Raw genomic sequence first — 245,031 nt, forward strand, 5'->3', positions numbered from 1 at the left:
ACATACTCCAGATAAAAACAAAGCTGGAACTAAGGGGATGAGGAGGTGAATATTGGAATTTTAAACAGTTTGGTGGTCGAAACTGCTGCTTTGAGTAACAGTGGTCTTGGAAGGCCTCCCTGATAAGATGACTTTTGAGGCCCAACCATCTGTCAATTGAGTGCAAGACCCAGGTGGAGATAATGCGTTAAAATGCAATTATCCAATTACTCCTTTCCTTAGATAACCCCCTGCTGCTACTAAGTCACTTCAGTCGTGTCCGACTCTGTGTGACCCCATAGACGGCAGCCCACCAGGCTCCCCCTGGGATTCTCCAGGCAAGAACACTGGAGTGGGTTGCCATTTCCTTCTCCAATGCATGAAAGGAAAAGTGAAAGTTAAGTCGCTCAGTCATGTCTGACTCTTAGCGACCCCATGGGCTGCAGCCTACCAGGCTCCTTCATCCATGGGATATTCCAGGCGAGAGTACTGGAGTGGGTTGCCATTGCCTTCTCCCTAAATGATGCTATTTTCCACCTCCAGGTGGTTATTTTATTTACCCATAGCAAACATGGCAGAAAAGGCTTCATCCTGGCCACCAATAAAGATGACCACAGTACTTCCTGTGCTTGCCCTTAACAAAGATGGAGTCATGACTTCCTGTTCAGAGGTTCTTTGCCTTCAACAAAGATGGTGCTTATGGTACAGGTTCCCTGACAGTTTGGATTCCGGTTGCAGTTTTTTTTTTTTTTTCCCTTAAGATACGTGTTTGCAGACGTAAGTAACAGGAAACTGGCATCCCCCTATCCATCTTTTCTTAAGGACCCCGCGCCGTGGCGTCTGCGGCCTGGTCCCTGTGCGGCTCCCACGCTCGCTAACTTCCTCGCGGCGTTTCGGAGCCGGCCGGGTTGGGGTGGCGGTGGGGGGATACCTGGGCCGCTCTCCCTTCGGTCCGCTCTGCAGTCATTCCCAGCACCCTTTTTTTAGCGGGTCAGGTTTCCCGAAAATCTTTCGTAGTTCTTCCCGTTCCTAATACCACAGAGCTTCAGCTGATGAGGAAGGGAATGAAAAGAAGTTCCACAAGGGCGGGGGCCGCCAAAGTGCACACCCCTCTGCTCACCTGCCGCCTCTCAGGGTCGCCCGCTGTGCTTGTACTTTCTTTGTGTCATGAGGCCCCACCTGCCGCCGTCGCGGCCCCTCCCCGCCACTTACTCTCCTAGCCATTGCTCTCCTCACTGATGCTGTGGTCTTGGACACAAGCCTTCAATGGCGTGTGGATTGTTTTATTTTTAGTCTTTTAAAGGAAAAACCCCCACGACATTAAGTGTCCCATACATGTGTGGCCATGACAGTGTTGTGATGGAGATTCGGAATTCTTCCAGACATTGTAGATGTAAGATGTATGCCATAGACAGGGCATGAACGCTTCATGTTTTCTTTGAAGGCAGTCGTGTATAGGCCTTTTCTCTTAGGGAAAATGACCCTTAAACTCACTGGTACCTGCCGGTTTCTGGCCCCACTCCCATTGTTGTTCAGGTTCTGCAAAAGCACACGGTCTAAAGGGCACTTGCGTGCACCTAGGCCGTTTCTGCAGTGGTGGGTATCTCTGATGACGTCAATGTTAAAAGCACTATTTCTTCCCAAGTTTTTTAGAATGAAATGCTCCTCTGTAATCTTTAGATAAAAGTTGCTTTTTAAGCAGGGTCTCTGATCCACTTTCCCCCAAATCTCTTTATAGAACAAGGAATGGAGCTAGGTTCCCCTTGTGTAGAAAAGAAAAACAGAGAAGAGGATTCATGTTCAGTGCTGTTCGTCATGTTCTGAACCATTCAAAATTAATATTACTAGGCTTAACAGCCACTGTGGCCTGGTGCTTTGCTAGGGTTCAAAGATGTCCATGACCTTAAGGAGCTTGCATTGTAAGACACTATCTTTAGGGGCTCATCAGACTTCCTGTGATCTGAGTTACCATTTTGTCTCTTACCAGGGGGAAATGGAAGCTAGAGACAAGCAAGTGCTTCGCTCCCTTCGCCTGGAGTTGGGTGCAGAGGTACTGGTGGAGGGGCTAGTCCTCCAGTATCTTTATCAGGAAGGGGTCTTGACAGAAAGCCACGTTCAAGAAATTAAAGCTCAAGCCACAGGCCTCCGGAAAACAATGCTACTGCTGGATATCCTACCTTCCAGAGGTCCTAAAGCCTTCGATGCATTCCTAGATTCCCTGCAGGAATTCCCTTGGGTAAGGGAGAAGCTGGAGAAGGCAAGAGAAGAAGCCATAGTTGAACTGCCTGCAGGTAGGCCTCAAAAAGTTCACTCCAGGCCAGCTCCAAAATTGTTGGAACTATGCCCTTTGGATTTGAAGTTGTGATTTTAGTCTGGGTGGAGGTCGGTGGATCCTGAAAGTGGGTAAAGAGTTTAGTCTGAAGGCACAGGCTGTTGGAGGGACCAGACGAGGAGATGGAATTATGAAGTGCAGGGAAGGATGGAGGAATGGCCCATGATGGAGAGGGGGAGGAGGAAACTCAGAGGATACATTTAGAAATACTTCCAGGGAAAGTTGGCAGGTCACTTGGGAGGCATGCTCTCATGTGAGAGCCAGGTCATATCTTAGTCCTTGGCATCGGGAGCCATTTAGAAAGTGTAGATGGGAAAGCAGGCTTTCGGCTTCTTGATAACTGATTCGCGGGGTGCCAGAGCGGCTGGCTGGAAAAGGTCAGACCCCTGAAGGAGACCGCCTCCAGGAAGGCACGCCTGCACCTGTTCCCTGTCCTGCATGGCCAACGAGAATTATGTGGAAGGCTGGCTTAGTTTGTTTTTAAAGGCTATTGATTTAAAGGCATCCTTTTTAGTTTGACTTTGTTCAAACACCCAGAGTATTTAATTTTATAAGGACAGCAGTTTTTTGGGGTGGGCAGTACGTGTCTCATTTTGATTTTAAGGAAAGTTGGAAGCTATGGAAAAGAGAAACAGTCCTGGTGCTATCAGCCTGGCTTGTAGCAGGAAGAAGATGTGATAGGAAACACTTGTTCATGCTTGACACCTCCCTGTCTTCTCCTTTCTGCAGAGACTGAGGAGCAGAGAACTGAACTGGCAAAAAAAAAAAAAGAAGGAAAAAAGAAAGCTAAGGTTTTTACAGCAATGATAGTTAGAACTACTCCAACTTAGGGGTCCCCAGAGTTTGTTATTGCTGTTTTTTAAACACCAATATAACTGGTAAAAAAAAAAAAAATACCAGGAATAAAAAGACCACTTGTGGCTTAGCTGGTAAAGAATCTGCCTGCAATGCGGGAGACCTGGGTTCAATCCCCAGGTTGGGAAAAATTCTTGGAGAAGGGAAAGGCTACCCACTCCAGTATTCTGGCCTGGAGAATTCCATGGACTGTATTAGTCCATGGGGTCACAAAGAGTTGGACACGACTGAGCAACTTTCACTTCACTTTGTTATTTTTGTCCCATGGTCCTCATATTTTGAATGATTTTAAATAATACTGATTAATTCTTCTGTTTTTATTAATGGCGTATGTCTGAATATTTGATCTGTATGAGATAACTGGTTGACTTAGGAAGGCCTTGTAAAACCCCTGTGGAAAAAGCAAAAATATTTTCATTTCATTCAATTGAACTGAATATTTCAGTTTGCAAATTGGATTATCCTTACAAAATAAAATACTCCAGGTGTGTGAACAAAGCCAAACTGAAGTAGCTAAGATGTTTCTACCACTTGATTGAAAGCAGAATAAATAACGAAGAAGTGGGGAAATGGTAAAAGAAACATTAGGGAATCCATGTTACATGATATTTGACTTAGAGGTTCCTCTTGGCAATACATAATTGGAAACAACAAAACAGACAAACTGAAAGCTTATTACTACCAAAATATTTAATTTCATAATCATTGTGGGTGTTGTAAATAGTACTTTTGTATGTTGTTCAAAGAGGTATGACCCCATTTTCATTTCTTGCAGTTCATTCAAAGAACAATAAAAATTGAAATTATGTTTTTACTAATGTGAAAGTTAACAGAGATGTTGAAGAAAAAAAGGTTTTTAAGTGAGCAGTATGAATCATTAGAGTGGGGAAAAAATTGAAGTTTGGAAAAATAACATTAATTTGTTAATTCTGTGGAAGTGGTCAAATGGAACAGTAGGTTGGTTGCTGCACAAATGAAGTCCTCTTCGTTGTTGTACTTCTTGTTGAGTAACAGTGCTATTGAAAAAATATCCCGAAGAGAGAGTTTGATTTATGTGATGCTCTGTGTACCTCGCACAGTGGCAATTACACAAACTCACTTTTTAAATAGTTTTTTATAATTATTGAATATTTTTAAGTAAGATGACAAAATATAATCAAGTATGAAGAATAGTGATAAAGTGAACACCCATTTCCCTGTCACTTAGTTGAAAAAATTATTGCATGGCCTTTGAGGGCCCCTGGGCGTCCTCCCAATCTTAGCTCATCCCTAGCCTCCACTCACTGATAAACCCCAAATTTTGAGTTTATCATTCCATTCTTCATTTTGTAATTTTCCATCTTATAAAAATCACTTTTAAAATCAACATATGTTATGGAAAATTCACTGCACCGTAAGTTTCAGCACTATCTATGTATGTAAGGCATAGAGGAAATGATACACTTTAAAGAAGTTGTTAGTTAACAGATTCTTTATTTGAGACCTTAAACCTTAAGTTTTTAGATCAATTAATTTGATGGCAGTATTTTAATTATAAAATTAAATTAGGACTGAATTGGAAACCTATTTAAAAACATTGTATGAAGAGTACTAGACTTGAAATGCCTTCAGTTTAATGTCCCTATAAAACTTGCAAATGGACCCAGAGGCCTATTTCCCAGGATCCCTGTGCTTCTTCGGAGTTGTAATGGAGTAATTTTAATAAGCTTTTAAATAGTCCGTTTAAATTTTTTAAAAGGCATGTTTGAATTTTGAGGAATTGGAATGTAGGAAAATGTGGTGCTTATATATACGTGTGTGTAGACGTGAACCTCTTCTGACTTCTTACTCATTTTGGTTGCAATTATTAGTTTGTGTAGGCTTGGTGGTCTCCTCTTGGGAGGCTTTGAAAACAAATGGGGAGGAATGGCTTTCTCTTTGGCCAAGAGGTCAATCCTGATTGACCTGCATGAACTGATTTTATTTTATAAAAAGTTTTCTTGTTTTGGTCTTCTTGTTTGGTTCTTGGTTTTCCTTTTGTTTGGTTAATTTTTGTGTTTCACTTGTAAACTTTGAGCTACCTCAAAGGCCATATTTGGTGATTAATTCCAGTTAGTTGCTTTTAATTTATTTTCTGGGTGTCATTTTTTAGAAAAGACTTAAGTTGTAGCTTGATCCTCTCTCTTCTTCTAAACTGTGCCTCCAGGAAATTCCAAAACATAAAAACAAAAAAGCAAACACCAAAGAAAATACTTTAAATCTTTGATTGTCTCTGAATATGCCTAGATAACGGGTATCCCTATTTTTGTTGTATATTTTTAAAAAAGCCCAGCACGTTAATGGATAATTGACTTCTTGTTTTTCTCACCTTATAAAGACTTTTATGTTTTAAAAGAGGAATTCTGGTGATAAAATGACTTAATCCATTTTGGCACCATGGAAGGGACGCTTCAGTGTGTCCCTTACTGGCCAAGGTCACACACTAGACACTAGATCAGCTGGAAATCCTCCCGGCTCCTGGCAAGTCACTGAGAGGGTGAGGACGGTGCTGAATCGGGGTAAACGTGCATGTGCTTGCGTGCCTGGCTGCCCACTACTCATGGGCCCCTGTCTAGGCTGACAAGCTCATGTGGGTGCCCGAGCTAATCCGGATCTGGAAAGGAGGTTTGTCAGCAGCCTGGTCTCACCAGCTGGTAGGACTTAGCCTTAAGTCATGATGGTAGAGACTTCTGGGCCCAAGGACTCTCTGTTTTACCATGTTGGCCCCGGCTGTAGGAGTGGGTCTCCGCCGTGATTCCCACTGAACAGTCAGCCTGGCAACTCTTCTTTTAATTCCAGTCCTTTTTAGGCTCAAGATTTTTTTTTTTTTCCCTTCCTTCCTCATTGGGCTAAATTTCTGCTTTTATAGTCTCTTAGCCACCAGCAAGGATGAAGCACGGATACCTTGGAATGCAGCTGATCGCCTCCTGTGTTAGCATCGGATGCCTGCTGGAGTAGCTGTCCTGGGGCTGACATTTGTTGTAACTTTGCCTGAGCTGGTTCTCGCCATGGACCCTTGCCCTGGACCGTGTGGCTGCCCTCACCAGAGCAGGATGTAGGGCTGGCTTGTTTCCCCTCTACCCCAGAGTCTCCAGGACTCAGCCTGTCCCTTTTGGAGCTGGCCTTGTGTGACCACGCAGAACTGCACCAGCCACCGTTTAGGGATATACTGAGGCTGTCAGATGTATACTTGGATACACCTGAAGTTACTGAGCAATAAAGGGAAAAAAAAAAAAAACCAAAAACTGTAGGTATTGTAATAGGTTTATTAGAGAGATTTCCAGGGTGGGATTTTTGAATTATACCATGAATTCATACCTACTCTGGGGCTTCCCTCATAGCTCATTTAGTAAAGAATCGCCTGCAACGCAGGAATCTGCCTGCAGTGCAGAACACCCTGGTTCAATTCCTGGGTCCGGAAGATCCCCTGGAGAAGGAAATGACAACCCACTCCAGTATTCTTGCCTGGAAAATCCCATGGATAGAGGAACCTGGTGGCTGCAGTCCATGGGGTTGCAAGAGTCAAACATGACTGACTTAGCGACTAAACCACAACCTGGGTGTGGTAAATTCAGGGTTGATCTTAGTTCATCAGACTCATGGTCTGTTCAGACCCTTCCTCTGTGGCTGAGTAGACTTCACTGTGTGGCATCCTGTGTCCTAGAGAGGGTGTGCTGTGTCAGCATTCAGAGCAAGACCCCTCCTTGTGCTAAAGGCAGAGTCTATGGTGAGCCTGAGTTTCTGTGTGTCTCCAGCACAGTTATCATATACCTCTTGAGGACTAAGTAAGTGCCAGGCACTAGTTAATAAGGCTCTCCAGATCAACTGAGAAGATCCATTCATTCATTTGGCAAATATTCGTCCTGACCATGTGCCAGACATTGGGTGCTGGGGTACTGTAGTAAACAAAGCCCCCGCTCTTCTGGACTCCTACTATTCTGTAGTCTCATGGGGACAGACAACAAGCAAGTGAATGAAGAATGCATCAGGTTGAGAGTGCTTTGAAGAAGAACAGCATGCGGGGTGGTGAGGAGAGGCTTTCCACAGTAAATGGGGTGGTCAGAGGAAGCTGCTTTGATGGGAGGACATTCAGCAGACACCTGAATTCTTCAACAGAGTGGATGCCTGGAAGAAAAGCTTTCAGATAGAGGGGACTACAAGTGCAAAGGAACTCAAGTGGGAGCCCCAGTGACAACATGGCTAGAGCCCAGAACTTTCTGGGGGAATAGCCTTCCTTTCGGAGAGATGCTGCGTCCCGTGGCTGGTTGCTAAGGCCCAGTCACGGCTGTTTGTTGTGCTTCCCAGAATGTGAGATGTGTGCACAGCCGTGATCTTGGGTGGTTCTTAAAATGATTTCAGGTGATATGTGGACATGGAATTAATCCTGTTTTAATCCAAAGGAAAACCTCCATTTGGTACAAGTATTTCTGTTACGTCTCTTGCAACCCTTGACAATTTTTCTTCTTGATAGACTGAAAAAGCTCCTCATGCTTAAAGCCTTTTATGGACAACAGTATTGAGTTAGAATTCAGTTGTTTTGCTTTTTTTTTCTTGTATTATTGTAGTGGTTTTCTTCCATTTATCACAAGTAAAACAGGCTTCTATTTTTGAAGTTCCTTTAAAACACATGGTATTTAGAAATGAGTTAACATAAAGGAAAATCCTAAGAAAATAATAATGGTATGAGATACAGCAAAAAGCGTGAAGATGTTTTTCATGTATTTTCTCTTTTAAAAGAGCAACGGGAGTTTGGGGACAGGAAGCTTAGTTTGGCTGGCATAGTTGGGGCAGAAAGGCTCTAACCACCCTTCAGACAGAAGGTAACATCTAGTCAAGATACTTTACTGTTTTGCTTTCTCAGTGGATGCACAGTGGCTGGCAACTGGTTAAATTTACTGGCAGAATTGTGAGAATGACTTAATTTTAAGTTGTCTAAATTGTAAATGCCTTCACTTGCTAATGTAATAAGTTAGCAAAATGGAGAAACATCCCGGCATTGTGCACTTTAAGTTTGGGAAGGTGATGATCATAGATCATCTGATTTTTCTCTGAGAAAATTGAGGGCTAGGGAGATGAAGGCAACTTGCCCACAATCACACAGCTAATGTAACTTGTCAAGACCAGAACCCAGGCCTCTTGACTCTGGATTTAGGACATTTGCTATGTAATTTTGGCTCCCTACTGGCTGAGAAATGGAACTGTATAAAGCTGTAGTGTTAGTAATCGAAATTAGCCTTTAAAAAATTGTATTCATGCTTTTCTCTTCATTTTAAGGGGAAATTTTCAAAGGCTTTTTGAGGTATACTGGGGTGAGATTTTCCTAAAATATCTTATTTTTATTGATGCCAATTTTAATCATTTAAAAGGAAATTTTGATGGGTCAGCCCTACATTTTGTCAGAAAGCTCCTCCTCCCACCCCGTCCTTCACCTCTTCTGCAAGGCTGACATAAAGCAAGAGCGGAAGACTTTTATCAAGTATTTATGGGACTGATGAAATAATGCATCTGTTGGCAGCAAACTGCTGCTCTTTCTAGGAACAGCAGACCATGTGACAGGTCTCCCCAGGAGGGATGCCTCCATATCACTCTAAAAAATGGATTTAATGTTATTTCCTTTTTGAAATCCTCCCTGTGATATTTGTTTCTCTCTCCTGTGGATGTATGGGTCGCTTGGCTATATCAGTCATGCTGATCATGCTGATCAATCAGGGTTGATTTAGCTCGGTGGTTTTCAACTCTGGCTTAAAAAAAAAACAACCACCAATGATCCTCAGTATTAGCCCCAGGCCAGTTCATGCCGAAATCTTTGGAGGTGGGGTCTGGGCAGTGGTGTTAAAGACAGAGGTGCAAACACAGGCACGAACACTTTCCTAGGTAATTTTAAAGTGTCGCCAAGGTTGAAAGCCTAAAGACCTCACCATCAGATTGGGCTCCCTTTTCACCTGTTGCTTCCCAGGAATGGCCCTCCCGAAGCTTTGTGCTTGCTTGAGAGTTGCTCTTATTTTCAGGTGGGGGACCATGAAAGGAGGTAGGAATGGAGATGTAGAAGGATAGGTAGTTTTGTTTTAACTCTGTGCGCACCATTGTTTTTAATTCTTTGAATTCTGTAAACAGTGTAGCTTAAGAATGTTCTAGCATTTCATACCCCATGCAGGTGTGAGTCTACTACCAGCATTAAACTCCATTAGAGCTTTGTGGGGATTCATAGGCTCTGTGTTGATAGAGAAAAACTGACGGGAGGGCTTTGAATTATCTGGTGAATTTGGATTTGGGGGAATTACTTTCATTGTCTGTTCACATTGTTTGGTAATTACAGACTGCCCACAGTACTGTGAGCGCTGGAGATCAAGCTGTGTCCAAATGGAGACAGAAGCTGCCAGCAGAGAGTGAGTTGAGCGTTGCCATCAGCCTCAGGCTTGCGTGCGTGCTCAGTTGCTTCAGTCGTGTCCAACTCTTTGTGACCCTGTGGACCGTAGCCCACCAGACTCCTCTGTCCATGGGCTCCTTCAGGCAAGGATACTGGAGTGGGTTGCCATTGCCTCTTCCAGGGTATGTTCCCAGCCCAGGGACTGAACCTGTGTCTGTTACATCTTCTGCATCGGCAGGCAGGTTCTTTACCACTGGTGCCACTGTCAGCCTGAGAGGGAGCTGATGGTGGCTGAAGGACGGATGAGGGGAGGAGAGGCGCAAACGGCCAGTCGTAAAGACCGAGACCGGCTTGGTCTGTCTGTCTGTGGGTTGGTCAGACAATCTGTCTGTCTGCCCACAGTTTCAATTTATAATAAAAAACTAATTTTAGTCTTTTCTGTGTCTCACAAGAGCCTCAAATAATACTAGTGGAATAATAATCACAGTATTTATTGGGGACCTACTTTACTATTGGCCTGGCACTGTGCCAGGACCTTTGCATTTATTAATTCATTTAATCCTGACAGTAACTTGATGAGGCGGAAGGTATTATTACCCTCACTCACAGGGATGTTAAGTCACTTGCTCAAGGTTATACAACATAGTTAAGTCTAATTTGGAATCTAGAGACTTTGACTTCAAAGACTGCTGATTCATGTCCTGTAAAGACACTTTCTCAAAATTTGCATTTCTCTCCTCCCTAATCTGAGAGCCTGTGGTGCTTCAGAGCCTGTTATCTACCAGTCTGCTTTCTTCTCCTTTCCCCTACTCCAGTCTGTCTCAGAAGTGCAGCGTCAGGGGCTTTTCTTTCTCTTCCCCACTTATTGTCTAAAGACTAATTCCTGGTTGGTTTCTTTCTCCCGCATCTCTCACTTTATCCTTTTATTTTAGCGGGAGGAGTAGGGTGTAATGTGAGGCTATATGAGGTCAAGGAACAGGCCCCTGGGTACCTTGAGAGTAAAAAAAAAAAAAAAACAAAAAAACTCAATCTTCTTGGCTATGGTCAGGAGATGGTGCTTCGGCTCTTCTAATCCGGGAATCCGGCCCCATTTCTGCAGCTCCTAAATCATGCTGTGGAAAGTCATCAGTTGCAATAACCAGCTTTTCTGGTGGCTCAGCCTCAGAGTTAAACTGTACGTTTAGCAAGGTAGTGTTCTCTTTTTATGGGTATAGTTCAGACTTGTAGGCTGCTGTTGTAGCTAGCTGCAGGAATGTTTGCCTTTACTTAATTTTAATAGGCAGCTGTGTTTATACTTGCTCCTCAGTTTGAGCAGTAAGGAGTATATGGATATGATTCTTTGGAGGACTTCTCTCCCAGAAGGGGAAAAAGGAGTACATTGTCCTTTTCCAAACAGTAAATTTTAATTGAGAAAGAAATGTAACTTCTAGAAGAAGTTTGGGGCAGGTTTTAGTCTTACGCTTTATTTTTGTTAGTGTTTTAAAAGAAATCTTAACTCCTTGTGAGAAGTGCCAAGTTGACAATTCCTGGAAATGTTCATGTTCTATTTATGCTCAGCACCAAAGCAGAGAGGGTGGCGACGCTGTTACCAAAATAATACTGCTGAGATGTAGCAAGTGGCAAACGAGAGGCTTGTGGTTTTATAACCTAAATATAAGACTTTGAAAGCATCTCTCAGTCCCGCATTTGTCCATAAGGTATATGGGGGCTGGGTGGTAATGGTGCCATTGTTACGGAGAATTCAGAACAATCAGAGCACGTCTTCTGGGACTTGCCCTGTTGTCAGAATTGGGGAAGGTTAGAGCCAGAAGGTGACTTAGCAGCAGCAGCAGCAGAGCCAGAAGGTATCTCAGAAACTTTACAGATGGGGAAACTAAGGGATGCAAGTCAGTCAGACTTGTATGTGGGACCTCTGGTTCAAGCAGTAGACCTCTTGCTAACATAAGCAAAAGTGGGAATTTCTCTAACATGCACTGGGTCGTTCACAACTTAAAAGGAGTTGCTCAAATTCCCGGACTTAGTAAGGGCAGGAGTGAGGCAACCCTGGGGATTTCTGGGCATTGATGACTGTCTGCAGCTCAGTTCCTCCACTTCGTCTCCTTCCAAGGTTCAGAGTCTGGTTATCTTGCGTTGAGTCGTGAGCCCTTCCCTTAGGACACCAGAGTTACATGGAGTGAGGGAGGGACAGATCCACAAGGAAGAGGTAAGAGCTGATTGAGAAATGTCGGCTGTACTGTATCACTCCTGTTCTTTTTAAGAAGGAGAATATTCTACATCTTATTTCAGCAGGGTCCAAGTTGAAGGCCAGGGATGGTAGGAAGAGTAAAGGAGAACAGTTTTGAAAGAAGATAGGTCTTCTGAAACCTTTTTGGTAGATATAGATTTTCAATTGGTATTCAATATCTATTTCAATAGGGATTGATCAGTAATAGTCAGATGATACTGGGGAAAAAATGGATTGAGCATGTTGAAGTAGAGAGGAGGTTAGAAAGAGAATTTGGATAGAGTTCTAGCCTCAGGACTTTATATATATAAACTTTACCTTTATCTTCATAGAGCTTTGAAGTAGGTACATTATCGTTAGTAGATAAATTGCCCAAGGTCACACAGCTGAGTAGTTGCAGACCTCAGATTTGAACACTGACGCTCTGGTCCTCCAGTCTTATTGATCACTAGGCAATCTTGCTCTAATTCCAGTTCTTGGTTCTGGTTGGAGTTACATGTCTTAGATGACCTGATCTGGGCTAGCCACAGCTTCTTTATTTTCCAACCCTTTCTTGCCTTGGGTCTCACCTGTGGCCAATATTTGCATTGATTTTTTTTTTTAAACAGCTTACCAAATAGGAGATTGAAAGAAATACCAAAAAAGATAAAATATGTTTTCTAAGAAATGTGATTAGACATAGATTTTAAAAGAGATTGGCATGCCAATTTTTATTTGTTGACTCTTTATTTCAATTTCTTTTTATTCTTAATTAGTCATTTGATGGTGCCATGGGAAAATGTGCTTCTTCAGCCCTCTCATATTTGTTTAAGAGGCCTTTTATTCTTTCATGTGCCTGCCAGAATCCATTCTAGAGACAAAAACCACATAGTAATTTGAATAAGGAAAATTTAATATAAAGCTTTACACACTAGTAAAAAGTTAACAATGCTTAACTACTAATAGGGTGAAAGAGGTCTCCAAGGAAAGCAGGCATAACAGATGGAAGAAGCTACGTTTTCCAAGGGCTGAAGGGGATTACAGGATGCAGTACTAAGAGCTTGCAAGAGGCCCCTTTCCACCCCCAAGACTGAGGTTCAGGCCTCATTGAAGATGAAGTGACTGCCACATGAAAATGCAGCCTGCTGGTGGCCAGTGAACCTGCTGGAAGTTCTGCTGGAACTGGTTTTTAAGAGCAGCTTACCAGGTTGAGAAACTTGATAGAAAATGCAGTAATACACTTTAGAGGGGATAAAAGTGAAAATGAAAAATAAAAGTGTTAGTCGCTGAGTAGTGTCTGACTCTTTGTGACCCCAGGGACTGTAGCCTGCCAGGCTCTTCTGTCCATGGAATTTTCCATGCAAGAGTACTGGAGTGAGTAGCCATTCCCTCTCCAGGGAATCCATTGCAGGCAGATTCTGTACTGTCTGACCCACCAGGGAAGCAGAGCATCCCAAACCAGGATGAAAAGCCCCTTCCTCTGCAGTTGTCTTGCAGTATCTCACCAGTGCCCTCTATCGATGAAAACTAACACTGTACCATCTGACAAAGGAGAAATGTTTGCAGGGTCCAGCCCCAGTATTATGAAGCAGGACAAAGAGGGTAAATTTAAAGCTAAGAAGTAATATGTTGGGGTTTCCCTAGTGGCTCAGGGGTAAAGAATCTGCCTGCAATGCAGGAGACTGTCACAAGAGTCAGACAACTTAGCGACTAAACCGCCACCAAATAATATGTTGCTAATTGGTACACTTCATCTGTAAAAGGATGATAGTAATAGGAATCACTGTAGTATTAATAATTACATAATTCACAAAGTAGTTCTTAGAACCTGGTTTATTCATTCATCCATCAGGCATCATTCGTTGAGTATCTACTATTGCTGGCTGTTCTGCTAAGTCTTTGAGATTATGATTGTCATTGTCATTTTTTTGTTTCTCCCTGTAAATAGAATGTAATCTTCTCTAAGGTGAAGGCTGTTTTTTTTTATCTCTGTACTTGCAAAATCCATCTAGCAGACTCTGCATGCGTGTGTGCTCTGTGTGTCCAACTCTTTGTGACCCCATAGACTGTGGCCCACCAGGGTCTTCTGTCCATGGGATTTCCCGGGCAAGGATACTGGAGTAGGTTGCCATTTTCTACTTCAGGTGATTTGCCCAACCCAGGGGTCAAACCTGTGTTTCCTGCATCGGCAGGCAGATTCTTTACCGCTGAGCCACCTAGAAAGCCCCTCACATAGTCTAGATACGTGTTAATCCTCACATGTTTATTGAATGAATGGCTATAAAGATAAAGTTATGACCAACCTAGACAACATAATAAAAAGCAGAGACATTACTTTGCCAACAAAGGTCTGTCTAGTCAAGGCTATGGTTTTTCCAGTAGTCATGTATGGATGTGAGAGTTGGACTATAAAGAAAGCTGAGGGCCAAAGAATTGATGCTTTTGAACTGTGGTGTTGGAGAAGACTCTTAGAGTGCCTTGGACTAAAGGGAGATCCAACCAGTCCATCCTAAAGGAGATCAGTCCTGGGTGTTCATTGGAAGGACTGATGCTGAAGCTGAAGCTCCAATACTTTGGCAACCTCATGCGAACAACTGACTCGTTTGAAAAGACCCTGATGCTGGGAAAGACTGAAGGTGGGAGGAGAAGGGGATGACAGAGGATGATGGTTGGATGGGATCACCGACTCAATGGACATGAGTTTAAGTAAACTCTGGGAGTTGGTGATGGACAGGGAGGCCTGGCATGCTGCGGTCTATGGGGTCACAAAGAGTTGGACACGACTGAGTGGCTGAACTGAACTGAACTGAAAGGCAGAGTCATATCCTCAATAGTTTATTTATTTTTTAAAAGGTTTTTCTTTTTTTTAAACTTATAAGGGTCTTAGTTTCCTGACTGAAGTTTGAACCCAGGGTCCCAGCAGTGAAAGCTCTGAATTCTACCACTGGACCACCAGGGAATTCCCATCAAAGTGTTTAAATTGTAACTGGGGAGCTGCTGCTGCTGCTGCTAAGTCACTTCAGTCGTGTCTGACTCTGTGCGACCCCATAGATGGCAGCCCACCAGGCTCCCCCGTCCCTGGGATTCTCCAGGCAAGAACACTGGAGTGGGTTGCCATTTCCTTCTCCAATGCATGAAAGTGAAAAGTGAAAGTGAAGTCGCTTAGTCGTGTCCAACTCTTAGCGACCCCATGGACTGCAGCCCACCAGGCTCCTCTGTCCATGGGATTTTCCAGGCAAGAGTACTGGAGTGGGGTGCCATCGCCTTCTCTGGTAACTGGGGAGAGGTGGAGGCAAATGCATAAAGTGTAATATGGTGTTCTGGTTATCTTTTGCTTGGAACAAGCTACTCCAAAACTTCGTGGCTTTGCCCATGAATGTGCAATCTGAACAGGGCTCAGAAGGGACAGCTCATTTTTGCCCTACCACGTGCCAATTGGGATGGTTTACTTAGGGCTGGAGGACCAGTTCCCCGGGTGGGCTGCTCACATTTCTGGTAAATTGGTGCTGCTTGTTGGCTTCTTTCCACATTGTCTTTTGTACAAGTGGCAGGGGTGTTTCTTACAGTATGGTGGTTAACTTTCAAAAGACAGGAAGTAGAAGCTGCTAGTTTAAGTCTTGGATCTGGACACTCTCATAGTGTTGACTTTGACTGTGCTCTTTCAGTTAAGTGGTCCCGAAGCCCAGTTTCAAAGAGAGGAGATAGAGACCTCAAATTTCCAGGGGGCTATGTTGATCATTTGGGGGCCTTATAGACTTAGCAGATGTAGTGGTTTAAAATAAGTATGTTTCTTATCATAAATGGGAAATTAGTCTGTCTAGTCAAGGCTATGGTTTTTCCTGTGGTCATGTATGGATGTGAGAGTTGGACTGTAAAGAAAGCTGAGGGCCAAAGAATTGATGCTTTTGAACTGTGGTGTTGGAGAAGACTCTTGAGAGTCCCTTGGACTGCAAGGAGATCCAATCAGTCCATTCTAAAGGAGATCAGTCCTGGATGTTCATTGGAAGGACTGATGCTAAAGCTTCGCATGGCCACCTCATGCAAAGAGGTGACTCATTGGAAAAGACCCTGATGCTGGGAGGGATTGGGGGCAGGAGGAGAAGGGGACGACAGAGGATGAGATGGCTGGATGGCATCACCGACTCGATGGACATGAGTTTGAGTGAACTCCAGGAGTTGGTGACGGACAGGGAGGCCTGGCATGCTACGATTCATGGGGTCGCAAAGAGTCGGACACGACTGAGCGACTGAACTGAACTGAACATGAAAGTAACTTGTAAATTAATAACAAATGTTTTTAATGTGTAATAAAAAATATGCTTTTAAAAGTGAAAATAGATTTTTTCTGAGTATAAATCCTTTTTTTTTAAATAAAAAAAGAAAGGCTCCAGATAGATATCAAGAAAATGGAAATCACCCATAATCTTATTGCCCAGAGAGAACCATGGTTTATAATAAATGATTAGTGAAATGTAGTGTTTGGGTGTTTGCCATAGGACATTTTGTTTTAGAAGTTCTCTCTTTTTTGAACTCTAGTCATTTCTAAAAAGTTATTATTTACTTAATACTAACACTTAAATCCACATGATGCCAAATGGAGAAAAAAATCCAGAAGGTTATGTGTCTGTGTGTAAAAATATATTTATTTTCTTCAGAGAGTAAAACTTTCTGAATCAATTTGAAGTCGTCTTTTCACATTATTATTAAGGCTGGTTGCTATTTCAGTTCGCAGAGGATGGGGGTGGGGAGCACTGGACTTAAATGACCTTCTCCAGTGACTCTTAAGGAACTATGATTAGTAGGTTTCACTCTGCTGTTTAAAGTGTTTTTCTGTTTATCTTTCTGTGAGTATTCTATTTCAAAGTGTTTCATTAGATTATTATATAACCTGACTTTTTCCCAAGGCTCCTGTTCATATGCATTTAAATACTACTGTATTTCTAAATCTTTCTTCATTGTTTTCCCCAAACTTTTGGGTTATAGGTGATTAAGGCTTTGCCTGTGGCATGTTAAGATATAATTATATCCTTCGAATTGACTAGATTTGTAAATATGCAAATATTCTGAGTTGTAGATTAGATTCCCCCCCTTGCACTTGGAAAGGCATTCCTAGTAGCTTTTTTTAAAAAAACAAAATCAGTATATTTCAAAGAAACTGTTAAGACCTTGGGCAGAATAGTCATATCCTATTCCTCCTCACTTTTTATTACCAGCGTAAATTCCATAAACCATTGTAGGAGGGGCTATATAAGGCAGAGAAAAAAAAAAAAAAAACAGTTATAAGAAACTCTAAAACTTTGCTTCCTGCATTATTTCAGCAAGTGTTTATTGAGTATCTACCACGTGCCAAGAGTTAAACAGGTACAGAAATTAAGGTATAATCCCTGCCTTCAAGGTGCTCCAGGTAAATGAGATGATCCATGTGAAGTACTTAGAGTAGCCTGGTATATTTTACATATTCAGTTAATGTTCACTGAACGTTACGGTGTTAGTGATTGCTGTTATTATCATTAGAGGTAACTGGAGTTGTGCTGTGTGAAAGGGACAGTGACATTTCTAGTTCTCCTGCAGTAAAACAGAATTGGGAAAGGCTTTAAAGAGCATATGTGTACCTTATTATGTTGAGTGTCGAGGGGGTAAGTAGAAGCTCATGGGGCAGGCAAAGGGGAAGGGCATTCTAGGTAGAGGTACCAGGAAGTGCCGTGCTCCAGAGGCCGTGGCTGTGTGCTGTGCGTGCCTGCGTGCTGTGTGTGCCTGCTGCCGAGTGAGGACGTGGGGGTGGCAGCTAGGGCTGGGGGTTCAGGCCCAGGACTGCTCCGCAGGGACCTTGAGCGCCATGGAAAGGTCCAGCAGGGGTGGGGCACAACTGATCCCTTTTGAGAAAGTGATACGCAGGAGCAGAGTTCACTCAGCTCACTCTGGAGCACCTGGTTGGGAAGCTGGGAGCTGCTGGAATATTTCAGGTGAAAAACTACATGTAAAGACAAGGCACTGGGCGTTGAGGATAGAGGAAAGGGGACATAGACTCGAGAAAGATTTTGGAGGAAGGACTAATACAGGTGTTCTCGGTGAGGGGATATGGCCCCAAGGAGGTAAAAATTGGTTGAGGTGATGTAAAAAATTCATAGATGTTACAGTGGTTTATGGTCTGTGAACTAGCGGAGTGGGATGTAGGTGGGTGAGAGGGTGGCTCAAGAGGCAGGGGATATATGTATGCTTATAGCTGATTCACGATGATGTACAGCAGAAACTAACATAATTCCATAAAGCAATTATCCTTTAATTTTTTTTTTTTAAGGGCCACAGTAATAAACAGATACACAGTCACCCATGGTATTAAAACTTCATGGGAGGGATACAATTGGGGAAAAAATGTCGAGAAAATCTCCTTAGGAGACAATAATGAGAAATAAGGTTGAGAAGCACTGAATTGGAAGGACTTGTTACTTGACTCGACTCTGAGGGAGAAGGTGGTTTCTGGGATGATGCCCAGATTTCTGGTTTGGACAGTTATTGGAATTCACCGAGACTGGTTACACAGGAGGTATGGTGATGTTCACGTTACACTCATTGATTTTAAGCTGGTAGTGACTCCCATTCATTGGGCACTTATTGTGAGCCAGCCCCTTTGGGTGCTTTACATTTGTCAATAGTGTGAAGTAGATACTATTTTTGTTCCCATTTTTTCAAATGAGGAAGCTGAGAGCCAGCCCAGGGCCAGTTAATACTTCCTTCAGTGAAAATGGTTGGTGAGCTTTTGGAGACATGGGTCTAGGTTCAGGATGAAGTCCGACCCTTTGTTTGTTGTTTGACCTGGGGGATGCTTATTATTTTTTTCTCTGAATGTAATTCCTTTGTGTGTAAAATGCATTCCAGGTGGCCCAGTGGAAAAGAATCTGCTAGCCAATGCAGGAGACATAGGAGACTGGATTGGATCCCTGGGTCAGAAAGACCCTCTAGAGGAGGAAGTGGCAATTCCTATATTCTTGCCTGGGAAATCCCATGGACAGAGGAGCCTAGAGGGCTACAGTCCATGGGGTCATGAAAGAGTCAGACATGACTGAGCGACTGAACAAACACATTTGTTAAAAAGAGCTGCCTCGTTGCTTTTCTCCAAAAGTAGTTGTTCAGGTTAAATGAGAGGAGATATGAACAAATCTTCTACAGCATAAGATGCTGTGTATATGTAGGTATTATTTTTAATGTTAGCTGGTACCCCATGGTAAAGGGCTTCCCTGGTAACTCAGATGGTAAAGAATCCTCCTGCAGAGTGGAATATCTGGGTTCGATCTGTGGGTTGGGAAGATCCCCTGGAGAAGGGAATGGCAACCCACTCCAGTATTCTTGCTTGGGGAATTCCATGGACAGAGGAGCCTAGCAGGCTGCAGTCCACGGGGTGGCAGAGTCGGACACGACTGAGTGAGTTTCATTTCACCCCATGGTAAATGCTGTTTTCTCTCTTGTCGTAGTAGCTCTTACCTTTCTCCTCTTTGTTCAGTTTGCTCCCAGAGGTATTGGAAGACAGAATGAGAAACCCCCCACCCCATCCCCGCCACCATCCCTCCACCATTTTTTTTTGCAACTCTGTTCATATCATCTGATGCTTCCTCACTTATCCATCCCAGAAGATGACTCAGGAAGCTTTTATTTCTTGGGGTTTTCATGAATGTCCTCCCATCTAAATCCAGTGATTTATTCTTAAGCTATAGTCATTTGACTTCTGCTACTTACAGCTGTTTTCACAGAGGTTATCAGTGACCTATGGTTAAATTGATTGACAACTTTTCAGGTTGCCACTTGGCAACACCTGACATGTCTCAGCAGCATCTGACATGGGGACCACTCCCTCTTGCTCATTCTTGATGTTGCCACCTTCCTGGGCTTGTGTTTTTCCTCCTGTCTCTCGGTCTACAGCTTCTCTCAACTGAGTCTGCTTGCCTCCTAAATGCTTGTCTTCTCCCGAGTCCTCACAAATCCTTCTTCTCTCACTGGCACCCTTCTTCTTGGACAAAACCAATCTGTGCCCCTGATTTGATGACCTCCTCAAAGTGAACTGCTTCTAAATCCCTGCCTCCAGCCCAAATAGATAGCTGCACTTCAGTCCTTGGTCCCTTAACTCATCATGACCAAAAGACAACCCCACCTTTCACTCATCAGACTTTCTCCTCCTCCACAATACTCATTTTCTCCAGTTCAAAAATATATTCCTATATATTCTTAATCAGAAGGTAGCCTTTTTGTTGTTGTTGTTTGTTTGTTTTAAGCACTTATTCCAGACATCATCTCTTTAAGCTTTGTATGACCACTTCCTGGCTGGCTGAGAAACTCCTGTGTTTCCCAAGGACTTGGGGTGCATTTCTGTCACAGTGCATTCATACTCCGGTGGAATTTTGTCCTCCAGCAGGCAGTGAATTTGGCAAAGACACGAATTTAGCTTTTCATCCTTACAGACCCAGAACCTCGCATGTTGCCGGATACCTAGTGGGGTAACACATGTTGGTTGAATGAGTGAATCTATGGTGGCCTTATTTGCTCCCACCTTCCTCTTAATCTCCATATGCTATAACTGTTTATATTAGTTTGCTTGGGTTGCCACAATAAGATACCCAGAGCAGGTGGTTTAAGCAACAGAAATTTATTTTCTTGCAGTTCTGCAAGCCAGTAGTCGAAGACCAAGCTGTGGGCAGGTTTGGTTTCTCCTGAGGCCTCCTCCTGGCCTGTAGATGACTGACCTCCTGCCTCCTCTTCACAAGGTCATCCCTGTATATGTGCATCCCTGGTGTCTCTCCAAGTGTCCTAATTTCCTCTTCTTATAAGAATACCAAGCAGGTTGGATTAGGGCCCCCTTAATGGCCTCATTTTAACTCAAGTTACTTCTGTAAAGACTCCAAGTACATCAGTCATAGGTATTAGGGGTTAAGGTTTCAACATACGAATGTGAACATATATGAACAACATGAATTTTGGGAAGATAAGTCAGCCCATAGCACTATTACCACATTTTATGAAAGTTTATCTTATTTTTCAGCTTTTCCTGGATAGCCAGCAGATAATAACTGTTTAGTTTTTGACCCTCCATGAAAGTCATTTTTTGGCATTTTGTAGTAGTTTCTGTTTAGTGTTTGCTGGATGCTATTCATTAGCCACTCATTTTATCAGATTTAAAACAGAATTTGCCCTGATCTCTATGAAGCTTTAAGTTCTGACCTGTCTGTCTGGGTATTGATCCATTTTGTCAGTGTTACTAGCAACTGTTGTAATAATGAAATCTCACATGGGACGGTGTCCCCTAACTTTCTTCTTGCTGAAAATGCCAGTTGTGGTAGTACAGGGTAAGCACTGGAGTGGGTACCATGGTCAGGGCCCCCAGAGCTGAAGCCCAGCTCTGCCCAGGGCTGTATCACTTTAAAGGTGAGGGGACTTTGAAGACTGAACTGATATTCCTGGGAGCTCTGTACAAAATAAAAGTAGAAAGAAAAATCGCCCCGCCAACATGCACATACTGCAGGAGGCTTCTGACAGCACACTGTCCTTGCCTGCTGAGAGCAGCTTTGTGCACAGTCAGTAAGTAGCCTTGTTCTTTAGTTCTGGGCTTGTCCATTAATCTGCTGTTCAGCTTTCTTACAGTTTAATCTGCATCCTGTCCCTGAGGCTAGTCATTCACTGACATCCCTTTTGCCCTTTCATTTCCCACCAACGCCCAGGTGTCATGGCCTCCTGCTTCTTTCTGTTACCACCAATTAATTACTGCCCCCTCCTCCCTCCCAGCTTTCACCTCCTATGGATTCCTCTCCCCTCAGGGGACAGTCTTCTAATTTCTCATGGGCATCCCTTCCTCTTTTACTCACTTTCTGTTCCTTGCTTCTCTCCTTCCCCAGCGCCTTCCCCTTTGAAAACCAGGCTTGACACCTTCTGAGTTCTTTCTGACTTTTTGTTACCACCTTGTCTTTACTGTAAAGCAGGGGTTGGCGACCTGTGGCCAAGTCCTTGGGAGCCACAGACTGCTACCTGTTTTAGTCTGGCCTGTGAGCTAAGCATGGTTTTTCTATTTTTAAGGAATTGAAACAAAAATGAAACAAAAGAAGAATATTTCTTTTGACCTGTGAAAATTATATGAAATTCAGATTTAGGGTCTATAAAGAAAGTTTGGCTGGAACACAGCTTATTTGTTTATCTGTTTTCTGTGGCAGCTTTCATGCCATGCCAGCAGAGCTGAGGAGTTGCAGTAGAGACCTGGTGGTCCACGAAGCCTAAAAAATATTTACTCTTTGGGCCTTTACAGACAAAGACTGCCCGTTCTTCGTATAAAGAGTGAGAAAGGCCAGAAAATAGCCTTGCATGACGGGAATCAGCTTTGTTTGCCTTTCTTTTCTTGGTGCTTACCAGAGGGCCGGATTAAAGCTAATGCTTAGTTCTAAAATTGTTTTGAGAGTCAAAACTGGAAAGGCCTTTCTTCAGGGCAAACTTTTCCTGTGAAAGTATGTCATTATCTCTGCTGTTCCTTTTGACTAAAATTTTGCCAGAAGAGATTTGTCATACCAGCGCCATTGAACCTTTTCTTTCATTTCTAAAACTATACATAAGAGAAAATGAATTAGGTAAACTAAACAGATGAAACTCCTTTGTACTCTGCACATTCACACGAGGATTTAATTTCGGCTTATCCTGTGTACTCACTCATGGTTTAGTCTCAAGATGTTTAAGTATTGGGGTGATGAGATAATGTTAGCGTTTAAGTACTAACCACAAAGAGAGTTGAGCAAGGTTTACAGTCACGAGCATTTGCCTTTTGTTCCCATCCATTAGGTATTTTCGTGTATTTTTTTTTCCACAACACCCCACCTTGTCTTTGTTTTCATCTCGTTTAAAGGAAATTATCATTGAAACTCAAATCTCCTGACACGTAATGCCAAGTAAGGGTAAGGATTTCCTCCTGTTCATTCCTTGAGATAGCCATTGTGCTATTTCTGTCCATTATTCAGAAATGGGGCTGTATTGGGTTTCTCAACCCCTAAGGCTTGTTAACAATACATTTTGGGTGTTCCGGGAGTCCTGTGGGCTCCAAAAGGCAGGAAAGGGGTTCATCAGAAATGGAAGGTAGAACAAGGAGTCTGCAGTCTGTACTACAAGAGAGGGGTGACCTGTACGTGAAATTCTGAACATTTAACAGCAGCTTATAAGGAAGTACCAATGAATTAAGGTCCACCAGAGCATGCAGCACACAGGTGTGATCTCTGTGGAGGGGAGGGTAGAGTAGGGAGTGCTTCTAGGATGATTTTGTGTTTTAAGGAAGGTAGTCTTTGCTTGGGCTTCCCTGCTGGCTCATACGGTAAAGAATCCACCTGCAATGTGGGAGACCTGGGTTCTATTCCAGGGTCAGGGAGATCCCTTGGAGGAGGGCATGGCAACCCACTCCAGTGTTCTTGCCTGGAGAATCCCATGGGCAGAGGAGCCTGGCAGGCTACAGTCCATGGGGTTACAAAGAGTCAGACACGACTGAGTGAGTAACACTAACAGTCCTTCCTTACTGGGGAAGAAACCAGTCTAGACAAAGGAGATGCTGAGTGCTATCTCCTAGACATCTTCTCAGCGTGCCTTGCTGATCATTAAATCCATGGCATTGCAAATGGAATGAGTTTTTCTCTAATAAATCCAGCTCTTCTTCCTACTTCTAGTCTTCTCATCCATGTCATTTTTGTTTTCTGAGTTACATACCTGCCCTGTTTACAAAGTAGGTTCTTGAGTGAGTGGGTTCTGTGAGGAGAAAGACAACACACAGACTGTTTGACTCAAAGGAAGAATTTATTTATTTATTTTTTAAAAAAACAAGAGACAGGTAAAAGAGGGAAGCTGAGTTGGTGGATGATCTTGTTATCAAAGCATTGGATTTGGGCTTGATAGAGCTGCGGAGTGAGGCTTGAATGTGAGGAAACTGGCCTAGGGAGAGAGAAAAGCATCCCTCTAACTCCCATCTTCCAGGGCTGACTTCAGTAAATGCCCCCTGTCCTCTAGATTTCCCCCCAGATTTTAGTTGTCATCCCACTCCAGTACTCTTGCCTGGAAAATCCCGTGGACAGAGGAGCCTGGTAGGCTGCAGTCCATGGGGTTGCTAAGAGTTGGACACGACTGAGCGACTTCCCTTTCACTTTTCATTTTCATGCATTGGAGAAGGAAATGGCAACCCACTCCAGTGTTCTTGCCTGGAGAGTCCCAGGGACGAGGGAGCCTGGTGGGCTGCCGTCTCTGGGGTCACACAGAGTCGGACACGACTGAAGTGACTTTGCAGCCGTAGCAGCAGAGACTTTAATTCCACTTTTCATCTTAACTAAGAAACTTCTTCCTGCTTTGGCTTCAGGTTGGTGCTGCTGCTGGGTCCTGAGAGTGATAGGCTTTGGTGGGGGACTGAGAATCCCACGTCTTATGTGGCATCTGACTGTGGCTCAACTTGGCATGACCCTCAAGTTTCCCTTGTGAGAGGGAAATGTCTCCACCTGTCCTTTGATTCCTTTTCAGGGTCTTCATGCCTCCAGGCTTCTTAAAGCATGATTCACTGTGTCCTACCGTTCCTTCCATCCTTCCTCTACCCCTGCAAAACAAACGAGCAAGCAAAAACCCCACAGCTCTTCTCAGGCCAGCACACTTTACTGGTACTGACTGTGGTGGCCTGCAGATGGGGACGCAGCTGTTGGTCTTTGGCATTGTTGATGGTTCTCTGCAGGGCCTTGAGAGTGGTGGCCCTGGACAAATAGGATAACTTCACCCACCCCGAGGTCACTGGTTTTTCTGTACTGCGGGCCATTCGGATTTGGTAAACTGGTGCTGGAGAAGACTCTTGAGAGTCCCTTGGACAACAGGGAGATCAAACCAGTCAATCCTAAAGAACTCAACCCTGACTGTTCATGGAAGGACTGATGCTAAGGCTAAAGCTTCAATACTTTGGCTACCTGATGTGAAGAGCCAACTCATTGGAAAAGACCCTGATTCTGGGAAAGATTGAGGGCAGGAGGAGAAGGGGGTGACAGAGGATGAGATGGTTGGATGCCATCACTGACTCAACGGACATGAGTTTGAGCCAACTCTGGGAGACAGTGAAGGACAGGGAAGCCTGACGGGCTGCAGCCCATGGGGTTGCCAAGAGCTGGACATGACTTAGCGACTGAACAATAACAACAAATTCTGATTCATTCCACAAATGGCTTAAATCATTTGCACTGTTTTGTTCAACTCAGGAAAGGAAAGCGTAGACATTTTAATTGTTTTAGAAAGTGTTTCACACCTGCTGCAGACTCCCAGGGCCATCCAAATGCAGATTTTCGCTCCAAGGTTGCTGGCTGCGTGCTGTGTTCTTGAGAGCAGAAGTGAAAACAGCCCTGGACAAAAAGGCAGTTTTGCTTTAGAAAGCAAAGGAGAGCAAATAGGCTGCCCCTAAATGTGCCACTTTGGCATGTGGATTGTTTTGAGCTGAAGGCAGTCAAGACCCAACAGACACAAGAAGAACTTGTACCTCTCCCTTAACTACCTAAAAGAATTTAGACAGGAGGCCTGGCTCAGAAGGAGAGCTATTATCAGAGATTAGAGATTATCAGAGATGATTATTATCTGCACATGTGTATAGTTCTATGAAATTCTGTCACATGTGTAGATAGATTTGTGTAAGCTTTTGATTTTTAATGCACATTTATTTTAAAATTATTTTGTGCCTTTGTGTGAATAATTAGTAGTAGCAGAATAGCAAAACTGGAAACGATTAATCTGGAAACCGCAATTTAATATTCTTAATTAAAAGACTTCTGGAATAGGAAGTAGAAGGGCAGGCTCTATTGATAATCCAAGCTCTCCAGCTGGAGAAGAGAAGAAGAAGCTACATCAAACAGAAATCTTGATTTCCCATAGTTTCAGCCAAAAACTTAGAACTCATCCTTCTTTTGTCTTTCTCTGCACCAAACTTCCTCTCCAATGTCTATCCTTTGAGCGTGCCTTCTGAAATATCCCCCAAATCTATTAGTCTCCTTCCCTTGTTGGAATGACTGCAGTAGCTTCCCTGTACAATGCATTTTCCGCACAGCAGCCATAACCGTCTTTTAAAAGTATACACCAGGTTATGTTGTTCCTCAGTGTAAACCCTCCTCCAGTGGCGTTCCATCGGCCTGGGAATCTGATGGAGCTCCTCCCCAGAGTAACGAGACCCCTGTGGTCTGCTTCTCCCATTCCGTTGGTGTTTCCCACCTTCTTACTGTGCCCCAGCCACCCAGGCCTCCCTCTGTTGTCTCTCCGGTTGGCCACCATAGTCCTCCTGGTGGTTTTTGTTCCAGCACTTCTCTTGGTTGGGTGTGCCTGGATCCTTTTTCCCTCTGATACCTTGCTCCTTCTGGTCATTTAGGTGTCAGTCCAAAGTAGACACTTCCCAAGTTACTTGCTATCATATCATCCTGTTTTATTTCCTCCATCACATCTGACATGATCTCAAACTATCTTCTGCACTTGATTGGACTTGTTTTTACTTGGAAAGTGGGGTTGCCATAACTTCTGGGTATCTTTCAGAAAACTAAGATCATGGCATCTGGTCCCATCAGTTCATGGGAAGTGGATGGGGAAACAGTGGAAACAGTGTCAGACTTTATTTTTTTGGGCTCCAAAATCACTGCAGATGGTGATTGCAGCCATGAAATTAAAAGACGCTTACTCCTTGGAAGGAAAGTTATGACCAACCTAGATAGCATTTTCAAAAGCAGAGACATTACTTTGCCAACAAAGGTCCACCTAGTCAAGGCTATGGTTTTTCCAGTGGTCATGTATGGATGTGAGAGTTGGACTGTGAAGAAAGCTGAGCACCGAAGAATTGATGCTTTTAACTGTGGTGTTGGAGAAGATTCTTGAGAGTCCCTTGGAATGCAAGGAGATCTAACCAGTCCATTTTAAAGGAGATCAGTCCTGGGTGTTCTTTGGAAGGAATGATGCTAAAGCTGAAACTCCAGTACTTTGGCCACCTTATGCGAAGAGTTGACTCATTGGAAAAGACTCTGATGCTGGGAAGGATCGGGGGCAGGAGGAGAAGGGGACGACAGAGGATGAGATGGCTAGATGGCATCACCAACTCGATGGACATGAGTTTGAGTGAACTCCAGGAGTTGGTGATGGACAGGGAGGCCTGGTGTGCTGCAATTCATGGGGTCTCAAAGAGTCGGACAAGACTGAGCGACTGAACTGAACTGAACTGAACCTTCAATCCTGGAGCCTAGGACAGTGCCTACACCATAGAAAGCATCAATAATTATATTTTGAGTAGATGCATTAAAGCATCAGGTGATCACAGAGGTCTTTAACATTGAAAAAAAATATTTGGGACTCTTGAGAACATTGTGATTGAATTCCTGTATACTATGGATTCTCTGTATATACCCATGTGTTAATAACCGATCTTTTTCTGAAGCAGAACCATGTTAAATGGGAAAGATAAGTCTTTTGTCCCCTGGTAACAGGTTCCTGTTTGCCTGAACATGTCAGACAGACTGCCTTAATCCTTTGAAGTAGTAAAATTGAAATATATTGACTTCCCCCATCAACTGAGTTTTTGCGTTAGAGAAGACCATTGAGCAGGTTTTCATACAGAAGGTGCAAGAAACTTAGTATCATGTGGTTTGACATTTAGGCAAACTTGCTTTCATTATTTAGTTTAGGTTGAACACATCCCTTTTCTTTTGAATTTAACATGTAAGTAATGACTCCCCACAGAGAAGGCAACAGCACCCCACTCCAGTACTCTTGCCTGGGAAATCCCATGGACAGAGGAGCCTGGTAGGCTGCAGTTCATGAGGTCGCTAGGAGTTGGACACGACTGAGCGACTTCACTTTCACTTTTCACTTTCCTGCATTGGAGAAGGAAATGGCAACCCACTCCAGTGTTCTTGCCTGGAGAATCCCAGGGACGGGGGAGCCTGGTGGGCTTCTGTTTGTGAGGTCGCACAGAGTCAACTGAAGCAACTTAGCAGCAGCAGCAACGACTCTCCACACTGGGAGACATGGAGCCACTACTGTTCTGACTTAAATGGAAGGAACAGAATTTATGTCCTTTGCTTCATTTCTTAAATTCCCATTTAACTTCCATTTATTGATTGTCAGGGTCATATAACCAAATATTTCTCTATTTACTTTTAATGATATTTCCAGCCACTTGTGCCTTTTAAGCAGTTTTAGAAATGTGATACAATGTAGGAATATAAATACATATGTTTTTAGACATGTTATGTTGAATTAGTGATTTACTATAAAGTAGTGATTTACTGCTGCTGAAGGAATGGTTTCTATGTGAGAGAAATGGTTATTTTGTCACTAAATGTTTTTTATCAGAGGTTAATACATTTTTTCTTCTCTAAATTCTAGTGTTCTTTTTTGAAAAAATGCATGTACCTGTATAGCTTCCAGTAATGTAATTGTTGATTTTTTGGTTCCTTCTGGTGTGTTTTTATTGTTGTTATGGCTAATGAATTAATTTCCAAACAAATATATACTTTTAAATCTGGAAGATGATATTTATCTCTTAAGAGCCTTTTGCCATTGTTATGCCCCTAGCTTATAGGGTGTTTTCTTGAGAATTCATTTTCTTCTTGTTGATTTTTTAAAATGGCGTACTCGTGGTGAGTGTGAATTCATATTATTAAAAATGTGAGGATGGAATATGATTAGACATAATTCAAAGTAGTAGTTTATATGAAAAATCAAAAGTCTGAAGCATTTATTACCAAAATTTGTTCTTTTTGTGTTACCCTCCACCCCAGGTCCTCTTAATGGTTCTGTGTTTTTGGTGAGCCAAACATGATTTGAAGAAGATAATGGGGAAGAGGGAGGTGGCAGAAGGGTTTCAAGTGAGCAGGCTGCTTTTCCAAGAGCCTCTCACTTGCAAGGTCTGAAATGGCTGTTTTGGGGAAGAAGTGACATTTACACTGAGGTGGTAAAAATGCCTGCCTGTTTTGAGGAGCTTTTGCTTTCATAATAGAACTTCACTATGCTAGCAAAAGGATGTTTTAAAGGAGAGAACCATTTGCAATTGAGTGTTTTCCATTCAAGTAGGATCCGACAGAGAACAATTTTCATAAATCCTTAGTACTGCATGCAATCGTAGCTTAAGAGTTGAATCTTTTTTTTTTTTTTCCTTTTCTTTGTGACCATGCCATGAGGTTTGCAGGATCTTAGTTGAACCTGGACCCCTTCAGTGGAAACATGGAGTCCTAACCACTGTACCACCCAGGAATTTTTGGATCTTTTTATCTTTATGATAGAATTGTACATTTCATTTCTAATTCCTACCCGTGTTTTTAAGTAGTGTAATAAAGTAGTGTTTTAAGCAGTGTTTTCTTGCCTGCAAGGTGACTGAGTGCAACTGTGCATGATTTTCCCAACGGCGTAATTCTGTGATCTATATAATCCAGTTTATGGCTATGGCTTTTGCACTGGATAATTTTCAGGTGACTTTTGTTGACCTGCAATCTTATTAAGTAAGATTGATTCAGGGTACTCATTCAAAGTTACCTAATTTGTGTTCTTCATATCCTAAAAATCAAATCTCTGAGCAGAGCAGTTGTTGGATTTAGGACAAATCTTGGACTGAATATATCTGTCACTTTAATAAAAAATCAATGGAGAGGCACTCTGAGAGTAGTGATGTTCTATGATGATTCTTTTCTTTTTAAAAATCTACTGCTATATAACAAGCTACCGCAAAACTTGGCAGATTCAAGCAACTGTTTTATTTTGAAGGTTAGGGATTCAGGAAGGGCTCAGCTGGGTGGTTTGTCTCTGATATGCATGCTGTCGGTTGAGGTGGCTGGAGCTGGAGGATCTGCTTCTCAGAAAGCTTTTTCACTCCTGCATCTGGTGCCTGGGGGGTGATGGCTGACGGTCGGTGCTGGCTCTTGGCAGGGGGCTTGGTTGGGGGCTGTTAGTACTGCTACGGGGTTCTCCATGTACTTGGGTTACTCACAACATGGCAGCTGGGTGTTTAGAGGGAGCATTTCCAAAAGGTGTGGGTGGAAACTTAAAAGCCTTCTTATGACATATCCCTGTAAGTCCCAGAATACCACTTTCCCTGCATTTGATTGGTTAAGTCACTAAGAACAACTCAGACTCAGAGTGAGGGGAGTTACCCTTCACCTTTCAGTGGGAGAAGAAGCAAAAAATTTGAGGCTGTGTTTAATAGCTGATGATGGAATCACATCAGGATAGTATTTATTTAATTGCAATTAATGCCTCTCCTAAGGTTCATATGGCTTAAAGTATAAATACTAATAAGTAGTTCCATGTACTGGGACCACTATTCCAAGTGATGCAGTTTTCATTTAAAGAAAAACTCTGATGTCATTCATTCCAGACATTTAATGCCCTAAAAGTGGCATGACTGTAATCTCATAATATCTAGAAAGATGTCAGTCCTCTGAGTCATTGGGCAAACTAGCTTGTCGAAACAGTTCAAAGGAATCATAGATCTTACAGCTGGAAAGGACTCTAAGGGATTACATCATCATTATCACCTTCCAAAGAGATTTATTGAGTTCCACTGGGTGCCAGGCCCTAGGAATGTAGAGGAGAATATGACATAATTCTTGTCCTTGAGACATAGTTGAGAAAATAGGACTGATGCATAAGAGATGAATAGAAATCCATAGACTGTGTAGCAATTATAAGTACAAGTGAAATGTGTACAAGAAGTGATCAGTAGAGGCTGTTGGGGCTGGAAAAGGGTGTAAGAAGAATGGCTTCCCATCCCAATGAAACCAGAATCCATTACCTGCAAGTCTGTATGTGACCTGGTTCCCCGCTTCCTCTCAGCTCCTTTTCTGCCCCTCTTGTCCTCACTCACTGGCCTCCTTCCTTGAATATGCAGGCATTTTAGGACCTTTCTATTTGCACGTTTTTCTGTCTGGAATGCTCTTTCCCAAGATATTCTGATGGTTTCTTTTCTTAGTACAATCAGATCTCTGGGCTAATGTGCTTTTCTCAAGTCTTCTCTGACTACCTACCCTGTCTGCTTCTTATCCTTCATCATTGTTTGTCTCCACAAATGCAGGGCTGTTGTCTGCCTTGTTCATTATTGTATCCTCAACACCAAGAACAATGCCCAGCAAGTAGCTGGTGCCCAATAAAAAAAAAAATAATTGAATGAATAAATGAGTAAGTGAATGGAGAACCTTGAAACAGCAGAAGGACTTAAAGTGAAGAACAGATGATGTGGTTGGCTAACTGCAGGATACAGTGGAAGAGAAATGAAAGTGTGCATGGTACATTCATAAATCATCTATTTCAGTACGCTGACATCAGAGGTTGTCGTTTTACAACCTTGGGTCCTTTAGACCACCCTCTTCTTAGTTCCATGTGATAAGCACTAAATTAGGGCTTATACAGGGAGCAATTTATTTGACTAGAATGGCTGGGTCATACCTGGTTTCTGTTGTAGGTGAACTTGCCATTCCTGAAAAATACTCTGTACTATACCACATCTTTGTCTTTGCTCCTATTTCTTTCTGCAATATCCTGTGTTTTGTCTTGACATTGAAATTCCATGTGAATGCTCCATTTCCTCCATTGTACTTAATATTTACATGACTTGATTATCACGTAAGGACATTCTGCTTCAACTGGAAGTATTTGTTTCTTTCACTTGAATATAAACTTTTAGAGGGTAGAACCTGGGTCTAGTTCATCTTTTATTTCCCCATACAGTACATCAGTTCAGTTCAGTCACTTAGTCGTGTCCGACTCTTTGCGATTCCATGGACTGTAGCACACCAGGCTTCCCTGTCCATCACCAACTCCTGGAGCTTACTCAAGCTCATGTCCATTGAGTCGGTGATGCCATCCAACCGTCTCATCCTCTGTTGTTTCCTTCTCCTCCCGCCTTCAGTCTTTTCCAATGAGTCTGTTCTTCACATCAGGTGGCCAGAGTATTGGAGCTTCAGCTTCAGCGTCAGTCCTTCCAATGAATATTCAGGACTGATTTCCTTTAGGATGGACTGGTTGGATCTCCTTGCAGTCTAAGGGACTCTTAAGAGTCTTCTTCAATACCGCAGTTCAAAAGCATCAATTCTTTGGTGCTCAGACCTTTCTTTATGGTACAACTCTCACATCCATACATGACTACTGGAAAAACCACAGCTTTGACTAGATGGACCTTTGTTGGCAAAGTAATGTCTCTGCTTTTTAATATACAGTCTAGGTTGGTCATGACTTTTCTTCCAAGGAGCAAGCGTCTTTTAATTTCATGGCTGCAATCACCATCTGTAGTGATTTTGGAGCACAAAAAAGTAGTCTGTCACTGTTGCCATTGTTTCCCCATCTGTTTGCCATGAAGTGATGGGACCGGATGCCGTGATCTTAGTTTTCTGAACGTTGAGTTTGAAGCTAACTTTTTCATTCTCTTTCACTTTCATCAAGCTCTTTAGTTCTTCTTCACTTTCTGCCATAAGGGTGGTGTCATCTGCATATCTGAGGTTATTGATATTTCTCCCAGCAATCTTGATTCCTGCTTGTGCTTCATCCAGCCCAGCGTTTCTCATGATGTACTCTGCATATAAGTTAAATAAGCAGGGTGACAGTATACAGCCTGACATACTCCTTTCCCAATTTGGAACCAGTCTGTTGTTCCATTTCCAGTTCTAACTGTTGCTTCTTGACCTGCATACAGATTTCTCAGGAGGCAGGTCAGGTGGTCTGCTATTAGCATCTGTTTAAGAATTTTCCGCAGTTTGTTGTGATCCACACAGTCAAGAGCTTTGGCATAGTCAATAAAGCAGAATTAGATGTTTTTCTGAAACTCTTTTGCTTTTTCAATAACCCAAAGGATGTTGGCAATTTGATCTCTGGTTCCTCTGCCTTTTCTAAATCCAGCTTGAACATCCGGAAGATCATGGTTCATGTACTCTGTTGAAGCCTGGCTTGGAGAATTTTAATCATTACTTTGCTAGCATGTGAGATGAGTGCAGTTGTGTTGTAGTTTGAACATTCTCTGGCATTGCCTTTCTTTGGGATTGGAATGAAAACTGACCTTTTCTAGTCCTGTGGCCACTGCTGAGTTTTCCACATTTGCTGGCATATTGAGTGCAGCACTTTCACAGCATCAACTTTTAGGATTTGAAATAGCCCAACTGGAATTCCGTCACCTCCACTAGCTTTGTTTGTAGTGATGCTTTCTAAGGCCCACTTGACTTCACATTTCTAGATATCTGGCTCTAAGTGAGTGATCACACCATCATGGTTATCTGGGTCATGAAGATCTTTTTTGTATAGTTCTTCTGCCTGGAAAATCCCATGGACAGAGGAGCTCGGTAGGCTACAGTCCCTGGGGTCGCAAAGAGTTGGACATGACTGAGCGACTTCACTTTCACTTTCTGTGTATTTTTGCCACTTCTTCTTAGTACCTTCTGCTTCTGTTAGGTCCATGCCATTCCTGTCCTTTTTTGTGCCCATCTTTTATGTATACAGTACACAAGGGATTCTTAAGTAAAAACGTTAATTTTAATTAAATATAGAAACTAGAGTCCTTATGTAAAACAAGTAACATATGCCTAAAAATCAGAAGCAATGCCGAATTCCCAAGGAAGCTAAATAATAATGAGATGTCTTCATGCATGGATTTTTCTGGTTGTTTTGATCTGTTTAACTTCCTCAGATTGCATTCATGATTTACAAAAGGCCCATAGAATCAACAGTTTACATGTTATATGTTTTATTTCATTATCTCTTGCTGCATAATACAGCACCATAATAGGCTTCAAACAATGACAGTCTATTATTTCTCACAATTTGTGAGTTGACCAGGCTCAGCTGGGTTGTTATTTTGTTCCACATGGTATTGGCTAGTATCATCAGTATACCATATGCTTTCGGTTTCAGAGCTTGGCTGGGACTGGTATTGGCTACACAAGGCATGCCTGTGTTCTCCTCAATAAGGCCTCATTTCCTCTGGTTTCTAGGCCAGCCTCCTTATAGCATGGTGGCTGGATTCCCAGCATGTGGAGATGGAGGTGGCCTCTTTTCTTGAGGCCTAGATCTGGACCTGGCACATCATCACTTCCACCACATTTTGTGACATGAGCCACAAATTCAGAGAGAGAGGAAGTAAATGTCATTCCTAAATGGCATGGGGAGCATGCATATTCAGGGATGGGAGAGATTATTAATGGCATTGTTTACAGGCAACATACATCAGCATGCTTAGATATTCATTAATGCTGTCTTTTCAGTGGGAAGTAGAATGATGGTAGTCAAATCCCAAGCCTCTGAGTTTGATTTGAACTGTTCAGTTTTGAGTTGTGAATTGTTTATATAGAGAAGTGCTGTGAATATTTTGGACATAATTGAGTAGTTTCTGAAGATAATTACTGACTGTTGACCTCGTTTTCTGCTCTACTTGTCTTTATATTGTGTTGTACATGTTCCCTTGGTTTGAGTGGAGGTTGGAATCAGAAGCCAAAAGATCTGAGAAGTGGTTCTGAACTCTTCTCTGGTTCTCAGTGTAACTTAGAGCAAGTGACTCTAGCAGCAGGACAGGTAAGCACAGACCACGAAGCAGAAGCTGATATTCAATGTTAACAGATGGCAGAGGAAAACTTGAGGTACTCAGCTGTTTGGCCTCCAGTTTCTCTCTCCTAACTGGCTTCTTTGATTCCATTTTCCCCCACAGCATCCAGAGATCTTTTTTAAAATATGTAATCAGATCATATCATTCTCCAGCTTAAAATACCCCAGTGGGCTTCCATTGTACTTGTAATAAAATACAGACTCATCATAAATTGGCTCCTGTTCCCACCTCTTCAACTTCCCCTCCTACGACTCTTCTCCCCTGCTTTATGTTTTAGCCATGTTTTGGTTTTTTTCTATGCCTGGAGTCTCCCAGGTTCATTCTCCCATGTCCATCCCATCTTAAGAACTTTACACTTGCTGTTCCATCTCTCTGGAATACTCTTTCTCTAGATCTCTGTGTAGCTGGTTCCAGATGAGCTGAGAGATCTGACCTGCCTGAACCTGTTTCTGTTTTCTCAGGTATAAAAATGGGGCTGATCAGAAACTAGTGACCTAGAAAGTCCAATTATAAAAATTATTGTAAGAAAGAGGGAGGAGGTATCAAGTTTACCTAACACCTGAGTGCTAGTATGCCAGGTGCCAAAGTTTTAGTAGAACTCACATAGCTCCTGATGAGTTGGGTAATTATGGAGCATTTGGTGAGAAGTTCAGAACAGAGCTTTAGCAGCAAGCAGCCAGGCTGTCCACATTTTGCAGGGGAGCTTAAGGAGAAGGGAAACTCCTCAGTAATCCTGGGACCTGGTCAGTTCAGTTCAGTCGCTCAGTTGTGTCCGACTCTTTGCGACCCCGTGGACTACAGCATGCCAGGCCTCCCTGTCCATCACCAACTCTTGGAGTTTACTCAAACTCATGTCCATTGAATCAGTGATGCCATCCAACCATCTCATCCTCTGTCATCTCCTTCTCGTCCCGCCTTCAATCTTTCCCAGCATGAGGGTCATTGCAAATGAGTCGGTTGTTCACATCAGGTGGCCAAAGTATTGGAGTTTCAGCTTTAGCATCAGTCCTTCCAATGAATATTCAGGACTGATTTCCTTCAGGATGGACTGGTTGGATTTCCTTGCAGTCCAAGGGACTCTCAAGAGTCTTCTTCCACACCACAGTTCAAAAGCATCAATTCTTCAGTGCTCAGCTTTCTTTATAGTCCAACTCTCACATCCATACATGACTACTGGAAAAACCATAACTTTGACTAGATGGACCTTTGTTGGCAAAGTAATATCTCTGCTTTTTAATATGCTGTCTAGGTTGGTCATAGCTTTTTTTCCAAGGAACAAGAATCTTTTAATTTCATGGCTGTAGTCACAATCTGCAGTGATTTTGGAGCCCACCCCCCAAATAAAGTCTCTCATTGTTTCCATTGTTTCCCCATCTATTTGCCATGAAGTGATGGGACCAAATGCCTTGATCTTAGTTTTCTGAATGCTGATTTTTAAGCCAGTTTTTCCACTCTCCTCTTTCACTTTTCAAGAGGTTCTTTAGTTCTTCTTCACTTTCTGCCATAAGTGTGGTGTCATCTGCATATCTGAGGTTATTGATATTTCTCCCAGCAGTCTTGATTCCATCCTGTGCTTCATCCAGCCTGGCATTTCGCATGATGTACTCTGCGTGTAAGTTAAATAAACAGGGTGACAATATACAGCCTGGTATGTAAGAGTGAATTTGAATTCTGAGGTAATGATCCCCCTCAGATGACTATTGTAAATAAAGACATCTGGAGTTGGTCAACTTCAAAAAATAAAAAAAATGAAAGTGAGGTTGATAATACCAGCATATACTTCATAAAGCTGTAATGAGGATTCATAAGTTAATATTTAGAAGGATATCTCACACATGGTGGGCTTTCCTGATAGCTCAGTTGATAAAGAATTGGCCTGTGATGCGGGAGACCCCGGTTCAATTCCTAGGTCAGAAAGATCTGCTGGAGAAGGGATAGGCTACCCACTCCAGTCTTCTTGGGCTTCCCTGTGGCTCAGCTGGTAAATAATCTGCCTGCCATGCGGGAGACCTGGGTTTGATCCCCTGAGAAGGGAAGATCCCCTGGAGAAGGGAACAGCTACCCACTCCAGTATTCTGGACTGGAGAATTCCATGGACTGTATAGTCCATGGGGTCACAAAGAGTCAGACATGACCGAGCAGCTTTCACTTTCCCTTTCTTGCACAAATGTGAACTGCATTATTATATCATGTTTTACTACCTGAAGTTGTCCTGCTCATTTAATTCTTTCATCCAGCTCTAGATTGTCATCTCTTTGCAAGCAGGGACTGATTCTGCCTGTCTTGTTCATGTCCCATTCGTATTCCCATTGTGTTGGCATGTACAATGTATCTTTAGCATGTATCTGTAAAATGAGTAAATCAAAGACAGGATGGTCATCCTGAACAGGTCAGTAAAATTCATGGTAACATACAATTAAAGCTTGAGAAAGCTGAGTGGATTGTAAGAGATTATTTAGTTGTTCAAAATGAGTGTAAGATATTTTGCTCCAGAAGAATGGTATTTTAGTAATTGTAATTGGAGATATTTTTATTTTTATGGAATTTTGAAAAGTGGAGAAATGTCAGAATTATGAAGGAAGGTAAATGCAATCCTGATTTTCAGTAGTGAGGGTTATGGGTTCAAAAACCATAGACTTGGGAACGCTATGGTGATACAGTGGTTAGGACTCCACACTTCCACTGCAGGGGGCACAAGTTCAGTCCCTGTTCAGAGAACTAAGATTCTCATGCCACATGGTACAGCCAAAAAATAAAATAAAAATATTAAAAACAAACAAACCATAGACTGAGAAGGAGCTTTATGCTATTTGTGGGCAAAGTTCTAGAGTAGATTATTGAAAGGATGATTTTTGAATGCTTAACAGTGTTGCTTAGTGGCAAAGTGGAACTCCGTTTAAGAAAAGAGGCCTAGAAAAATAAACTGATTTTTTCCCATACTTCTTAGTTTGGTGGCAGAATCAAAATGAAAATAAAGACCCCCCTGATTCTGTTCCAAGGGTGTTTTCAAACTGGGATCTTAGAGCTTCTCAGATTCTATATGCCATAGAGACTTTTTTGTATATTTTTATTTTGAGGATAAACTGAAAAAAAAAAAAAAAAAAGAGGCACTTTTAAAGACACTTTCTCGGTTGGGGAACCTTGACCCCTGGAAGTTCAAGGACATAGCTACAGAGGTCCATGAGATTTGATTCTCCTTCCTACTCCTTTAAAAGAGATCTGTGTAGTACTCTAGGTCAAGAAACTTGTCACTGTGACATTTTGCCAATTTATCTGATTAACTGAGCAGTGCATGTTGTCCATCTATAATAAACAGCATGTTCTTCCCTCAGACCTGTGCTTTCCTATATGGCAGCCTCCACCATGCGTGGCTATTGAATAATGAAACTGTGACTGCTCCAAACCGGTATGTCCTGTAGTGGAAAAGTGTGTCTTGAATTTCAAATACCTAGTACCAAAAGAAAAAAAAAAGTAAAATATCTCATTATTTACCTTATTCTGAGTATCTGTTGAAGTGAAAAGATTTTTTGATAAATTGGGCTACCTAAAATATGTTATCAAGATTAATTATACTTCATTTTTCTTTAAAAAATGTGACTGCTAGGTCAACATAAAACTTATAATTATGTATGTAGTGTGCATTGTTGGATGGTGCTGCGTTAGAACCTGTTTCCTCTCCCAGGAGGCAAGGTAAAGGATGTTGGTGAACAAGGGTGTGCAAATGAGGTGATATGACAGCTGCTTTCATCCATTTGGATGGGTCTCATTCATAGAAGAGGTTCTCTCTGTTGTATATTTCTCAGAAGGTGGAAGGAAGACAAATAGCTGGAATGTCAGGTTAATATGAGAAAGATGTTTCTAAAGTTGTCCAGATATGGTTATGGGCTCCTTCTAGATGTAGCAAACCCATCATCATTATTATATCCCTCATGCATTATTCAAGCAGCAGCTAAGTTGCGGCTTCAAAGATTATTTAGAGAGCTCAGGTGGTTAAAATGAACTCCCTTCCCAACCCTGAGATTCTGATCCTGAAATGAAATCAGGCCAAGGGCTGGTTTTATAGAGATATAAAATAGATGGATTCTTTGGGCAGGAGAAGAAAACAAAATTTCCTTCACTCTTTGTGTCCTTTTCCTTTAAACTCTCATTTGAATGTTTTTTAGTTGAGGAGCTCTGCATTCTTGGTTACAGACAAACATTTGATTCTGTGAATCTGGTGAATAGTGCATTGGTCGGGAATGTGCTTGCCAACAAGTCAAGCAAATGGACAAAATCCACCAAACTGACAATGGCAAAGTGAGTCAAGATCCCTTTAAATCGTTTAACAGGAAGTCTGGAAGTCAGCTGCTTCTGGCATTGGTTCATTGGCTCAAAGGCCTCAGGGCGAGTGTTTCTGTCATTGGTTCATCGGCTCAAAGGCATCTGGGTGAGTGTCTCTGTTCTTCTCTTGGCTTCTCTTTTCCTCCCGGTAGCAAGATGACTGCCGCTACCAACAGTGCAGCTATAAGACTGGAAGCTGGGGGAAGGAGTGGCTCCTGATGCACCTGTCACTTTTATCGGAAAAGCAGTAGTCTTTTCAGAAATTACCAGCACACCCCCTCTTTTGTTTCATTGGCTGAAACAGTCATGTGGCCACTCCTTGCTGCAAGTGAATGTTTGTTGTCCTAGCCTCTAGAATGGAGACAGTACAAGAGAAGAAGGTTGGGGTGGTGGTTGAGTTAGCCTGAAGAGCAGAGTCCGCCACATGTTAGCCTCACGTGTGACTGAGGGTGCCACTGCCAAGTCAACAAGTCCTTTTGAAAGGTGGGAGAGACTTCCCTGGTGGTCCATTGGCTAAGACTCCATACTCCCAATGCAGGGGCCCCAGGTTTGATACCTGCTTAGAGAACTAAATTCCACATGCCACAACTAAAAGATCCTGCATGCTGCCACTAAGACCCGGCACAGCCAAATAAATAAATAAATAAATATTTTAAAAAAAAAGATGAGAAAACTGAGGACCAGAGAAGTTGACATCTTTGATATTCTGATATAAAACATGGGTTTGATCCCGGGTCGGGAAGATCCCCTGGAGGAGGAAATGGTGACCTACTCCAGTATTGTTGCCTGGAAAATCCCATGGACAGAGGAGCCTGGTGGACAGCAGTCCATGGGGTTGCAGAGTTGGACATGACTGTGCGACTGAGCACATAAATTACTTGTTCAGTTCAGTTCAGTTGCTCAGTCGTGTTCGACTTTTTGCGACCCCATGAACTGCAGCACGCCAGGCCTCCCTCTGTCCATCACCAACTCCCGGAGTCCACCCAAACTCATATCCATCAAGTCAGTGATGTTATCCAACCATCTCATCCTCTGTCGCCCCCTTCTCCTCCTGCCCTCAATCTTTCCCAGCATCAGGGTCTTTTCAAATGAGTCAGCTCTTTGCATCTCACTTTGCCCCTCTACCTTACAAACTTCACTAGCAAGGAAAGCATATTCCCAAGTGATAGGGCACATTGGATATAATTGTCACTATCTTGGATCCTTTTAATGTAGGTTTAGACATTTTGTTTTATTGCAAAGGAATTTTGAGTAAATGGTTGTAAAACTTGTAAGGGACAGCCTTATAATTTTTACATTCATCTCCCGTTTTTATTCCCCTATCAGTGTTTCCTGTAGTTCTTTTTTTAAACCAATGGCCCATTACGAGTATCAGTGAAATAATGTATGTCTAAGAGTAAAATAGCTTTAAGCCACCATGGTTACTGGCAGTGTTCAGCTGAGTATCTGATTGTCACTCACTGCTTCACATACTCCTTAGATATGCAGTTGCATAATCTAAAAGGGTTCTGTTTTGAAGCAACAAAAAAAAATACTATTGATGGATTGTAAAAATGAAAATTGAACCAGTTTCCACTACCTCTTCTGAAGGCTCAAGACTCCCCCTCCCCTTCCCCCTGCCCCACTGCTCTCAGCAAAATCCCCTGTGAACTATATTTTGGGAAATGATGGTGGTGGCAGTGTTGTGATGGAATTTGTGAGAGCAAGGAAATGGACATATATAAGAAAAGCAAGTTTTGATGAAGAGGAGAATTGACCTGTGGAGTATTGTCAGGCAAAATGAGATTGGTGTGTAATAATGGAAATAATTTGATATATGAAATAATAAGAGTCCATTGTGGGTTGAGAAGTTGGGGACATTTGCTTTGACCATTTAGTGGGCAGAGAATTTGAATAGGGAACTGGCCCTGTGTGGAATGCTTCCTCTGTCTCTTCATTGTTGGGTTTTCTATATACCTCTGTCTTAACCTCTTAATGAGGTGGGTATTTCCCCCATTTTGCAGCGAAAGAAGTTCAGAGAGATGAACTTTTCCAGTGGTTGAAAATTAATACATCATGGTGCTGTTACTGAGACCCCAGGCTGACTCCAAGACCTGTGCTGTCCTACTGAGCTCATCTGAATGCAAAATCTGCAGCTCTGATTGTTTTTGTGGTTAATATTCTTGAACTGCCAACAAGTAAACGGTTTAGCTATCTAATGAGTTGAGCCTCTTTAACTTTGTTAGGTTTCATTAGAGACCATCTATTATTTATCTGGGACAATCAATGCATTTTTACATTTAACTACATATTTGATTTTTCTCAGGTCTTACTTTTTGTATTAGTGAACCAAGCTTTACTAGTACCCCTTTTTTTTGGAGGGGTACTTGTCTTATCAGAGAAAAACCTTATTCAGGTAAACAAATACATGCCATGACAATAAACAACTATGTAAGTTATTAGTTTTCCCCGTTCTTTTCTGCCGTGCATCTTACCAGGTAGAAGTTTGGTTGTCATAGCAAGAAAGAACAAGTAACAACTTTCTGAACTGTGGCATTTGAGATTAGACGGATAAGACAGTGACCTACAGCACACTGGTTAACCAAAAGGAATAGAGCTGCCGCCGAAGAAGACAGAGGAAGGTCTGTTGTAGCTGAGAGTACTCTTTGGCATTTGGCCATCACAGTGTCACGATAACATGAAGAAGCAGGAACCTTGGAATTGCTTTCCTTTATATTCCTTTCCTGGATAATTACCAACCATACTCAGATTTTGAAAAGTCCTTTTATTTTGCGATTGCATCTTTCAGCAACAACTCTTATTATCCTGTTATGCAATTTGTCTCATTTATGATGCTCAGGTGGGAAAACTTTCAGCCTCAGCAATCGTAAAGATCACCATGATTGAGCATTTTGTGTCGCTTTTACTTGTTTTGCTGTTGAGCAGGCAGGGTTCAGAGCAGGTGAATTCTTTCCAGATGTGTTTTTAAATGACCGAATAGATCCCTGGGGTCTTTTCAGGATAGCCCAAGTGAGTGTGTGTTCTTGCCCCCTTCATGCACGTGCAGCTTCTTGAGGTCACTCTGCAGAGGGCTCTGTGGTTGTGGGATAATCCCACGGTTCATACTGAACAGAGGAGGATGGGTAAGTAGTCCTCCAAGCAGCGAGTCCCTGGGCATTCCAAGGTCTGCTTGTTTGGATACCAGAACCTGTCCCTCTCCAGGAGACACACAGCAGTTTGCTTTCATTTGCTTTCTCACCATCTTAGGCATGAAGTGGAACTGTTTTCTCCCAGAAGACAATGTTCCTGTGTAGAAGTAAATGGTAGCACTTCACAAGCTTTGAGGAGTCTAGAGTCAGGCCCGTTAGTAACTGACATTGTAATGACACCAGTGGCCTTCTCCTGAGGTTATTGAGGAGGGGAGGTATGGGAAGTGTGGTCCCTTGACCGACTATGCCCAGCACCCAGCTCAGCGACGGGCAGCCAGGATGGCTGAGCCAGCCAGAGAAGCCTGCAAGCGGATGGGATTTTCTGCCTTGTCCTGACATGGAAGACAGAGCATGCCAGCCTCCGCATCAAGGTACTCATTGGGTCTGAAGGACTGAATGCAGCTTTGAGATGTGCCTCTTCTTGCCAACCATGTTCAAGGGAGAACTGGGAGCCCCCTTGGGGGTTGGGGAGAGCTCTTTATGAAGCTTTTCCTGACAAATATATTCCTGGAGGAGGACATTGCGTTGTTCTCTTGGGGTCACCTCTAACACAGAACTTACGTTATGCTTGTCTGTTTTCTTTTTTATCTCCCTAGACTGTGAACCCTTGAAGACAGGGATTGTGTCTTATCACTGTTTTAATACTCAGTTTCTATGATGTGTTCAATAAATGTTTGTTTAACAAAATACTAATGTTCACTTCCTTTCTTCGACATGGTACTCCATCCTGTCCAAGGATAGAATTATATCAGAAATTATACCAGTTATCTTCAGTTGGTCCTTACACTAATGAAACCCAATAGCATAGATGGAAGTAGAGTTGAAAAGTGAAGGTGATTATAAAATACATAGAAATATGCTTAATAAGAATTGGTCAGAATTTATGTGAAAAAGACGTCCAAACTTAACTGAGGCACATAAAAGAACACTTGAATAAATAGAGAAAAAACATACCATGTATATTGGCTGGAAGAGCTGATATAGTTAATGTATCAGTATCACTCTTTCCACCTTAGTCTAAAATTTAATGCTATTACAGCAGAACTTGCAATGGGATGATTATTCCATGGAACTTGCTAAAATAAGTCCAGAATAATATTGTTTGAGAAGAATGAAGACTGAAAAATGGAGATTTTTATCTCATCAAACATTAAGATATTGTGAACTATAGTAAAAACCACGTAGCATATAAAATAGAAGTCAGTATAACGTGGATTCCAAAACTTGATGAAGACATTTTAAGGAGCAAATGTAGACTTCATAACCATAGATGTAAAAATCCTTAAAAAATATTGACAAGTTGAATCTAGCCAAACAAAAAAAGGATAATACATCTTTACCAAATTTATCTCAGAAACTGCAGGTCAGCTTAGTGTTTCAAGCTATGTACTTTATCACGTTAACAGAATAAAAAAGAAATTAGAATGGAATTTAGAGCTAGCCTAAAAACAAACTTGTGTATACATATGGAAACCTGGTACAAACCCACAGTTCCTTATCTGAAACATATTTCAGAATTTTGATTTTTAAGCAATATCTTATAGTCAAACATGTTTATTTCCATAGCAAAACTGATTAGTAGTGACACTAAGTGGAATAAAGACCAGAAATAGCATCACCATTACCTCAGGTAAAGCTTTGCCACCACATAATTTTGGTACCAAACTTAAAAAAAAAACCCAGAAAGTTCTTTGTTTTTAATATCTTTATGATTTCAGAATCTCAGAGAAGGCATCATCTACTGTTTTACATAAAGTTGGCACATTTCAAATCGTTGATGACAGGATTTCTGAAGGATGTTGTGATTATATACTAGTCATTTAAGACAAAAAGAAATAAAGTTAAATCCCTACTTTATAGCAAAATTAATTTTTTTTTTTTTTTTTTGCTGTGCTGCATGGCTTGCAGGAACTCAGTTCCCTGACCAGGGATTGAACTCAGATCCTCAACAGTGAAAGGGTAGAGTTCTAAACACTGGACTGCCAGAGAATTCCTAATGATTTATAATTAGAGATCTTACTGTTAAGAAATTAAAGAATTTGTAAAAGTAACAATAAACTATACACCCAGTATTTATAATCTTGTGATAGCGGAGGTCTTTGTAAGCATTACACCAGTGGTAGAAACTGAAGAATTAAAAAGATGAAAAGAGAGATTAGATTTAATGATGTAAAAATTAACTTCTGTACAGCAAAGAACACAATAGTAAGTTAAAAATGAATGCCAACACGGGAAATATATTGGTATCATGTATAGTAGCAGCCAAGGAGTTATTACCCATAATTTATAACAAACTCTTACAGATAAATAAACAAAAGATGAATTCTCCAGCACATAAAAAGGACCAATTATATGAAAAGGCCATTTGCAAGAGAAGAAATACAAATGGCTGCCAGTATTCTACCAGACGGCAGTTTGGACTGTACAACTTCTCCAGCTTCTGTAGCCACTACAGCTGGTGGCTACTATTTATTGAGTGTTCACTGTGTGTCGGGGACTGGGCTGAGAGCTTTACCCATAATGCTTAAGAAAATACTAAGGTACAGTTATTTACACTTTGCAAAGACGTGTATACAATTTAGCGAATCAAGGCAGCTTGTCCTAGATCACACATTTAGCAGGACTTCTGTAACTCAGGACTCTTAGCTTCCAAAGCACTTGCTTTTCAGTAGACACTGACTTACTGCCTCAGTGTATCAGTGTACTTATGAAATGAAAATGCAAATGAAAGCAACCTGAAGTTACCGTTTGTTTTGTCTATCAGATTGGCAATGGTTTATTTATTTTTTTGAACTTTTATTTATTTATTTAAAAAATTGTTTGTAATTACTTTACAATATTGTATTAGTTTTTGGCAATGGTTTAAAAAGGATCCTCATTGCCAGGGAAGCTCAGGATGTGGAGAAGCCTGCAGTCTTTTCTATTGCTGGTGGGAGTGTCAATTGGCATGATCCTTCTAGAAGGCAGTTTGGCAATATGTATCAAAAGTCACATCCTTTGACATAGTATTTCTACTTCTAGGAATTTATCTGAAAGGACTAATCTGACATTCTCATATGTACAAGGATATTCGATTCAGTATTGTTTATAAAAACACAAGGTTGAAGGAAGTTTACTTGTCCTTCAGTGAAAGATGGGTTAAGTGGGTTGGGGGAGAACTGATGACATAGATAGAACTGTATTTATTAATTGTTAAATTTTGTCCTACTCAAACTTATTATTGGGTAGAAAAAGAAAACAAAGCAAAACAAAGCAGGTTGCAAAACAGTACATGTGGCGCAACCCTATATTTGAGAAACTCAAAATGTTTATGTATGTGTATATGCCAAGAAGAAAGTCTAGGACACAGTGCTGACAGTCATGTAATTATAAGTGACTTATTTTCTTTATATTTTATGAAATATTTATTGATTTATTTTTGCTATACACATATACTCTGGTTTTTACTAAGTACTTAAAAATATATATAATCTTCTGGTACTGATGGAACATCCCAACTTGAAGATTAAGCACGAAACTTGGGGATCTTATCCAGGTCTGTAAATTTGCTTTTGTTAGCAGGTATTTAGGTACTTCCTGTACTTACATTTTACTCTTTGAAAGTTGACACAGGCATGAGTTTACATAAACATATGATTTCCTACGTGTTCTTCCAAGAATTGCCAGACTTCTTTTTCACTGATTGTGTTTAAAGTTATAGTTAGCCAGCTATTTGGCTTACAAAATCCAGTCAGTGTGAAATTGACGTGAATAAACTTTCTAATAGATATAAGGAAGCCTTATTCACGTTTGCCGAATTGGGAGATCAAGGTCAGATGGCTGATATCTTCTTAATAATAAATAGAGTTTTCAAAAGTAGCTGAGGCTCAGTTTGTGAAGAATCTACCTGCAATGCAGGAGACACAGGATATGCAGGTTCCATCCCTGGGCTGGGAAGATCCCCTGGAGGAGGGCATGGCAACCCACTCCAGTATTCTTGCCTGAAGAGTCCCATGGACAGAGGAGCCTGGTGGGCTACACTCCTAAGGCTCGCAAAGAGTTGGACATGACTGAGCGACTAAACAGGAGGAGTCCTGCCCCAGAAAATTGTTTAGAAAAGTATTATTTCTCATAGGGAAGTAGTCATGTTGAGAATATCTTAAAAGGTTTGATATAACCCAGAACTTACTATGAAACTGTGGAAATTAGCATAAGGCACGTGAACAGTTTGCACAGCGCTTTTCAGCACCTTTCTAACCATTCACATTGTTTAGTGATGAGAACTGTGGACTAAGGAGTGTATTTTTTGGTCATGTTTGAGGATTTGGATGCAAGGATTTGAGTTCCATTAGATTGAACTGGCAGTTTAAGACATAGATTTTTAAATTGCTTACCAAATGAAAGGGAAAACACTTGGTAGTGAAATTGCTGACTGTAGATAGTTCTAGAGGCCATCTGTGGTAACAGAACAAGGTGACAATCACTGAGCAAATGATTAGTAATGGGCTCTTAGAGACAGTGTCTTTATGTAGTAGTTATTTTAAATTATCTTTAAAGTGGTTTATTGACCCTGTTCTGTTTTGATGTTCTCTTTGAAAGCTGCAAGTTACACTGATACTATTTAAATAGTGGAACTCTTCTGTAGCAGTTAAGAAGATGCATTTTGGACACAGGTAGACCCAGGTTAAAATACAAGTTCGACTGCATGGTAGTTTGTTGGCCTTTGGCAGGTTACCCAATCTCTCTAAGTCCCTCTCAGTTTCTTCATCTCAGAAATACCAACCTTACAGGGCTGTTAAGAGGACTAAATGAGATAATTCTCATAAAAATCTTAATAGCATCTGACTCATAGTAAATGCTCAGGTTGCTCTAATTATATAATTCAATCTCATTCAGAATATTTTTTATAATATTTTGTGGCATAATGGAAAGAAGGGATATTGTACTGTGTAACGGATGCATGTTTGAATCCAGGCTGTGTCCATTAATAATTCCAGAATCTTGGGCCAATCACTTATGTGCTGAGCCTGAGTTTTCTCCCCTGTGAAACGGGGTCTGTAATACTTACTTTGTCAGATGTTGTGAGGATTAGAGGTGACAGGCAAAGTGCCCAACTCTTATGTTTGGAGCAAAGCAGTAGATATTCAATAAATGATAACTATTGTCATTGCTATGAAAGCTAATAAATTTCAAAGAACATCTTAAGGGCTTTTTATACTTTCTCTGTTTTTACCTTTAGTTTCATTTCTTTAAGAAACTGGGTACACATAACCAAAACTATGCAATATTAGAAAAGTTAAAGAAGTTATATAAAATTGATCATAATACTACATTTGGTAAACCAAAAGAACAAGAATCTGAAGTAATGAATTATATTACTGCAGAAGAATGTGTACCCAGGGCCTGGCCTTGGGGTAGTTCTCTTCGTAAACCTGCCTGTCACAATTCCTGCATTTGTTTGCTGGCTTCCCCGCAATTTAGCAGATAAGCTCTATGAAGGCAGGAACTCTGGTTATCTTGTTTCCACTACTGTGTCCCCAGCTAACACTGGGCTTTATATTAAATGCTCTAAAAATATGGAATAGAGACTGGCTGGAGCAAATTTATGCTTTATTCAGTCCCTTCTTGAATCTGATTCTAACAATGCAGGCAGTTTATGAAATGGTGCAGGTATCCCATGTTTTACTAATGTTTAAATAAGAAAGGGGAAAGCCACTGCTAAGATTTGGAAAGTTAGTAAAGTAGCAGCAAAAAATGATGAAGGGCAGAAGAAACAAGACCCAATACAGAACTGGGGGAAAATTGAATAAAACAAATTATCTGTCTTTATGTCCCTTTCCCACTAAACTTTAAGACATTTAAAGTCAAGCACCAGAACTTGTTTATTTCCTATATTCTAAAATGAAGCACAGTTCCTGGCTTTTAGTAGCTGTTAAATAAATGGATGAATGAATGAATGAGAGACATCTCTTACCTTTGAAGTGGTATTCTTGTGTTCTTAATGCTGAAATTAGAAAAAGGTATTGATCCTTATTGCCAAATTCAGACTTAAATTGAAGAAAGTAGGAAAAACCACTAGATCATTCAGTTACCACCTAAATCAAATCCCTTAACAATTATACAGTGGAAGTGACAAGTAGATTCAAGGGATTAGATCTGATAGACAGAGTGCCTGAAGAACTATGGACGGAGGTTCATGACATTGTACAAGAGGCAGGGATCAAGACCATCCCCAAGAAAAAGAAATGCAAAAAGGCAAAATGGTTGTCTGAGGAGGCCTTACAAATAGCTGAGAAAAGAAGAGAAGCTAAAGGCAAAGGACAAAAGGAAAGATATACCTATTTGAATGCAGAGTTCCAAAGAATAGCAAGGAGAGATAAGAAAGCCTTCCTCAGTGATCAATGCAAAGAAATAGAGGAAAACAATAGAATGGGAAAGACTAGAGATCTCTTCAAAAAAAATTAGAGATACCAAGGGAACATTTCATGCAAAGATGGGCTCGATAAAGGACAGAAATGGTATGGACCTAACAGAAGCAGAAGATATTAAGAAGAAGTGGCAAGAATACACAGAAGAACTGTACAAAAAAGATCTTCATGACCCAGATAAGCATGATAGTGTGATCACTCACCCAGAGCCAGACATCCTGGAATGTGAAATCAAGTGTGCCTTAGGAAGCATCACTACGAACAAAGCTAGTGGAGGTGATGGAATTCCAGTTGGGCTATTTCAAATCCTAAAGATGATGCTGTGAAAGTGCTACACTTAATATGCCAACAAATTTGGAAAACTCAGCAGTGGCCACGGACTGGGAAAAGGTCAGTTTTCATTGCAATCCCAAAGAAAGGCAATGCCAAAGAATGCTCAAACTATCCCACAATTTCACTCATCTCACATGCCAGCAAAGTAATGCTCAAAATTCTCCAAGCCAGAGTTCAACAGTACGTGAACTGTGAACTTGCAGATGTTCAAGCTGGATTTAGAAAAGGCAGAGGAACCAGAGATCAAATTGCCAACATCTGTGGGATCATAGAAAAAGCAAGAGAGTTCCAGAAAAACATCTGCTTTATTGACTATGCCAAAGCCTTTGACTGTGTGAATCACAACAAACTGTGGAAAATTCTTAAAGAGATGGAAATACCAGAGCACCTTATCTGCCCCCCAAAAAATCTATATGCAGGTCAAGAAGCAACAGTTAGAACTGGACATGGAAGAACAGAATGGTTCCAAATCGGGAAAGGAATACATCAAGGCTGCATACTGTCACCCTGCTTATTTAACTTATATGCAGAGTACATCATGTGAAATACTGAGCTGGATGAAGCACAGGCTGGAATCAAGATTGCTGGGAGAAATATCAATATCCTCAGATATGCAGATGACGCCACCCTTATGGCAGAAAGTGAAGCCTCTTGATGAAAGTGAAAAAGAGGAGAGTGAAAAAGTTGGCTTAAAGCTCAACATTCAGAAAATGAAGATCATGGCATCTGGTCCCATCACTTCATGGCAAATAGATGGGGAAACAATGGAAACAGTGACAGACTTCATTTTTTGGGGCTCCAAAATCACTGCAGATGGTGACTGCAGCCATGAAATTAAAAGATGCTTACTCCTTAGACGAAAAGGTATGACCAACCTAGATAGCATATTAAAAAGCAGAGGCATTACTTTGCCAACAAAGGTCCATCTAGTCAAAGCTATGGTTTTTCCAATAGTCATGTATGGATGCGAGAGTTGGACTATAAAGAAAACTGAGCACCGAAGAATTGATGCTTTTGAACTGTGGTGCTGGAGAAGACTCTTAAGAGTCCCTTGGACAGCAAGGAAATCCAACCAGTCCATCCTTAAGGAAATCAGTCCTGAATATTCATTGGAAGGACTGATGCTGAAGCTGAAGCTCCAGTACTTTGGCCACCTTATGCAAAGAACTGTCTCATTTGAAAAGACCCTGATGCTGGGAAAGATTGAAGGCGGGAGGAGAAGGGGATGACAGAGGATGAGACGGTTGGATGGCATCACCAACTCAATGGACATGAGTTTGAGTAAGCTCCAGGAGTTGGTGATGGACAGGGAAGCCTGGAGTGCTGCAGTCCATGGGGTCTGAAAGAGTCAGACACAACTGAGTGACTGAACTGATAGTATGATTTAGAGAAAGAATGCTGGGGATAGAACCAGAGAGACACAGGTTTAAAACTGCATTGAGAATAGGAATAATAATGCCTTCCAAGTGGGTTTATTGGGAGAGTGGTATATGAAGTGAGTGGTGCATGTAAGAGGTCCTCGAGATATCTTAGCCCCTGTTTTTTGCCTCACTCTCTTTGGTCTCGTCTGGGGAAAACTTTTGAAGATTATGGTACATAAATTGTTAAAATGAAGAAAGAGAACCTGAAAGCAGAATCACAGCAGTGGAACTATGGTGTGAATCTGTACATGGCACTCGCATTTGTCGGAGCAAGTATGTTGCTGGAGTCTTAAACAGCAGTGGAGGACGTGCTGGGAATTGGGAAATCACATTCCTATTATTCTTATCTGTGGTCAACTTATTACTAGAAAAAGAAACCAAACTGATCTCTAAAGTCCTTAGGTTCAAAACTTTCCATTTTGACTTCCACCATTAATGTTTTCCCATCTTCACTTAAAAATATCACCTAATCCCAGCTCTCCCTCAGATTCTTCGTTCTCCTAGAGTTGTTTTGTTCTCCATAGTAAATTCTCTCTTTTATGTCCATCAATGGCATTTCAGATACTTTTGATGGATTGATGAAAGATGTGTTAAATTTTGATAGATTCAATAATTTCCTTGAGTTTCACACTGATTTCTTTTAGGATGTAACTAGGTAGCCTGATTATTCCCCTGTTCCCCAGCTCCCACCCCCATCTAATTATGCTAGAGAGGACAGAGAAGTGTGACCAGTTTTTCTGTTCCTCTGAGGACAGACCTGGAACAAATGGTTTCAGACTATGGCATGATAGACTTGGGTTCAACCAGCAGGATCTATATAAGCCTTGCACTAGGCTCATTACGTTTAAAAGCTAGAAGTCATTACAGCCACATCAGGTTAGTTCTTGTTTATAGCACCATGGTTGTTTGTGTGTGTGTGTGTGTGTGTGTGTGTGCATGCGTGCAAAATATGCAGGGCACTGGAGATACAAGAACAATTAGTTTCTCAAGGAATTTGAGTCCAGCAGGGGAGACAGACATGAAGAACACGGTGCTGTCTGATGGAGGCAGTGCAGGTATGTGTACAAGTGACATAGGAGGCAGGGATGGACTTAGATCTGGGGCAGGTGAGCCTCTATAGGCCATCTATTGAAGAATAAATTCGAGTTTGCTCTGTGGCCAAGGTTGGAGAGGGTGTCCCAAGTAGAGGAGACAGTGCGTGGAGAGACAGAGAGACGTGGGCTAGCACGGCGGGTGCAGGGGCCCAGTGATTAGATACTGCTGGGTTGTCAACTACAAAGACTGTGGTCAGGTCTGGCAGTGCTGAAGTCGGTTATGGGATCTCTTTCTTTTAAGTCTGGAAAATAAAAATGAAGCATTTATGTCTCTTAGTTTGGTTTGGGTAGTATTTTTGCCAGAGGTAGGGGCATATACTATATATGTCAGAGAAAAATCAATGACTGTTTTGTAAACATGGAAGTTGTGTTAAATAATTTGAAAGAAAGGACCCAAACCTTGCACTTGACTGGATTTGCTATTCTGGGGTGTACAGTTTTCAAGTCACATAACGAAGAACTGTGTTTTGTGGAACTCTGCTCTTTCTTCATGAAACAAATGCACTCATAAAAAGCAATACAATTTCAGGGCTCCCTGAAACCCCTCTCCATTGGAGGGGTGTTTTCTTATGGAGCAGAGGTAACCGAATTAAAATGGAGGGTGGCCTCTCTCAGGTCACTCTTGGCTGCCTGGGAGTGCAGTGGAACCTTGGATATTGTGTACCTTTAAATCGTCCATGTTGCCTGTTTCATGGCCTTCCCAGGCCAAGGAACTGGGTAGTCAGTTTCTAGTTCTCAGAACTGGAGCAGGACTGCTGTGCTTGCAGTTGCATGCTTTTTATGGAACAGGGAATGTTGTTTAGGGAATTTAGGCAGCTGGAACCTGCCGCATTAGCAATTTGGACGCAGGAAGAATTTCGGAGTGAGAAAATAAAGCTTATTATATAATTTCATTTGGGTATTTAGGAGGCTGAGAAGGGAGATGATAGTATTATGAAGGCAGGCAGGAGAGTTTCATAAACAGCTCCCTTCCTCCCTCTCTATTCATTTTTACTGTAAGAGCTGGATTTAAATAGGATGATCACGTGGCCCATTTTGAAAAGGGCAGTCATGTTCTTCTGCTGTTTCTTAGCTGTTTTGTCAGTTGGAGCAAAACAACAGCACTGCTCACTTTTTTTTGCAGGGTTAGAGGAAAAAGGAAGGGCTGGCAGAATGATGAGGTGGAAAGCTAGATGAGAGAGGAGAGGCCAAAAGTGTCAGACTGTGGGGACGAGGACCTGAAGGAGGCCCCTTTGGCCTCAGGGATGGGGCCTGGAACTCTGCCTTTTTGAAGCCTGTTGACGATCTCATCCTAATTTAGCCTTTTGTGGAATCTTCCATGAGGTGCAGTTGCCAACTTCAGCCTTCCTAGAGAATAGAGGCTGCCGAATCTGTTATGAAGTCTACCCAGAAGAGTTGGCAAAGCAGGCCCCCTCCTTAGAACCAGAACACTAACAGAAGGTAAAAGTCCACTCCTCCTTTAAGAAAGCAGAGTCAACTCCTCACACCTGCCTCTCCCCCACCCCACCCCACCCCACCCCACCCCACCCCCACTGCACAAAAGGGGGAGAAACAAAAAACACCAGCTCTCAGCAAAAACAAAAACTGACGTCCCTGTAACCTTTGGTGGTTCTTTTTTTGTGCGTCAAGTGTTAACCTCTTGTTTCATCTTAGTAAACAATGGAAATCTCATTTCTTTCCAGAAAATTACAAAAGATAACAGGGACCAGATTCAAGCAGAATAAAACTTATAAGTACCCCCAGAGAGTCTGGCTTAAAAAAAGAAAGAAAAAAAGTAACATGTCTTCTCTGCCTTAAAATATGTCTTAAAGGGAAATCATTTAGGTCCCTGGTGGTTTCTTTCTTCATCATACTAATTTCTATTAGCAGAACGTGATTCTGAAAGGATGCAGGGAGTTTGGCAAGAGAGTTTTATATATTTGTTTTTCCCGTTTTCTTACAGCAAAATACAAAGGTATCTGACCTTAGAGACGCTTGAACTGAGCTATTCTGATTGACAACAGTCAGGACACAGTAGGATGTATAATGTCCAGGGACGGGCAGCTGCTCGCCTGATAAAGAACCTGTCCGGCTGTACTTTGCATCTCTCTCTCCTACACCCCAACAGAGAGATTTGAGCAGGGATTAATGTAGCCTCTTCCTCTTTTAAAAAATGTGTCCCCTGCTCATTTCCAACACAGATCTGAGGTTGGTATTCACTTATCTTAATAGAATATATCTCTTGAAAGTATAGAACATACTATTTAAAATATGTTACTTAGGTCTTATTACATTATTCTGTGTTTAGGGTATGTCAATGGACTAAATTTGTCTGAACTACCGAGATTTAGACTATCTAACTTTTACTGGCATTGGAGGATTTCTCTTAAAAAAGAGCTATTGAGATTACGTATCAATATCATATAAATCTTTCTAGGAAAATATAATCGAAAGCATCAAGGCTCCTACAGTTGGTGGTTTCTATTATCTTGGTTCTCAGAGCTATGACAATGTCACTGAATTTCAAGAATTCATAAAGAAAGAAAACTCGTAGTTTTGAAATGGAGAAAAAGAAAGATCCTGGAAGTTGTCTTCTGTTTTTAAAATAGTCTTTCTTACCTTAAACGTACAAAAATCAGAAAATTATTTTTCATTCTTAAAGAAAACACCCTGCCAGTTTATACTTCTGAATTAATGCAAAGACCAGTATTTTATAAATAACATTAGTAATAATTGTGGAGCCTATTTACAACTCTGCTTTTGATTTATTGCAAATATGCCTTCAATTTTCTTCCTCATTACCAGTTACCTTCTTTAATTATAATAGGACTTTCCTACAATATTTGTATCATTTATTTTGAAATGTCTAACTTTAAAAGAGGTTTACTGATTTTTAGAGCATAAAATGCAAAGGTTTTTATTTTAGGATAACAGATCATAAACTTAAACATTACTGGGGTAGTTTGGCCAAGAATACAAAAATATATGGAAGGAAAAGTATAATCACCTAATACTGTGTACATTTTTACAACAGAGTGAAAGACATTTGGATTTAGAGTTTTAACTAGTAGTAAGCTTATTTGTTTAGTAATGATTTTTAAAATAGAAAAAAAAAGTCGGCTGAAACAGACAGGCACTTACTAGATATTGAACTGAATGAGCTGAAGTTAGTGAAACAGGGTAATTAGAACAACTTTATCAACATCTAAATATTTCTCCATTTCTTTAACATTTCAATTAAGTGTGAAGAAATCCCAGAAATGAGATACCCATTAGCTATGTGAAAGGAATTCTGAGGATTATAAACTATCTACATTTTTCTATGGCATGAATACTGCCCCCTCTTTTTTAAAACATAATTTGGAGGGGATTTTAAAATTTGTTAAGCTTCTGTAACACTGTGGTTTACCACTTTTATTTTTAATTAAAAAATATAAAAAAGAAGCTATCTGAGTCAATTCATTTTTGTTTGTAGTCATTTTTGTTTGTTATTGTGATTAAAAACTAGTGGGCTGTATTCTGTGAAAACGATATTCTTAACGTCACTACCTACGTAGAAAATATAGGAGTCATCCTTGCTCATTCCTAATCATTTTGAAATTCTCTGGTCATTTTTTTTTTAAGGCCAAAATTGATTAATAATACTGTGTGGCTGGTTATTTATTCTTGTCATAGTAGTTTAGTTATTTTTGTATAAATTAGTTTTCCCATAATAGTTGGAAATGATTCTACTTGTGATATAAAAAATATGTAAATTTGATCATTTTGTTGTATAAAATACTTAATACCTGTTCAAAGCTGTCTGACTTTCGGTTTTAAAACAGCTCTGTAGTTTGGTGAGTCCTGCAGAAATTCCAGCTTTCTCCGTGGCCTGCCAGCCAAATAATTTTTGCAGCATTTTCCTTTGCTTTCTTATAAACATTTAAAAATTTTCTTTGCTTTTCTGTAAGTTCAACCATTAAGTTAGAAAGCACTGAAGTTGCTATTTAGTTTTTTGCCGTATTAGGGAGGAATGATAGATTTTGTGTATTCCCTGTGAGTTGTTAGAACAGAAATACTGAGGATTGCTTATGGAGCTGTACACTTGCCCTATTACAGATGAAATGACTCTGTCTAACTGCATTGCTTTAGAATGAGTTTTGTTGCTTTCACGCTCAGGCAAAGATACTTAATTTTACTTTTGTTCAGAGGATCATGTAATATACTTCTTTCCCATCTTGTGTTTCCAAAGCTCTGGGGTAAACACTGAATCCTTTTAGGACTGCAGGTTGCTGTCTGATTTACTAGAAAGCATGATGCATGTAGTAAAATAGTAGCTAATGATTACGGAGTCCCACCTTAAAGGTTATTAAGAGAAAAAGTTAAAATATCAAGGAAGGTGCTACTACAGTAAAAACGTTATTTCCTCTGGAAAACCTGGTGTCTCATAGGAAGCCTTGGGTCTTAATCTCAGCTACTAACAGTGTTTAAATATGAAAGTAAAGAGGACACAGGAGTTCATTCTGTTTTAAGGCCCACTGTTCTTAAGGTGTGTGGTTATTAATCTTGGTTTGAATGTATGAATTATATAAGATTAATTTGCAGATAGGATCAATGGAGGTTAGTGCATGGGTTTTTAGAATGAGGAGGCAGATACGATTTTACTCATCAGCCTTTCTGCTTCTGTTTTTGACTCTTTGGAAATGCTATTAGTTTTACTCTGTTGTTTTCTTAAAGCTGTGGTCAAAGTAAATAGGCTTGGAGAGAAAAACTCATATTATTTTCTCCTTTGTGAGATAAGGGGGCTGGACTGTGCTCTTTCTAGACAGTTTTCAGGGACCTGAATCTCGGATTCTGAACTCTCACTACTCATTCCGAGCTCTCTACCTTTCTACTCTGCCAGCTTTTTTGTTATCTGATTTGCAAGTCAATGTTATGGAAAGTTTCTATTGTAATGCAAACAGCCTCAGCTTCGGGTTCTAGCTGATATCCACAACCCAAACAGGCTATTCAAGCCACCTCGGAAAGAAAAATCTTTTTAAAAGATGGCAAACTTTGCTTTCATGTTCACCCCAAATGAAGTTCTGGAGCACATCTGGCTGTGCAGAGTAATCCAATCTATTTTAATGCAAAGATTTTCCAAGAAGGCAGGAAACAGTCAAGGGGAAGGCTTTCAGGCATCTGCTGTTTCGTTTCCAGATCCCTTGTGTTAATTTAATGTTTCTAGGGAACCAGGCTCGTTCTCGTTTCTCAGAATCCCTTCTCTAGGAACTGGTGAGTGCGGTGGCGCTGTGCGAGCAGCAGATAAGCAGACAGCTTGGCTGGGGCGCGCGGCGCTCCTTCGCAGCCCGGTCACCCCACCACCCCGGGGGCGCCCCGGGAGTGCTCTGCGGGTGACTCGGCAGTTTCCCTTCGTTCCCAGCATCTTACGCAAACGCAGCGCTCGGGGTGACAGAGGTATACTTGAAAGACGTGTTTATTTGCATTTGTCCACTTTGGCCTTAGTGAAAGGTAACTAGGAAGCGATTGGCGGCCCTTGCTCACTCAACCAAAACCAGGGAAAGTCGGCCGATCTCAAGGAAACAAACCAAACCTAACATGAACCTGAGCGAAACGTGAATCTTGCATTAAACACTTGCATTTCTGTTCGGGAAAGAAAATCCCGAGAAAGCTGGCATTCCTTACGATAGGCTGCTGCCCATTCTCGGTGAATTAGCCGTCGCAGGTTGCCGGGAAATTTCTTGTCCTTGTGCGATGAGCGGGTTCGGCAGATTTTGTTTTGCAGGGAACTGGACTAGTGGAGTCAGGTGTCTGTGCGGCGCCAGAGCATTAACGCCTTGTGTTCCGGGGCCCTTATCTTCAGGGAGGAACTCTTCCCATTCCCATCTCCCACTTTACAACCAGAAGGATGCAAACAAGTTTCCCTTCTGGGAAAAAAAAAAAATCTGTAGAATCAAAAACAACAACAAAAAAGGCTGTCTTTTAAAATACTTTCGTTTTTGTATATTGCTATCTGTTATTCCTGTTTAGAAACTTAGAATGCTAGTTTATGTTGCTATGAGAATTGCCCTGCATACCTAAATGTTAAAGTTTAATGAGTTCACTTGTAACTTAGCTAGTACTCTGATAATGCCAGTATGCTTCTAGCAGCCAGTCTAACTGTGACTAGGTTGATGGAATCACAGAATCTAAGGTAAAAGAGTGTAGAGGTCATTTAGGCCAGTTTTTAAATGGAATTGTAAGAAACTCTTTTATAATATTTCTGACTGCTTTTTGAGACAGTCTGTTCTTTTGCTGGAGAGCTCTGATTATTATTAGAATGTTATTCTTTTTACTAAATTGAATTCTCTCCTTGGTTCTTGTTCTTTAAATAATAAAAGCCTAAATTTTTTTCACGTATTTTAGTGAGTATGTTATATACTTGGAGATCATAATAAGACAAGAGATTAGATTCATAGTAAAGATAACCATATTTGGAGCTCCAAATTCTTGCTTTCTGCCTTATGAATCTTCTTTTGAACTGCTTAGAAACAATGGCATAATTTCCCATCTCAGGGTAGTACTTGAGATTAAGCAATAAAATGGTATATTGGCAACACAGTTTTCATTTAAAAGATCCCTTTGATGATGTTATGCTTATATTCAGTTTTCTGTTATGGTTAAGTTTTTTTGTTTACTTTTAGTTTTCTATGTAATGTTCCGTGCTTTAGCTGAAATCATTAAATAAAAGTTTACTGGACTCAGAAATGCCCATCCTTTGGTTCCTTTTTGCTTTACCTCTATTAGTTTTCTACTGCTGTTATAACAAGTTCGCACAGAGTTAGCATGAACAACATCCATTTATTGTCTCACATTTCTATGGCTCTCCTCGGTTCTCTGTTCAGGTCCTCGCGAGGCCCCATGTGGAGAGAGCAGCAGGGCTGGACTCTTTATCTGTAGATCCTGGGGGAGAATTCAGTTCCATGTGGTTGTGGGAGCGAGGCCCCCTTCCCTTGCTCGCCCTCAGTCAGGGGTCTTCCTCAGCTCCACATTCTTTGGCTCATGCTCTCCCACCCCTCATCTCCAGGGCCAGCAATAGTATGCGGAATCCTTGTGCTGTGAATCTCTCTGCCTTCCCTATCTGTTTTCTTCTCATGCAGTTCCGTTGGGCCCACCTGGGTAAAGTCAAATGATGAGTAACCTTAATTACACAGCAAAATCCCTTCACAGTGGTACCTAGCTGAGTGCTTGATTGAATATGAGGGGATGGGAATCTCGGAGGCTTATCTTTAGAATTTTGTTTACCTTATTCTTCTAGTGACAGATTTTCTGGGATGGTAATAGTCATAATCCCACATTTTAAAGAGATTTTAAACATCTTAATTCTCAAAAGTTTGCAGGGTAAAATTAAAACTAAAAGTGTCAGGTAACATCAAATATTACTTACAAAGAATTTTTAGAGGTTTAATAAAATAATAAACAATCACTTATAAGTTTTTTGTTTTTAAACTCAAACTTCTGATTGTGAAGCCTTTCCTAATCTTCTCGTTTTGTTTTTGGCATTATTATAGGATAGCATCAGATAGGAATCAGTTTATACTACCAATACTGTATATACTACTAATAATCATATTTTTAAAAGATTGGTTTTCCTCTGCAGTCTCATTTCGGCCTTGGAGAATTTTTGATATGTTCAAGTAGAATTCTACTAGAATCTAATTTTAGATAAGAAACTGGGTCCCCTGACCTAGCTGCCACTTACTCATACCTAAAATGTGCTTGAATATGCAACTTCCTAATATAGGGCCCACGCAAAGCCCCTCTTCACTGTCTGTTAGAGCTACATGGTTCTTACGCCTTGGGGTAGGGGGCATGTAGGCTTACATTTTGCATTCTAATGTACTATTTATGAATCTTGACTATCATTTACTACTTAAATTCTAATTTTTCCCTTCAGAGATTTTTAACTAGGCAGCAATTCAAAAGTACAGATTATACGTGGGAAAATTCTAGTGCTTTGGAACTATCAAAAAGAAACTAAAAGGATGCTCATCAGATGCAGCAGTAGAACAGAAAGTGGCTCTTGGGGAGTTTTATGAGTACTATTTAGGACTTTCCCACCTTCTTCCAGGAACTCCAGTAAGAAGGGGGCCTGGTGCAAGAAGTGGGAATCTGCCAGTCTCAGGCTCAGATGTGATTCTGTGAGACGTAACTGATGGTCTGGAGATACAGGGCTGAGGGATAGGCAGCACGTATGCTGAGAGCCGAAACTTGTGCCTTAGCCTTCAGATGAGGTAATGATCAAATCACAGCCACACATCTCGGGTGACTATATATTTGAAGCACACAACTTAGCTAACGTGTTTCTTTTGCTTTCCCTAACTTGGGATAATTTTCATGTAACGAATGATGGTTATGGGCATTTTTATATAGAAGATTTTAATTATGTCTCAAGCCTTTATGCAGTTGATCAAGCATTAATGATTTAGAGTTCTCTTATTACTGAAGTCTTTTTAGCTGCAAGTCTATGGATCCACACCAGTTCATTATTACATATACAATTACTTGTTTATTTATCTGTAGTCCACCTTACTACAAAAGGATTTTGAGGAAATTTACACATACATGTATATCCACCATCATTATTCCCACCACCTACCACATAAAAGAAACAGATGAAGCAACTGTACAAAAGGAGGATAAAGTCAGGAGAAAAATAACAAGACTGCTATGGGAAGGTTAGTGCGAAGAAAATGTAGTATAAATCCTGTACGGACGCTGGAACTAGACTATAAATTCGGTTCTGGTTTTTTTCCAGCCACCAAAGCAAAATGGCAGCAAAGTAATCAGCTACAGGATTCACCACACTCATAAAATGAGTATAAGAAGATTGGAGTTTGCCTTTGAGCTCATCTTGATGCTCTCCTTCTGCTAGAAAGGTTAACTTTGAATTGCAATTACAGTTATAAAAACATAAGTTTGGCTTTAGTAAGAATGAACAGAATGGCAGAATGGAAGCAGTTAGCAGGATTTCTAGTATTCCCTCTCTTTTCCTTGGTCCATGTTCTAATATTCCAACACATTCCAAAACTCTCCTCAATGCACAGAGAGGTCCAAGGAGACTGGCCATTCTTTTTGGAAGCTGGAGACTTCCCTGAAGATTCTGTGAGAATGGGAAGCAGAATCTGATTTTTTTTTTTTTAGAATGGAAACCTTTTATCATGAAGAATTTTTTCTTTATTGTATACTTTTATATAGTTTCCAACCCATGAATTAGTGGTATTCCAAAAATTCATTTTTAAGTTGCTTGTTTGAAATTAAGAATATATTTTACCAAAGAAATGATGTTGTCTACGACCTAATTTCAGACTTGCAGTGTACCCAAGGTTCAAGGAGGTTAAATCTGAATAAATACAGGTCTACACTTCTGTATTCAAAACCTTTGAGGCCAGATTTTGCTGACTTTGAGTTTTGTTTTGTTTTTTGAGAAGGATAATACTGTGCATATACCAGTTATTACATAGCCCTGCAGTGTGGTCTGGAGCAGGATCCTATAATCAAACACATTAATACTTCTGCAGTGAAACTGATGAATATTCACACTCAGTGGAATAAATAAAAACTATAAATAGCCTCCTGTCAGTTCAGGTCAGGTTTTGTCGCCAAATGAATTCAGAGTTCAGGTCAGGTCAGGTCAGGTTTTGCTGCCAAATGAGTTATGAAAAAACTTCTGGTTTTCAGAGTATTTTGGATTTCAGATTAGTGGATCTCTTTTATACTTTTTTTTTTATATAAAAAAGTACTGGTATTATAAATCCTAACCACAATGCAATGTTATTTTATGGAAAAATGTGTTGAATTCCAATTAGGGAAGCCAGTAAACCATCACTATATTGCAGCCCTACAGCAAGAGTTAAGTGTTTCCATAAGGCTGGATCAGAGCAGAAACACCGTCTTCTCTGTAACCCAGGAAAGGGCTTGTGTCAGGCAGGTGCTGGTGAAGGTTCAAGGCCAAGGGCCGGGGACTGGTAAGAAGCGTGAGAGAGGGAGGGTGGGAGAACAAGATGGGGGACTTTCTTTCCCTTCCCATATTCATTTCTCTATTCCCCACTGTTTCTCTTCTCTTAACTCTTCCTTTCCTTTGAATGCAGGGAGCCCAGCAACTATGTCACAGATGGTATTTCCTCTCCCCACCTTTCTCCCAAAACTGCCTGTAAAGGTACCAGATGGTGCCAGAAATAAAAAACTTCTAAAGGTAGTTAGACTTAGGTCTAGATCTAGCCTCTGCCACCCTCCGGCTGTGTGACCTTAAGTGGTCTGTTCACCTTGTAAAAAAAAAAAGTTCAATCTGCTTCATGGGATTGTTGAGAAGACATTAGGTTCTGAAGTCAGTGTGATGTTATGTGCAAGGGCCTCACATGGAATGGTGCTCGATAAACGATGGCGTCCTTCATCACTGTGGTCCCCTCACACACCTTGTGGTAATTTTTTCCTTCTTCCCCTGAACATTGGCCAAGAAGCAGGGAGCCAGGATCCAGTGGAGATGTGGTGTGTCTGTAAGCAGGAGGGAAGAAGCTTCTCAAGTGATGTGTGTGGTGGTTGTGAAGGAAAAGTGCTCTGTAAAGGCTACTGCTGCTAAGTCACTTCAGTCGTGTCCGACTCTGTGCGACCCCATATATGGCAGCCCACCAGGCTCCCCTGTCTCTGGGATTCTCCAGGCAAGAAAACCGGAGTGGGGTGCCATCACCTTCTCCGTCTGTAAGGGCATGAAGGCCCTAAAATGTGTCCACTTGTTTCTGACTTGACCACGGCATCCAGTCCCTGCTTAGGGTCTGATCTAGGCTTGATAAACCCTCAGACTAGGAAGTTTCTGGAAGAAAGAATCATCTGCAGGCTCTTCTGGAAGTTAGTCTGGGACCTAAAATATCTTTGGAGCTTACATGAAAGTTGTTTGCAGCCACAAGGGCTGACATTGCCCCATGGACTGGGGCTTAACAAGAGTAGCAATAAGACTTTCAAGAAGCCACTATAAATTTCACAGCTAATCTGGGGCTTTGACACAGGTGCTGCTTGGTGGCACTCTAGCTCTTCATATTGACTACATGCATTCTTTTAATAATATTAAATGCTTAGTTAATCCCAGGCACTGTTCTGGGATTATAATGGCATAGACAAGATTCATGCTGTCATGGAAACAGATGCCGGTACTGTGTTAGAACATTGGTAAGATGTGAATGGGTGGGTGGGTGAGTCAGGGGTGGTTAGGGAAGGTCTGAGGAGGTGATGTTAAAACTGAGACCTGAAGGATGGGTAAGACATAGCCATGCCAGGAGCATCCTAGATAGAGGGCTAGCAAGTTCAGGGGTCCTAAGATGGGGAGGGGGCTTCCCTGGTAGCTCATTGGTAAAGAATTCACCTGCTAATGCAGGAGATGTGGGTTTAATCCGTGGGTCAGGAAGATCCCTTTGAGAAGGAAGTGGCAACCCCACTTGCCTGGAAAAAAACAGAGGAGCCTGGCGGTCCATGCAGTCACAAAGAGCTGAACATGACTTAGCAATTAAGCAACAATAGGATGGGGAGGAGCGTGGTGTGTCTTAGGACCTATCAGAAGCAGATTATTTGAGTTTCTTGAGCAGAGGGGAGAGGATCAGGTGTAGAGGGGAAGGCAGGCTGGGTCTAGACCGTACTGAACCTTGTGTGCCTTGGACAGGAGAATGAATTTCATTCAAAGAACAAGAAGCCCGTGAAGGTTTTCAAGCAAGGGAGGAACACGGTTTGCATGATGTCTACTTGGCCTCTCAAGTGGACATCGTGTAACATTAAAAGCTAGACTAGGCTCCTTTGGGAATATTCCAGCATTTCCCTTGTTTTTTTAAACTGAGATGTGAGTACTTTGAAGTAACTTGTTTCTCTTTAGTTTTTAGGGTTTCTCTTCAAATCTGATTAACTGTCATCATAAATTTAGCTGAAAGCATGAGCAGTCACCTCTGTAAGACTGAGCGAGGCTCCTGTTACCTGTTTTTTTTGTTTCCTGCTATGTTTTTTGTTGGTTTATCTTCCAACACACACACCCGTTGCTGCCAACATTGACATGCATTCTCTTTTAATCCTTTCTCTTTTCCTCCCTTGGCTTTGCAATTATGGTAGATTTTTTTTTTTTGTTTGTGCATTTCTTCCTTGACTGTTGAGGCATTCTCTCCTGGCTATACTCATTTCCTTTAAAGAACTCTATTCAATATAACAAACCTAACACAGCTCCTTGTACAGAGTAGTTACTCGGTGAAGTTTTGTTCTGTGACTGAATAAACAGCAAAATCTGCAGGGCTTTTGTGATGAACATGAAGATGAATAGGTCATTTTTATGCCTGTAAGCGGGCCACTTCAGAATCTAAACTCTGTTTGTCAGGAATCCTAATAAAGGGGAGGTAAGGACGGTGTGGAAGGAACTTTGGAGAATGAATTTGACACTGAACCTCAGATTCAGCCTCTGTTCTGGTTTTTTATTTAGGCGGATTTTTCAGGGAGAGAAGTATAGTTGTTATTATTGTGAACAACTGAATCAGGTGGTTAAGAAAACTGTTCTGAAACTTGGTGATAAGATGATAAGTTAGAGATATAGCTTTTCAAAGTCAAAGTAGAGCGTTGTCTAGTAAGACCTAAGAGTCATTTGATTCTCTGGAAACTGGAACTTTGTTTTACTTACTATTTGCTGTTAATTAGTACTCAGCCTCTGTTAAAGTTAGAACTTAAAAAAAAATTGTTATTGATGCACATAATTTCTTGCAAGTAGAGAAGATAACCCCAAAGGTTATATTTTATTGCCCTATAGAGTATTAACTAGTTTTGTATGTAATTTAGCAGTCCTATTCCAGTATTCTTTTTAAAAAAAATTTTATTATATCAATTTCTTTGCCACCTTGCTATTTTCCTCATTATGAGTTACTTAAGTTTTTGACATGTGCCTAGTATATATTGGTATGTGAGTTATATTTCTAACCTTTTAAAACTTATATTTTGACTTTCATATTCAGTAAAGTCCTTAGACATGCATGAATGTGCAAGTCACTATCCAAATTCCCCTCATTTTATTCTACCACATGGGCTTCCGTGGTGGCTCAGTGGTAAAGAATCTGCCTGCCAATGCAGGAGACGCGGGTTCAATCCCTGGGTCAGGAAGATTCCCTGGAGAGGGAAATGGCAACCCACTCCAGTAGTCTTGCCTGGGAAATCCCATGGACAGAGGACTCTGGCAGGCTACAGACCATGGGGTCACCAAAGAGTCAGATACAACTTAGCGACTAAACGAACAACAGAGCTACCGTATAATTTCTGAATGGGAACATCATAAATGGGAACATCTATAGTACGATATAGAGGTAAACATTTTACTTACAGAAAACCTGTACTTTAAAAGGGTATTTGTCCCTGTATAAGTTCAGTATAAGCAATCTTAACGAATTTTAGGCCAGTCTCAGGGAAGGTTCTCATTGAATTAATCTGGGTACGAGTTTGTACTTACCATACTCTTTCTTGTATGGTGGCAAATATAATAAGTAAACTCAAGGAACATGCCACAAATATAAATCTTGCTTTTTTTTTTTTTCTTTAAAAAAAGCCTGCTGCTGCTACTGCTGCTAAGTCGCTTCAGTCGTGACCGACTCTGTGCAACCCCAGAGACGGCAGCCCACCTGTCCCTGGGGTTCTCAAAGCAAGAACACTGGAGTGGGTTGCCATTTCCTTCTCCAATGCATGAAAGTGAAAAGTGAAAGTGAAGTCTCTCAGTCGTGTCCAACTCTTAGCGACCCCATGGACTGCAGCCTACCAGGCTCCTCCGTCCATGGGATTTTCCAGGCAGGAGCACCGGAGTGGGGTGCCATTGCCTTCTCCGAAAAAAAAAAAAAAAGCCTAAACATCATTATAAGCAAAATTTGATTCTGAATTATTTACCCTAAGCAATCACTAGGCCAATAGTGTAGTAAGTCATGAAGTATAGGTGACTAAACTCTTACCAATCTCATTTGGAAGTTCAGTACTGGATGGTGTATTTTCCTTAGAGACACCTTACCTGCAATGAGGACAGCCTGCCACCAGCTGATGCCATGTTCATAGCCTCTTGGTCTAAACTGGAAATTCAGTTCAAGTCACTATTCACTGAACTGACATTAGTCTGTATTCTGCCCCATTAAAAACTGTTACGAAAAGGAAGATTGATACCATATTTGAACAGAGGACACATTAAGAACGTAAGGAAATAAAACATGCATTTAGTGCTTTTTGGTAAATTATTATTTTCCCCAGTCATCACTTAAAGGAGTCCTAGCTGTGACCTAGTCAAGGTTTTAGTATAGTGCTTTACACACTTAACTCAGTCTTTATCTTTGACTGCTCCTCTCTGGATAGCTCTGGAACTGGAATCTGCTTTTCAGAGCTTTGTTGTCAATTTCTGCAGTTTGTTTATACTGTAGTCACTTAAGGGCGTTTGTATACCTGCGTTGCTAGGGACTGTCCTGTTTTGTGCTTCTTTTCTCAACAACATTCTCATTTGCTCTCAGAAAAATCCATGTTTTTCATCATACATTATATGGCCACCTCACTTTACCCTGGCTAGTTGTTGTTAAGACTTATTGGCACCAATCTTGTCTGCTTTCTTTGGTCTCTCTACCCTCTTTATTCCCTTCCCCACATATGGTAGAAGCAAAAAAAAAAAAAAAAGAGTAACACCCAGATGAATGTGTTTTCCCAGTTCTTCCTACTGTTATTTTCCCCTTTTATAGAGAACAGCCTCATTTATTTATTCCTACATCACACTAAGTTATATTTATTGAGCTCTTATTACATTCCTGACACTGTTTTTTACTAGGATTAACTCAGTTCTCAACAACAATTGTATGAGGTACATGCTATTACTATTCCCACTTTACAAGACTGAGTGGATGAATAACTTGTCTTGGGTCACATGGTACGGAGCTACCTTTGTTTTTTTTTTGTTTTTTTTACGCCTCCCGCCCCCGCAAGACCTTTCCCCCAGTTCCCGGCCACGCCCCCTTCCCAAATCGTGGAGCTACCTTTGAACTTGGTTAGTCTGACTTCAGAGTCCACGCTGTTGACTACCAGTATATAAGAACTGTTTATTTAAGTGTATGTAGTTGTTGGTCTTAGTTTGAATTGATATTGATAGTTAACATCTAATTTTTCATTTGTCAGCTAGCAACTTAACAATATAAAGTTTTATGTTAGCAATCTATTGCTGCGTAACACACCCCTAAATCTAGCAGCTTAAAATAATAATCGTGTATTATCTCACAGAGTTTCAGGGATTTGAAAGTGTCTTAGCTACATAGCTCTGACTTGGTGTCTCTAATGACATCTCAAGATGTCAGCTGGGACCAGAGTCAGTTCTCATATGGCACTGCTGCTTCCAAGATGGTGCACTCATGTAGTACAAGTGCCTAGCATTATGCTTCTTGATGGTGATGGAAACACCCAGGTTGATTGCTGAGGCATCCATTTCAAGGATATCATCTTGAGTAAACATATTGCCAGCTCTATAACACTGCTGCTATTAGCAAGACAATTAGATAAGGAACCTATTGCCTCCACCCATGAAGTTCCCCTTTTATCTGGGTACCCTAGATAACTGACCACTTGAGTGACTGCGCTTCTCCTTTCCCATGCCCTAAAGCTTCATGTTTGCCGATGAAGAGTGAACCTGTGAAACCATAGGAAGCCTACCTTCAGACCCTATTCAAAGCAGAGCCCCAGGTCTTCCTTTCTGTCTCTCTACCCATGACCTCACTGTGTTGCCCTCAGGCATGCTGTGTACCCTCCAGGACTTGTGAGTGATAAATCTTGTTTTTCATAGTTCTCTCATGATTTGCTGAAGTGCATCTTGGGATCATAATAAGAACCACAGGGCTGGTCCAGCCACAGCACTGGCTTCAATCAGGAAAATGTCCTTGGGGACTCGCCATAAGCCATACAGGTCTGGGTGATGCCTTAGGCATTTCTAGCTCGTAGCATTGCTATCAGTAGGCTGAGGCTGACACAATTCATATAGTGTTGGCTGTTGGCAGGTCCCACTTCCTTCCCGTTTGGGCTTCTCCCTGAGCCGCTTGAGTGTACTCACAGTATGGAGGCCAGCTTTCCCCAGAGCCAACAAGCCTGGAGAGCAAGGTGGAAGCCAAAATGTCTTTTGCAGCTTAGTCTTGGAAGTCACATTTCCCTGTCATTTTTGTAATATCCTATTGGTTACATAAGTCACCCTGAGTAAGGGAGGAGGGTAGGAGGGCTCCGCAAGGGTGTGAAAGAATCACTGGGTTATTTTGCAGGCTGGATCTTACAAAAAAGCTAATGTATTTTAAAGCAAACGATTAAAAACAATATTTTTCCTATTCTTTTCCATTATGATTTATTATAAGATATTGAATGTATTATAGTTCTCTCTGCTATACAATAGGACCTTGTTATTTATCTATTCTATATATAATAGTTTTCTTCTGCGAATCCCAGACTTCCAATCCAACCCTCCCCCGCATCCTCTTCTCCATGGGAACGGCACATCTGTTCTCTATGTCTGTGAGTTGGCTTCTGTTTTGTAGATAAGCTCATTTGTATCACATTTCAGATTCCACATGTAAGTGCTATCATATGGTATTTTTCTTTCTCTTTCTGACTTCTTCACTCTGTATAATCATCTCTATCTAGTTCCATCCATGTAACTGCAAATGGCATTTCATTCTTTTTTATGGCTGAATAATATTCTATTATGTACGTGGATAAATGTATCTTTATCCATTCATCTGTAGATGAATATTTAGATTGCTTTCATGTCTTAACGATTATAAATAGTGTCACTGTGAACATAGGATTGCATGTATCTTCTCAAATGATAGTTTTGTTTGGATATATGCCCAGGAGTGGGATTGCTGGATCATATGGTAACTCTATTTGTAGTTTTTTGAGGAATCTCCTTACTGTTTTCCATAGTGGCTACACCAATTTACATTCCCACCAATAGTGTAAGAATGATGGTTCCCTTTCTCCACACCCTCTCCAGCATTTGTTACTTGTAGGCTTTTTAATGCTGGCCAGTCTGACTGGCTTGAAGTTGTACCTCATTGTAGTTTTGATTTGAACTCCTCTAATAATTAGCGGTGTTGAGAATATTTTCATGTACTTTTTGGATATCTATGTATCTTCTTTGGAGAAATGTTTGTTTAGTTCTTCTGCCTGTTTTTTGATAGGTTATTTATTTTTGTTATTGAGTTGTCTGAGCTTTTCTATCTTGAAAATTAAGTCCGTGTTGGTCACATTATTTGTTAATATTTTCTCCCAGTCCATAGGTTGTCTTTTTGTTTTGTCTATGGTTTCCTTTGCTGTGCAAAAGCTTTCAAGGTTGATTAGGTCCCATTTGTTTTTTGTTTATTTTATTTTATTTATTTATTTTTGCCTTGGCTTCCCTGATAGCTCAGTTGGTAAAGAATCCGCCTGCAGTGCAGGAGACCCTGGTTCAATTCCTGGGTTGGGAAGATCAGTGGAGAAGAGATAGGCTACCCTCTCCAATATTCTTGGGCTTCCCTTGTGGCTCAGCTGGTAAAGAATCTGCCTGCAATGTGGGAGACCTGGATTCAATCTCTGGGTTGTAAAGATCCCCTGGAGGAGGGAAAGGCTACCCACTCCAGTATTCTGGCCTGCAGAATTCCGTGGACTGTTTAGTCCATGGCATCACAAAGAGTCGGACATGACTGAGCGACTTTTACTTTCACTTTCTTTGCCTTGGCGGACTTGACCTAAGAAAACATTGGTACGATTTCTGTCAAAGAATTTTTTCCTATGTTCTCTTCTAGGAGTTTTATAATGTTGTGTCTTATGTTTAAATCTTTAAGCCATTTTGAGTTTATTTTTGTGTTTGATAAAAGGCTGTGTTCTAACTTTGTTGATTTACATCCAGCTGTCCAACTTTCCCAACACCACTTGCTGAAGAGACTGTCTTTTTCCCATTGCATATTCTTGCTTTCTTTGTTGAAGATTAATTAAACATAGGTGTGTGGGTTTCTTTCTGGGCTCTATGCTTTTCCATTGATCCATATGTCTATTTTCCTGCCAGTACCATGCTGTTTGATTACCATGGCTTTATACTACAAAGGGTTATACCTCCTGCTTTGTTTTTTGTCCTCAGAATTGCTTTGGCAATTTGGGTCTTTTGGGTTACATATAAATTTCAGGATGGAAAAGGAAATGGCAACCCACTCCAGTATTCTTGCCTGGAGAATCCCATGGACAGAGAAACCTGGTGGTCTACAGTCCATGGGGTTGCAGAGAGTCAGACATGACTGGGTGCGTGTGTGCACACACACACACACATTTCAGGATTGTTTATTCTAGTTCTGTGACAAATGTCATGGGTAATTTGGTGGGGATTGCATGAAATCTACAGATTGCTTTGGGTAGTATGTCCATTTTAACAGTATTAATTCTTCCAATCTAAGAGCATAGAATATCTTCCTAATTTTTTAAATCATCTTCATTTTCTTTTATTAATATTTTATAGTTCTCATCATATGTCTTTCATCTCCCTAGTCAGGTTTATTCCTAGGTATTTTGTATTCTTTTGGTGTAATTTTAAATGGATTTTTTTTTTTTTACTTTGTCTTTCTGATATTTCATTGTGGTATAAAGTAATGCAACTGATTTCTAAAGCAAACAGTTTTTGAAGGTTTAACATCCTAAAACAGATTCTTTTTTTTCTTTTTAATTTTTTAAATTAAAGGATAATTGCTTTACAGAATTTTGTTGTTTTCTGTCAAACTTCAACATGAATCAGCCATAGGTATAGCTATATCGCCTCCCTCCTGAACTCCCTCCCACCTCGTTCCCTATCCTACCCCGCTAGGTTGATACAGAGCCCCTGTTTGAGTTTCCTGAGCCATACAGCAAATTACCGTTATGGTAATTACCTGCAAATTAACTTATATGGTAATATAAGTTTCCATGTTACTCTTTCCTTACATTTCACCCTCTCCTCCCCTTTCCCCATGTCCATAAGTCTATTCTCTATGTCTCTTTCTCCATTTGGTTCAGTTCAGTTCAGTCACTCAGTCGTGTCCGACTCTTTGCGACCCCATGAACTGCAGCACTCCGGGCCTCCCTGTCCATCACCAACTCCCAGAATTTACCCAAACTCATGTCCACTGAGTTGGTGTTGCCATCCAACCACCTCATCCTCTGTCATCCCCTTCTCTTCCTGCCTTCAGTCTTTCCCAGCATTAGGGTCTTTTCAAATGATTCAGTTCTTCCTGTCAGGTGGCCAAAGTATTGGAGTTTCAGCTTCAGCATCAGTCCTTCCAATGAATATTCAGGACTGATTTCCTTTTGGATGGATTGGTTGGATCTCCTTACAGTTCAAGGGACTCTCAAGAGTCTTCTCCAACACCACAGTTTAAAAGCATCAGTTCTTCAGCACTCAGCTTTCTTTATAGTCCAACTCTCACATCCATACATGACCACTGGAAAAACCATAGCCTTGACTAGATGGACCTTTGTTGGCAAAGTAATGTCTCTGCCTTTTAATATGCTGTCTAGGTTGGTCATAACTTTTCTTCCAAGGAGAAAGCATCTTTCAGTTTCATGGCAGCAGTCACCATCTGCAGTGATTTTGGAGCCCAAGAAAATAAAGTCTGTCACTGTTTCTACTCTTTCCCCATCTATTTGCCATGAAGTGATGAGAGCAGATGCCATAATCTTAGTTTTCTGAATGTTGAGCCTTAAGCCAACTTTTTCACTCTCCGCTTTCACTTTCATCAAGAAGCTCTTTAGTTCTTCACTTTCTGCCACAAGGATGGTGTCATCTGCATATATGAGGTTATTGATATTTCTCCCATCAACCTTGATTCCAGCCTGTGCTTCTTCCAGCCCAGCGTTTCTCATGATGTACTCTGCATGTAAGTTAAATAAACAGGGTGACAATATACAGCCTTGACTTACTCCTTTTCCTATTTGGAACCAGTCTGTTTTTCCATGTCCAGTTCTAACTAACTGTTCTTCCAGACCTGCATACAGATTTCTCAAGAGGCAGATCAGGTGCTCTGATATTCCCATCTCTTTCAGAATTTTCCACAATTTATTGTGATCCACACAGTCAAAGGCTTTGGCATAGTCAATAAAGCAGAAGTAGATGTTTTTCTGGAACTCTCTTGCTTTTTCAGTGACCCAATGGATGTTGGCAATTTGATCTCTGGTTCCTCTTCCTTTTCTAAAACCAACTTGAACATCTGGAAGTTCATGATTTACATATTGTTGAAGCTTGGCTTGGAGAATTTTGAGCATTACTTTGCTAGGGTGTGAGATGAGTGCAGTTGTGCAGTAGTTTGAGCATTCTTTGGCATTGCCTTTCTTTGGGATTGCAATGAAAACTGACCTTTTCCAGTTCTGTGGCCACTGCTGAGTTTTCCAAATTTGCTGGCATATTGAGTGCAGCACTTTCACGGCATCATCTTTAGGATTTGAAATAGCTCAACTGAAATCCCATCACCTCCACTAGCTTTGTTCTTAGTGATGCTTTCTAAGGCCCACTTGACTTCACATTCCAGGATGTCTGGCTCTATGGGAGTGATCACACCATCGTGAATATCTGGGTGGTGAAGATTTTTTGTGTGTAGTTCTTCTGTGTATTCTTGCCACTTCTTCTTAATATCTTTTGCTTCTGTTAGGTCCATATCATTTCTGTCCTTTATTGAATCCATCTCTGCATGAAATGTTGCCTTGATATCTCTAATTTTCTTGAAGAGATCTCTAGTCTTTCACATTCTATTTTCCCCCTCTATTTCTTTGCTCTGATCACTGAGGAATGCTTTCCTATCTCTCTTTACTATTCTTTGGAACTCTGCATTCAAACGGTATATATTCCCTTTTCTCCTTTGTCTTTTGCTTCTCTTCTTTTCACAGCTATTTGTAGGGCCTCCTCAGAGAGCCATTTTGCTTTTTTGCATTTCTTTTTCTTGGGGATGGTCTTGATCCATCTCCTGTACAATATCATGAACCTCTGTCCATAGTTCTTCAGGCATTCTGTCTATCAGATCCAATCCCTTAAATCTATTTGTCACTTCCACTGTATAATTGTAAGGGATTTGATTTAGGTTGTAACTGAATGGTCTAGTGGTTTTCACTGCTTTCTTCAGTTTAAATCTGAATTTGGCAATAAGGAGTTCATGATCTGACGACAGTCAACTCCTGGTCTTGTTTTTGCTGACTGCATAGAGCTTCTCCATCTTTGGCTGCAGAGAATATAATCAATCTGATTTCGATGTTGACCATCTGATGATGTGCGTGTGTCAAGTCTTCTCTTGTGTTGTTGGAAGAGGGTGTTTGCTATGACTAGTGTGTTCTTCTGACAAAACTCTATTAGCCAAATTTGCCTGTTACTCCAGGTGTTTCTTGACTTTCTACTTTTGCATTCCAGTCCCCTATAATGAAAAGGACATCTTTTTTGTGTGTTAGTTCTAGAAGGTCTTATAGGTCTTCATAGAACTGTTCAACTTCAGCTTCTTCAGCATTACTGGTCAGGGCATAGACTTGGATTACCGTGATATTGAATGGTTTGCCTTGGAAATGATCAGAAATCATTCTGTCTTTTTTGAGATTGCATCCAAGTACTGCATTGCAGACTCTTTTGTTGATTATCATGGCTACTCCATTTCTTCTAAGGGATTCTTGTCCACAGTAGTAGATATAATGGTCATCTGAGTTAAATTGACCCATTCCAGTCCATTTTAGTTCACTGATTCCTAAAGTGTCGACCTTCACTCTTGCCATCTCCTGTTTGACCACTTCCAATTTGCCTTGATTCATGGGCCTGACATTCCAGGTTCCTATGCCATATTGATCTTTGCAGCATGGAACCTTGCTTCCATCACCAGTCACATCTACAACTGGGTATTGTTTTTGCTTTGGCTCCATCTCTTCATTCTTTCTGGAGTTATTTCTCCACTGTTCTCCAAAAGCATATTGGGCACCTACTGACCTGAGGAGATCATCTTTCAGTGTCCTATCTTTTTGCCTTTTCATACTGTTCATGGGGTTCTCAAGGGAAGAATACTGAAGTGGTTTGCCATTCCCTTCTCTAGTAGACCACATTTTGTCAGAACTCTCCACCATGACCTGTCTGTCTTGGGTGGCCCCACACGGCATGGCTCATAGTTTCATTGAGTTACACAAATTTCTCCATTGCTGCCCTGTAAATAAATTCTTCAGTACCATTTTTCTAGATTCTGTATATATATGGTTAGAATATGATATTTATCTTTTTCTGACTCACTTCATTCTGTATAATATGTTCTAGGTTCATCAACCTCATCAGAACTGACTCAAATGCATTCCTTTTTATGGCTGAGTAATATTCATTGTGTATATGTACCACAACTTCTTTATCCATTCATCTGTTGATGGACATCAAGGTTGCTTCCACCTTCTAGCTGTTGTAAATAGTGCTGCAATGAACAATGGGATACATGTGTCTTTTTCAGTTTTGGTTTCCTCAGGGTATATGCCTAGGAGTGGGATTGCTGGCTTATATGGTGGTTTCATTCCTAGTTTTTTAAGGAATCTCTATACCATCTTCCATAATGGCTGTATCAGTTGACATTCCCACCAACAGTGCAAGAGCATTCCCTTTTCTCCACACCCTCTCCAACATTTATTGTCTGTAGACTTTTTGATGAATGCCATTCAGACTGGTGTGAGGTGATATCTCATTGTAGTTTTGATTTGTATTACTCTAATAGTGAGCAATGTTGGGCATCTTTTCATGTGTTTGTTAGCCATCTGTATGTCTTCTTTGGAGAAATGTCTGTTTAGGTCTTTTACCCACTTTTTGATTGGGTGGTTTGTTTTTCTGGCATTGAGTTGTATGAGCTGCTTGTATATTTTGGAAATTAATCCTTTGTCAGTTGTTTCATTTGCTATTATTTTCTCCCATTCTGAGGGTTGTCTTTTCACCCTGCTTATAGTTTCCTTTACTATGCAAAAGCTTTTAAGTTTAATTAGGCCCCAATGTTTACTTTTGTTTTTATTTCCGTTACTCTAGGAGGTGGGTCATAGAGGATCTTGCTTCGATTTCTGTCATCGACTATTCTGCCTATGATTTCCTCTAAGAGTTTTATAGTTTCTCTTCTTACATTTAGGTCTTTAATCCATTTTGAGTTTATCTTTGTGTATGGTGTTAGGAAGTGTTCTAATTTCATTCTTTTACATGTGGCTGTCCAGTTTTCCCAGCAACATTTATTGAAGAGGCTGTCTTTGCCCTATTGTATATTCTTGTCTCCTTTCTCAAAAATAAGGTACCGATAGGCATATGGGTTTATTTCTGGACTTTCTATCTTGTTCCTTTGGTCTGTATTTCTGTTTTTGTGTCAGTACCATACTGTCTTGATGACTATAGCTTTGTAGTATAATCTGAAGTCAGGAAGATTGATTTCTCCAGCTCCATTCTTCTTTCTCAAGACTGCTTTGGCTATTTGGAGTCTTTTGTGTTTCCATGTGAATTGTGAAATCTTTTGTTCTAGTTCTGTGAAGAATGCCATTGGTAATTTGATAGGGATCGCATTGAATCTGTAGATTGCATTTGGTAGTATAGTGATTTTCACAATATTGAGTCTTTCTATCCAAACTTAGATTCTTTTACCTGCAAATTAACAGTAAGTTTTTTTAAAAATACCCATATCTAGTTGCTTTTCTAAGTTTTCCAATGACACTAGAATATTTTTGTATTTGTATAAAAACTACAAATATTATTTATCCTCTGGTACAGACTGAACTCAGAAGTTCTATCCAAAAATGTGTGTTGACAAAGGAACAGTTCTGAATACCTGATAACAATAAACAGTGCACATAGGCACCTAACTCTGAAGAAAGTAGCGAGGAAACAGAGGCTAAGATAGTTTTTGACCTCGAGAGGTTTGAGGTGCAGGGGCAGGCAGGTAACCACACACTCTCTGTGTGCTTGAGGGAGCCTTTTTACTTACCAAAGGTGCCATGACTGTTTTTCTGGATCCTTATTCCCTCTGAACTCCAGTGGAGGATAAAGCAGGGTCTTTGCTGAAGGTTTCCAGGAAGCACTCCAAAGTACAGTTAACATTAAGAATTAGGGGTGGTGACCATCTGGCTTACTTATAATGTGGAGGCCTTTGGGGTTCACTTATAAGGCTTTTATGTTTAGGCCTGCTAAGGATATCAGCTATGTTAATACTCAAGGTGGGGATTTTAGGTTGTGATAGTGATCACTGAGGAATTTTGATAGTTCATTTGCCAACTACTGTGACCACATCCCCTGTTAAATCTTCAGGAGAAATAGGCTGGTCAAATCAGCACTGTTTGCTTAGACTATAAGAGTCTGAGACGCCTGTGAATTAGTAGGTTAGCAGACCTGAGGCACTTGGACACATTCTTGTACTAAGGGCTGTAGCTTTTAGTTATCTTGGGTAAAATATATGATCCAATCAGTTAGGACAAAGGCTATATCTAAATGTTGCCTTGTCCCTCACAAAGGAGTGGTAGGCTTATGAGGTCACGTGTCAGAGGAGTCCTGCATCTCACCGATGTAGGCTTTTATTTTCTAATTTGGAACATCCTTCACCTTTATCCTAGTTTCATCCTGTACCCTACAGAACAGTGCAGGCTTAAGCAGAACTGGTATCAGCTGCTTATCCCAGAGCTTTTCTTGTTCACTGCCATATCCTTAGCATCTAGAACAGGACCTGATAGGCAGGAGATGTGCAGGAAATATTTTTTGAATGAAGAAGGGCACAGTCTTCCCAACTGGTTCAGTTCAGTCACTCAGTTGTGTCTGACTCTTGGCGACCCCGTGAATCACAGTACGCCAGGCCTCCCTGTCCATCACCATCTCCCGGAGTTCACTCAGACTCACGTCCATCGAGTCAGTGATGCCATCCAGCCATCTCATCCTCTGTCGTCCCCATCTCCTCCTGCCCCCAATCCCTCCTAGCATCAGGGTCTTTTCGGTGGGTAGCCTTTATGTACAGGATAAAAGAGGGAGGTGTAATCCAAAGAAGAAATGGGTCCAATGGGAAAAAGCTAATGAGACATACCGTACAGGCATAAAACCATAGCCTCTTAGCTTGTCAGGTGGTAGGGAACGTCTAAGTAGTGAGGACACATACATAGCCTCCTTGCCTTCATCTTTAGATGTTAGTATGCCTTCTTCCCTTTCATACTGTCCATGGGGTTCTCATGGCAAGAATACTGAAGTGGGTTGCCATTTTCCTCTCCAGTGGACCACATTTTGTCAGAACTCTTCACTGTTACCCATCCGTCTTGGGTGGCCCTGCATGGCATGGGGTGAAAAGAAAGAGTTGAAAAAACTGGCTTGAAATGCAACATTAAGAAAAACTAAGATCATGGCATCTGATCCCATCACTTCCTGGCAAATAGAAGGGGAAATAATGAAAACAGTGACAGATTTTACTTTTTTGGTTTCCAAAATCACTGTGGATGGTGACTAAAGTCATGAAATTAAAAGATGTTTGCTCCTTAGAAGGAAAGCTATGACAGACCTCGACCACAGATTAAAAAGCAGAGACACTACTTTGCTGACAAAGGTCTATATAGTCAAAGCAATGGTTTTTCCAGTAGTCATGTATGGATGTTAAGAGTTGGATTATAAAGAAAGCTGAGTGCCGAAGGATTGATGCTGTCAAATTGTGGTGGAGAAGACTCTTGAGAATCCCTTGGACTGCAAGGAGATCAAACCAGTTAATCCTAAAGGAAATCAACCCTTAATATTCATTAGAAGGACTTATGCTGAGCTCCAGTACTTTGGCTACATGATGCAAAGAGCTAACTCATTGGTAAAGACTCTGCTGCTGGGAAAGCTTGAAGGTAAAAGGAGAAGAGGGCAGCAGAGGATGAGATGGTTAGATAGCATCACAGACTCAATGAGCATGAGTTTGAGCAAACTCTAGGAGATAGTGAAGGACAGGGGACCCTGGTGGGTTGCAGTCCATGGGGTGGCAAAGAGTCAGGCAGGACTTAGTGACTCAACAACAGGCTTTCTTCCTCCCCTGGCATGCCTACAGGTGGGAAGCCTTGAGCGCCCTCTTGAGGCTGAACATGCCACTGACAGAAATTTCTTTAAAAGCTCACTTTTTACCGTTGTCTTGGAGGAATCCAGTGGCAACCCACTCCAGTATTCCTGCCTGGAGAATCCCGTGGATGGAGGAGCCTGGTGGGCTACAGTCCACGAGGTTGCAAAGAGTCAGATACGACTGAGCGACTTCACGTTGGAGGAATCCATTTTTCATCTAAGGGATGAATGAATTGCAACCTTTTAAGCACAGTCACTTAAAACTATTCCAACATTTGTGTTGGAAACTTTACTAAAATATTGTATATATTTCTCCATCTTCTTAATAAAGTACTTGGGATATCGTCTGTTTTCCTATTATTTCAGGATCATTTTGGAAATACCATGCTATAAATACAGTGATACACTTAGGGTTTACTGCAGATGGATTTTTTTCCATTACACTGAAGACCATCTATGGTTGTGCTTTTTTAATTCTCTCGCCCATTTTTCATAGTTTTTCTCTGGTAGGCATTCTTGTTCACTTCCTGATGCCACTCACATGTCTCTCCAAGGGCTCCCAGTCCCCAACAGTATATTCTCTCTGGTTATGTGTAGGAAAGTAGATGACTGAGTTTATTAGGTTTTCTAAAATACAAGGGAACTTTAATATGGGGACTTTGTGGTATCTGTGAGTCTCCTTTCTAGTTTTCCCCATCTCTAGCTCTTCTCAGGGATATTCTAGAAAGTTAGGCTCATCAGACATGCGGCTTCTGAATAAGTGAGATGTTAATGACTCTTAGAGTTATTCTGTTCCAAATTTTGAAAGTAGTAGGATATCAGTACTAAAAATAAGCTATTTTGGTGGTGGTTTAGTCACTAAGTCATGTCCGACTTTTGTGACGCCATGGACCGTAGCCCACCAGGCTCCTTTGTCCATAGGATTCTCCAGGCAAGAATACTGGAGTGGGTTGCCATTTCCTTCTCCAGGGGATCTTCCTGACCCAGGAATTGAACCCAAGTCTCCTGCATTGCAGACAGGTTCTTTACCATCTGAACTATGAGGGAAGCTATTTTGGGCAACCACTTTTCTTGGCCAGATTCTCATCAGAGCTTAGGAAGAAGAAAACAACAATAGGATGTTGTTTATCCAGTCTTTCCATTTCTGGGTAAGAAGGAGGAAGAAGGGAAGAGAAAATGTGTGGGGTTGTGTCATGTTCTAGTAGCCAGTTTTGAAAGATTCCTCTAGGTTTGGAGTAGAAAAATGTATTATAGAGGATTAAGTGGGGAGCAGGAAGGATGGTCAAGACGTCACAGCAGCTGTCCATGTGAAGGATGATGGTGACTTGGACAAGTGTAGAAATGGTGCATGTAGTAAAGAATAGCTGGATTCAGAGTATGTCATCGAGATAGAGCCTGTGGAGTCAGATGTTGGTCCTGACTCCACAGGCTCTTATTATATTAGAGTTCAGTAGTGTTTATAGCCTGCATTTGTTTTTAACTGAAGGAATCAAGTATATCAGTTATTCCTCATTGGTACATGGTTGGATTTGCTGCAAAAGTTACATTACCAAATACAGTATAGAATGAAAAACATTCCCTGTCTTAGGGGCAAACAATCCAAATGTTTGAGGTTAGACTCTAGAATGTGGTGCTGAAGATGTATTAGAACACATGTTTAGCAATGAACATAAAAATTTTTCCCTCTTGCAGTTGTAATTATAAAATTTATCAAGCAAACATAGTTTGGGGGCTTGTATAGAAACTCCACAGTTTTAAGGAAATAAACACAAATCTCCAAATAAATAACTAAATATTCCTCAGAGGATACTAAGAAATATAATTTAGAATTTAACTCATTTCTCTTAGCTAAACTTTTTGTGATTCTTTATAGTTCATGACAGCATTGAATTAAATAAGCATCTTTTTTCCAGGGTTTTAGATGCAATGGAGGCTTTTACATGTATCATTCTCAAATTGTTTGATTTATTGTTAGTTTGATTTATGTGAAAATTTTATCCTTAATTTTAGATTTAGTAGATTTTAACCTGATATCACTTTATAGGAATTTATATGCAAAGGCTTTATTGAAAGCCTGGGGGTACACATTTTAACTATAAGTGTCCTATCTTATTATTTTATTATAAGAAAGAAAAGTACGGAGCCTTGAGGCTGGGACTGTTCACACTATACTTTTATAAAATCAAGTTCTCATAATCATCTCTGCAGCCCTTATTTGTTGTGCTTTTGCAGAACCTTGTTTATTCCAAGCTATCCTTACAGGTTTCTAGGAATTCAAGGGCCAAGAAACATTCTACTAAGAATTTGAAATACCAAAGCACTTAATTTTATGGGAGTGTTGAGTGTTTACTCCTTTTTAAGTTTTGAGGACCAGCAAAATGAAGAAGTGTTTTGTGTTACACAACATGTCGTATCATAAATATGTTTTACTGTTATTGCCCATGATGTAACCAGAATGGGAAAAAAACATAGAAAAAATAATTGTTGATATGACCTTGCCTGGGGTGGAGGATGAGGCATATGACACAAGAAGAGATCTGTTACCAGTTATAGTAAAATTATTAGCATTAAAAAGAGTTGCATAGATGAGTGAGTCATAATCCAACTTACACACAGTTTTCCTGAAAATTTGCTGTCTTCTTTCATCTTTTTTTGCTTAGGTACTTGATAAAGGAAAAAAAAAATCCTCTTGGGTTTTTTGGATGAAAACCTAATTCCACAATTTTGCTCTCTGTAGCTCTTTGTCTTTGATTTTAATCCCCAGAGAATACCATTTGGCTATTTTGAAATTTTTTCTGTTTCCAACTGAGCTTGCACTTTGCCGGCTGAGAGCCTTTCCCCATCTCATTCTGCCTTTTCCTCTGCCCCACTGCTCCCCCTGCTCCCACCTCTTTTCCTATAGCCAAGGAAGGAACTTGTTAACCACCACTTTCTCTTTTATAAACTGACTGAGCAGTCCCTTCGATACAATACATTCACAGGCACCCTACCTCATTCTGATCCCAGAAAAACAAGCAACAGGAAATACAGGAAAACACGCCGCTCAACTCAACCCAGATAGACAGAATTAGCCAAAGGAAAATGCCAGAACAACAGAGACTGTTCATTTGGTTTCCAGGAACGGAGATTATTGGTAGTCTGCTCTTTTCAAAATAAACTTTGATCTGGCGCTGATCACCTTGTTAGTTATTCCCTTCGGATGCTCAGGACTGGTAGCTGCCCTTGTTGGGTTTTCAAGGTCAGTCTGTTAAGCGCAGACATAATGGGCTAACCTGTCTCCAAGAGAAGTGGAGAATACCGGTCACTTGTCAGCCTGGGCCCCAAGGTAAAAGCAGCACCAGGGTGTGTATATGGGATATTCGTTTGAAATGGAAAGGAGATAGAAACAAAGATAGGCAAAAACACAGAAATGTGGCCCGAAAAATTACAGCTAGGAGAAAACTGCTGCTGTTGTTATTTGGTCGCTCAGTCGTGTCTGACTCTCTGTGACCCCATGGACTGTAGCCTGCCAGGCTCCTCTGTCCACGGGAGTTCCCAGGCAAGAATAATGGAGTGGGTTGTCATTTCCTTCTCCAGGGAATCTTCCTGACCCAGGGATCGAACTCAGGTCTTCTGCTTGGCAGGCAAATTTTTTTTTTTTTTTTTTTACCACTGAATGACCTGGGAAGCCCAAGAAGAAAACTATTACCTTACTAATCTCTGTGTTATGTATCAACTATAAAGGAATTTTCTCTAATGTTCATGTTCCCTGTAGACTATCCTGCCTTATCTTTTCTCACAGTTTCCCTGTTTTGTCCTGTTTTCCCCTCTCCTTTGTTTTCTCTCTTCCTTATTTCCTCTCTCCTGAATCTCTTTCCTTTTGTTGTCGTTCTTTTTGAGCTTAACCTGGTGCTGTGGCAGAAACAAAGATGATTAAGAAGAAATCTAGCTTGCCTGATGGCAAATCCATATACAAGTAACTGTAATACAACATAGCCAGTGAGAATACTGCTCAGTTCAGTTTAGTCGCTCAGTTGTGTCTGACTCTTTGTGACCCCATGGACTTCAGCATGCCAGGCTTACCTGTCCATCACCAACTCCCAGAGCCTGCTCAAATTCATATCCGTAGAGAGGTAGAAAACAAAATTCCATGGGGTTCTGAGGTAAAAATGATATCTTTATCATTTGTGGGGATACATGACTTTTTGCACTCGTTCATTCATTCATTCACTCACCCCTCCCTCCATCTGCCCAGGCATTCTGCCAGGAACTGGCAATAACAACAGGGGCAATGGTAGGTACAATCACTGCCTCCCAGGAGCTTGGATGCTACTGGAAAAGAAGCAGGCAAACGAATATCAAATAGTTACAGGTTATGAAGAGGATTGTGAAGGAAACAGTTGCTCTTTGTAGTGGCAGCGAGTAAAGGGGGAAGCTGTCTTCCCTGTGTAGTCTGCGAAGGGATTTAGGAGGGATATTGCAGGAGATGGCTGAAGGATAAGAGCAAGCCGGTCTTGGGGAGAGGCAAGAGAAGCATGGCCTGGTCATAGGGAATGTGGGTGCAGAGATGCAGAGGAGAGGAGTGGGCCACTGTAGAACTGTCAGGAGGTCGGGATGGCTGGAGGACCAGGCTGGGCGTGGCCGAGGCAAGATCTAAAAGCAAGGGGGACCTAGATCCTTGACGACCTGGGGTTGAATTCTGGGTGGAGTAGGAAGTCACTGAAAAGGAGTGTCTTGCTGGGATTGTATTTTTAAAAATATCCAATCTGTATGAAGTATGGAGAAGACATTTTAGGGGAGAGCCAGAGTGGAAGCATGGAAATCACCCCCCAAAATCTCTCTACTATAGGGAAAAAAAAAGGAGTATTAGGAAATTATGGGATTAAGAGGTATGTTATCAACATGGTGACATTTTATCTGGGCTTTTATAACTGGTTGAAGTTTTGACAAGCAGAGATTTGGAGCAAGGGGCATTTCTAGAGCAAGAGGCAAAGCGACCCAGGTATGGGGATGAGAGGCATGAGGTGATCTGGCAAAAGGCCGGCTTACTTGGTATGACTGAGCAAGAGACGAGAGTGACTGAGAGGAAGGTGGCAGTGGAGAGAAGTGGGGACTGGGGCTTAGGATAGAAATCAAGGATGGCTTCTGACAGAAATGTGGCTCGGTGGAGTGGCCATCAGGGGTGAGAGACAGCTGAAGAAGGAAAGGCAGCTTCAGTTGCGCAGGGAGACGGGAGGGGGAGGTCAGTTGGCCTGGCTTGGCATCTCCTTTCCAGTGTCTCCTGAGAAACTCGAACTGCTCCTCTTGACTCTCTGCAGCTCTTTCAGTTCCTCTGTTACAGCCCTATTAGGTGGACTCTGTCATATTTTCAGCGAAAATCACCATGGGACCACATTGGTCTTATGAGCACTAGTTTCTTTTTGTGACAAATAGGAATGGAGAGAAAAATCCTCAGTAATTTCCCCAGTTTTAATTTTCTGTTTCTCAGTATGCTTTGGGCCCTGATGGGTTTCTTGCTAATTTTCAGAAAAATTCTGCCCATGCTTTAAAGTGAAAGAAGGCAGATGAGTACTGTGGGTTCAGAGAACTGCCATGTCTTCTTGGAGGCAGAGCTTTGCTTTTCTGCCATCTTTGGAGCTTTGTTTCTTCCCAACATTAAAGGAAATACTACCCGATAGCAATGAACACCTAAATCGAAGATCCAGCTCAGCAGAAAGTAAAAGCCCAGTAAGTTGAAAATAAATTTGAAAAGGTTAATGACTTGAAACCCTTTTTTAAGCTCAAGAAAGGACTCATTGTCTTTAAAGTGATAGTCTACTTCTTCTGGGTTTCATCATATGTTCTGAATAAAGAACATGTGATAGAGAGTAGCAATAGCTACTCATGAGTTATGTCAGGCAGTGGTGTTAATTGCCACCATTCCTGGGATGAGGCTGAGAGCAGTAAGGAATCACGAGGCTTGTTCCTTCCCTTTAAGGATTTGCAGTGTATTGGAGAAATACGCCTGGCTTTCTTGAACCAGCTCATAAATGCAAAGGAAGTGATTGGGAGCTAAATTATGGAGAGGACAGCAGTGGACATTCAGAGCAAGGGGAGGTCAGTCAGGAAGAGCCATGAGGTCAGTGAAGTCCTATGGGCCATAGGACTTGGCTCTTAAGTGTTTGGTTGAGTCAAGGTGAAAGTTGAGCTGAACCCTAAATGATATACCTTTATTTATAATATAAATGATATACCTAAATAATAGACCTTTATTTAATGCTCTGTCTTAAGATCGAACATTTTACTTACTTTGAACTGCTGACTTGCACAAGTTCCAAATGGTGAAGATCTCCTTTCTACTCCTATCCCCAGTCCCTCAGTCTCCCTAACCCAGAGTGCCTGCCATGACTCATTTCTTACAGTCCCTTCCGGATGGAATGTAATATTTTTGCACATATGTAGCGTTTCTTATTTGAATTGGTGAAATGTTTTCATTTTTAAAATGTATCCCTTTGTAAGTGCTAAAATGTAGAAAAGAACATGAAAGGTAAAAAACACCCAAACCAAACAAACAGAAACCCAACAAACTGCTCTCCTGTTGGGAGACCACAGCTGTGCTGGTCTCCTTTAATGGTGGTGGGCAACACCTGAGTGAGAAGTGCTTCCCTGGGATGTTTGCATCCATGTCAATGGGAATAACCCTGGCGGGAAGGTAGAGCAACCACGAACCCTCCATGGCTTGGAGAACAATAATACTGTTGTCCTGAATGTGATGCTCTGCGAGAACCTTACAACTCTTTCGCTTGATCTCCATAACAACTCCACAAGGTAGGCCTTTTCCTTCTGTTCAGATGAGAAAGTTCAGACTCGGGCCACAGAGCAAATAGGAGGTGCTGTCAAGCTGTGGTGCTGACTTCTAAACCTGGCCTTTCTCTGCATTTATCAGGCTGCCCTTCTAGATGGGAGGGTCTGTATTTCTGGAATCACTGCTGCCATGTTTTTCTCCTGTGGCTGTATGTTCTGAGATGTGGAGGTGAACTTATGGTGATCTAAGAAAAAAGTCACCAGAAGTTTTCTTCTTCCCTATTTAAAAAAAAAAAAAATCTGCTAAAATGAAAAGAGTAAATTCACAGCTCAGTTATAGGGGCTATAAGTCAAGACATGTTTTCTTTTTGTGTGGCTAAACTGCGTCTCTCATTTTGAGTTTTTCAGCCTGAAATGATGAGTGTTATGAATAACAAATATACTTCTAATGAGCATTTTGGATTCAAGTTCATGTTGATGTATGGCAAAACCAATACAATATTGTAAAGTAATTAGCCTCCAATTAAAATAAATAAATTTAAATTTAAAAAAAAGAAATTCTTTTTATTTTTTCTTTTTGTCTAGCCTCCTTTGAAAAAAGATTGTTAAAGGCAAAAACTAAAATTGGGAAGACAGCAGTCTTCTTGCTTTTCTACACAGGGAACGTTTTTTGTGAGCATATGTGTAATTGTGGCCCAGGCTGCGCCCCCAATGCCCAGACCCCGTGACAGAAGCTCCACACCCTTCCTCCAGCATCTCAGTGATGACACCTCGTGAATTAGAAGCAGAGGTTGGGGAGGGAGCGCCTATCTAGAACATATTTGACAGGCTGTTTTTGTTTGGGGGAGGCTGAATAGATCTGGTTAAAGAATATGGACTCTGGGTTTGCATCTTGAATTGTCCACTTCCTAGCCATAGAACCCTGGGCAAGTTATACCCTTAAAAGTGAGGAATAGACCAGAATGTCTACCTCAAGGCTTTGAATGATTTAAATGAGTTTAAAGCACTTAGAACACTGTTTAGCCCAAAGTAAACATACTCTTGACTATTATTATTATTTTTCATAGTCCCATGCTATTTTCTAGTTTCTCTTCCTACTTTCTTTGTGCCTAGAATATGAATGCATTGTCTGTGGCTTCCATCTGGGCCCCTGAGGGAGAGGCCAAAACAAGAGCAATTCATTGGCTCTGAAACTATTGAGATGTTCACAGTGTCTCCTGCCACTTACTCATGATCTTCTTGTTAAATGAGAGAAATAAACCCTCTTACTTTAGGTTGCTCTGTCTTCCCCACAGCCCGGGAGCAGAGAGAAAGTATGACTTATCCAGGGAATTTTAAGGAACTCAGGACGGTCGGGGGCAGAGTGCTTGGAGCCAGCTTGGGTTGGGAGATGACACTGGAACCGTGTGTATGGCTCAGAATTTTGAAGAGTAGTTAGATTTAGGACTTCCCCTGCCCTCCCATGAGCTGTCTTAATCAGGTAGTCAGACATGACCAGTGGCCCAGATGGTAAAGAATCTGTCTGCCATGCAGGAGACCCGGGTTCAGTCCCTGGGTCGGGAAAATCCCCTGGAGAAGGGAATGGCCACCCACTCCAGTCTTCTTGCCTATAGAATTCCATGGACATTGGAGCCTGGTGAGCTACAGTCCATGGGGTTTTAAAGAGTTGGACACAACTGAGAGACTAACACACACACAGACATGATCAGGTTTTTTGCTTAAGAAAGATCACTGTGGCTGCTCTGTGAACAATGAATTGGAAACAATAAGACTGGGGGCAGGGAGACCTGACTGAAGGCTCCATATGCAGTCATTAACCTGGGTGAGTGTCAATCGCGGGGATGGAGGCAAGTGAGAGAGTTCTGGAAATGTTTAGGGAGAGAAGTTCAGTTCAGTTCAGTTCAGTCGCTCAGTAGTGTCCGACTCTTTGCGACCCCATGAATCGCAGCGTGCCACGCCTCCCTGTCCATCACCAACTCCTGGAGTCCACCCAAACCCATGTCCATTGAGTCAGTGATGCCATCCAACCATCTTATCCTCTGTCATCCCCTTCTCCTCCTGCCCCCAGTCCCTCCCAGCATCAGGGAGAGAAGAGAACAGGCCTAATGTGCAGAACAGGGAGGAGCACACGAGGACAACTTGGGAGTTTCTGGTATGTGTAACTGCTTGGATGGTGGTTTTCTTAGCTGACAAAGGCCATGCAGAGGAGTAGTTCTTAGTCCTTCTTCTCTTGATGGGGTTTAATAAAGTCACTGCAAAGCTTCATATAATATTTCATTTCCTATCATATTTCTTCATGCTCTTTTTTTTTCTTTAACTCCTTTTTCTTTCTTTTTACTTTTTCATCGGAGGAGGGTTTAAGAGCCTCAGTTGTGTAGGAAATTCACCTTCCTGCTAGGAAAGTGTCTGTGGTATTCTTAGAACAGTTTTCCTCCTAACTACAGAATTCTTTGTGGTGTTAGTAATTATTCTTATTATTTGTCTACAGGGAGTGGAATGGAGAGCATTATAGTCTGTAAAAAATGTTATCTCTCCTAACAGCTTTTTGATGCAATTTTATGTGCCAGAAATTATCTTTATGGAATTCAACTTTCTGTGAATGTGGTAAAGAGGGTAATACCTCATTTTAATGAAAGGCATTCATCCAATTTTGAACTATTTGGGAAGGAAATCTCTGTGGAGACCTGAACTTAAGGGATCAATAAATTTCTCTAATTCAGAAATTGAGATATAGCTGAATGGATATTTTAAATCTTGAGTGTGGTTATAAACTGGAAATGTAGATTAGGTCCAACCCAAAAAGCAAAAAAGGCTCAATATTTTTGAAGTTATTAGTGATTAGACTGTGAGCTTGTCATGCTTGAAGATAAACATCATCTTAGCACAGATTTCCTGCTGCTCAGGGAGTAAGGGGCTCTTTGAAGTCATTCGGAGAGGTCAAGAGGGAATTACGGACTTTCCTTTTGTTTTTAATGAACACTTAATTAATAATAGTAAAAATAATGATGCATTCTCTGTATAGCGCTTAGTAGTGTACACTGCCCTTTAAAATGCATGATCTATTTAGCCCCTTGTGAAGTAGGCAGGACAAGTATATTTTATCTCTGCTTCAGAGATGAGGAAACTAAGATCCAAGAGGTTTTCCTCAGGTCATCTGATTCCTGGAGCAGTACTTTTCCCAGTAAACACCAGCTTCCCTGTGCCTTACAAAGGTCTCCACAGTGCAGCTGTGTGGTGGGGAAGGGAGCCTCTTTAGGGGGAGCGAGCAAACTGGTCTCCGGGTGTGCTCTCCTAGGATTATGTTAGCTCCAGTCACACGTGTGAGTGGAAACAAAAAAAGATGTTGGGCTACACATGATCAGCTATTGCTCATTTTTTTTTCCCAGTAAATTTTAGTTCTTTATCGCTTCTCTTCCTCTAAGATTCTTCAGGAAAAGCATTCATTAATTAGTGCCACAGCCTTTAATATTTTTTTGAAAAATACTTTACATTGAGAATGTTTTGTTTATCGACTTCTTCCCTGTGAATTTATAAAAGATTGCTGTGTGTGATCTTAGCAGAGTGTCTTGGTTCAGAGTGAGGAGCTCCGACCAGTAATCCTGGGAAGCATAGTTTTAGAATCTTTATCAAATATTTCGAAAGTGATTGAAATGGACATCCTTAAAGATGTAGTTTGTTGCCATCCGAGGAACATTTGCATAGGTTTTAAAATTATTCGTATTTGAAAAACTAGCATTATACAGGCAAAATATTTTTGAAATAGAGATAGCCTATGAAAAGTGAAAGTGAAAGTCGCTCAGTCTTGTCTGACTCTATGGATTGCCATGCTGTCCTCCAGGGGATCTTCCTGACCCAGGGATTGAACCCAGATCTCCTGCATTGGTAGGCGAGTTCTTTACCACTAGCGCCATCTGTTTTGTAAGTTCATTTGTATCATAGCTTCTCATGCTTCTTTCTAGTTCCCATTCTGCCTTTGGTCAAGGTTAAAACAAACTCCAAGGTGCAGCTGGTCCTGGGAAAAGTGGTGTGTCTTGCTCTTTCTTTGATATTCCCCCCTTCACAGAAGATGGCTATTTTAGGCATAAATGGTATCAACTATCTTTTGCCGGGTGGGAGAGTCAAACCTTCTAAAATGTAAGCTCCGTGAGAGCAGTGAACTTACTCTGTCCATCCCTCTCTTCCCAGTGCCCAGAACAGGTCCTGGAACATTGTAGAGAAAGACTGGTGGCTAAAGGAATGAAATGTTCCTGTCGGGGCTCCCTGGAGGTAGTTGGCTCAGCGTAGAGGTCTGTGCATCAGGACTCATGGTTGCAAGTGAGAGAATGGGCTCAGTACATCTCTACGATTCTCTTCCTCTCACTTGTACCCACCTAGAGACAAAGCTCTTGTCTTTTCTGTCTAGGCCCAGGCAGAAAGCCCATTGCCTGTGCTCTCCAAAATATTAAATCTCACATTCACAAAGAATCTGGTTTCTTCAGGTTGATCTGTATGTTCCAAGGTCCAGTCCATATTCAAAAGGTCTCAGCAAGTATATTTATGATTTCTTCATATCCTTTCCCTTCCAGAGACTGGGTGAAATGTTAAGCTGTTGTTTTCTATTTTTCACTTCACTCAAGCTATAATTGTAGCCCCTTCTTATATAAGAAGCCTTCTCTGATCAACTTCATTTCCCTTAGATCCCTGTGTACCTTACTTTGTGTTTCCTTTCCTTATTGCTACTTAGATCCCTGTGTACCTTACTTTGTGTTTCCTTTCCTTATTGCTACTTAGATCCCTGTGTACCTTACTTTGTGTTTCCTTTCCTTATTGCTACTTAGACCCCTGTGTACCTTACTTTGTGTTTCCTTAGCATATTGCTACTAAGTTGTGTTGTTCTGTCTCCCATTTGATATGCTATGTATACATTTGTTCTGTTTGCCCTGTTTTCAGCTTTTAAAACTAATTCATTTACTGTATTTCACAATATACACACAGTAGTCTCAATGTAACAGTACTAACACTACCACCAACAAAGTGATTACTGAGAACAATTTAGTATTTAAAAATTTTCAATTCTGTTTCCTTCCTCTATCCCTCCCCTCTTTCCTTCCTTAGACCACTACTCTCTTAGCAAGTCAAATTTCAGTTATACAATACAGTATTATAAACTATGGTCACAATGTTATACATTTAATCCTCAGACCTCACTCATCTTATAATAACGTTGCTACTGTTTTACCAAACTCTGCTCATTCCTAAGTTCAGTCGCTTAGTCATGACTCTTTGCGACCCCATGGACTGCACCATGCCAGGCCTTCCTGTCCATCACCAACTCCCAGAGTTTATTCAAAGTCATCTCCATTGAGTCCATGATGCAATCCAACCATCTCATCCTCTGTCATCCCCTTCTCCTCCCACCTTCAATCTTTCCCAGCATCAGGGTCTTTTCAAATGAGTCTGTTCTTCCCATCAGGTGGCTTGAGTATTGGAGATTCAGCTTCAGCATCAGTTCTTCCAGTGAATATTCAGGACTGGTTTCCTTTAGGATGAACTGGTTGGATCTCCTCACAGTCCAAGGGACTCTCAAGAGTCTTATCCAACGCCACAGTTCAAAAGCATCAATTCTTCAGCACTCAGCTTTCTTATAGTCCAACTCTCACATCCATACATGACTACTGGTAAAACCATAGCTTTGACTAGATGGACCTTTGCTGGCAAAGTAATGTCTCTGCTTTTTAATATGCTGTCTAGGTTGGTCATAACTTTTTCCCCAAGGATCAAGTGTCTTTTAATTCCATGGCTGCAGTCACCATCTGCAGTGATTTTGCAGCCCAGGAAAATAAAGTCTGTTTCCATTGTTTCCCCATCTATTTGCCCTGAAGTGATGGGAACAGATGCCATGCTTTCTTAGTTTTCTGAATATTGAGCTTTAAGCCAACTTTTTCACTCTCCTCTTTCACTTTCAAGAGGCTTTTTAGTTCCTCTTCCCTTTCTGCCATGATGGTGGTGTCATCTGCATATCTGAGGTTATTGATATTTCTTCTGGCAATCTTGATTCCAGCTTGTGCTTCATCCAGCCCAGTGTTTCTCATGACATACTCTGCATATAAGTTGAATAAGCAGGGTGACAACACACAGCCTTGACGTACTCCTTTTCCTATTTGGAACCAGTCTGTTGTTCCATGTCCAGTTCTAACTGTTGCTTCTTGACCTGCATACAGATTTCTCAAGAGGCAGGTAAGGTGCTCTGGTATTCCAATCTCTTGAAGAATTTCCCACAGTTTGTTGTGATCTACACAGTCAAAGGCTTTGGCATAGTCAATAAAACAGAAGTAGATGTTTTTCTGTAACTCTCTTGCTTTTTTGATGATCCAACAGATGTTGGCAATTTGTTGGCTAGCATGTGAGATGAGTGCAATTGTGCAGTAGTTTGAAGATTCTTTGGCATTGCCTTTCATTGGGATTGCAATGAAAACTGACCTTTTCCAGTCCTGTGGCCACTGCGGAGTTTTCCAAATTTCCTGGCATATTGAGTGCAGCACTTTCACAGCATCATCTTTCAGGATTTGAAATAGTTCAACTGGAATTCCATCACCTCCACTAGCTTTGTTCATAGTGATGCATCCTAAGGCCCACTTGACTTCACATTCCAGGATGTCTGGCTCTAGGTGAGAGATCACACCATTGCGATTATCTGTGTCGTAAAGATCTTTTTTGTGTAGCTCTTCTGTGTATTCTTTCCACCTCTTCTTAATATCTTCTGCTTCTGTTAGGTCTATACCATTTCTGTCCTTATTGAGCTCATCTTTGCATGAAATGTTCCCTTGGTATCTCTAATTTACTTGAAGAGATCTCCAGTCTTTCCCATTCTATTGTTTTCCTCTATTTCTTAGCAGTGAGCACTGAGGAAGGCTTTCTTATCTCTCCTTGCTATTCTTTGGAACTCTGCATTTAAATGGGTATATCTTTCCTTTTCTCCTTTGCTTTTTGCTTCTCTTCTTTTCACAGCTATTTATAAGGCCTCCCCAGACAACCATTTTGCCTTTTTGCATTTCTTTTTCTTGGGGATGGTCTTGATTCCTGTCTCCTGTACAATGTCACACACCTCTGTCCATAGTTCTTCAGGCACTCTGTCTTTCAGATCTAATCCCTTGAATCTATTTGTCACTTCTACTGTATAATCGTAAGGGATTTGACTTAGGTCATACCTGAATGGTCTAGTGGTTTTCCCTACTTGCTTCAATTTAAGTCTTAATTTGGCAATAAGGAGTTCATGATTAGAGCCACAGTCAGCCCCAGATCTTGTTTTTGCTGACTGTATAGAGCTTCTCCATCTTTTGCTGCAAAGAATATAATCAGTCTGATTTTGGTGTTGACCATCTGGTGATGTCCATGTGTAGAGTCTTCTCTTGTGTTGTTGGAAGAGGGTGTTTGCTATGACCAGTGCGTTCTCTTGGCAAAACTCTATTAGCCTTTACCCTGCTTCATTCTGTACCCCGAGGCCAAATTTGCCTGTTACTCCAGGTGTTTCTTGACTTCCTACTTTTGCATTCCAGTCCCCTATAATAAAAAGGACATCTCTTTTGTGTGTGTGAGTTCTAGAAGGTCTTGTAGGTCTTCATGGAAATGTTCAACTTCAGCTTCTTCAGCAACCACTGTTCTACTCCTTGTTTCTGTGAGTCTGACTTTTTTCCTTTTATATTCTACATATAAATGATACTAGGCAGTATTTATCTTTTTCTCTCTGACTGACTTCATTTAGCATAATGCTTTTTAGCTTTATTCATGTTGTTGCATGTGGCAGGATTTCCTTCTTTTTTAAGGCTGGATAATATTCCATTAAATGTTGATATATCACATTTTATTCATCCATTATTGTGTGAGCAGACACTTGGGTGGTTTCTGTACCTTCACTGTGGTGAATAATGCTGCAATGAGTATTAGAATACAGAGATATCTTTTCAAGATAGTAATTTCGTTCCCTTCAGATGTATATCCAGAAGCGAGATTTTTGGATCATATTTATTTATGATTTAAATTTCTTAAGGAACCTCTATACTGTTTTCCATAGTGACTGTCCCAGTTTCATTCTCACCAGCAGTGTACAAGTGTTCTTTTTTTCTCTGCATCCTTGTTAGCATGTGTTATCTCTTGTCTTTTTGATAATAGACATCCTAAGAAATGTGGGGTACTATCTCACAGTGGTTTTGGTTAGTGTTTTGCTGATGATGGCACCCCACTCCAGTGCTCTTGCCTGGAGAATCCCATGGACGGAGGAGCCTGGTGGGCTGCAGTCCATGGGGTGGCTGGGAGTCGGACACGACTGAGCGACTTCACTTTCACTTTTCACTTTCATGCATTGGAGAAGGACATGGCAACCCACTCCAGTGTTCTTGCCTGGAGAATCCCAGGGACGGGGACAGCCTGGTGGGCTGCCGTCTATGGGGTTGCACAGAGTCGGACACGACTGACGCGACTTAGCAGCAGCAGTGATGCTGAGCACCTTTTCATGTACCTGGCCATTTGCATGTCTCCTTTGGAAAATGTCTATTCCAATCCTTTGTTCATTTTTAAAACAGGTTATTTGGTTTGTTTTGCTGTTGAGTTGTATGAGTACCTTGTATATTTTGGATATTAGTTACTTATTGTATATGTGATTTGCAGTATTTCCTCCCAGGAAATATTACCTCCAAGGAGGTAAGCTGCCTTTTCATTTTGCTCATGATTTCCTTTCTTGTGCAGAAGCTTGTTAGTTTGGTATAGTCCCACTTGTTTACTTTTGCTTTTATTGTCTTTGCTTTTGGTGTCAAATCCGAAAACATATTGCCAGATTAGTGCCAAGGAGCTTACCATCCATGTTTTCTTCTAGGAATTTCAGGTTTTATCTTCATGTCTTTAATTCATTTTGGTGGGTTAACTTTAAATCTTCTTTATTTATTTTTGGCTGTACTAGGTGTGCATTGCTGTGCATGGGCTTTCTTTAGTCGCAGCAAGGAGGGGCTATTCTTCATTGCATTGTGATAGCTTCTCATTGCAGTGGCTTCTCTCGTTGCAGAGCACAGGCTTTAGGTGCATGGGACTCAGTACTTCCAGCTTGTGGGCTCTAGAGTGTGGGCTTAATAGTTGTGGCACATGGGCTTAGTTACTCCATGGCATGTGGGATCTTCCTGGAACAGGGATCGAACCCGTATCCCTTGCATTGGCAGATGGATTCTTAACTACTGGGAAGTATCCTTTAATCCATTTTAAGTTGATTTTTGGATATGGTAAAAGATAGAGGTACACTTTTATTGCTTTGCATATGGTTGTCCAGTTTTCCCAGCATTATTTATAGAAAAAACTCTCCTTTCTCTATTGTATATAATTGGCTCCTTTGTTGAAAACTAGTTGACCATATGTGCATGGATTTTTTTTTTTCTGAGTTCTATGTTTGGCTCCATTGACCTTTATGTCTAGTTTTATGCCAATACCATGCTATTTTGATGATGATAACTTTGTAATATGTCTCAAAATCAGAAAGTGTGATGCCTCCAGGAGGCATCTATGAAACCAAATAGACAGCTCAGAAAAAACAAACAAACAAACAAAAACCCCGTGCACCTATGGTCAACTAGTTTTCACCAAAGCAGCCAAGAATATACAATGTAGAAAGGAGAGTGTCTTCAATAAATGTGCTGGGAAAACTAGAGTGTTCAGTTCAGTTCAGTTGCTCAGTCATGTCCGACTCTACAACCCCATGGACTGCACCACGCCAGGCTTCCCCATCCATTGAGTTGGTGATGGCATCCAACCATCTCATCGTCTGTCATCCCCTTCTCCTCCCACCTTCAATCTTTCCCAGTGTTAGGTCTTTTCAAATGAGTCTGTTCTTCCTATGAGGTGGCCAGATTATTGGATTTTCACCTTCAGCATCAGTCCTTCCAGTGAATATTCAGGACTGGTTTCCTTTAGGATGAACTGGTTGAATCGCCTTGCAGTCCAAGGGACTCTCAAGAGTCTTTCCCCAACACCACAGTTCAAAAGCATCACTTCTTTGGTGCTTAGCTTTCTTTATAGTCCAACTCTCACATCCATACATGACTACTGGTAAAACCATAGCTTTGACTAGATGGACCTTTGTTGGTAAAATAATATCTCTGCTTTTTAATATGCTGTCTGGGTTGGTCACAGCTTTTCTTCCAAGTAGCAAGTGTCTTTTAATTCCATGGCTGCAGTCACCATCTGCAGTGATTTTGGAGCCCAGAAAAATAAAGTCAGCCACTGTTTCCCCATCTATTTCCCATGAAGTGATGGGACCGGATGCCATGATCTTCGTTTTCTGAATGTTGAGCTTTAAGCCAATGTTTTCACTCTCCTCTTTCACTTTCATCAAGAGGCTTTTTAGTGCCTCTTCACTTTCTGCCATAAGGGTGGTGTCATCTGCATATCTGAGGTTATTGATATTTCTCTTGGCAGTCTTGATTCCAGCTTGTGCTTCTTCCAGCCCAGCGTTTCTCATGATGTACTCTGCATATAAGTTAAATAAGGAGGGTGACAACTTACTAGCCTTGATGATACTCCTTTCCCTATTTGGAACCAGTCTGTTGTTCCATGTCCAGTTCTAACTGTTGCTTCTTGACCTGCATGCAGGTTTCTCAAGAGGCAGGTCAGGTGGTCTGATATTCCCATCTCTTTCAGAATTTTCCACAGTTTATTGTGATCCACACAGTCAAAGGCTTTGGCATTGTCAATAAAGCAGAACCACATGGAAAGTACAAATTTTAGTATTGTTTTTTCTATTTTTGTGAAAAATGCCATTTTGATAGAGATTTCACTGAATCTGTAGATTTCTTTGAGTGTGGACATTTTAGCAATAATTTTTCCATTCCATGAACACATATCTTTTCATTTATTTCTTTCATCAAAGTATTACAAAGTTCAGTATACAGATCTTTCACCTCCTTGGTTAAATTTATTCCTGTATATTTTGTCCTTTTTGATGCTATTGTAAATGGGGTTGTTTTTTACCTGGAGGATAATTGCTTTACAATGTTGTATTGATTGCTGCTGTACATCAACGTGAATCAGCCAAAGTGTATATATATTCCCACCCTCCCACCGCACCCCTCGTCCCACCTCTCTAGGTTATCCACAGAGCACTGGGCTTAGCACCCTGTGCTTTGCAGCAATTTCCCACTAGCTATCTAGTACATGGGGTTATTTTTTCTTAATTTCTAATTCTGCTAGTTTGCTGTTATTTTATAGAAATGCAGCTGATTTTCATATATTGATTTTTTTTAATCCTGCAACTTTACTGAATTCATTTATTAGTTTTAAGAGATTTTGAGTGGAGTCTTTTAGATTTTCTGTGTGTAATATCATCTCATCTGCAAACACACAATCTTATTTCTACTTTTCTCACTTGGATGCCTTTTATTTATTTATTTTCTTTCCTAATTGTTCTGGCTAGGACTTTTAGTACTCTGTTGAATAATGTGGTGGGAGTGGGCATCTTTGCTTGTTCCTGATCTTAGAGGAAAAGCTTTCATGTTTTCACCACTGAGTGTGATGTTAGCTGTAGGCTTGTCATATGTGACCTTTATTTAGGTACATTCCTTTTATACCCAATATGTCATGAGTTTTTATCATAAAAGGGTGTCACATTTCATTAAATAATTTTTTTACATCTATTGAGATGATCATTTTTTTTAGTCATTTTATAATGTGTATCACATTTATTGATTTGCATATATTGAATCACTTTTGCATCCCAGGAATAAATGCCACTTGATCATGGTGTGTGATCCTTTTAATGTACTATTGAATTCAATTTCCTAGTATTTTGTTGAGTTTTTTACATCTATGATCATTATGGATATTGACCTATAATTATATTTTCTGGTTGTCTTATAAAATGAGTTTAGAAGTATTCCCACCTCTTCTATTTTTGGGGAGAGTTTGAGGAGGATTGGCATTAATTTTTTAAATGTTTGATAAAATTCACTAGTGAAACCACTTGATCCTGGACTTTTCTTTGTTGGGAGGTTTTTGATTACTAATTTAGTCTCCTTACTAGTAATTGGTCTGTTCAATCTTCTGATTCTTCCTGATTCAGTCTTGGTAGGTTGTATGTTTCTAGGAACTTATCCATTTCTTCTACGTAATCTAACTTTTTGGTATATAACTTTTCATAGTAGTTTCTTATGTTCCTTGGTGTTTTTATGTTATTGTTGCAATGTCTCCTCTTTCACTTCTGATTTTATCTAATTTATTCAATGTTGAGTGCATAAATATTTATAATTGTTATATCCATTTGATGAATTAACCCTTTTATAATTATATGATGACATTCTTTGTCTCTTGTTACAATTTTTAGCTAAAGTCTATTTTGTCTGATAGAATTATAACTATCCCTGTTTTCTTTTGGTTTTCATTTCTATAAAATATCTTTTCCCTTCACTTATGGACTATTTGTATACTTAAGGTTAAAGTGAGTCTCTTATATATAGCATATGGTAGCATATTTAATCCATTCAGTCACTCTGTGTCTTTTGATTGGATAATTTAGTCCATTTATCAATACAGTTCATGTATTGATAGGTATAGACTTACTACTGCCGTTTTGTTAATTATTTTCTGGCTTTTTGATAGTTCTTTTCTTCCTCTCTCACTTTCTTCTTTTGTGATTTGATCATTTTCTATAGTGGTATACATAGATTCTTTTATCTTAATTTTTTTGTGTATATACTATAGGCTTTTGCTTTGTGGTACTACAAGACTTACATAAAACATCTTGTATTTACAACAATTTATTTTAAGCTGATAGCAACTTAACTTCAAATGCATACAAAAGCTCTACATTTTTACATTCACTTTTATCCATATTTTATGTTTTTCATGTCACACTTTACATCTTTTTATATTGTGTGTCTATTAACAGATTATTGTAGGTATAACTGCTTTTAATACTTTTACCTTTTAACCTTTATACTAGAACTATAAGTTATTTATCCATCACCATTATAATGTTAGAGAGTATTCTGAATTTAGCTCTGTGTTCACCTTTATCAGGGGATTTTATTCTTTCAGATGTTTTCCTGTTACTAATTAGGATCTTTTTATTTCAGCTTGAATAGCTCTCTTTAACATTTCTTGTAAGGCTAGTCTAGTGATGATAAACTCCTTCAGCTTTTGTTTATCTCTTTATCTCTTCTTTAATTCTGAGTGACAGCATTGCTGGGTAGAGTATTCTTGGTTGGCAGATTTTTTCTTTTAGCATTTGAATATATTATTCCACTTCCTTCTGGCCTGTAAAGTTTCTGCTGAAAAATCTGCTGAGAGTCTTATGGGAGTCCTCCTGTATGCAACAAGTTGTTTTTCTCTTGCTGCTTTTAAGATTTTCTCTTTGTCTTTAATTTTGACAATTTAATTACAATATGTCACTGTGTGGGTCTCTATGGATTAACCTTATTTGGTACTTTTTGGACTTTTTGTATTTGGATATATATATTTTTAGATTAGAGAATTTTTCAGCCATTATTTCTTTGAATACACTTTCTCCCCATTCTCTCTTTCTTTCTCTTGTCTATTATGGGATGCTTAAATGCAAATATTGATCTCCTTGGTGCTGTCCCATAAGTTCCTTAAGCTATTATTCTTTTTTATTCTCTTTTCTTTTTCACTTTTCTGGATGAAGTCCACTTCCCTACATTCAACTTTGCTGATCCTTTCTTCCACTTGATCTAGTCTGCTGTTGAGTTCCTGTACTGAATTTTTCAGTTCACTTATTGTATTCCTTAGCTCTATTATTTATGTTCATTACTTTTTAATATTTTCTGTCTCTTTGTTGAAATTCTCACTTCGTTTAGGCATTGCTCTTCTGACCTCAGTAAACATCTTAATGATCAATATTTTGAACTCTCTATAAGGTAAATCACTCATTTCTATTTTATTAAGATTGGTTTCTGGAGGTTTATCTTGTTCTTTTGTTTGGAACATTGTCTCCTGTTTCTTCATTAGCCTTATTCTCTGTGTTTGTCTATGCATTAGGTAAAACAGCTACTTCTTCCATTCTTGACAGTGTGGTTTTATGTAGGAGTTGAACCTTATCAGTCAACCCTGTCTGAGCTCCTTGTTGTCTCTCAAAGATCGTCCAGCTGCCATCTTTGTCCTTAGTGGCTCCCAGTAGTAGGATTATAGTCACCTCTAATATGCATGCTAATTAGAAGCCAGATCCTCAAGCAGCAGCTTATAGAGTGTGCAGTCAAACCTCTCCCAGGGAAAACTAGAAGATGGGCATTTTTGCCTGTTCCCTCTGTGTTGAGCCCTTATGGTATAACAACAGTGAGTGCTCACACATGCCTTTTAAGAACTGATTCTTTGTTTGCTGCTGTTTTGTGGGACTCATGAATGCAAGCCCTGCTGGATATCAGAGCTAGGCAATCTAGAAGCCCATGTCTCAGGTGGCAGCTGCAAAACTGGGACACCAGAAATGTGTGCAAGCTTCTTCCAGAGTGATGCTGGTAACTTGTTTTTATCATTGGAGCAGGTCAGAGGGGGAAAGTGGAGTAAGTGCCCATCAGCTCCCCCAGGCTCAGGTGTGGATCGTAGCCAGCCTCTAGATGCACGCTGAATTCGAAGTTGGACCCTCAAACAGTAGCTTAAGTTGCACTTAAACATCTTCTAGGTAAAGACTGGGAGACGGGCATTTTTGCCCATTCCCTTTGCACTGGGCCTCTGAGGAGTAGCCTTGGCAAGTGCTCCCTGCCTAAGAACTGCTTCTTTGCTCTAGTCTTGTGGTCCTGTGGATACAGCCCCATTGGCTTTTAGAGCTAGGTGTTTGGGAGCTTGTCTCTTGATTGTGAGTCTTAAAAGCTGGGGCACTAGATATGCAGTCTAAACCCTTAGTATATAATTAATACCCTTTTTTTTGGTCTTTATTTTATTTATTTTATTTTATTTTTAAACTTTACAGTATTGTATTAGTTTGTTATGAATTTAAGTTCTTTTTTATTTTAGTCATTGTTACAAACACTACGGTCATGAACATCTACTTGTGTACCTTTTTTAGTCTTTTTCTGTCTCCTTGGAATTAACTCCTGAAACTGAAAGTATGGGGTCAGCTAGCAGGTACACTTTTTTTCCCCTGCGAACTGTATCATTAAACTTCTCACCCATTGTTATGACAGATTCCACTCTTGAAACCTAGAGAATTAGTGATTTTTAGCATTTTTCAGTTTGATAGGAAAAAATACCATTGTTCTTTTCAATTTGCACTTTTATTATTAGTGAGATTGAGCAAGTTTTCAGTTGGTCATTTGTAGTTTTGTATATGTGTGTGTGTGTGTATGTGTGTGTGAACAGCCTGTTTATGGCTTCTGCTTATTTTCTATCAGTATTTTTATTTCTTTCTTACGCATACATAGGTGTTCTTTACGTATCACAGATTAAAAACCTTTTGTTATGTATATTTTCAAATATAAATCTGTATAATAAATAACTAACCAGCATACTTTTGCTATTAGAGTTGGCCTTTGCAAAGGAGCAAAAAAGGAGCCCTGTTTAGTCTGTTTAAATTGTGATTATTTCTCAAATATTTATGTCCTTTGCATACTTAGTAATATTATAGTAATAATGTGCTTCGTAGCAGGGACTAACAGCAACTACATAAAATAGAAGTAAGATAATATAATAGAGTGGGAAAAACATTAAAATTAGAACTGGAAGTCTGGGTTCCAGACCTGGCCTCACCTTTCTTTACCTCTGTGATCTTGGTTAGTCCACATATTCTCCCTGAGCCTTAATTTCCTCATCTATATAGTGGTCAAATTTATATTAGTCTCACAGGGCTAAGATGAGATCATGTGTGAAAAAAATTATTGCAGTAAGAGTTACACAGTACAAGTGATAATGATAGTAAGTGTGGCATAAGTGTAGCAGGTTGAATGTTTACCTTATTAAAATGATCATCTTTTGAGATAACCTAATTATAAAATATTTAGCCTAACATCTTTCTGAGTCTGTGGTTTTTGAGTTTGTACTACTTTGCAGGAGGCCTTTAGAAAGAAATAGTTTGCTGTTCAAAAATTCAAGCTGGTGTTCTTTGCAGCAATGCAGAACATGTTTGTGGTGTGCTGGCTTCTAGGGCACTGTGCTTCTGTCTCCAATATTGACACCTTTGTGAGCTCATTAGCCACCTTTCTGGTAAAAGCCATTTTGATCTGTGATGAGGGCATTGCATTAAAAGGGCATTGATGTTGGAAATCTATATTTTGGTCTTTTCATTAAAAGGCACTCTTCACAGAAGAGGCAGTATGAATTTGCATTGCAAAGGATAGCTTATTTCTTTTAAAAACTCTTGAAACCACGTAATTTAATTATGTCTCTGCCACAGCCTTTTATCTTCCTCTGCATAGGAGCTCTGTTTTCTCTTGATGCTTCATACTGGAAGCCGGTCTTCTTATTCTCAGAATTAATTAACATGCAAATACTTGTCTAGAGACTCAGGAGCACTCCTTTTTTCCATTAGCATTTAAATGTCACTCTTAATGATGTCAGATTGACTCTTTTAAGGGTAAATTAAAATGGTATACTCATCATCTGATTATTTCCCAGAGCATGTTATTGGTATTTCTGATTATTTGGTCTTAGTGTGAGTTTTATCTGCTACTGTTCCCAGGCTAATCGAGTCAGAGCCAAGACCATACGGTGTGTGTGTTGTGTTAGTCGCTCAGTCGTACCCGACTCTTTGTGACCCCGTGAACTGCAGCCCACCAGTCTCCTCTGTCCATGGGATTTTCCAGGCAGGGATACTGGAGTGGGTTGCCATTTCCTTCTCCAGGGACCATACAGTAGTACCCTCTTATCTGCAGTTTCACTTTCCATGGTTTCAGTGACCTGCAATCAACTGTGGTCTGCAAATAGTAAATGGAAAATTCCAGAAATAAGCAATTCATAAGTTTTAAATTGTACACTGTTCTGAGTAGTCTGATGAAATCTTGGGCTGTTTTGCCCTGTCCACCCAGGATGTGAATCGTGCCTTTGTCCAGTGCATCCCACCTGTTCATCACGTAATAAGCATCTCAATTATCAGGTCCACTGACTTGTATCACAGTGCTTGTATTCAGGTAACCTTATTAATGGCCCCAAAGCACAAGAGTAGTGATGCTAGCAATTCAGACATGTGAAAGAGAAACTGTCAAGTGCTTTTTAAAATGAAAAGGTAAAAGTTTTGACTTAATAAGGAAAGAAAAAAAATTGAAAGAGGAAAAAAATTGTATGCTGAGGTTGCTAAGATCTACAGTAAGAATAAATCTTCTGTGAAATTGTGAACAAGGGAGAAGAATTTTGTGCTACTTTTGCTGTAGCACCTCAAAATACAGCGATACTGTGTGATGAGTGCTCAGTGAGAACATGGAGAAAGGCATTAAATTGAAGGTAGAAGACATGCAGCAGCAGCAGCAGAAGCAGAAGACATGAACAGAAAATGTGTTCCAGTTGATGGCAACATATCACTCCAGAAAGCATTGAGTCTATACAAAGATGACAGCAAGGGATCCCCTTAAGCGAGTGACACTAAGCCTTTTACTACAGGTAAGGAATGGTTACACAGATTCAGGGATGGGTTTGAACTAAAACAGGTTACTGGAGAGGCTGAGTCTGTCATCAGAAAGCACTGTCACGTTTCCAGTGGGGTTTTAGAAGTGGGGTTTTAGAAGTTAATTAAGGAGAAAGACCACATTCACATACCTTATATTACAATGTATTGTATAATTGCTGTATTTTTAGTTATTGTTGTTATTCTTCTACTTAGTTTATAAATTAAACTCCATCATAGGTATGTATGGGCTTCCCTGGTAGCTCAGATGGTAAAGAATATGCCTGCAGTGCAGGAGACCTGGGTTTGATCCCTGGGTCAGGAAGATTCCCTGGAGAAGGAAATGGCTACCCACTCCAGTATTTTTGCCTGGAAAATTCCATGGACAGAGGAACCTGGCAGGCTACAGTCCGGTGGGGTTGCAAAGAGTCAGACACGACTGAGCGCCTAACACACACATATGTATGTATAGGAAAAAACAGAAAATGCATTCAGTACTATCCATGGTTTCAGGCAAACGCCAAAGGTCTTGAGACATAGGCTGTGCAGATAAAGGGGAACTACTGTACTTGATTGCTGAAAAGCTGGGTTATAGCCTTTCTTTGCCTATGGCTTCTAGAAAGGCCTACTTGCCATACCTCACACGTCTCAGCACCAAGTGAGATGCTGTAGTGGAGGACTATAGCATCTATAGTGCAGGAACAGCACCTGCACAAAGTGTTAGCAACAGGCCAGGGTGCCCAGGAATTAGGTGTAGAGGGGCTTGGGTAGTAGCCATGTAGTATAGAATAAAGAAGGTGGACTTTAGAGTTAGAGACTCATAGGTTCAAATCTTGCCTGTGTCAGTTTGAAGCTATGTGACCTTGAGCAAATTACTTGTCTTCTCTGAGACTCAGTTTCCTCCCCAGTAAAACATAAATAGGAACGTGTACCACTCAGGTTGTTGGGAGGGTTAAAGGTGATAATGTGTATTAAGTACTACACAGTCAGAGTAAGCTATCTGCTTTATCAGAGAACCCCCAAATTCTAGTGATTTATTTAGATTATTTCCATCTGAGGGAGGGCGGGCTCTGTTCTATGCAGACATTCAGCCACCCAGACTTCTTTTAGCTCGTGGTTGTGCCATTCCCTAAGGCTGTGTAGCCCTTCACTGGATTATTTATCTCTTGCTGGCAGGTGAAGAAAGAGTGTGAGCATGTGGACTGCGCAGGAGGCTTTATGGGCCGAGCTGGAGATGGTGCGCAGCCCTGCCGCTCGTCTCCTGCTGGCCAGAATGCACTTTCATAGATGCACCTGCTTGCAAGTTAGCCTGGGGAATGTGTGTCTAGGGGGAAGGCAAAATGAGTTTGTTTGGTGAACACATAGTCTTCCACTATGCCGCTGCTGCTGCTAAGTCGCTTCAGTCGTGTCCGACTCTGCGACCCCATAGACAGCAGCCCACCAGGCTCCCCTGTCCCTGGGATTCTCCAGGCAAGAACACTGGAGTGGGTTGCCATTTCCTTCTCCAGTGCGTGAAAGTGAAAAATGAAAGTGAAGTTGCTCAGTCGTGTCCGACTCATAGCGACGCCATGGACAGGCATCCAGTAATATGTGTTGAGTAAATGAAAGAAAGAATGAATGCATTCTCTGTTCATTATCCTCTCCATGGACTTAGAGAGTGTTAGAGCTGATAAGGGGCCTTCCTTAGAAGTGATTAAGTTTTACTCTCTTTATTTTACCGATGAGGAACCTGAGGTCCTGAGGAACTTAGTGACCTAATTAAGATCTTCCAGATATTAGTGGCAGGTCTAGAGACCCTGAATCTTCTTTTCCAAAAGCTTCTGTTTACCCTGCATTTAATTATTTGAAACATCATTCTTTGTTTTCTACCATAGGGTTTCCTTTGCTCTTTGGCATGTGAAGATGAGGAGTTTTAACACGTTAGTTTGGTCATTGTAGGTAGACTTCGATTTTGTTTGGGAAGAGGAATTTGGTATTTTAGGGTGGTGGGAGAGATACCCTCAGAGGCTGGAGACTCCACAGATTTTTAGTATTTTGAGCCAAGAGTGAAAATTAACCTTCATTCACCCACTCATGTGTTTAAGCAACCTTTGTTTAGCCTTCTTCTATGTATAATGAATTATACAAGGTGATCTGGATTATACAAGGTGGTTATTAATTCAAAAACATCCACAGCTTGAGGAAAGTGTCAAGTATTTAAACAATAATTATTATATAACATGAGAGTGCAGTGGAAGCAGTACCATAAGGTGAAAGTGACCAGCTGCTGGAGTTAGAAGGAGAGGGAGTATGGCAAGCTTCATGGAGGAAGTAGGTCTTGGAACTGGATCTTAAAGAATCCAGTTTACTGAAAATTTGATATGCTCTGAAATGTACACACTGGTGTATTTATATAATTGGTGTGGACAGTGACTGCACCCGTGAAATTAAAAGATGCTTGCTTTTTGGAAGGAAAGCTATGACAAACCTAGACAGTGTACTAAAAAGCAGAGACATCCTTTTGCTTGCAAAGGTCCATATAGTCAAAGCTATGTTTTTTTTTTCCAGTAGTCATATATGGATGTGAGAGTTGGACCATAAAGAAGTCTGCGTGCCAAAGAATTGATTCTTCGAACTGTGGTGCTGGAGAAGACTCTTGAGAGTCCTTTGGACAGTAAGGAGGTCAAACCAGTCAATCCTAAAGGAAATCAGTCCTGAATATTCACTGGATGGACTGATGCTGAAACTCCAATACTTTGGCCACCTGATGCCAAGAGCAGACTCATTGGAAAGGACCCTGGTGCTGGGAAAGACTGACGGCAGGAAGAGAAAGGGGGTGACAGAGAATGAGATGGTTGGATGGCATCACTGACTCAATGAATGTGAGTGTGAGCAAACTCCAGGAGAAGGACAGGAAAGCCTGGTGTGCTGCAGTCTTTGGGGTTACAAAGAGTCTGACACAACTTAGCTACTGAATAACAATAACAACAACTTACCTGGTGGTGGCTGTGTATTGAGAAAAATGGGGTAAGAAAACCAAACAGACAAAAAACCAAAGCTGTGATCAAGTTTCCTGTGTTAAATAAGCATTTAGCACTCACATTTACCACATCATTTTGTTGCAATATTACCAGTAAAATAATTACATACGACAACCCTTGAATACAGGTGAATCATTATCAACAAACATTTTATTGTGAGCCAGCAAGTTCTTGACACCATCCTTTTAGGTCCAGTGGGCTTTGCATAATTTTTGGTTAGGTACAGACCCTTAAAAGAATTTGTAGAGGCAAGGATTAGAAGGATGATATTCCAGAAAACTATGGATCAGTATAAAGTGAAGGGGCACACAGACACTGTATATGAGCCATGAAAATGTACATAGATTTAGATCAGGAGGCTTGATTTTCAGAGGTACTCCTCTGAGAGGTACTGTTTGGAACCTAGATTTGTAAAGGTTGGAATTGCTTGGGAATTGGCATCTCACTTTTAGCTGTTAAGTCATAATAATTGAAAGAGCATGGGCTATTCCATAATCTGGCAAGGAGAATTCTGATGAGGAAAGGTTGAGTGAAAGTTTCACAGGAAGTGGCAGAGGCTGGCTGAGCACTCAGGCTTGTCTGCAGTCTGTCCTCGCACAGCTCCATCCTGCCGCCTTGAGAATGCAGCAGGAGTCGGAATCCCATGAAGCTTTCCATCCTGGAGGTTAGAATCAGGGTTGCCCAGGATCAGCCAGGAAGTGGGAAGTGCTTGTCTTCAGTACCTCCAGCTCCTCTTTGGTGTATCTTTCTTCTCGTTAGCAAATATTTGCTCACATTCTCCTGTAACCTTTTCATAGCAGAGTGTCAGGAGGGTTTGTATTATTTTATTTATTTATTTATTTTTAATTTTTTTAATTATAGGCTAATTACTTTACAATATTGTATTGGTTTTGCCATACATCAACATGAATCTGCCACAGGTGTACACGTGTTCCTAATCCTGAACCCCACTCCCACCTCCCTCCGCATACCATCCCTCTGGGTCATCCCAGTGCACCAGCCCCAAGCATCCTGTATCCTGCATCAAACCTGGACTGGTGATTCGTTTCTTATATGATATTATACATGTTTCAATGCCATTCTCCCAAATCATCCCCCCCCCCCCGCTCCCTCTCCCACAGAGTCCAAAGGACTGTTCTATACATCTGTGTCTCTTTTGCTGTCTCACATACAGGGTTATCGTTACCATCTTTCTAAATTCCATATATATGCATTAGTATACTGTATTGGTGTTTTTCTTTCTGGCTTACTTCACTCTGTATAATCGGCTCCAGTTTCATCCAGCTCATTAGAACTGATTCAAATGTATTCTTTTTAATGGCTGAGTAATACTCCATTGTGTATATGTACCACAGCTTTCTTATCCATTCATCTGCTGATGGACATCTAGGTTGCTTCCATGTCCTGGCTATTATAAACAGTGCTTCGATGAACACTGGGGTACACATGTCTCTTTCAATTCTGGTTTCCTCGGTGTGTATGCTCAGCAGTGGGATTGTTGGGTCGTATGGCAGTTCTATTTCCAGTTTTTTAAGGAATCTCCACAGATGCTCAACATCACTCATTATCAGAGAAATGCAAATCAAAACCACAATGAGGTACCATTTCATGCCAGTCAGAATGGCTGTGATCCAAAAGTCTACAAGCAATAAATGCTGGAGAGGATGTGGAGAAAAGGGAACCCTCTTACACTGTTGGTGGGAATGCAAACTAGTACAGCCACTATGGTTAGTATTATTTTAAAATACACATTTTAAAATTTAAAAGCATTCATATACATTAAGAGGTGAAGGACAGGGAAGCCTAGCATGCTGGAGTCCATGTGATCTCGAAGAGTCAGACCTGACTGAGCAATGGAAAACAACCATCTCTCTGTTTCCAAACCTTAAATCTTCATTAAAAAAAAGTATCCTTCTAGATATTTTATTTGGACATACAAGCACACACATGTATATCATTTTTTATTTAAGTGGACTCATGCATTTTCTATAACTTGCTTTCTGTAATTAACATATAAATTAAAAGCTAATTAATAGATTTTCCTACAACTATATAGTTCCACCTTATTTTTGTAATCAGCAGAATAATCTCTGTGGTGCTTCTACATGATTCCTACTGAATAATCTTTAAGCTTGTTTCCTTAATCCTTAGCTATTTATTATATACTCCGCTGCAGAGAACCTCCTTGTAGCCATCTACAGACTTGTACAGGAGTTACTTACAGGGTATTTATAAAGGAGTTCCTAGGTTGAAGACTTATCTGTATTTAAAAAGTTTGATAGGTATTGCTGAACTGTCCTCCAGAAAGGTTGTACTTATTTTTCATTCTGTCCACAGTGTATGCAAATTCTTTTTTGTGTGTTTTTATTTTTAAAGAGGATCCTGGACTTGGGGCCAGAGAAGAAAAGGCAAAGAGGAGATAGCCTGCTACAAATAAGTGGTGGCCGAGAGAAATGAAAACTATGTTCACACAAAAACTTGGACATAGCAGCACTGTTCATAATAGCCAAAAAGTGGAAACAACCCAAATGTCCATCAACTGCTGAATGAACTAACAGAATGTGGTATATTCATACAATGGAATACTATTCAGCAATAAAAGGAATGAAGGACAAATACGTGCTATAATATGAATGAGCCTTAAAAGCATCATACTAAGTGAAAGAAGCCAGCCACAGATATCACACATATGCAATGTCCGGAGTAGGCAAATCCATAGAGATAGAAAGTATATTAGTGGTTGCTTAGGGCTGGTTGGTGGGGTAGGCAGAAATGGGGGTTTGAGAGTGACTGCTAATGGGTGCAGAGTTTCTTTTGCACGTGATGAAAATGTTCTAAAATTAGATTGTGGTTATGGAGAAGGCAATGGCAACCCACTCCAGTACTCTTGCCTGGCAAATCCCATGGATGGAGGAGCCTGGTAGGCTGCGGTCCATGGGGTCGCTAAGAGTCAGACATGACTAAGCGACTTCACTTTCACTTTTCACTTTCATGCATTGGAGAAGGAAATGGCAACCCACTCCAGTGTTCTTGCCTGGAGAATCCCAGGGATGGGGGAGCCTGGTGAGCTGCCATCTATGGGTCGCACAGAGTTGGACACGACTGAAGCGACTTAGCAGCAGCAGCAGCATGGTTACACAAGTCTGTGAATATGCTAAAAACCATTGAATTGCACACTTTAAATGGTGAGTTTTATGGTATATGAATTATATGTCAATTAAGCTGTTGAAAAAAAAGAGCAGTGGCAGAATGCATAGAATGGAATGGAAAAGATGAAGACATGGCCATTAGCATGGGCCTGTGGGACAGACAAGAAGACCCTGTTAAAGTCACGTGGCAGGGAATTCAGACGGTGAAGGCATTCCTCTGGGCGACAGACAGTGTTCAAGCAGCTGCTGATAGGCAGCTGCAGAGGTGGATGGTGGATTTTCTCCCCGCTGGCAGCATGGAGACAAGAGGCAGTTACTGCATGCCTGGGCAGGGAGAAAATGGGAGCTAGTACCCTGGATTACTGATTCCTTGTTCTTGTTCAGTCCTTCAAATACACAGAAGATACTGTTCTCCTGGAAGGCAGCAGTAGTTTTTTTTGCTGACCTAGAAATGCCTGCTGTGCTCCAGCATTTGGAAAAGGAAGGTCAGAGAGAGGAAGCTGAGCTCAGCTGCTGAGTCAAGGAGAAGGGGAGGAAGACCTAAGGTCACAAAGGACAATGGGGCCCTCGCTTGTGAATAAGAGCAAGTGGTCAGTTTTGAATTCAGCAATTAAGCTTTTTCTACACAGTAAAATGAGTCGTACTTGCAAAGAGTCAGACACGACTGAGCAACTGAACTGACTGAGTGGAACTGACTGTTCTGGAATGTGTTTGCTAGTAAATATCATGCTAAGAAGGTTTAAAAGGAAGTTATGATTTTAACTGGCCTCTGAGTTGTGTTGATTGGTAAAATTTAACTCAAGGGAAAGGAGTTAATTTTGCAACAAACAGTGAGGGTTAAAGGAAAATCAACCCGCTTTTCTGCAAAAGCCTGGTTTTCTTTGTAACAGCTTGAACATGCCCTCTACTTCTCATTCCCTGTCATGATGATTCTGTAGCACAGATTAGACAGAACTGGAACATCCAAAACCTCCATAATTACTTTTAGGTCTGAGGCTTTTGGCTTCAAAAAGCCAAAAAGTAGGTCTCCATGGTTCTGTTTTGGAGGTTAATCATCTTTAGGTGGCTTTGACTGGTTTACCAACAGTTTGCTTCCAGAAGCCCAAGACCACACATGTTTGGATCAGTATACATCCTGATGGCAAAATGACTGTGTCAGGTTGAAGTCTTTTTCTTTGTCACTGTGTTTGATTCACTCCCCTCACTATGCTTTATTCTCCAAAAACTTCATGTAAGTATATATGATGAATATTAAACTCTTAGTTTTGGTGCTCCCCACTCCAGTACTCTTGCCTGGAAAATCCCATGGACGGAGGAGTCTGGTAGGCTGCGGTCCATGGGGTGGCTAAGAGTCAGACACGACTGAGCGACTTCCCTTTCACTTTTCCTTTCATGCATTGGAGAAGGAAATGGAAACCCACTCCAGTGTTCTTGCCTGGAGAATCCCAGGGACGGGGGACCCTGGTGGACTGCCGTCTATGGGGTCACACAGAGTCGGACACGACTGACACGATTTAGCAGCAGCATTCTTGGTGCTTGATTAGGATGTAAACAGGCATCTCTTCCTCTTTTAAACCTTTCCAAGAAGTAACTTCCCCCTCTCATTTTATTTGACTTGCTAAAGAACCTTTGGCATTGAGAGAAAATTTGGCTGATGATTCAGTGTGAGGGAGAGGAGGAGAGAAGTTCTGGCAGATGCATAACAACTGGTGGATATTTTTATATTTATTGCTATTCTTAGTCTAAGGTCCGTAGTTAACTAGGGAGTAACTAAGCTCAGTTACACTTATTAGACATAGAGACTTTAGTTTGAATACGTCACTATCTAGGCCTTTGGGAAACCCATATGTTTAGCTGATTGTAGAAATGCAAACCTTCTCCCAATGGAATTCCCTCTCATTCAATAAATGAAGAATAAACTTCTAATAGATTAAACTGTAAGATAATTAAAATTGCTGTTTATTTCTGGCTATTAACCAAATCCTAACCACTGCATATAACCGCATAAGATTTTTGTTTGGTTTTGGCTTGTTTTGCTTTTTGGTTCATTTCCCTTAATGTATTTTAAGGATAATATAAAATAAATTATGGCTTGTATTAGTATTCCTTTTTGTGTTCTTGTATTAGAATTCTGGAAGTAGCAGTGAATTCACAGGAGGACTCAAGAATGTGAGAGATCATATGTTGATTATATCTTAATTTTAAAAATTAATGAAAATAAAACAAGTATAGGTACATGGTGTTTCCACCACTTACTGAGTTGGGGGTATAAACTTTCATCCATTGCCAGCCCACTTAAAAATTGTGACTGTGAGTTGTCATGACTTAACTTCAAAGCCCAGCTTGTTCTCTTGGTAGCAGAGCCAAACCATTTTAATTATGCCTGAACAGCTATTATAAGTTGGTGTAGGCAAGTGAGTAAGAGTCTTACTTTGCTGGTTGATGATATTGCACGTATTTCAGTTCAGTTCATTCACGTCTGACTCTTTGCCACCCCGTGGGCTGCAGAACGCCAGGCTTTCCTATCCATCACTAACTCCTGGAACTTGCTCAGATTCATGTCCATCGAGTCAGTGATGCCATCCAACCATCTCATCCTCTGTCATCTCCTTCTCCTCCTGTCTTCAATCTTTCCCAACATCAGGGTCTTTCTCAATGAGTCAGTTGTTCGCATCAGGTGGCCACAGTATTGGAATTTCAGCTTTAGCAACAGTCCTTCCAACGAATATTCAGAACTGATTTCCTTTAGAATTGACTGGTTTGATCTTGCAGTTCAAGGGACTCCCAAGAGTCTTCTCCAACACCACAGTTCAAAAGCATCAGTTCTTTGACGCTCAGCTTTCTTTAAAGTCCAACTCTCACATCCATACATGACCACTGGAAGCCATAGCTTTGACTAGATGGACCTTTGTTGGCAAAGTAATGTCTCTGCTTTTTAATGTGCTATCTAGGTTGGTCATAGCTTTTCTTCTAAGGAGCAAGTGTCTTTTAATTTCATGGCACATATTTAGATTCAGCTAAATGTCAAAATTACCACCAGCCAAGATAAAGTCATTGATGAGGGCATTAACTTTCTCAGTGTCTGATAGATGTTTCGTAGAAAGCAAAACTCTTTCTTTCATTTTCTTTTTTTTAAACCACAGATTGAGGAAGCAATGTGATGGAAATACTACTCTGAACTTGGTTCTAACTAATGAGAAAAACTGTTTATTGAAGTAGAATTGACTAAAATCTTGGGAAGGAAGTAACCATGACACTATTATTTTGTAACTTCAAAAGGAAGTAAAGTGGGGGATAGCCATATAGTAACAGTGACTTTAGGAAAATACACATTTAGAGAAAGGATAGAAGTTTTTCAGTCTCCAGAGACTTGAAAAGTGAAAACAATACAAAGAGAAAGGCAGAAAGGAAGAAAAAATTTAAGTTGTGGGAACGAGGAAGAAAAAATACATGGAATCATTTTAAGAAGAAGGACGCTTTTGATGAAGTGGGAAATTAAGAGAACATGTACAGAAGATTGAAGGACAAGCACAGGCTCAAGGAAAAATGCAGGAGAGTGGCATAAAACCAGTAAGAAAATACCTGCAAAGCTCAAGTTCAGACTGAGCTGAGGTTGGAGAGAGTGTGAAAGACAACAGAAAAGGGCTCTTTAAAGCTATGTTCCGAATAAGAACAAGTAAAGGCTAAGCTCATTGCTTGGGGCAGATGAAATAATGTTAACATGACGAAAAGCAGACCCACTCAGCTACTTGGCTTCTCTCTTCCTCTATCAAAGGGAGTGATCTTTAGACTGGAATGTGTAACATAAACATGGTTAAGAATAAATTGAAGCGCAGAGGATCAGTGATGATAATAATAGCTGCAACTACAATTTCTTGAGATCTACTCAGGACCAAGTATTAGGAAAGATAATTTAGTTTTGTTTTTTTCCAAATTCTTATGGCGGCTTTTGCATAGTAGAGATTATTGTCACCAAACCCATTTACAGGGAAGAACACCAAGGCTCAGGAAGATTTAGTAACAGGCCTGAAGTTATACATCCAGTAAGTGATGGGCTGAGGTTCAGATCCAGGCCTGACTCTTTTGCCTGGACACCCTGCTGCCCATGCCTTTCAGCCCCTGCTGCTGCTGCTGCTGCTGCTAAGTCACTTCAGTCGTGTCCGACTCTGTGCGACCCCAGAGACGGCAGCCCACGAGGCCCCCATGGCCCCCGCCTCCATCCCTGGGATTCTCCAGGCAAGAACCCTAGAGTGGGTTGCCATTTCCTTCTCCAATACATGAAAGTGAAAAATGAAAGTGAAGTCGCTCAGTCGTGTCCGACTCTTAGCGACCCCATGGATTGCAGCCTACCAGGCTCCTCCGTCCATGGGATTTTCCAGGCAAGAGTACTGGAGTGGGTTGCCATCGCTTTCTCCGTTCCTTCAGCCCCTAGATGTTTTAAATCAGATTGTGTCTTTCAGATTAAGTTATGTTCTGAGACACATAAATGGACAAAAAATCCAATAGATGTTATTGAAAATCCATAGTGTGTAATCGCAGGGGAAACAAGAAAAATGGAATATCAAAATGATGAAAAACAAAGACTATCTTAATTTCCTTTTTAAAGGTTCACCTTAGACTACCTCAAGCAGAGTCAGGACACTTGAGATTTTGTTCTGCAAGTAAATGGTTGTAAATGAAAGCAAGGATCCTTAGGGCAGCAAAGGTTCACAAAGCATCACAAATTAGACACCCCCGAACTCCCTTCCTTCTTAATTATATAACTGGTAACCCTATCTTTTGACAGAGAATCCTATATGGCTTATAAACAAGTTGAATTAATCTAGGCTCAATTGAGTAGATTCATATTTCTTTGAACTCCTTTACACAAATTATCAACTTTAAACAAATAGGCTTTGTTGTTGCTATTCAGTCGCCAAGTCCTGTCCTACTCTTTGCCACCCCATGGACTGAAGCATGCCAGGCTCCTCTGTTCTCTACCATCTCCCGGGGTTTGCTCAAATTTATGTCCATTGGGTTGGTGATGCTATCAAACCATCTCATCCTCTGGGTTGCCATTTGCTTCTCCAAGGGATCTTCCCAACCCAGGAATAGAACCCTAGTCGCCTGCACATGTGTCTTGCATTGCAGGCACATTCTTTACTGCTAAGCTTCAGTTCAGTTCAGTTCAGTCACTCAGTCGTGTCTGACTCTTTGGAACCCCATGAATCGCAGCACACCAGGCCTCTCTGTCCATCACCATCTCCCGGAGTTCACTCAAACTCATGTCCATCGAGTTGGTGATGCCATCCAGCCATCTCATCCTCTGTTGTCCCCTTTTCCTCCTGCCCCCAGTCCCTCCCAGCATCAGAGTCTTTTGCAATGAGTCAACTCTTCGCATGAGGTGGCCAAAGTACTGGAGTTTCAGCTTCAGCATCATTCCTTCCAAAGAAATCCCAGGGCTGATCTCCTTCAGAATGGACTGGTTGGATCTCCTTGCAGTCCAAGGGACTCTCAAGAGTCTTCTCCAACACCACAGTTCAAAAGCATCAATTCTTTGGCCCTCAGCTTTCTTCACAGTCCAACTCACATCCATAAATGACCATTGGAAAAACCATAGCCTTGACTAGACGAACCTTTGTTGGCAAAGTAATGTCTCTGCTTTTGAATATGCTATCTAGGTTGGTCATAACTTTCCTTCCAAGGAGTGAGCATCTTTTAATTTCATGGCTGCAGTCACCATCTGCAGTGATTTGGGAGCCCCAAAAAATAAAGTCTGACACTGTTTCCACTGTTTCCCCATCTATTTCCCATTAAGTGATGGGACCAGGTGCCATGATCTTTGTTTTCTGAATGTTGAGGTTTAAGCCAACTCTTTCACTTTCATCAAGAGGCTTTTTAGTTCCTCTTCACTTTCGCCATAAGGGTGGTGTCATCTGCGTATCTGAGGTTATTGATATTTCTCCCATCAACCTTGATTCCAGCTTGTGCTTCTTCCAGCCCAGCATTTCTCATAATGTACTCTGCATAGAAGTTAAATAAGCAGGGTGACAATATACAGCCTTGACGTACTCCTTTTCCTATTTGGAACCAGTCTGTTGTTCCTTGTCCAGTTCTAACTGTTGCTTCCTGACCTGCATACAGGTTTCTCAAGAGGCAGGTCAGGTGGTCTGGTATTCCCATCTCTTTCAGAATTTTCTGAGGCTTCCCAAACAGGCTCTAGTGAGCTCAAAATGCCATATTTATGGCATTTGTCCTGTCTATTCATATAGCAACTCTATAAAAAAAGGAAATGAAGTTTTTTAGCCTGAATTGTTCTTGCTAAAACCCTTGTGGTTTCTGGTATTTGTTGCCTTCTGAGTGCTTATGAATTGTCTGTGTCAGCATTCCTCCAGCTGTTTACTGAAGGATTCTATAGATGTTGGAAAGTAAACAGGTGTCATCTTATGAAAGCGCAGTTTGGGAAATGCTTATCTGTATAACAATTTATTCTTAAAGTTTCCCAGGGATAGATATCAAGTTCATGGATCTATGATTTAGGGAATCAAACTCTTTGATTGTTTAAAAAATCTGGGCTGGACTGTTTGCATCCTCTTTGGTTGTTCAGAGTATCCCACATCTTTATACCTATCGGTGCACTCAGCATCCTAGAGTGTACTTTACCTTGGCTTGGTGACTTGAAGTCCTTTAAAGGAGTTAGGCATACTCTTACTTTTGGGGCTTTAATTCCTACTTAATGCTTTTTACCTTTTGAGGTTTGAGGAGCAATTAGATATGGCATGCCTAATGCCTGATGGCTTAAAGTAGGAGCAGCAATTGAAGTTCCAGTTTGAGAGATTTCACATCATTATAATGAAGGGCTTTCTAATAATTTGGAGGGGAAGCAGAGATTGTATTTGTTAGTGACATATAAAGAGATTAATTCATTGGATGAGATGTTAGAGAAGATGACCTTCTCACACTAAGATTTCATGATTTACGGATGTGTTTGTTTCACACTTAGTGAAAAAGAGGATGGCTCCTGGATGCTGTCAAAATCTTAGAAATCAGAGAGTATTTTTATGGTACTGTTATTATCCAGGAAAAGCATATGCAGCCTCAAGTTCTGAAGAGGAATTGCTGCCTTGGTTATTCAAAGGGCATAGGTGGCTGGGCAACAGATACATTTTAAGAATGCTTCAGTTTATTACAGTGAAATCACCACTGCCTGCTCTTCAGTAGCACTCCTCTAAGTGGTTTTGTTTTTATTGATCACCAAAGAAGAGAAATCAAATTTTGGTTAGAACCCTATTTTCATGTAACAGGACTGTGTTGAGATTAAAACTTTGCAGACATTTGAAATGAAATGGAATTAATTAACAGCCTCACCCTGTAGGTAGGTTGGAAGCAACACTCGTTGAGATTTTTGTCAGAACAGAAAGTTGCAGTCAGTATTCATTTTTTCAAAACAATTAATGGTTCTTTGAAAATAGCTCATTTCCCCCACAGTGATGAATAAATTACCTAAAGTAATGGGATGAACCAGATTGTACTTTGTTGTCGAAACAAAACATTGCCAGGAGTTATAACAGATATTCAAGACCAGACTGGGTGAATTCCTTGGCAACATCAGCATTTGAAGAGTATAACAGAGAATAGGTTTGTAATATTCAGTGTACACTTGGACCTTAACAATATAAAATGAAAAGGGACTTATAAAATACGACTGTTGTTGAATAGATTTGCATCAGGAGTAATGTTGGAGTAACCATCACTAGTCTTGCCCAATCATGAGAATTGTGGGATATTGATTATGGTGGTGTGGACAGTTGTAACATATATTATGGGATTTTTGTAACTTTCCCCTCCCTGTTCCAAAGTGCTTCAGAGCAGTAACCATATGTATTGTCAAAATGGACTCATGTGTCTCTTTCCTGGTAGATTGTAAGCTCCTTGAGGCCAATTATGGAATGTGTCTTAATCATACTCGACTGGACTCTGATACTGATGGCTGCATGTGGCTACTAGTCTGATGATCACTAGACTTCACTGGGGCCATGACATCATGATGGTCTACGCCCCCTCCTCTCCTCAGTTGCACAGGCTTCTAGCCAGCCTCGGTGGCTGTAACAAATGTTTGTTGAATGAACAAAGGGAGGAATGAATGAACAGGCTACCTATTTTTTGCTGTGTACTGGCAGACCATTCTAGAATAGGACTGACTGATACAGACATCAGTATTCTACCGGGCATGTGGCAACCAGGCAGTTTCATGGTGCTTGTGACACTGTTGCAGTCACCTCCCCTTCCTGCCACTGTCTCTGTTCTGAGACACACAGCACAGTGTAGTTTTCCATCTTTCTCTTTTTTCTGAGTCTCCGTATTTTGGGAGTACCTCGCACATACCAAGCACGGTGCTAGTGCTTTTCCTTATATTCTGTATTTCATCATGTATACTGCTTTCGCTTTGAAAAATATCTTATTTTACTGGTGTGGAAACAAAGATCCAGAGCGACCCAGCCCGTGGTTGTACAGAAATAAATGGGAAGTGCCAGGGTTCAGCCCAGGTGTCTCTGACTCCAGACTCCATGTTCCTTCCTTTGCACCACGCAGCCTCCCTGGATTGTGCCTCTCTGCTGCTCTTTTCTTTCTCTCTGTCTGTCATCCCTGTCCTGCCTCACGGGCTGTTTCCTCACCCAAAACACAGATGGGGGTCAGTCCTTGAAATAACACTTTTCAGAGGATACTGAAATTGTTCGCATCTTACATGATGTCACCAAACGTTCGGCCTTGTTTAACCCTTTGGTTATAATTAGGCCATTTCCCACTGCGATGATCACAACTTAGCCTTTGGGTCTCCTGTTTCTTCTCAGACAAGTCTGAACACTGTGGAAGAACTCATCTTCCTGCTGGGCCAGTTGCCATTCTCCCCAGTATATCCTACAGTGCCTCTCCGTCTCTTCTTCTAGAGAGGCAGCCTTGAGGGCTGGTTGAGGTCATGGTCTCTGGAGTCAGAATGCTAGGGTGGGAACCCCAACTTTTGCTCCTGGCTAGCTGTGTTACCTGGAATAAGTTACCTCTGTGCCTCATTCCCTCACCTGAAAAATGGAGATGACAGCAGTACGGCCATCATAGGATTGTTGATTTAATCCACGTAAAGCTAAAAGCACAAAATTAGACCCTCAATACATTTTAAGTATTATTTTGAATAAAGGCCAACAGGCTCACTCATGGTTTAAGATTCATCCCTGAACTGCTTCAGTATTCGAAATCTTTTGATTCTCATTCAGTCTTCCTTTTCCTCGGCCTCCCATCTTCTGCCTGTTCCTCCCATCTACCCGCAGATCATCAGCCCACCGCTGGAGCCTGAATCATCTTCTACCTGCATCTCACTCTCTGGGCCAGCCTGATCCTCCCTGTCCGCGTCTGTCACCTGGCCTCCCTTACAGAGCGTCCAGAGCCTTCCAAAATCCTTTGTCTTTCATGAAGCCTTTCTTACTGAAGGGAGAGATGGGAATAACCCCCTGCTTGTACCTTTTCTGAATATGCACCTTCGCCTCACCAAAACACAGTGTTGTTGACGTGCGTTTGTGGAAAGAAACCATTTGATTGCACTGCTCTCTCCGAACCTAAATGTGTGTTTGGAAGATCAGTATTCATTAGAAAGGGGCACTTTTTCTCTCCGTGCCTGGTCTGAGCCCATAGCTCATGGGAGATAAAGGCTCTGACTTCAGAGGCCCTAGTCCAGAGTCACGTGGCCATCTGTAAATAGTAGATTCTTGATTCAGACGAAAGGCAGTTTGAATTTAGTTATCCACACACAAAAAATAAAAAACCCCTAATCCCTAACATACATTTTGACAATGGGTGTTTAATGCTTTACTCAGATCTAACAGTAGAAAGACCATTTAAAGCCTCTCATCTTGCATCAGGGGTTTTAAATTTCTCTGCATTCTCAATAAATGTTGACTAAAGATATTTTCCCCAGAGTAGACATAGAAAGGGGCTCTTGAGAGTCCCTTGGACAGCAAGGAGATCAAACCACTCAACCTGAAAGGAAATCAACCCTGAATATTCATTGGAAGGGCTTATGCTGAAGCTGAAGCTCCAGTGCTTTGGCCACCTGATGTGAAGGGCCAACTCACTGGAAAAGACCCTGATGCTGGGAAAGATTGAGGACCGGAGGAGAAGGGGATGACAGACGATGAGATGGTTGGATGGCATCACCGACTCAATGGACATGAGTTTGAGCAAACTTCGGGAGATGGTAAAGGACAGAGAGGCCTGGCGTGCTGCAGTCTATGGGGTCGCAAAGAGGCGGAGACAACCGAGGGACTGAACGACAACGAGAAGACATGGGAAACACCCGTCCTTCTTCCTAGCCATTCATTCCCCTCCACCCCCCGCTTCTGAAAGCTTTCTTATTTATCCTTGGATATTGTTTGTCCCTGCCTTGTATTTCTGCCTGGATTAGAGGAATGACTTTCACAATCAGTGGCAGGAACTGTTCTGATCCTTAAGAAAAAACTGCCGCTGAATAGTGCATAGTCTTCCACTTTGGAGAGATGACAAAAATTATAGTGGTTTTGCCTGTCATTTAAAAAATAAGCAGACTCTGAACCTGTCTGGATTTATTGGCTTTGCAGAGCCAGACTGAGGGTACACTGTGCAGCAGATGGTAGCGGGACAGATTCTTCTTCAGGACACTGACTGTGGCTTGGGCTTTTCTTTCTTTCTGTGTCTCATTGCCAGCAATGAATGTTGAAGCATCAAGCCTTTTCCACCTTTGTATAAAATTAATCACAGGCAGACTCAGTGGCCTTGAGCTCCTTTTCATCTCTGTGTTGGACCAGATCCTTGTCACGACTGCTTAGTGGTGTCCTAGACAGAGGTGGGCATTCCTGAGGAGCAGCGTATATTCTATAAGAAATGCCTTTTGGATGCTGATTGGCTAGGTTCTTTTATGGGAACCGTTGAAAGTGAAACAGTGAAGAAATAGAGGCATTCAGGGCAAAAGATACAAGTCTTTGTTTTTATCTTTAACATGAAATGTTGGAGTAGGATATTTGTTAATGGAGAAGATGGAACTGTTGCTTGAGCAGAAGTCCTTTTTATTGCTACATCTAAACTTTTACATTTACTTTAGCTTCCAGACTGCTGTCTTATACATAATTGAATTTTAACTTCACAGCAATCCTGTGAAGTTGTAAGGAAGATATTTATTATCTCCAACACATATACAGAGAATCATTTCTGAAGAGGCCAGATCTGATCAGCTTGGCTTGTGACTGAACCCAGATGTCTGTCTTCCAGTTCCAAGTACAGTGCTTTCCCCGCTAGATGTGGAAATCTCACTCTTGATGGTTCAGATGGTCTGGGCTTGGGCCTAGAAATGACACTTTCATCACACACTCCCAGAAACTGATTGTGATGAAGGTATGTACTGGACCACACTTTAAACCCACCCCCCAATTCTTGTCCTCATTAATAAGAATCTAGGTTTCAGCTCCTTAAGTTAATTATGATGTATTAAAGTATAAGTGGAACAACCAAACACTTATACTCCTCCTGATATGATCTGATGGAAATGATATTAAACATATGGTTTTTAAGATGGAATGTTTAACTTAAGACTCAGAAGTTCATTTAAATATTGTGCCAAAAATCAAAAATGATACATGCACAAGTTTATTTATCATAACTTTGCTTGTGATAGCTGAAGATAGTAACCTTCCATGTATCCATTAAAAAAGGAATGGTTGAATAACCAAATGGTATAATCATAAAGAGGAGTAATATGAATCTAAGAAGGAATGAGAAAGATTTCTATTTCTTGCTATGAAGTAATCTTTAAGATTTATTGTTAAGTGATTATAAATAAAGCAGAAAAATGTGAGAAGTTCTACAAAACAAATGATTCAATGTCTTCAGTAAATAAATATTATGGGGAAAAACTAGGGAGGGGGAACTGTTTGTTTTAAGGGAAAAAGGCTTGCTGCTGCTGCTGCTAAGTCGCTTCAGTTGTGTCTGACTGTGTGTGACCCCATAGATGGCAGCCCACCAGGCTCCACCATCCCTGAGATTCTCCAGGCAAGAACACTGGAGTGGGCTGCCATTTCCTACTCCAATGCAGGAAAGTGAAAGTGAAGTCTCTCAGTCGTGTCTGACTCTTCGTGTCTGAACCCTACCAGGCTTCTCCGTCCATGGGATTTTCCAGGCAAGACTACTGGAGTGGGGTGCCATTGTCTTCTCCAAAACAGGCTTAAGAAACCTATAAACAAATGCAATGTATGACCCCTGTTGGGAACTTGATCTGTTCAAATGAACTATAAAAATGCCTTTCTTTTTTAAACACCAGGAGAAAATAAAACTTTTTTTGCTTATTACATTTTATTAAGAAATGATTGAAATTTTATTGATTTTGATAGTGGTATGTGATTATTTTTTAAAAGTCCTTACCTACTAGAGGCACTTGCTATTGAATTGATATGACGCCTGAGATTTTCTTTTAAAATACTCTGTCAAAAGGACATTTGTTTAACCAAATAGAAGAAATCAGAATGGTAGAATGTAATCCTTATTGAATCTTGGTGATATGTTTGTGGGGTTGTTTACACTTTTCTCTCCACTTTATTGTATATGGAAATTTTACACAATAAAAAAGATCAAGTTGTGCTGTTTTAGAGGTAGACTTCTGGCCCAAGTCCTGCATTGTAGCCTCATATCCATATAACTCAGGGAGAGTCACAGCTGCTCACTCCTCCTTCTTTCCATCCTTTTTATACTTGTTCAGTTCCTTCTGTTTCTTCAAAAACTGTTTACTGAACCACATGTTCCACCAGGCACTATTCCGGTGTGACCAGCTTTATGAGACACAGAGACTGTTCTCACTTTACAGATGAGGAAACTGACGCTCAGAGAGGTTAAGTTTCTTGCCCACAAACCCACATCTGCCTGTCCCCCAAATCTGAGCTCTTATGCATTTTGTGCTGCTTCCCAGGAGTATTCCTTTCATTTTATAGTTTCTAAATTTCGTTTATGGACACATTGTACAAAATGAGTAAATAAGGATAAATCAAGTGGAGCAGCGTCTATACGTTACTTGTGTGTGAGGAAGATATAAGATCTCTTTCTTACTGTAATAATTACAAAGACCAATTCAAAGGAAAGGGCTTCCCAGTTAGTGCTGGTGGTAAAGAACCCATTGGCCAGTGTAAGAGACCTGGGAGAGATGGGCTTGATCCCTGGGTTGGGAAGATCCATTGGAGAACAAAGTAGCGACTGGCTCCAGTATTCTTGCCTGGAATACTGGAAATTTCCATGGAGAATTCCACAGCCAGAGAAGCTTGGTGGGCTATAGTCCGCGGGATCTCAAGGAGTCAGACATGACTGAACCACCAAGCACACACATGCACAATCAAAGGCGAAGTGGAGATGAGAGCGAAATCCATAGCAACTTTCTTCATACCCATGAAAAAGTAAAGCTCTGTGAATTGTAACTTTAAGTCACAAAATAAGGCTTATTTGTGCTTGTTCTTCAACAGCACGCATTTGATCATCTTTTTTCTGAAAATGAAGGCTAGAGGAAAAATGGCTGATTTCATTTCTTATGTGTTTGAACAATACTTTTAGGACTATTGAAATGGAGAAGTCCTTTCAAACTAACAAAGCAAACGAATAAAGTCTTGAACTTCCCATGGGCCACTCTTCGCTTTACTGTCTTGCAAAATCATTTTGGCATTGGTAAAAGCCGGGTGTGCCCGTGGGCATGTGCAGCCACGCCCCTGCCATCTGTCATGTATGATGCTCTAGATGGAAGATACAGCAGACATCATTCAGGGGACAAGAGTGAGTGCTTCCCTGAATTCCTGCTGCTGGGCGTGTGTGAATCGTACCTCCTGCTTTACAAGATTTAGTGTGCAAAACCTCTTCCTTGTGCTCCTCTTTGGCTGCTCCCACATAATGACATATGCTGTAGAGATAGATGTCTGACCAGAATCTTAGAAAATTAGACTAATGGGTCTGAAGCTGTTGTTTCCTTCAAGAATTGAGGCTTAACTACAGTCAGGCTGAATGAAAACATTTTACCCATATCCAGGGCATGCCAGTGAGAGCATCCAAAATGGATGAATAGTAAATATTGTTAAGATTTATGGAGTCTACTGGATGCCAGGAACTTTGCTAAGCCCTTTAAATACCTAATCACATTTAACCCTCTCAGGAGTTCTATTTTATATTAGTGGTGGCTGAGGCACAGAGAAGTTAAGTGACTCACCCAGGGTTACTCAGTAAGTAGCAGAGCTGTCAGGAAGTCTCAGAGCACCAGCAGAAAGATGATTAACAGCCATTAATCCACACGGCCATGACTTGTCCCTCTGTGGACTTTCAGGGCACCTTAAAAACCTTTGTTATATATAGAGCTCCATTTTACAGTTTTACAGATGTCTGGAGCCAAGCAGAAAGCAATGAAGAGACTGATAAAAGTACACAAAATCCATGGTATTTGATATTAGATACACAGAGTTGATAATAGAACACAGAGTCCTAGAGTGATTTACTGACTAGTGGGAAAGCCAGTTGGCTTGGCTACCTTGCAAGATGGTTAAAGGACGTAAGCATGGATATTCATTCAAGACTGTCAGAAATTAGGTCAGAAATGAAATAAAAACAAATGGCAAAGATACCATCTTGATATAAATTTTAAAATCTGTTCTGAGTGATGAAAGAGGTGTCTATTCCTTATTGATTTATGAGAAAAGCATGGAATCTGCTTGTTTTGAAATCCTAAAACCTCTTCAGGCCCAACTATTATTCATAGTTAATGTAGTGTACTTTTCTTAAAAGAATAGTATTTCACAAATGCTGTTTCTGACTTCAGTCACGTATAGAAACACTGGAATATGTACAATATGGTGTTTTAATTTTTTTTTAATAGGAACTATATTTGATCATGCATATGCTGCAAACATCTCTAAAAATAATTTGCAGTTGGTAAGTTGTTTCTTTAGTGTCTTTTCCTGGTCTTGGAGAGCAAATTTTAAAATTTAAATTTGATAAGGTTAGGAGTAAGGAGGAGAAGTTTTGCCAACTTATATAATTGGAATATGCTTTAGCAGTTATGTAATAATTGAGAATGACTCAACATAATTTTTCTCTGGCTAATATAAGAAATAAAAGTAAAAAATTATATCTCCTCTAGAGGGTTGTAGGCTCGAGTCAGCCACTGGTATGCATGACCTATGAGTCACTTGCTAGTTATCATCGTCCTCATCTTCCCTATCCCTGACCTGTGGGTGAGAAGTCAAGGATGATGGTTCTTTGGGGTGTCCTTCATAGCTTCTTTTACTCTTTAGTATTCTTTAGTATTTATAAATACTATAATATTTATATATTTATTTAAATATTTAATATTTATTAAATTAAAATTTTTATTAATTAAATTAAATTAATTAAATTAAAATATTTATTAAATTAAAATTATTTAAATAAATATTTATATATTTATAAATATAGTATTTATAAATACTCTTTAGTATTTAGTATTTAGCTGCGTAGCTCCTGGAGAACAGAAAAGAGAGGCCCAGGAATGGATCTGTAAAAGCAGAGTAATTTGTACATACGAGATCTGTGGGGAATAAAAGAAAAAAACGATGATTTGCTGTCTGGGCAGTACCAACAATATTTATAAGTGATGTGAGCTCATAAAGGATTTTGGAGGAATAGTGATCCCTCGCTTCCCTGGTCATTAACTAAGACACATGTTTGGTTACCAGTGAGGAGCTGGGTAGCAAAGTCTACAAGAATAAGAACATTCCAGATCTAGTCCTGTGGCTCATGACCACGAGCCAGTCTTTTAATTCTTTGACCTTAGATTTGTGTAAAGGGTTTGTACTTGAGCTCAGTGACTGTGCTGTACTTCATGAAAATGGTATGACTCTAAGTTTCTGTGAGATATCCTGGTAAGGCAGGACAAGTGGAGTGTTAATTTGGTTTTGCATTAAAAGCAAGTACTGGTGAGGCAGCAGGACATAACAGGGGTGATAGACTCAAATGCAGCGTCTACTTGGCCTGTGTAGGCAGATGAGTGAAGTGAGTTTGGTATAGGGGAGGTACAGACCTGCGTTTTATGCAAAACACCAGATTTTTGACCACTGACCATTCATGTCATTGTTACCAGATCACTATTGTAGGCCGCATAGGGCTGGCTGGGGGGCCTTCTCCTGTACACGTCTGGCCTGCTCTCCACATTTTAGAGCTAAGGGACAGGCATTTTGACTCTGGCAAACCTGAGTGTGAACCTTAGCTGTGCCTCTAATAAATTATGTAAACTTGTACATCTGTATTAATTTCCGAAAGTTTCATGGTTGTTTTGTCTGTAGAAATGAGAATGATAGTACCTCTTTGGTTAGGTTTCCTAAAGATCACACACCGTGGCATGTAATGCCCAGTAAGTGCATTCTAAATTCTAAATGTTAATTGTATTGCTGTGGTGGTGGATTTTATTTGTATATATATATGGAGAAGGCAATGGCACCCCACTCTAGTACTCTTGCCTGGAAAATCCCATGGATGGAGGAGCCTGGTGGGCTGCAGTCCATGGGGTCGCTAAGAGTTGGGCACAACTGAGCGACTTCACTTTCACTTTTCACTTTCATGAGTGGAGAAGGAGATGGCAACCCACTCCAGTGTTCTTGCCTGGAGAATCCCAGGGACGGGGGAGCCTGGTGGGCTGCCGTCTATGGGGTCGCACAGAGTCGGACACCAATGAAGCTACTTAGCAGCAGCAGCAGCATATATATAAAACCTCATTAGCCAGTTGCTCAGAATTTAAAAGAGAATGGTAGATGCTGGTGCTTTTTCATAGATCTGAAATTTCTTTAACTTTTATTTCAGTTACTTAGAAATAAAGATTTCGTCCCAAAGAGATACCACTCAGAGGGATACGTTTTGTATTTGCCAGTGGATAAAAGAGGCAGTAAAATCCACTAGATCTTCGATTACTCTCAAAAACCACCTTTGAGGATGAGGAAACCCGAGGTCACGTTTCCTCCTTAAGAAAAAGTCTGGTGGATAAAGGCCTCATTGTTCCATAGTTTGATGATTCTCAAGGGAAATGTATTTTGAAAAACATTTACTTCCTGACCTACTATGTGCAGGGCTGTGTCAGGGAAAAAAATATAAAGATGACTGAGATGTAGTGGGATTGCTGTATACAAGAGCACCCTGGCTCTTTAGACCACAGTTGGTGCAGAATCCCACGTGAATTCTCCTTGAGAGGCTGCAGAGGCGGTCCTGGAGTGCCGCTCTTGCTTAACGTGTCTCTGAAATCTCTCACTGGAATTTGCCTTTAGAGCCCTGGCACATTTTTGCTGGAGATTTTTTTACGCTGATGGTATTCTTAGAAGGTGGATTTGATTTGGGGGACTGGCCAAGAACTGTTCATCACTATGTCTGCCACATAGGTGGCGACCAAATTGGCTAGAATAATGTTTGGTTAAAAATAAGCCAGGACCGTAAGTTATATGACAGGTTTTCTTGTGTGTCATGTAAACTGATTATGGAGACGAAGGCAGCTCCAAAAGAGGTTTTCTGTAAGTTTTTTGCTCAAAACCAGTCCAAAAAATTCCAGTCTCACTGGAATATCTCTGTACCTTCGTAAAAGGGCTGCTTGGAAGGGAGGGGTGCTTATCTGTGCACATGTTATAATAGGTGCCCTTAAAGAACCTTGTAAATACTTACCTCTTAGTAAACCCAGTTTTTTTTCCCCCCTTTTAAATGTTATGGCCTTCTACCAAGTTCAGGGATATATTTCTTCCAAGAAAATGAAACGAGTTAAATCTACTCTAAGGAGACTTTAATGGGAAAAAATACCTGTTTATACTAAGTCTTTAAAGTTAGCTGGATGGCAACCATTGCCTCATTGTTGACTATGACTATTTTACCAAGATTTAGGGGCAAATAAACTGCCCACCCATTGTTGAAATTAGAATGAAACTGTTCTGGGGTATACCTCATTCATGCATTCCACAAACATCTTTTGAGGCCAATTGTATGCCAGTTGGGCTTCCCAGGTGGCTCAGTGATAAAGAACCCACCTGCCAAGCAGGAGCTGCAGGAGACATGGATTCGATCCCTGGGTAGGGAAGTTCCCCAGGAGTAGGAAATGGCACCCCACTTCAGTATTCTTCAGAATCCAGTGGACAGAGGAGCCTGGCAGGCTATAGTCCATGGGGTCACAAAGGATCAGACCCGATTGAAGTAACTGAGCATGCATGCACATGTGCCAGTCATTATCAGGCATTTGTGATAATAATGACAAGAATGCAAACTTCACTCAAGGAAGCCCAATATGCAAGAATACAAACTTACTCAACAAGTAACTTGAGTGGATTAAGTAGCTTCCAGGGAAAGGTGGTCACTGCATCTTTCTTGAGCGGGCTATGCTGCCCCCTTGATATAGCAGGCTCTGTGAGAGCTTGAAGGAACCAGAAGACAAAGCATGGAACTTCCAGTAGTTTATAGTTTTAGGGAGAGAACATAGGGTGACTGACTGGTTTAGAAGAAACAGGGAGTGACTAAAGGAAACATGCAAAACAATGTTAAATTTAGATTTTTGTTTTTGATTAAAAATTTTAAAAATTATATAGCTTTAAAAGTTGAGAGCAAAACAGTGGTTGCCCTGGATTTGGGAGGGAGTGATGACAAAGGGGCAGACAGAGACTTTGGGGGATAATAAATATTATCTTTGACAATGGATAATGGATATTATCTTGGATTGTGGTGCTTGTTTCATGGAGGTGTGCCTATATCAGATTGTATCACAGTGCATACCAAAATGTATGCAGTTTATTGTTTGTCAAGTATGCTTACATAAGGTTGGTAGAAATTGTACAATTTTGTTATTGTGGAAGGAGCTCCCAGAGGAGCCTGTCACTTAATGGAATTACGCAGGAACTCCTACTAAACAGTGTGGCCCTGGCCCAGATTCCCAGAGTCGGGGATATTGTCAGCTCTATTTCTCAAGATCACAAAGTCACCATCCATTTGAAAAATACTTGTGGAATTCTGCTCAGGAAGAACTTTGTTTCCCTGGGTGGAAGCAGTACGTGTTCTCCTTTCTGATAACTATAATGAATGCTACTCCTTTCTTCTTTCTGGCTCCCAAGAAACTCAGACGTAAACTTGAAGCTTAGTTCTAACAATCGTGGTCTGCATACTTGTGTTCATATTTTCACTGGGCTTGAATTTCCATTTTATCTATATTTCCCTCTCTTAAGACTCTGTATTTTTTGAATATTGATACATTTATATGTTCTTGATGGAAATCTCCTAATATCCTTTTTGTGGTGAGTCAGAGAATGAAATCTGCTGACTATGATTTAATCTGCTGACTTTTCTTTGGGCAAGGGATACTTGGACTAGAAAACCAAAGATTATAGTAAATTTGGAAAACCAATATAGTTCTTTATGTTTAAGCATGATCAGTCCTCAAATTTGCCCTGACCTTAGGAATTAACTCTCTTGGTCCCAAGTTTTAACTAGATGTGAATTTCTTATGAATAACAATCATATTTACACCCCACAAAAGAGAAAGGAAAGAAGCCACTTAATTAACGGTGATTATTATCATCTCCTGCAAAAATAAATCATCTCTCTCTTTCTCTCTCTCTCTCATACAAATAGCTAACCCCAGACGCCTCTCCCACTTTTCTTCCCTCCTTTCACTCAAAACATTGTGGTCTCTGCTACCATAGGAGCTGTTGAAGGGAAAGAAGTTAGATTAAATAAATACTTTGTTGTGGTTCAGTCGCTCAGACATGTCCAGCTCTTTGAGACACCATGGCCTGCAGCATACTGGGCTTCCCAGTCCTTCACTGTCTCCCGGAGTTTGCTCAAACTGATGTCCATTGAGTCGATGATGCCATCCAACCATTTTGTCCTCTGTCACCCCCTTCTCTTGCTGCCCTCATTCTTTCCCAGCATCAGGGTCTTTTCCAGTGCGTTGACTCTTCTCATCAGGTAGCCAAAGTATTGCAGCTTTAGCATCAGTCCTGCCAATGAGTATGCAGGTTGATTTCCTTTAGGATTGACTGGTTTGATCTCCTTGCAGTTCAAGGGACTCTCAAGAGTCTTCTTCAGGACCAATTCAAAAGAATCAATTCTTCATCACTCAGCCTTCCTAATGGTCCAACTCTCACACCTGTACCTGACTACTGGAAAACCCATATCTTTGACTATACAGACCTTTGTCAGCAAAGTGATATCTCTGCTTTTTAATATACTATCTAGGTTTGTCATAGCTTTTATTTCAAGGAGCAAACATCTTTTAATTTCATGGCTGCAGTCACCATCCACAGGGATTTTGGAGCCCAGGAAAAGAAAGTCTGTCCTATTTCCATTGTTTCCCCATCTGTATGCCATGAAGTGATGGGAGTAGATGCCATGATCTTAGTTTTTTGAATGTTGAGTACATTGTTTCAAAAGAGAGAAAAGAAACCATGAAAATAATGCTAATGAATTTTTCATTTCAAGGCCAGCTTCCAGAAAATGCTCTATGGCAGCCCAGACTCTGAATTTTTTCACGTAGCTTTGTTCCTCTAAGTGTCCAGTAATTAGATATTTTGATAAGAACTTTCTTTCAAGAATAGAGATACTTCTGAGACTCAAGGTGTTAATAATCATATACAAGTAATTGTTAATTCTTAAGAAAGCATTTTGCTCCTCACAACTAGCTGGGGTAGAGAAAGAATTCATTTTTGAAGAAGATTATATTCTGAGATGTACTAGGGGCTTCTCAGATGGCTCAGTGGTAAAGAACCTGCCTGCCAATTCAGAAGACGTGAGACATGGATTCAATACCTGGGTGGGAAAGATCCCCTGGAGGAGGACATGGCAACCCACGCCAGGATTCTTGCCGGGAGGATCCCATGGACAGAGGAGCCTGGCGGGCTACAACCATAGGGTCCATGGCATCGCAAAGAGTCAGACATGACTGAAGTGAGCACGCAGGTATACTCTGTGGGAGAACTGCCGTGGTAAGCATTACAGTAAGACTGTGGACAAAATAAGGGTACTGGGGTCTTAGAAAGCAGGAGTTCAAAAGCAGGACAGGCTTGCAGAAAGGTGATGAGAAGGGGCTGAAGAAGCTCTTCAACCTATTTTATAGTGTTCTTTAAGGCAGGCCTAGCATTCATGAAAGATTCATTCATATCTTCTCAGTGCTTTCTGCACCAGGGTTCCAAGATCCCAAATCCAGGCCAGTACTCCTCTTGGTGAACATAAGTTATCTTGCCTATATTACTATTACTATAGGTGAGATAACTCATTTGCTTTGTCCTTGCTGAAGTGTTTTAAAGAAAGTCCTAGATAACATGACATTTCTCTCTTAAATACTTCAGAATTCATCTATAAAAAATAAAAAAAAATTTTTGTATATAACATATTAATCTTATGTAAGAATAATGAGGTAACGATATTGTAATATGTATGCTGTAACACCTGGGATTCTAGTTGGGTTTATTATGTATTAAATAGGTTTGGGTATAAAGCTAGCTTCTGTTTATGCTCTTATCTCTACCACTTAAGTCTATTTCAAGCTATAATTTAGTAATTTTCAGTGTTCTTAGAACCCTGGTGTCACAAAATATAATAATAGTAGCAATTGTTTTTGTAATGGGTATAGTATTTTTAATGGAAAAACATAGAACTTAATATGTGCCAGTTACTGTTCCATTTATGGATATTCACTCATTTAAAGATATGAGGCATCTACTATTATTATTCCCATTTTACAGATGATGAAACTGAGGAACAGAAAAGTTAAGTAACTTAGTTTTCCAAGGTCACGCAGCTCTTAAGTAACAAAACCTTGATTTGAACATAAGACTCTCTATATCCAGTTAGAGCTTATAATTGTTATACTGTGTCTACAGGATTGAGGTTTTCCACAGCTAAAATAAAATTATAAAATCCCCCTCAAGCCACAGAAAAAAATTAGCAATATATACAATTTCCTAGGTGTTAACTTTTTCTTCCTCAAATCTTTGTACCCTGGACCACAGTTAACCAATGAATGAACAAATTAGTGTTAATGATACAAATATGTATCACTGCATATAAACAACCCACAGTAAACTAAATTGTTGCTGAAGTAATTTGGAGTCAAAAAGCAAAAATAGGAGAATTGCAAGCACAAGTAACTCAAAACATGCATGGGTGATTAGGCATTATTCCTCCAATTTACAGAAATTCCCACCATCTGTAAATGTTCTGCCACAGTGCCAGACGTTGTATGACAGTCAGACTGCTTATTAGCATAATTTTGAATGAGAGTCATTTGCAAACTCTAGTCATGTACTAATTTTAGTAAACCTAAATAACTCACTTAATAAGTTATACTATTTTTTCATGCACAAGAACAAAATAAAGACCATGAACTTGGATTTTTTCTTCCGCCATCCGTGAGAGCTGAAGAAAGAACGTGGGTGTGCCTAGCTCGCTGCTTACCTGGAAGCCCCGCACGGCCCACCTGCAGACTGTGGGCCACAGTTTGAGAATCCCTGCTTTAAAGGAAAAGTAACTTCTATACCTTTTGTTGAAGCTACTCCATTAGTGTGGTGGAGTTTGAATTGTTTCAGTGATAGCACTGTTTAATCGGGCTTTCTGTTTTCCTTCTTCATAACAGTATTTCTCACTTAAAATAAAAATCAACTTTCCTTGAAATAATGTCTGGGCTTTTCTTCAAAACAGCCCTCTGGGTGGAGAATTGGGAATGAGCTGGGGGTAGGGGCGGCAGATAAAGTATGATGGGGAGGAGAGAGCTGTCAAAGCCGGATAACATGGGGCATTCATCCACTGTTCTGTTTTTCTATGTCTTAGAAAACAAAAGTCAACAACAACAACAACAACAAACTCTTCCTCAACCCCCGCCCTACCTACTGTGTTTCTCTGGTCTCCTTTGTAACAGAGCTTCTAGAAGGAGCTCTCCATATAACCCCTTTCTCTTTCTGCATCCTCCACTCTTGTCACTTGGGTCAGTTTCCATCCCTCCAGTCCACAGGTACCTCTGTTAAGGTACCTCTGATCTCCATCTTGCCATATATGGTGGTTAATTCTTTTTCTCACATTACTTGACTTTCAGCAATATTTGATATCACACGTCACTTTTTCCTTCTTGGAATATTTTCTTGTCTTGGCTGATGTCAACTCATACCTTTTATTTCTGCACCTCCTTGATGGTTCCTCCACCTCCTGACCTCTGGCTATTGGAAAGCCTCCTGGGACTTCTCCATACTCTTTCTCTGGACAGTCTCAGTGGGTCTTATTGCTTTACCTACTTTCTGTTTACTAACATCTTTGTAACCCTGACTTCCAGACCCGAAGTCTGAGAGGCAGCTCACATTTTATATATCGAGATCAGAACTCTTCATCTCACTCCTCCTTTCACCATCAGGCCTGGCCCTCCCCATTATCCACGTCTCAGTAAATAACCCCATTACACACTCAACTGCTTGAGCCCCACACCTGAGCACCATCCTTGATTGCTCTGTTCCCCTCATCTCCCACATCAGTCTGTCGGAATCACCTACTGAAATACCCCCATATTTACCCAGATCCGTTATCTCCTTCTCTCTGCTACCACCCTGTGCAAACCTCTGACATCTCTCACCGGACTTCCAGATGGTTTCCTTACCTGCCTGTCTGCTTCTGTGCTTGCACCCACAGTCTACCTGAGATAGCAGCTGGAGGGGTCTTTAAAAATAGAAATGTCACTCTCCTACTTAAAATCCTCCATTGCCTTCCTGTCACACTTAGAAGAAAATCCAACCTCCTTTATCCTGTGGCTCCTGCCTATGTCTGCAGCTTATCCTTCATTGCTCTCCCATGGCTCATCACTTTCATCAGATCAGATATTTCTGATCTTCAGATATTTTAAATGGGGGTCCTGCCTCAAGTCTTTGCAGTTCTCTCGCTGGTATGCTGCTAAGTCACTTCAGTCATGTCTGACTCTGTGCGACCCCCTAGACGACAGCCCACCAGGCTCCCCGGTCCCTGGGATTCTCCAGGCAAGAACACTGGAGTGGGTTGCCATTTCCTTCTCCAATGCGTGAAAGTGAAAAGTGAAAGTGAAGTCGCTCAGTTGTGTCCGACCCTCAGCGACCCCATGGACTGCAGCCTACCAGGCTCCTCCATCCCTGGGATTTTTCAGGCAGGAGTACTGGAGTGGGTTGCCATTGCCTTCTCCACTCGCTGGTATACAGGCCATTATATAAGACTGACTTCCTCTTGTTACTTAGGCCTTAGCTCAAGTCCCCTCCCCTGGGAGGGTTTCCCTGACCACACTACTTAAAGCATCTGACCCTAGATCACACTCTAGCCCAAAGCCTGTTTTCTTTGAATTTATATATTAATAAAACATGCATATGTATTTGTGTATTTGCATACTTACTTTTGCCCCTAAGCTATGAACCCCAGACAGCAGGTTCTGTCTCGTTCAGTACTGGATCTCTAGTACCTAGAACAGTATCTGGAACATACAGAGGCATACTTATTGCATGAATAAACAAACAAATGACTTTAGTTTCTGATTCCCCATCAAAGATCTTGGCCTTCAAGGGCCAATTTAAGCAACCTTATCCTTATTTCTTCCCCCACCCTCCATCATCTGCTCATCTGGATGCTGTGCTTATGTACTGGGTACTTTAGGATCTTCGTAATTTCAGATTCTCTCTGGGGTACCATATGGAAGGGTCTTGTCATGTTTCCCTCTCTCTCAAAAAGACCCCTTCACGATTGCTTGCACCTCTTCTCCAGCAGAATTTGAACTTCACACCCTTCATTAGCAGGGCCAGGACCTTTCCTTCCTCTGAACCAAGAGCCACAGAGCTCCGCTGGCTCCATTCACTCTTTGATCTAAGACACACTTGTTTCTTTTCATCTTTCTCTGCCCATGCTTGTCAATTTGCTCCTCCTTTCCCTTCCCCTCTATGTTTCTCTTTCTGTAGAAAACAGCTCGTCAATTTCTAGTTTACTTAGATCAAATGCTTGAAAGGCCATTTCCCAGGCTTGTCTATATAACTAAAAGCTATGCTCACATTCTAATTTTAATATAATTGTGCAACCTTTTGTAAAATAACTAGAGCAGGGGTAAAGTTATGAATTTGACTATCAGGTCTGACTCAGAGATTTGAGCAAATTCTAGCCTTCTCTAAAGAGGGCGTAAGGAAACTCCTGATCAAAGTGGAATCCTTTCTCATGCCCTAGAGTAGGTCAAGATTTTAAGAATCTTCTGGATGGGGGATAAGTTAGAATCACCAAATTTTGTCTACTTATCTAATGAGTACAGTAATAGCTATTTCTGCTTGATAAAGTGGTTGGGAGGTTAAAGTTTTTTCTTTACTGAAAAATTTTAGGCTCTTTCTCAAAGAATTATAACTTAAGGAAAAACTTTATATAAAGGTAAGCCATTGAGTTTTTGTGTTTTTTTTTCTGCTACAGCTAACAGTTTTGTACTTGACATTCTTTGCAGGGTATAAATAGAAGACTTGTTTTGTCAAGTGGTCTGAATAGTACTTACTCCTTATAAATGTTAAGTATTTACTATTAGATCAGTGAAAACATTTCAATGGGGCTAGACCTTTCCTTGTCAAGGTTGTAATTTTTCTCAGGAGTTTTTATTTGAAGCCCCTGTTTCCTTAGGCCCTAGGGTTAATGGGTCTCTTTGATGTAAGTAGTTTTCATTTTGCTAGTTCAAATCCACCTCTGCCTCTATTAGAGTTCCAGCCCTTCGCAAACCTCTCTTCCACCCTTGAGGTTGGCCCCGAGGGCATGTAACGTGCCCTGGTCCCACATCTGCTTCTCGCACCAGCCACTGTCGCATCCCTTGGCACAGCTGCTGCTTCCACCAGGATCAGCCCCTCCTGTCCAATATAAAATTTAGCTCGGAAGCTAGGGAAAATGGAAATGCGATCATCTGAACATCTGGCAGGTCCGATTGCTTTATGAAGGAAGTGACCTTGAAGAAAACACCTTGATGAGTGCCTGAGGAAGAGTAAGAGGCCCCAAAGGCCTGCATTTTGGCAGAGTTTCTCTATAAGAGTCCGGGGGAAGCATTTACTGGTTGTTGAGAGAGTGAGGTGGGTACAGGCAAGAACAAAAGTGAGGGGAAGGTGGAGGAGGGACAGAGCAGCAGCTCAGGGCAGGAGGTCGTGGGCAGGGCTGGGTGGGGAACGCACTGCCACTGTCCTTGTGATCTCCCACGTTTCTGTGAGGTCTCTCCTCTGCCTGTGCCTGCCCAGCTTGGCATGGACTTCAGGGCTGAACTTGGGGATGCAGAGGTTCACAGAACAGTTGATTTAGTACAGGGTGGAGACAACACTGATCAGATCTGGAGCCCAGAAAGTAAAGGGAGCCTGGAGAATATGACCTCACCAAATGTTGAGAACTTTGGGATCCCAGAAGCTATAGAGTTCATGAAAGCTTGAGGTGATTTCCTGAAGGTCAGTGAGAGCCCCAGCTAACACCTGGGGTACATCCAGGTGAAAGTGAAGTCGCTTAGTTGTGTCCGACTCTTTTCAACCCCGTGGACCGTAGCCCACCAGGCTCCTCCGTCCATGGGATTCTCCAGGCAAGAGTACTGGAGTGGGTTGCCATTTCCTTCTCCAGGGGATCTTCCTGACCCAGGGATCAAACTTAGGTCTCCTCCATTGCAGGCAGATGCTTTAACCTCCTAGCCCAACGTTGGCCAAAGAATTTTACCACTGCAGGTAGGTGGCTCACCTACTAATATTGGATTTTATGTGTTTGGTGTGTTTGTATGTCTGTAATTCTATTAAAATTTTCTTTATTGCACAAAGAACATTATAACAATTCATAACTCTGTACCAAGAACAATATTAAATCAAAAGACAAGGGACACATTCAGCCAAATGTGTCTCGAATGTCTGGCAGAAAGGTCGTCAGGGTGGAGTTGTGTGAATAGAGAGCCCAAAGGAGGCAGTTCGTGTCGCTCAGCAGTTCTCGGAGTCCACAAGCCCAGCACCCTGTGAATCAGCTGTTTTTGTTTTTGTTTTTTTCCATTCTAGTAGTCGGAGAAGGCAATGGCACCCCACTCCAGTACTCTTGCCTGGAAAATCCCATGGATGGAGGAGCCTGGTAGGCAGTTCATGGGGTCACTAAGAGTCAGAGACGACTGAGCGACTTCACTTTCACTTTTCACTTTCATGCATTGGAGAAGGAAATGGCAACCCACTCCAGTATTCTTGCCTGGAGAATCCCAGGGACGGGGGAGCCTGGTGGGCTGCCGTCTATGGGGTCGCACAGAGTCAGACATGACTGAAGCAACTTAGCATAGCATAGCATTCCAGTAGCATCTTTTAGACTTTGGGTAATTTATTACAAGAATCAGTAAGGTTTTGTGCAAGACCAGAAACAGTTTTTTCCTGCATCGTGTGAGCCTCAGTTGAAGCATCACCTCTTTTATTAGTCTCATCAAGCTTCCCTGCAACTCCTCATCTTCTTTCTCATCCCTGATCAGGTAGCACTTTGTTCACTTCTTGGTTTCTACATTCAGCTCATTATTTGTAATTGGTTGCGTGTATCTGTTTTCTAGGAAGTTATACTTATCTTGAAGGCAGGAAACTGTATCTTGTCTGTGTTTTGTGATTCCCTGGAAATGTCTGCTGAATAAATGTCTTGGGAGACATAAGTAAAGGTATACTAGAAGTGTTTTAATTCCCTCTTCACCCTGGAGTAAAGGGTAAGTGAAGAGGTATAGTGAGAAATAAGATTGATGAAGTAAAATAAGAGCTGTGTCAGTCACTGTTCTAAGCATTTTATATATATTCATTCATTCCTTATAACAATCCTATGAGATGGCAGTTATCATCCTTCCCCATTGTATAGGGGTGGAAACGGAGACACAGAGAGATCAAGTGACTTGCTCAAGGTCACACAGCTAGTAGGTAGTGGTTGGGATCTGAACTCCACAGCCTGGACTCTCAACCGTTATTCTTTCTCTCTAAGGTTGGAGGAGACTGTGAGAGCTCAGGTCCCCAGCATGTGCTAGCCACCAGGTCACAGCTGTTGCTGTTACTGTACTATTACTAAAGAGCTGAACTGAACCACGTGGCTGACTCCTTGTGCAAACCCTTCCCCGACTTAACACTGGGATAGTGAGGACACGTGAGGCCTAGGACAGCAAGCTGAGGAATGCTGAGGAATTGCTCTCTGTGGCCTTGGGAATGCCAGCCAGCAGCCCACCCGAGGTCTTGTAATCTGGGTGTGTATCCACAGGCGCCCAGCCCTCTGCCAGCCTGCGGAAGAGAAGGGGACTCCAGGAACAGAGTTCTGAGAGCGTAGGTGGGGCCAGGGCCAGGGATGCAGAGGGGCGTGTGCTCCCACCTGTCTGTTTTGGTTTCCTTATCTTAAAATAAACGACTTGGAACTCTATTATTCTTTCTCAACTTGAGGTTTGAGGACCCAGGGAATCCAAAAGTTCTATATGAACTAGCTATTTTTATTTCAGTTCAGTTCAGTCGCTCAGTGGTGTCCGACTGTTTGCGACCCCATGAACTGCAGCACACCAGGCCTCCCTGTCCATCACCAACTCCCGGAGTCCACCTAAACCCATGACCATTGAGTCGGTGATGCCATCCAACCATCTCATCCTCTGTTGTCCCCTTGTCCTCCTGCCCTGAATCTTTCCCAGCATCAGGGTCTTTTCCAGTGTGTCAGCTCTTCGCATCAGGTGGCCAAAGTATTGGAGTTTCAGCTTCAGCATCAGTCCTTCCAGTGAACACTCAGGACTGGTCTCGTTTAGGATAGACTAAAAGATTGTGCTGTGTGCTCAGTCGTGTCTGACTCTTTGTGACCCCATGGACTGTCGCCCACCAGGCTCCTCTGTCCGTGGGATTTCCCAGGCAAGAAGACTGGAGTGGGTTGCCATTTCCTCCTCCAAGGGGGATCTTTGTGACCCAGGGATCAAAACCTCATCTCTTGGGTCTCTTGCATTGGCAGGTGGATTCTTTACCACTAGGGCCACCTGAGAAGCCAAATTTAACCGTATTTGGGATCATCTCCTAAGGGACTCCTGCCTCTTGATTTCGGTTTCTTAACTTGCGTTTGTGATGGTGACTGTGCTGGGTGTGTAAAGCAGCCAGATCCAGGCTTTTTGAAATTTATTTTACATCTTAACCCAGCACACACATCCATGTGAACATAAACACAACAAAACATTTCCTAAAGTATCATTTACCCTTTTACAAAGGAAGTACCCATTGTTCCTCTCCCTTCCCCAGCTAGTCACGACCTACAGTCTTCAGTTAGAAAGACTACGGGATTCAACAGCAAGCATGTCCAGGCTGCTGTTTTTTTTTTTTTTTTTTGAAGTGGAAAATTTCCACTGAAAGATGTTTACTAGAATAAATCTTCAGTTTTTTAACTGATTTCAGAGATTTCAGTAACTTAAGAAACTGAGTCATTGACTTGAGGTTATGAGAACAAAGCTAAGGTATGAAGTAATGACTGTTTTGTTCTTGATCACTGAGGAAAATACACAGGCAGTTTAATCTGTTTATGTCTGTGAATCAGAATTACAGTTGACTCTTGAACTGTGCAGGTCCACGGATGTGTAGATTTTTTTCAATAAATATGTGATGTACACGTATTGTGGTTGTGGTTGATCGAATCTGCAGATGTGGAACCACTGATGGGAAACCAGATGCAGAGGGGCGAAGGCTAACTATTCAGTTATATGCAGATTTTCGACTGCTTGGAAATCGGGGCTCTTAATCCCCCACCTTGTTCAAGAGTCAACTGTACTTGCCCTCCGCAAAAAAACTAAATCAGAATCTGTTTGCTGTACAGAGTTTTGTAGCAGAGATTAGTAAACTGTTACATCGGAACAGCCGGGGCCCCGGCACCCAATGCTTTGTGGGGAGATGCAGTGCATGGATGGATCCTGTCTCTGAATATACCGGCTTACCTCAGTCATGAGCACAAGATATGGTCACCAGTGGATAGTGGGGTGTTTTTTTTTTTTTCTGTTAAACTTGATTTTTTAATGTGATATATTTTGGAATACATTGTTAAGGTAGGTGTCTCATTTATCTTCTACATTTTTTCACATTTGGGTAATCTTATTCTTGTGGTGGTGGTGAATATAGTCTTCCATTTTCTATAAACTAGTAGTTGGATCTAGAGGTTTGCTTAAACTCAGTCTAAATAGTTCAGGCAGGGACTCTTCATTGGTGGTGCTGTGTGTTCTCATATATATCTCGTCAGTGGGGAAGCATAATTCTAGGCAGTCTTGTTGGTAATGCAGGGAGGAGGCCCACCTCTCCAGCCTGTTCACCTGCCCAGTGCCATTTGTGAGCAAGAGAAAAAATAGCTACTGTATTTGCACCTACCTGGTGGCTCAGATGGTAAAGCATCTGCCTGCGATTTTGGGAGACCCAGGTTCAATCCCTGGGTCAGGAAGATCCTCTGGAGAAGGAAATGGCAACCCACTCCAGTACTCTTGCCTGGAAAATTCCATGGATGGAGGAGCCTGTTGGGCTACAGTCCATGGGGTTGCAAAGAGTTGGACACGACTGAGGGACTTCACTTAACAAGTATGGGGCTTCTCGGGTAGCATAGTGATAAAGAATCTACCTGCCAATGCAGGAGACACAAGTTTGATTCCTGGGTCAGGAAGATCCCCTGGAGGAGGGCATGGCAACCCACTCCAGTATTCTTGCCTGGAAAATTCCATGGACAGAGGATCCTGGCGGGCTATAGTCCATGGGTTTGCAAACAGTCAGACACGACTGAGCACACACACACACACACACACACACACACCAAATACATTTTCCCTTAAAGTCATTCCACATCTACCTTTTGGCATGAAGCATCTAAAACCATCCAAAAACTGTAAGTGCCTGCCTTGCCAATAAGCTGTTAGCAAGTCTTAACTCAGGAGATCTGTCTCTCCTGGCATTCTGAGAAGCAGAAGTCTCAGATTACTTCCAGCTGAAGTGGAAAATAAACCAAACAAAATAGAAACTCATAGGCCAAATGATGACCCTACCACCCCCAAAGTTGTACACGTCTTAATCTCCAGGACCTGGGAATGTGTTACCTTATATGGCAAAAGAGACTCTTCAGATGTGATTAAGGGTACTGATTTTGAGATGAAGGGATTATCCTGGATTATCTAGATGGATCCATTCTAATCACATGAAGAAAAGGAAGGCAGAAGAGTGGGTCAGAGAGATGTGACATGAGGATTTGGCCTACTTTGAAGATGAGGGGGAAGGGGCCATGAGCCAAAGATTTCAGGATGTCTTTAGAAGCTGGAGAAGGCAAGGAAGCAGAATCCTTCATAGTGCTTCCAAAAAGGAACACAGCCTTGCTGATGCCTTGATTTTAGCTGGTGAGATCCACATCAGACTTCTGCCCTACATAGCTGTAAGATTAAATTGCTAGGTTTGTAGTCATTTGCTGTGGTAGCAATAGAAGACTAATAATACCATTTCATAAGAAACAAACTTTTATCTATCTGTCTATCTCTGTACAGCACGTACCTTTAAAGGTCTTTAGTGCCTGGTATCGATCCCTGGAAGCTTGGGTGCTTGCTTAACTGCATTTTCACAAGATTGACGTTAATGAGCATGTTCCTACGCAGCTGAAATATATCCAGGCTGTTAAAATGATGTTAGACAGTCAGGAGCAAATGTAAATATTTAGTCTTCACAGGTATTATTGCAAACATCTCCATATTGGACTTGCAGAGCCAGGTGTAGACCAGAAACATCTGAGAGGAACTTTTCGGTTTTCAGCCCATGTCTGGCAAGCGTTGACATAGCTGGACCATGTGAGATCTGGCTGGAACTAAGGAAGTCCCCAAGGCTCTGGAGAACAATGAAATGTGGCCCTGGATGTCTGCTGGAGTCATGGGGCATTCATCAGGATGAGCTGCTGAATGTTGTGGTCAGGCCCTTGGGCAAGCCACACAATTGAGATTCTGTTTCCTTCTAAATCACCCCCTCCCCCACCTGCTGTTGAAATGTGGCTAGCTGCTTCATCTTTCTGTTAGGGTGTCACCCTTCTAATTCACACCAAGCGAAACAGTTGGAAAATAAAACCTCATGGCCAGGAAGAGGGGAGCAGGAGGGGAGTAAACACATAACTGGAACCAAAAGCTGAAACATTAATAGATTCAGATTGCGTCTTAGTTTGTCCCTAGACCCTGTCTTTTTTGTGTCTTTGCACTGATTTCCCTGATCCTTAACTTCCCAGAACTCTAAAAGTTGCTTATTAAGCACCTGTCACACAAAGGTGGTGAGAACTAATAAATGGTAGTCATGGATGATGAGTTAGCCAAGTGTAATGACTGTTGCTTTTAAGGTTTCCCAGAATATATATTCAAGTTACTTTTGTTTTAAGGACCATGATGAGTTCAATAAGTCATTTCTGAGTAGGGTACCGGTTATCTTTATGTCCTAAATATTCTTAAAGCTATAGTAATTTCCTTGTTGTAGCTGTAATTCAATTTCTCTGGTGGTTTTGAAACTAATAAGGTGTCCTCGACCCTTTGATGAGCTACTTCTGCTTCTCTTCTGCTCTCTCACCCCTTCACACCTTAGCTGTTCTTGCTGAGAAATGCTGTGAATATAAAGCATACAGTAATTGCTTTATTTTAGTGTTTTGACGTGTAGTGTTTATAAGAGATCAGGGTGAGACTTTCGGGTTGCTAACACTTTCACCATAGAGACCAGATTATTTTTCAAATAGTGGTGAGTGACTGAAGATAGTCATCTGACACTTTCTCCCATCCTAAATGAAATGTAAAATAAATATTTTGCTTAAGTGCTGGGAGTCAGGGAAAGGTGCTGTTTATGTGTCCAAAACCAGAAGGAGTTTTTTTACTAGATGTAGTCTTGCTGGTTCTGGAAAATTCGTTTTCAATTCAACTTTACAAAACAGAAGCATTGTCTTGAGAGAAGTAAATGTAGGTCCGTGGTCTTCAAACTTTTGCTGGATGCCTCATAAAAGGATTTTTTTTTTTTAAACCATGTACTTCCTTGCATTTTTAACTTGACATCTAAATGTTTTCATCATTTTTTTTAATAGGAGGTAGAAAACATTACACATTTCATAAGTTGAAGGAAGGTGAACATTGATCTTGTATGAAATTAATTGTTGTTAGACATGATTTGGTAAAATAGGTTTTAATGACCTCACTGAATACTGTATTACATCTGTAAAGAAATCAATTAAAAACAAAACTTATATGTAGACCTTGTTCAGAAGATCTGAGGAAATCTAGAGGTTTCAGATTTTTTTTTTAATTGCTGTTACTTTAAAAATAATCCACATCAGTAATTTGTTACCTTTCTGAATTCAGAACTTCCTAGCCTGTCCAAGCTCACCTTTTCAGACCTGTTTACAGGACAGGGGGAGACAGAAAAGCCCAAGGCCTCCCCAGACCAATATCTGGAGTCATGTAAGGCAGCACACCGTAGGGAGATTCGAGATACTTGAACAGTATGACTTTTTTTTTTTTTTTTTTCCCCCCTGTAGAGTAGAAGAAAGAGTATTGCTTATGCTGGAAATCTCTCAGGCAGTTTTAGGAAAAAAAAGTGCAGGTGCAAGTTGAGGATATAGAAATTCACTTTGTAAAACTGTGCCTTAGAAGGTCCATTTAAAGACTTTGAAAACTGCTGGAATAGAAACTTCTGGGAGAGATCGCGGCCCTGATAGATGCCTTGCAGCCTTGTCTGTTTCTGTTTTGTTTGTATCCTTTTTTTTTTTTTTTAGATTCCACATAAAAGTGATACAGCACAGTATTTGTCTTTCTCTGTCTGACTTACCTCATTTAGTATGATAATCTCTAGCTCCATCCATGTTGCTGCAAATGGCAAAATTTCATTTTCTTTTTATGACTGGTTAGTATTCCACTGTATGTTTATATCTTCCCTGGTAGCTCAGCTGGTAAAGAATACACCTGCAATGCAAGAGACCCCGGTTCGATTCCTGGGTCTGGAAGATCCCCTGGAGAAGGGAATGGCTACCCACTCCAGTACTCTGGCCTGGAGAATTCCACAGACTAGAGAGTCAGTCCATGGGTTTGCAAAGAGTCGGACATGACGGAACGACTTTCACTTTCACTTCATATATATATTACACATACATATATATGTATACACACATGTATGTATACACACACACATATATATGTATACACACACATATATGTATATACAGCACATCTTCTTTATTCATACATATGTTGATGGGTACTTAGGTTGCTTCCATGTCTTGGCTATCGTAAATAGTGCTGCTGTGAACACTGGGGTACATGTATCTTTTCGAATTAGAGTTGGACCATGTGCTAACTCTACTTTTAGTTTGTTAAGGACTCTCCATACTGTTCTCCATAGTGGCTGCACTAATTTACATTCCCACCAACAGTGTTAAGTTTCTCCACATCCTCTCCAGCATTTGTTACTTGTAGACTCGATGGTGGCTGCATTTTCTAACTATAAAAAAATGTTCATCACTTAATAGAACCAGCCCTGCAGGAAAATGCACCATGTTTATCCTGTTGCCTTGCATACTGCTTGTGCCCCAGGAAGTGGTTCTGCCTTAGTTGAAGGAACATGGATCTACTGGAAACCACAGTGGGTCAGGGATGGAGATCTTTGAGCACTTAATCCCATCTTTGCATAAATTAGCTACGTGATCTTGGGGAAATCATTTGAAGCCATCCATCTCCATTTTCCTTTATCTTAATTGGAGGGACATGAGCAATCAGACTAGATAATCAGAGTCCCTTCCTTCTGTCATTGTGTAATGACAGAATCTGGAATGCCAGAGCCCTCACTCTACAGGGCTTGAGTGGTTGCATTTTAAACTGTAAGGTCTAGTTTGTACAACTTACTGTTCTTATCTCTTTACCACTTCATAATCACAGTAAATAGTTTTCATTGTTGAATAAATAGATAATGAGTGAGCCTCTCGGCATAGCTGGTTTTCACATTCCTTCTCCCCTTTTCTATCTAGAGAGTAATATGAATTAAATCCATAGTCCTCCCTTGGCAAATAAAGACATGGGCATAAAATTTCCATGAATTTAACCTGCTTTCATATCCAACAGTCTCGTCTCTTTTGCTCAACTTGTGTCTTCCCTGATTGAAATCTCGCCATTACTACAAGTGGCAGCCAAAGAAATATTCTGCCAACAGCTGAAAAGTTATACACCTTCTTAATAATTTTTTATTTTTATTTTTTAATGGAATATAAAACTATTTATTGACCACTATTCACCAGTATTTACAATGAAGTAAACAATATACAGTTGAATAACATTCTGATTGAAGAAAGTGAAAGTGAAGTCGCTTAGTTGTGTCCGACTCTTTGCGACCCCATGGACTGTAGCCTATCAGGCTCCTCCGTCCATGGGATTTTCCAGGCAAGAGTACTGGAGTGGATTGCCATTTGCTTCTCCAGGGGATCTTCCCGAGCCAGGAATCGAACCCGGGTCTCCTGCATTGCAGGCAGACGCTTTACTGTCTGAGCCATCATGCTGATTACTACAAAGTTACTGTTTTTCTTGGCTTCTGCTGAACTAGTAACCCAAAATACTGAGAAAATTGAGCCTTCATGTAAGGAATGGATTGGAGTCAAGTCTGAAAAAACATGCAGGTCAAGCGTAGATTAGAAAAGTTTGTTCACTCATTTATTCCTGTAGATCGTAAATTGCCAATATTTTAAAACTATCTGATTAGGTTTCCATGAACAAATCTGAGACATCCCATGTATCATAGCCTTTCCGAAATATAGCACAGAGACTTCAAGTTCTTGTAAAACAATGGTTCACCAAAAGGAACCATCAAGTGTCCATTTAACTAAGTTTTGCTTTGCTATATTAAAACATACCAGAATTTTTCTACTTTTTTCATTTGGTTGGGAAGGCTGTTGATAGTGATAAAAATTCTCTTTCCAGGGTTTCTGCATATAAAACTGCATTTATGTGCAGATATGAATGCAGATTCTGATAGGGGTGCTTTAAAAAATTACCCAATTTAAACTGCTTAATTTGTCTAATTAATTACAAAATTATTTAATTTGAAAGGTTAAGACTTAAATTTTTAATCTAAGTTGCAGTTATTTCTTACATTGCTCAAAATGATATAATTCCAGAACATGGGCTTATCCATGGTTATGAAAGGCTGTTGTTTAAATATATTTACCAAAACAAAAACCACAACAAAAAATTAACTCCCAAACCATTTACATATGTTTTTTATGTATACACATACAAAAAACTTAGAATGGTCCTCAGGCATATATGAGTTAAATGCAAATTTTAAATTCTGATTGAGTAATGACTATGGAGATTTCCTCCAACATTTAGAAGAACTGTTCTCTAATGCTGAAGAAATAATATACGATGGTATCAAATTCATTCTTTCCTGCTGAAGGAAGCAACTATAGAAAGCTTTTATTTGTTCAAAGTAACCAGTGCTATAGATGGGGGAAAAAAAAAAAAACCAATGTAACTTCTCCAATACTACTACAAAACAAACATACCAAACCTGATTTTCATTAGAATGTAGTTATTTCTTCACACTAAGAAATCAAAAAACCAGGATGCACATTTTAAATATTTAATATGGCAATGCAAACAATTATTGAGACTCATCTTCTGGACAAGAATGCCAAGTTAGTCTCTCTTCATTAAAAGCAATTACAATTTGAGGACACTTCATATTTGCCTCTTTTGCCAGCACCAAGTCCGCCTCATCAGAATCTTTCCATTTCATGAGGAACATTAATTCTCCAATGCTGTCTGTGGCACCAATTATTCATTCTGGATCAAGACCTCTGGCAGAACCTCTTGGTTTATCAGCAGCATCTCTTTTCTTCTTTGATTTGCTATCATCAGATTCACTGTTAGACAAAGATTTTCTTTTTTGTTCCATCTTTTTCTTTACCAGCTTTTTGAGAATTAAGAAATGCTTCAGTTAACTCTGGACAATCTAAATTTTCTTCAGGTTCCCAAGTATTGTCTGCATCTGTAAACCCCTTCCACTTGAGGAAGTACTCGGCCTTCCCGTTCACTACACGGTGGTCCGGTACTTTTTCTACTACACATTCTTCAGGTTCTGCCTCTTCAACTTTTTTACTCCTTCCATTTTGTTTCTTACCCATTTTTTGCAATGTAGTTTTATTGGAGGCCGTTTTTTATTGCACACTTGAAGAGCTATTATTCACCGCCTCTGAGTTGCTCTGGGTCCCGGGTCTGCGGCATTTCCTTAATACAATTTTAAAGAGATGACCATTAGCAGAGGGTGGTGCTTCTAGGCTCATCCAAATTACTCTGTAAAGCACACTCCCTAAATTAACCAGATTGCATGAATATTATCCATGAGGGCAAGCATCACTCTTCTTCTTAAGCTATTTCGCCAAACTGTACCAAATTGTGCTACCTCTAGAAGTAGGACATTCTGTGCCCTGTTTGAAGGCTGGTGTGACTGATGTAGTTGGAATTGCTGAAAGGAGGAGAGGGGAAGAGAAAGAATTGATACTCTTTAGGGAATTTCACTAGGCTCTTTGCACGTGTCAGTATGGCTCATACGTGTGTTATTGTGTAAAAAATATTATCCTCCACCTTCTAGATGGTGGAATGGTCTCCATATCATGCTTCAAGGTCAGGCTATGTAAGTAAACCTAATAGTGAAGATAGGCTGACCATGGTCCCTGCTTTCCCCAGCCATCCCTGCCTATCACTCCTCCCCAACACCTACACTGTACGTTGTGATGATCAGTTACCTGAGGTGCTGGTGTATCTGGATTTCTGCCCTGCTTAAAAATTAGGAATACCTCAGGAGTGCAATGCAAAACTCCCTTGTCTTGAGCTGAAAATGTTAAAACATTTTAAAGTCACTAAATCCCTTAGTTAACTTACAGGTATATTGGAAGGACAGATGCTGAAGCTCCAATACTTTGGCCACCTGATGTGAAGGGCCGACTCATTAGAAAAGACCCTGATGCGGGGAAAGACCCTGATGCTGGGAAAGATTGAAGGCAAAAGGAGAAGGAGGAGGCAGAGGATGAGGTGGTTAGATAGCATCACCAACTCGATGGACATGATTTTGAACAAACTCTGGGAGATAGTGAAGGATGGGGGAGCCTGGTGTGCTGCAGTCCTTGAGGCTGCACAGTCAGACACGACTGAGCGACTGAACAAGAACAACATGAGTCTATGGTAGTCATCTTAAATTGTTTCTGGAAAAAAAAAAAAAAAAACTTACAAGTGGCAGCAAATGACTTTTCCCCCCAGCCCTCCATCCCAAAGCAGCTGGTATTCTCGATCTTTGAAAGAAGCCCTGAAATCAGAAACCTGATGCTGAGGCATTTGGTTAGTGTTTGTATTACTCAAAGTGTGTGTGTGTGTGTGTGTGTGTGTGTGTGTGTTTAATGGAGTGTTACTGCAGTTTAATGTCTTTGCCTTCAACTGGAGCTGTAGTGTATTGAGATACTGAGGTGGGGCTACTTCTAATACCTGCCTGTTCACAAGGCCTGTAACCCCTCCCCGGAGCTGTGGCAGAGGAGGAGGAGAGAATGATTCTAGGGGGAGAGTTATAAGGCTTGTGCAACAGGATATTTTCCTTGTGTCTGGTTTTAAACTCAGGACAGGAACATTAACTCATAGAGTAAGGATTGGCAACACACTCTCACACCATTAAAGGACCCTGATTTGGCTGAGTGTTTGGTTCGCATAGTACAAGATCACTGCCTTTAAAGCCAGACCAACCCAAACTTGAATTCTGGCATTAGCCATTACTCTTTTGCATAACTTTGGACAAATTATTTAATCTCTTGGAATCTCAGTTTTCTCATCTGACAGGTATACATACACTGAGGGGTAGCTAAAAGATTAAGAAATAAGAAAACAGAATAGCACTTTGCAAGACAGTTTGGCAAATTCTTAAAAAGATAAACATAATCTTACCACATGATCCAGAAGTCCTGCTCTGAGGTTCTGCCTAAATAGTTGAAAACTTATGTCCACACAAAAAGCTACACACAAATGTTTATAGTAGCTTTATTCATAATCGCCAAAATTGGAAGCGACCAAGATGCCCTTTGGTAATTGAATGGATAAACAAACCGGTACATCCATGTGATGGAATATCATTCAGCAATAAAACGGATTGAACTATCAAGTCATGAAAAGACTCGGAGGAGCTTTAAATGCTTATTAGTCAGTGGAGGAAGGTAGTCTGAAAAGGATCCATACTGTATGATGCTAATAACATATGACATATTGGAAAAGGTAAACCTTTGGAGACCATTAAAAGATTGCTGGTTGCCTGGAGTTTGGGCAGAGGGGCTGAGGAATGAATACAGGAAATCCAGAGTTTTCAAAACAGTGGAAGTAGCTTGTGTGAGGTAACGGTGGACACACGGCACACGTGTTTGCCGAAGCCCTGCGGATGTACAATACGAAGAAGTGTGAGCCCTGCGGATGTACAATACGAAGTGTGAGCCCTAGTGTAAGCTTTCTTTTTTAAGATCAAACAAGACAATGTATGTGAATTGGCTAACCTACTAACGAGTGCATGTTAAACTCTAATAAATGATAGATTTTATTTATAATTTTTATTCTTACTCTAATTTCTAATAATGTCATGTAGACATTGTTTGTGTTAGATATATCCGTTTTAATTAAAAGTGGTATTTAAAAATCCAGCTGTTTACCAAATGAGAATTACTTGTCCTTTATAACCGTTTTCTCCTCTGCTGTCTGTCATGTGCAAAGTGGATAACTTGTTTCCGGGTCCAGGGAAAGCAACCTCTGGCTCAGACTTGAGTTTTACTTCAGTCTGTGATTTACAGTTGGTGTAAAATTTGTGAGTGGAGTTTGTTAGTTATAATGCAATTGCAGTACAAGGCATCTTGAATTGATTTTTGTTATATCCTGTATTGTTATGTAAAGTGCTAACTTTAATCAGGAATTGTTTCAATACAATCTCCTTACTTGTCCTGAATGCAGTTTCTCTTCTTTTGTATAAGCTTTTTTGTATGGTTCAAATTAGTGTGGGAAGAATAGTAGGCAGGAAATATAAATTTAAGCATGTTAAATCAGGTTTAATAATTTAAGCATGACACATGTTAAATCATAAAAGAATTATATCACAAAGCATTAAAATGGTGCGTAGAGAACTTTGCCAACATCTGATAGAGTTGTAGGGATTGTATAAGAACAAACACCTATTCTGTAACTGGAGATCAAGTGTCAGAGTCCCTTTCCTTTTTTCACTGGATGCTAGGAATCTAACCTTGCAAAAATGTCCCCAGTGGCCAAGTCCCACAGAACTTGGATCCAGCGAGACACTGCAGAAGTTGTCGAGCAATGCAGTAGTCTTTGGGCTTTTACAAAGCAGCAACAATTAAATGTGACTTTTATCTCCTTATGCACTTTTCTGTGCCTAAATTTGGTATCTCCTCCTGCATTCACGTTGTCCACCCCATTAGAGAAATTGAAAAGACCAGTATCGTTGGTTTCTTTTGTCTCATCCCTATTACTATTTTAGGCTGGGGTCTCTGGTTTACCTACTGGGGTCTGTATGACATTATCTCAGAGCCGAAGGGTCTCAGTGATGCAGATGCCAGGAACAAGGGGAACTTGCTGGCATGGTGTGGGCTTCTCTTGGGTTCTGTGGATGTTGGGGAACCACTGGCCTGAGGAAGGGGATGGAGCTGAGCTAGGGAAGGGGGCAGAATGAGCTTAGAGCTCCCCAGGAAAGGGGAAGAATATATGCTTGAAAAAAAAAGCTGTTTCTGGGGTATCTGAGAGCAGGTTGAAGTCTAAGGCAAGCCGGAAACACCTTTTACCCCACTTGCTGAGGGTGTTGCGAAAAAAAAAAGTTGATCTGGAGCCAGAAGATATTGCCTGCAGACCAAATGCTGAAATGGAGGGGCACGGACAGGTAGGGGGAAGCAGGGGCAATAGCCAAGGTGATTGTCAGAGCCTGCTGCTCAGGCAGGGTTCCGCCGCTGCCTGCCGATTCTCTGGTGGGGCAATGCCAGCAACGAAGCACAGACCAGACTTGGTGCTGGCTGTAGGCATATTGTTTTCCCATAGCTGCTGTGGTTCAAACAGGATCTGGTATCTTGTCATGAACAGATTGTTCCCACTGAGCACAAACACTCTTCTGTGAGCAGGGCCAGCGGATCTTCTGAGGAACTAGATGGAGTCCCCATTCCAAGATGAGCAGTTAGCGGGTTGGGGGAGATGGAGAAAAGCCGACTTTACCTTCTGTTTGTGTAAGTTTTGAATGAACTGGGTAGAATCCACATTCCCACCCCCGCCCCCAAAGTAAGTGAGGTTCTAGTGGGGTTACCCAGCAGGACTACAGTTTGACTGCAGTTTACCTTGTTTGAAGGATCTGAGGGAGAGATTTAATCTACTCACATCGTGAATCCTAGAATCACACGTAAGCAGCCATGAAAGAAAACACTGCCATGGGACACAGAGTGTTGTAACCACTGCAATTTCTACTGTGGTGTCCTAGAAACTTTTGAGTACGCAGAGGAAACAAGCCTGAAACACGGGCCTGGCAGCCTGGAGGCCTGGCCTCTCCAGCCCAGCCTGCCTCAGAGTCTCTGAGCCGCTTTTGTCCAGTGGGAATGTGGGCAAAAATGTCTCAGAGGACAAGCCTTTCTAATAGATTGAAACGTGACTGAACCAACAGTGATCAGCAATATAAATGTGAAACCTCAGCTCTTGATTCCCTTTGTTCTGTTGTAGCGTATATATGCAACTGTCTTGAAAATAGACCATCTTTTCAAAACTTTACTGTATATGTGCTCTCACATCTTATTCAAATTATGCCCGTAATTAAAAAGTTTTGCCCATCAGGGATTCTCTTCTGTGGTTGGCATCACACCCTGGGGTGCTTTTAGCATCCTGTGGGAGTGTATTTATTTTTTATTTTATTTATGTGGCTGCATCAGGCTTTAGTTGCAGCAGCAAGATTTTTGTTGCAGCGCACGGGCTTCTCTCTAGTGGCACACAGGCTTAGCTGTCCCCTGGCACATGGGATCTTAGTTCCCCAGCCAGGGATTGAATCCATGCCCCTGCATTGGAAGGTGGATTCTTAAGCATTGGACCACCAGGGAGTCCATGGGAGTGTTTTCAGATGCCACAGTGATCAGGGGTGGGATGCTAGTGATATCTGATGGGCAGGGGCAGAGCTGCTGTGTAATACTCTGGACAGTTCTGCAGAGAGGAGAATGGTCCCACAACCCTCACGACTTCCATATGTTCTGCCAGGTTTTCAAAGAATCCAACTTTGTTTTACACGTTAATGTTTAGCAGTTTTCATGTTTAAAGATATACACAGAATTCTCCAGGAATATATATAAGCAGAGGTAAGATTGTACTCTGTTTTGCTCAGAGCTTTACGGAGTTATTCACCATTTCAGAAAAATCATCTCACCATTAGCAAACACTGAAAGTGTTTGCGTCACCGGAACAGCACACCCGTACCGTCTACATTGTAGCTGTCACATCTGTGGTGATTTCTGTAGGTGTGTGAATCTGAAGCTTCATTGCACTTTAGAGCAGTTATGTAGAGTATTTATATATTGAAATACATATTATTTTATAGAAGTTATGCTATTTCATTTCTCATTTGTATTACAGTTTGCACATTAATTTTAAAACATGTATAGGTAGGTTACATTATTTTATATCAGATTAGCAAATAACAGAATTGTAAAATGTTGGATTGTAAAAATTGGATTGTAACTGATTGAATTGAAAACCACTGGACCAGAGGGTTCTCAAGTCCCTTTTTGCTTTAAAATTCCTTTAACCTATCAGGTTACTTAGTCTGATGCCTTCATTTTTACAGGTGGGTGATGCTGGGAGGGATTGGGGGCAGGAGGAAAATGGGACGACAGAGGATGAGATGGCTGGATGGCATCACCGACTCGATGGACATGAGTTTGAGTGAACTCCGGGAGATGGTGATGGACAGGGAGGCCTGGCATGCTGCGATTCATGGGGTCACAAAGAGTCGGACACGACTGAGCGACTGAACTGAACTGAACTAAGTCTTTCATGCATTGCATTCAGCCAATTTCTATTGACTACCTCCTCAAGGTGTGGATACACAGTGGACAAAAATCGGATCCCTGTCTTCAAGCAATCTTCAGCTTGGCAGCCAAGATAAGATATATGCCAAGAAATAAAAAATAGAAAACCCCAGGGCTTGTTAGCAGCTCAGCTGCATCTAGAACCCACCATTGCTTTGAAGACTGGTTCATTTTTTATGTGTGGTACTCCCTGGGCCTGAGGTGGGGCCTGGCATTCTGAGGCTAGAAATGTTTCTGTCTATCTGTGATCATTGGAGAGGAGTAGACTGGGAGGAATATACCGCCAGCCAAAAGAAAACGATTTTAGTTTACTCTCTCCTTTTTCCCTGCAGAATAACAGAAGCCTAGGAGTGGCTAGTTAGCTTCCCACTGCTCACTCAGGTGAAGGGTTAGTTAGGACTAAGCCTGAGAATGGCAGCAGTGAGAGGGCAAAGAGCACAGAAAGCAGATTCCACAGCTTTATCCTCTGCTGCTGCTGCTGCTAAGTCGCTTCAGTTGTGTCCAACTCTGTGCGACCCCATAGACGGCAGCCCACCAGGCTTCCCGTCCCTGGGATTCTCCAGGCAAGAACACCGGAGTGGGTTGCCATTTCCTTCTCCAGTGCATAAAAGTGAAAAGTCAAAGTGAAGTCGCTCAGGCGTGTCCGACTCTAGCGACCCCATGGACTGCAGCCTATCAGGCTCCTCCGTCCATGGGATTCTCCAGGCAAAAGTACTGGAGTGGGATGCCACTGCCTTCTCCCTTTATCCTCTGACGGAAATATAATGCAAGCTACACTGTGAACACCTGTGGAATTTACATTTTCTAGTATAAAAGTAAAAGTGTTAGTCATTCAGCCATGACGGACTTTTTGCGACCCCGTAGACTGTAGCCCACCAGGTTCCTCTGTCCAAGGAATTCTCCAGGTAAGAATACTGGAGTGGGTTGCCATTCCCTTCTCCAGAGGATCTTCCCAAACCAAGGATTGAACCCAGGTCTCCTGCATTGCAGGCAGATTCTTTACTGTCTGTTACATTTTAAAAAGTAAAAAGAACATGTGAAAAAGAACATGTGAAATTGATGTATTTAACCCAGTATGTCCAAAGTACAATTATCATTTCAACCTGGAAGGAATAGCAAACAATTTTTAATGAGGTATTTTACGCTTGTTTTCCACACCTAAGTCTTCAGAATCTGGTGTGAGCTTCGTACTTGCAGCACACTTCAGTGTGTGTCAGGCTCTTTCTTTAAGTGCTCAGCAGCCACATGTGGCTAGTGACTACCACACTGGATCAGTTCAGTTCAGTTCAGTCGCTCAGTCGTGTCCAACTCTTTGCGACCCCATGAATTGCAGCACACTAGGCTCCCTGTCCATCACCAACTCCCGGAGTTCACTCAAACTCATGTCCGTCAAGTTGGTGATGCCATCCAGCCATCTCATCCTCTGTCGTCCCCTTCTCCTCCTGCCCTTAATCTTTCCCAGCATGAGTCTTTTCCAATGAGTCAACTCTTCGCATGAGGTGGCCAAAGTACTGGAATTTCAGCTTCAGCATCATTCCTTCCAAAGAACACCCAAGACTGATCTCCTTTAGAATGGACTGGTTGGGTCTCCTTGCAGTCCATGGGACTCTCAAGAGTCTTCTCCAACACCACAGTTTGAAAGCACCATACTGGATAGCACAACTATATAGGAAAAGGACTTTTTAGCCCTTTTTCTGCCTTCATCCTGTTCCCCTATCTAGGCACTCCATCAGAACTGCTCTCATTATAAGCAGTGACTCTTCATCTAGAGGACACTCCCATCCCTGTGAGATGACAGTGGACAGAGAATGGGGGTACAGGTACTGTTACCCACCCACTCTCTGGACAAGAATCAAAGGCTCTGAAGATACAGGCAGTTCCCGCCAAGTCTTACCTGCCCAGTTTAGTGTGCTGGGGTGACGTCTCCAGAAGGGACAACTGCTGATTTGGAATGAGAGATCTGGATTTGGAGAAGTGACCAGGAAATTCAAGGATTCAGTACAATAGAACTTTACAATAGAATTTCACAAATTTACTACTTTTTAAGTTACGTCTTTTTCCTTCTCATTCTGTCTTCATCTGTTCATTTAGCTCCTTTTGGAAATCACATGCCAAGGGTATTGGGCCAGGTGACTTCCCAGGGACCCTCCCTGTCCATGTTACTGTCTCCTCAGGTGGAGGGCAGCCCAGCAGAACCTGGGACCTGGTCCTTCAAGGGACTGCAACTCTGACCAGGTCTCCCCAACAGTGGCTCTGAGGTATTTGAAATATGTTTTCAAAATGCCTGGGAGCTGTGTTCAGGGGTGTGTGGGTGGTGGGTGGGTGGGGGCAGAGAATGTGGAGGCTGACTGGACCAAGTGCTTTACGTATTATATATCACTGTGCTGAATGGGCAGGATGATCATTTGAAGCAGGTCCTAGATTTATCCTCATCCTACAAGAGGCAATGGAGGGAGAAAACGTGGAGTAACTTGCTCTAGGTCCCAGTAGCTATGATCATCCCATTCTTTATGGTTGGCTGGCAGAATTTTCTTTCTTGGCAGTAAGCTGCCTGCTAAGTCACTTCAGTCGTGTCTGACTCTGTGTGACCCCAGGGACGGAAGCCCACCAGGCTCCCCCGTCCTTGGGATTCTCCAGGTTGCCATTTCCTTCTCCAGTGAATGAAAGTGAAAAGTGAAAGTGAAGTCGCTCAGTCGTGTCCGACTCTTAGCGACCTCATGGATTGCAGCCTACCGGGCTCCTTCATCCATGGGATTTTCCAGGCAAGAGTACTGGAGTGGGGTGCCAAGCTGCCAGCCCCTTCTTATTCATTTTTCTTTTTCCATGACATCTTCTTTTCCTCCACACTAACTCACCTCTTTACCACAGAGGTGCTTTAGGTAAGATCTCATCATAAAACAAGTTGAGGGCTTCTAACCCCCTGTCTGTGGCCTTCAGACGGTCATTCCCCTTGATGGCTCAGATTCCCTCTTCAGGAGACTCAGTCTGGGGACATGTGACATTAAGCTTAGATGAGGTCATTATTCAGCCAGTCAGGGATCCATTTTGCCTGTCATCTCATGGGATCCAGAGCAGGGAGCGGCTGCTACCACCTTAGCCTTTCACTGGAAGAGAATCTGCTTCCCAAGACCAGAGGGCGCTGTGTGGCCACTTGGCAGGCCTTGCCCATGGACAGTGCCTTGCCAAGATGCCCCTTCTCCAGGCCTGGACCTCAGCTTCACAGACCAAGGGATTCCTGGACCAGAGCAGAGCAGTCTGGGAAAGAAGATGGAGAAACTGATTCATGAGAACCAATCTTAGAGACTGGTGGAGAAGTCACAATGCCCATTCATTAATATGTTGGAAAGAATTCTTCCTAAGCAAACACAGATATTCACGTTTGCAGGTTAGCGTATTTTTCTCCCTGCAGAAAACCTTGTGTGAGGAGCCAGACTTTTATCAGAAGGTTGTGTTAACACACCTGGAATCAGAACTAGGAGAGCTATGAGGTTATTATTGGAAAAGTAAGTATTTGTAGCTGAAGAGAACATGGTACAAAAGGATGCTTAGTGATAAAGCTCACCTAGGCCTCCCCTGACCCTTGCTCCTTAGCCCCTTCCCCAGAGGCAACCCTTATTAATAATGAACTTCTTCCACATGTTGGATTGTCTGAGGCCTCCATTTCCTGAGCAGGGAAGTTCCTGCTGTACCGGCCAGGTGCCTTATATCTTCTAGTTAGGCTACCTTCCTGGATCAGCTTTTACTTACTAGTGGATGGCAGACGGGAGGTACATGAGCAGTGGGAGTGACAGAGGCAGTCGGGAGGAGAGGTGCGCAGGAAGCTGCTGAGTTAAAAGGATCTGCATTCTCTAGAGGGGAGGATCCGGAGGAGGGGTGTGGAGTGACCCAGGAGCTTCCCAGTGACACTAGAAAGGAGTGCTCCCAGGCCCCTGGCAGGGAGCAGATGCCAGGTCCCTGGTAGAGTATTCCCTGACCCTTCCTGGGCCCTGGGGAACAGAATGGGGGGAACTCTGCCCCAACTGTCTTGAAGGGACAGCACCCGCCCCACAACAATAGCCCCAAAGAGACAGAGCAAGATGAAAAGCACTGTGAGAGGTGCTGCCCCCTCCCAGCCCCAGAGCAGCCACGCCATTCAAGGTCAGTCATATCTTATGGTGCAAAAAGGCGCCTTCCAGCTTCCACACTGTGACCTGGAGACAACGCGGGAGAACGTCTGTAGCAAGAAGGCACAATTAGCCGATTCATTACGCTGACATTTCTAGCCATAGAATAAGGCCTTTCCCCTTAATTAGGGTTGTGACAGATAAAAGCGTATTCCCAGCCGACTTCTGTTATTCACGCGGGCAGGCCTATTATCCCTGCTTGGTCTGGCCTTGTCTGTATATGAGGGCTTGCTCTGTGTGTGCGCTCTTGGCAGCTTTGTAAAGGATTCAGAGGGAATAAACACAGGGCCTGCTTCCTGCCCTGCATCCAGAAGAGAAGACACATTCATACATATGGTCTGAGCCAGCAAACCGTGGTGCTTCAAAGGCAGGAAAAGAGCTAATCAGGGGGTGGGGGGTGTCTAACACCAGTTCATGTGAGGAAAATAAAGCTAATGGGGGATCTAGAAGCCAGTTCAAGTGAGGAACCAAGGGTGGTTAGAGTGGAAGAGGGGAACTAAAAGGTGCCATGAACATCATCTCCGATCTTCGAAAAGGTGGTGGAATATAGTGATGGTGACTAAAAGCCAGATTATTGTTGTTGTTTAGTTGGTAAGTCATGTCCGACTCTTTTGCGACCCTGTGGACTGTAGCCCCCCAGGCTCCTCTGTCCATTGGGATTTCCCAGACAAGAATACTGAGGTGGGTTGCCATTCCCTTCTCCAGGGGATCTTCCCCACCAAGGAATCAAACCCGTATCTCCTGCTTGGCAGGTGGAGTCTTTACCGCTGAGGCACCAGGGAAGCCAAAACCCAGATTGCCCAAGTTTAAATTCTGGTTAAGGCACTTTAAGACCTGTATAACCATGGGCAAGTGACTTCACCTCTCTGTGCCTCAGTCTCCTCATTTAAGAAAGTGAAGATGATGTGATGCCTATCACGTAGGGCTCTTGTGCGGCCTGAGCAGGTCACAGCATGGTGAGCTCTTGTAACAGTGCCTGACAAGGTAAGCACTGCAAGTATTTGCTACTATACATAAGACAGGGAGCAGAAAGTTGATTGCACCAGAAAACCAAAGTAGAATCAGGGATGGAAAATCTACCTTAATATATAGATTAGCTTATTTTATTGTTAGAGTTACCCAATAAGGGGCTTGGAAAAATAATAAGCAAAGACAGCGCTAGAGTCCAGATGGATTTATTCTCCAGTCCAGACCCATTTGAGTTCTGTGTGTCTAGACATCCTGACGTTTCCATTTGGATATCTTCTAGGCGTCTCACATTTAACATGTTCAGAACTCATCTGGGTCCTGCTTCCACCTGTTTCCACCCTCAGTCTTCTCCATTTCAGTGCTGGCAGTGGCAATACCAGCCACCCGGTCACCCAAGGTAGAAGTTTGACAGTCAGTCATCTTTGACTCCTCCGTCTACCTCGTCCCCAGAGTCAGTAACCCAGAGTTGTCCATTCTGCCTCTTCAGTATCCCTGGTGTCCATCTCCTTTTCTCCTTAGTCATGGCCTCTCTTCTAGTCCAAGAAATGATCACCCCTCCCTTGCAGTAACTCACTAACTGGCCTTTTGCTCTTACCTGTGCCCCGAAGCCAGAAAGCCTACAGGGCACCTTGGTGTACAAAAGTACACTGCCCGTATGAAGAGAGGCAGCCCTGGCCAGGCCTTGGGGAGCAGACTGGGGCCAGATTCACCCCTCACTTATCTGCTTGGCCAGCACCCTTGTGCTTCAGCACCTGCTCAACCATGTGCAGTGGTCCTTCTTCCCAAATGATTTTTCCAACAGCAGTTGGAGTGGTTTTATTAAAATGTGAATTGGATCATGCCACACTTCTCTGTAACATTACCCCATCCACAGTCCTTCATGGGCTTCCCTGGTGGCTCAGCTGGTAAGGAATCTGCCTGTGATGCGGTATACCTGGGTTGGATCCCTGGGTTGGGAAGATCCCCTGGAGAAGGGAAAGGCTACCCACTCCAGTATTCTGGCCTGGAGAATTCCACGGACTGTATAGTCCATGGGGTCTCAAAGAGTCAGACATGGCTGAGTGACTTTCACTTTCACTTGCACAGTCCTTCATGGCTTTCTGTTGCCCTTGAGCTCTGAATCAGATCCAAGCTCCATCCTGTCATTTATCAGATCAGATCAGATCAGATCAGTCGCTCAGTCGTGTCCAACTCTTTGTGACCCTGTGAATCACAGCACACCAGGCCTCCCTGTCCATCACCAGCTCCCGGAGTTCACTCAGACTCATGTCCATCGAGTCAGTGATGCCATCCAGCCATCTCATCCTCTGTCGTCCCCTTCTTCTCTTGCCCCCAATCCTTCCCAGCATCAGAGTCTTTTCCAATGAGTCAACTCTTCACATGAGGTGGCCAAAGTACTAGAGTTTCGGCTTTAGCATCATTCCTTCCAAAGAAATCCCAGGGCTGATCTCCTTTAGAATGGACTGGTTGGATCTCCTTGCAGTCCAAGGGACTCTCAAGAGTCTTCTCCAACACCACAGTTCAAATGCATCAATTCTTCGGCGCTCAGCCTACTTCACAGTCCAACTCTCACATCCATACATGACCACAGGAAAAACCATAGCCTTGACTAGACGGACCTTTGTTGGCAAAGTAATGTCTCTGCTTTTGAATATGCTATCTAGGTTGGTCATAACTTTCCTTCCAAGGAGGAAGCGTCTTTTAATTTCATGGCTGCAGTCACCATCTGCAGTGATTTTGAAGCCCAGAAAAATAAAGTCTGCCACTGTTTCCACTGTTTCCCCATCTATTTCCCATGAAGTGATGGGACCGGATGCCATGATCTTCGTTTTCTGAATGTTGAGTTTTAAGCCAACTTTTTCACTCTCCACTTTCACCTTCATCAAGAGGCTTTTTAGTTCCTCTTCACTTTCTGCCATAAGGGTGGTGTCATCTGCATAGCTGAGGTTATTGGTATTTCTCCCGGCAATCTTGATTCCAGCTTGTGTTTCTTCCAGTCCAGCGTTTCTCATGATGTACTCTGCATATAAGTTAAATAAACAGGGTGACAATATACAGCCTTGACGTACTCCTTTTCCTATTCAGAACCAGTCTGTTGTTCCATGTTCAGTTCTAACTGTTGCTTCCTGACCTGCATACAAATTTCTCAAGAGGCAGGTCAGGTGGTCTGGTATTCCCATCTCTTTCAGAGTTTTCCACAGTTGATTGTGATATATTAATATCCATCATATTAATGTGTTAATTATATTAATAGCCATTAATCAGGTCAGAGTGCCGAGGCCATAGACTGAACACCTAGGGGCATTCACATTTTATTTGGCTCACGCAGCGTTTTAAAATTTTTTTCAAATCAGTTGACACTATTTCAAATTGAGATTCCACTTAGAATATAGATTCTTGGCTTCTCTTGGAAGATTAGAAAATGTGGAGTTGAAGGACCCTCTTCCTCCCACTTGGCTGGTGCTGAGTGGTGACACTTGGCTTGTGCTGAGTGGCGGCTGTTTCCCCCAGCTGGGGTGCAGGCGCTCCGGTTTTCCCCAGTCCCCACTGCTCCATGGTTTATCCTTTATTTCCTGCAAGTAATCTGCTAGGCCCCAGTAAATGTCTGCCTTTGCAGCCTCTAAGCTTGATTAACCCCTTCACTTTACGGTGAGGAAGCTGAGGTTAGAAAGGTGGCATTTTAGTCTCCAGGTCTAGTGCTGGGTCATGAAACATGTCATGACTTCTGCCCTGTCTGCTGAATCACAACTGCCTCTCAGTTACTGAAGGAAAGGAAACACACCGTGCAACCTGGTTAATTATTCTTCCTGCTGTGCTTGCTAGCCAACATGCCCTTCTGTTATCTTGCTTATATCTGTGACCACATGAAAATTAGAACACTTGGTCTAGAAGATTGGGATGTTGTTCTGTGAATATCACCCATTTGGCATGAGAGTCTAGCTAAAATAGGAAAAAAGGAGAAATGGGGGAGGACTGGAAATGACAGGAAAAATAAAATCTTTTGAGAGGGGGCACAGTCTTCTCCTTGTGGTGTTACAGAAAGGTGGGGGGCTGGCTGGATCACCACCTCTTCAGGGATGTGGAACTTGAGATGCAGATGGCAGTGAGTCAGGGGCAGAAAAAGGACTGAAGAGCATGTCTTGGGCTCAGTGCCCCATACCACACTGTCACACCCTGAGAATGACCGTGCACAAATCCATCACTGCAAAAAAGGGAAGTTTGCAGTTTACCTTGGCAAATAATGACTTTGGCCAATCAAGAGGAATGGGAGTGAAGCACAGCCCCAGAGCCTTGAGTCAGATGAAAATTGTCTTCCTGAGAAGGCAGCCACATCATGCCACAGGGAAATGAGTCTTGACAACCACCAGTTCCTCCCGGACACTGCACCCTCCTTGTACCACACTGAGTCAGTGCCATGACACTGAGGGACGAGACTGCTCCAAGGCATGATGAGACTCCACCCTCATGGCCACTCCGGGGTCCTTCTTCATAAGCTGTGGAAGGGCAGGCTGCTTCTGAGGAGGGGAAGAAGTGACAAGATGGGTTCCCAAAGGCAAGCCATGGGAAGGAGTTGGTGTTACATGAATTCCCCTTCGGGGCTGGGTCTCTATTGTAGTGTTCTCTTATTTGTTTTGCATTGGAGTCTAAAAATGCTTAATGATTCCTATAGTACTCTTAAAAATCTACATTCAAATGTATCTAAGAACTTTTTCATATATTAACACTCTTAGGATTCAGTTCAGTTCAGTTCAGTTCAGTCCAGTCGCTCAGTCGTGTCCAACTCTTTGCGACCCCATGAATTACAGCATGCCAGGCCTCCCTGTCCATCACCATCTCCCGGAGTTCACTCAAACTCACGTCCATCGAGTCGGTGATGCCATCCAGCCATCTCATCCTCTGTCGTCCCCTTCTCCTCCTGTCCCCAATCCCTCCCAGCATCACAGTCTTTTCCAATGAGTCAACTCTTCACATGAGCTGGCCAAAGTACTAGAGTTTCAGCTTTAGCATCATTCCTTCCAAAGAACACCCAGGGCTGATCTCCTTTAGAATGGACTGGTTGGATCTCCTTGCAGTCCAAGGGACTCTCAAGTCTTCTCCAACACCACAGTTCAAAAGCATCAATTCTTCCATGCTCAGCCTTCTTCACAGTCCAACTCTCACATCCATACATGACCACTGGAAAAACCATAGCCTTGACTAGACGGACCTTTGTAGGCAATGTAATGTCTCTGCTTTTGAATGTGCTATCTAGGTTGGTCATAACTTTTCTTCCAAGGAGTAAGCGTCTTTTAATTTCATGGCTGCAGTCACCATCTGCAGTGATTTGGGAGCCCAGAAAAATAAAGTCTGACACTGTTTCCACTGTTTCCCCATCTATTTCCCATGAAGTGATGGGACCAGATGCCATGATCTTCGTTTTCTGAATGTTGAGCTTTAAGCCAACTTTTTCACTCTCCTCTTTCACTTTCATCAAGAGGCTTTTTAGTTCCTCTTCACTTTCTGCCATAAGGGTGGTGTCCTCTGCATATCTGAGGTTATTGCTGTTTCTCCCAGCAATCTTGATTCCAGCTTGTGCTCCTTCCAGCCCAGCGTTTCTCATGATGTACTCTGCATAGAAGTTAAATAAGCAGGATGACAATATACAGCCTTGATGTACTCCTTTTCCTATTCAGAACCAGTCTGTTGTTCCATGTCCAGTTCTAACTGTTGCTTCCTGACCTGTATACAGATTTCTCAAGAGGCAGGTCAGGATTAAACCCGTGTAATTAGACTGTTTTATCAATACACCATATGCAAAATGTTTTCCTTTAGAAATAGATGTAGAAATCAAATTCTCTCTTTCAAATCTCTGAGCCATTGCTCAACAATGGAAATCAGGCTTATGATTTTATAGATTGTCATCTCCTTACAACAGCAGACTAATGAACACAGTGATTTAAGCAAACAAAATGTACTCATTTAAGAATAGGCTCACATTGCTGATTTCATTTCTAGAATCCCTGGGCTTTTATGTTTTTCCCCCTTAAAGAATATACCAAAAAGAGTGAGTAATAGATGAGTAACCCTCATCATCCCCTTCCCTTAGACAAAAGTAATTTTCAAACTTCAGACCAAGATTACTTCCATTAATGGTATAGCTCTATTAATTGATTGGGTCAACAGGAATAGAAAGCTTTTTTTCTGTTTCTTTTAGGAATTTTCTGCCACCAAGTTCTTTCCACTAAAGAATGTTCATTTGTTATAATACCTCTCAGTTCAGGCATTTACTTTATTCATCTGAAGTGTGGATCCATTGCTATTCTCATCTTTTGTCTAATGCGAGGTCTTTTTCCTTGCCTGTGGTTCATGGAAAAGTGGAGAAATGATTTGTGTTGAAAAGTGTAGGGAGAGTCTAGAAGTAGGTAATGGAGATGACTGTGGGGCAGAGAACTGTCAGAGTGGAAAGAAGTAGGGCTGTTGGAATGGAGTTGCCCGAAGAAACTGAGCCCTCGGGCGGGGGGTGGGGGCGGGGTCCCAGCATAAAACCCCAGCTGCTGAAGTCTGGGAAATTATCAACAGAGAGCCAATAGTTGAAGCATCTTGGGCGCAACCGCGCTTGGCAGTAAAATGCTGAGTTATGGAGAACACAGTGACCCATGCTGACAAAATAAGGAAATCGATGGCTTTTCCCCACTGAATGGAAATTTGCTTTTTCCCATATTCCCAAACACTGGCTCCAGTTTGGTGCATGCTGTGTTTTCATTTGTAATAGTCTGCCTTGACAGTTCCAGAAAACTCTCCCGTGCGCCTGTGAGTTTTGATGTGGGCTCTATGGTGGCCTTGCTGTCACCTCCAGCCACCATCATGACACACCCTAGGTCTTGTTTTCAGTGTCTCGGCATACTCTCCAAGGCTTCCAGTAATTGATTGTGCAAAACACAAAACCAAAAGCAGATGGGACATATGTAGATAAGCTGTTTTTGTTTCTCATCCCTATAATTTCCTAGGTTTGATAGCACTTCAATTTTCTAACCATAAAAGCTGCCTCTATGCTCTTTGGAACACACATACACGCATACCATGCTGCCAGTAAGTAAGCTAAATGAATATTATATGTGGCTTTCTCTTGTTGTTGTTGTTTTTCTTTCATTCTTTTTTAAAGAAGTACCTTGCTGCTAGAGAAGGAAATTCAAAAAATCGGCTTCAAGTATTTTTGTTAAAGTTCAGTTTACTTAATGAAACTATTGTGTTAACACAGAAGAATATTTTAGAGTGGCATATCATAGCTAAAGCTGATTACTAAGAGTTTGCATCTTCTGGACTGGGGCAGTGGGGAGGGAAGACTGACTCTTCTGTCCACTGAATGCGACTGACCAACAGGAGGAAAAAGCTGCCAGTAGACAGCGTGCAGCATTTTGGGGGGGAGGGTAAAGCACATTAAAGGAGATGTCCCTTTGGACCCATTATATGCGCATTTTATCTTTTCAATGACATAGACCTTACAGGCATGGATTTACAAGGGCTTTAGGTCCATCATGAACATAAGTTTTGGTTGTCAGTATTATTTATTAAAGTGCGTGAGTGCCTGCTCAGTTGCTTCAGTTCTGTCCAAGTCTTTGTGACCCCGTGGACTGTACCCTGCCAGGCTCATGCGTGCATGGGATTCTCCAGGCAAGAATACTGAAATGGGTTGATATACCCTCCTCCAAGGGGATCTTCCCAACTCAGGGATTGATTCTGCATCTTCCGCATTGTAGGCAGACTTTTTTTTTTTTTTTACTACTGAGCCCCTGGGGAAGCCCACCTACCCCCAATTTTCAGTTTGTAAAATGAATGAATTCTTCTCTGCGGGCAACCTCTTTGCACATTGGCTCCAGGCTCAGCCATTTAGTAGTGTTTCTGGGTATCTGCACAGTTTGGGAACTGTATTGAAGCAGCACAAAATCATTGCCCAGTAAGCTTTTACCTCTCTTAATGGATTTGTTAACACTCATCTGGTCAGACAGACAAGAGAGCATAGAGAAACTCACAGGAGGAGCACTCTGGAGCCAGATGGACCGAGTTTAAAACCAGGCTGTCACTTCTTCAAAGGAGTGATTTGGTCCAAGTCATCCAGCTTCTCCTAATAGTAATGCCCTCTTATAAAAAGAATATAGCAATTACATCTGTCTCATGGTGATGGCTTTGAGTAGAAATGTTTCTTTTGTCTTCCCTTCCCCTTGTTTTAAAATGACACAGGATGGAGCACACTTCAGTGAGAACTGTTTGAAACCGAACGGGGCTGTGTTTGAGACTATGTGTAAACATGGAGCAGGGCATTTGTCATATGAGTCATGCAGTGAGAAGGAAATGACTTATCTTCCTTGTCTTCTCTGTTATCCATCCAGTAGCTAGGCGGGGAAAAGGAGGGGCTCATTAAGGAAGAGCAGCAGGAAGCACCAAGAAAGCCCCTTCCATGTCCGCACCAAGGAGGGGTCAGCAGGACCTCGCGGGCAGGGCCTCTTAGACCCAGCCCTGCACGGACCCCGCCCACACAAGCCATCCCACATGTCCCCTCTGCCCCTCCTCGGAGCTGCCTGATGGGATTGTTTTTCCCATGGATAAAAGTACAGTTCCTTTTAAATGAACAGAAATTGAGACAAACACATCCCCAGAACCTGACACGTATTTATGGAGCTCTGTGCTTTTATTTTCTGTTCTGCCTGCAGAGTGCGTAAATGGGAGGGCTGAACTGTCTTCAGGCAAATCTGAAAGCCAGGGACTTATTAATAGGCTTGACACCTGCCTCCGTGAGGAACTTCTGAAGCCAGAGATTCTCTTTGTAACTGCAATCCATCTGTTGCAGATTTTTAATTCAGATATTCTTCCTTCTTGAGCCAAGGCTGAGAAAGCAGCCAATTTTGTGGAAAGATCTCTTTAATAAGAAACGAATAAAACTATCAGTGCTAAATAAAGTAGACCACTGTGAAACTTGGGTTAAATCCCACAGGGAAGAGTATGTGAGATTAACTGCATTATATAACAAGACTGCCTTTAATAGCTGGCACGGTTCTTTTTGTTGTTCCAAGGGAGAAGCAGCCAAGGCTGGGGCCAGAGCACATGATATTATTTTAAAGCACTGCAGCCTTTGGAATTTTTCCTTGGAGAGATGTCAGGAGTCAGAGTTGTACTTTGATTTATGGTTGCTTTAAATGTTTAACACTTTTTACATTTCAAAGCTACATCCTCTGCTTCTAGCAGCCCAGGGGTGCATTTCTGTTGCTTTTGAAAGATCATTTTCTAATAGGAACTATTACAATTATGCAAAAAAGGAGGTTCTACCCTCCCGGGGTGTTTGAGAGATTTTTAAATGGACAAAAGGAATGAGGCCGTTAAGGCAGGACCCTGTAGCCATTTCCTCAGCTGCCTGTGATGACCTAACAGATAACAGGGCAGCTGGAGAGAAAAGGATTTTCACAGCGGCACCATATTTGCCCAGCAAACCTCGTTGGGCCAGGTCTTCCTCAGATCTCAGAGTGCTCACGTTCAGGTCTATTTGACAGGCAGGCACTTAGGTGGAACCACATGAAACTGCCATTTTTTAGATTAGAAATAGTTGGTAGTGTCATAATGGCTCAACTTAAGAGTTGGGTGAAAAACTATGCTCATTGATAAAGATTGTTAACAGGGCCAGCATATGGTGCTATGGGAGAGTCTAGGAAAGAGGACCTAACGCAGTAACGTGGGGTCAGGTGGCAAGAAAAGCACAGCACAACTACTGTTTGTTTGTTTGTTTGTTTGATACCACTTTACTGCGGTATTACTGGCATGCAGTGAACTGCATGTGTTCTTAGTGTATAAGTTTTGACACATGTACTGTGAAATCTTCACTATGATAAAATAATGAACATATCACATATCTATCACCCCAAAGCTTCCTCCTATCCCTTTGTAATTCATTTTTTCTGACACCCCGACTCTGGCAAACATTGATGTGCTATCCTTATACACTATTTCATTGCCTAGAGTTTTATATCAGCAGAGTTATACAGGGCTATTTTTTGTCTGTTTTTTTCACTCTGCTTTGTACTTTTTATTCATGTTGAGTGGGCATCAATATTTCATTTTTTTCAATTACATAGCAGCATTTCAATGCACAGATATACCACAGTTTGTTTTTCCATTCACCTATTGATGGACACATGTGTTTTTGGCCATTACAATTAAAGCTCTTCTGACCATTCATGTACAAGTCTCTGTACAGACACAGGCTTTCTTTTCTCTGTGGTATTCATCTACAAGTGAAATGGCTGCATTGTATAGGAGATGTATGTTTACCTTCTTAAGGGACTACCAAACTGTTTTCCAAAGTCCCATCAGCGCTGTATGAGCATTCCAGTTCCTGTACATCCTCAGCAACATTGTATTATTGGTCTTCTTAATTCTTGCCACTTAATAGGTACATAGTGGTATCTCATTGTGGTTTTCATTTAAATTTCTCTAATGACAAATAATGTTGGGCAATTTCTCATGTGTTCATTTGCCATCCATTTATCTTGTTAACTGAAATATATGTTCAAGTTTTTGCCCATTTCTAAATTAAGTTGTTTATTTTCTTGTTAAGCTTAGAGAATACTTTGTCTATATATACTACATACAGCCCTTTATAAGATATATTGAGACTGCAGAAACGCACCCAGAGGTGGTTCCAAGGAGCTCTAATTCTTTATCTCAGTGCAGAAAGAATTCACTGATAGGCAGTGATAGATAAGAACCAATTTATTAGAATAGGATGCTTGTGAGGTTTACAAGTGGGTAAGCAAGAGGGTGCTACCCCCAAGAACTTAGTGGGTTACTGTTTTATAATCAAAGGACAAGTGGGGAGGGGGAGAAGACCACTCTTCCTCATTCTCGAGTAGATGTCAGGCTTCCATGATCAGTTTCTCCTCCACTTTGGGCAGGGCAGTTTTCTTGTCCCTACATAGTCAAGCCTGGACTGTCGTGGTGCAGTGGAAATGAGCAAAACAGTGGTAACATATACTAAAACACAGTAAATCATCTCAAGTTTCAGTGTAATATCACCTCTTCCTTATATTTTTGTTTTTACTTTGCACAGGATGTGGGTCTCATTCCACCATTGTTTCATTGTTTTGGGGCTTGTCACATACTTCTGTTGCATGGTTTTGTTGCTAAGCAAGCTTGCTTGGTATTGTGGTTAAGCAAACCTACTTTCTTGACTGATCATTAATTTACAGGCATCTCCCATACTTTTTCCTTTATTTACAATCCCTTGGTGGGATTAACTGTTTAATCACCTGTTTTGTCTCTTTACTCTGTCCCTATCGATACGATTTACATGTAGCTTGTCTCTTCATTCTCTTAACAGTGTCTTTCAAAGAGCAGAAATTTTGCATTTTGACAACATCCACTTTATCAATTTGTTTTTATATAGATCATGCTTTGGATGCTATTTGTAAGAAAACTTTATTTAAGCTAAGGTTGCGAATGTGTTTTTCACCTGTTTTCTTCTGGAAATTATGTAGTTTTAGGTTTTGCATTTGGGTCTATGATCCATTTTGAGTCCATTTTTGTATATGGCATGAAGTATGGATTGAACTTCTCTTTATTGTCGTGCGTATACATAGTCAATTGTGTCAGCATCATCTGTTGCGAAGACTGTCCTTTCTCCAGTGAATTGCCTTTGTTAACTTTGTTGAAAATCTGCTGTCCATAAAGGTGTAGCTCTATTTCTGGTCTTTAGTATGTTCCATTGATCTGTTTGTCTGTCATTTTACTAATATCACATTCTCTTCTTTTAGAATAAGTCTTGTAATCAGAGTGCTAAACAAAATTAAACTTGCATACATGACTAATATAACAGCCTTACTTTGGTGTAAGTGTGACACATTTTCTTGCTTTCCTATGTAATGTAATTTCTCTAACTTTGTTCTTTTTCAGCATTGCTTGGGCCGTCACATCTCCTTATAAGTTTTAGACTCAGCTTGTCAATTTCTATTTTAAAATGTGCTGGGATTCTGATGGAGAATAGTTTTGATTGAGAGTTTTGGGTCTTTCAGGGCTTTCATGAGGATGTATCTGTGGGAGGAAGGTATTCAAGCATCACTTTTATATCTGAACAACTGGAATTTTGAGACCAATACAGCATTTAAAAAATTTTTCCACAGTCTTGCTTCCAAGTTTATTGAAAACCCACCTGTGCAAAATGGTGTTATTCAATGCCAGAGGATACAAGGAAAAATAAAATGTTCTAATTTTGGTCCTTATTTCCTATGATTCTACGTGTTTTTTGTTTTTTTTTTTTTTCCTTTTTTTCATCTCCTCCCATTGAGAGAGAAAGAGGATATAAAGACAGTTCTCTCAGGCAGCCTTTCGCCTCTGGGAGAAGATCACAGATATGGAAAGGTCTGTGCTTTCTTGAGTGAGAGGGGTCCTTTTCACTATGCTCTCTTTCTTACCGCAGATGGTGGAGGCTCACTCACTCCACGCGCTTTTGTCCCGTTGGTTGGTACAGGAGTCACAGATCACACACCTGTAGGACCCAGGAGGTCCTGTACATGGGAAAGCAGCCCAGCACCTGGGCTTTTACGAGCGCTGTGGAGAGAGCAGAGGTTCAGAGGTGACCAGCCTGAGGATGACTCTGGTGAATGGACAAGCAAAGCCACAAATCTGGAACTTTATGAAACCTCCCAATTTTCAAATGCTTTCGCTTTAGTATTTTGTATTGCGCAGGCCAAATGAAACACATGTGCGGGCCAAATTCAGTCCATGAGCTCCCAGTGTGCAGCCTCTGATGGATGGGCTCTTTTATTTGCTTTCAGGATAAGCTCTTTCATCCGCTCCCTAAAGGATTTACTTCAACAATTGCTTAATGAGCATTTATGATGGGTCTGGAAGTACTCAGTACCCAGGAAATCAATCAGGGGTGAGCAGGGCCTTCTCACCCCTGTGCTCGAGGGGCTCCTGCTCCAGTGTGGAGCTCAAGTGTGGCACAGACAACTATTCTAGCACTACCTCCTGTTCTCTCCTGAATCTGCCCATTCCCTGTGCCCTAACTGCCACTCAGGTCAGGCTTTAAAGAAGGGCATGGTTGATTGTGCTTGGAGGAGTCCTGGAAGGCTTCTCTGAGGAGGTGACATGTGAGTTCATTATTGAATGCTGCTGCTGCTGCTACTAAGTCACTTCAGTTGTGTCTGACTCTGTGCAACCCCATAGACGGCAGCCCATCAGGCTCCCCCATCCCTGGGACTCTCCAGGCAAGAACACTGGAGTGGGTTGCCATTTCCTTCTCCAATGCATGAAAGGGAAAAGTGAAAGTGAAGTCACTCAGTCGTGTCCAACTCTTAGCGACCCCATGGACTGCAGCCTACCAGGCTCCTCCGTCCATGGGATTTGGCAGAGTAGCAATTAGCCAGCAAAATGCCCGCTTGAACAGTGTTGCTACATGTTAGTGGAACGTGAAGTCACTTTAGTGGTTGCTGATCAGTATTAGAGCAAAATAAAATACAATAGGATAACATATAGAAAAGGTAAGAATTTTTTGTTTTGTTGAACTTTTCTTTCAGTTTCACACACATATATGTGCACATGCTTCTAATACATGTATGTTTGTTTAAAAAAATGTTAGTTAAAAAACAGAAAAACATAGTCTGGAAAATTTTTCATTTCGGGGAATGCGAAAAAGGAGATTAAAAGGAAATTTCTTAACAATGATCTTATGTTTATAATTTCTGAGTTCCCTTCATAAATATGCCCCCAAATCGTTAACTTCAGCTGCTTATTTGCAGCTGTAAGTGGGCACTGAGTCCCTGCTGGGCTAGGCATCTGTAGATCACTGTCTTCAGAGCTCCATGGACAGTTAATTGTGAGAGTGAGCAAGTGACTTTAATTCCTTTCATTTTATTTTTTTCTTTGATGAAATAAATGAGTTGGTTTAGGTAGATAACTGTAAAGACCTAAGTGCTAAAGCTGAAACTCCAGTACTTTGGCCACCTCATGCGAAGAGTTGACTCACTGGAAAAGACTCTGATGCTGGGAGGGATTGGGGGCAGGAGGAGAAGGGGACGACAGAGGGTGAGATGGCTGGATGGCATCACTGACTCGATAGACGTGAGTTTGAGTGAACTCTGGGAGATGGTGATGGACATGGAGGCCTGGCGTGCTGTGATTCATGGGGTCGCAAAGAGTCGGACACCACTGAGTGACTGGACTGAACTGAAGTTCCACAGAGGTACTTTAGACAAACTGCAGGCAATTTACCTAAATAGCCAAATTTGCCTACTGCTGAATGGCTAACACTAAAAGGTACCCAGTACATAATAGACCTCAAATGCTCACATGCTAAGTCACTTCAGTTGTGTCGGATTCCATGTTACATGAACACTCTAGCCCGCCGGGCTTCTCTGTCCATGGGACTCTCCAGGCAAGAATACTGGAGTGGGTTACCATGCCCTCTCCAGGGGATCTTCCCCACCCAGGGATCAAATCTGCATCTCTTAGGTCTCCTGCATTGGCAGGTGGGTTCTTTACCACTAATGACACCTGGGAAGCCCCAGATGTCAATATTTGCTAAATTAACATGTCTATCCTCTAAGTGCCCTTGCATTTTATGTGATATTAGGCATATTTGAATTAAGTTAATAATTATTACTGAAATCATACTTTAGGCACACAATTTGAAATAATTCAAGTCCTAAAATATTTAAATTTTGCCGAGGATCACAAAATTCCAAATCCAAGAGGATTTTCTATAAGTGCTTTAGCTCTTGCTCGAAGCTAGTGCTCCTGCATTTTGCCAGGTTAGTCTCCCACTGTGTGAGACTTTCTGAATGCATCCCCTGTATAAAATGTAACTGCTCTGTATATTTTTAAACTAAAGTCTTAAAAGTTATTTCTTGGGAGCTGTGATGTCCCAGATATGTGCTTGGTTCTCGCCGTGAATAAGATAGGCACAGTTTTCTACCTCACTAGAGCTCATAGTTCATCATACCAGACACCAAATTCTTCCTTTCACGTGGAGTTCACATGCGCTTACAGGTTAACCTTTTTGGGGAGACCTTGCATTCAGGCTTTGCCTGCTTCCCTGTCCCTATAATGTGCAATCAGGTCATTGACTTAGAGGGATCTGTCTGACTAATACAAATCTATAAAACTATCGTCTCCCTTTTTCCTGATTCCAAAATTATGTACAGTACTTGGAACTAACATTGTGCTCAGTTTTTCTTTTTTTTCCTTTTCCTAGAGTTATATTGCATTTGCAGTCAATTAAAACATCAGGGTCTTTTCCAGTGAGTCAGTTCTTCACATCAGGTGGCCAAAGTATTGTAGTTTCAGCTTCAGCATCTGTCCTTCCAATGAATATTCAGGACTGATTTCCTTTAGGATGGACTGGTTGGATCTCCTTGCAGTCCAAGGGACTTTCAAGAGTCTTCTCCAACACCACAGTTCAAAAGCATCAATTCTTCAGCACTCAGCTTTCTTTATAGTACAATTCTCACATCCATACATGACTACTGGAAAAACCATAGCTTTAACTAGATGGACCTTTGTTGGCAAAGTAATGGCTCTGCTTTTTAATATGCTATCTAGGTTGGTCATAACTTTTCTTCTAAGGAGCAAGCGTCTTTTAATTTCATGGCTGCAATCACCATCGGAGAAGGCAATGGCACCCGACTCCAGTACTCTTGCCTGGAAAATCCCATGGACGGAGGAGCCTGGTGGGCTGAAGTCCATGGGGTCATGAAGTCGGGCACGACTGAGCAACTTCACTTTCACTTTTCACTTTCATGCATTGGAGAAGGAAATGGCAACCCACTCCAGTGTTCTTGCCTGGAGAGTCCCAGGGACAGAGGAGCCTGGTAGGAGGCCGTCTATGGGGTCATGCAGAGTCGGACATGACTGAAGCGACTTAGCAGCAGCAATCACCATCTGCAGTGATTTTGGAGCCCCCCAAAGTAAAGTCTCTCACTGTTTCCACTGTTTTCCCATCTATTTCCCATGAAGTGATAGGACTGGATGCCATGATCTTAGTTTTCTGAATGTTGAGTTTTAAGCCAACTTTTTCACTCTCCTCTTGCACTTTCATCAAGAGACTCTTTAGTTCTTCTTTGCTTTCTGTTATAAGGGTGATGTCATCTGTGTGTCTGAGGTTATTGATATTTCTCCCAGCAGTCTTGATTCCAGCTTGTGCTTCATCCACCCCAGCGTTTCTCATGAACTCTGCATATAAGTTAAATAAGCAGGGTGACAATATACAGCCTTGATGTACTCCTTTCACTATTTGGAACCAGTCTGTTGTTCCATGTCCAGTTCTAACTGTTGCTTCATCTGCATACAGGTTTCTCAAGAGGCAGGTCAGGTGGTCTGGTATTCCTATCTCTTTAAGAATTTTCCAGAGTTTGTTGTGGTCCACACAGTCAAAGGCTTTGGCATAGTCAGTAAAGCAGAAGCAGATGTTTTTCTGGAACTCTCTTGCTATTTCGATGAGCCAGTGGATGTTGGCAATTTGATCTCTGGTTCCTCTGCCTTTTATAAATCCAGCTTGAACATCTGGAAATTAATGTTTAATGTACTGTTGAAGCCTGGCTTGAAGAATTTTGAGCATTACTTTGCTAGGGTGTGAGATGAGTGCAATTGTGCGGTAGTTTGAGCATTCTTTGGCATTGTCTTTCTTTGGGATTAGAATGAAAACTGACCTTTTCCAGTTCTGTGGACACTGCTGAGTTTTCCAAATTTGCTGGCCCTGATGCTGGGAAAGATTGAAGGCAGGAGGAGAAGAGGATGACAGAGGATGAGATGGTTGGATGGCATTGCCGACTCGATGGACATGAGTTTGAGTAAACTCTGGGATTTGGAGATGGACAAGGAGGCCTGGAGTGCTGAAGTCCATGGGGTCACAAAGAGTCAGACATTACTGAGTGACTGAACTGAACTGAACTGAACTGAAAACATCTGAACCTTTTCTCCTAAACTACATTTGAGGCCAGTTGAAAACAGACTGTATCTTTTTTTTTTTTTTAACCTCACCACGTGGCATATGGGATCTTCGTTCCCTGACCAGAAATCAAACCTGTGCCCCCTGAATTGGAAGGCAGAGTCTTAACCACTGGACCAGTGGTGAAGTCCTCAGTCTGTACCTTTATAATTGGTTTTTTAAGTTTGGTAGGATGTCGCATTTATCCCCAAACAAATTAAATCTTGTTGGTATCATTCCATCAATCTATCCAAATTATTTTGATTTCTTGATTATATCAGTCAGTGCATTAACTGTCCCTTCCAGTTGTGGGAAGGCAGCAAATTAAAAAGCCTGCCTTCTCTCTCTCTCCCTAGGTTGCTGATAAGAAGACCAAGTTTAATTTTTAAGATTATTATTGTCATAGCTTTGAAAGGTTTTGCTTGGCAAATTTACATGACCTTCATTCTTTTTTAAATCTTTGGTCTTATCACCAAGCCATACAACCCTGCTGAACTCCCATCAAAGGAACATACTTTTGATGCCTAAAGTCAAGTTCTGTGAGCACTCCTTAATGGTGATCTTGTCCTCCTAAGTAGGTTTTAGGACCAAGAAGGAAAACATGAATCTATCAGATATGTTACTTTATAATTCTCATATACAACTGGAAGCTTCTTAAACTAACTGTCCTTATTGACCAGGAGCCAGCAGCAAAGACAGAATCAAGTGACATGAGGGCAGCTTGTTTTCTTCAGTTTTGGTATCAGTTTAAATATTTATCTATCTGATCTTGAGAACGAAAATAAATTTACAGATACTTCTAAATAAGTTTGAACATTTGGGAGAACAATCATCTGTGGGAAATACTGTGATTAAGGAGTTCATTTTCCCCTGTATACGAGACAGCAAAAGAGACACTGATGTATAGAACAGGCTTATGGACTCTGTGGGAGAGGGAGAGGGTGGCAAGATTTGGGAGAATGGCATTGAAACGTGAAATGTCATGTATGAAACGAGATGCCAGTCCAGGTTCAATGCACGATGCTGGATGCTTGGGACTGGTGCACTGGGACGACCCAGAGGGATGGTGTGGGGAGGGAGGAGGGAGGAGGGTTCAGGATGGATTTTCTTTTAAAAATTTAGAAAAAAAAAAAAAAACTTTTGTTAGAGATGCTAACATAATGAAGAATGAAATCAGGCACAGGAAAAGGGGGGTCGGGAAGTACTATCTAGTATCTTAAGAACTGTTCTGCCTACTTTTGGTTAGAGGCCCACTGTATTACCACTTCTGGGCCTTGACCTTTCTATCTTGTGGTTTTCAATTTCCAGATCGATCAGCTTAAAAGTATCTGGAGTCTTTATAAAAATACAAACTTTGAGGTTACACGTTTGAACCAAGTGGAACCCAGGAATTTATATTTTGGCAAGTTCCTCAGGTCATTCTCATGCACATTATAGCTTGAGAGGCTTTGCTAATCCATTAATTGTTTATTAGGGATTCAGATGAAAGTGTTCAGGATGACACCAAAGAGTTACCCAGGAATATAATGCACCTGAGAGTAGGGGAAGAGGAAAGGGATAACAGGTAGGAAAAATCACACTAAGATAGGCCTCCAAACACTATAGGTGAAATAAATAGAAGATAAACACGAAGGGTACTAAAAGAAATGAGATTTTAAAAAGCAGAAAGGAGACAGATGAAAGGAGGGCATTGCCTTGGGTGAGATTATGTAAAAAAAAAAAAAAAAAAGAAATTTGATGTTTGATTTTTAACTTAAGGGCATTAAAAAAAAAAAAAAGAAAGAAAAGAAAAGGAAAAAAAAAAAAAAAAAGCCTCAAAACTTTATATCCTTATCATGCAACTTCCGTATGAATGGCTTTAATGTCATCTGCTAGTAGACCATAGGAGAAGGCAATGGCAGCCCACTCCAGTGTTCTCGCCTGGAGAATCCCAGGGACAGAGGAGCCTGGTGGGCTGCCGTCTATGGGGTCGCACAGAGTCGGACACGACTGAAGCGACTTAGCAGCAGCAGCAGCAGACCATAAAAAAACAGTGTTGTCATTAATGTTGAAAATTTACATTAGTCATCCGTGCACTCTGAGTAACTGACAAGGTACTTTGGAATTTTGTCTGTCAACAGCTACACTGTTTTTAAGTTGGAAAGGTAGTTTTTTAAGTACATGTTTCAATAAACCAAGTAATTTTTTGCCATCTGCCAATGAATTTGTGATTCAGAAACAGGGCCACATTATGAAATTTCATGGACTGGAGGCACTGCTGATTCTGTGGGCCTTTTCCTCCATAAAAAAGTATGAAAAAAGTACAGTTAATGACTGGGTTGGTATAAAGATAAATATATTCACCTGGATGGGAGAGCAGTTTAGGAGAGAATGGATACATGTATATGTATGGCTGAGTTCCTTTGCTGTCCACCTGAAATTACCACAGCATTGTTGATCAGCTGTATTCTAATACAAAGTAAACGTTTTTTTTTTTTTAATAGTTACATTTATATTAGTATTATATATTCAAATATTTTCTTTGACCTGAAGTTCACTTTTTTCTTCAGATTTTCAAAGAAATGAAAACATTTTCATGGGTCCCCAAAAGTACTGTGGGCTCTCTCAGCACCATTCCCACTGTGCATAATGGGTAACTCGACTCAGATTAAAAGTTGTATTTCCTCTTCAATTTATTAATTGTATTTTTTGCATTTAACGTCCATATCTTTTTAATGGGAAAAACCAAATCTGTTTCCATAGTACACCTCTGTTAAACTCAATAAGCACTGCATATTTGGTAGGAATGACCTGTATCAGCAAGATATGTCTCAAAAATTGGTAGAATAGAAATGTATGTCCTTTACATACCTGATTCAAACTAGCTGCCTGGCCTGAAGCTATCAGCATTTACCCATTCTATCATTTCAGATAGTGCTAAGTCTGCGTGCTAAGTCACTTCAGTTGTGTCTGACTCTGTGCGACCCTCTGGGCTGTAGCCCACCAGGCTCATCTGTCCATGGGATTCTCCAGGCAAGAATACTGGAGTGGGTTGCCTTGCTCTCCTCCAGGGATCTTCCCGACCTAGAGACTAAACCTGCATCTCTTATGTCTCCTGCATTGGCAGGCGGGTTCTTTACCACTGGCGCAATCTGGGAAGCCCATACAGTGTATAACAATCATGAAATAGCACTCCTTTAATCCCTCTTCCTTTCCTGGTGCCATATATATATATAAAAAAAAATCTCCTCTTTTGCCATCTGGTGATTTTAAGGCTTGATAGTAGAAGGCCAAGTGTTGTTTCTAATTCATTCAGATTCTAATGATTCTACTGTGTTTAAAGAAGTGATACATGCTCATTATTTAAAAAATTGAAGGAATGCAAAAAAGTAAAAAAAAAAAGATAAAAAAAAATCCTAACACTCAGAAATAAGCCTCATTAAGTGAACATCCTGTTGGACATCTGACATCTCTCTAAACTTGTTTGCAGATGAAAAAAATGGATGGATGGATGATAGGTAGGTAGATAGATTGAAATACTTTCATTAAAGTAGAATCATATACTGCTAATTTTTAAATTTTAAAACTAATGTATTTAATTTTATTTGAAGTTAACTGGATAAAAAGAAAGTAAGAATTAAGAAATTACTAAAATTTAAATAAACATTTTTTTTTTGCACAATAGGAGATGTTATTTTTTCCCCCCTTAGGTTAAGAAAAGAGATGATGAACTTGATGTTTCTGGTTCTGGCTTTTCTTTTTCTCCAAGTGTATTTCTTGGTAGATCTTATTGGTGTTCACCCAGTTCTCTCCCTGTTCTGGAGTACAGGATAATTGCATTTTCCTTACTCCCTTCAAGTTATGTATGATCTTATGACTGGCTTTAGCTGCACAATGTGAGCAGAAATGACTTGCGTCACTCACGGATGGTTGTGTTTAATTGCCAGATCTCCAGTCTCTCACCCCTTCTTTCCTTGTCTTGGTGAGCATGGACATTTATGTGATTTGTGAATGTGGAGGAGCATAATGCCAGTGTGGATATGGAACGCAGTGCCAGCTCAGGGAGGCACTGCCCTAAAGAGTCCTGTGAGGCTGTGGTGGATGGCATGTGAGTGAGACATGGACTCTTGTTCTGTTAAGTCATGAGACTCAGGGCTCATTTACTGCCACAGGCTGTCCTGCCTGCTGCTGTCTCCATCTCAGACCATAGGGATTTCCCCGCCATGATAAATGAGCCCACAGGCGCTCGCACTCTCCTTCCTTCCTCCCGTCTAGAGTTTGGTTTATTACATCGTTATTTTCATGCAGTCAGAGTATTTAGTGTTTACATTCCACAGTATTCTATCATCTAGCCTTGATTTTGATTGGTTATATTACTGTTTTCATATAATCAAGACATGTTCAGTTGTTTAAAATTAGTTTTATACTTAAATAAATTCAATATCCAGTACTGATCTTTTTACTGTGGCTTTCAAATCACCGTTTTCAAGAAGCAAGTCAGGGGGCTTAGAGGAGACTGTCTGGTAGGAAAACATTCCACTCAAGAAAGGAGGAATATTTTTATCATTTGCATTGCTGAAGTTGTAGTTACATGGTTATATGAAAAGCAGACTGATTTTTTAGTGGTTTTATTTCTAATTTTAAATTATCTATAAACAATGCCTTCTTTATTGCTTGCATCTGAAGCAAACCATTTCCATCTGCCCATCCTTCATTTGCCACTGTTGATATTTTTATTTTATTCATTGCACTGACTAAATTGTCAAGACTTTTAAAGGAGGGCTCAAAATGAAAGTGAATTCTTATGTTGTTTTTATGTTCTACAATATCTACTGATTATCTTTCTATTTGAAAATCATCTTGGCTAAGAATAATATTCAGAGACTACACTTTATCCTCCTTAAACATTTTTGTGAAATTGCTTTGTCTTTTGCATTTAAAGCACTGTGAAGAAATTTGACTTTCTCCTTGTATACAACTTGCTTTTCTTTCTACTTGAAGAATTATATTTTGGAATTGGAAATTCAATTATTTAGCCAGAATATGTCTCATAGTTGGTTATTCTATGTCAGTTTTTTTTCTTAAAACAGAGTTTGCTCTTTCAACGTAGAGATTAGATTCCATTGTGTATCCATTTTAGGGATATTTTCTTCTGTTAGATTTTTGAATACTTTGGGGTGGATTTTCTACTTCAGGAATACCCATCAACCTTTTAATGGACTGTATTTTTCTGTCCTCTACATCTAGCATTTTTCTCTAATTGCTTTAAATTCTGCCTTGATTTCAAGCCTTTCCTGAATATGAATAATTTGGAGTCATGTTACTGCTATTCTTTGGTATTTCTAATTTATGTATTAGTTTATAGGTGATGCTATTTGGTCATTATTTTATCATTTTAGTATGACAAGCTTCCTTTAAAATCTCATTTTGTTATTTGATTGTCTCATTGCTAAGTTCTTGTTTTTACTATATTCATGTTTCTATTATGCTTTTAAGTTATTCTACGACAAATTACTTTCTCTTATTCCTTGAGGATCATGAATTTTTATCTTTTTTTTTTTTAATATAATGTCCCCTTTAAAAATCACTTGTTATGGTAGAGTGTTAGTTGCTGTGCCGTTTCATTCCATCTTGCCCACGTTTGGGCAGCCGTGCTCAGCCTTTGGTGCTGTAACAGACTGGAGTGGTTTCTCCTTGGCACTCCTGTAACCCTCTATCTGTTGCCCCTTGAGGACTGGATGTTTCCTATTCTGTCCACTTCCTTTAGCTTAAGGGCACACACCGGCAGAAGAGTTGGGTAGAGGATTGAACTCATCCAAGTTGCTTGTGTGGGCCACGTGGTAACACCTGTGCCCTGCAGTGTCTCTCCTGAGACCCTGTGAAATGTCTCATCACTTCTTCCAAGAACAACAGTCTGTTGTGGTTGTACCTGTTTCTGATCTTCCCATCCTTCCCTGTGGCAATTACCACCCCCAGTCTACTGAAGTCATAGGAGAGAAAGTGAGAAGAAAACCCACATAATTCATTTTTCCTTTCCAGATTTGGGGATATCAGTCTTTCTCTTAAAGTTGAGTTTGATGCAACTTCAGAGAGGTTTTGGAGTGTGGTTCTGCCATTTTTTTTTTGGCGGGGGGCAGGGAATGGCTTCTTTTCATTACCTTTTATTTCCTTAGATACTAGTGGGTTGGAACCAGAGTATTTACCCAGAAGCCATCTTGGGGTCTGTCAGTGGTTCTGATTCTCTTAAACATCGATGTAGAGGGAAGAGTCCCTTGCGGCCCAGTTCAGACAAAGAATGGGAACCTGCACACCCTTAACCTTGACAATATCTTCCTGTTATAAAGTTGCCCCTGCCTTTTAAAAATCTGTTCACTCCCAGATAATACAATAGTTTCTTTAGTTTTTAAGTGCTAAATAACTAAAAGTAGGCACTCTTGGTAGTACTGTAGCCATAGAAAACACAACCAAATGAATATGTTGTAATTGTAGTGGATCATTCCATTTAATTTGTCCATTTATCCAACAGTGTTCATTTATGTAGTGAGTGCCTACTATGTTCTGTTCTTGGTGCCTAGGATACAACATTGAACATCACTGAACAAAACAGACAACATTTCCCTTCCTGTGAGGAGCTTACATTATGGCAGGGATGGGATTTGTGTGTGGAGTGGGGAGAGTCAGCAACAGCAAATATAGCACATCCTTAGAATACATGGTATGTTTGAAGGTGATACGGGGATAAGGGGGAATCACAGAGTGGAATGGGAGTTGTAACTGGGAATCGGGTGGTCAGGCAGGGTTCCATCGAGAAGTCACATTTGATGGAGGGAGTCAGAGGAAGAGTATTCCAGGAAGAGGGACCAGCGAGCCCAAGACCCTAAGGCTCCAGGCAGCCTGCTGTGTTCAGAGCAGGATGAATGGTAAATTGATGGAGATGGGTCAGGTCTGTGCAAGGATGTGAGACAAATGAGTGGCTCAGCAAGTTGTAATGTGAACTTTTAAAGTTTTTAATACTGTTTTGAAAAAATTTACTATACCAATGTTCAATTAACTTTTTCTTTTCTTTCTTTCTTTTTTTTTTTTTTTACTATAGAAAGATAAATTTCCATGAGCAATATTTTAAAAGCAGAAACAAGCCATAAAACATCACTAAAACCCCCAAAATCTTGGTTCTCTTTTAGAAGACAAGTAGGGGAAAATGATGAGACCTGCAGGAAATAAAATTCCTTTTTAAAAAGATAGTGTAATATGTCATATCTAAATAAGACCTTGGAAATCATCTGGTTTTGCCTTTTAACAAATGAGAAAACAAGAGAGGCTAAATGATATAGTCAGTTTTATAGCAAGTTGGTGGCAGATTTGAATTTAGATAGTAGCCAGGCCTGCTCATTCTTAGCCCAGAGCTCTGTCCACCCAGCCTCCCTTCTTTTAACTCAGTGAGAACTCAATTATTGCTAATAGTCTTGTTGTTGACCTTCCACAGACTCGATGGTGAAATCAAGTTTTCCATGACAAATAGGTATGACTTACTTGCATTTTGCAGTAGGACCTTCATCTAGCTGGAAATCAGTTTTAGACCAGTTTATTAATATTTCTGCACCTCTCTGGGCACCTGATTGTTCTCTGTGCTTATCTACCAGAACAAGTGGCTCTAATTACTTTTCTTTTCAAGGTGCTTTTCTTTCATTTCCAGGCAGCCAGTCCCTGACCCAGAGGGATTTCTCTGCAGGACCATTGCGCACAGGGACCCAGATTAATGTGTGGGCCCTGGGAGGTGGCCTGTCATGCAGTTTTGTCAGCCTGGCAGCCTCCCCACATTTCCTTCCCTTCCATAAGTAACTATTCTGTCTTATATATTGTTTTATTTGTATATGTTTTTTATAAATGGTGTTGTTTTAGACATAGATATTAAAATTCACATTGTTGTAGAGATCATTCTTTTAACACTGGCTTTAGTTCATCCTTTCTGACTGCATAGTATTCTCTATGTGCTCCTTCATATTTATCTATCATTTCCCTCATAATGAGCTCTTATGTTGATTCCAGCTCCTTTACTTGATATAAATCACTTCATACACAGCCCCTCATGGATCTGAATGGGAGTTCTTCTGAGATACATAAGCCCCAAAACAGGATTGCTGGGTTACAGGCTTATGTATATATGTTTCCTAATACAGATTATTTAGCCTTGTGCAAACAGCCTTGTACACATCCCTTATCGATCTTTTTCAGAATTTTTCTTGGGTACATACACCATGGAACAAGGTTATATACTATATTCCGTTTTATTCACATGGCTGACTTGTTTGTATTGATGGAGTGGCTGCCCAGTCTTCATTCTTATCAGCAGTGAATAAAATTTCATACTCTGACACATCCCAGTCAAAATTTGTATTGTCTAGATTTCTATGCATATCAAGTAATTTATCGTTGCTATTTCATTTGTTATTTCTTAAATTTCTGCATTTGAGCATCTCTTTATATATTCGCTTTCACATTTCCTCTAATTCGAATCACCGGGTCATTTCTTTGTCCTTTTGCTTTTGGAGGTTCTTATCTTTTTTCCTATGGTTTCAGGAGTACCTTATAAATCCAGAGATTATGTCCCCTTTGGTTTTAGACATCAATAGATGTCTTTTCCCATTCTGCTCTGTCAACTTGAATCATAATCTCCTTTGATGTAAAAGGTTCATCTGATCATCTTTGGGGTATTCACTTAAAAAGTCACTTCCAGTGTGAGAGAGGGATAAATTAGGAGCTTGGGATTAGCATATACACACTACACTATATAAAATAGATAACCAACAAGGACCTATTGTATAGCACAAGAAACTGTACTCAATGTAATAACCTATAAGGGAAAAGAATCTGAAAAAGAATACACACACACATGTAAAACTGAATTACTGTGCTGTACACCTGAAATTAGCACAACACTGTAAATTAACTGTACTTCAATTTTTAAAAAATAATACATTGTTTTTCCTTAAACTCAAAATAAAGACCGTTTCCACCACAGGTCATAAAGATACTCCAGTGTTATTTTCCATTAAGTTTATACTTTTGCCTTTTATGTTTGGGCCTTTTATCCACATGACTCTGTCACTGTTTATGGTGTGATATAAAAGTCCAGTTTCTTTTTATGTAGAATTAGCTAGTTTTCCCCAGTTTGGAGAAAGCCTCTCCTTACCCCATTATGAAATTTTAATTGTCATTATAAGCATTCTCCTATTTATGTCATAATAATGTCTTCCCAGCCAGCACAAGAATAACTCTCCATTTATTCAAATCTTGCTTTATATCTTTTAATAAAGGCTTAAAAATTTCCCCACAGAGGTCTTATGTGATCTTTGCTAATTTAATTCTAGATTCTATGTAGTTTTCGTGTTTATTTTCTTTTGTATTTGATTATTGCTATAAGGTTTTGTTGTTTTGTTGATTTTTGTTTTGAGTTGATCTTGTATCTGACAATTTTGCTCAACCCTCTTATTCTAATGAATTGTCTATTGATACAGGCCTTTTTCTACTTATTAGGTCATATAGTCTGAAAATGCTTCCCTTCAAGTGCTAATACATAATTTCTTTGTCTTTCTTTACAGCATTGGACAGGACTGTCTACTACTGTATTCAATAGTAATATAGTAGTTCTAGTGGGCATATTTCTTCCCATTCTTAGAGGGGATACATTTTAAAGTTCATTAAATCAAATGCTTATTGAAGATTTTTATAATTTTATTAAGTTTTAAAGACTGCTCATATTTCTAGTTTTTGAAGAAAATTAATGATAAATAAGTATCAAATTTCATCAAATCTCTTTTTTTCATCTATTAAAATAATGAATTTTCTCTTTTGACTGTTGATATGTTGAATTAATTGGTAAATTTTATGATGTTGAGATTATTATAATCCTGAGATAAATTCTACTTGTTTACACTATATCCTTTTAAATATTTGTTAAACCTGTTAAAAAAGCTTCTCTTCCATAACTCTTTTAAGTTTTATGTATTATTTTATTCCTGGCTGTGCTGGGTCTGCGTTGCTACGCAGGCTCTTCTCTACTTGTGGCGAGTGAGGCCGCCCTCCGGGTGCAGCGTGCGGGCTTCCCACTGCAGTGGCCTCTTGCTGTGGACCATGGGCTCTCGGGCTTGCAGCCTTCAGCACTTGCAGCATGTGGGCTCAGTAGCTGTGGCGCACAGGCCCAGCTGCTCTGCAGCACGTGGGACCCTCCTGGACTGAGGGATCCAACCTGTGTTTCCTGCATTGGCTGGCATATTCTTCACCACTGAGCCACCAGGCACCCCTATTTTAAATATATTTTAAAAAACTCAAATAGTTACTATTTAGGATTTTCACATCTAAAATTATAACTGAAGTGAGCCTCTGATTTTTCTTTTTTCTCCTTGTTGCTTGGGATAAAAAGTACAGGAGTCTAATAAAATGGACTACATAGTTTTCATTCTTTTTGTATTTTCTGAAACAACTTACATGAGATAGGAAATGAAATGTTCCATGAATGTTTGATACAACTAATGTAAAAAACCAGTGGAGCCCAGGGCTCTTTAGGGCTTTGATTACCACTTCGGTGTGTTTGAAACTTTGGTTTATTCAACTTTTCTATTTTGTTCTATACCAGCTTTGGTGTTTTATATATTCCTAGTAATATATCACCTCATCTACATTTTAAGAATTTATTAGTATACTTGTAAATGTTTATAGATCATTGCTCAGCAATTTTCAAATTCCTCTCACCCCATGAGTTGATTTAATTCCTTTCCTGTTGGCTTTGGTCTTGGCCACATGTCTTGCTTTGATCCATGGCACATTAGTAGATTTGACCTGAGCAGAGGCCTTAAATGTCCTTGAGGCAGGGTTTTTAGCCTTTTCTCCTAAAGGCTATACTAGAAGGCACAGTCTCTTAGCTCAACTTTTTTTTTCCTGGTCCAGCAAACCTGAAGCATATGGCACTTCCATCAGTGAGTTAAGGAGTGTGGTATGTATCACCAGCTCTCCAAAGAAATGTGTATGGTTTTTCAAAGTAGCACCCCATTTGCAACTGAGTCACTTTATAAAGCACTCATATGTGCTTACAAAACCTCCAGTTGTACCTCCAAATAACAGGTTTAAAAGGGAGTTCTATAGTTACATCCTTTGCAGTAATTCTAGACCCCTGACTGCGCCTTCATCTGACTTTTCCAGCAGCCATTTACATGTCTGCCATGCCTCTCCCTTACTCCATGGCCTTCAGTCTTTGAACTGTGCTTTTGAACTCTGTATAGGTCCTCTTCTCAGGTCACTGTTAAGGTGGCCACATATCATAGGATGCAGGGTACAAAGCAGAGGTCGACCGGGCAGGACACTGGGCCTGTGGACTTTCCCTCACCAGCCAGGGTAGAGCAGAGAGTGCTGTCTGCACAGAGGTTTGTTGGAGGTGATGACTTTTTTCTGTAACAAGTCAGAAACACGTAGCTATTAGAGAAGGTGAGTTGGAAACTTGACTTGGATAACCCTTTGATTTTAAGAATGTCATCAGTTACTGGAAAAGTATACATGAAGTTCCATATTGTGCTGAGCAAGGGGCTAAAGTTTGTAAAGGAAGGACACAGAAGTAGGAGAAATGGTCTCTGCCAATAAGGAGCTTGAGAGACAGTGATGTTATATAAGAAACAAAAAAGCTGTATGGAAGTGTTTAAGATTTAAGCCCAGAGCAGCTATGGTTAGCCACAAGTGTGGGAAGAAGAGATAGTGGTAGAGAAGGGGAATCACCATGCACATTTCATTCATGTCATGACCACAGAATTGGAGGGTGGAGGGGAGGTAGGGGGGAGGTGGGCAGATGGCAGTGGGTGAGTACTGGAGGTGTTCATCCCTTCAAATGGATTTTCATCATGGTAGATGGGCTTGTCAACAAATGATATTTCTTTTGAAACGGGCAAGTTTTAACTTCACCAAGAATGGGATTGAAGGATTGCAAAGAGACAGGATCTATGTAAGGGAGAACAGCTGTCAGTATAAAAGGAGGTAGCTGCCTGCTTAGGATTTTTTTTTTTTTTTAAAGGATGGACATTCTTCTGCCCCAGTATCTGGTAGTTCTTAACCAGGGGTAGTACTACCTCGCTCCAGGGCACGTGGACACATGTGCTCAGGCTGGGATGGGGATGTTACTGACACTTAGTAGGTGTAGGCCAGGGGTGCTCCAGACCCTGCTGTACACTGGGGACAGCCCCGCACAATGGATTGTCCCGCCTGAGATGCCAGGAGCTCACTTGTTGAGAAACACTGGACTTCCCAAGCTTCAGTCATTTCTGTTCTACTTGTACAATTCCTGCCTTATTTTTGTTTCACCTAAATTGCTAATTTAATGCTGTTATTTAAACCTACTTTTTATTTTTAAAACTTATGTGGGTTTTTTTTTTCAGTCTGTTACTTTTTGGTCATTCTACATCTGCTTTTTAATTTACTTGCCTTAATCCTTGCAATCATGGGTTTGAAATGCTATTTGTACTTTCCTAACCATGTTAAGACAGATACATGACTGTTCTAATACAAAATGTTCCCCTGTGTACCCCCGGCATCATCTTGCCCACCACCAGTGGTGAGCACATCAAGCATGGAGGAACAGTGGCCAGATGGTCACAGTGGATTAATTTCTAGCTTGACCTGATTTGATGTAGTATGTCCTTGGGAGTTGACACTACCGCCTTAGGGCTCTCGTTTTTAATTAACCTCATATTCAGCAGAATTCATGAGCTTGAAGGGCTTCCTGAGGATACTTTTCCAGACAGAGGTCAGACGACCCAAACAGCTGTTATTCTGTGTGTGCGTGTGTGCGTGCGTGCGTGTGTGTGTGTGTGTGTGTGTGTAAGATCTCCTTGGAAAGGCTTGATTTGCTCTTGGCTAGGTCATGCCTATGTGCCAGTTATCTTTGCTCAACTGTGTCTGCAGACTGCTGGCCATCTCCCAGTTATGTGACAGTACTCACAAGGGATATGTGACCCTGAGAGGGTAGAGGAGTAGAGCAAATACTGCCTTCACTTCCACATCATTGGCTCAGAGCATATGTTGCATGAACAGTTGGCCAGGAGTCAGAATGATGACAGAGTGTAGCAGAATCACAGATGTTCCCACCCAGCACCCATTGAACTGACCCAAAAAGAAGTTCAGAATAAAAGCAGAGCCCAGCAAACAAGAAAGCCGATCACAGCTTTATGCCAAGCACTTTGAAAAGTGCGAGGCAAAGAAGGAAACCTCCCATCCTGACCCCTCAGGAGTGATGCTGGAAAAGGAAGGTGAGGGGCCAGTAGCCTGAGGGTTCCCAGTCATACAGGTCAGTTGGAAAGAAGCTGTCTGAGGAGGGTGGGCAGCCTCAGTGATGTCAGGCAACACCCTCTGCAGAGGCGGGAAGGCAACTCGAAGCAAGTTCTCGCCCCAGTTAAATGGGAAAGAGATCACAGAAGTGAATGCACCCCAGCAGAGCAGGTTCTGGTATAAGACGTTTAACTGGCTTTCAAAAGACAGAGCAGGCCTTCCCTGGTGGGACAGTAGTTAAGAATCCACCTTGCAACTCAGGGGGACACTGGTTCGCGCCCTGGTCTGGGAAGATTCCACATGCCTTGGAGCAAGTAAGCCCGTGCACTGCCCCTAGTGGGTCACGCACCCTAGCGCCCTTGACTCCCACACAGGAGAAGTCACTGCGATGAGAAGCCCGTGCACCACACTAGAGGGTAGCCCCTGCTCACTGCAACAAGGGAAAGCCGTTGCACAGCAACCAAGACCCACCATAGCCAAAAGAAAGCTTTGGTTCATACACACAATGGAATATTACTCAGCTATTAAAAAGAACACATTTGAATTGGTTCTAATGAGGTGGATGAAACTGGAGCCTATTATACAAAGTGAAGTCAGAAAGAAAAACACCAGTACAGTACATTAACGCACATAAATGGAATTTAGAAAGATGGTAACGATGACCCTATATGCGAGACAGCAAAAAAGACACAGATATAAAGAACAGTCTTTTGGACTCTGTGGGAGAAGGCGGGGGTGGGATGATTTGAGAGAATACGTTGAAACATGTATATTATCATATGTGAAATAGATCACCAGTCCGGGTTCGACGCATGAAACAGGGCACTCAAAGTCAGTGCACTGGGACAACCCAGAGGGATGGGATGGGGAGGAGGTGGGAGGGGGGTTCAGGATGGGGGAACCATGTACACCCGTGGCTGATTCATGTCCATGTATGGCAAAAACCACCACAATATTGTAATTAGCCTCCAATTAAAATAAATTAATTAAAATTAAACAAAAAAAGAAAGAAAAACAAAAATCAGTGCATAGCACCTCCAGCAAAGCCTGGCCCTGTGGGTCCTACCCTTCCTTCAGGGCATAGCACCACGTAGAGAGCCACGGCCGACCTCAGAGTGTAACCCCCTGTAAGTGAACGGGCTGTCAAGGATACATCAAGTTACTGTGGGAGACCAAACAGAAGTTCTGGACAGAGATACCCACATCAAGTATGAACAAGATGAGTCTCAGTGTTGTGGAAATGCCGCATACAGGAGAGGAATGAAAGACAGGAACACGGCTTGTGAAAAATAAACGTGCAGCCGATCTGGTCTAGGGGAAAACCGAGACCAAGAAAACTCAATCTCACAGCCATTTCATGCTGTAGAAGAGCTCAGTGTCAATTTGGCAGAAATAAAAACTCACTGGTATGATTAAACAAGATCCTTTTCATGTTTTATCTTTCACTGTAAAATATACAACTTGCTATCTTTTCCATTTCCAAGTGTGCAGTTCAGTGGTTAAGTGCATCCGTGTTGTTGTGCAACAAACCTCCAGACCTCTTTCCTTCTTGCAACTCAGAAACTCTGTTCCCGTTAAATAGCAGCTCCTCATTCGCCCCTCCCAAGGCCCTGGCAACCATCATTCTTTCTGTCCCACCAAATTTGACTATTCCAAGTACCTCATGTGAGTGAAATCATGGTGTAGTTGTCTCTTTTGTGACTGATTTATTCCAGCTAAGATAATGTCCTTAAGAATCAGCCATTTTGCAGCATGAGTCAGATTTTTTTTCCTTTTTAAGGTTGAATAATATTCTGATGTATAATATACCACTTTTTATTTATCTGTTTATCCCTTGATAGATTGAGTGGCTTCCACTTTCTGGCTGTTGTGAACAATACTGCTATGAAGATGGATGTACAAATATCTCTTTAAATCACTGCTTTCAATTCTTTTGGGTATATAACCCAGAATTAGAGTTGCTGGATCATAATTCCATGTTTAATTTTTTGAGGAACTGTTTTCCGTAGCAGCTGCACCATTTTACATTTCCACCAAGAGCACAGAAGGTTCCAGTTTTTACACGTCCTCACCAGCACTTTTTTTTTGATAGAAGCCATCCTAATGGGTGTGCAGTGGAAAGGGATTTTTAAAGATTGAAGGGCCAAGAATAATTGGCAACAGAAATATGATATAAGATTTGAACCAAAAGGAAAAAAATACAGAATAGCCTGAAGTGGTAGTCAAATGAATGGCATGGTGGAAAGGCATGAGATAATCACTGGAAGGGAGTTGAAATGATAAGAGAAAATGATAGCTCTGTAAGATAGGCAAAACCACCCAGCATAAGGAATATAAAAAAAATGCAAAGATATAACTCAGAAAGATATTTTTGAAAAGAAGAACTAAATCTTTGGTCAGAAGGCCATGCTGCATATAGAGTGACCAAGATAAACTCTGGTCTAAAGCTTCAGTATTGCAAACTCCAGAGAGAAAAAGCAGGTTATACCAAAAGGAGGATGATGAAGTTAGTATCAGAATTCTCCATACCAGCATTCTCTACCATAAAATACGAGCAAGTTCTACAAATGTAAGAGAAATAAAATTAAACAATATAAAATTGTATTCATAATTTAAGATATAATATAATATGACATTGTTTTTATAAATATTGTTCTTGTTCAACAGTGAAGGCACTCAGCAGATAGTCTTGATCTGAAAGAACTCAAGGAATATAGTAACCATGAACCTTTCTTGGAAAAAAAACCACCCTATGAAGAAGAGACTGACCAATTGAGATTTAAATCAAAATAACAGACTCAAGAGCAGAAAAACTGTGTTAAAAAAACAATAACAACAACAAAAAACACTGGTAAACATTCAAACCATTATAATGTAGTTTTAAGACTAATCAATGGGGGAAAATTATTATTATAGAAGCATGTAAATGTTGAGCATCCAACAAAATAAAAATTATAGAAGCAGCAAAAACCAAGAGGTATGAGAAAAAAGAGAATATAAATGTTCATTATACAGCATTAATGTGGAAACATGTTGTTTACCTGTTAAATTTTCATTAATTTTTTCTCAGCATTAAATATTCTGTGTATTTGTGTTTTTTGTTATTTGTTTTTTTTTTAAGCATTTAATTGTAGATCAGAAAGTCATTTAGTTCAACCTTTGCTGGTTTTCCTTGTTATATTCAAGCAAAATGAAGTAACTCTTATTGGAAAAGACCGTTATATTCTCCTTCTCATAGTATACACACATAAAGAGATGTCCGGAATGATGTTCACAAACTGTCAATAAGATGGTAGGGTAGTGCAAATTTTGTTTTCTTTTTTTTGTATATTTGAGTTTTAAAATGAGCCCATATTTTTATAAAAGCCATAGAAGTGCCAGTGTTAATATAAGATACTGCTCAGTAGTATCATTATTATAATTTGCTTCTTAGTCATTTAAAAAAAAAAAAAAGGCAGTCTTGACAGACACCAGAAAGAGTCCTTGACAATATTTTTGCAACTTGTGCCTAAGCTGTTGGCAACTGACTAGAGATCAAAGGTACGATCCATGGAAGATATCAACTATTCTAACAGGATGCCTCTTGCCTTCTCATTGAATTCATAAATCCAAACAGTGAGCTGTGAGTGTGAAGTGGGATTGACCTGAATTCCTGGAATGCTGGTGATGGAAAGTGTAGTTCGAGGTGCTATCGTATGGAAATCCAAGCTTTCAGTCCTGTTCTAGCCTATAACTGGCACCATCATTTTGGATGTTCGGAGCATGTCTCAACCTCTGCTCTTTGCTGCAGTGACTGCCTTTCACCTGCCACGTTCTGTTGCCTCGGGGCCTTTGCCGATGCCTGACCCATTGCACAGAGTGCCCTCCTTTCCTTTCTCTTCAATGGGCTCCTTCTCCTCATGCTCAGGACTTAGCTTTAATCTCCTTCTTCTGGAAGGCCTTCTGTATAACTAGTGGCACCTTTCAGCACATCTGTAGTCACTCACTTGATGTGAGACTCCCTCAGCAGACTGGCCTTGGGGAGACAGGGCTCCAGTTTAGGAAGTGCAGTGGCAGGTTCTGTCATTGCCCATTGGCAGCACGTGCTTGCTCTCCTCTTCTGAGCTCAGCCAGGTGGTCATTCTCCTCCTGTGATCTGTGCTGCTCCTTCATGGCCTTTTAGGTTTTATTTTTTGCTTCGGGCCTTTCTTAGGTCATGCTTCTATAGAAACTGTCACTTTTCTTAGAGGTGTTCAAGTTGGTCAGGAGAGACTAGCTGTTCTGTACAGCCCATTGCTGCTGCTGCTGCTAAGTCGCTTCAGTCGTGTCCAACTCTGTGCGACCCCATAGACGGCAGCCCATCAGGCTCCCCCGTCCCTGGGATTCTCCAGGCAAGAACACTGGAGTGGGCTGCCATTTCCTTCTCCAATGCATGAAAGTGAAAAGTGAAAGTGAAGTCGCTCAGTTGTGTCCGACTCTTAGCAACCCCATGGACTGCAGCCCACCAGGCTCCTCCATCCATGGGATTTTCCAGGCAAGAGTACTGGAGTGGGGTGCCATTGCCTTCTCCGGTACAGCCCATTACCCTTTAGCAAATTACCCTCTACACTGACCATTCCTACAGGAAACAACACCACAGGCCAGTTCCAGAGGGAGGAGGGCCACAAAGGCATGCTTAGATGCCGCCAGAAGCTTCAGCTTGGCCTCCCTAGGAAAGGAGGTGAAAGTGAAAAGTGCATGTTACAAAGCTTCGTGTGTGTTAGTTGCTCAGTCGTGTCCAGCTCTTTGTGACCCCATGGACTATAGCCTGCCAGTCTCCTCTGTCCATGGAGTTCTCCTGGCAATAATACTGGAGTGGGTTGCCATTCCCTCCTCCAGGGGATCTTCCCAACCCAGGGATTGAACCTGGGTCCTGGGTCCTCTGTATTGCAGGCAGATTCTTTAACATCTGAGCAGTACCTGCAGTGGAATCCTAAATGTATGTTTTATGCATAAAAGACTGAAAAGAAATAGATCGAAGTATTCTGAATGGGTGTTTCTCTGATGGGATTTCAAGTTATTTTTATTTTCTTGTTTTCACATTTTCTGTAATAAACCTATCCCTAGGTGCTAAGTGCTTCTTAAGCCCCTACATATGGCTTTTTACTGAGCAGCCCCCGTGAAGACTAAAAGTTGGCCCTGACACTTGGGATGTGTTTCATCCCCTGCATTTTCATTTCTGCCTGCCCCTGCCCGTCTGGTGTGTTTGGGCTTCCCTAGTGGCTCAGACAGTAAAGAATCTGCCTGCAATGCAGGAGATCTGGGTTCGATCCCTGGGTTGGAAAGAGCCCCTGGAGAAGGGAATGGTTACCCACTCCAGTGTCCTTGCCTGGAGAATCCCGTGGACAGAGGAGCCTGGCGGGCTATAGTCCATGGGGTCACTTAGAGTCAGACACAACTGAGCATCTAACACTTTTTTCACTTTCTAATGTGTCGGCTCCCTCTCTTCACCATGGTGTCTTTCTCCTCCCCAGATGACCGGATGACTGGAATCCCCCCGCACATCCTGCACAGCTCCCCGTCCGACCGGCAGATCAACCAGCTGGCCCTGAGGCTGGGCCCTGAGTGGGAGCCTGTGGTGCTGTCTCTGGGGCTGTCCCAGACAGACATCTACCGCTGTAAGGCCAACCATCCCCACAACGTGCAGTCCCAGATGGTGGAGGCCTTCGTGCGCTGGAGGCAGCGCTTCGGGAAGGAGGCCACCTTCCAGAGCCTGCACAGGGGCCTCCAGGCAGTGGACGTGGACCCCTCGGTGCTCCAGCACATGCTGGAATGACTGGGCCCTCGTCCGTGCTTGGGGCTAGTCACATGGCTGAATCGTGACTCTCTCCAGGGCAGGTAGACTTGGGGGTGGGGTTGTTTGTTTGTCATGGTGATTTTTAGATGAGAGGGCATAGTGGAATCTGCACTTGATGTTACCTGACAAGTGGGATTACTCAGGAGGTTTGCCGGAATGAATTGACAATTGACTTTCTAATCGCTCAAATACTGCATTTTTTGAATTGTGCAGGTTTTAATTGTGTGGTTGCCTTTTAATAGACTGGTGAGTCCTACTGGTTCAAAAAAAAAAAAAAAATACAGGTGTTCTGTGTATAAATCATCCACTTTTATGTTGCCTGGGAACGATACAGTGGACTTAACTATTAATGATGATAATAATAAAAACAAATTGCTGTATATAATGTAGCCCTTTCGTGAGGAAGTATTGCTTGTTTTTTTTTTCCCCTTTCATTCTTGTATTGCCTAGATTTAGGGTGTAAAATTATTGTAGTTGTGTCTTTGGAACGGAATTGATAGTAACAGTGGAATAGTTGCTTGCTCTAGTCAGGATGAATAGTTCAGGCAGGGTGTCTGCATTGAAGTTAAGACACTAAAGCTCCCTGCAAAGACCAGTTCAAGTACCAGCATGCAGACCTGAGCCCTTTATCTTTAAAAGATTTGCTTAAGAAAATCCCGTGCCCTTTATTTAAAGAACTGGAGGTTGGGGGACAGTGTGGTCTTTCTCCTGAAGCCGTGATGATTGAAGCGTTGTGCTCCTAAGGACTATGACTTAGTCTTCTGACTTTTTAAAATAACACATGCTATTGGTCAAATGCTTTACTGTTTTCAAGGCCTTTAATACATAGGATCTCATTTGGACCTCACAAAAAGCCTGTGAAGTAGTTGAGCAAGAGGTGAGCTCCATCCCGTAGCAAGATGGAGTGGTTTACTAGCAGCATCTCCTCGGACAAGTTACTTCACTTCTCTAAGCCTCAGTTTCCTCATTTGTAGAGTGAGGCAATGACTGTCCTCACCTCCAAGATATTTGTGACAAGTAAAAGAGTATCATCTGCCATGGGCTCATCCAGTGCCTGGCCCATCGTCAGCTCTTGGGAAATGGTAGCTGTTAATTCTCTGCTGTGGCTAAACATGGATACAGTTCCCAGGTCAAGTGGAACAGTGGCTAAAGCTGAGGGTTCTGTAGGAAGAAGTGCGGTTACCATGTTTCTGGTTAAGCTTTAAAAGGTGATCGGCTTTTATTAATGCTATTATGGGTCCAATAAAGAGAGTGCAGACTTCCCTGGTGGTCCAGTGGCTAAGACTTATGCCCTCAATGCAGGCGGCCCGGGTTCGATCCCTGGTCAGGAAACTAGATTCCACTTGCTGCTACTAAAAGTTTGCATGCTGCAGGTAAAGATCAAGGGTTCCTCATGCCACAGCTAAGACCCAGGTAGCCAAATAAATAAATGATAATAATTTTTTTTTAAAGAGTAACAGGTGAACATTCCCATCTATGATCCATCCTTTGGAATTATTGGAGAATCTAATAATTGGGAATCTAAATATTGGGAATCTAATTTCCCAATACCAGCCTAACTCAGAATTTTTCAAAGGGAAAAATATTCTAAGGAGAAGCATATGGAGTAGTGAGGTTTGACAGAAGGTAGGTCTTCAAGACGATGACAGCGGTGTGTTAATTACATTCGGTCAGATGTCTGGTAACCATATTCTCTTTCCTAAAAAGGATTGGTTATTTAACAGTCCAACAGTTTGGTTCACTGGCCTTATCACCTCTAATTTTCCATTCTGTAGTCCAGTCATTAATTCATGATCTTGTAAAATCCTTACACTTTTGGCCTCATCGCTGCACTAAGTGACTGATTGTACTTCTACAGTATCTTCAGTAACTGCTTGTCACTTTGAACTCTGGACTTGGTTTGCTGTTCGTCCCCCTGGATTTTCTAACAGAGTTATTTCAGCTTTTGTTCTCACCACATCTATGGATGAGTGAGTATAGCTGGCCTGGACTGCATTCAGTCAGATGACGTTTTATTAGTGGATCTGATGACTAGGGGCTTCCCAGGTGGTGCTAGTGGTAAAGAATTCACTTGCCAATGCAGGAAACAGGAGAGACGTGGGTTTGATCTCTGGGTCGGGAAGATCCCCTGGAGGGGAACATGGTAACCCACTCCAGTATTCTTGCCTGGGAAACCCCATGGACAGAGGAGCCTGGCGAGATACAGTCCATAAGGTCACAGAGTTGGACGCGACTGAAGTGACTGAGCATGCACTGATGACTAGCTGGGGCCTTCCCGCCGTTTATTGGGCATCTGTCACACACAGACACCTGTGCGCTCTGTCGCCAGTGAAGGACAGTTCCTTATGAAGTTGTCCACAGTGGGCTGCCAGGTTATTAGGGAGCTCTGATTTGTCGCTCTTAAGGAGCAGAGTGTCTCTACCATCAAAAAGCAACTGTGACCCTTTAGGCCTGCTCATGTTCTTGCAAAAGACTTGCAGAATGGAAGAAATGAGTATCAGCTTACTGCCTGGTTTTTACCTCCTGCTGAGAAGAGTGGTCTGCATCACATCTGCCTGCCACCCAAGAGAATCTGATAGGGGGTGTACTTGCAAGGCACATCCGTGTGTTTTTGTACAGAAGATTCTATGATCCCAGTGAATGCCTACCCCCCAATAAAATTTTGAGTGAGTACAATGATGTGGCAGAGGATTTGTAGCTGCTGCCAAAAAATAAAGATGAAAAGTCTTACTCCACTTTGCTTGGGGTGTACCTGCGTGTGTGCACATACACACATGGATGAGCACGCCCCTAACTTTTTAAAAACTTTAACTTCTATGAAATTTTCTCAGTATATACATAGAACAGCTTTTTTTGTAGCAGTGAAAAATTATACCAGTGAGCAAAAAAGAAAACAATAAGCTTCTAGTCCCATCTTCCAAAGATAAGCCCTGTTACAGCCCAGTTTTGCTCTCTGTCCTCCAGTCCCTCTGCCATGCCTGCATATTCCTTCTGTAATATAAACAGGATTGTATCATACATGCTGTTTCACAACTGGCTTCTTTTATTTGATGTATCACCATCTTGCCATGTCATTAGAGATTTTTATTTACCGGTGATTTTCAACGTCCTTTGTGTTTGATGCGCACTTTCAAACCCTATGATTTTTAGCCGCATACTTGAAAAAAATGAAAAGACCCCAGCGACTAAGTATACAGATGCCTTTTTGTTGTCAAAACATCCACCATAATCCGCCTGTTGGCTTGTTCCCCCTTTAGAACCCGTTCGTTGCTTGAGTAGAGCTATTGACGGCCCCCACTGTGCACTCTCATGCCCTCAAAAAGCAAAAGTTGAGCACATGCCAGTAAATGTCCTGGGCTTTATCCTGAGTTTCTAATCTCTTTCTTACAGCATGATACGCTGTCTACTGCAGCATGTGATCCACTCAGCTCTGTGTTCTCTTCCTCCAAGAATATGTGTTCCAGGGCACAGACATATTGTACCTATTGATTCAAGTTTGGTGCGACACCAGATTTGATCTGCGTGCAGCTGCTGGTCTGCCCCCTCGTTTTTAGTGGTAGCATGCTTTCCAGTAGATGCCTATGCCGTGACTTGGGGACTACTTTCCTATTACATGAGGTGGATCTGTAAGTAGTCTTTTCCTTTTTCACTATAAACAGTAATGCAAGGGAAGTCCTTGTTAAATGTTTACATTCACCAGAGGTTGCAGAGACAACTGAGGCAAGAGGATGAGTCTGTCTTCATCCTTTTCTCTGGACAGGGGTCCCCAGCCCCGGGGTCACAGACTGATAGCCATCTGTGGCCTTTTAGAAACCAGGCTGCACGGTAGGAGGTAAGCGGCGGGCAAGTGCTCGAAGCTTCATCTATGTCCAGCCACTCCCCATCGCGCGCATCACTGCCTGAGCCCCACCTCCTGGCAGATCAGCAGCAGTAATAGATTCTCACAGGAGCACGGACGCTGCTGTGAACTGCACGTGCAAGGGATCTAGGTTGCACTCTCCTTATGGGAACCTAACGGCTGATGATCTGATTCTGCGTTATGGTGAGTTGTATTAATTATTTCACTCTGTGTCACAATGGAATAATAATAGAAATAAAGGGCACGATAAATGTAATGTGCTCAAATCATCCTGGAACCATCCCCTCCCCCAACCGAAAAAAATCTTCTTCCCCAAAACCAGTGCCTGGTGCCGAAATGGTTGGTGACCACTGCTCCGGGGAATTCCTCAGAAGTGGTCATTCTGGAAAGAGACTCCCCTCATTTGGTTATTCAAGGGACACTTACTGAGAAGCTCCCGTAAGCCGGTTACCCTAAGCGGGGAGGCAGAAAGGTGACCGAGAAACACACAGCTCCTGTCCGCCAGCTACTCAGTGTTCAGCCAGCGAGACCCACATGGATCTCCCGTCACAGCACAAGGCAGTGAGGTCCGGGCCTGGGTAGCGGGTCTGTGGGAACGCAGAGGAAAAAAGGATTCACCCTGCCTTGTTTCAGAGGTGAGAGGCATGGAGAATCCTCACAATACTCACATAGGGCTCGTCTGTTTGGCAAGTAACTCTGCCTTTCTGTGCCAGTTTCCTGGTATGTAATGTATACAGTAACAGTCCTGTGCTTTACAAGGAGGCTCCCACGAGATAAAAGCTTAGAACAGTGCCTGGCACCGAGAAATGCTTTTGCTGAATCATTGAGTTGAATTATTTTTAGTCATCAGGGTTTTTCTAATATTCTCACCCTACTGGGGCCCTGAGAAGTGTGGTCAGAATCCCCCCTTCCTGCTGTGATTTGCACGTGAAAACAGGAAGTACGTGGTCCTTCAGTACTTTTACCAAGGCATGTGAACTGGTAGGCACACTTCAGAGTGTATTCTGAATTGGGATGGAATTCCGGCCTAACACTCGGCTCTCCTTAAATGAATCCCTGCAGTCAGCAAGCTGGCAATTTATGTGCACTACCCAAGATACAGAGATAAATAAAACATAGTGCCTGCCCCAGAGGACCTCGGCCTGTTGAGGAGACCAACATAACAGCTAGCAATTGTGATGCTATTTGGCCAGCACAAAGGAGGGAGCAATTAAGTTGGCCACCGAGGAGGTGACACCTCAACTGAGCTTTTTGTAGGTTCTGCCCAAGCTGCTATGTTGGTCCCTTTAAGGGAAGGTAATGCATGTGAAATTCAGAATTCCACTTAATTTATTTTACATCCAGTCGAAAAAGTGACACTTCTTGCTATGGGTCTGCAAAATGCTTCCAAGCTACTGTCTCAAAGCAAGTTAGAAACTAAGAGAGTCTTAGTTTCTTAGTTAGAAAATAAGAGGATCTTATGGATAGACTAAGTGGCCAATACTATCCCATTTTGTACCTGAAGACAACAGCGATGTTGAGAAGCATGTGGTTTATTCAGCCACAGTGGAATCAGATCAGGCTTCAGGGTTTAGGTATCAGGCATATTTGGGGGTTCTTTGTGCCATCTCTAGCCCTTAGTTCCTCCTCTGAAAGCCCCACAGGTTAAAATTAGATGTTGCTGACACACAAGGAATGTTTTTAATGTAATAACTGCCTGTTTACTTCTTAGAAGTGTAAACAGCCTAGAACAGGGATGTCTATCTTATTGGCATTTGCTGTTTTATGGGAAAACTAAAGTCTCACACAGATACAGTTCAGTGAGCCAGTTAAGCCTTGCCTGTTAAAATTATGCAAAATATATGGCAGTAACTATAAAACCTGTTATTAATTCAAAGCATAGACCATAAAATCCAGGTTTCAGTGCTTACAAAGAAAAACAATTTTTTAAAATGGACCAAACATCTTGGTAGCACTCATGTGTTCCCATTTCATTTTCACGTTGTCTCTAGCCAGTGCTGTTTTGGGTGTCAAATTACAGTCTTAGTGGAGAATATTTGTGGAAAATATCCATTCTGCCCAGATGTTTGTGTCCCCTCCTCCTCCAGAATTCACATGCTGAAATATTAACCCCCAGAGGTGAGGGAATGCAGAGATGGGGCCTTTGGGAGGTAATGAGGTCATAGGGTAGAGTCCTCATGGAGTGACCCACTGACCTCCCTGGCCCCTCCCGGCACGCGAGGACACAGCGGGACGGCCTACCCCATGCTCCAGGAAAGGGCCGCGCCGCTGCCTTGCTCTTGCACTTCCCAGCCTCAAGAACCTTACCTGGAGTAGTAAGTTCTTGTTGCTTATAAGCTATCCAGTCTGTAGTATTTTGTTGTATCAACCCTCACAGACAATATCAAATGGGTTGGATTTAATCATATAACCTCCCTCTTGTCAGCTTCTAAGAAATGAACTGATTTAGTCAGACTTTGCTGATACCAAACTCCTTGGCATGACTTACTGGCTCATGGCTGATCCCAGGAGAAGAGTGAGTGCCTACAAATGAAGTAAGTAAGCCTATTCATAAACTGGTGGTGAAGTTGGTACTCCTGGGCATGTCAGAGCCAGTGATGAGGGAGAGCTATCTAGATGCTGTTTCTTCAAAGGACCAGAATATCTGTAATAGGTAATGGTTTTTATCCATTCAGGTGGCATGGAGCCTTAAAGAATGTGAGGAGACTGTGGAATCATTCTTTAGAAAAGTGCACATGCATGCATGCACGCACATACACGGACACGCGTGCACACACGCACATACACACAACATTTGGTGTATAATTTTTAGAGGATTCCCAGTATACCTGAATCTAATTTACTCATCCCAAGAACCCTGAGTCTGTAGGTTATAAATGGGCCCCTGGCACCAGACTTCAGTAGCATCTGAGTCCAGCTGATCATTTTTTTGGCTTTGTAGGGTATTTGGCAATGGCACCCGACTCCAGTACTCTTGCCTGGAAAATCCCATGGATGGAGGAGCCTAGTAGGCTGCAGTCCATGGGGTCGCTAAGAGTCAGACACAACTGAGCGACTTCACTTTCACTTTTCACTTTCATGCATTGGAGAAGGAAATGGTAACCCACTCCAGTGTTCTTGCCTGGAGAATCCCAGGGATGGGGGAGCCTAGTGGGCTGCTGTCTATGGGGTCGCACAGAGTCAGACACGACTGAATTGACTTAGCAGTAGCAGCAGCAGGGTATTTGGAGGGCTTGTGTCCAACAGAATGGAACTAACTGTTTCTCTGGGGTTGCTCTAGAATGTAAACTCTGGTGCGTGCTCAGGTGATTCGTGTCCAACTCTTTGCGACCCCATGGACTGTAGCATGCCAGGCTCCTCTGTCCCTGGGATTCTCCAGGCAGGAATGCCGGAGTGGATTGCCATGCCCTCCTCCAGGGGATCTTCTTGACCCAGGGATCAAACCTGCATCTCCTACACTGTGGGCAGATTCTTTACCCACTGAGCCACCAGGAAAGCCCTGTAAACTCTAGTAGGAAGGACTAATAAAGGTATTGGAATAAAGTTGAAGCCATTTATCTAAACCCTAATCTTCATACAGCTGACCACAGATCTGCCCGATGGGAGGGCAGGCTGGTGGACCTCTTGTATCCTTACCTTGGAAAGGTAAGAGCATGCAGACATGAAAGGTATGACTGTCTCTAGTTTCCAGGAGCATCCTGCCACCATCTCATTTCTTTAGAACCAGGGATCCTAGACAGGGAAAGACTGAGAATTTTGTGCCCAGCAGAGAGGAGATAGTTAATTTCAGGAAGAAATTACATAGAGCCACATCTACGTTATTACTAGGAAATTATTTCCAACAGTATCTTTTTGTCCAGCCATCTGCTTGAAACAAGTTTCTGTCAGCCTCTGGAAGCAGTAATTATTCCCTCCTCTGAAACTGAGCCCCATGCTGGCTTTCTGCTAAGGGAGTAGACCATTTGGTCGTCTGTGGTCTATTGTCAAGAATTATTTTGACACTTATTATTGTTAGCTGCTGATTTTCCAACGGATACCATCTTTGAGGCTAAAAATAAATCCTCCCACCCCAAGCCCCCTCTTTATGAAGTGTGAAAGACAATATGCACCAATCAATCATGGATATAATTTTGCAATAGGGAGAACACTTATTAATGAGGAATGTCTCAGAGAAAAGGGGCGTGAGTTTTTATAGAGGCCAAGAGGCCTTGCCTTGGACTTGTGGGACTCCTGAGAAAGGGTGGAGGTGGGTCTTATATCAGAATATGGGAAGGCTGGGTTGTCCTTTGTGGTGGTTGAGGGGTATTTCTTAACCATCCCTACTTTCAGAGAGCACAGGGGATAAACTCCATCATTGTCAAAAGTCATATCTTCTTCGACTTTTAGGAACCGAAAGCAAATTTGAAAGAAACAAAAATGTCTTTGTAAGGTTTAGGTAGGAGATAAAATCAGAATTCTGGCATCTCAATTGCCTGTTCTAGAAAAGACACTTAAGCTACTCCTCCTTTAACTGGAGTAAAGAATACCAAATACCAACCTACATGACCAAAGCTTAACATAAGAAAAGGAATTGAAGCTACCATGGCTTTCTTAGGGACTTGAAGAACCCATGGAATAATTTTCAACTTGGGCCAATGATGGGAACTCTTTCAGAAGTTCATTCAACATGTGTATTTTTGAGCACCTGTTATGTGCTAGGCATGGCTATAGATACAAGGGGCACTATAGTCAATGCAACATTCCAAAATTTCTCCCCTTGTAGAGATCCCTGCTATGGAAGAAACCAAGCAGCAGAGAGATTGGGAGAGCCGGGGGATAGAGCATAAGGCGACATGAGTGAAAACCTGGAGGGGACGAGGACAAGAGCCATGCTGAGGTCCAAGGGAACATTTTGGATGAGGCGAAGAGTAAAATGTGAAGGCTTCAGATGGACGCTTGCCAAACACTTTAAAAAAATAACAAATGGGTCAGTGTGGCCTAGAGCGCAGTGGGCAAGAGGGCACGTAGCAGGGGCTGAGGTCAGAGAGCCATGGGAGGCAGAGAGGGCAGGGTCTGACGGGCCACTGTGATGACTCGGGGTAGGATGGGCAGCTGTTGGCTGGTTTACAGCAGCATCAATTGCTCTTGCTCTCACTCTCACTGATGTCTTGAGAGAGAGGAGGCTCTTACACTAATCATGAAAAGTTGGGGTCTCGGATCAAGACAGTCATGGTGAAGTGCGCTGGGTGTGTGGTACCCTGCTCAGATCCCCTTCAGAAATGAAGTATTCATTCCTCCAGCAGCTGGGAGGTCTCCAGCTAATGGCCTTCGCTTGTCATTCCCCTTGAAGAGCTGCCTCCTCTGAGGACAGCTGCTTTATCCAGGGGCCTCCTGCCTTCCTAGGCAGCCTGTGTCCAGTGACATGTGGGTAGAGGGTCTGAAGACGTGGCTCCTCACCTCAGTTCAGCACGGCTCCCAAGGGCTGACCTAGCTCAGAGCTCCACGTGGTCAGCTCAGGCCTTCCCGGTGAGAGTTCCCCAGCCCCACCCCTCCCTCTTCCCAAGCCGTTTCCTTCCTTTTCATAGATATTCCCAGGAGCACTCCCCTGATCACCTTGCTTCCACTTGGCTCCATCCCAGGGTTAGCTTCCAAGAGAACACCTCCTGTGACGTGGAGGTGGTGAGCAGGGTCAGGCTCTGAATATATTTTGAAAATAAAACCAAATGGACATTCTGATGGATTGTAAAGACAATTTTTTTTTTTTTTTTGAGGAGGGGCAAGGGAGAATTTAGGGAATAGATTAGAAATAAAAATAACCTCTTAATATTCATGCAGGTAAAAAGACTTCCATTTCCAGGAGCATATTCTTAACTTTGAATATGCCCAACATTATACAGTTTTAGATAGAATCTGTTGTAGCATACATTGCACTTAATTTGAGGAATATCAGAGTAATTAAACATAGACAGAACACATATGTTCAGTCATTACCCAGTGATTGCTAATTCACAGAGAGACAAGCTGTGTAAGAGGTTTTATAAGGGAACAAAGCCAGCCATTGGCACATCCACCAGGATACACATCAAGAAGTATTTTTTCTACAAGACCCATGGTGTCCATAGCACATTTAGGGGCTCTCATGAGCTTTGCCTACAAACGGCATATATCACACCCCAGACAATAATCCCAAGGCATCATAGAAGGGATCACACTGACGTGACACCTCCTTTTGTAGATACAGTTCTGAGAAAGTTCACTGTGGGGAATAGTCGTTAGGACATGAATCTTGAACTGGTGCTTTGCCTGAAGTGTGGAGTCCGCGGGGAGGCTGAGAAAGGCATTTCTAGAGGACGGAGGAATGTGAGAGAAGGCCCAGAAGTGCGGATACGTAAGGTGGGAGCAGCAGTGATGCGTCTGCCTCCCGGGAAAGTAACACTGATCAGGTAAAGTGGGACAGGTCTGTTGACTTTTAAACCTGGCAAGGAGTTTGGATTTCACGTTTTAAATAACCAAGGGAACAGAAGAAATATTCTCAAGACCTGTAAGTTGCCAATGTGCTTTGTGAATCTCCAAAATGGAAATGTGCAGTATTTCCCAAACTTATTTGAACAAGCTTTTTTTCCATGACCACCCATGAGCAACCCTGGAAAGATTTGTTCTACAGACACATTGAGGCAGAGGACATTCCACCTTGGAGTACACTGGGAAAACTAGGGGCTCAAAGGTACCAAAAATAACCAAGATTTTTAAAGGGCATGAATGGTATCTTGGGTGGTGTACAAACAGCATCATGTTATTCTCATCTTCACAATTCATCCTCACTTGGAAAGAGACTCGTGGCTTTCTGAGACCTTCTCTTCTTTAATGGTAAGTCTGTCCCATGTTTCATAATACGATTCCTGTGTTCTTGCAGAATACTCTTTGGGTTTGGTATGCAAGAATACCTTCTTGCACTTAGTCCAAGCAATAGGTTGTGCTGCCTGTTCACCAGCAGGAGCGGGCACTCTCTGGTCATTGTCAGGTGCCAGGTTGTACCTGTGAGACAAGAAGAAAGAAACTGGTCTTGCTCATAACAGTGGCCCCAAACCAGGAAGCCTCTGTCTGCAGCCCCAGGCCTTTTCTGTCTGTCCGCAGTCTCACCAGAGCTGCTTCTGTCTCTCCTGTCTTTTCGTTTGGGTTCTCATTTGCTTACTCTGGGCTTCCCTTGTGGCTCAGCTGGTAAAGGATTCGCCTGCAGTGCGGGAGACCTGAGTTCGATCCCTGGTTTGGGAAGATCCCCTGGGGAAGGAAAAGGCTACCCACTCCAGTATTCTAGCCTAGAGAATTCCATGGACTATACAGTCCACGGGGTCACAAAGAGTCGGACACGACTGACGGACTTTCACTTCAGTCACTTGCTTACTCTGGTCCCTCTTCCCTCCCCAGCATCCCCCGACCAAAGCACTTGGTAATTGAACTTGAACTTTATCTTCCCTTCATTCTATTTTTAAAATATCTGAAAATAGCTTGTGTTTCCAGGGAGGCCTCCAGCAAGACTTTAACTTTAGCAGTAGTTCCTGTGCAGGAGTGGTATGACATCGCCCCAGCCTTGTACCATGTGGTGTTTAGAGATGTGTGGAGGCATTTTGTGGGGAGTTATCACTGTGCGTTGCTGGGGGCGCTGTCACCGTGGAGTGGGCAGTGGCTGAGGCTGTTAATCTGTAGGCAGTGCGGGAACTAGCCTCCACAGTGGAGAGCAGCCCCGCCCAAAATGCAGTAATGACCCCAGCGAGCATCACTGTGGGCTTCCCGGACTCTGGCCCATTTGAGTACCACTTGGATCATTTTTAGCTTGCAATGCACCACCTGGGCCAATATTTTTTTTTTAGGTAACTCACTTAATTATTTTTTCTTTCAGCAATAGTACTTTTGAAATAATGGATCAGTGCTATTTATAAAATGTTATTTAAAGTACATGTAAAAATAAATACCCAACACCTCACACAAAATATTCTTCATTGGTGACACATATGAAGTTTGGGAACATTGAGCCCTGCTTATGGCCACATGCCTTTTCTGGGTTTTGGTGAGGGCATTAGCCTCACACACACTTCTCTTCTGAGCTATGAAGGTCTAAGCAAGTGGACTTGATGGACTTCTTAGTGTGGGCCTTATGAGGTCAAAGGTCACATATCTAATGTCTCATAAAGGTCATTTTTTTTTTTTTTAGCTGCATGGCATGTGAGATCTTAGTTCCCTGACCAGGGATCGAACCTGCACCCCCTGCATTGGAACTGTGGAGTCTTAACTGCTAGACCACCAGGGAAGTCCCAAAGGGCATTTCTTTCATATAAAGAGGAAGTTCACTCCACTGGCATTCTTGACCCAGATCAGCTATCTTTGCTGGTGGCAAAGTCAGAGGATCAAAATGAAGCTCCTTTGGCATTTGCCTCCTTGTGGACTCCATGAAGAGAGGCCTGCGCCTCATGTATGCCGCCTTTCCTAAAGCAGTGTGGCACACACTTGGTTATTAACGCAAGTCTCAGCGAACAAATGAGAACAGGAACAGGCGCTTGTCCCTCCCGCTGGACAAACAATGGAGGACTGTAAGCGTCCCCATCACCACGTCCAAAGAGTGTTGCGTTATGGTTTCTTGGGCACGTTCTGTAACTTCTCTGTGCTTCAGTTTCATTCCCTCTGAAATAGGGTTGTAGTGATACCAACCTCAGAGCACTGTTGTGAGGCGTCAATAAGATCGTGTTTGTGAAGTGCTTCAAACAGTGCCAGGCATAGAATTAATGTTATAGAAATATTTGGTGTTGAATGGATATCTGTCTTATGCTCAGGTTTTCTCTGTTGAAAGAGTGGATCAACAGGTGCTGGACCGCAGTGTTGCTCTCCTCCGTGTCCCGATGTGCAGCAGCAGATGCTGAAATAGAACATCCCCAGCTCCAGCCATGTGGGGGGCAGGGGGGAGCCTGGGCTGGGGGGCTGGGTCCTGCTCCAGTTCCCAGCACAGGAAGAGGTCTTCCAGAAACAGGTGACCTTGGGTGATGAACCCACCCCCTCCTCAGTCCCAGGCCACACAGAGAGCTCGTCCTGGTTTTTGTTTAAGGCAATGCTAGAACATGTCCAGTGAACTCAATTCTTGCTCGTCTCGGCTGACTCATTCTGCGGGAGTACCGCATCCACAGTCGATGAGCGTGGGGAGGCGGGAGGGAGGGCAGGAGAGGAAGCAGTGCTGGCGGAGCATCTGTCAGGAGCTAGGCTCGGAGAAGGTGGTTTCAAGTGTATCGTGTCCCTCCATCCACTGACATCCCTAGGAGCCAGGATTTCAGCCTGATTTTACAAGTCAGGAAACGGATGCTCAAGTTAGCTAATCCAACCAAGGTCATACAGACCAATGTCACAGTTTGAACTCAGGACCGTCCAAGTGGTTTCATAACCCCCTGAGGTGCTGCCGAGGACCCCAGCATGGCCCTGTCAGCTTCATGCTGAAATGTTTGCAGTCTACCTCCTGGGGTTGTGGTGTCAGCAGCTCTCTCCCCTCCTTATTACAGAGAACGAGCGGGTGACATTCATCAACCAGAAGATCTTTGGGAACTCCTGTCTGCTGCCAGCCCTAGAGTCATGTGCAATAGCACAGCAGAGTGAGGTTGCGTTACTGCCCCGTGGAATTGCGTCAAAACCAAGATAATCCGGTTGAGACAATCTGCAGGCAGGGGCAGGAGCTTTTGAACAAGGTATTTGTCTCATCGGCTGAAGGAAAAGAGCTCTATTCATGGCCTTCTCCTGATAGCCCTTTGCATGAGAAAGTGTAGGAAAAGCCAGAGAAGAGGCTGGTTCCCTTTCTCTAAGCAGAGAGATCCCACATCCCATCCCTGGGAAGACGATTGTAGATAAACAGTTGAAATTTCTTTCTCCCACAATTATGGGGCAGCACTAAGACATTGTCTTAGTATCTGAGTGTTCTGGGGAGTAGTCTGCCTCTTTGTAGCCAAGGGAAATCTGAGCTGCTTCCTGATGTCACTAAAAGTCCTTGTTCCTCTCTCTCCCCACCCCAAAACCTTCCTTCTGTCCCTGCGGAGAGCAGACTTCAATTCTGTGTGCTGAGTGAAATGTCATTAGTCCCCTCTGCCCTCTGAGGAATAGTCCTCCTGCCCTTTATAGATGACCATTACTGTATCCTGCCTTCTGAACAGCTCATCTTACTAAATCACCCACAGGATTAGGAAATGACCTATCTTCTGAGTTTATTAATTCCAGTGAAGATGATGTGAGGTCCCTTTGGTCAACCTGAAGTTTGGGCTTCCATGTTAAAACCTGAGGCATTCCCTTTCCAGTCCCCTGTCTGTGAGCTAAACAGGTCTCCTGCCATGGTGGCCATGCCCTTGTAGCGCAGGGCTTGCCTTGGCAGGAATGGCCCCAGTATTCAGGATTCATGGTGTGTGCTTCAGGCACAAACCTGTGTGTGTGTGTGTGTATGTGTGTGTGCACTTCAGGCACAAACCCGTGTGTGTGTGTGTGTGTGTCTGTGTCTCTGTGTGTGTGTGTCTGGGTATGTGTGTCTGCGTGTGTCTCTGTGTGTGTCTGTGTGTGTTTGCGTGTGTGTGTCTGTGTCTTTGTGTGTGTCTCTCTGTGTGTGTGTGTGCCTGTGTGTGTTTGTGTGTGTGTCTGTGTGTGTGTGTGTTTGTGTGTGTCTCTGTGTGTGTCTGTGTGTCTCTGTGTGTGTGTGTGTGTCTTCACTCAGGCTGCTGGTGGCCCATATCAAGTCATCACAGCTTCCTCTTCTTTTCAGTTCAGGAAATCTCTCCAGCCTCTGTGTCTTACTTGCCACCTCAGACTTCTCTGCTCTCGGCTAGATCATTTGTTTACTCATTTAACCTCTTTTTTTTTTTTTTTGTAGAACCACCTAGTGCTGAGCACAGGTAAGGGACATCACAACAAAACAAGCATAGATCCTGGCCTCATGGAGCTTACAATCTAGTGGAATTAGGAACCATGACAAGTGATGAGAAGGGAAAGATCAGCAAGCTATGAGAAAGGAGCCTTCCTGTGAGGACACTCTGGTTCCCCACTCTCTCCCTCACTGCTTCAAGTCTTGGCCCTGGGTTTCCTTCGTTTTTTTTTAGCCTTCCACTTTGGTGACTTAGTTGCACTATTTATTTGGCTTTTGGATCCTTTTCTCCAAAATGTCACCTTCATAAAGCCCATAGGTTCCATGAACTACAGCTTTAAGTTACAGGATGAAGGCTGACCACGATGGTGTTTTACGAGTGCGGGTCAGTGACTATGGAAGTGGGGAGGAGGTTGCATGATGCAAAACAGCTTGTAAGCTAGAAACAATACCATAAGTTCCAGATGCAAGTTCTGCAGCACTGGCATGAGGTGCCATTTCTTGAGCCCTTCACCCTAGTTGGATAGGATGTACTGTTCTGGGTTCTGCATCCCAGGACCCTAGTATTCCAGAAGGGGTGTCATATAATATGACTTCATTTGCCTACAGGACTTAGTTGAAGAGTTTATTTACTAATAAATAAATTTACATTTATTTACTAATTCAAAAAATATTTGAGCCAGTGATTGTTTTCCAGCCTTAATCATTATTTACTGCCTTCTCACTGTGGAGTCACTATGGAGTCATCTCACCTTCCTTTTATGATTTCATTTCCTCTGTTTTCTTTTTTTATTCTTTCTATGGCTCATAATGTGTTCAGGTATCAGACTTCCTGGCTTGGTCTTTAAATGTTATCTTTTCTCTCCTATATTCTGTCATCTTTGTTGGCCTTTGGAGTTTTATCAAATTTTTCTTCCAACTTTCTTATTGGATTTTCAAGTTATGTCATATTTTTTCATTTCTAAGACTTTTTATGACTACTCCTTTAAAAATACCATCCTATTGCTTTGTTTGCAATGTATTTTCTTAGTTCTCTGATAGTTTTCACCTTCAAATTACTTTAGTCTCTTTGTTTTTCACCTCTTTTATGTTTGATGCTGTCTTCAAATGTCTTGATTCTTGGCTGTCGTTTGTGTTTTAAATTGGGGCACTAAAAAGCGTAGTGGTAGCTCTGTATTGTGGGTGGGGCTTGAAGACCACCAGATCTCACACAGGAGGATAAGACTGGGCTGTTTAATTGGATAACCAGTGTCAGTATCTTTAGATCTTTTCTTTTGACTTGTCAGATGTTTTTCAGAGAAGAACTTTCTGATGTCCTGCATTGTATTCTGAAAACCATGTGATGAAGGAGGGCCAGTAGCTATAGCAGAGGGTTTCAATATTTAGTATTTAATGCTTCTTTTTTCAAAATGATTACTACCCTCAACTATATCATGTGTCCTTATCTCAGAGATCTTTTTTTTTTTTTTTTAACTTTCTTCTCCAGAAACCTCCATCTTCTGCTGAAGTAAACCAGAATTTATCACCTGGTTGCATAAAGTGGGAAAGAGGATTTGTAGAGAGGAGTGTTCTAACTGTCCCTTACACTTCTGTCCTTTCCTTTATCCCCAAATGATGCTTCTAATTCTTGAGTCTTTGGAGAAAACGGGCTATGACTTAGCTCACTCACTTAGAACAAAACTTCCCTGGGTCTGCTAGGTCAGTTGTCTTTCCTTCTTCTGTTTTCTAATTTGCAACACTTTGTGGTTATCATTTCCTCTCCACGTATCTTTTCCCTCTTAGATTTATGTCTTATAAAAAGAAATTTCTTTATGTCAGTTAGTGAGAATTCAGAGAAAGTACAGGAAAATGTGTATGTTTAGTCTCCTACCTTTAACTCTTCCTTTACATATATTTTACTAAGAAAATGGTCCAGTATTTTATTTACTGTCTTAGTGGTTACTTTTCAAAATTAAAGAAGGTAAAGAAGCTACAGTAATAATTTTGGAGACATTTTAGAGCATTTCTTACTGACAAAGTTCTTTTGAATCAGTTGTTGCCGTTACATGGTTCAGATTGCAATGACCTTAATTCACAAAGACACAACTGTCTATTTTAGATTTGGGCTGCTGCTGCTGCTGTTGCTGCTGCAGCTGCTGCTAAGTCGCCTCAGTCGTGTCCAACTCTGTGCGACCCCATAGATGGCAGCCCATCAGCCTCCCCCGTCCCTGGGATTCTCCAGGCAAGAACACTGGAGTGGGTCGCCATCTCCTTCTCCAATGCATGAAAGTGAAAAGTGAAAGTGAAGTCTCTCAGTCGTGTCTGACCCTCAGCGACCCCATGGACTGCAGCCTACCAGGCTCCTCCGTCCATTGGATTTTCCAGGCAAGAGTACTGGAGTGGGGTGCCATTGCCTTCTCTGTTAGATTTGGGTGAATGATGTAAATTGCGAAGATAAGTGAGAGGATGTGAAGGGAATGAAGTAAATTGAGAATATTCATGATGGAGCAACACTAAAGAATAAAGCCCTGGGCTAGGTTGAGCTGGAGATGATATTTTACCAGTGAAGTCAGGAAGCATGCCTGAAGTAGAATCCAAGTTTTTTTGATTAGGAGCCCAGAAATATAACTGGTCTTCATAAGGAGTTACATTCAAAAGAAAGTAGTATCTTTCAAAGACCATTAAAAGAAGTATAATTCAGTGATTCCTCCCCTAGAATAATTATTCTATGGGAAAGACCAAAATAATAATAATAATAATAATAACGTACAACGTATAATGTTGATTATATCATTGTTTCTGATAAGGAAAATTGAAACAGCCAAAAAGTGTATTAACAGAGGATTATTTAAATTCATGATGCTTCATACCCAAATCGGAGAAGGCAATGGCAACCCATTCCAGTACTCTTGCCTGGAAAATCCAATGGATGGAGGAGCCTGGTAGGCTGCAGTCCATGGGGTCACAAAGAGTCAGACACGACTGAGACTTCACTTTCACTTTTCACTTTCATGCCTTGGAGAAGGAAATGGCAACCCACTCCAGTGTTCTTGCCTGGAGAATCCTAGGGACAGGGGAGCCTGGTAGGCTGCCGTCTATGGGGTCACACAGAGTTGGACATGACTGAAGCGACTTAGCAGTAGCCACAGCATACCCAAATATAACTGGTCTTCATAAGGAGTTGCATTAAAAAGAAAGTAATTTAATACCTTTCAAAGACCATTGAAAGAAGTGTAATTCATAAGCTACAACTCCATTTAATAGTTTATCTTTGTTATACAGCCTTATCATCAAATACTTGGAATGCCATATGTCAGACAAAGGAAATAATTAATGTATATTGACATGGAACAGTAACTAAAATATGTTATTCAACTTTTAAAATCTTATAAAGGAAAAATGTATAGCATAACTTCATTTTTGTTTAAACATATATAAAAGCTTCCAGGTTCAAGTAATGGCAAATAGTTTTAGCAGACTAAACATCCTGCTGATAATAATTATAAACTCTGCTTATATATCTACTTCAGTGTACTAGAGAAGGACTAAAATCACATTTAACTGGCTTTTCTGCTGCAAGCATTCACTAGTCTGCAGAACACACTTATTGGACTAAACAGTTAGAAGCCAGACTAGAAGGCTGCCAGAGCAACTGGAAATTGAAAGGAGCAGGGAAATCCCAGAAAGTTAGGAGTGATGGTGGTGGGGAGCCCCCCGATCTATGTACAAAATCTCAAAAGCTTGGCTGACTCTTCAAATGCACAGGGCACGATTCCAAGGAACAGAGCAGAAAACAACAGCTGGATGGCTGAAAGAACTGAGCAGAGATTTCAGCAGCTGCCTGGTGCTCAGGAGACAGAGTTTGAAGTTAAAAACTACTAAATTAGAAGGGTTTGATAAATATGTCTTGCATTTCTGTGATTTGCCAGCAGTGTCATGCCTTAGATATAAGGACCATATCTCAGGACTCTGAGCTACGGACTATGAGCCTAGGACTAAGGATAAAATTAAAATGTAACTCGCCTAGCAAAACCCAGAAACAAGCCTGCAGAGGAATAATGTTATCCACAAGACATTTAGCTGCCTTCTGGAACAAAATGTCAGTACTCATCAGAGGAAGATAGCAGAATTTAGAACGTCCACAATGTGTCAGGTACAGTGTCTAGTATACAATAACAATTACCAGACTCACAAAAAAGCAGAAAAGTGTGATCCATAATAAAGACACACACACACAAAGAACTGAAATAGGAGGCCCACAGACACAGCAGATATTAAAATTAGCATATGAAAACTTTAAAATTACTACTATAAGTATGTTAAATAATTTACAAAAAAAATGATATAATTTGTGAAGCCATGGGGATTTGGAGAAAGATATGAAAATACTGAGAAAAAGAGAAAGTTCTGGAAATCACAGAACTGAAAAATACAATATCTGGAATAAAGAACAGTTATCTGGAAAAACACTGGGTAAGTAAATGCCATGAGTCTGGAGATGGCAGAAGGAAAGATCAGGTAACCTGAAGAAAAGTCAACAGAAATCACCAAACTGAAAAGGGGGGGAAAAAACACCTTGAAAAAAAAGAACAGAGACCCAGTTACCTATAGGAAAATAAGCAGTCTAACACACATGTTATTCAGGAGAATAGAGAACTAATGGAGCAAAAAATATTTAAGAAACTTTTGGCTGAATTTGATTAATAATATCAATCCATAAATCTAAGGAACCCAGTAAATCCCAGAGGGAAAAACAGAAAGAAATTCATATCAGGTGCAAGATTGTTGAATGAAAATTAAGGATAAAGAAAAATAATTCAAATATATCTCAAAAGAGCCAAAAGACACAACATATACATAAGATCAAAGATAAAATGACTGAAGATTGTTCACCAGAAATAACAAATAAGGTGGGGTTGGAGCAGGACTTCCCAGGCCTTCTTTTATTTATTTCTTTTTGGCTGCCCTGGGTCCTCACTGCTGAGCACGGTCTCCCTCTGGTTGCCGCTAGCAGGGGCTACTTTTCACTTTGGTGCACAGGTTCTCGCTGGGTGGCTTCTCTTATTATGGAACACAAGCTCTGGGCACACGGGCTTCCGTAGTGGCATGGCCGGCTCAGCAGGTGGCACAGGGCTCAGTACTTGTGGCACACCCACTCAGTTGCTCCTTAGCACATGGGATCTTTCCCACACCAGGGGTCAAGCAATGGCAGGCAAATCCTCAACCACTAGACCACCAGGGAAGTCCCCCAGACCTTCTCAGCAAAACAATAAGATGTACTCTAGGACCCAGGAGCAAAATAGGAAGTTAACCACACCCCAAAGGAAGGTTTTGAATACATTTCTTCTTACACTGGCTCTGGCACTGGTGTCTCTTTGGGGATCAAGAGGAAATATTAAATAGTTCTAGACCGATTCTAATGTTGCAAGCCCAGGGTAAGACTATGCGGTTCACTGTTTTGCTTTCTGACTCTGCTTTTAACATTCTTTATGATCATCTTAACCACTCTGGGTTCAAGAATATGATTGAGAAAGGGCCGCTTCGGGAGCATGAGGACAGAACATTTGATCTCCTCACAATCCCTCATATATTCCTGACACTCCTCACCACCATCACCCGCCAAAAGTTTCTAAAGAAGAAACTTTTGCTGACACTATGCAAATATTGGACTTCTCATGTGGCTCAGTGGTAAAGAATCCACATGCCAATGCTGGAGATGTGGGTTCCATCCCTGGGTTGGGAAGATCCCCTGGAGGAGAGCATGGCAACCCACTCCAATATTCTTGCCTAGAGAATCCCATGGACAGAGGAACATGGAGGGCTACAGACCATGGGATTGCAGAGTTGGACATGACTGAGCATGCATGCATTCAAATACTGCTTTACTCCCTGATGTCTGAAGACCAGCAAGATACGTAGAGTCTTCAGGTCTTCTTTGGAACCCAAAAATCTCTTTATGCCTTTCAGTTGCTCCCGTAGCTTTGACAGAAAGTCTTATTTTCAGATAGAGTTGATGTTTACTCTAGTTGACCTTTGTTAATAAGTCCTCTTTCCCCTACTGGTTTGGGTAGATTTGTTTTTGTTAGACTCAAACTGAGTCATAGGTTGCCTTCTCAGAAATAAAGACAAATACCTCATCAGGAGACTTGTTTAACTATCCTTAGGCAAACACCAAATTGAAATTTAACATTTCCTTTTTTTTGAAGCTGGAAGGAAGGGTAAGATGGTCCAAGGAAGCCAAGTCCTAGTTCCAAGAAAGTAGAGGCACTATTTATATACTTTCTTTAGATGATTATCATTTTTAACCAACAGCTGCATGATCAACCTCTGTGACCACATCAAGGCGACAATGTCAACCAAACCTCCATTGGCCTGTCTGCCCTAAAGCAACAGATTTTGTCTTCTGGTGATGATTTGATGAAGCCCAGGTCATCCTTGCAGGGAGGAAGTGAAAAGAGGTTCAGACAACATTTTTTTGGCAGCAACTATATTTCTGTGGCTCATTTCTTTTAACACAAAAAGATCATGGGCGATAGATATGTCAGAGCTTCTTAGACACATGTCCTGTTTGATGTGTGTTTTGCAGTGCTCAAAAATAAAATGAAGTGATCTTTTGTAGCTTCCAAGAAAAAGTCCCTCTTCTTTTTTGTTTGACGCACATCTAAATTCCAGCATCATCTCGGAAAAAGAAGAGGATGAAGACTTTCGAAAGATTTGGCTTCCTCACTACCAACGTCATATTCCACCCCCACATACACAGGCATGTGTAGAAGAGAAGGTACTGTTTGTCTTTCTGGATCTCAGTTTGCACATTTGATTTAAGTAGAGAAGCCTTGTGTCATAGCCAATATCTATTGCATAAGGTTGCCCCTGAGACTAGTCATCAGAAACTGGATTAAGTAGAACTGTGTGCTCAGATAAAATGGCTCCTTGGGAGATTATCCCAGGATGATAATAGAATACTGTACCCTGTACCAAAGAAGTGGGTGATTTGAAAATATATACATATATAGGATTTGTATATATGTATCAGTTCAATTCAGTCACTCAGTCCTGTCCAATTCTTTGTGACCCCATGGACTGCAGCACGCCAGGCTTCCCTGTCCATCACCAACTCCCAGAACTTGCTCAAACTCATGTCCATTGAGTCAATGATGCCTCCATCCATCTCATCCTCTGTCGTCCCCTTCTCCTCCTGCCTCCGATCTTTCCCAGCATGAGGGTCTTTTCCAATGAGTCAGTTCTTCCCATCAGGTGGCTAAAGTTTTGGAGTTTCAGCTTCAGCATCAGTCCTTCCAATGAATATTCAGGACTGGTTTCCTTTAGGATTGACTGGGTAGATTTCCTTCCAGTCCAAGGGACTCTCAAGAGTCTTCTCAAACACTACAGTTCAAAAGCATCAATTCTTCAGTGCTCAGCTTTCTGTATAGTCTACACAGCCATACATGACTACTGGGAAAACCATAGCCTTGACTAGACAGACCTTTGTGGGAAAGTAATGTCTCTGCTTTTTAACATGCTATCTAGGTTTGTCATAGCTTTTCTTCCAAGGAGCAAGTGTCTTTTAATTTCATGGCTGCAGTCACCACCTGCAGTGATTTTGGAGCCCCCCAGAATAAAGTCTCTCACTGTTTCTATTGTTTCCCCATCTATTTGCCATGAAGTGACGGGACTGGGTGCCATGATCTTCATTTTCTGAATGTTGAGTTTTAAGCGAACTTTTTTGCTCTCCTCTTTCACTTTCATCAAGAGGCTCTTCAGTTCCTCTTCACTTTCTGCTATAAGGGTGGTGTCATCTGCGTATCTGAGGTTATTGATATTTCTCAATATCAATATCAATTTCTCAATATCAAGATTTTCTGGCAATCTTGATTCCCACTTTTGCTTCATCCAGCCTGGCATTTTGCATGATGTACTCTGCTTATAATTTAAATAAACAGGGTGACAATATACAGCCTTGATGTACTCCTTTCCCAATTTGGAACCAGCCTGTTATTCCACGTCCAGTTCTAACTGTTGCTTCTTAACCTGCATACAGATTTCTCAGGAGGCAGGTCAGGTGGTCTGGTATTCCCACCTCTTTCAGAATTTTCCACAGTTGTGATCCACACAGTCAAAGGCTTTGGCATAGTCAATAAAGCAGAAATAGATTTTTTCTGGAACTCTCTTGCTTTTTTGATGATCCAACGGATGTCAGCAATTTGATCTCTGGTTCCTCTGCCTTTTCTAAATCCAGCTTGAACATCTGGAAGTTCATGGTTCACGTATTGCTGAAGCCTGGCTTGGAGAATTTTGAGCATTATTTTGCTACCGTGTGAGATGAGTGCAATTGTGCAGTAGTTAGAACATTCTTTGGCATTGCCTTTCTTTGGGATTGGAATGAAAACCGGCCTTGAGGTCTAATCAAAACCTCTTACTTCTTTCTGAATCTAAATCTTGGGCTCTTAGTACCCTCTAAGAGGATGCATGGAATAAAGATGACAAAGGAACAGAGAAAATAAGGTGACTACTAACCCACCTTCTTAGACACTTAACACAGAGGATGCAGTAAGAGAGAGGGCTGAGTCCACTTCCTCAGCCAACTGCATATAATATAAAAGAAACAGAACCACTCCTGGGGATGGCAAGTTGTCCCATGGTATCCACAGGGGATTGGTTGCAGGACACTGGAGATACCGAAATCCATAGATGCTCAAGTCCCTTATGTCAAAAGGTGTAGTGTTTGCATATAATCTCCTGTATCCTTTAAATCATCTCTAGATTACTTACAATACCTAATACAATGTAAAAATACCTAATACAATGTAAATGCTATGTAAATAATTGCTGGCAAGTGGCGAAGTCAAGTTTTGCTTTTTGGAAATTTTTGGAATTTATTTCCAAATGTTTTTGATCCACTCTGGTTGAATATGCAGACATGAAACCAGTGGCTTCAGAGGGCCAACTGCATAAAGTTCTGTCTCTGATCCCAGATGCTGACCAATCAGATTAGCAGCTCCTCTTCCCTGGTGTTGGGAGGCTAGGAAAAAGCAAGATGGCAGGGAGCAAGGAGTAGACAACTGTCATCCCTGTTTTTCATTTTAGAAAACTGAGATGCATAAAGGTTATTGAAGTTTAATGAGGCCTAAACTGTGAATGAACATCCCAACTTTTAAATTCAGCCCCAGTGGTCACATTAGGTCAAAGATACCATAAATGCTGCTGAACTTGTGATATACCTCAACTTTTTTTTTTTTTTTGCATTTCTTCTAGGTTATATGGAGAAGGAAATGGCAACCCACTCCAGTATTCTTGCCTGGAAAATCCCAGGAATGGAGGAGTCTGGTGGGCTGCCATCTATGGGGTTGCATACAGTCGGACACGACTGAAGCAACTTAGCAGCAGCAGCTAGGTTATACATTAAAATAACTAAAGATACACATTTAGGAAACAGAAACACGAGAGGGAACTTTGAATCATTTATTGCTGCCTGTTCTCTGCAGAGGTAAGGAGACTGACATCTCAAGAGTTAACAGTTGGGAAAAGAGGCCAGGTCTTGTATATGTACTCCAGTCTGGTGCTTTCCCTCTGTGACACTGTGACACTGAGCTTATGTTCCCCTGGAAATTGTTTGAATCTTCCTCTTCCCCAGCTATACGAGAGGCAGGGAATGTGGTAGAAAGGTGTTAGAATCTGAAGCCCCACGTTAAGTCCCAGCTCCATTCTGTGTTAGTTCATGTGATCTGGGCACTCTCTCCTCAGTTCTTCTTCTGAAAAAAATTGGCATAATAATATTTGCCAACTTCCCAGGATGATTGAAAAGATAAAAGGAGGTACTAGCTGTGAAACATCTCCATGGAGCACAGGTACTGGGCAAAAGGTCAGGAATCAGTTTGGGGAAATCTATACAGTGTCCAACTGCCAAGCTAGGATAGCCACGCCCCCAGCTTCTTACATTTTGCTTCCTCTAAAAATTTTGGACCCCTCACTTTGCACATCGCACTCCTACCTCTCCATATGATGTTATTTCCATGGATGGTTCCTCCAGCTGAATTCTGCACTGAGTCCCAAGAGGTCAGTGACTCGGTTTTCTATGTGAGATGAGGTTTTCCCCTCCCGAAAGCCATGAGGATGAGCAGAGTGTGGTGCATACTACTTTGCAGGGAAGGAAGCAAACAGTCCTATTATCGGAGAGGAGTCTTGAAAGTTTTAGCTGCTTGAGTGAGTGTAGCCATTGAGACTGGCTGGCAACTGTTCTTACTAACAGTGGAGAGTCATTATCCTAGAAAATGGTTTCAATCTGCTGAGATTCCGTAGAGACTCTTGTGTGATCTGATTAATAGCAGAACTGTTTGGGAAGGCTTTCAACATTTATGCAGTGCCTCCCATGCCCAAGGCAGAGAATGAGATGTGAGGTTGGAGTCATTCTTGCTTTGCAGAGGAGAAGGGTGAAGTTCACAGAGGTTTGGTAGTTGGTCCAAGGACATAAGCTTGTAAATGGTAGAGTTAAGGCTTGAATGAAGGTGTTTGCATTTTCTGCAGTGGAGAGACCAGGGAGAGTCTTACCCATTTTGAATCATCTACCTATGTTTGAAAATGAGAGAAGATGTACAGGGAAGTACAATAATTAAAGTAGATTGACCAGTTGCCCAGAGTTTGGAAACTTTGGAAATAAGGAAGTTAAAATGTTGATTAAACATGGAAAATAAAAACCCCATGCTTTTCCTACCTCTTGACATCAGGCATGGATACACTTTTAGTAACAGATTTTTTTCAGGTATTGTCAGTAGAAGATTTCAACACCAGGGCCACTGATGAGTGGAGGATGTGGAAGGTCACGGCAAAATACAGGGGACCTAAAACAAGGATTTGAAGGCGTGTCAGTCTGGCAAGAAGAAATTAAGAGAAACTCAGAAAGTTCTCAGAGGCATAGCAAGAGATTTTGTTTCACAGCTTCTGTAAAGAAACCCCCAAATGTGTGGACTTCTAGGGAACAGAGAAATTATCAAATTGCCAAGGTGTTGATAGTCAGTTCTTGATATTGTTACAGCACAGTCTAACTTGCATATCTGATGGAAATGTTTTCCATACACTTTTTCATTAGTGATTTTTAAGGAGTGGATTGAACCCACAGAACCCTGACATTGATTAAACATGAGACATGGAACAGGGAAGCAGTCCAGGATGGCTCCTAGGTTTCTGGGAGCTGTGCATGGAGTTCCCCAAGGCACAGAGTTAGAGCAGTGCTGAAGGAGCAGGTTTCAGAGAGAGGTGGGTGAGTTCCATTTTGGGAATTGTGAGGGGAAGGAGGTTTTTCTTTTTTTGGCTGTGCCATGCATCATGTGGGATCTTACCCGACCAGGGATTGCACCTGTGCCTGTGCATTGGGAGTGCGGAATCTTAACCACCAGACCACTGAAGTACTAGAAGTTGCTGGGGAAGTCTGCAGGACATCCACATGGAGCTGTTCAATACAGAAGATGAACCATGGGTTGGAATCTCAGGAGAGAAATCTGAATGGGTTATAGATTTAGGAGTGATTGATAAGTGGATGGCCCTTGAATCCAAGGCTGAAATCACATTGGCACATCCAGCATCTTGTCTTCAGAAAGGGACTGGAAGCTCCCACTGTTTCTCAGTGTTCTTGATCAGATCATATACATGTGATTTAAACACAATACCCATTCTCATGTCACTACACTTTTTCGAGTGGTCACCATATGTCCCTAGGACTTTTGGGCAAGGTACACAGAAAGAAGCAAGTGATGCATGTGTGATACATGTCCAGGGTTGTAAAGTGCTGCGCAGTGACTGAGCTCAGCTCTGGCTCCTTCCTTCCTGGGCTTTTTTCAGTACCCTATACAGTCTTTGAGGCTACTTCTGACATTCCACAAAGAATACCCTTGATTCACAGATAGCTATGACAAGCTGCGATTCAGAGAAGCAAAGGGACAGCCTCTGTACTGGTCTCTGTGGATTTTAGCTCCTGCTCCCCTTACCCCATCATCCTTGTCCACCCTGTGTTGGCCTCAGCACAGTTTCGGACTGCCTCTCTCTGCCCACAGCAGGTCTGTGACAAAGGTCCATGGCTCCTACGTCTCTGGATGCCTGGCCTTTCACCAGTTTTAAAAAGTGGCCCAACCAGCACCCAAGTGCACAAAGGCAGAACCAGAGTGTTGTGATAATATGGAGAGCTATCTGGTATGTTGGGAACAGGAGAAGATTTCCTGCTGATCCAGAAAACCATTGTGTGTGAACAAGAGATAAAAAGGTCATTTGGGTTTGGGGCTTTGTTTTTGTTTTCTGAGTAATTCCTTTTCCAAAAGGAATTCTTGAGCAGGACACCAGTATATAAAATAGTTAAAAAAAAAAAAAAAGAACTGTTCTGATAAAAGAAACAGGGGCCCTGGGAGCTGAATCAGCCTCCTGGTGGGAGTGGGGACACTCCCCACCTCCCCTAATACACACCCAGGGCCTTTTAGGCTTCTTGGAACCCTTTTGAAAAACAGTAATTTTTTGCTGCAGGATGATGGAAGATACCGAAGAATAAGAGCTCACGCTTGAGAGTCAATTCCTTTGGTTTGAATCTGGTCAAGCTTCTTATTAGCTAAGTGATTTGGGACAAGTTATTTAAGTGTTCTGAGCTTCAGATTCATCTGTTAAATGCAAATAGTAAATACAGAATTGCTTTGGCAGTTAAAACAGAAAAAAGACATATTAATATAAAGTACTACTTAAGTATTGTGCTCAGCATTTAGTATATTCTCAATAAAAGAAATTATTATTGTTGTTGTTTGTGTTATCAGTTTCCAAACATTTAGATTTTTCAAGCCAAGCTGAAAATTTTTATTTTTAAAGATGGGCTAGAAATTTTGATTTTTTTGGTGAGGAGCTCCCCATTTTTGGTGGCTCAGACGGTAAAGCATCTGCCTGCAATGTGGGAGACCCAGGTTCTATTCCTGGGTTGGGAAGATCCTCTGGAGAAGGAAATGGCAATCCACTCCAGCACTCTTGCCTGGAAAATCCCATGGACGGAGGAGCCTGATAGGCTATAGTCCATGGGGTCACAAAGAGTTGGACACAACTGAGTGACTTCACTTCACTTCACTTCACTTCACTTCACTTCCCCGTTTTTAAATGTTGGCAAGTAGTTGGTTGAGAAAAACAACAACAACAAAAATAAATTGAGTTAAATAAAATTGGATTCCAGCAATCCACTGGGGACCTCTGGAGTAAATAAATAGTTAATGCATGTTTGTGCATGGTATGTACCATATATGATTAAGCATGTATATAGATCCACGATTGGAGAAGGATGAATTGTCCTAGAGGAGGAGGGGCAGGACGCTGAGTTGCTTGGAGGGAGGAGAGGCCTGAAGCTGTGCCTAGGTCAATGGGCTGCGGTTGTGTGTTGCTTTAGTTGGTAGAAATTGGACCCTGGATGAGGGAGCATTTTCTTCCCTGACCAGCCATGTTGATGGCAGGATTCACAAAGGAAAGGCTGATCCTAGAGCTTCCCAGTTTGCATTCAACTCAGGAGCTTCTGCATGGGCCTGTCTTTATTTGAAATATTGATATTTTGTTCATCATGGATTTTCTGCATCAATTTTGATTTTTTAAACTGTTGTATTTAAAATTATATTTAATGGAAACTTTGTTAAGTAGAAGACATAATTTTTTTTTTTTTTGAGACAGGGATAGTGTTTTATTCTTCTTTTTATACATCCACACTACTGAACATACAACTATATTCTTTTTTTCCCCCATGCTATGCATTAGGTCATTGTTGGTTATCCATTTTAAATATAGCAATGTGTACAAGGGCATTATCATTATCATTAGAGAATCATTATCTATATGATTATAGATATATCTATATCATTATATCTATATCATTATATGATTATATCTATATCTATTATCATTAGAGAATAGTTGCTAAGGAGGTAGGTTCTATAGCTAGATTACCTGCATTTTATTTTTAAATTTTTATTTAATTTTTAGTTGAAATACAGGTGATATGCAGTGTTAGTTTGGGGTAGGCAACGAAGTAATTTGACGTTTAAATACATTGCAAAATGATCACCAACAGAAATCCACCAACCGTCCATCCCTACATAAAGTTATTACAGTATTATTGACCATATTTTTATGCTGTGTATTACATTCCCATTACTTATTCATTTTGTAACTGGGAGTTTGTACCCATTAATTCCCTCACTTATTTGGCCCACCCTGAACCCTCCACCCTTCTGACAACCACCCATTTGTTCTTGTTTTTATGAGTCTGTTTTCATTTTGTTTGTCCATTTGTTTTTTACATTCCACATGTAGTTGATATCATATGGTAATTGCTTTTCTTTGTCTGATTTATTTCACTCAGTATAATTTCCTCTAGATTCATCCTTGTTGTGGACAAATGGCAAATTATTCTTTTTTACAGCTGAATAATATTCCACCATATACATATACCACAACTTTTCTATCCATTCATCTATTGATGGAAACTTGGGTTGTTTTCATATCTTTGCTTTTGTAAATAATGCTGTGATGAACATTCTATATATTCTATATATATACTTCTATATATATAGAAGTATATATATTTCCAAATTAGTGTTTTTGTTTTCTTTGGAAAAATACCCAGAATGAAATTGCTGCATCCTATGGTAGTTCTTTTTTAAATTTTTTGAGGAAACTCCATGCCATTTTCCACAGTGACTGTATCAGTGACTGTCCTACTGATAGTACATGAGAGTTCTCATTTCTCCACATCATTATTGACACTCATTGTTGTCTTTTTGATAGTAACCATTCTGGTAGCTGTAAGGTGACATTTCATTATGCTTTTGATGAATATTTCTCTGATGGTGAATAACACTGAACATCTTTTCATGTGTCTGTTGGCCACTTGTATGTCTTCTTTGGAAAAATGTCTATTCAGGTCCTCTGCCCTTTTTAAAATCAGATTCTGCTTTTTATATTAAGTTTCATGAGTCTTTATGTATTTTGGATCTTAATTCCTTGCTGCTGCTGCTGCTGCTGCTAAGTCGCTTCAGTCGTGTCCGACTCTGTGTGACCCCAGACATGGCAGCCCACCAGGCTCCCCCGTCCCTGGGATTCTCCAGGCAAGAATGCTGGAGTGGGTTGCCATTTCTTTCTCCAATGCACGAAAGTGAAAAGTGAAAGTGAAGTCGCTCAGTTGTGTCCGACTCTTAGCGACCCCATGGACTGCGCCCCACCAGGCTCCTCTGCCCATGGGATTTTCCAGGCAAGAGTACTGGAGTGGGGTGCCATTGCCTTCTCCGTCTTAATCCCTTACTGGATGTCATTTGCAAATATTTCCTCCCCTTCAATAGGCTGCCTTTTGTTTGTTGACGGTGACGGTTTCCTTTGCAGTGTGAAAGCTTTTTAGTTTGATGTCATCCCATTTGTTTTCTTTTGTTTTCTTTGCCTAAGGAGACAGACCCCCCAAAATATTGCTGCAACCGGTGTCAGAGTGTGCTGCTTATGTTTCCTTTTAGAATTTTTATGGTTTCGGGTCTTAAATTCAAGTCTTTAATCTATTTTGAGTTTATTTTCTTACATGGTATGAGAAAGTGGTCCAGTTTCATTCTTTTGCATGAGCTTTCCAGTTTTCCTGGTATCATGTATTGAGGAGACTGTCTTCAACTTTGTATATATTTGCCTCCTTTGTCATATATTAATTGACCATATTAGCATGGGTTTATTTCTCGAACATCAATTCTGCTTCATTGATATATGTTTCTTTTTGGTGCCAATACCATACTATAGACTTGTAGGATGAAATCATGAGCAAATAACTTCCAGCTTTGTTCTTCTTTCTCAACATTGTTTTGGCTATTTTAGTTCTGTGAAAAATGCCGTTGGTAGTTTGATAGAGATTGCATTAAATCTGTAGATTGCCTTGGGTGGTATGCAGTATTAATTATTTCAACCTGTGAGCAATGTATATCTTTCCATTTGTCTCTGTCATCTTCAATTTCTTTCATCAGTGTCTTATACTTTTCAGAACACAGGTTACTCACTGTGCTATTCACAGATTATTCATAGTTAGATTTACTACTATGTGTCTTATTCTTTTGAATGTATTATAAGTGGAATTGCTTTATTAACTTCTCTTTCTGATAGTTCATTATTAATGTATAGAAATGCCATGGATTTCTGTATATTAATTTTATATCCTGCAACTTTACTGGATTGATTAGTTCTAATAGTTTTTTGGTGGAGTTTTTATGTTTTTCTATATAAAGTATAATGTCATCTGCAAACAGTAACAGTTTTACTTAAATCAGATTCCTTTTGTTTATTTTTTCTCTGATTTTTGTGGCTGGAACTTCTGATACTAATTTGAATAAAAGTGGTTAGAGTGGGTATCTTTATCTTTTCCCTGATCTTAAAGGAAATGTTTCAGTTTTTCACCATTGAGTATAATAATGGCATGGATTTGTCATATAGGATCTTTATTGAGGTATGTTCCCTCTAAATACACTTTGTTAAGAGTTTTTATCAAACCCTTTTTCTAGATCTATTGAGGTGACCATATAACTTTTATCTTTCATTTTGTTAACGTGGTTCGGTTCAGTTTAGTTCAGTCGCTCAATCATGTCCGACTCTTTGCAACCCCATGAACTGCAGCACGCCAGGCCTCCCTGTCCATCACCAACTCCTGGAGTCCACCCAAACCCACGTCCATTGAGTCGGTGACGCCATCCAACCATCTCATCCTCTGTCGTCCCCTTCTCCTCCTGCCCTCAACCTTTCCCAGCATCAGGGTCTTTTCAAATGAGTCAGCTCTTTGCATCAGGTGGCCAGAGTGTTAATGTGGTATATCATATTAATTGATGTGTAGACATTGAGCCATCCTTGAGTCCCTGGGATAAATCCCACTTGATTATGGTATATGATTCTTTTAACTGATTCCTGTTTGTGAATATTTTGTTGAGAATTTCTGCTTTCATATTCATCAGTGATATTGGCCTGTAATTTTCTTTTTTGTGGTGCCTTAGTCTGATTTTAGATTCAGGGTGATGCTGGTCTTGCAGAATCAGTTTGGAAGCATTTCTTGCTCTTCAGTTTTTTGGAATATTTTGAGAAGGATAAGTGTTCACTGTTCTTTAAATATTTGGTAGAATTCACTTGTGAAGCCATCTGATGTTGGACTTTTCTTTATTACTGGTTCCATCACATTACTGGTAATTGGTCTGGTTTGATGTTTTATTTCTGATTCAGTCTTGGAGGATTATATATTTCTAGGAATTTATCCATTTCTTCTAGGTTGTCCAATTTGTTGGCACATAATTGTTCAGAGTAATAGTGACTTCTTATGATCCTCTGTGTTTGTGTGATATCAGTTGTTAACTTTTTCTTTCTCGCTGATTTTATTGGTTGGGCTCTCTCTCTTTCTGTTTTTAGTAAGTCTGGCTGAGGTTTGTCCATTTTCTGTATCATTTCAAAGAACCAGCTCTTAGTTTCATTGATATTTTTAAGTTATTTTTTTGGTCTCTATTTCATTTTTTTCTGCTCTGACCTTTATTATTTCTCTCCTTCTAATAACGTAGGTTTCTTTTTTCTTGTTCTTGTTCCTTTTGATGTAAGGTTAGGTTGTTTGAGTTTTTTTTTGTTTGTTTGTTTCATGAGGTAGGCCTGTATCACTATAAATTTCCCTCTTATAACTCTTTTTGCTGTGTCCCACAGATTTTGTTATGTATTTCCCCTTGTCTCAAGGTATTTTTTGATTCGTTTTGATTTCTTCAATGAGCCATTGGGTTTTTAGTACTATATGCTTTAGACTACATGTGTTCGTGGTTTGTTTTTTTTTTTTTTTCCAGTTTTTAACTGGTAGTTAATTTCTAGTCTCATGCCACTGTGGTCAGAAAAGATTATATGATTTCAGTCTTCTTAAATTTATAGAAACTTGTTCTGTGGCCTAGCATGTGATCTGTTCTTGAGAGTGTTCTGCATGCACTTGATAAGAATGTGTATTCTGCTGCTTTTGGATGAAATGTTCCATATATATTAAGTTCACCTGGTCTAATGTGTCCCCTAGGCCAATGTTTCCTTGTTCATTTTCTGTCTGGATGACCTGTTGGTTGATGTAAGTAGAATGTTAAAGTCCCCTACTATTGTTGTTTTATTATTACTTTCTCCCTTTATATCTGTTAATATTTGTTCTATGTATTTGGGTATTCTTATGTTGGGTGCACATATGTTTATAAGTGTTATATCTTCTTGTTGGATTGATCCCTTTATCATTATACAATCCCTTTTTTGGTCTCTTTTTAGAGCTGTTGTTTAAAAATCCATTTGATCTGATGTAAGTATTGCTACCCCAGCTTTCTTTTCATTTCCATTTTTATGGGATATCTTTTTCCATCCCCACACTTTAATCTGTGTGTGTCTTTAAATCTGAAGTGAGTCTTTCGTAAGCAGCATATATATGGATCTTGGTTTTTTGTTTTTTTTTTTTTAACCATTCAGCTACTCTGTGTCTTTTAATTGGAACATTTAGTCTATTTACATTTAAAGTAGTTACCTATAGGTATGTACTTGTAGCCATTTTGTTTTCTGATTTTTGTTTGTTTGTTTGTAGTTCTTTGTTTCTTCTCTTGCTCTCTTCCCTTGTGGTTTGATGACTAGTATTATGTTTTGATTCCTTTCACTTTCCTTTTTGTGTATCTATTTTAGGTTTTCGGTTTATGGTTACCAAGAGGTAGGAGTGTGTGGGGGGTGGGGTGGGGGTGTATTTTTTTAAGTTGACAATCTCTTACGCTTGAATGCATTATAACAGCCAGGTATTTTAATTTTTAACCCCCCACCACATTTTGTTTTTTACATAGTATTTTATAAGTTTCAATTTTGTATCTTTGTTAGCTTGCTGTAGATATAGATAATTTTACTACTTTTTTTTCTTTAACCTTCCTAATAGTTTTATAAGTGGTTGATCCACTGCCTTAACTATTGTTTTCTTTTACCTGTAAGAGACTAACTTTTGTAATTGTCTTATTTCTAAGACAATTGTGGGCTTTTCTTTTCTACTCAGTGAACTCCCTTTAACATTTCTCATAAGACTGGTTTAATGGTGATGAACTCTTTAAGCTTTTGCTTGGCTGTAAAACTCTATTGTTTATTCTATTCTGCATAGACTCTGTCTTTATTTGAAATATTGATATTTTGTTCATCATGGATTTTTCAAATTAATTTTTTTAAATATTTCATTAAAATATTACTTGTCTCAATTTCTGAGTTTTTGGTGCCCCCTTAACCTTTATGTCCAAGGGAAACCTCATTTGCCTCATTCTAGTCCCTGCCCTAAATCCTAGCCCCAAGACATGGTTTAGTGGATTGTCCATGTAACAGGCTGTCTGTTGGAGACTAGAACTCAGCCCTCATAGCTGCCCAAAGGAAGATAATCACCCCACAGAGCAGGTGGATGCTGGGGAATGCAGACCAATTTTGAGTGTAGCCAAAGTAAACAGTCTTTAAGAGACAAATCTACTGGAGGAGAGGAGGGAAAGAGCAAGACATCCCAAAGGCAAGCAGGAACTGTTTCAGAATATTTATTCTTTTGGATTCTTGGCACTTCTTATTTCTCCAGTTCCTTAGGAAGGAAATGCACAGACCAGCTTCCAGGGGATCAACTGCGACTGTCATCCCCCCAAGCTTACAGCATTTCCTCGCTTTGTTCCATTATAAAAGGAACAGAGATTGAATTCAGAGGAGCTCAGCTGTTAATGGAGAAAACTATTTTCCCTGAAGCATCTCTCATCCAAGGCTTCCACGAAATCCCAGCTCTGGGTCTGGAGCTGCCTGTGGGGCCTGGCCTTGGAGCTTCCAGGCAGGACAAGATCTCAGGTAGTGGGGTCTGCCTCGGAAGCTGCAGGCCTGCTAGCTGTATTTCAATCAATGTGGCTTGACCTCCATTCCCATGGGATGGACAGAGCAACTATGGGCACTGTCCCCACTACGGGACAAAGTGGCTGCGGGGCAGATACCTGCAACATGCCCACTGTACTCCAAGTCTTCAAGTAGATGGATTTCATCCAGCCTAGAAGTCCTGCCTGCCTCTGAACTGAAGGGCAAGGTCTAGAAAGTTGGCTGAATCAGTAGGAGTTCTAGATGAGCTCAAATAGATACAGAAAAAAAGAGACCACTAGATTGAACTTCTCCATACCTTCCACCTAACTTAAAAAATGAACTATTGCTGATACAATCGAAGCTCCTTTAAATAATTTAAGTGTCCACCCTTGAGAGAATGGATATATAAGTGAAGGTATGTTTTAGAATATTCTTCATCAGGTAAACACATGAATCAGAGCTGTGTGTGTCATCACAGATAACTCTTAAATATTATTGAGCTTAATTCTTTCCTTGAGTGTTTCCTAAGAAGCTTGAACTGACTTCCCTCTGAGAGCTCTCAGCTTAGGACAGGACTGAGTCCCTACTTTCTTTTCTTTCTTTCCTTCCTACTTCCTTTCCTCTCTCTCTCTTTTTCCTTCCTATTCTCTTCTCTTACCTCTTCCAATCTTGGTTTATATTCTTCCTGCCTCTCCTGTTTCTCTCCTTCTTACTCATTCTTTTCACAGGAGAAATTTGGGGTGTAGGTGTAAGTATGCAGGGAGATGTGTGTGTGTGTGTGTGTGTGTGTGGTGAAAAGGGTTAATACCTAGTGTGTACCAGACCATACTGGGTGTTGTCCACACATTACTTCACATAGTCAATCCATTATTGTCCCCATTTTAAGAATGAGAAAACTGAGTCTCAGGGAGGTTGCAAAATGGGCCAAAGTTCTACAGACTATAAACAACTGAGAAGAGAATTGAATTCAGGTCAGCATCTGAGATCTGGGCTCTGCCCACTTCCCAGCACACAGCCTGCCCCATCCCTCCACCCCTTTCCTCTCTCCTGCCTTTTATCCCCTTCCTTCTCCAAGTATATCTCCTTCTACAATGATTTCCAGTTATTATTATTATACTTTCTGTTATACATTTCAAGGACCCCTTAAGTTACAGTTTATCAAATGCTCTTGCAAACAAGAACTTATTTGGTCTTAACAACCCCTATGAGATAGGTAAGGCCCCACTTTACAAATGAGAACCTGAGGGGCTGGGAATATGTTGAAAGCCACATAGCCTTGGGCTGCTTTGTGTCTCTGACTCCTAATGTTTTGTTCATCATCTTTTTTGACATTGATTTTGACATTGATTTGGTTTATAGTTGGTTTATATTTGACATTGATTTTGACATTGACATCATCAACTTTTGACATTGATTTTGATTTCGTAAGAATATTGCATTCAAATGTTACTTATCTGATGGGTGGGTTTATTTGATATTCTTAAGTTTTACTCTAGAAGTGATGCCTCACCATCCTCACTCTAGTCCCAGTCCTGCCTATATTTATCTAGCACAGTAGCCTCCCTTATCCACGGGTTTGTTTTCCATTGCTTCAGTTACCGACAGTCAACATCAGTCTGAACATGTTAAATAGAAAACCTCAGAAATAGACAGTTCATAAGCTTTAAATTGCACATCGTTTTGGGTCACATGATGAAATGCTGCATCTTCCAGCTCTGTCCTGCCTGGTATGTGAGTCATCCCTTTGTCCAGTGCGTCTCACCTGTTAGTTACTTAGAAGGTGTCTTGGTTATTAGATCAACTGTCATCGATCACAGTGCTTGTGTTCAAGTAACTTTTATTTTCTTTAATAAGGACCCCAAAGCACAAGAGTAGTGATGCTGGCAATTGGGATATTCTCTAACTCTGCTTAATATTTCATAAACAAAACTTTCTCACAAGTATGTATAGGAAAAGCATATTATCTTGTATACGTATCTGGGGCTTTCCAAATAGCACAGTGGTAAAGAATCCACCTGACAATGCCTGAGACACAAGAGATGTGGGTTCAATCCCTGGGCTGGGAAGATCCCCTGGAGTAGGAAATGGAAACCCACGCCAGTATTCTTGCCTGGAGAATTCCATGGACAGAGGACCTGGTGGGCTACAATCCATGGGGTCGCAAAAGAGTTGGACACCGCTAAGCTCACACACACACACTCCTTTTTTTTAAAGTTGCTCAGTTGTGTCCTACTCTTTGCAACCCCATGGACTATACAGTCCATGGAAATCTCCAGGCCAGAATACTGGAGTGGGTAGCTGTTCGCTTCTCCAGGGGATCTTCCCAACCCAGGGATCAAACCCAGGTCTCCCACATTGCACGTTGATTCTTTATCAGCTGAGCCACAAGGGAAGCCCAAGAATACTGGAGTGGGTAGCCTATCCCTTCTCCAGCAGATCATCCTGACCCAGAAATTGAACTGAGTTCTCCTGCATTGCAGGCGGATTCTTTACCAACTGAGCTTTCAGGGAAGCCCCTCACACACATACATATATAGTATTATCCGTGTTTTCAGTCATCCCTTGAGGGAGCTTGGAATGCATCCCCCACAGATAAGGGGGAATGACTGTACTAGAATTAGTGTTTGCTTCTGGCGAGGTAAGCTTGTGAGAATTAGTTTTACAACAGTGCCGCCTGGCCGCCTTTTCTGACACTCCATTAGTTTGGTTCAGAGACACTCCCCCAGATCCCCTGTGGGAACTTCATCTGGTCAGAATAATTTTGTAGGAGCAAGTGAGTCCCTGAGTCCGTGCAGGAAACGGGATGCCTTAGAAAGAGGAGACGCTTTTTTCCACAGGGCCCCTGCTGTTAGCCGGTGCTCAGCGCTTCAAACTAGTTAGCACAATGAAGTCTTTTTCTCAGAGGGAACTATTTGGGAATAAACTTCCATGGATACCTCCTCACACACCCCTCCAACCCCCTCCCTTGGCTGTTAGCCTTTAAGAAAATAGAAGGAACAGCTTGATGAGGGTTTTCCTAGAAAAGCCCTTCGATGGGCCCATTATAGAAAAGAAGCTGTTTTTGTTTTCTTTGGTTAATCACAGTGTCTTGTTTCCCAAAGCAAATGTGGCCTTGGATCTTCCAGTGAACACGGCCACAAAGGAAGGGCCATGGTTGCCTGGAGCTTGACAAGGACCCTGAGACTTCGTTGGGGTGGGGCCAACTGTGGCTCTGTCCTCAAGGACTCGGCTCTTCATTTCTTACCATTGAAGTGGCTCAGGTTACCCATTTCCTTTGTGTTTTTCTGCCAGTGTGAATAAGAGAAATATTAGCCTTTAAAGATTTCTTTACAGTTCCTTGAAAGCTGGCTGGATGAAGTCAGCCAGAGAATTATATAACAGCAAGCCTCATTTAAAGCAACAGTGCCTTTCTATAGGACTCTGGGGTTTCATTGACGGGTTTTTGCTATAAATTATAAAGAAAAAGATACAAATTTTATGAAAAACAGATAGAGGGACCCTCCCATTCTTACTTTCTGTTCTTTCACCGAAGGGATACAATTTCTAGGGTGTTCATTTAAAAAGAAAGATACAAAACCTCTTTCAAGGAAGATAAGAAAAAAATCACGTTCATTAACCTCACGCAGTCATAGCATGCTTAATCTTATTTGAATTAAGAAGGAAAAAAAGAACGAAGAGAAAATCTTTCTAAAGCATTCGTTTTAATTTAAGAGATTTTGTGAAATTTTACAAATATCCAGCTATTTTTTTCCTCTTTCAAATGGAACCAGACCCTTTGAGGTAGGGAAGGATTCAAGCATCAAATAGTCTACTGCTGCAGTGTTTTCTGTGGTGCTTGAATACCTCTCAAAGTCCCCACCATGCATTAATTCAACTGTTATTTCCACATACCCTTGGTTTGCCCTTCTCTATCTTTCCATTTTAGAGATAAGAAAACTGAGGCTCAAGTTTCTGTGACATGCCTGGCAGCACACAGCTCAAGTGGAGACCACATTCCGCGAGTCTGGCATCACCCTCAGAAGGCCCCCATCTCCTTTCCTCTGTACCAGTAGTACTCAACCAAGAGCAGCTTTGCCTTTCAGGGGACATGTGACAACTTCTGGAGGTATGCTTTGTCACAACTGGTGGAGGGCGGCGTGGTGTAGGTGCTACTGGCCCTCAGTGGTTGCAGGTTAAGGATGCTGCTCAACCTCTGGCGGGGCACAAACGGCCCCCACAAAGAAGTACCTGGTGCCAAATGCAATCATGCAGAGAAGCCATGGTCCGCATCAGAAGGAAACTCCAACTTCTGGGATCTGCCAGAGCTCCTCTGCCCAGCGGCAGGCTTGGCCTCTGTCCTGCGGCTGCCATAAGAGCCACTGTCCAGAATGCCCTTTGGCAGTGGCCGAGCGTCCCCTGCGGAGTTGCCTGCAGGACATACAGTGCATCGGCTGGAGCTGATGTGTGTTATAATTTATAGTCACAGGGCGCCTGTCTTCATTTAGCAGCAAGCCCGCTGGCAGCCGCCCTGCCGGGGAGGAAGCAAGTTCCACAGAGGCCCACAGCCCCCGCCAGCTAACAGCCCGAGGTATTTGGGGACGGCTGCTGCTTGGAGGCACCTGGGAATAGGCGGGGGTGGCGGTGGTGCTGAGCACGTGGTCTCCCCGACCAACCCATCCGTCAGCGGCGGCCCTGCCAGAAGATGGCCTATTGAACATTTCCAGGAACAGCACTGCCAAGCCTGTCAACTGCTTTCTTGGAAATACACTCAATAAGGATGGCGGGCCTCCAGCAGGGAGAGCAGAAAGCCTGGCCTGGACTGCAGGGCTCAGAAATGGTAGTGCATGGCTGCAGGCCCTATCAGTGCCTTGGGGAAGGGAGCAGTGCCCCCTGGGCTTGGGAGCCTACCAGCTTCTGGGGTCATTGAGAAATGTTTTCAGCCTGGAAGGGAGAGGACCACACCTTTCAAAAGGCCAGGCCCTGCTGACTGCTGCAATCTCGTGACCTTTAGACGCTTGCTGCGTTTGTTTAGACACCAGCAGACTGGAAGGCTCTCCAGCTTGGAGGTCAGATATTAACTAGGTACTACCTGTCAGCGGTGACTGACCTCAGTGTCATCTGGGGAGCCTTGGCCATCACTCCTTTTCATGTAAGCTTCACTCCCAAGTAGAGCCAAAGGAGCACGAGAGAAGCAGAGGATTCCCCCTCCCCCCACCCCACCCCTGCCCCCAGCCCCCGCACCGTCCTTTCTCAGTCACTGTGAAGACAGAGCAAGTTAGAGGCAAAGATGTGACAACTGAAAGAAAAGTATTGTAATCCACCCTTCCCCCACACCCCTGCAGAAGTAACCTTTCTCCTCACAGAGGCCTGACATTCCTGTTGAAATTTGACCGCTTGGGACCCTTTGTTGTCTGAGCTACAGCCTTCTCTAGTCTCTGGGTTACCCAGGCTTGAGGATGCCCTAAGGAGACCAGCTGCCTTCAAAGAAAAACCCTTTGAAGATGTAGGCAGGATAAAAAAGCAAGAGATGAGACACTGCTGTCTGCAGGGTTCAGGAAGTATTGGTCCCTCACCCTTTAAAAGTAATAATAGAGTTACAAAGTTTACCGCAGAGCTGATATGGGACATCTTTCCATTTCTAAAAGCCACCAACTTGCAGGACAAACATTATTCGAGGCCAACACTGAGCTACAGTTAGTTGGCGGTAGGGCTGCCAGTCCCTGGAGGAGGAAATAGTCACCCACTCCAGTATCCTTGCCTGGAGAATCCAGGACAAGGACAGAGGACCCCACCAGTCCGTGGGGTCACAAAGACTCAGACAGGACTGAGGTGACTTAGCGTGCACCCAGGGCTGCCAATGTATTCTCAGACACCCAAGTAAATTTGAATTTCAGAAAACAACAGATAATTTTTTCAGTATAAGTTTACCTGAAAGTCAAATTTATCTGGGCATTGTGTGTTTTTATTTGTTAAATATTGTCTCTTCTCTTTGGAGGCTAGTGACCTAGTTGTTAGTAACAGATTCAGCACATAGGAAAAATCATAGAAGAGGAAGAAGGCAGGAAAGGAGAAGGGTAGCAATGAAGGAAAGAGGAAGATCAAGAAGAAAGGAAGACAGATGTAGTGAAGGAGGAAAAACCATCTAAGTGAAAGAGAAATGGGAAGTACTGAGAAATGAGATGAAAACATCTCTGAAGGACCTAAAGTGCTTTATAATGATGGCAGTTCAGAGGCTGCCATTTCCCTGGGAAATGCCGTTTCCTTAGCTAGCCACTGTTTCTGGATCTTCTACAAGTCTTTGTTCTGTCTGGTAAAACCCACAGTGACCACTTGGGAGAAATGAGTCCTCAAGCTCCAGTGGCAGTATTTAGGTCAGTATTACCCTGGAGGCATGCCGAAACCAAACCTAAGCCTCTATCCAACCCAAAGACCTGCCTCCCACCCACCCACACCCACATTGCTGTCATCAGAGGACTGCGGATTTTCAAAGAATTGTAATCTGAATAATAGAATGGGGCTAGTTGTCACAGTTCAGTTCAGTCGCTCAGTCATGTCCGACTCTTTACGACCCCATGAATCGCAGCATGCCAGGCCTCCCTGTCCATCACCAACTCCCAGAGTTCACTCAGACTCATGAACATCGAGTCGGTGATGCCATCCAGCCATCTCATCCTCTGTCATCCCCTTCTCCTCCTGCCCCCAATCCCTCCCAGCAACAGAGTCTTTTCCAATGAATCAGCTCTTCGCATGAGGTGGCCAAAGTACCTCATGCGAAGTTTCAGCTTTAGCATCACTTCTTCCAAAGAAATCCTAGGGCTGATCTCCTTCACAATGGACTGGTTGCATCTCCTTGTGGTCCAAGGGACTCTCAAGAGTCTTCTCCAACACCACAGTTAAAAAACATAAATTCTTCAGTGCTCAGCTTTCTTCACAGTCCAACTCTGTCATCCATTCATGACTACTGTAAAAACCATACCCTTGACTAGACGGACCTTTGTTGGCAAAGTAATGTCTCTGCTTTTGAATATGCTATCTAGGTTGGTCAAAACTTTTCTTCCAAGGAGTGTCTTTTAATTTCATGGTTGCAGTCACCATCGGCAGTGATTTTGGAGCCCCCAAAAATAAAGTCTGACACTGTTTCCACTGTTTCCCCATCTATTTGCCATGAAGTGATGGGACCAGATGCCATGATCTTCGTTTTCTGAATGTTGAGCTTTAAGCCAACTTTTTCACTCTCTTCTTTGACTTTCTTCAAGAGGCTTTTTAGTTCCTCTTCACTTTCTGCCATAAGGGTGGTGTCATCTGTATATCTGAGGTTATTGATATTTCTCCAGGCAATCTTGATTGCAGCTTGTGCTTCTTCCAGCCCAGCGTTTCTCATGATGTACTCTGCATAGAAGTTAAATAAGCAGGGTGACAATATACAGCCTTGGCGTACTCCTTTTCCTATTTGGAACCAGTCTGTTGTTCCATGTCCAGTTTTAACTGTTGCTTCCTGACCTGCATACATATTTCTCAAGAAGCAGGTCAGGTGGTCTGGTATTCCCATGTCTTGAAGAATTTTCCACAGTTTATTGTGTTCCACACAGTCAAAGGCTTTGGCATAGTCAATAAAGCAGAAATAGATGTTTTTCTGGAACTCTCTTGCTTTTTCAACAATCCAGCAGATGTTGGCAATTTGGTCTCTGGTTCCTCTGCCTTTTCTAAAACCATCTTGAACATCTGGAAGTTCACGGTTCATGTATTGCTGAAGCCTGGCTTGGAGAATTTTGAGCATTACTTTACTAGCGTGTGAGGTGAGTGCAATTGTGTGGTAGTTTGAGCATTCTTTGGCATTGTCTTTCTTTGGGATTGGAATGAAAACTGACCTTTTCTAGTCCTGTGGCCACTGCTGACTTTTCCACATTTGCTGGCATATTGAGTGCGGCACTTTCACAGCATCATCTTTCAGGATTTGAAATAGCTCCACTGGAATTCTATCACCTCCACTAGCTTTGTTCATAGTGATGCTTTCTAAGGCCCACTTGACTTCACATTCCAGGATATCTGGCTCTAGGTGAGTGATCACACCATCGTGATTATCTGGGTCATGAAGATCTTTTTTGTACAGTTCTTCTGTGTATTCTTGCACCTCGTCTTAATATCTTCTGCTTCTGTTAGGTCCATACAATTTCTGTCCTTTATCGAGCCCATCTTTGCATGAAATGTTCCCTTGGAATCTCGAATTTTCTTGAAGAGATCTCTAGTCTTTCCCATTCTGTTGTTTTCCTCTATTTCTTTGCATTGATCGCTGAGGAAGGCTTTCTTATCTCTTCTTGCTATTCTTTGGAACTCTGCATTCAGATGGATATATCTTTCCTTTTCTCCTTTGTTTTTCACTTCTGTTCTTTTCACAGCTATTTGTAAGGCCTCCCCAGACGTCCATTTTGCTTTTTTGCATTTCTTTTCCATGGGGATGGTCTTGATCCCTGTCTCCTGTACAATGTCACGAACCTCAGTCCATAGTTCATCAGGCACTCTATCTATCAGATCTAGTCCCTTAAATCTATTTCTCACTTCTACTGTATAATAATAAGGGGTTTGATTTAGGTCATACCTGAATGGTCTAAGACTGATTTCCTTTAAGATGGACTGGCTTGATCTCCTTGCTGTCCAAGGAACTTTCAAGAGTCTTCTCCAGCACCACAGTTCAAAGCATCAATATTGCTCAGCTCTCACATCCGAACATGACTACTGGAAAACCATAGCTTTGACTATACAGACCTTTGTCGGCAAAGCAATGTCTCTGCTTTTTTAATACGCTGTCTAGGTTGGTCATTGCTTTTCTTCCAAGGAGAAAGCATTTTTTAATTTCATGGCTGCAGTCATAGTCTACAGTGATTTTGGAGCCCAAGAAAATTAAGTTTGTCACTGTCCATACTTACAGATTCTGCCTCCTACCTGTATACTTTTACGTGTTCATTTCTTAGTTTCTGCCTTTTATAACCAGGGCGTTGCCTGGTGGCATTTGTATATACTTACACTTGTGAACAAGGTACAGTATCGTCCTTAAAGCTACCTGACACATATTCTTCATAGTACAGTTGCTCCGAAGATTCAGCTTCTCTGAATCTGCTGTCTGACTCCACCTGCGGATAGCGATGCTAGTATTCAGGCTAGGCTCAGCTATGGTGTAGTAACAAATATCAATGCTATATCACAACAAAGGTTTATTTCAGGAAGCCTAAGGAACTTTCCGCTGTGCGTTGACCTTGTCACTCCACAAGCTGGCATGGTCACAGCCAAATGAGATAGAAGAAGTGGAGGAGATATTCCCATTAACATCCATAGTCTGGCAGTGACACATGCCTCTTCTACTCACAGTGCTTTAGTCAGAATAGTCACGTGGCCCCAGATGCTATGATCAAGGAGGTGAAGTAAGCGTGTGGATTTTTCCCTTCCCAGAGCTCTACTGGCCTCTACCTCCATGAATAAACCCAGCTTATGGTCTCAAGAACAGTTGCTCAGTTCAGTTCAGTTGCTCAGTTGTGTCCAACTCTTTGCAACCCCATGAATCGCAGCACGCCAGACCTAACTGTCCATCACCAACTCCCGGAGTTTACTCAAACTCATGTCCATCAAATCAGTGATGCCATTCAGCCATCTCATCCTCCATTGTCCCCTTCTCCTCCTGCCTCCAATCTCTCCTAGCATCAGGGTCTTTTCCAATGAGTCAACTCTTCACATGAGGTGGCCAAAGTATTGGAGTTTCAGCTTCAGCATCAGTCCTCCCAATGAACACTCAGGACTGACCTCCTTTAGGACGGACTGGTTGGATCTCCTCGAAGTCCAAGGGACTCCCAAGAGTCTTCTCCAACACCACAGTTCAAAAGCATCAATTCTTCGGTGCTCAGCTTTCTTCACAGTCCAACTCTCACATCCATACATGACCACTGGAAAAACCATAGCCTTGACTAGACGGACCTTTGTTGGGAAAGTAATGTCTGTGCTTTTTAATACGTTATCTAGGTTGGTCATAACTTTCCTTCCAAGCAGTAAGGATCTTTTAATTTCATGGCTGCAGTTACCATCTGCAGTGATTTTGTTGCTAGCTTCTTTATTAACCAGATTATGCAAATCGCTTTCTTATTAATTATAGTCATGCATTTATTTGAATTGAAACCTCCTCGTTTGTTCATTCAATAAATATTTATCAAGTGTTCCCTCTCTACTAGGTAGTTTGAGGCCCCTGAGAATATGTCAGTAAATGAAACAAAAGAAAACCACTACTTTCCTAGAACTAGCTTTCCAGTGGGGAATGGAAAAATTAACCTGAAAAATAAGAAAGTGATATGACATACTAGGCATTGGTATGTGCCATGGAGAAAGATAAAACAGGGAAGAGGGGATCAAGGTGTGAATGTGTATGTGTCTGAGCACTGAGGGGACAGTTTTAAGTAGGACGTCTGGGAAGGCATTCCTGAGACAGTAACACTTGAGCAGACATCCAAAGAATGCAAGAGGGCTCTGGGGTAAAAGGATTCTAAGAAGAGGAAGTAACTGGTGCAGAGGTCCTGGGGCAGGAGACTGGCTGGTGGATCAGAGGGCTGCATGCGGCTAAGACAGAAAGCAGTAGGAAAGATCAGGAAGGGATCGGGGTGGGATGCATTGACCCTTGAGGACCTTGTTACCTATAAGGACTTGTGCTTTTATTCCTGATGAAAAAAATCTCCATTTTCTCCTCCTTGTTTTAAGAACCTGGTCCCTCCTCCACCCCCACCCCACCCCCCACCTTCCTATGCACACACACTGTTCTTCTCTCAGCCCCCTTGCAGCAGTGCCTCTCAGACTTGAGGGACATCAGGTCCACCTAGGGGGTGGAACGTCCAATTGCTGGGGCCCACCCCCACCCCGAGTGTCTGTGGTGGGGCCTGAGAACCTACCACTCTTGACAGGATCCCAGGTGACTCCAGTGCTGCTGGGACAGCGCCCCACTTTGAGAAGCACGGCTTAGTGCAACAGGCCCTCTCTTGCTTTTCCACTCGTTTACTCAGGAAAGCTTGCCTGGATTCCTGGGCAGTACCAACTGCATCATTTGTGAGGTCCAAGGCAAAATGAAAATATAGTCCCCCTTGTTCGAAAAGCAGGACAAAAAGGATGATTGAAGGTAAAGTGTAAAGCTTGTCCTTTTAAAATATTTTATTATTTATAAGATTTCATGAGTTTCCCTTGTTAATTGTCGGTTTATCTGAAATTTCGTATGAAGGTGCTCTTCTACAAATGGAAGTCTTTGCGTTTAATCCCTATCTCTAAACCCACGGGTATTTGGTTTGCAGCACTGCAACCATTTTCAAAACTAGAAATTCTTAATTCTTTGAAGAGTTTTAATAAGTCCCTGATATGCTTTATTGCAGCATCAATGTGTGTACCCTTATTTTGTAATAATTTACTGACAAACTGTACTACCTGAGTGCGAGAGTGTCCCGGTGCTCAGATTAGAGAGTTAGTATTTGTGCAGATGCCACAGGGACAGGCTCCGGGGAGAAATGAGTAAGCCCGCCTCCCACCATGGGTCCCCTCCCTTCTCCCACAGTCGCCTCTGCTGGCCCCACCGCTGCAACTGCTGCTGCTGCTGCTGCCATGATCGAGCAGCTTGGGTCCAGGTCCCAGGCAGGGCTGCCCGCACAGCTCCAGGTTCTCTGGACAGCCCCAGGCGTGCACATGCTCGCCAGGTGGCCAGGCCAGCCGCTGGTGCTGCCCGCTGCCATATACTTGTGCACTCCAGCCCTCACGTGTGTGCATGAGCACCCGGAACGGCGGCTCTGCTCACACACACACTTCATTGTCCTTTCTGACCTCACAGGTTCAAATAGAACATCATTAAAAATTTCAAGACACTGACAACAGAGCATTAAACCAAGCACACTGTCCCGTCTGAGTACACCTTGTTTGCACACCCACAAAGCTGGTCTTGCTCCTGGACTAAATGACTTACCTAGTTTTGCCCTTGGAGCATCTTATACTATTCTCTAGCAGTGTATCATTCTAAATGATTTAGTGTCTGTTTTCCCCACTGGGCTTCCCATGTCGTGCTAGTGCTAAAGAACCCACCTGCCAGTGCAGGAAATGTAAGAGACATGGTTTCGATCCCCGAGTCAGGAAGATCCCCTGGAAAAGAAAATGGCAACCCACTCCAATATTCTTGCCTGGAGAATCCCATGGATAGCGAAGCCTGGAGGGCTACGGTCCATAGGGTCAAAAAGAGTTGGACACGACTGAAGTGATTTAGCACTCACTTAGCTTTTCCTGATAGACAGGATCAGCAAATTATGACCCATTGGTCAAATCCTGCCAGTTGCCTGTTTTTGTAATGAAGTTTTATTGGAGCATATCGTCACTAATTTATTTTGGTATTGTCTATGGCTGCCTTCATATTATAAGGCAGAGATGAGTAATGCAACAAGGAATATTTGCCCAGGAAGCCTAAAACATTTGCTGTCAGTCTTTTATAGAATTTTGCACTAGACTGTAAAATCCCTGAAGGTAAGAATGAGGTCTGTCCGGAACAGTGCCAGGCATATAGAAAATGCTCAGTCAACACTACTTGTTGAAAAAAAATTATTAAGAAATGAATACAAAGAGAGCCTAGTATTTTTTAAAGTAATTTATCTTAAAGAAAACCATGTAAATTTTGTTTTATTTTTTCATAAAAAATTATGTATAAAGTTACTTACCACACTGTGAGATTGACTCTCCAGGGAAATGTAAGGTGTTTGTCAAATACCCCTCTGACATGTTGCTGTACACCTCAGACTGAAGAAGCACAGGCATTGAAAATACATTATTCCTCCTACAGTAGTTATTAAGCAAAGTGTGGGGCTAGCCTTTATGATGGGAGTGATAATTCACCCTTGTATCTCACCCAAGAGAGTTTGCTATCTCCTTTGCTATCGAGCAAAGGAGAAAAGACTCTCAAATACATACTATGTAGATAAGCAACTATGATAAATGGCATTCATTGCAGAAGGAAATTTCTGGATCAAGTGTTGTCGTCTTTCAGAGTCAAGACACTTTACTTTTGGCTGTGAAATCAGAAGTTTCTCACCAGCCATTCTATTTGGTCTCAGATTTGACCTCTGTCCTTCTTCCGCTTTGCTGTGCACTGCAAGGAGCTAACTCCTGCAAGCTCCATTTCCCTGCCTATGCTGCCAGCTGGTTCCAGCTTGATTCCATCAGTGGGAGGCCCCAGAGAAAGCTGGTGTAACTGGAGGAAGGAAGGAGCCAGGGTATTTCTCCTCACTTTCTGAGGCTATACAATGAAAAAACCAACAGAGTATTTTCACAGGGTTTCTATGAGAACTAAATGAGATAAGGCATGCAAAATGCTTATACCTTGTGTATAAAATAAACACTCAAGGAATAGAGCCGTTGTTGCTTTTAGCCTTGCTTAGGTGAGTGGGAAAGAGCACAGTGATCAATTAGTGACGTCTGCTGACAGTGAAGGGTTGGGCAGTCGTGCTATGTCAGCAGAGTATTTACCAACCCTGATATCTCAGAGCTGCATTGTGGAGACAGAACTGAGAGGAACCGGCAGATGGATTGACAGACTGGTAAGGTCTTGGGAGAAATCAAAGAACTGGGATGGTGACATCAAGAATAGATACAGGCAATGAACGAGAGAGAGAAGGTTGGGGAGAGAGGATTATGACTTCATTTTTAGATAAGTTGTTGGGTTCTTTCCAATTACCACAAAGCAAAAACACCCAAACCAAAAAAGAATACACTTAACACTGCAAGAGATGTGGGATTTTGATAAAAATACATGTGTGCAGTGAGTTAACAAAGAAAACCGTCTCAGCACTCACACACTCAGACCTCACAATGAGACCACAGCAATTCCAGTTACTGTATTCTGGTCTCCTCTTGAGAGGGAAAACCACCATTCTTTGCTTAGTGATTCTTCCCTGCTCAGGACTCTCTCTCTTTCTGGTTCTATCTGGTTTTCCTCTTCTTGCCTCTGTGCTGTGGTTATATTCTTTGTGTCCTGCATTCAGGATGATCAGAGTGGGTATTTACCATTTAGCACAGGGCTTCCTTAACTGCGTTGCATTCTCAGTTCAGGCCACCTCACAGTTTCCTTAAGTCTGGCCCACACTGGATGTCTTTGGCTTGGCGTAGCAGCTGCGGCTGGCATAGCAGTCACCTGACACAGAGTGTCAAGGTCCACCCATCTCAGAAGGAGCTGTGGAACCAGTAGGTTTCATGGTGTAGACATGGTGAGTGAGCTGGAGATGTCATTGAGATCTCCATGGAGCTGAAAAGGTCAGATTGGGTCATGGTTGAGAGAGCATTGAGGAGACTTGCTTACTTCTGCTTTTATATATCTCATGCATATTTGATCATATAGGATCAAAATCTGTCCAAGGTGCAGGGCAAAGAAGTCAGAAATTATTTATGAAAAAAAGATGGTTCTTCCAGTGGAATCCAGAAAGCTAGACAGTTTGCAGAGGAAGAGATTATTACTGTTGTTTGTAAGTGTTAGTCACTCAGTCGTGCCCGACTCTTTGCGACCCCATGGACTGCAGCCCACCAGGCTCCTCTGTCCATGAGGTTTTCTAGGCAAAGATACTGGGGTGGGTTGCCATCTCCTTCTCCAGGGGATCTTCCCAACCCAGGGATCAAACCCGGGTTTCCTGCACTGCAGGCAGATTCTTTACTGACTGAGCTACAAGGGAAGCCCTGTTTACTGTTATTTATAGGGACGTCACTAATTTCTTAGAGGAACAAGCTAGAAATTGGCTTGGAAGGGTAGGTGTGGTTAGGTTAGGGTTTTCTTACTGCCTTGAGAGCAAAACAGTCTACACTTCAAGAAAACAAACAGAACAACTCAACCCTCTGTGATTCTTCCCAGAACTCTTCAAATCTGAGACATCCCTCACACCATTGGAACTTAAGGAGCCCAGAGCTTGCAACACACCTATTTCAAGAATAAGTTGATACGAGTTCACTTACGTGTATTTCTTGAAAACAAAGAGAGAAAGAAAAAAGAGAGAGAAGGAAGAAATTAAAAGAAAAACAATATTTTGAAAATCTGTTATTGATGGAGACAGATGGGGGCTGTAAGGGCACAGCTTTACCCCTACTCTTAAAAATTCCAGTTGAGGACAAAGAGGCCGATTCTTTAGGCAGCTCTACCTGATAGATGGATCTTTTTGCTTTTGTTTTCGTTAGTCGCTCAGTCATGTTACTAGTTAGTTGCTCTTCCAACAAAGAAGACTCTACACATGGACATCACCAGATGGTCAATAGCAAAATCAGATTGATTATATTCTTTGCAGCCAAAGATGGAGAAGCTCTATACAGTCGCCAAAAACAAGACCGGGAGCTGACTGTGGCTCAGATCATGAACTCCATGTTGCCAAATTCAGACTTAAATTCAAGAAAGTAGGGATAACCACTAGACCATTCAGGTGTGACCTAAATCAAATCCCTTATGATTATACAGTGGAGGTGAGAAATAGGTTCAAGCGATTAGATCTGATAGAGTGCCTGAAGAACTATGGATGGAGGTTCATGACATTGTACAGGAGACAGGGATCAAGACCATCCCCAAGGAAAAGAAATGCAAAAAGGCAAAATGGCTGTCTGAGGAGGCCTTACAAATAGCTGTGAAAAGAACAGAAGCAAAAGACAAAGGAGAAAAGGGAAGATATACCCATTTGAATGCAGAGTTCCAAAGAATAGCAAGGAGAGATCAGAATGCCTTCCTCAATGATCAGTGCAAAGAAATAGAGGAAAACAATAGAATGGGAAAGACTAGAGATCTCTTCAAGAAAATTAGAGATACCAAAGAAACATTTCATGCAAAGATGGGCACAATAAGGGACAGAAATTGTATGGACCTAACAGAAGCAGAAGATACTAAGAAGAGGTGGCAAGAATACACAGAAGAACTGTACAAAAAAGATCTTCATGACCAGGATAATCACGATGGTGTGATCATTCACCTTGAGCCAGACATCCTGGAATGTGAAGTCAAGTGGGCCTTAGGAAGCATCACTACTAACAAAGCTAGGGGAGATGATGGAATTCCAGTTGAGCTATTTCAAATCCTAAAAGATGATGCTGTGAAAGTGCTGCATTCAATATGCCAGCAAATTTGGAAAAGTCAGCAGTGGCCACAGGACTGGGAAAGGTCAGTTTTCATTCCAATCCCAAAGAAAGGCAATGCCAAAGAATGCTCAAACTACCACACACTTGCACTCACCTCACACGCCAGCAAAATAATGCTCAAAATTCTCCAAGCCAGGCTTCAACAGTATGTGAAACGTGAACTTCCAGATGTTCAAGCTGGATTTAGAAAAGGCAGAGGAACCAGAGATCAAATTGCCAACATCTGCTGGATCATTGAAAAAGCAAGAGAGTTCCATAAAAACACCTCTACTTCTGCTTTATTGTCTATGCCAAAGTCTTTGACTGTGTGGATCACAACAAACTGTGGAAAATTCTTCAAGAGATGGGAATACCAGACCACCTGACCTGTGTCCTGAGAAATCTGTATGCAGGTCAAGAAGCAACAGTTAGAACTCGACATGGAGCAACACCTGGTTCCAAATCAGGAAAGGAGTACGTCAAGGCTGTATATTGTCACCCTGCTTATTTAATTTATATGCAGAGTACATCATGAGAAACGCTGGGCTGGATGAAGCACAAGCTGGAATCAAGACTGCCAGGAGAAATATCAATAACCTCAGATACGCAGATGATACCACCCTTATGGCAGAAAGTAAAGAAGAACTAAAGAGTCTCTTGATGAAAGTGAAAGAGAGTGAAAAAGTTGGCTTAAAACTCAACATGCAGAAAACTAAGATCATGGCATCTGGTCCAGTCACGTCATGGCAAATAGATGGGGAAACAATGGAAATGGTGAGAGACTTTATTTTGGGGGGCTCCAAAATCACTGCAGATGGTGACTTCAGCCATGAAATTAAAAGATACTTGCTCCTTGGAAGAAAAGCTATGACCAACCTAGACAGCATATTAAAAAGCAGAGACATTACTTTGCCAACAAAGGTCCATCTAGTCAAAGCTATGCTTTTTCCAGTAGTCATGTATGGATGTGAGTTGGACTATAAGGAAAGCTGAGTGCCAAAGAATTGAAGCTTTTGAACTGTGGTGTTGGAGAAGAGTCTTGAGGGTCCCTTGGACTGCAAGCAGATCCAACCAGTCAATCCTAAAGGAAATCAGTCCTGACTATTCATTGAAAGGACTGATGCTGAAGCTGAAACCCCAATACTTTGGCCACCTGATGCAAAGAACTGACTGACTGGAAAACATCCTGATGCTGGGAAAGATTGGAGGCTGGAGGAGAAGGGGATGACAGAGAATGAGATGGTTGGATGGCATCACCGACTTAATGGACAGGAGTTTGAGTAAGCTCTGGGAGTTGGTGATGGACAGGGAGGCCTGGAGTGCTGCAGTCCATGGGGTCGCAAAGAGTTGGACACGACTGAATGACCGAACTGAACCCCAGGTTGGCTTGGATTTGACATTAGACATGGACTTCCTCCATGCCCAAGGTTTGTGGCTCACATTATACCTTGATGTGAAAGAAAGAAAGGGCAACTTGCTAGGTTCTTTCTGGGAGGACTTGTATTGTTTCCCACTTTGGCATGAACAGAACTGGGCTGAGAGGGAAGTTTTGAGGAGTGACTGAGATCACACTCCTGGACAGATGAGCTGGGTTCAAATCCTGCTTGTCATCAGCTGTGTAAGGTTGTGATATCTTCATGCTTCAGTTTCTTTATCTGTAAGATGGGATGAAATGAATAGTGTCCATCTCACAGGGTTATGGGAGGATTAGGAAGCTGTAAGTAGCTGGTGCACGGGCTCCCCTAGTGGCTCAGTGGTAAAGAATTCACCTACCAATGCAGGAGATGCAGGTTCGATCCCTGAGTCAGGAAAATCTCCTAGAGAAAGAAGTGGAAACCCACTCCAGTATTCTTTTCTGGGAAATCCCATGGACAGAGGAGCCTGGTGGGCTACAGTCCATGGGGTAGCAAAAGAGTTGGTCACAAGGTCATGACTTAGCGACTAAACAACAACAGCTGGTGTATGGTAAGCCCTTAATGGTGTTGGCCATTGTTAACACTCTGAACAGATGTAAGAAGAAACTTTCGAAGTCCACAGAAGGCTATAGAGACACCAAGTGGGGCAAGCTCCTCCCCAGGAAGGGAAACAGTCCTCTGTGTTGGTGGTGAGCAGTAATTATGATGGAAAAAACATTTTCCAAGGTCTGGAGCTGACGTGTCCTCCTTGTGACATTTTAATCTCTGAGTAATAGATTCCATTGCTTGCAGAGCCATGATTTTTCAGTTTATTGCTTTTTCCTCTTCTGTCTCAAACCTGGATTCCTCCTCCCCTGGGCTCCAGCCTGTCTCCAGCAACCCTGAAGTGTTTCTGGACAGTCCCTATTCCAGAGCCACGTTCTTTACTCAGCTCAGATAAGGAAGCCTCCAGCCCTGGCAAGACACACTGTCTTCCTTGAGGAAAGTGGTGAGGGCCTACTGTGTGCTCTATCCATCATATCCCCTTTCATGCTCCCAGCAGCCCTGTAAAGCTGGCACTAAGATGGTCTCCATTTAAGGTGTAGCCGCAGGGTCTGTGCTTGGGTTTTGGAGTCAGCGAGCCCAGGTCTGGTGTTGTAACTCACGTGTTCACTGTGAGACCTTGGGCAAGCTACTTCAGTCCTCTGAGGCTTGGTTTCCTCATCTCTAAAATCAAAGGGACAATAATAATGCCGGCCTTAGAGGTTGTGGGGAAGATTGAATTAAATAGTATGTGTAAAATGTATGGTATAGCACCTAGAGTATGGGGGCATGCTCAATAAATGCTTATTACTAATGGTATTGTCTAGAATTGAAAAAACTGAGTTAAGGTAGTTATTAGATTTTGCAGGTGAGAAAACCCCTTTATACCCATCTCTGAGTTCAGTGCTTTTCTCACTGTACACAGTCACTTGCCTCTTCAGGGCCAGGACTACCATTCTCCTGTCTTTTATAATAATGGACATTTTGAATGGGTGGAAAGACTACATTTCCCAGCATTCCTTGTGGCTGGACGTGGCCATGTAACTGCCCAGTAGAATGTGCTTGGATATGTGATATCTGAAGCTTCCTGTTAGTTGTTAACAGGGAAGAGATTTGCTTTCCTTTGCACCTTTTTCTCTTGAATTGACTACACAGACTTTAACATGAGAAGAATATAATTCTCTGTCTTGTTTGAACCATTGTAGAGAAAGCAGCAGGGGTGTCAGCAGTAGTAGCATCGAGAGTCAGGAGCCAGGAGAGCTGGATTTCCTGACCCTGACCCTCATGTGTCACTTGACCAAAGTATTCATTTTGCTCCTGCATCTGACAACATTTATTTTGCCAACAACCATAAAATGGCAACCCACTCCAGTGTTCTTGCCTGGAGAATCCCAGGGATGAGGGAGCCTGGTGGGCTACCGTCTATGGGGTCGCACAGAGTCGGACACAACTGAAGCGACTTAGCAGCAGCATGCTAGACATTAGCAATACAGACATAAGTAAGACACAGCCTCAGAAATGATCTTACCTACTCTGG

General features: G+C 41.7%; 1 protein-coding gene and 1 pseudogene across 14 annotated transcripts; one reads left to right on the forward strand and one right to left on the reverse strand.

The window, feature by feature from the left end:
* The first annotated feature begins 610 nt into the window (after window positions 1-610).
* CRADD (CARD and death domain containing adaptor protein) lies at window positions 611-191,286 on the forward strand. Of its 14 annotated transcripts, none has more exons than XR_015163551.1 (4): window positions 611-756; window positions 1,967-2,270; window positions 103,983-104,296; window positions 106,832-130,284. XR_015163551.1 is itself a non-coding variant. In XM_086399057.1 (4 exons), the coding sequence occupies exons 2-4, from the start codon at window positions 1,973-1,975 to the stop codon at window positions 190,576-190,578; spliced, it is 372 nt and encodes a 123-aa protein (XP_086255183.1). In that variant the 5' UTR covers window positions 611-756; window positions 1,967-1,972; the 3' UTR covers window positions 190,579-191,286. The 14 variants fall into 14 exon arrangements, 13 of the variants coding, with proteins under 13 accessions (XP_086255183.1, XP_086255180.1, XP_086255179.1 ...); XM_086399057.1 differs by lacking the exons at window positions 103,983-104,296; window positions 106,832-130,284 and adding exons at window positions 9,501-9,570; window positions 190,575-191,286; XM_086399054.1 differs by lacking the exons at window positions 103,983-104,296; window positions 106,832-130,284 and adding exons at window positions 38,653-38,750; window positions 190,575-191,286.
* On the reverse strand, window positions 144,237-144,780 carry LOC147371416 (chromobox protein homolog 3 pseudogene; annotated as a pseudogene).
* Window positions 191,287-245,031: the final 53,745 nt, after the last annotated feature.

This window comes from Bos grunniens, chromosome 5 (assembly GCF_055505025.1).
Source record: "Bos grunniens cultivar Pamir isolate PY7600 chromosome 5, Bosgru_T2T1.0, whole genome shotgun sequence".
NCBI classification, from domain to species: domain Eukaryota; kingdom Metazoa; phylum Chordata; class Mammalia; order Artiodactyla; family Bovidae; genus Bos; species Bos grunniens.

Coding starts and splice junctions, on each gene's coding strand:
- CRADD (XM_086399052.1), top strand. CDS start 1,973: ATGGAAGCTAGAGACAAGCAAGTGCTTCGCTCCCTTCGCCTGGAGTTG. Junction 2,271..190,574: donor CATAGTTGAACTGCCTGCAG/GTAGGCCTCAAA, acceptor TCTCCTCCCCAG/ATGACCGGATGACTGGAATC.